The following is a 217,183-nucleotide window of genomic DNA, read 5'->3' as shown; positions in this document are numbered from 1 at the left end:
CGCTTTGGATAAAAGCGTCAGCTAAATGACTAAATGTAAATGTTGTGGTATAGTGCTGGGCCTGGGTGAGTCTGGCGTGCAGACAGGGCAGACTATTTTTCTTTACTATGTCCGGTGATGCAACGTGTCTACCTAACCCCGCCACACGATGGCGCTGCACGCATTTACACTACTTTGAGAGGGGGAGGAGGAGGAGGAAGGTGACGCAATGTCGGACGGGGTCATCGGTGTTTTTATTGGGGGGGCCGGGGGTCGTCAGCGTTTGGACAAGCTGCAAAGCCGAACGTGGTCATACTTTTAACTTTAACAATGTTATTTATAAACCTATGCCCAACCCCAACCTTAACCACCCCGCTACCTAAAAAATAAATAAATAAAATAAATGTAAACATGTTCTTCCGGGCCGTCCGATCTAGCGCTCGCTGAGGAGGAAGTAGGACAGGAAGTGGCAAGCATGATAACAAATAAACAAAACAATTAGGCTACGTAAATCTAATGCATGAAATATGTCTCGATAGGTTTCCAGAGACCACAACTTGAACCGCTACAGTTAACATTTTAGCTAATTGCATTGCCAGGGAGGTCGACGGAGTGCTCTCTTTAGCCCATAATAATGCAACCCGTCTCGTTTCGTGCAGCTCTGTAACGCTGCTAACCGTTAGCTTCTTAGCAAAGGCGTGCAAATAATCGACCCCACGGAGAGTCTCGTATAACTAGCCCGCGGTGCGACCGTTTTTTAATTGTTGAAATTGTGAATGTCATCCATTACAGTTGTATCTTCGCAACATGGAGAGTCTGTACAAACGGAAGGTGTTCGCGTCTATGCGAAAAACCAAAGCGGAGTTGAGCAAACAGAAAGTGCAGATCGGTCTGCCCGCGGAGATCCTCGACGACACGGACGAGGGCTCGTGCGGCAGCAGCTCCAGCGGCAGCAGCGCGGAGGAGTCCGGGAGCGAGTTCCGCGCCAGCAGCGCGAGCGACAGCACCGGGTATGGGCAACAGTAGTACAGTTACAGTACTGTATATTATTACAGTACACTACTGTATATATAACCTCATCAGGATCTATGGGCGTACTGTAGATTTGTATATCGTATATGTCACAAATGTAACTACTATATTTTATATATTTTCAATTCATAGTGACATTTATGACATACACAACATACATGACATTTATGGCATAGGGACATACATGACGTATGTCCCTGTGCCATAAATGTCATGATGTGTCATGTATGTTGTGCAACAGGGCCGTTTTAAAACCAGCAGAGACAGTGGACAGACTTGTCTTTCTTGCCTGCAACTTAAAGTAATGGCGTTGCTTGTCCAAATGACAATACTGACCAAATTGAGATTTATTTTTCTCTTGTCCATTTATTTATTTTGCTTTCTAATTTTAAAATACAGTTTGAAACCGTCTGTACACAGTAGGCTATGTGTGCTAGCAGAGCTAGACTCCAGTCACGAGTCACGGTGCACATGTGCGGTGGTTTGTCCACCAAAAAAAGCGCCAAAAGATAGAAAAGAAACGAGCAGAGCCAGAACTGTTCAACTCCCTAGGCCTGGAGCCACAGCCAGCAGAGAAGCCTGTTTACTTTCGCTTTTAAACCAGCTGCAGCCTGAGAACTGGAGTGTGAGGGGATGTAACACTAAAGATGGCGGCAACGACAAAGAATTGCTGCAAAATAAACATACATCTGTTGTTAAAAAAAAAAAAAAAAAACGTATACAATATCGATAATATCGAATATCGAGTGATATTCGATATCATTTTTGGCCATATCGCCCAGCCCTAAGTTCAGCTGACCCTGTTGACACGCCCACTACGCAAATCGTGCACTCACACACACACACACACACACACTGCTCCGGTCATGCATCCACTCAACTCATGGAAAATACAGCATCAGGCTATAATGGCTATTGTTCTAAAAGTATCTCTACTAATAAAATGGAGTATTGAACCGATTTTAACAGCTGGGTATTGGGTGGGACATTCTGATTTAAGAACTTTCTAAATAAAATAAAGTCCCTAAATAGTTAATTTATCTTGTATTAATTGATCAAAAAGTAGCCATGTGCAGTAATATAGTTATATAAAAGCAATGTTGATTATGTTCTTAAAAGAAAAGAAAAAAGACTCTTGCAAAATAATAAAAAAGAACCAATAAGAGTATAGATAAAGTACCGAACCGTTAAGCAGTATCGAATCGATAAGAGTAGTAGTATCGATAAAATCCTAACAATCCTAACCCATCCCTAATGAACACTGATACACTGTTATCAATGAAAGATGTTTGCAGCTGTGGTAATACTTCAGTTGGTTCATTATAAAAGATACAAACCTGAAAACAAAAGCACTTAAATGTTAAATAAAAGGACCACAGTAATGAGGCAGGAGGAACATATTTTTTTGCACTATAATGGTAAAATTGTTAAAGTGCCCCTAAAAAAGATTCTGTGCCCCTAAATTGTTTCATTTAGGGGCACCTGTGCCCCTAGTGAAAAAGCTTAGCGTACAGCCCTGTTGTATTGTACCCATTCTGCAATCTGTTAAATAAAGTATTCATTCGATCATTCATTCATTCATTCAATTCACAGCCGCAGCACCGGGAGGGACAGTGACGACGCCGCCGCGAGCTCCGGGGGGACTTCAACCGACGACAGCCGTGCAGTGACTCGTAAAAAGCGCTCTTTTCTCCCCGACGCGAGCTCCTCTAGCAACAGTGATAGTGATAGTGATGATGATGATGACAACGACGCCGCGACCAAGCCAAAGAGGAAAGTCCAGGCTAAAAAACGCAGGTTGCAAAAGCAGGATTCCGACTCGGACGACGTCGCTGCCCAAGCTCGGAAACGCAAGAAGGTCGCTGAGGCTAAAGAGACGGCCGCCAAGGCTAAAGAGACGGCCGCCAAACGCAAGATCCGTCATAAAAAGTTGATGGCTTTATCCAAGAAGATGAAATCGCGCATTCCCAGACGCAGGATTAAGGTAACGCGATTCTTGTATTATTTGGCTTGTTGCTAAGACCTATATCTGAAATGAAGAAGAAAACACGACTAACCTTCGTAAGTGTCTTTTACTAGTATACACGTTGCAACTAAGGAATCTACCTTGCCTATATTACTACCTACTATACTAATGTCTCTATACCAGTGGCGGCTGCTGACCAAATTTTTTGGTGAAGCAAAAAACATATTAACATTAGGTGACGGCGCACCTGACCAGACACGGATGCAAAAAATTACATATTCGGTGACGGCGCACCTGACCAGACACGGATGCAAAAAATTACATATTCGGTGACGGCGCACCTGACCAGACAGATGAAAACATATTAGGTGACAACGCACCTGACCAGATGAAAACATATTAGGTGAAGGTGACAAGGAAAAGGAAAGATGAAATTACCTACCTGGGTTCCATCCTAGAGGCAAATCTTTCCTGTGACAAAATGGCATCCAATGTAATAAAACTAAGTCAACCAACGAACTAGATTCCTGTAGCAGATCTCCTCTCTGGTAAACAAGAATACCTTGAAGACTCTAACAGGAGCACTCATTCAAGGGTACTACGACTATGCTTGCACCTCATGGTACCAAAGCACCTCAAAGGCACTAAAAACAAGATTACAAACATCACAAAACAAACTGGTGAGACTACTGCTTGACCTTACTCCTAAAACCCACCATTTTGACAACCTAGGATGGCTTAGAGTACACGACAGAGTACAGCAACTTGCAATGGGCCTGGGCTACAAGATACACTACACCACTAAGATACCAATGTGCATGCCGAAATACTTCCCAAAGGTCAGTGAATACCACGACCACAACACCAGAGGGAGTTCCACAAATCATGTTCAACCCAGATTCGGCTCAAACAAGGGACTAAACACGTTTCGCAATTATGCCACAACAATGTGGAACGCCCTACCCACAGCCGTAAAATAGTCTGGGATGGTGGCCCGTAGCACACAGTGGGGGTGTGTGTTTAGCCCCCTGGCTGTCTCCATGTGGTTGTTATTTTAGTTCTTATGAAGGAATTCTCAGCCCCCGTCTTCCCCCGATGGCTGGGGTTAGGGTGGGGGGAAGGATGGAGGATGAGGGGAAAACGAGGGTAAAGGCAGGGGAAGGGTGGAGGAGGGAAGGAGGGAGAAGACAGGCCTTTGAGTTGAATGTTCTGTATGCGATGAATTAATGAGAACTTTATTTACCAGATTGCAGAATGGGTACGTACAATACAGTACGGCTCAATACACACAATTGTTAAGGGGATGCAGACCGGAGAAAGACGTTTGTCTTGTTTACATCAGGGTCCCCCATTTTCAATTCATAGTGACATTTATGACATACACAACATGCATGACATGACATTTATGGCATAGGGACATACATGACATACAGGTATATAGTACTGTTACATTTGTGACATATATTTGAAATTTATACATATATACAATATGCAAATATACAGTACTGTTACCCATAGATCCTAACAGAGAATATACATATGATGGGGAGGAGACTGTACATTAGGAGGGGGTGGGTGGGTGGGAGAAAAAATATACATACAGTGGGGAGGAGACTGTCTATTAGGAGGGGGTGGGGGGGGGGACGTTATTATCAATATAACGTTAGCTACCAGTACCAACTTTAACTTACATGGCTGTGCGGCTAGCTAGCTATAGCTAACGTTAATGTAACGTTAATAACACAAGATGCATTTCACTATGAATTGAAAATGGGGGACCCTGATGTAAACAAGACAAACGTCTTTCTCTGGTCTGCATCCCCTTAACAATTGTGTGTATTGAGCCATACTGTATTGTACCTGTACTCTATTGTATCTGTTAAATAAAGTTTTCATTCATTCCTTTTGAAAAGTGACATGGTCGGTGTAGTTTTTGTAAGGAGTTATGATGCGGTTTAAATGTAGCCACAGAGTAAAATACAGCCAAATAATTGATAATCACCACAGACCCACACATCTACTATATATATATATATATATTTTAAATCCACTCACACTCGCCATTGATGTCCCAGTCGCGTGAATATTTTCCCTAGCGGGGTTGCACGTCCGCGTTCGGTTTGCGCAATCTGATTGGCTACTGACGTTTCTGGTCATGTGACATGTGCGCCAATCGCGTGACTCGTCCCAGTCCCTTGATCACTTGTAAATAAAATCCAAAGCCATGTGCATGTGCGTCGCCCTAACACTCCGAGCAAGACGAGGAAGCTAGAACAATTTCGGGAGTTGGACGTCTTCTTGCAATAATAATCCTTTTCTCTTCAAAAGTCATAATTGCATGCTTGAGCAGCGCTGGTCTCCTCCGTAAACTGGATGCTTGCAGACTGCAGAGGGGAATCCCTCGCGTCACGCACTCGCATAATGCCCATATATGGACCAAGTTGCCAACTAAGATAGTCTCTAAATGTCCGCAACAGCAATTGCCAAAGCAGTGAGAAAGCAGTAGCACTCACTCACCAAAGCTGTGTGCTGCTCACATGAAGAGGAAGGCAGCACAGCGGTTCTTCCTCTGGGCCAACATTTCGATGACTTTAGGAACAAAAATTGAGAAGACAGGACAGGAGCTTACTAAGCTAGTAGCTAGCTACAACCGGAGCCAGAAGGCTAAATAGCTATTAGCTAGCTACAACAAGTTAGCTTACAGTCCAAGGCGGCACGTTCACGTCAACTACACTACTTCAACTGAGATAAAAAAATATATATATATTTATCATCAAACAATGCACAATAACAATTGAATAAAGATCTTAAAATATGAATTATTATATTAGGCAAATAAATCTCCTTTTCTCGATGTCAGTCTCTTTCAAGTCAAGTTGCACACAGTCAGTCTCAGAGTGGTGATGATGACAAAATCTAGAACATTAGCTATTGACGCCTGGCACCATTCTCTGATTGGGTGTCAAGTTCGTCAACACGATGTAACACGGCGTGAAAGCCAATCAATCAAGTGCGCTCAGCCTCACTACCCGCCTTTATGACGATTTTGAAACTCAAATAGCCTATTTTGATTTGATTATTTGATTATTAGATTCTAATGCCTGGCCCGTGCAGTTAAAATGCAGTGAATGATTGACAGCTGGCCATCAATGTGTTATGGGATCAGGTCAGAGAGCTGTCACTTGGACATTTTTGAAGAAAGAAATTAACTGGCATTGTTTTTTTCACAAAGGAAAACATTTATAATAAAAAATTAAAAAAAATAATATGTATATTAATAATAATAAAAAAAAATTGTCTGTCTATTACTAGTGAAGCACTGCCTCACTAGTAGTCATGCAATAACCTCAACTGCTCTATACTACTATGAACTCAAGACTGTGGCACTCAAGTTCGACACTGTTTGTGTGTGTAAAAACTAGATGCAAATTTCATTACTAAACAACCAAGGATACGTTAACTTTCAGACTATCAGAAAGCTGCCCGTTATGCAGAGTGTCAGAGCAACAAAACCACCATGCCAGTGGTCTCTGCCTCCAGACTGTGCCACTGATGGACGGGTGGACTCAGGCACAGATATAGCTGCGTGGGTCGTAAATGTGCACCAGCTTTAGGGAACAATGTTGGAGGTAGTGACTGGTGAGGCAGGCACCTTGTAATGTAAATGTATTTTCCCACAGCATTAGTTGTCATACAATTGCCCATCTTCATTACCTCAAAATGTAGCTTTTTTTCATGCCCTTTGTAAAGTACTAACTAATACTAACTATTAACACTTTGAGTGCCACGGACGCGATTTGTCTTTAGTTCATGCCGCCAGTTGAGTGCCACCAACGACATATAGCGTTTGTTTGTCATATTTTTTTTTATTAGCGATTTGAATTAATATTTCATCAATCGAGCCTCACGCTAGTGTTGCAGACTCTCTCTGAGCTCAATTGGGAAAATACCGCCCCCTATCGTCTCTCCCTGTGTAACTGCACCATTGGTTTAGACTGAGGGGGGGGGTCCAGCCTCCTCATGTTACTTCTCCGGCGAGGCATCTGAAGAGACCCAAGTGATTCGCCGAGCCGGAAAACGTGTGGAATACATATTTACAGTACCCAACGCTGAATCAATAAACGCGATCGATATTTGGAATGGCGATCAGGAATTGGAATAATCTTTTTGGATAACATCTGATCTGAGGTAAGCAATTTATTTTACCAGTCTTGGGGTAATCGGATCTGCTTTGACCTATATATCAGCGTGTGTCTTTGATGTGCGTGTGTGTGTCTGTGTGTGCGCGCTGATCAGGAAATGAGAGAATATATTTTTCAGATCGCTTCTATTGCGTGCATAAGTACACATATACTATCGATAATCTAGCGTTTATTTGAAAACGATTCATAAATAGGCCGAAAAATGACTGTTTTTTGTGTATGCCAGAATATTCCAGTAAAGGGCGATTATCACGGAATCTATATATTTTCATGAAAAACAAGGGCTTTTCAAAATGCTATAAAATGGAAATGAACCGATTATTTAAAAAAAAAAAAAAAAAAAAAATAATAATAATCCGTCTCGACAATGTTGACTGCAAACAAGTCATTGATAAGCGACGGGCAGATTAGACACATAGCCATAATTTAAGACAGAGATTATGTGTTCACAACGCTATCATTGAAGTGGGTGGTGGCATTCAACAGGGTTTTACCACGTTAACAAGTGGCAACCAAAGTGTTAAACTGACCAATGTTGTGTGTGTTAAGTTAAAGATGCTGTAAGTGGCATTTTGTTTTGTTTAAACAAATGTGTTAAATAACGGGCGGCTACGTGGCACAGTGGGCAAGGCGCTCGCAACGAATGCTGGAGACTAGGCTCGAACCTCCTGTTCGAGCCCCGCTCTCCACATTGCTTTCAGTTTAGCTGGTCGTCCACAGTAATACACATTTGCCGTATTACGGGGAGGGAAACTGAAGGGTGGGGATCGGGCATTGTGGACAGCGACTCCTACAGGTCGGTTGGTGCGCCTGCGCAGTAGAATCAAGAAGCGACGGGGGCGGGGCCCCTCCAAAGCCCGGACCCCGACGCTGAAAGATCGAGCCGTGCAGGTGAAAAGATGCGACGGCTGTTACCTCGAGTATCGGAGGGGACTCGTGCTATTTATGACTTAGTCCACATTGCAGCCGGCTTGTGGGAGGCAAGAAACAACGTTCGAAGACAGGGGAGGGTTGAATTGGACGATATGAAAATTGGGACGGGAGGAAAAATTGGAGAAAAAGTGGATCAAAAACAAATGTGTTAAATAGCTCTACATTATCCTGCTCTGTAGTAAACACAAAACCTTCCCACTTCATCCAATAGGGAGAGAGAACCAAATGCTTTTTACACTGGTAGATAATTTTTCTAGTTTCAAGCACATTATTTTCTTATAACTATTTGTCAGACCATTTTTGCAGTGTAGAGTTCTCTCTCCTGATTGGATAAAGTGGGAACGGGATACCAGACAATTTATTTTGTGTTTACTGCAGAGCGGAGGGACTGGGACACCCATGCTACTGATCAACCAACCACTACTAGATGGCCGTCCTACATTTTAACATGTGTAGACCTAGACCACTTATTTTAACAAAGAAAATTACAGACCCTTTAATGTGATACAATAGAACACAAATCTATCACTGCTGGGGGGGAAAACTAAATGTTTCAATTCTGATTTGTAGGATCCAAGCAAGAAGGGAGCATCCAAAAAAGCTGATGCTGGTGATGACGATGATGAAGACGACAGTAGTGATGATACTACGGGCAGTGACGACGATGGCTCGGATGAAAAAGTCAACAACGTGCCTGATGCTGATTGATTGATTGGCGGCCGGGAAAAAGAGGAAGAAGCAGAGACTGTCCAAAAGACTTCATAGTTGAGGATGAAGGGAGGGGAGGAAAGGAAACGAGGAGGAAGAGCCTCAGCCACAGAATTAAAACGACAGAAAGAGCATTCCCCTTCAAATCAATATTCTCGATCGCCATTTGGGCGGATACACATAGCTAACACAATGTTTGACGTTGTCATGGAAATGAGCACGGGGGCGCCGAGGCGTCGCCACACGGAACTCTCCGGCGGTGTCGGAACATTACAACTTCAATCAACGCTCGTTGCCATGACACCATCGACATTCTGTGGCAGACAGTTTGAAATCCGGTGTACCAATAAGATTTCACCGTCGCACACCGGGGAGTGCCCTTTCTGTACATTCTAATTCTGTGGTGTCTCTGCCATCTTCTTCTCTTGGGAATTCATCACCGGGCCTCAGATTAAATCACCTTCAAGTTGATGTCAAAGCTCTGCTGGTTTTAAACACACCGCACATACAACCTTCCTCTAAACAACCTGCGACAGGCGAGCAGGCGATGTCCGACCGTTATTGAATGGGGAGGCGGTCTGGGGCTGCCCTCGCCCAGAGGAGTCCCGCCCCTCCCACCTGTACCTCGTATTTGGTCTCAGCGGGGAGAGAAAGAGGCGCTGAATCCCGTTTCAAAGCAACCCACCTTGCTAAGGATTGTTTTGTTTGTTTTTTGTTTTAGCTTTTTTTTTAGAGGGAGAGGTGAACACGCTGGTGTATGGACAAAGCGCTTGCTCGGGATGTGAAAGCATTACTGTTCCACTATGACAAGCATGTGGTCCTCCTAGAGTCTCTCACTGCTGGCCAACCGTCCCCACTACCAAAAAGCAAACATGAAAAGAACATTATTATTATTATTAATATTAATAATAATACTAATAATGATGATAATGAAAAAAAGAATCTCGCCAACCAGTCTTTTTGACCCCTTAGCATGTACATATATCGGTACCAGTACAAGTGAGGGGCCTATCTTTCAAGACATAGGACTTGATGAGTAAGTAACATGAGACATTTTGGAAATGGAAATGGTTGTGGAACTGGGACAGTGACTGGGTTTGAGATCAGACCACCCAGACTCTTAAATCCTCCGACAACACTGCTATAAAAACAACGCCTGAGGAAACGGTGGGTCTTTCTGTTCACGAGGAAAGGTCTACGCGGGGAATTTACGTGAGGGTTTTACCAGCTCCGGTGCTGTCGGGGAAGTTCCAATCATTTATTGTTTGAGCTTTGTTTGTTTTTAATCATACTTTTAGCTAATACCAATTTAGAATTCTTCTAGTTTTTTTCCCCCGTCTTTGGTAGATGTCTTTTGTAGGCAGGTAGTCGTGCAGTTTGAACCAATGTGAGTCTGCTCTTAGAGATGGTAGAATGTAATGTTTTTCAATAGGAGTGCAGTGGAACTGTTGGGTGGCTAGCGGATGACGTCAGAACCCGTGTTCTCTTCTTCACGACATTTAAAGGAACACGCCGTTATTTTGTGAAATGCGCTTACCGTCTTCTCCAGAGTCGGACAAGAACATGGATACCAATTTCCTCTTTGTGCGTTCAGTAGAAAGCTATCGGGCTACATGCAAGCCTAGTGTAGCGCAAATGAATGGAAGCGGAGGCGCAGCGGCTAGCCTAGCAAAAACTCTGGGAAAGGTGTAAGTTGGCCAATGTTTAGCCGCTACGCATCCACTTCCATTCATTGTGCTAAGCTAGGCTAACGTACAGCCGGATAGCTTTCTACTGAACGCACAGAGAGAAAACTGGTATCTTATCTTCTTGTCTGACTAGAGAAGACAGTGAGTGAATTTCCCATAATGTTGGCATGTTCCTTTAACTTGGGACCAGGTTGATGACCAGTAGCCCAAAACAGAGTGAATGTCTGGATCAGTGGATGTGGTATTGTACATCATTCTGGGCAACTGTTGACAACCATCTCCCCCAAGACCACGACTTAAAGATTCAGTACAATGAAACCCGTCTATTGGCCCATCAGTCTGTCAGTTGTCAGTGGTTGTAAAGGATATCGGCTAGCTAGCCCACAAACAAGTAATACAACTAGTTTGCTACAATTTAGTTAATTTTAGTGGCTCAAAAACATCCACAGCAACTGTGACAATTTATTTATCACCTGCCAGCACAGTTAGCCTCCCATAGCAACTGACCACACTGGTCCCATTCATTTGTTGACATTTGTAGTTTTCTTTTTCTAATGGCCGATACTAAATCTACTTTTAATAACTCATTTTCCAGCACCTCTTTCTTACCTTGTATTAACCCCCCCCCCCCCTTCCTTTTGAATGTGTACACACCACAATTTAAATGAATAATGCCTGGTTTCCTCCACACCCAAGAGTGAGACAAACTTTTACAAACTTGGCAGTAGATTAGGTAACCAGTGTTCCTCGAGCCAGAATGCAAAGCGAAGTGATTAATCAAAGAGAGTTCATCCTCCTATGACATCACAAACTAGATTAACTAGAAACAAATACCCAGGCAAAACTCATATTGTCCATAATTAATTATGTCCCCTTTAATGCTCAGTGATATTCTGGTACAGCACATGTCTACCTTCTTAACAGTGGTGAGTACAACTTACTGCATTTTGAGTATAGTTACATTGCTAGTAGGATGGGTTTCACAGTCATGGGGTTGGAGCAAAAATAAGGCATGTTCATGGAAACACACAATTAGAATTTGTTTTGGACATTTCACCCCGATACCGGCCCCCTGAGAAACCACTTTTAAAAAGCCCAACCTTGTAGAATATAATCTCTTCTTCACCATGACTCCGGACCACTATCGGCTTTGTTTATGTTTATTTCATTGGAATAAAGACCGTTCTGACTGAGCTTGCGATACAAGGACTGGTTGGCAGGCCTATATGACCCGCTAAACATGTATCTTGAAACTGAATGGTTTGTTTTTGTATTGTGCAGTAGGCCTATACGACCCGCTAAACATGTATCTTGCGACTAAATGGTTTGTTTTTGTATTGTTTGTAAAACATTAGAACAAAATGGACTCATGTTTTGAGCCATGTTGGGTATATGAATGTTACAAAGACAAGACACATATGCAAATCGGAAGTCCCACCCTTGAATGTGTGTACATACCGACGCCGTGTGTTCACGTGATGTCAGATATATCGGACAGGCACGTTTCAGAAGCGTCGAAGGGGCCCCAGTCCTTTTGACTGGCGCCGCCATTGGCTAGTTTAGTTACAATCTAAACTGAAAGTGAAACGAATTGCAGTATGTTTAAGAGTGCAGTAGAAAACGACAGCTGCCATAGTTTATAGCCACAGCAGTGTTCTAGGTTCCAGAGGACCGTGTGAACGCAACATCACTTCACAGTATTGCATTGAACCTCCTTGGTCTCCATGGTATTCACCTAAATATTGATTGAGGTTTACTGTCGCGCAGGTATTGCATCTCTTGAGTGCCATTCTAGTTTGCATATGTTATATGATAGCCTATATCTATGATCTTCGACACTTAAGTCAATATTTGTGAATATAAACAACTTGCAAGCTGGAATCCATTTTACATTTGAGCCATTTCTGGACAATTTTAATATTTCTTTAGATATTTTATGTCAAAATGTTACTCCTATTTTCCTGTAACATGCAATTATCAATTTATCATGGAAGAATTAAGCCATTTTAAACAATGTGTTTAATTGACTTATTTTTAGTTAAGACATAAATAACCTTCCTGTTAATAGACCTAAGAAGTGATACATTTGCCCTTGCCCCTGGATTTTAAACCCCATACATTACTATAGAGACTGCATGATCTTTTGCAATAAAACTTTTTCATCAGCTTGAAACATTCTTGGCATTAATAATTCTGCTTAAAATGGTCAGATACCAAAACAACATTGTGTGTAGTTTTTGATTGATTGAAAACTTTATTAACATATTGCAGAATGGGTACAATACAGTACAGCTCAATACACACAATTGTTAAGGGGATGCAGACCAGAGAAAGACTTTCTTGTTTACATCAGGGTCCCCCATTTTCAATTCATCAGGACATATATGACATACATGACATACAGATAGACAGTACTGCTACATCTATACATTTATGACATACCAGATTTGCAAATACAGTACTGTTTGTGATACAAAAAGAGTCCAGAAAAGAGTATATACATTTTTTGTATAATTATATAATTACATTTTGTTGTAATTGAGTTGCCAGATGCAGACTCAATTACAACTCTTACCAAAACAACTATGCTGCAAAAAAGAAAACAAGGACACATAGTGTCATAGATGTGAACCGTGTCTATATAGCTAACTTATTCATATCATTCGCAGCCTGCCAAAGAACTATGATACTTTATGCCTTTGTTTGACTAACCTTGACTTCTCCTTTAGTATGGCTAACAAACGTGGTTGTCTAAAGACAATGCTGATTTGTATGAATTCAACAACTATAAGCATATTCATAGATGCAGAGAAGGCCAAAAGGGTGGGGGTGTTTCTTTATATCTCAATCCGAACATGGTTTATAAAGAAAGGCATGACATTGAAAAGTATTTAATCCTTTCTGCTGAGCCTGTTTGTTCTTACCATTTTTTGCTTCTTTTTTTTTTAAATCTGTTTCATTCAATGTTTTTAACCTGTAGCATTTTGAGATGCCAAATGTAAAGTGCAATATAAATACAATTTATTATTATTATTTGTAATGAACTACCTAATGACCCAAAGTAGTTAACTACTGAAAAATATACTGAGATTTGAATGTAGTTAAACTGCGTGTTTAACTACATTCAAGGGGACTGGTAGCAGCTGTTGAGGTGGAATCAGGAAAATGCTAAATTTCTTGGGAAGTGTAGTAATTAACCACATGAACTACTGAAGAAGCTACAGAGATTTTAATGTAGTTAAGCTACCACCCAACTACTGTAAATTGTATTTAAACTAGTACACTGCATGTACAGATAAGATTGAGAATGTGAATATATGAATGAATGTGCAAAGTGTGCCAGAGTCCATGCAGGGTTCAGTAGTCAACAGTCTATCAGTTCTAACAGTCACAGCAGTTAACCATGTCAACCCTTGCCCTAGGTTGTGGAGCTTGATGGCACTGGCAAGGACAGACCAAGGTGATTTGTGGTGTGTCGAGGGGGGATGAGTCTATGACTGAACATGCTCCTCATCTTTCCTAGCTCACTATAGAGGGGATTGGAGGGGTTCTCCAGGATAGCGTCCAGCTTCCTTCTCAGTCTTCCTTCTCTCCTCCAGATGGTCCAGTTTGGCTCCCACTGCAAAGCTAGCCTGTACCCCTTGAGTTGATGTTACCCCCCCCTCCCACGACGAAGAAGAGGACACTGGTAAAACATCTGCAGCAGCCTATTGTACACGTTGAAGGATCTGAGCCTCCTCAGGTAGAACAGCCTGCATTGTCCCTTCCTGTAGGGCATCACTCTCCCACCCACAGCCCCAAACACCCATCCAATCTCCCCGGTAACAGCCAGGGACCTACAACCTTTAGGCCAGTGGCCAAAAAAAGCGGGAAAGAGCCAATCTTCACACACGCATGATGAGAACGAAAATATGTTGTATTTATATTGTGTGCCACTGGGTTGAATACATAGGAGTTCTGCTGAACGCCATTATAACTCAAAGGAAATCTCCAAAACTTATTTTATCAACAGAAATAACTCTACGTTCACGGTGGAGCAGGGGCTGTTCACCCTCTCCTTGCTTCTTCAAAACAAATTATATATTTCACAACAAGTCAACAAATCATATATTGTTGAAAATGCTACTGACATGCGATTTAAGTATAAAAAAAAAAAAAACATTAAAAGACACCTACATCCATGATGATGATGATTGATTTAGGCACAAATCTAAGCTCTCACCAGCTCCAACACCCTTGAAGTAATTTGGTAGGGGAAAAGGCACAACTCCACATTCTGGACGTTCATTATTCCTCCCCATTCTGGAAGTTCACTATTCTGTAGTTATAACTGATTAATTTACCTATTGTTGACCTTCAAATGCAAGATGGCTGCCAATTTTGAGCTCCAAAAGGGATTTTATTTTTCAAAATCACCACAGAGCCTTCATATTAGGCTCTAATGAAAGCTCTGCTCATGATGAGTTGAGTTATGAACACAGGGGATAGGTGGGTATCTTCCACCATACTCCATCCATCTGTGAAAGTCGGAGACATGATCACCCCTGTTTGCTTCAGCAGGGTGGGTTATTATAATAATAATAATAATAATAATAATAATACATCTATTTTATATAGCGCTTTTCCAGGTGCTCAAAGACGCTTTACATGGGCAGGAGAGACAAACTTATGGCAAAACAAAAACAGAACAAAACAGAACAAAAATAATACATGACAAAATAAAATAAAACCGACAGAATTAGAGGTCAAAAGCAAGATTGAAAAGGTGAGTTTTGACTTTGAGGGCTGATTTAAAAGATGTCAGGGTGTTTGCATCACGGATATGGCTGGGGAGGGCATTCCAGAGGGAGGGGGCAGCAGCAGCAAAGGCCCTGTCGCCCCAGGTCCGGAGCTTGGTCGTGGGAGGTGTTAAGAGGTTGGCATCTGCAGACCTAAGGCGACGGGTGGGCGTGTGACTGTGGAGGAGGTCGGACAGGTAGGGAGGGGCAAGGTTGTTGAGGGCTTTAAATGTGATGAGTAGTATTTTAAAATGTATCCTGTATTTGATTGGAAGCCAGTGGAGGTCGTGGAGGACAGGGGTGATGTGATCAGAGCGACGGGTGGAGGTGAGCATGCGGGCAGCAGAGTTTTGGACATATTGGAGTTTATTGAGAATAGTGTTTGGTGAGCCGTAGAGGATGCTGTTGCAGTAATCTAGTCTTGATGATATGAATGCATGAACCAGTGTTTCAGCAGCGGAGAGTGATAGGGAGGGGCGAAGACGAGCAATGTTCCGGAGGTGATTGAAGGCCGATTTGGTTATGTGGTTCACATGGGGGAGGAAAGAAAGGGTGGAGTCCAGGATGATGCCAAGGTTACGGACGTGAGTGGAGGGGGTGACAATGGTACCATCAATATTTAGGGTGAAATCCTGGGTGTGGCTGGTGAGGGATTTTGGACCGATAATGATGATTTCTGATTTATTGCAGTTTAATTTGAGAGTTATTTTGCATCCATGTTTTGATGTCTGTGAGGCAGGTGCTGAGGGTGGAGAGAGTGGCTGGAGTGATAGTCTTGGTGGAGAGGTAGAGGTGAGTGTCGTCTGCATAACAGTGAAAACGCAGGCCATGTTGGCGGAGAATCAGACCAAGTGGAAGGATGTAGAGGATGAAGAGCAGGGGACCAAGTACTGAGCCTTGGGGGACACCATGAGTGATGGGGGCAGTGGGGGATTTGCAGTTGTTGATAGAGATGAATTGGTGCCTGTGTGAGAGGTATGATTGGAGCAAGGTGAGGGGGATTCCGGAGATGCCAACGGAAGACTGGAGATGAGGATGGCCCCAGATGCTGTTTCCACAAGGTTGTCTGACTGCTTTGTCTGACCTCTCACCCTAGACCTGTCCGGTCGGCGGTTTGGTAAAACCTGCTAGGAATTTCCTCCTACTGGCATAGCTCTCAGGGTTCACTGAGGTACTCAAGCTCCCTTACCACGACAAGGTGAACAGTCAAAGGGGAGGTGTTTCTTTTCTTTTTTCTTTTTTTTCAAATATATTTTTTGTTTTTCTCAGAAACACTAAAAGATAATAAATGTGTCTGATTGATTGATTGATTGAAAACTTTATTAACAGATTGCAGAATGGGTACAATACAGTACAGCTCAATACACACAATTGTTAAGGGGATGCAGACCAGAGAAAGACTTTCGTCTTGTTTCCACCAGGGTCCCCCATTTTCAATTCATCAGGACATATATGACATACATGACATACAGATAGTCAGTACTGCTACATCTATACATTTATGACATACCAGATTTGCAAATACAGTACTGTTTGTGATACAGAAGGAGTCAAGAAAAGGGAGTATATACATTTGACGTAGAAACTGTACATTGGAGGAGGTTGGGTGGGGGGGGTTGGGTACACTGGGATATTGACAACCATACTGGGTAATTTACATTGGAGGTGGTTGGGGGGGGGGGCACACTGTATAAACAAGCAAAACTGTACATTGAGGGGGGGGGAGACTCTGTACAAACAAACAAAATTGTACATTGGACTATTGACAAAACCATACTAGGTAAATGACTGTACATTGGAGGGGGTTGGGTTAGGATATTTACAGGGGCCAGTGTTGAATTGCAGTCTCCCGTAGGTGTCTCTTGAGAGAGGTTTTGAAAGTGGGTAGTGATCCACATTCCTTTACAGCTTTGGGTAGGGCGTTCCACATTGATGTGGCATAATTGCGAAACGTGTTTAGTCCCTTATTTGAGCCGAATCTGGGTTTAACATGATTTGTGGAGCTCCCTCTGGTGTTGTGATCGTGGTATTCACTGACCTTTGGGAAGTATTTTGCCATGTACATGGGTACCTTGGTCGTGTAGTGTATCTTGTAGACCAGGCCCATTGCAAGTTGCTGTACTCTGTCATCTACTCTAAGCCATCCTAGGTTGTCAAAGTGGGCAGGGGTGAGGTGGGTTCTAGGAGTAAGGTCAAGCAGTAGTCTGACCAGTTTGTTTTGAGATGTTTGTAATTTTGTTTTTAGCGCCTTTGAGGTGCTTTGGTACCATGAGGTGCAAGCATAGTCGTAGTACCCTTGAATGAGTGCTCCTGCTAGAGTCTTCAGGGTATTCTTGTTTACCAGTGAGGAGATCCGGTACAAGAATCGAGTTTGTTGGTTGACTTTTTTTATTACATTGGATGCCATTTTGTCACAGGAGAGATTAGCCTCTAGGATGGAACCCAGGTAGGTAATTTCATCTTTCCTTGTGACAATATTGTCACCCACTGTAACTGAGAAGCCGTCGGTCTTGCTGAGTTTGTTATTTGAACCGAAGAGAATGGACTCTGTTTTGCCCATGTGTAATGATAGTTTGTCAAATGAAAATAAAGGGATGGGGAAATGAAAAACATGACTGGTACAGCACATTAGCATAAGTATGGTGCTTCAACAAATAGCACTCCAAAATAATAATTGATCAACTAGTAGCCTAATGGCAAAACGCAAATCAAGTGAAATTATATGTTTTTAAAACGTACTTTTTTTGGGCAAACATGTCAGTGGCCAATCAGAGAGCGTATCCGAGAAATGCGGCTACGGAAAAAAATAATAACGCGGAACGGAGCTGCCGAAGCAATATTTCCGGTTTTAGTGTGTACACGCAAATGTCATCCGTCTAGAAAACGCGTAACGTTAACAGTTACTCCCTTTTTCGGAGATAATATTTCCAGTTTTGCCAATATAAGTAAATTGGAACGATATATATTGTGCACATATGTTACTTTGTTATTAACACACACCTGAAAGGGGAGTAGCCAAGCATTTGACATCCCGGCATTTTGTAATAACACGGAATTATTTAGTGTAACACAAATTTAACACGGAAGAGAGAAGTGCCAGAAGTCAGAAAAGCTCAAAGCACTGCAGCACAACGCCAACTCATAACAACAACAACTTTTTACCTGACGTTAAACATGGCTGTCAGCGCCGTTTACCTCGAATCAGATGCTTTTTTGGTGTGCATGAACCACGCGTTAAGCACGGAAAAGGAGGAAGTAATGGGGCTCTGCATCGGAGAGGTGGAAACCAACCGAATAGTCCACGTCCACTCCGTGATCATCCTGCGCCGCTCGGACAAGAGGAAGGACCGGGTGGAGATCTCCCCGGAGCAGCTGTCCGCGGCGTCCACCGAGGCGGAGAGGTTTGATTGATTGATTGATTGATTGATTGATTGAAAACTGTATTAACAGATTGCAGAATTGGTACAATACAGTACGGCTCAATACACACAATTGTTAAGGGGATGCAGACCAGAGAAAGTCTTTCGTCTTGTTTACATCAGGGTCCCCCATTTTCAATTCATCGGGACATATATGACATTGTAGTGACTGTACATAATTCACACGGAACTCGTTGGGAATGGTAGTTCCCCCCGGACGATTTATAGGGTGGCACTTCCGGCCACCGGCATTCTTATTTTACTGTCGATACGACTACGTCGATTTGTTGTTACGCTGATGAATAAAGAAATCGAGTTTAGCTTCGAGACACCGCCTCCGACTCCTTCTTCTCAGCGCTACACTGGTGACCCTGACATTAGTCTCGAGGAAGTTTCCGAGACGGAGAATACGGCGAACATGGCAAACAACGCTGGTTTTCTCAGACTGCCTGAGTTTTGGGAGCAGTCGGCGGCCGCGTGGTTCGCCCAGGCGGAGGCGCAATTCGCCCTACGGGGAATCGTGGAGGACGCCGCTCGATACTTCCACGTCGTCTCGAGTCTGAACAACACTACGGCGGCGAGGACGGTAGGCTTCATTACCGCTCCGCCGGCCCGGGATAGATATGAGGCGTTTAAGACGCACCTGCTCAGGATTTTTGAGTTGTCGCCGTCTGAGCGGGCCCGACGTTTGTTGGATATACGTGGCTTGGGGGACAGTAAGCCGTCGGCGCATATGGAAATGATGCTGAATCTACTGGGCGCCGAGCAGCCGAACTTTTTATTTAAAGAGCTGTTCCTCAGACACATGCCGCCACGGGTACAGACGGCGCTGGCCAATACAAACATTGTAGATCCCCGTGCTCTGGCGGAGGAGGCAGATCGGTTCTACCTGGCCACGCAGCACTTAGCCCCAGAGGTGCTGGCCCCGACACGGGCGCACATGCCCAGAGGGGGAGGGGCGAAGATGGAGAGGGGCGCCGCGGCCGACGGCAATAATGACACAGGCCTGTGTTATTTCCATGCACGCTTCGGCGCGAAAGCAACGAAGTGCCGCCCGCCTTGTACTTTTGTCAGGGCGGGAAACGCCAACACCTGCGCCCAGTAGCGGCCGTGAGCGCAGGTACGTCGAACAGGCTACTCTTCATTAAGGACACACTCTCTGGTCGAGAATTCCTCTGCGACACCGGGGCACAGAGGAGCGTCCTACCGGCGACGGTGGTAGACACCGCCGGCGGGGGGGGGGGTCCGCGACTGACGACCGCCAACGGTAACCCGATCCGCACCTACGGCACGAGGACCGTGGAGTTGTGTTTCGGGGGACAGCGGTTCACGTGGGAGTTTGTCACGGCCGACGTCTCGTTCCCACTACTCGGGGCGGATTTCCTCTGCGCACATGGGCTCCTCGTGGACGTGAGGCACGGCCGCCTGGTAGACGCCCAGACGTACGCTTCCTTGACTTGTGTGCGCAATGAAGTGGTATACAGCGGGCTGGCCAGCTCGCTCGCAGAAGGTGACGTGTACCAACGCCTACTGCGGGAGTTTCCCGGCTTGACACAGCCTACGTTCTCGGCCGCGACCACCAAACACGGGGTCGAGCATCACATAGAGACTCAAGGAGCTCCCGTGTACGCTAGGGCCCGCCGGCTCAACCCTGACAGACTAGCAGTCGCTAGGTCAGAGTTCGCCAACATGGAGAAGTTGGGGATTGTCCGACGCTCGGACAGCCCCTGGGCCTCGCCGCTGCACATCGTGCCCAAACCGGACGGGGGATGGAGACCGTGCGGGGACTACAGACGCCTCAACGACGCTACCACGCCAGACCGCTACCCGGTCCCCCACATCCAGGACTTCTCGGGGCACCTGGCGGGTAAGCTGTTCTTTTCGAAGGTAGACCTGGTACGCGGTTACCACCAAGTGCCGGTACACCCCTTGGACGTCCCGAAGACGGCGGTGGTAACACCCTTCGGTCTATTTGAGTTCCTACGGATGCCGTTCGGACTGAAGAACGCGGCACAGTCTTTCCAGAGGCTAATGGACTCGACGCTCAGAGACATGCCGTTTATTTTTGTCTACCTGGACGACATCCTCGTCGCCAGCTCCTCGCCCGAGGAGCACCTTGAGCACCTACGATGCCTCTTTACGAGGCTGGGCCAAAACGGCCTAATCATCAACCCGGCTAAGTGTCAGTTCGGGTTGACCTCCATACGGTTCCTCGGACACCTCATCGACAGGAGGGGGGCCGCCCCCCTCCCGTCGAAAGTGGAGGCCGTTTCCGCTTTCCCACGACCCCCGACGGCCCGGGCGCTCAGGGAATTTCTCGGGATGGTGACGTTTTATCACCGGTTCATCCCCCGGGCGGCCCACACCATGCGGCCGCTTTACGAGGCGCTGAAGGGCAAGTCCCCCAACCAGCCGGTCGACTGGACGGCCGAGAGGACGACAGCCTTCGCGGCCACCAAGGCGGCCCTGGCGGGTGCAGCCATGTTGGCTCACCCGTCACCGGGGGCCCCGGTCGCCATTACCACCGACGCGTCAGACTACGCGGTGGGCGCGGTGCATGAGCAATACGTTGACGGCGCCTGGCAACCGCTGGCGTTTTTCAGCCGTCAACTGACCCCCAGGGAGCGCAAGTACAGCGCATTTGACAGAGAGCTCCTAGGTCTCTGGTTGGCGGTGCGCCATTTTCGTTTCATGCTGGAGGGCCGGGAGTTTACGGCCTTCGTCGACCACAAACCCCTCACGTTCTCCATGTCCAAGGTGGCTGAACCGTGGTCCGCGCGACAACAGCGCCAACTCTCGTACATTTCCGAGTACACGACAGACATACGGCATATCGCCGGGAAAGCCAACGTGGTCGCAGACTGCCTATCCAGGGTCGTCATCGGAGCTGTGCAACTGGGCCTCGACTACGTCGCCATGGGCTCGGAACAGGCCTCCGACCACGACATCCAGGCCCTCAGGACAGCGGATACCAGTCTGCGCCTCAGAGACGTCGCGATTGGCGGCTCGGGCGCGTCCCTGCTCTGTGACCTCTCCACCGGGCAACCCCGGCCGCTGGTCCCTATAGGCTGGCGCAGGCGGGCTTTCGAGGCTGTGCACGACCTGTCTCACCCCGGTAGGAAGCCTTCGAGCAGGTTGGTGTCACAGAAGTTTGTGTGGCGGGGGCTCAAGAAAGACGTGAGGGCCTGGGTCGACGCGTGTGTGTCCTGCCAACGGGCTAAAGTGCACCGACATACCAAGGCCCCGCTTGTGACATTCGTGGTTCCCGAGAGGAGGTTCGACCACGTCAATGTTGACCTCGTGGGCCCGCTTCCTTCCTCTCACGGGTTTACCTACCTGTTCACTATGGTGGACAGGACCACCCGATGGCCGGAAGCCGTTCCCCTCGCCTCGACGTCTTCTTCCGACGTGGCCCGCGCCTTTATCAGCACGTGGATCGCACGTTTCGGGACCCCGTCTGACCTCTCCTCCGACCGGGGCTCGCAGTTCACCTCAGAGCTCTGGAACGCGGTCGCCAGCGGCCTGGGGGTTAAGCTGCACCGTACAACCGTGTACCACCCGCAGGCCAACGGGCTATGCGAACGTTTCCACCGGTCCATGAAGGCGGCGCTGCGCGCAGGCCTGACGGACGGCAACTGGGTGGATAAGCTGCCGTGGGTCATGCTCGGACTTAGGAGCGCCCCCAAGGAGGACCTGCAGGCCTCGTCCGCGGAACTGTTGTACGGCCAGACATTGCGCGTCCCGGGGGATTTCATTCCGGACGCGACAACCCCTTGGTCCGCGGCCAGCCAGCGTTCCACCCTGCGAGAAGCGGCTCAGACCTTCGCCCCGATTCCCACGTCGCAGCATGGTACCCCCGTTTCCCGGGTGCCGCGCAGCCTGCACACGGCGGAGTATGTTTTTGTTCGCCACGATGCGCACCGGGGGCCCCTACGCCCCCCTTACGATGGCCCGTTTAGGGTCCTGCGACACGGTAACAAGGACCTCATGGTCGACATGGGCGGTAGGACGGAGACCGTGTCGATAGACAGGATCAAGCCCGCTCACATAGACGTTTCACAGCCTTTGGAGTTGGCCCTTCCCCCCCGCAGGGGTCGTCCGCCGTTGCCCCGGGTGCCACCGCCCACAGAGCCACCGGCGGCCTCACCGATGCCAGCGCCCCCGGGTGTCGGTGAGGGTACGGGCGCTTGCGACGCTTTCCCCTCTCCGCCCCCGGTTTTCCACGCTCGCCGAGGCCGTTTCGTGCCCCCGGGTGTCGTGGACGGCGCGGGCGCTTATGCCACTCCGCCCTCCCCGCCCCCGGCTTTCCGCACACGCAGGGGCCGGGCAATTGTTCCCCCACGCCGGGGGGATTTTGACTATGGGTGAATTCTGGGGGGGCTTGTGTAGTGACTGTACATAATTCACACGGAACTCGTTGGGAATGGTAGTTCCCCCCGGACGATTTATAGGGTGGCACTTCCGGCCACCGGCATTCTTATTTTACTGTCGATACGACTACGTCGATTTGTTGTTACGCTGATGAATAAAGAAATCGAGTTTAGCTTCGAGACACCGCCTCCGACTCCTTCTTCTCAGCGCTACAACATACAGATAGACAGTTACTGCTACATCTATACATTTATGACATACCAGATTTGCAAATACAGTACTGTTTGTGATACAAAAAGAGTCCAGAAAAGAGAGTATATACATTTGACGTAAAAACTGTACGTTTATTGTGCTTGTATTTTTTTAACCGAATTTGACAGGTTAGCTGACATGACGGGGAGACCCATGCGAGTTGTCGGCTGGTACCACTCCCACCCTCACATCACCGTGTGGCCGTCTCACGTAGACGTAAGAACCCAGGCCATGTACCAAATGATGGACCAGGGCTTCGTCGGCCTTATATTCTCTTGTTTCATCGAGGACAAGAACACTAAAACGGGCCGTGTCCTCTACACCTGCTTCCAGTCCACACAAGCGCAGAAAGGCTCCGAGTATGAGAGAATCGAGATCCCAATCCACGTGGTTCCCCGCGATGCCATTGGGAAGGTGTGCCTCGAGTCGGCGGTGGAACTCCCCCGTATCCTCTGCCAGGAGGAGCAGGACACCTATAGAAAGATCCACAGCTTGGCTCACCTGGACCCCATCACCAAGATACACAACGGCTCGGTGTTCACCAAGAACCTGTGCAGTCAGATGTCTGCGGTGAGCGGTCCCCTGCTCCAGTGGCTGGAGGACCGACTTGAGCAGAACAAACAGAGCATCACCGAGTTGCAAGAAGAAAAAGACAGACTTGTGCAGGAACTGGCTGCCATGTGAGGAAGGAAGACAGGAGGAGAAGTCTATGGGAATGTGATTTTTTTTTTAAATAGCCTTACTTTAATTTGTTGCTGTTTCATGGGATTGTGTGGGGGTTAACTAAAATGTGGAAGAGAGACGTTAGTTACGGCGTAATGGGAGGGAGAGGATGCTACCAATTGATGTATTCAGACCTAACAGTCTATTAGGTGGATGGGCAGTTTTCCATGATGTTACTTTACCCCAGTGATCTATATAGAAAATAGGAGGGGATACTTTTCTTGATTCGCACCAACATGGGAGATCCTCTCGTCCCCACGATGTCAGATCAGCTCACAGACACATTCAGTCTCAGCGATGTGATCCTTAAGATCGTGCTCCTGAACTGACCCGCATGCGCAAATGAACAATAACGAACGAGGAGGACACTGAAGTCACAGTTTATGGTTTAATTTACAAGTTGATGTCCAGTAGAGGCCAGCTCATTCGTGAGCAGATGGTGGGTGTGAGGAGGAGGAGGTGAAAGAGAGCCATTTCTTCTTTCAATATGCTTTCAAACACAGACCGGTTTATGATACGTCCCCTCAAGTTTTGCTTGTACAGAAGTGTCACCCCAAAAACATAAGGTAAACACCTCACTGTCCCTCCACTGACCACCTCCATCACAGCTGTTTTCCATGTTTTCATTCACCGAATGACTCCCGCCAGCGCAGAATTGGGATGAATGTCAATTTTAGAGTGATGTAAAAGTCGCATGAATTCTGATATGTTCAGATTGAGGTCGCATTGCAAAAGAAATCAGACCTGTATCTGATTTATTAGGACCACATATCAAAGTGGCCCAAAATCAGAATTGAAAAGATCAGATTCCATGTGATTTGTGCTGTTCACACTGTTGTTGTCTGTCTGTTTTCGGTACATTTTGCCTGCAGTGTGAACGTAGCCGTAGAAGTCTGTCATCGCTATGGAGAGTATATCTCGACATAATTTCCGTCTAATGTCAAATTACTGTTCAATACAAGTAATGGATCAGATGAGTACTCTGTAGTGGCTGGTCTTTAAAAGCGGGGGTTGCCATTCTTTTTCACAACCATCCCAGAACTGTCCCAAACTACAGTTCTATTCAGGGGGGGGGGGGGGGGGGGGGTTGGTTGTACAAGAATTCAGCCGTAACTTTTTTTTTCTCCATCTACCATCCTGGGGCCGCCCCTGGCAAGGCCTTAATTTCGAGCACTGACTTCTATATATATATATGCTGTGTATATATAATATATGTAAATACTGTAGCTCCCAGTCCCAACCCTCCTCAATTACAATTTGAACAAAGCAGACACTTGGTTGGATGAAGAGAAATGGTGTCAGTTTTTCGGCATGTGATTTTTCTTGCTTTAAGTCCTTGTCGTGTTGCAGATTCCTTCTCTCCTGTTTTCCCTTCATTACTGTTTTCTGTGATCATCATCAGACCCTAAGTAACCCCACGTAACGATGTGTGACAAAGGAAATGGCATAGTCAAGTCAACACATGTTACATGTGGAATACGCCTTGTACAAAATCAAACCTGTTCTCCTTTATTATAATTTTTTTAAAGACAATTTTTGTCCTTCTGATTATCTTATAGAAAACATCCTGAGTTATGTCACAGATTAGGCGTTGTTCAAACCTGGCACCCAAATTTAATTACTGCTTGACCGATTTTTCAATGGCTGATACCGATATTTAGTGAGCAGGGCGGCCAAAGGCCGACATAATGATATTATACTTTTCTTTTGTGTATCTGATAAAATACAACAAATGAGACAAAAACTGCTTAACTTAAAGGATAAGACCGGTGTAATAATTTTTATAATTTTTCGTATTGGCAACATATAGCTTAAGAAAAGACCACAATGCATTTCTTCTACTTACAATTAGTATGGTCCATCCAACCAACCTCAGATTATAGCTCATATTCAGAAGTCATGGAACTCCATTGTTGTCTGAAAACTGTTGAAACAAATCACAGAACCGTACTCTTTGCTTTGGTCAGTAATATAATTCATAACTGTTTCTTGGAACTACATTCTACTGCTCTTGCTACTACTACTGCCAAAGAAGATCTGCTGTCCATTTTCTCTCCCAACCTCGACACTGACTATTAAACATAAGATTTCTTTGATGTTGAGAAAGCAAATAAAAAGATGAATGAGTAAATGGTTCTCTGGTGTCTTTCTCAAGCAAGCCTCATGCAGAGACGACAATAACGTCCCTTCTAAAATCTAAATACTTGTGGCGGCCACAAATGTAATGGACAATACCAGCATTTTTTACTTCTGGGTGTTGTGTTGCTGTTTGCAGTTTATTTTGTATTTTCTGTATATACCTTAGCTTTTTCATATTGTCTACAATCTATACACATGTTATATGTACATGATACACTTTATTGCTTCTTTGCATCCTGGTTAGATGCAAACTACATTGAATGATTGAAAACTTTATTAAGCGATTGCAGAATGAGTACAGTACGGCTCAATACAAACAATTGTTAAGGGGACATTGTTGTGGCATAATTGCGAAAAGTGTTTAGTCCCTTGTTTGAGCCGAATCTGGGTTGAACATGATTTGTGGAACTCCTTCTGGTGTTGTGGTCGTGGAATTCACTGACCTTTGGGAAGTATTTCAACATGTACATGGGTACCCTGTGCAATGACAATAAAGTTTAATTGATCTAAAAATGTACCTCAAACACCATCACAATCCACAATAAAAAGAATAAAACACATTCAATGAAATGACCATGCTAACCTCATTGACATCACTTCTTAAAATCTGTCCCATTGACCATATTCACAGGCAACAATTTGCTCTCATGTCATGTTCCAGTTGGGATTTCTTTCCACAAATATGGTCAGTTGTACTTCTAAAGAGGCTGCATTGTAGTTGCACAAGGCAGTCTGCTCTCTGCCTTTTCAACATGATTAGGCCCCTATATGTTGTCTGGTTGATTTCAGGCTGATACATTCAATAAAAACAGATCCACGGAATACAATTATGTATCATAGCCTAAGGCCTAGCCTGAAATCAACCAGCCCCTTCTAACAGCCTATATGACTGTTGAAGTAGCCTGGCGTGGGGGTGAGCTTTGAAGATGCCATCCTTTCCTATTTAAAACTCTGATATCAGTAAGTAGCTTATACGCTATTTCCCTATTTAAAAAATGCTAAATACAGCAAGCTAAATTACAAATTCAGACCCGCCAATAACAAAATGAATCAAATATGAATTCAAAGTCTGCTGATGCCATGTAGCCTACCATACAGCATGAGCTGTTTGACACAAGATTGAACCCTTTACCAGCACTAATTATGAGATTGATTCTACTTGTTTAAAGATAAAGAGATAATAACAACAACAACCCCCTTGTAAAATCTTAACTTTACAGTTTGAGCTGTAACTATCATACAGTATTTAATGCATGTAGTATGAGCTTTCCTAGATGGCCACTGTATTCAATTGAAGGTGGCCCTCTTTTGGTCAATAGGAGTAATGCATCACGGCCAGCCTCTACTATGTTATGCCATTTTTTTCTCTCTCTCTCTCTCTCTCTCTCTCTCTCTCTCTCTCTCTCTCTCTCTCTCTCTCCTCTCTCTCTCTCTCTCTCTCTCTCTCTCTCTCTCTCTCTCTCTCTCTCTCTTTCTCACTGTGAGTGAGTACCACAGCCATGACACTAATATTGACAAATGTTTGACTGTTCATAGCATAGAAACACTATTTTGTGCCTGCCTTACTGTCACACACACACACATGCGCACGCACACATACACACACACGCACGCACGTACACACATACACACCCACACACACATACACACACACAGTGACTGATGGTATTCAATATGACATGATCATCATCATCACTTATATTTAGTATTATGGATTAAGATAGGTATATTGCTTATTGCTAGCCTCAATTTGCCCCCTGAGCAGTTGTACCCCAGAAAGCTCTGCACCTGCTTCTGCATCTTATCATGTTTGTAAATCTGTCTGCTTCATCTGATTGTATAAAGTCATTTGAGTATTGTTTGATTCTACGCATTTTGGGGTAACTGACGATATAAGAGAAGATTTTACACGAGAAATTGGTGACTGTCTCAGAGCCTCTAAAGATGCACTGAGACCAGTTTTTCTCTACCAGCACCGAATCCGAGTGCCAAACTGATACCAAGTACCAATTCCATCCATTCGTTTTTCAGAACAGGATAGCCTTTAGACCATTCGTTTGGGGTCATTGGACTAAAATGACAGAGATACAATCCATTTTTCCCCAATCCAAATGTGTTGCTTTGATTGGGGACTCATGACTCTTTACTAGGTTTCAGTGTTGGTGAAATTCTCCCGATACCCTATTTTTGCCTGATATCTGGTACCATGATCTGTATCACGATGGCTTAGACTAGTGGTTCTCAACCCATGGTCAGTAAATGCTCTGTAAATAACTATGTACAGATACCGAGATGTCACACCATGTTACCTGTTACCTGTTTATTGCACAATGTTGTTTTTTATTGGATTCTATTATATGTTGTACCACTGTATTGCACATCGTTGCGGGCAAGACCACCCGCATTTCATTGTATACTTGTATGCCGTGACAATTAAAACTCTTGACTTGACTTGACTTGAGTATAGATGCTTTTTTGTCTTGTGAAACAATTAATATTTGAAGCCCTGCTCCAATCATCAAGTTAAATACCATGAAAAGAGGAAATACAAATATTATTTTGTATCACTATTCTGTCTATTCTTGTCTATGTAGGGGGGGGGGGGGGGGGTCGAAATTGTAGAGGTCGCAAAAAAGGTTGATGAGAACCACTGCCTTAGACCAGCGAGCTCCCGGGTCACTCCATGGTATCATAAAAAACATGCCCTAGACCAGCGAGCTCCCGGGTCACTCCATGGTATCATAAAACATGTGTTTCCAATGGGTTTCATCAGCTTCATGTTCAGGATGTAATATGAGAAGGTCTCAATGATTGTACTATCGTCTTTTGAGCTAAATGTCAGCACACACAATGATATGTTGTTGATATGGGGAAATCCTACTGATTGAGAATATTTTGTCAGTTGTGTCTGTGCTTGTGTGCATATGTGTGTGTGTGTGTGTGTGTGTGTGTGTGTGTGTGTGTGTGTGTGTGTGTGTGTGTGTGTGTGTGTGTGTGCGTGTGTGTGTGTGGGTGCGTGCGTGCGTGCGTGCGTGCGTGTGTGAATTAGGGTTAAGGTTAGGGGTTATGGAATGACTATACTGACTGAAATACCCTCACAAGTATAGTCATACAAGGCTGTGTATTCGGACTAATTGGACCAGAGAAAGATATAAGGCGACGTGGATTCCACTTTCATGTTTCCATAGCAACAGCTCGTGGCTGTAAAACTTTGATCTTGAATGCTGCTTGACAACTGAGAACAATGTGCATACTCATACACATGCATTACACAAATGCACACACACATGCACGGACATGCATGCAGTCACAAATACACACGCAAGAGCACACATGCATGAAATATGAAAAACAAGACCATGTAAAATATCAATAATAACAATGGCAAGAAATCGGTATATATGTATTTGTATGCTGAACATCTGTGTGTGTGTGTATTTCTATGTATACATCTCTGCATGCATGTAATGATTGAGTGTCTGCTAGTACTGTATGTGCCTATATGTGCTCATGCATATAAGATAAGATAAGATAAGATAAGATATTCCTTTATTGATCCCCTTGGGGAAATTCAGGCATCATAGCAGCATGGGGGGGAGGGGGGAGGGGTACAGGTAGTAAAACAACACAGTATACAGGTAGTAAAAAACAACACAGGCAGTGTAAACAATTTGATCAATATGGTCAATATAATTTACTATCTGACTAGCTGAGGAATATTCACATTATTCACAGTGTCACATAAGGTGCAGTATGCATGAGGTAGTGTTATAATTTACTATCTACTGAGGATATAATACGTGTGTGTGTGTGTGTGTGTGTGTGTGTGTGTGTGTGTGTGTGTGTGTGTGTGTGTGTGTGTGTGTGTGTGTGTGTGTGTGTGTGTGTGTGTGTGTGTGTGTGTGTGTGTGTGTGTGTGTGTGTGTGTGTGTGTGTGTGTGTGTGTGTGTGTGTGTGTGTGTGTGCGTGCGCGCGTGCGTGCGTGCGTGCGTGCGTGCGTGCGTGCGTGTACAGACAGACAGACAGACAGACAGACAGACAGACAGACAGACAGACAGACAGACAGACAGACAGACAGACAGACAGACAGACAGACAGACAGACAGACAGACAGACAGACAGACAGACAGACAGACAGACAGACAGACAGACAGACAGACAGACAGACAGACAGACAGACAGACAGACAGACAGACAGACAGACAGACAGACAGACAGACAGACAGACAGGCAGACAGGCAGACAGACAGACAGACAGACAGACAGACAGGCAGACAGGCAGGCAGGCAGGCAGGCAGGCAGGCAGGCAGGCAGGCAGGCAGGCAGGCAGGCAGGCAGGCAGGCAGGCAGGCAGGCAGGCAGGCAGGCAGGCAGGCAGGCAGGCAGGCAGGCAGGCAGGCAGGCAGGCAGGCAGGCAGGCAGGCAGGCAGGCAGGCAGGCAGGCAGGCAGGCAGGCAGGCAGGCAGGCAGGCAGGCAGGCAGGCAGGCAGGCAGGCAGGCAGGCAGGCAGGCAGGCAGGCAGGCAGGCAGGCAGGCAGGCAGGCAGGCAGGCAGGCAGGCAGGCAGGCAGGCAGGCAGGCAGGCAGGCAGGCAGGCAGGCAGGCAGGCAGGCAGGCAGGCAGGCAGGCAGGCAGGCAGGCAGGCAGGCAGGCAGGCAGGCAGGCAGGCAGGCAGGCAGGCAGGCAGGCAGGCAGGCAGGCAGGCAGGCAGGCAGGCAGGCAGGCAGGCAGGCAGGCAGGCAGGCAGGCAGGCAGGCAGGCAGGCAGGCAGGCAGGCAGGCAGGCAGGCAGGCAGGCAGGCAGGCAGGCAGGCAGGCAGGCAGGCAGGCAGGCAGGCAGGCAGGCAGGCAGGCAGGCAGGCAGGCAGGCAGGCAGGCAGGCAGGCAGGCAGGCAGGCAGGCAGGCAGGCAGGCAGGCAGGCAGGCAGGCAGGCAGGCAGGCAGGCAGGCAGGCAGGCAGGCAGGCAGGCAGGCAGGCAGGCAGGCAGGCAGGCAGGCAGGCAGGCAGGCAGGCAGGCAGGCAGGCAGGCAGGCAGGCAGGCAGGCAGGCAGGCAGGCAGGCAGGCAGGCAGGCAGGCAGGCAGGCAGGCAGGCAGGCAGGCAGGCAGGCAGGCAGGCAGGCAGGCAGGCAGGCAGGCAGGCAGGCAGGCAGGCAGGCAGGCAGGCAGGCAGGCAGGCAGGCAGGCAGGCAGGCAGGCAGGCAGGCAGGCAGGCAGGCAGGCAGGCAGGCAGGCAGGCAGGCAGGCAGGCAGGCAGGCAGGCAGGCAGGCAGGCAGGCAGGCAGGCAGGCAGGCAGGCAGGCAGGCAGGCAGGCAGGCAGGCAGGCAGGCAGGCAGGCAGGCAGGCAGGCAGGCAGGCAGGCAGGCAGGCAGGCAGGCAGGCAGGCAGGCAGGCAGGCAGGCAGGCAGGCAGGCAGGCAGGCAGGCAGGCAGGCAGGCAGGCAGGCAGGCAGGCAGGCAGGCAGGCAGGCAGGCAGGCAGGCAGGCAGGCAGGCAGGCAGGCAGGCAGGCAGGCAGGATATGGACCAGCTAGCCTAGCTGTTGGCCAAAAACACCTCTTCCAGAGTTTGAAGCTAGGCTATAGCTGACCCAGTCGGATAGCTTTCTACTGAACGCACAGAGAGGAAACCTATCTATCTCCTTGTCTGACTCTGGAGAAGAGGGTAAGCACATTTCCCACAATGTTGGCATGTTCCTTTAAAATTCTGATTGTTATTTACAAGTAACCAAACTAATGTGATATCTAAGGATGAGAGTGGGGTGATGGGTGGGATGCAAGAAGACAACTCAGACACAGAGAGCTGTCAGACGCTGTTTCAATTATGCGGGAGAAGGAATACCATTGGATGATGAGAGAAAGACTCAAAGTAGGTGTTTAGGAAGTTGTTGAATTCTCAAGATCTCCCCTCCTGAAATGACATCACAGGCTCCACTAGTAGGTTTGTTTGATTCATTGATTGATTGCAAGTGTCATGCATGTTTCTTGGTACCCAGCCCATATCATTACTTACAATAAACTATACACAACAATCAAACATACATACAATTAAAAATAATGCATCATATATCTGTATACATACACACAGTATATATACACAGTCACACCCCTGTTGGAAATGGTTCTCCCCTTCATGCTATGATTATATTGCCAGCTGATGTTTTCATTTGTAGGCCCTCCATTGCTTCATTAATTCCTCTCTCTCTGTGAAGATTGGTTCGTTCCCCGCCACACTCCTTTAAGGTACTGTGTTGATTGGTGCATTCCCCGCCACATGCTTCTGGAGCGATTACCAATTTCATCACGCACCTGTCATAGTTTGTGATTAGCGCTCCAGAGGCTTCATATACTGGGACCTCCTTTCAATCGATGTCGGGTCGTTTTGAATACTACTGCTTCTGCCTGCTTTCCCCTCGTTGTTGTGCCTCGTCTACTTTCCCTCCAGGACATCTTTGGATTGCCGCTGGTGAATACCTTGATCCTCCGTTTGGAGCTGCGCCTCGTTGCCCGCTTTACGCGTTTGCGCTTTGGTGAGTTGGAACCAAACCATTTTTGGATTATCTGTTTTTGTGTGTTTGGATAACACTGAAGAGTATCGTTTTTGTTTGCACTGGACTCAGCTAAATTGTTTGTTTTGGATAACACTGAAGAGTATCGTTTTTGTTTGCACTGGACTCAGCTAAATTGTGTGTTTTGGATAAACACTGAAGAAGTACCATTTTGTTTCGTTCTGGACTCAGCTAAGGGGGGACTGAACTACACTGCCTCTGTGTACTGTTGGACTGTTGTTGATCTCTCTCTCTCTCTCCGTTTCCACTCCGAGTTGAAGCTGGGAGTATCTGCAGAGCCGCAACGGCGTCAGAGCCGCAACGGCGTCAACGCCGATTCCCCACCTCTAACACCGAGAGGATCTGCAGAGCCGCAGATAACTCTGCCGACGGCAGTCTCCTTTTTTGTTGTTCAGAATTGTTACTTGACTCTTTTTAACTCTGTAAATAAATACGCCCTAGTGTTTGGCTAACTCTGAACTACCTGTCTGTGCCGTGCTGTTGAGGTCGGTTTCAAACCCTAACACTCTCTCTCTCTCTCTCTCTCTCTCTCTGCCTGCTTCAAGGTATCCACTATAATCCCTGTACCAAAAAACTCCTCCCCAGCAGGCCTAAATGACTACAGACCGGTGGCACTCACCTCTGTGGTCATGAAATGCTTTGAGAGGCTGGTCAACGATTACATCTGTGCCTCCCTCCCTAGTAATATGGACCCATTGCAGGACAAACAGGTCCACTGACGACGTGGTCTCCCAGGTACTGCACAACACCCTTTCTCACCTTGAAAGTCAGAAGGGGGGATATGTGAGATTGCTATTCATTGACTATAGTTCAGCTTTCAACACCATAGTCCCCACCAGACTGGTTGACAAGCTGATCGATCTGGGTCTGAGCTCCGCCCTGAGAGCCTGGATCCTGGACTTTCTGAGTGACAGGCCCCAGGTAGTCAGGGTGGGGGGTCATACCTCCAACTCAATCACCCTGAGCATCGGGTCCCCCCAGGGCTGTGTTCTCAGCCCCCTGCTGTATTCACTGTACACACATGACTGTGTGGCCAGGTTCAGCTCCAACTCCATAGTGAAGTTTGCTGATGACACAGTAGTGGTGCCTCTCCCTGAACGTCAGCAAAACAAAAGAGATGATTGTGGACTTCAGGAGGTCGGGGGTCAAGGACTACAGCCCCCTCAGCATCGACGGGGCACCAGTTGAGAGAGTGAACAGTTTCAAGTACCTCGGAGCCCACATATCCGAGGACTTGACATGGACCACACACATTGACAGTGTTGTGAAGAAGGCACGACAACGCCTCTACTTCCTCAGGCGCCTAAGGAAGTTCCAAGTCAGTCAGAAGATCCTTAGGAACTTCTACTCATGTACAATAGAGAGCATCCTGACCGGCAACATCACCTCCTGGTTTGGGAATAGCACTGCACAAGACCGTAGCAGACTACAAAGAGTGACACGTTCAGCCGAACGCACAATTAGAGGGGGGCTTCCCACCCTCCAGAACATTTACAACAAGCGGTGCAAGGGGAAGGCTAAGAGAATTATTAAGGACTCGAGCCACCCGAACAACTGCCTCTTTGAACTGCTGCCGTCAGGCAAGCGATACCGGAGTCTTATGGCGAGCACAGAAAGACTCAGAAGGAGCTTCTATCCCCAGGCCATCAGGCTGCTAAACGAACAATAATCGCTAAACGAACAATAATCACTATGCAACAACCATCAAATGCACACAGCACACACACCCACAAGCACACACTCACTCAAACAAACAACACACTGCAGCACCCACTCTCCACACTTTAGATCACACAAACACACTTACACTTTATATTTATTGATAAAGGATTTGCACTACAACTCGTACACCTACTGTGAATTGTACCTAAACTGCACCTCGTCCATTTATGCCTTGCACTATATAGTATTGTATATTAGTACACTGCACAGTATTGTATATTGTATGGTAACTACGTCTACGAACATTGTACATATGTCTAAACTGAACACTGTGACCTCTTTTTTTACTTCTAATTTTTACTATGTTTTTATTTCATACTTATCTTGTCATGCACAGTCTCTGGAGCGCAACAGTAAGAAGCATTTTGTACAAAAGTATTCTGTACTTCTGTATGACAACTATTAAAGAAACTTGAAACTTGAAACTTGGTGGTGGGGCTGATCTCTAACAACGACGAAAAGGCCTATCGGGAGGAGGTTGATGTACTGGCAAGCTGGTGCCGGGACAACAGCCTACTCCGGAACATTGGTAAAACCAAGGAGCTGATCATGGATTTTAGGAGAATACAGCAGGGGACACACGCCACTATGGATAAATGGGGCTATCGTGGACAGGGTGAGCAGTTTTAAGTACCTGGGAGTCCACATCACAGAGGACCTGACATGGACAACACACATAGACTCTGTGGTAAAAAAAGCTAAACAGTGCCTCTATCACCTGAGACAATTAAGGAAGTTCAGAGTATCGGGGAAGATACTCCACTCCTTCTATTCCGGGGCTGTAGAGAGCATTCTGACAGGAAACATCACTGCCTGGTTTGGAAACAGCACGGCCCAGGACAGGAAGGCTCTACAGAGAGTGGTGCGCTCAGCAGAGCATACTATGGGTATTGCACCCCCCCCCCACCCCCCCCCCCCCCCTGCAGGACTTATATAACAGGAGGTGCAAATCCAGAGCCTACAGAATAATGAAAGACCCCCACCACCCCAACAACAGCCTGTTCAAGCTGCTGCGGTCAAGCAAGGAAAATAAAGGTCACTTTTAGGAAAGAACTGATGTGGTTCTTGTATAGTATAGTTTAGAAATATCAAGTATAGCATAACAAGGATACATAGAGTAAACACTGTATATCGTATAGTAGTGTACATAGGACCCAGTGGCTTAATCCGTAGCTTAACATTGTATTGCACTATCTCAGGACTTTAGCATGTCTATTTTATCATGCCTATTTTATGTCTATTTTATTACCTGTTTATGTCTATTTTCTCCCATCTCTTTTCCACAGCACTACAAACATGGGAACTCTCTCTGTCGGGGAGGTTGCGACCAGTGGTGCAGTCGCGGTCACACCCGGTTACACGCCGTGTTACCAGATCACTGAGGCAGAAGTACGCGCGATCGCGCACGGATGTGTACTCGCGTGTACGCGCGCACAAAAATGCGCTGTATCCATTCGTTGTGACTAGTACCCGGCCACCGTTTTACATAACAAAAAGCGCAGGTAGACTAAGTGTCTGGGTGTTGGCTATCTGAATGCATCTCCCCCTTCATTCTGTGTGACACAGGCAGTGGAGGTGAATACTAATGTGGCTCGGAATTCGTGATGGGGGTCTACCTGCTTATGATATTGAATCAAGCGTCTGTGCTGCGCGCCAGCTTTCCACGCGCACATTCACACAAATAGAGAGCAAGAAGAGCTTGTATGATAGAAAGATTGCACTTGCGTATATGCGCTTGTGTGTGTGTGCGTGTGTGTGTGCGTGCGTGTGTGTATAAATCAGTTCTGTGCGCATGCACGTACCCGCGCGTGCGCGTGGCGTGTTACCAGTTCCCATATTAGGACTGCACCACTGGTTGCGACCCTCTCTGCGCCGCCCCCTATCTCCCTGTCTCCGGCTGTCTCGGAGCAATGACCGGAGTGTTGAACGTCCCGTGATTAAGACGGGGAGAACGTGACCCTCTTTGCGTCGCCCCTGTGCCTCAAATAGATTCGCTATCAGCTCTATCTTTAATCTCTCAAAATGTTCAGTTGCTATCGCTATCAGCTCTATCTTTAATTTTTCAAAATGTTCAGTTGCTATTGCATGCACTCATCTGTGTTTCACTACACACATGAGTGCATGCTTACCAACTGTTAGTCTGCAACACTACTATCACCGACATCTAAGAAGGGAGATCCCCCCTTGAATTGGCCCTTCTAAGGTTTCTCTCCTCCACACTGCATGTGGAATTTTTTTCCCCTATTGTTAGGTTTTAGTGAGTTTTTCCTTACCTTCACGTGGGGTATGTCTGGGAGTGCTTGCATTCTATTAATTATTTGCATTTATTTTAAATTGGTTGGACCTTATGGTGTTCTTGTTCTGTTCTTGACTTATTGTTATGTTTCTTCTTGACTTGTTTAAAGAAGACGTGTCCGGCCCATGGGGACATTAACGTGTGCTGTCGGGCCTTACAAATAAGTTTTATTTTATTTTATTTATTATGTCTATTTTACTATTTAGTATTATTGCACAATCAAAGCGGGCATGGCCACCACACACACACACACACACACACACACACACACACACACACACACACACACATACACACACAGAACAAGCCCTAGGGCAGTCTGTGTCTAGTCTTACACTAGCTCTAGGCCAGAGTCTGTGTCTTGTCCTGGTACAGTAGTTACATACAGTACATACATAGCGCATCATGTTATTCTGCTCGATTATATTCTCAGTCACGCAAGGAAAGAAAAAATTGAATTCTGAGCCCCACCTGTTGAATGTAAAAACGACAGTTTAAAAAGGAAGCCCAGGGGCACTAGGACCCAGCTGGGTAACAACACAGTTCAGTCACGCTTGAACAAGCTGTGTACGTTCGCCATTCACGTCCAAGTGTCAGCAGCCATCCTCCCTCAAGGAAGCGGGGCGCAACATCTAGCAGATTATTAACTAGCTTTTCAAAGGTACAACAAGAAGTAGCTGTCATATTTTAACGAACAAACACTTGCTCCATTTAATACCACCGCAGTTATATTTTTTCAGCATTGTTTTGGGTGTTTGTTTGACTGTTTCTTCTCTTCTTCCCCCGGCCACCGGGCAGTGGAGATGCAACGCCTCGGAGGAGGAGGAGGAGGAGGAGGAGGAGACGGATGGGCTCAGACACCTGCGAGGATTTGAGTTTGTTTTGACGACGTTGTTCACGTAAGTACAGTACTTGGTGGAACTGTCAAATATTTAGGTTAGTGTGTTTCTCTCGTTATTAATTATGTCGGCGTGGTACGTTTTCGTGATTCTTGTTGTATGTTTTCACCATCCTCACCACTGTAACGTAGCTGTATGAGTCATAGGTTCCGAAACTGCTTTCTCTCTCTCTTGTGGGGCGTGATGATGAGGGTGAAGGGGGTTGTATTGTAGTCTATATGGCAAACTATATAGCCTAGAACATGAATGAATGAATGAATGAAAACTTTATTTAACAGATTGCAGAATGGGTACAATACAATGTACGGCTCAATACACACAATTGTTAAGGGGATGCAGACCAGAGAAAGACGTTTGTCTTGTTTACATCAGGGTCCCCCATTTTCAATTCATAGTGACATTTATGACATACACAACATACACAACATACATGACATTTATGGCATAGGAGGAACATACATGACAGGTATATAGTACTGTTACATTTGTGACATTATGATATGCAAAGAAATATACAGTACTGTTACCCATAGATCCTGACAGAGAGTACATATGATGGGGAGGAGTGTAAGTGTGTGTATGTATGTATGTATGTGTGCGTGCGCGCTATCTGATCTATGGAAATAATGCATGTGCTTGTTCTCAGCATTATTTCCATAGATAATAGATGACACACGCTGCGCGCCCACACTACAGTGTCACATTGATCATATTTATCTCACTCCTGCAGATAAAGTCCTCCCCTGCATTATGTCATAGTATTTGATGATAACATGGTATAGGATGACCGGTCAAATAGTAGAGACAGGAGAGGGAATGCCATGTAACAAAGATACAACCTCGCAATAATCTGGACTTCACTTTAGCCCGCTGAGCCTCCATGATGCCCCCCTTGGTGGTAGAACAGTTAAATTATTCAGTACACTTTATATAAGTTCATGAAGGGTCAACCACTGGCACTAGTTGCCTTGGAGATCTGTAGTCTCCCCCCCCCCCTCCTCTTGTGGGAACAATAATGGCAAACTACTTCTAGAGCTGGGCAATGTATCGACGTATATTTTATTTATGGTCTATCTGCGTTATATCGTACAGTGTTTTTTTCACATTGTGAATGATGCACACATTTTTGTTGTCTAAATTAATTATAAAAGGCATAATGATTTATGAAATATCAGACATAAAATGTTCAGTTTAGTTTGATACTGTGTCACACTTCTATGCTTATAATATTATCAAACATGTGGTTTGGCAAACATTATGATACTGTATTATGGAAATAGGAAAAAGTCCCCCCTGAATATCTTGATATTTCACGCCCCTTCCATCATCCAGCCCATAACTACTTCATAGAACAAGGACACACAGTGACATAGACGCAAAACATTCTTGCATAGATTGAGTTGGTCTTGCACAAAGTGTCATGCATGTGAGCCACCACTAGGGGCATATTGGCTAAGTGTGAGTGAATGACTCAGTGAGTGAGTTAGTGACGTTGCCGGTTATAGAGGTACTTTTCATCTAAAAATATTAATATGGACTAGGGATGTGCATAACGGTTATTTTGAGAGCTGGCTATCCGCTGTCATTAATGATTGAAAACCTTTTTTTTTATTATGTAATATGGTTCTAAGTGGTCTGCCTTGCGCATAATCTGCACATTCCACATTCTCCCTCTCTCTCTCTCTCCCTCTCTCAACACGACAATACAAATCGATCTAGTGTTACCAGACAATATTCGTACAACATAGATTACACACAGCGATCATCTCACAAAAATGCTTGCAAAATACAATGTGCCTGCATGATAACTGTAATCTACTCACCATTAATAGCAACACTTGTATAACTGACTAAAACTCATGTCCACAGTAGTACACAGATATTTATAAAAACACATTTTCAAATGGCGGCTGAGTGGCGGAGCGGACATCGCGCTCGTTACCAACGCAAGAGACACGGGTTCAAATCCGGCTGTCGGCGTTGCCTCCGGCTTGGGCCGGCCGTCATACTGGCTCAATTGGCAGAGTCAGCGGGTGGAAGTCGATGGGTGGTAATCTGGACGTTGTGGACAGCAACTCCTACAGGTCGGTTGGGGGACGCCTGCACAGCAGAGACAGGAAATAGCGGGGGTAGTGTGAGCCTCCCATGCGTTACACCTCACCAATGAGAGTCCGCGCTGGCAGGTGAAAAGATGTGACAGGCTGCCTCCTCGTGTACCGGAGGGGACACGTGATGCAAGGCTTCTATCCTCCCTACGACCGACCTGTGGGGGGCATATGCGAGCAACGTTCAAGACGGGGGAGGGGAGAATTGGAAACACGAAATTGGGATGGGAGAAAAAATAGAAAATAAGGAGAAAAAGTGGATGAAAAAAAAAACGCATTTTCAAATCCTGTCCACATCAACAGTGTTTCAGAAAATCTCTGTCCACAACTACACAACAACAACACACATAATTATGAACTGACCTGATGGCAGGCTGCAGGGATCTCTCCATGGTCCTGATTGACCTGATGGCAGGCTGCACGGAGCTCTCCATGGTCCTGATTGACCTGATGGCAGGCTGCACGGAGCTCTCCATGGTCCTGATTGACCTGATGGCAGGCTGCAGGGATCCCTCCATGGTCCTGATTGACCTGATGGCAGCTTGCAGGGATCTCTCCATGGTCCTGATTGACCTGATGGCAGGCTGCACGGAGCTCTCCATGGTCCTGATTGACCTGATGGCAGGCTGCACGGAGCTCTCCATGGCCCTGATTGACCTGATGGCAGGCTGCAGGGATCTCTCCATGGTCCAGATTGTAGAGAAAATGCTCAGTTTTCAATCCATATACATTGTGTGGACAGGGGATTTGGTCATGATGTTAATTGGGTGGTTAAAACGCTCCGTTTTAACCACCCACACGTACACAGGCAAAACAGAGTTAAAAAAAATCTCTACCCTGGAAGGCGTTTTTAAAAAGCAAAATTTTCAGTGACCTAAAACTCTGTTTTCCGTTGTTGTTATGTGGACGGGAGGCCAAACTTGTCTTAAAAAATATCCGTATACGTGTGGTCGAGTCCATTCCTCCCGTTTCTCTCTCTCTCTCTCTCTCTCTCTCTCTCTCAGTGCATGAGTGAGGTTGGTGCTTGAGAACGTGTTGTCTCTCAGAGTGAAATCTTCTCATTCTTTTCATTTAGTCTCAGCTGGTCTAGAGACCTTGCTCATTTGCTTATTACTATCTCTTGTGTTCACTTTATTTAAAATCTTTACACAGTCACCCTATAATATGAATAAAAATATATATATATACTGTATATATTTTACCGGTTCATTTAAAATGACTGGTTAACCGGCTATTACCATATATCCTTGCACATCCCTCTTGTAGACGGCGCACAGTGTCACAGTAGTTTGAACGTGTGAGGAGTATGATCTTTAGATTAGCTACTCAAAGTACATACAGTACAAGTGAATGAAGAAAAAGCACAAGAGTCTGTGTGCTGGCAACTGGAGGGTGGCTCGTTCCACATCTGGTATTGCTGCCAATGTGCCCTTGAGCAAGACACTGAACCACTAAAGGGCGGGAACACACCGCACGCTGAAGCACAGCCAACCGCGTTTTAGCGATTGGACCGGTCAAGCTCGCCGATCCTCTGCGATACTTTCAGCGTCTGGTCTGTTTTCTCGGAGCGCCGTGAGCGCCTCTGCGTGTGATGGGAGCAGAATCTCTTGTTTGACCAGTGCAGAGAAACGTCCGGTGTGAACGGCCAGGCTCCTGCTTGTGGCAGAGTGATGTTTCCTCGCCATAACTTCTCCCAGTGACGACCGCATCGTGGGGGACACGCTCGATTTAGCCCAGATAGACTTACACAGCCTTTTGTTTGCTTTTGGCGCACTGTGGAGTATGTCAAAGAGCTTTGTATACAGAATGAAGAGTGGCCCCATTCATTTACATTACTTTTGTGACTTGGGTAGCAGGATCTGGGTATCCAGTATGAAGCGCAGAGAGAGGATCGTATCGATTGACAAACGGGTGTTGTTCTAACGAAGTGAAATATGTCTTTAAGGCCGTTGTTAGGTTATAAATCACTGTGCAAACAAACGGCTGGGGAGCATAGATGGTAGTGATTAGTGTAACGCAGCCTTTATTGTTTTGGTAATATGCTGTCCCCCGAGTGCCTGCCAGCCTTATTGCTTCCAGTCTTCAGAATGTAGGCTAATTCATCTACAGGGGATAGGCTAATTCATCTACAGGGGATAGGCTTACTCATCTACAGGGGATAGGCTAACTCATCTACAGTGGGATAGGCAAACTCATCTACAGGGGATAGGCTAACTCATCTACAGGGGATAGGCTAACTCATCTACAGGGGATAGGCTAACTCATCTACAGGGGATAGGCTTACTCATCTACAGGGGATAGGCTAACTCATCTACAGTGGGATAGGCTAACTCATCTACAGGGGATAGGCTAACTCATCTACAGGGGATAGGCTAACTCATCTACAGGGTATAGGCTTACTCATCTACAGGGGATAGGCTAACTCATCTACAGGGGATAGGCTAACTCATCTACAGGGGATAGGCTAACTCATCTACAGGGGATATGCTAACTCATCTACAGGGTATAGGGTTGGTTACTCATTGATGGTGAACTATTCAGGAGTGGTGGACGGTATAGTCTACAAGAGACTTCTTGGGCCTTCTCTCCCTCAAATTCAGGGTACAATGGGTGCATGCTCCTCTCGGCTAAGAGAATCGACCTCTCTATTTGTACTTGAATCATGTGTCTTACTAATTAATTTATATTGATCATCAAGATCTGTCCACGCTGGCACTACAATAATAATAATAATTATTATTATTGCTTAAGGTTTCCCTTTTTATTAACTATTTTGCAGCCCTACATATCCACACCTGTACAGTACTGTAAGTAGGGTTTGAAGACATACTGTCTTTAAATATTATATCTGTATGAATCCACACACATGTATTGCATTTCTATCTCAGACGATGTGTTTGGTAGCTTCTGTGGATCTGCCAGCAGCTGACCTGTAATACTGCTGGCAGATCAGCCTCATGTTCTCTTACCTGATTCATTTCAGGGGAGATAATCTAAAGCTGCAGTTATGGACTTTGTGGTGATCATGTTCTGTAGCTACAGTATCCTACTACATTATTCTACTACATTATCCTACTACATTATTCTACTACATTATCCTACTACATTATCCTACTACATTATCCTACTACATTATTCTACTACTACATTATCCTACTACATTATCCTACTACATTATTCTACTACATTATCCTACTACATTATCCTACTACATTATTCTACTACATTATCCTACTACATTATCCTACTACATTATTCTACTACATTATCCTACTACATTATTCCATTTCTATGCTTATGGACTACTACTACAGTTGTTTTGAACTTTACTATATAATGGACTTTGTGCTGATGGGCTGTCTATAGGCTACTACAGTTGTTTTGAACTTTACTATATAATGGACTTTGTGCTGATGGGCTGTCTATAGGCTACTACAGTTGTTTTGAACTTTACTATATAATGGACTTTGTACTGATCTGCTGTCTATAGGCTACTATGGGGACATTTGATGCATTTTAATTGCATTAATGACAATAATACACTGCTTGTGATTTTGCCATGTGCATTAATAGTTAAGGTGGCCACGGTAATGTTGGTAGTATTGGTTGGTGCATTTCAGTAGCCTACCGGTACAGCACGCTAGGGATGTTCGATTATGGCAAAAATCATAATCACGATTATTTTCATTGAAATCATGATTATTAAATATGATTACTCATTGACTTGAGATATACAGAAAAAGGCAAATACCATTTTAAGAATAGGCGAAAATAACACATTTCTATTACATGCAGAAAACTGCATGGTTTTGCCCCAACTCTTGGGAATCCTTAGAACCCATTTTCATTCAGATATCTTGAGGTCAGAGCAGGGGAGGTGGGTAACGTGGGCTAGAGGCGGCTAAGCCTTCGCTAAATCTCGGCTCAGTCTTCCCTAAAGTGTATATGCCTGTGTCTCGTCTTGTGATTAGGCTAAAAATCAATCTGCAGATAGCAAATCTACAAATCTCTTATCTCGACTGGATTACTTGATCAAGACATGGATTATATTTTATTTGCCTTACTGAAAGGAAATTGTGTGAGTTAAGCTGACAAGTGATGTTGATATATGATTAATGATTTCAGGATTCAAGTTGGCTAGTTTTGGTTTAGCTAGATGGGGTGAACATGTAACGCTAGCAGAATGGCACCTATTATTGACCTCCTTCCAGTAGGGGACATGAATCCACCCCGCCCACTGTCTTTTAATTTCCGTTAATTTGCCGGCAAACAAATAACAGCAAAAAAAGTAAGTGAAAAAGCACATAATTAAACTATATGCACTGAGCATTGAGAAACACTCTGAGGGAAAAAGAGGCATTCTTGGCGGCCACCATGAGATGGCACTCGAAATGCAATAGAAATGAGGGTATACTCATAGTATACTCATTGGCCACAATTGTCATTTAATGATAATCACCTGCTATTTGATTGCAATCAGCTGTTTGCAACTTTGCAATAATCTGTTGAGCCTTTCTGTTACAGTTTTAGTTTTTCTGTATATAGACCTGTTCGCTGTATATGTCAGACTCAGTGTGCGCGCGCATCACAGGGGCAAAAAGGAACGTATCCTGGAATCCTCAGAACAACGGGGCAGACTAAATGACTACAATATATTTGCATTTGTTACCCATGCTAACGATCGAAACAATCAATCCATGCCAAAGCTAGATATGTGAAAGACTCGCACTCACAGCCATGCTGATTTGGCAAAATGACGGCGGAGGCAACCATGCAAGGTGCCAACCTGCTCATCGGGAGCAATTAGGGGTTAAGCGTCTTGCTCAAGGACACGTTGCCCGGGAGGAAGGGGAATTGAACTGGGAACCGAACCGAACCTTCCGATTACCGGACGGCCGCTCTAGTCGTCCCAATCTTGCAGCCGCTTGATGTGGAATTATTTGCTCCTCTGAAAGCAGACATTGCCAGGACCGCTGTCGATGTGCCAATTTTGGACATTCTTTTGTGGTCGCAAAATCAAAATGAACAGGAATTTTCAGTGGTTCATGCGAGCGGTGCAGGTCTTGGAGGCGTCTATTCTTATCCCAACGCATGTTTGCTTCCGCGTTCGCGTTTTGCGAATCTGATTGGCCACTGCCGTTTCTGGTGCGATCTGATTGGCCACTGACGTTTCTGGTCATGTGACATGTGCGCTCAATCGCGTGACGCGCCCATTTCGGCCTCGACCAGCAGCAAACTACCTAACGCCTACGATCCACACTCTAACCATAACCAACTTCGAAAGAGTGCCTAAGCTTAACCGGCGAAAGAACTTGCCGTCACACGATTGGCGCGACCAGAAACGTCAGTGGCCAATCGGAGCGCAAAATGCGAACGCGGAAGCAAACATGCGTTGGGATAAGAATTTAGGCGTCTGGGAGGCGTGTAGCTTTTTGCCAGCGGAAGAGTGCAAGAATGTGACAATGTGACCATGTGACCGCGGCAGCGCGAGAGAGCGGCAGTGCGGAAATAGGCTGTCTATTGCCATTCTCTAAGACAAACTCTAACCTTAACCAGCTCCTTAACAGCGCCTAAACTTAACCCTTCTAACCTTAACCAACTCCGAAACAATGCCTAACCTTAACCTTAACCTTAACCATGCCTAACCTTAACCGGCGAAAGAATACATGTTTAAAAAAAAAAAAAAAAAAAAAAATGATGGAATTCGAACTTGTCACCAACGGACCGCAGCGCTGCCAGGTGAGCTAAGCTTCGAATGAAAATCATCGCGGATTACGGCTACATAATGCCCCAAGCTCTGCTCAGCGGCGTGTCGCAGCCAATCAGGGAAAACGCGGAAGCACTCGGCAGCACTCCTCCGCTGGCAATAAGCAATAAGCGTCTGGGAGGGGTGTTGTGAACGCTTTCAGGGAATGCGGCATCTTCCCGTCCACCACCCCACCGTCTCAACCACGCCTGCTGGCTGCCTGCAAGGAGAGGAGCTGCTGCTGCTGCTGGAGCTCCAGGCACCGGCGCCCCCAGAGGGCCCTGAAGATGGTGCAGACCAGCACTTCTCCTCGTCATTAACCCTTTACTACCGCACTGCCAAATGGTTAACCCTTTCACTGCGACAATACGGAAGGTTCGCCCTTTCACTGCCACACGACAGAGGGTTAACCCTTTCACAACCACACTACAGAAGGTTAACCCTTTCACTGCCACACGACAGAGGGTTAACCATTTCACTACCACACTACAGACGGTTACCGTCTGTAGTGTGGCAGTGAAAGGGTTAACCTTCTGTAGTGTGGTAGTGCAAGGGTTAATGTTAACTATTTACACATGATTGGTGTGGAATCAGCGACTTGGCAGTCAAATGTTAGGGTGTTAATAACTTTGTTATCGCGTTATTAAACCTTACCTTTGAGCTCTAATTAAAACAAAGTTTTCCGGTTATAACTTCTCTGTTTACTTTAGCTAACACAGGCCCCCCCCCCCAAAAAAACTTGTCACACGTAAGAGAGAATAAGATAAGATATTCCTTTATTGATCCCCTTGGGGGAAATTTGGGCATCATAGCAGCATGGGGGAGGTACAGGTATGGGCAGGGTCATAGTAGAAATAACATTTGATCTGAATATAAACTTAGTCGGCCTTCTCCATCCTCGGTATCGCATGTCTCCTATGGGTAAGTGGTCAAATAACCCCTTAGTAAATGGCCATGCCATTTATTTTTTTTTCTATCCACTTTTTCTCCCATTTTCTACATTTTCTCCCATCCCAATTTTTGTATCATCCAATTCAACCCTCCCCTGTCACGAACGCTGTTTCTTGCCTCCCACAAGCCGGCTGCAATGTGGACTAAGTCATACATAGCACAAGTCCCCTCCGGTACTTGAGGTAACAGCAGTCGCATCTTTTCACCTGCGCAGCTCGATCCCTCAGTGGCGAGGAGTAACGCGTGGGAGGCTCACGCTGCCCCCGACACTTCCTGATTCTACTGCGCAGGCGCACCAACCGACCTGTAGGAGTCGCTGTCCACAACGCCCGATCCCCACCCATCAGTTTCCCTCCCCGTAATACGGCCAATGTGTATTAGTATGATGGACCAGCTAAACTGAAAGCAATGTGGAGCGCTGGGATCGAACAGGCGATCCCAGCGTCTCCGCATTTGTGGCGAGCGCCTTGCCCACTACGCCACATAGCCGCCCATGGCCATGCCATTTCTATCCTTGCCAAAATATAGCCTAACTTCAGAGACTAAACGATCAGCTTGCTAGAGCCCGCAAAAGTCTGCTAATTAGAAACCGAAAGGAAAAGAAAAGGAAAAAACACTAAACTGCACACGCACACTGCTGAAGCTGTCTCTAGCCTCTGAATCCATTGTTCCCTGATGAGCCAGGCGGATGCTGCTGCTAAATTCTGACTCACTGCTGTTTCTCTCTCTCTCTCTCTGTCCCCCCCTCTCTCTCCCTGTCCCCCCCTCTCTGTCCTCTCTCTCTGTCCCATCTCTCTCTCCCCCCCCTCTTTCTTTCTCTCTCACTTACCACCCATTGACCAGAAGCAGCAGGTTTGAGTCTTGCTAAGAGATGATTAATGCATAGATGATGATACCCACCTGTTAGCAAGAGTTATCTACACTAGTGTAGTAGGGCTGCTCAATAATCCAGATTATTTTGATTGATATTGAAATCACGATTATTGTTGTTTTACATTTCTCCTCGACCAAAGGCTGCCTTCTGTCATCTTCATCTACAAGTTACTCAAGACTTTTTTCAAAATAACTGGAGAAATGTGCCGTGGCTCCCTCCTCCCTCTCAACATTTACAACACAAGACAAAATGAGAGCAACACGGCATGCGGCACAATAATAGTTTTATCTAGATTATTTAATTTTCATGATCGTGTGTGTTTGGGACATTCGGCTGTTTGGGACATTTCAGAATGCATGGGTGGAATACATGTTTCATATTCTGAATAAGGTTTAATCTGATATTTCATGTATTCTTTTCATGTCAATATTTCACGTATTTTGCTCATGTCAATATTTAACGTATTCTGCTCATGTCAATTATTTAACGTATTCTGCTCATGTCAATATTTCACGTATTCTGCTAATGTCAATATTTCACTGATTCTGCTCATGTCAATATTTCATGGATTCTGCTCATGTCAATATTTCATGGATTCTGCTCATGTCAATATTTCACAAATTTTAACAACCTCAAGTGGTCCAGATGATGAACAAGCATCTATGGTACTTATGATTTCTGTATCCCACATTGTCCTGATCACATCCCTTTGAGCAGCATGTTGTGGGATCGATTCCTTGTGTGGGAGTAGCTCAGGATGATTATAGGATATGTCACCAGGATTATATATTACAAGATTACAATCTCTCCATGAATTTCTGTCTATTGACAGAATTTTTTTTGATCCACCTTTTCTCCTTATTTTTCTATTTTTCTCCCATCCCAATTTCGCCTCGCCAATTCTCCCTTCAATTCTCCCCTCCCCTGTCTCGAACGTTGCTAGACTATGCCTTCCACTGGTCGGCTGCAGTGAGGTCAAATTTCCCTCGGGATAACTAAAGTATTTCTATTTCTATTCTATTCTATTTCTATTTCACAAACATTTTGATATACTGTAGACATCTTTCACTACAGTCAAAATGTACAATGTTGAAAAGCCATTACTTGTACACTGTACATCCAACTGACACAAGGCGATCCTTAGTCTACGCACTGGTCTCTACACATACCCAGCTATCCTTAGTCTACAACACTGGTCTTTGCCACTAGGTCATTGCATAAAGATAATGGGTACAGCACTCAGGTTAAAACACATATCCAGGCAGTAAGAAGCGGGGGTTTCCTGCAGTCAGTTTATCACAAATGTGTGTTTTTTTTTATTAAAATATATATTTGATTGTTTTGTCACAAAATTGAATGACTGTATAGATATATATATTTTTTTATATATATATATATGGACCAAATCATATCTGTCATTAAATATCAGTTATTGATGAAGAGGAACTTGAGCTTAGAGATCATTGCATGGTACGAGAAGCAGCGCCCTATAGTGTCGGAAGGTTTTCCTCTTCCGCGGTTTGACGATGAAGATGTCTTGACGCATTCGGGTTAACATTTACCGGTCGGCAACATCTCTAATCTAAAGCATGTCGCCCTGCCCCCCAAGCCAGTCAGCCTGTATTTTACAGCTGGCTACCCCTCAGGGAGAGAGAGAGAGAAAGAAAGTGATAGAGAGAGAGAGAGAGAGAGAGAGATAGTGAGACTGACTGCTGATCAATAATAAATCCTGCTGTTCTAGGCAATAAATTTGCTCGGCAGTAAACTCTTGACTTTATGTAAGCGGCAGGAATAAAAGCGTATGATGGAGAGGCCTCTAGTCGGTGGTGTACTGCTGTTTGAGAAGTGCGCGGCTGTGCGCCGTATTTATATAGCCGTGTGTTCTTTAGTGTCGCGTTTCTCTGTCGTAACATGCAGGATTCTGTCTGCAATCGCTCGTTCCCTCTCTCTCTCTTTATTGTGTTCTTCTCCAACCCAGACGGGTACCTGGAGGCACAGCTAGCGGTGAGGAACTTCTAAGAGCAAACTACTAAAGTCTTCTCGCTCAAAGTGCTGCCGTGACATTCTGAATATCACTCTGTTGTCTTTCCGCTCCCAGCAGTCTTTACACCCCCCACCCTCCCTCCTCCCCCGGGGGGGAAAAAACAACTGAGGGAAATGGAACGATACGATGTTCCATTTAATATCAAAGCTCGACATGTTTTCATGTTTCTTTGCCTAAAAAAAAAACCAAAAACCTTCCGCGTGTGGGTTCTGAAGGAACCGAGGAACGATCCTTGAAAGACTTTTTGTCGTTGAAAGACCCATATTAACTCTGTATGATAGCACGTACAATAATGCTGTATATACGTATATATATATAATATATTTATTCTTACCATATATATATGTATATCCACATATACATATGCTCTCATATTAATTATTTGTTTATTTATTTTCAACCTACATCAGTTTTATCTGTCAATTTGGCATCATTCAGATAAATTCCGACTACAATATGGTCAGTTGGACCACCAATGAGTGAGTTGTGTTTTGAGGCACTTGAGTCGGCTGCGGCTCTCGCTGGCTGCAATATAATCTACTGAGGCAACCAAGCGACGGTTGGAAAAATGCCCTGGAAAGCAAGTGTGTGGACTGTATTGATTGTTCTTGACCACGCAGTCATGTAATGTACTGCAACGATGCAGTACAATGTAATATGTTTTATGTTCTGTGAGGAGGAGGATCCCAGGAGGAATGGCTGTTGCGTGAAATCCTAATAAACAAATAAAATAAGTACACATATACGGCGCTGATATACTGTAGTACCAAAATTATACATGACCAAAGGTATGACTCCTAATGGTCTGGGGCCGAGGTTCAGCTTAGGCCCCTTAGTTACACTGAAGGGAAATCTCAACACTATAGCATACAATGACTGATTGATTAATTGATTGAAAACTTTATTAACAGATTGCAGAATGGGTACAATACAGTACAGCTCAATACAAACAACTGCTAAGAGGATGAAGACCAGAAAAAGACTTTCGTCTTGTTTACATAAGGGTCCTCCATTTTCAATTCATCAAGAAATTGTTATGACATACAAGACATACAAATATATACGGTACTGTGTAAGAAAGAGAGAACATCATAAAAAAACATATATCTGAAGGGGAAGAAACTGTACATTAGAGGGGGTTCAGTGGGGGGGGATTTTTACCAGTTTCTAATTGCAGCCACCCATAGGTGCTCTTTGAGAGCGGTTTTGAAGGAGGGTAGTGTTGGATTCTGATCAATCAGCCAGTATCACGTCTTCGTCTGTTTGGCTTGTGTTATCCTCTCCATCCACTGACCTCTGCGTTGTGTTTGTTTCCCTCCGACGTCTTCTCATACTGGCTGTACAATCCTTATCTTTCCCCGTTAATGCATTCCGCAACCATAATAATTCACCACCTTTGTAAGAATTCGACACCTTGACAGCATGATACCTTTCTTGGAAGAGCGTTGTTTATTAAATAAACAGAACCTCATAATCAGATGTTATCAGATTGTATTGTCATTGCTATCACCTCTCCTGCTATTCAGTCCAATAGTGGCTCAGGCCTTGTCGTTAGCCAAAACCCTCCTTGTGTTAGCCGAAGCTAATGATGATGTGGCATTTCCCCCCTCTCTGTGATGAGAGGAGGGAGCCGTCTCAAAATCTCTGATGGTGTCTTCTCTCTTGTGGCATTCGTTTCTTTGGTCTGCCCTAGTCTGCCTTACACCCGGAAACACTGTTAGATTTATAGGACCTTCATCATAGCAACGACGGCCTCGCCCCTCTCCTGGTTGTCATGCGACGCGCTGTCATGACAACTGTTAATAACCTTTACCACACATTCAAAACGTTTCATTACTGTTTCATTAATGATGTCAAACCTCTCTCCCTCACTCCTGTGCCTGTTGCTATTCTTAGCAGCTTGTTGATGTTCTTGATGGAATGCAAACATTCTGCTCACTGCTCCTGGTGACTGCTGCTTCCACCACCCTCTGCTAAACCATGCACATTTCGACCTCTCCGACCCGGCCCCTCCAGCTGCTGTCATCTCCCCCAATATACATTACATACATTGAAAACACAGATTTCTCACATTCCACGATTTTGGGAAATAATCTATTTGCGATTTTTCTGACAGATATTGCGATTGCGATTAAATTAGCGATTATAATTATTTTTTTAAAGCAGCCCCACAGAGGTTTATTGTAAAATGCGGCTTGGATCTGGCCTACGCGGTGGGTCTGTTCGGGACACAGAGCCTGAAAATGTTTCTTTTTACCTGGGAATCGATACCGGTACCCAACGCTACCTTTTTTCTGTACTTTACTCTCCCTCTCTGAAGTCTAAACATCACAACACACAATCTAAAACCCCTTACCTCCCTCTCCCAAACCGATCTTGTGTCTCAATGGGACTGGTTAAATAATAATAAAAAAATTTAAATAAAAATGCGATTTTTGTTGTTGTTGCAATTTGATAATTGCATCATTCCAAATCGTGATTTCGATTTAAAATCTATTAATCGTGCAGCCCTAGTAGGGATTCACATTCCTTTACGCCTGTGGGTAGGGCGTTCCACATTATTGTGGCATAATTGCGAAACGTGTTTAGTTCCTTGTTTGAGCCGAATCTGGGTTGAACGTGATTTGTGGAACTCCCTCTGGTGTTGTGGTCGTGGACTTCACTGACCTTTAGGAAGTATTTCGACTCAATAAACATTCTAGACCATTCTGTGCTTCCAACCTTTTGGCAACAGTTTGGGGAAGGCTCTTTCCTGTTTAAGCATTATTCCCCCGGTGCACAAATTAGGTAACTTCTTCCAAAAATCTAGTTTAAACGAATACAAAGTAGCATTTAATTAGCTTGAACTAAATCCGAAACATTTACGTTATCGGAGTCCTCTTTTATGTTCCTGCCCCTCCCCCTCTGCAGCCAAATGCCTTGGCGCAAAAGAAATCCCAAAACAATTAACGTTACTGTAATTTTTTTACTTCTCTGGCAAGTTTGAATCACGTCCATATGATTCGGTTTGGATGGTCCTCCTTCTAGTCATAATGGTGGATTACGCTCCTATTGCATGTTTTATTGTTTTGCATCTGTGTGATTTTGTTGTGTGTTCAAATGCTCTACCATACCTAGTTCTCCGATTTGGGCGGACAGGAGAGATGGAACATAAAATTCTAAAAGAGCGAGGGATGGGAGCGAGTGTTGGGGAACATACAAGTACCTCACGACTTATAAATCATCCCCTCCACGCATGTTTTTTACACTTTAAACAATTTGTATATTTAATAACAATTTGTTTGGTTTGGGTTTTCCACACAAAATGTTCAATGAGCTACTCAAAATTAGATGCCCCCACCCCTGCAGTGGAATAATGTGAATAGGGTGCTCTGGTGTTCTGCACAAATAACAATCTGTATAGTCAAAGTCACACCTCCAAGAGGAGTTAACTGTAGAAGAAAACTAATGTTTGAGTGTAGGGGACCTTTAAATAACCTACTTTACCTATAAACGCAAAATTACCCTTTTTGAAACAAAAGGTACAATGAGGGCTAAATGCCCTCCAATTCTGAATTCAAACACATTAGTCACATTAATACAGTCACAATTGCATTACATTTAGTTTGATCTTTGTGCAAAAAGTGACAGCCCTAACAGCCCTGCACGCAGAGCCCTGAACTCAACCCTGTCGACACCTTTGGGATGAATTGGACTGCCGACTGTAAGCCAGGTCTAATCGCCCAACATCACTAATGCTCTTATGGCTGAATGGAAGCACACAATGTTCCACAGCAATGTTCCAACATCTAGTGGATAGCCTTTCCAGAAGAGTCGATGCTGTTACTCTATAATATTGCATAATGAGCTGTGTGTATGATGATGTAGTATAGGCCCAAAGAGGAAGGAACACGCGAACATTATGAGAAATTCGCTTACCGTCTTCTCCAGAGTGAGATGAGAAGATTGATACCAGTTTCCTTTCTGTGCGTTCAGTAGAAAGCTATCCAGCTGCATGTTAGCCTAGCTTAGCGCAATGAATGGAAGCAGACGGTACATGTTAGCCTAGGCGTTAGCCAACTAACACCTTTCTACTGAACGTGCAGAGAGGAAACTGGTCGTCTTATCTCACTCTGGAGAAGACGGTAAGCGGGACTTCCCATAATGTTGGCGTGTTCCTTTTCTCGTAATACACAGGAAAGTGTCTGCATATGAGATGCACGTTGCGGTGAAAGAGGGCACATACTGCACATTCAGGAGGGGGAGCTAACATTTCTCCATCACTAATGTTTCACACTATTATGGGTGGTTTTTATAGTTCTATTTTAGTGTTTTTGTTTTTCCCCCCTCAGATGTTCCCATAAAACCTTGGGAAACAGTATGGTATTTCTGTATACTGATGTTGTAGAAATGGTTTGCCTAATGAACCCCTTTCTTTTTTTTGTCCACTTTTTCTCCTCTTTTTTTCAATATTTCTCCCATCCCAATTTCGCTGTGCCAATTCTGCCCTCCCCTGTCTTGAACGTTGCTCGCATATGCCCCCCACTGGCCGGTTGTAGGGAGGATAAAAGCCTTGCATCACGTGTCCCCTCCGATACATGAGGAGGCAGCCTGTCACATCTTTTCACCTGCCAGCGCGGACTCTCATTGGCGAGGTGTAATGTGTGGGAGGCTCACACTACCCCCGCCATTTCCTGTCTCTGCTGTGCAGGCGTCCCCCAACCGACCTGTAGGAGTCGCTGTCCACAACGTCCAGATTACCACCCATCGACTTCCACCCGCTAACTCTGCCAATTGAGTTAGTATGACGGCCGGCCCAAGCCGGAGGCAACGCCGACAGCCGGATTCGAACCCGGTGTCTCTTGCGTTGGTGACGAGCGCAATGTCCGCTGCGCCACCCAGCCGCCCGCCATCCTAATGAATGAATGATTTTTGAGATGGATTAACATGGCAGTGATTTTGAAGCTTCGAAGTGTTCAGGTCAGCCCTACAGAGCTGTCTCATTGTGGAGTGTGTACTCAATAAACATATTTAAAAATGTTTTACTTCAAATAGATTTCAAACATTTGGACTACTTTTGGTCCACATGATTTAACTTGCGTCAGACACCAACTGCCTCAAAAGTGAAGATGATAAAATGCTCTGATAAAACTCTGTGCACTCAGCGCTCAGCACTCTACACATTATTCAGTCAATCGCATTCCATGTGTGTTTTTAATACAATTTCCCAGCAGCCTCAAATGTGAAGACATCGGTAGCAGCGTGTGTGCACCCTCCGACTTGGAAGTGCTTCATGTATTTTTAAGTGTCTTTTGAAACTGAATGTTCATCTCAATATTTGTCATCATTCCCATGTCTGCCTGGTATGTTCTGTATTAGGGCTGCGAGGTATACAGAATATGAATATATACCGTCCTGGATCCATGCAAAGGTATGGATTTTTACTATACCATCGTCCACAATATATACATATCATAAAAAATATATATACTGTAGTATAGACACTATATTTTTAAGTTAATCAAAAAAGTATTCCTTGCAGCAGTAATAAAATAAAGCATTTAAATTATTATTATTATTATTATAATTTTTTACAATTGTATTACAAGAGAAAGATATATATATATATTTATTACATGGCGTTTTCACATTCGCCGAAATGCTTGCTTGTGATTGGTCAATAGCGCTCGTCAGATATTACTAGATAACGGACCTCTGTGGAACAATAATGACCGCTGTGCGCAGCTGTTCGCAATCAAGGCCACTGACACACTGCATCAGTGCAGCCAATCAGACACACCTGCTGGCTGCACTGACAGCGGAGTGTGTGTGACGATGACAGCGGAGCCAGAACAGAACTGCGTCTGCATTTGATCTCGTCTTGTCGATGTAAAATGAATTAGGTATATTGTTAGTAAGTTAGCCATGTAATAAGCGGGATAATGTATAGCTATACTCGATCATTGTCGCAGAATAATTGACCTTCACTGACGTTTAAAACACCTCTGCGCTGCGCCTCGGTATTTTAAACTCTGTAGGTCAATTATTTTGCGACAATGACCTCGTAGCTATACATTATCCCTTACATATAAAAAGACATCACATTGTAATTTGTACTGGAAAACTATACTGGAAAATACTGTTATACCGTCAACTCAGAGAAATGTTGTGATATGATATTTTGGGCATATCACCCAGCCCTATTATGTGTAAGTAGGCTACAGTTCAAGGAAGTAGGCAGTTTGAGGAACTAATTGCAGCCTATTAATAATTGAGTACGTCTGGAACTGGGAATGCTTAACCAGGCTGTCCCACTATGGGGGCGGGCGGGCGTGTGTGTGTGTGTGTGTGTGTGTGTGTGCGCGTGCGGTATCTCCAGCAACCAACAACATACTTCCATATATGGGTACTCTCATTGCAAAGTGTGTTCATGTTGAAAATGGAAGTATTTTGTTATTCTTCCAAGCAGTCCCGCTAGCAAATCATTCAATGAATTTCATTAACATTTTTAACTATTTGACCACAATTTACCTTCAAGTTGCCAGTGAAATGTATTTCAGTAAATACTTCCTGGTCGTTGCTCGCATTTCCCCCCCACTGTCGGCCTAGGGAGGGTGAAGACTATCACATGTCTCCTCCGATACATGTGGAGTCAGCCAGCCGCTTCTTTTCACCTGACAGCGAGGACTCTCACCGGGGGAGTGTAACGCGTGGGAGGATCACACTACCTCCCCCAGATCCCTTCCCTGCTGAACAGGCGCCCCGACCGACCAGTAGGAGTCGCTGTTTACAACGACCAGGACACATACCCCACCGGCTTCCCACCCGCTAACACTGCCAATTGTGTTAGTAGGGCCGACTGACCAAGCCGGAGGTACCGCTGAGAGCTGGATTAGATCCCAGAGTCTCTGCGGTGGTAGGCAAGTGCTTAGTCCACTGCGCTACCCAGCCGCACCCCCCCCCCCCCCCCCCCCCCGCTTATCTGAAGGGTCCCATTCCAGATCTTGTTCTCAGGAACGACACAAATCCCTTTTTAGTTGGGTTTAATTTGAGGAAGTCATCAAGGATGTATAAAGGGGGACGGATTTTAAAATGGCCAAATAAATGTGTTTTCCGGGAGGCTAATACAAAAATATTGTCTGAATAAAGATCTCCAATGGATTTAATGCCACATATGAAACAGCGGGTTGTCATAGGAAGGGGCAAACAAATAATTAACTACAATAGACTAGAGACACAATACAAGACTAGAGACTACAATGGAGACTGGAGAGAAGATCTTTGTAAGCCTAAATGCTTTCTGAACTGGCTCCAAATCTTCATAGTGTTTCTGACCACTGGGTTTGAACTAAGATCCAGAGGTAAAGGTAGTTGTGAGCTGATTCTGAGTTAAGAATTAAGTTTCGATGACGCTAATTCCATATCCACACAAGAGATGCCTACTTCCTGTTTATTCCAATAAATATTAGTTTGTGAATATTACAGGACCAATAGTAATGAACATAATTAGGGAGATCCATACCACCCATGTCTTCAGGTCTCTGAAGATAAGTTTAACTAATTCGGTGGGTCTTGTTTCCCCATAAAAAGGTGTGTTTAAGAAAACTAGAATGCTAGTTATGTAAACAAAAACACAGCTAAACTGTCTCAGCACAGCATCAAATAGTGTATCCACATCTTGATTGATTGATTGATTGAAAACTTTTAACAGATTGCAGAATGGGTACAATACAGTACGGCTCAATACACACAATTGTTAAGGGGATGCAGACCAGAGAAAGACTTTCGTCTTGTTTACATCAGGGTCCCCCATTTTCAATTAATCATGACATTTATGACATACACAACATACAGATATATATCGTGACATTTATGACACAAATCGATCTCTAAACAATGTTTGTATGTTTCCGCAATAGTATGATTCTAGGTAGGCCACCGTTCTACGCAGTTTCTATATCTATACCACCGTGTCTGTGTAAAATCTTGTACACCTCCGGGGTTGTCACCAGCTTGGCTGGCCGTTCACACTAATACAATTGGCTGTATTAGAGGGTGGGAGAAGCTGGCGGGGTGGGTCCGGGTCGTTGTAAACAGCGACTCCTACAGTTCGGTCGGGGCGCCTGCTAAGCGCGGATAGGACCTGAGGGGGATAGTGTGATCCTCCCACACGCTACGCCCTCTCAATGAGAATCCGCGCTGCCAGGTGAAAAGAAGCAGTGATTGGCTGGACGTGTGTCGGAGGAAGCACGTGGTAGCCTCCACTCTCCCAGATGATCTGACTGTGGGGGGTAAGTGCGCAGCGACCAGGAAGGGACTGGGAATTGGCATACGACTAACATTGGGATGGGAGAAAATCGGAGGAAAAATGGAGGGAGAAAAAAATATAAAAAAAAAAACAAAAAAAAAAAAAAATCTTGTACACGTTCTTTATGAACGGACGTGAGATGCATATAACATTGTTTAGAAACCTTTCTGCGAACTTTAGAAGGTGTTTTTTGTCCATTTTCGTCCTCTTCTATTGTAACGTTACTCTGTGGATGTAATTTGTTGTCGCCCGGCGGCCGTATCCTTGCAACAAAGAGAGCTGCTATTGGTTGATTTTATTTTATTTTATTAGGGATCCCCATTAGCTGGTGCGATAGCAACCAGCTAGTCTTCCTGGGGTCCACACACAAAAAAACACACAAAAACAATCACTATTGCAAAAAACAAAATTATTAAAAGTCAGTACACACAATGCATAATGAACCTACTGTAACAATTAATATAGCTAAAATTACATTAGTGTAAAACAAAAACAAAAAATTACTTTACAGTGTTAAAAACAATTTAAAAACAATTTAAGATTCTTTTTAAAAGTGAATCTACTGTAAATGCAGCAGAGGTTCCGAGGCAGGCCATTCCACAGAGTTAATGCTCTAAAAATAAAAGATCTCCCCAGAGCGCTGGTTCTAGGACCTGGCAATTCAAGCTGCCCACTACTGGAACCTCTAGTGTAATGCTCGTGCACAGTATTACTAAAAACAATCTGATTATGTATAAAAACAGGAGTCTTACTGCTCATGACCAACTTGAACAGCACAAGTATATTAAAAGACAATCTATTTTCAACGTTAAGCCAAGAGAGGCGGGCATGCATACGGCTCACATTAGACCTTAGTTGAGTGCAAGATACGTGACCGAACTCACACCAATTACGTCAAATAAAACTACGTGACCAAGTATCCGCTCGCGAGGAAAGATCTAGTCCCGACTTTAAATTATGATTGCGCAAAACGGGCAGGATTGTAAATGGAGAACTTTTTATTCCTAAATCTACACCAATATATCTTTCACCCAGAGTGAAAATTGCGTAGTCCGCCGAGGTGGGAACAGGGTGGAACGATACAGCCTTCACCTTACGGCCTAAGAGTCATCAAACAACTGTTGAGCAGCCAAGAAATATGTTACAGAGTGTAATGTTAGAAGATGGCGAGCCCAAAAAGACTGCATTAGAAATGCAAACAGTCAGAAAAAAGATATTAACCAAAAGTAAAAACAGCCGCTTATTGTTTTATTCAATGTTATTTTTTATTTATTTATTTTATAAATATGAAAAATATATAAAAACAACAGCCTACATTAAATAAAACAATGTGTTTTATTATCATTATTTTCAAATAAAATGATTGTAAAAACAAGATTTGGTCGTCTTATATTCAGACCAATATGGTACTTTTCTACTAGTCTACAGTATTTTACTCAGTTACCTACTTTAGCATAATACAGCCATTTCCTCCATGAACATGAGATTATCCAGTTAATAACCCTAAGCCGTTCAAGACAACAATTTCAGGGAGCCGTTGTAATTTTCCTCCTTTGGGGTCACAAATCCTGCAAAGCGGTTCTGACGGAATGAGAATATGACGGAATGAGAATATGACAGAATGAGAATATGACGGAATGAGAATATGACAGAATGAGAATATGTACTGCTGTAATAGCGTCAGTCCATGATCATATTCCACTTCCCTGAATATATCCCTGTCTCTGCCCACTCCACCACCATCCATATCCCCAGAGTGTTTAGACTGTCTTGTCTCTACTTATCTCCATCCCCATATCTCTCTCTCTCTCTCTCTCTCTCTCTCTCTCTCTCTCTCTCTCTCTCACTCCCTGTGACATTTATTTAGTGTCTGTCCTTCCTCTAGCCCCTGTTTTTCTTTCTCCCTCTTTTCTCCCTCTCTGCCCCCCACCCCTCTCTCTCTCTTTGGTCTCTGTGGAGGGGGCTTCAGGTAGGATTAATGGCCAGCTGCAGTAGTGGAGAGCTCTGGTGTGTGATTGTGTTTTGTTGGAAGGATGGGCCCTGTTGTCTCCCTGAGCACTGGGACTGTGTGTGTGCGTGTGCGTGCGAGAGAGAAAGAGATGCGGCCTATTTGTCTTCAGAGCACTGGGACTGTGTTTGTGTCTACAGTATGTGTGCATGTGGCTGCACTGGGCCTGTGTTTGTGTCTACAGTATGTGTGCATGTGGCTGCACTGGGCCTGTGTTTGTGTCTACAGTATGTGTGCATGTGGCTGCACTGGGCCTGTGTTTGTGTCTACAGTATGTGTGCATGTGGCTGCACTGGGCCTGTGTTTGTGTCTACAGTATGTGTGCATGTGTTTTGTCCAGAGGCACGGAAGACACAGTTATCTGTTACACAGTATATTGCAGAGTGTGTGTTACTAGTGTTTTCCTCACTTCCCTTGTCTTGGCTTTCGCTCGCTGGAAAAAGACAGAGGAGCCTGGGTGTAGGTGGCGGAGAGAGATGGAGGGAAAGAGAGGAGGATGAGGTACACTGTGTGTGTGTGAGAGAGAGAGATGGAGAGAGGGAGAGAAAGGAAGAGAAGAAAGGAAGGGTGACAAAGAGTGGAGGAAGAGAGGTAGACGGTGTAAGATGGAGAGATGGGGGGAAGAGGGGAGACTGACGGATGGCAGAATGGAATAAGAGTGTGGATGGGCACGAGTAATGAAATCTTGCGGTTCCAGTTGAATCCACTTGATTGAATCCTTTGCTTGAGCTCGCTGAATATTCACTCAGTGGCCACTTTATTAGGCAACTCTACACCTAATAACGTGGCCACGCTCTGAAGGTTACAACACTCTCCATAAAAATGGCAATTTTACAATCAGCTAAACAGTCTGTAAAAATTAAACAAGACCAATACCAGAGAGAGTGTGATCATCAGTGACATGGGTCTCCCAGTCCTCCCAAGAGAGAACCCTAGATATTCTTTTACTTTTTTCAAGAAATCTTTCCAAGCCAAATGTGCTGAATGCGCTGGCAGATTATTTTACTTGTTTCAAGCACATGTTTTTCTTAAAACTATTATTTTATTCTTATTTTCATCACAAAATATTTGGATAAAGTGGAAATGAGATACCAGAAAATATATTTTCTGTTTACTGCAGAACGGAGGGACTGGGAGACCTAGGTTACTGACCAAACACTCTATACCAGTGATGGCTGTGGGAATGGAGAGCTATTATTTTAACATGTAGACCACTACACCACTAATAAACGGCACCTTTTTAGGTACCTTTTTAGCAGTGTTATGGTATTCCAATGATATATTGTGCTATCTATTTGGCCATGTTTGTGCAAGATTAGGACCATAAACCTCATCATACTATTCACTGCTTCATTCTGAGTGAAGATTTCTATTTACCTGCTTTTGTTTTTGTTATTGCCCGTTTTTTTTCTTTTGTATGCGTGTTGTCACGATCACATCTCTGACTGTACTTGTAACAATATTCATATTACATAATCTGCTACTTATAATAATGAGTACCTCATACTGGTAAGACACATAATAATGAGCTTGTTATTGGGTTATTTGCTTTTTATGTAAATGTGTACATGGAGAGCTGCTAATAAATTATCTCGACGAGGGGCTTATTATCTATCTTCTCTTAGTAAGGCATTTGGTGTGGGCATCACATAAGGAGCTACACCCAACCTCATAGCAGAGAGAGAGAGGGAGGGAAAGAGAAAGCGCTGGAGAGACAGAGAAGCCTTGTTTCTTGTTAACTAAATGAGTAAGAGGAGAAGAGGAGGGATGGTAGGAGGAGGAGTGGAGAGGAGTCGTGTGTGCTGCGTGAGCCAATTTGAGGCTTTGTTACATTTTGGATTGTAGTTGAACAGATTCATATTTTGTCTGTCAAACCCGGAACCTTCCGATTACCATACGACCTCTTGAGTCCAATGTCGCTCTTATCTTTCTCTCTATCTATTCCTCCAGTTATCACCCCCCGTCTCTCTCTATCTGCTACCCTTATCTCTTTTTCTCTCAACTCACTGCTTGCGTTGGCTCTCTTCACTTCCACCCGAACTGAGAATATTGTGGACACTTGCGTGCAGAATAGAGTTTTCAATCATTTATATTTCTGGGTGGTTTGGAGGTGGAATTAATAATTTTTTGAATATGCCGTAAGTAACCGTAGATAATGGAATGTGTCTTAATAATAAATAATGCATAATGCAGGACCTCTTTAGAGAGAAGGTCTTCATTCGGCATGCAACGCCACAACGGCATGCAATGGGCGGCACACACACACAGAGGAATACACACATGCAATTGTCTCTCAGGGTCGCCGATGCGATTGAGCTCTGCTCTTAACCCATCCCGTCGTCCTTCCCCCCAAGGGCTGCCGGGAGCAGACAGGGCGTCGGCGAGGGCCGCGCCCGGGGACCAATCCAAGTGCTCCTGCCCGTCTTTGTCAGGGACGCGACAGCGTCAGCGATCTGTTGTGCAGATCTTAACAATGGCATCCTCTGGGATGCTGTGTGTAGTGAAGTCTCCATGCCTCAGCTCTTGCCTTTACGTAGAAATAGTCATTTAATACTTTCTGAATACTTGGTGGTGGGGTATGTATTATTATTATTATTATTATTATTATTATTAGAGCTGGGCCGTTAACGGCGTTAATTATATTATATTTACATTACGGTATCTTCATTTTTATATAATATAAACAGACTTGCAAATGTTAAGTAATGTCTCCCACTTTTGTTGGAGAGATAAATCAATTTGTGTTTCTCAGTTTTGCTCAGACTTACCGACTGATTGATTGACTACTCAGTAAGGCAGTGATGTCACTAATGAGACTGATGTCATGATGGATAGCTGGGGAGAGAGAGATGAGTGGGGCTTCCTGCTATTCATAAATATCTTCCTCCTCTCTCCTCTCTTGCTCCTCAGCTGTCTCATCATCTCTTCCTATTCTCTCCATCCTCTTTACCATACTACTCATCCTCATTTCTGCTTTTTATTCCACTTCATCTTCTTCACTTTGCTCTTCCTCTAACCCCCTAATGCCTCCTTTCCTCTTTTCCTTTCTCTCCTCATATCCTTGCTCCTCCCTCCTCCTCCTCCTCCTCCACCACCGTTGGTCTTTTATTTATTTATTTTTTATTCTTTATATATATATGTGTATATATATATATATATATTTTTGTATTTTTTTTTTCTCCCAATCAATCAGATTTATTTATATAGCACATTTAACATGACACGTGTCAACCAAAGTGCTGTACAGAGGGTAGATACACATAGATACATATTGACAACAATCACACTCCGTTTTATGGGAGGGCACACAGGCAAACACATACCCCCAATTTAGTCGTTATGCCAATTCCCTTCCTGGTCGTTGCGCACTTACCCCCTACCGTCGGTCTGGGAGGGTGAAGACTACCACACGCTTCCTCCGACACATGTGGAGTCAACCAACCGCTTCTTTTCCCCTGACAGCGAGGACTCTCACTGGGGGAGTGTAACGCGTGGGAGGATCACACTACCTCCCCCAGTTCCCTTCCTTGCTGAGCAGGCGCCCCGACCGACCAGTAGGAGTCGATGTTTACAACGACCAGGATACACACCCCGCCGGCTTCCCACCCGCTAACGCTGCCAATTGTGTTAGTAGGGACGACCAACCAAGCCGGAGGTACCGCCGACAGCCGGATTCGATCCCAGTGTCTCTGCGGTGGTAGGCAAGTGCTTAGTCTGCTGCGCTACCCAGTCACTACTGGACCAGTCTTGATGAAACTTGGGGCAAATGATGCATCCAATGTGTTCATGCATTTATATAATTGAACCCTTGCACTGAAGAATGTTATAACTCTCATAACATTTTGTATTTGCAGTTCTGAAGTCAATACAAATCACAAGAAAGTAGGGCTGGGCGATAAGGTCAAAATATGATATCATTATTACTTCTTTTTTTCCCACAGTATAATGATATTTGACTGTATTTGGTTTTTCTAGTGTAGATTACAGCGTGATTTGACATGCTTTCAATGTATTTTCAATGAATTGTCATTGTGCCTTTTCATTCAAAAGGGGTCATCGTTCTTCCCTCTGGAGCAGCTACACCATGGTCTGATTTTGACTAAACTTGTGGAAATTATGCACTTGCCACTGCATTCCTCCAATTTACAATATTGCACTATATTTGACTCGGGGGGGGGGGGGGGGGGGGGTGGATTCAGCTGGGAAGCAGCGCCCATTAGAAAGCAACAAGAAAATCGCTAGATAGATATTAGCCTATTAAAGTTATTAACCAACACAAGACATGTGTGCAGTGGTGTAACTGAGGGGTACAATTCCCTGACTGTATTAATCAAGTATTGATATCATTAAATCACTACCGTCTATGTACTACTGGCCAATACTGTACATGAGTATATTAGATTAGAACACTTCCACAATAACACGGTTTTCCACACAAAATACTCGTTTACAATATTTATTACATAAAAGGGATATTAGATTACATTACTTTGTCACTTTAGATGCGCTTATAAGGCAAATAGAATGTGCAGGCAAATCAATAGTGAATAGTAAGTAATTAGATCTATGGTTATTCTGGGATAGGGGGTACTACCGGTTGTAAGCCAGCAGAGGGAGGCAAAGCTCTAGGCAAGTCAATGGTTCACGGAGGCGATATCACCCCTGGAGCAGCGGGGAAAAGCAGCCTGGTCCCAGGTTGCGCTGCGTAGGTGAAAGCCGTGGCGCCTCTGGTACGACAAAGACGGGCTTGAGTGACGTCCCCACGGGCACGTAGATCCCACATCCGTGGGTGTAGATGGTTCTCTGCTTCCAGCAGCGTGGTGAAGAATGAAGAATAATAATCCTTGCCCGAAAGTGGCACTGCCGGTGGGGTGTAAATCCTCCGTGGTGCGCGGTGTGGGTATCCTCCGGTGCGGTAGTGCACGGTTAAACTTGACGTTACTATACTATTAGCACGGGCAATAAGTGCTCTATGTCGACGCACAATTACTCACTCCACGTGGTCTTTGACTCGTAATGAAGGCTTACTAATAAATAGCGAACGATGCGTTAAACAAACGCACTAGGATAACACGAGGCTCTATCTTGGGGCAATGCGAGCCCTGCTCTGCCCACGTTGCGTAGTGGGTGAGACGTTGCTTGGATAACTGGAACTGAACTGAAGGCGAACTGAAAGGGAACTGCAAGGGGGGTTCTACATTTCTTGCGCCCTATTTATATGTACCGTGAACAAATAGTGCCATTCTGCTTTCGGTAGCCGTATTAGTGGGCAGAAGCTGGGCATGTACAGACATATCTCGTCGGTACCTTTGAAGTCAGCTCGAGGGGGTAAGGCAGTGGTGCCGGGGGATCGCTTCCAATAGGAGAACGAATATTATGGTCTGTCCTGTAGACCAGGTAAAGGGATATTCCGTATATATTGTACAAGGAATATACAGGGGATATCAAACGATATACAAATATTATACATGGGATCTCAGGCAATAAATATATATATTCGGTTTAATCTGACCCTTTGTAACAAGTGGGGTAGACTATAAGCAGGCAGCCACCCATCTCATACACAATAGGGATGAAGTTCATTGGGCCCCAGTATACTCGCCTTTTCAGCAGTGGCGAATCCTTATGGAAGCCAACGGAAGACAGGCCTCCCTATTAAAATATGAATTAATATCAAATATGAAATATGAAAAAAATAATATATATATATATATATATATATATAATTTTTTTTAAATATAGTTTACATTCTTTTTCATCTGTGCATCTGTGTTATATATATATATATATATTTTTTTTTAAATGTCTCCCTCTTCTCCTTCTCACTCCCTCTAACACACTGTCAGACTCACTGTGCTCACTGCAGCTATAGAGGAGAGGAGGCAGGGGGTAGGTCTCTTTCTCCAGCCTCAACCATGTGATTCATGTATCTAGAGTCCAAAACCGATCCTAGCCAATCAGATTCGAGCTGACTGCCACACCCTAAAAGTTTAAAACGGGGCTGTGAGAAGAATCATGAGTGTGGATTCCCCTCTGCACACCTCCCCTCTGCACTCTGAACATTGTATTAACCCGTGACTGCTCCCACGGGCCGAATATTGCCCCGATCCTCGCGAGATTAAATCCACGGGTACCTCTCGGCGTGCCGAAGCTTTTCCTAAATCACTTCCATCATCGAAAACGAGGGGAAAAGGTCGGCTCGCGACCCTGAAAATGTCACGTGATTTTAAAAACGCTGTATTAAGTGAGCCTATTATGGGATCCACGCAAGCTTTCTATCGTGGAAACATCTGGGCGTCCCGCAACTTTTACTCATTCACATGTAGCCCCGAAAATGCTTAGAAAAGGAAAGCCGCAAGCGTGGAATAAACTCGCCGAAGCGGAAAAGTGTCCCACGGGCGCGCCGTGATTCCGATCCGCGTGAAAATATTCACGGCCATAGAGGAGACCGTGGGACACCTTTTTGCAACCGAATATGTGTCTCGAATTTGCTCCCACGTGGCGCGCAAAATCGTGCAAGGAAAGATCGGACCAAAAATGAACCAATGCTCCAGCAGTATTAATGACCCTGATGTAAACAAGACAAATGTCTTTCTCTGGTCTGCATCCCCTTATACAATTGTGTGTATTGAGCCGTACTGTATTGTACCCATTCTGCAATCTGTTAAATAAATAAAAATAAAGTTTGACTGGCCGCCGAGCCATACTGTAGTGCACATGGTGACTGCTTGACTTAAAAAAAAAAAAAAAAAAAATAATAAAAATATTAAATTTTTCTTTTTTTAATAATTTTTTTTGGCTTCCCCTGTTATTTTACCCACGCGACGCCACTGCTTTTCAGCACTATATTCACATCCTTTCCTTGGACATTAAGAATATACCCAACAATCACCTTATTGCCACTGAAATATACAATCCTCACCTATGACACTATCATATAATATTCCAGTGTTTCCCACATTGATTGATTGATTGAAAAGTTTATTAACAGATTGCAGAATGGGTACAGTACAGTACATCTCAATACATACAATTGTTAAGGGGATGCAGACCAGAGAAAGACTTTCGTCTTGTTTCCACCAGGGTCCCCCATTTTCAATTCATCATAACATATATGACATACATGACATACAGATAGACAGTACTGCTACATCTATACATTTATGACATATCAGATTTGCAAATACAGTACTGTTTGTGATACAAAAGTGTCCAGAAAAGGAGTGTATATACATTTGGCGTAGAAACTGTACATTGGAGGAGGTTGGTGGGGTGGGGTTGGGTGGGTTGGGTGAGGGCTGTACATTGGAGGTGGGGGGGGGGGGGGTTGGGTAGGGGACACACACACATTTTACACTGTACATTGGAATATTGACAAAGCCTTACTTGGTCATTTACTGTACAACTAGGTTAGGACATTTGTAGGGGCCAGTTTCGAATTGCAGTCTCACGTAGGTGTTTTTTGAGAGTGTTTTTGAAGGTGGGTAGTGATTCACATTCCTTTACAGCTTTAGGCAGGGCGTTCCACATTGATGTGGCATAATTGCGAAACGTGTTTAGTCCCTTGTTTGAGCCGAATCTGGGTTTTACATGATTTGTGGAGCTCCCTCTGGTGTTGTGATCGTGGTATTCACTGACCTTTGGGAAGTATTTTGACATGTACATGGGTACCTTGGTCGCGTAGTGTATCTTGTAGACCAGGCCCATTGCAAGTTGCTGTACTCTGTCGTCTACTCTAAGCCATCCTAGGTTGTCAAAGTGGGCAGGGGTGAGGTGGGTTCTAGGAGTCAGGTCAAGTAGTAGTCTGACTAGCTTGTTTTGAGATGTTTGTAATTTGTTTTTTAGTGCCTTTGAGGTGCTTTGGTACCATGAGGTGCAAGCATAGTCGTAGTACCCTTGAATGAGTGCTCCTGCTAGAGTCTTCAGGGTATTCTTGTTTACCAGAGAGGAGATCCGGTACAAGAATCGCGTTCGTTGGTTGACTTTTTTTATTACATTGGATGCCATTTTGTCACAGGAAAGATTAGCCTCTAGGATGGAACCCAGGTAGGTAATTTCATCTTTCCTTGTGATAATATTGTCACCCACTGTAACCGAGAAGCCGTCGGTCTTGCTGAGTTTGTTATTTGAACCGAAGAGAATGGACTCTGTTTTGCCCATGTGTAATGATAGTTTGTTGTCGGCGAGCCATATGCAGATTTTGCCTAGTTCCGAGCTGAGGGCTTTTTCAACCTGTAACTTGTTCTTGTCAGAGACCAGCAGGGCTGAGTCGTCCGCAAACAGGAACAAGTTGCACAGACTTGACTTGGATGGCCCACCCATTAAAATGTACTTGAATTAATTAAAATGGCAAAACAAATTCACCCACCCAGGTAAATTTTTCAGACATTTCCCCCCCAAAATTCTGACACCTCTTTAAAGTCACGTCCCTGGTTTGACACCCATCCGTCATTATTCACACGCAGAGGGCTACAGTCCTACTGGCTTTATAGACTGCTGCTCCTCCTGCAGGCTTTATAGACTGCTGCTCCTCCTGCAGGCTTTATAGACTGCTGCTCCTCCTGCAGGCTTTATAGACTGCTGCTCCTCCTGCAGGCTTTATAGACTGCTGCTCCTCCCCCTGCAGGCTTTATAGACTGCTGCTCCTCCTGCAGGCTTTATAGACTGCTGCTCCTCCTGCAGGCTTTATAGACTGCTGCTCCTCCTGCAGGCTTTATAGACTGCTGCTCCTCCTCCTGCAGGCTTTATAGACTGCTCCTCCTCCTGCAGGCTTTATAGACTGCTGCTGCTCCTGCAGGCTTTATAGACTGCTGCTCCTCCTCCTGCAGGCTTTATAGACTGCTGCTCCTCCTGCAGGCTTTATAGACTGCTGCTCCTCCTCCTGCAGGCTTTATAGACTGCTGCTCCTCCTCCTGCAGGCTTTATAGACTGCTGCTCCTCCTGCAGGCTTTATAGACTGCTGCTCCTCCTCCTGCAGGCTTTATAGACTGCTGCTCCTCCTCCTGCAGGCTTTATAGACTGCTGCTCCTCCTCCTGCAGGCTTTATAGACTGCTGCTCCTCCTGCAGGCTTTATAGACTGCTGCTCCTCCTCCTGCAGGCTTTATAGACTGCTGCTCCTCCTGCAGGCTTTATAGACTGCTGCTCCTCCTCCTGCAGGCTTTATAGACTGCTGCTCCTCCTGCAGGCTTTATAGACTGCTGCTGCTCCTGCAGGCTTTATAGACTGCTGCTCCTCCTCCTGCAGGCTTTATAGACTGCTGCTCCTCCTGCAGGCTTTATAGACTGCTGCTCCTCCTCCTGCAGGCTTTATAGACTGATCCTCCTCCTCCTGCAGGCTTTATAGACTGCTCCTCCTCCTGCAGGCTTTAAGACTGCTGCTCCTCCTGCAGGCTTTATAGACTGCTGCTCCTCCTGCAGGCTTTATAGACTGCTGCTCCTCCTGCAGGCTTTATAGACTGCTCCTCCTCCTCCTGCAGGCTTTATAGACTGCTGCTCCTCCTCCTACAGGCTTTATAGACTGCTGCTCCTCCTCCTACAGGCTTTATAGACTGCTGCTCCTCCTCCTACAGGCTTTATAGACTGCTGCTCCTCCTCCTCCAGGCTTTATAGACTGCTGCTCCTCCTCCTGCAGGCTTTATAGACTGCTCCTCCTCCTCCAGGCTTTATAGACTGCTGCTCCTCCTCCTGCAGGCTTTATAGACTGCTGCTCCTCCTCATCCTGCAGGCTTTATAGACTGCTGCTCCTCCCCCTGCAGGCTTTATAGACTGCTGCTCCTCCTCCTGCAGGCTTTATAGACTGCTGCTCCTCCTCCTGCAGGCTTTATAGACTGCTGCTCCTCCTCCTGCAGGCTTTATAGACTGCTGCTCCTCCTCCTGCAGGCTTTATAGACTGCTGCTCCTCCTCCTGCAGGCTTTATAGACTGCTGCTCCTCCTCCTGCAGGCTTTATAGACTGCTCCTCCTCCTCCTGCAGGCTTTATAGACTGCTCCTCCTCCTCCTGCAGGCTTTATAGACTGCTGCTCCTCCTCCTGCAGGCTTTATAGACTGCTGCTCCTCCTCCTGCAGGCTTTATAGACTGCTCCTCCTCCTCCTGCAGGCTTTATAGACTGCTGCTGCTCCTCCTGCAGGCTTTATAGACTGCTGCTCCTCCTCCTGCAGGCTTTATAGACTGCTGCTCCTCCTCCTGCAGGCTTTATAGACTGCTGCTCCTCCTCCTGCAGGCTTTATAGACTGCTGCTGCTCCTCCTGCAGGCTTTATAGACTGCTCCTCCTCCTGCAGGCTTTATAGACTGCTGCTCCTCCTGCAGGCTTTATAGACTGCTGCTCCTCCTGCAGGCTTTATAGACTGCTGCTCCTCCTGCAGGCTTTATAGACTGCTGCTCCTCCTGCAGGCTTTATAGACTGCTGCTCCTCCTGCAGGCTTTATAGACTGCTGCTCCTCCTCCTGCAGGCTTTATAGACTGCTGCTGCTCCTTCTCCTGCAGGCTTTATAGACTGCTGCTCCTTCTCCTGCAGGCTTTATAGACTGCTGCTGCTCCTTCTCCTGCAGGCTTTATAGACTGCTGCTCCTCCTCCTGCAGGCTTTATAGACCGCTGCTCCTCCTCCTGCAGGCTTTATAGACTGCTGCTCCTCCTCCTGCAGGCTTTATAGACTGCTGCTCTTCCTGCAGGCTTTATAGACTGCTGCTCCTCCTCCTGCAGGCTTTATAGACTGCTGCTCTTCCTGCAGGCTTTATAGACTGCTGCTGCTCCTCCTGCAGGCTTTATAGACTGCTGCTCCTCCTGCAGGCTTTATAGACTGCTGCTCCTCGCCCTGCAGGCTTTATAGACTGCTGCTCCTCCTGCAGGCTTTATAGACTGCTGCTCCTCCTGCAGGCTTTATAGACTGCTGCTCCTCCTGCAGGCTTTATAGACTGCTGCTCCTCCTCCTGCAGGCTTTATAGACTGCTGCTCCTCCTGCAGGCTTTATAGACTGCTGCTCCTCCTGCATGCTTTATAGACTGCTGCTCCTCCTGCAGGCTTTATAGACTGCTGCTCCTCGCCCCCGAAGGCTTTATAGACTGCTGCTCCTCGCCGTGGAGGATTTCGGATCCACAACTGTAGACAAGTGACCCCCCCCCCCCCCCCCCCCCCCAACCCTGCCTGCTGGTGACCACGGCAACTGAACTGGCACCCTGTTTAAATCGCTGTGTCCCAGTGCCAATCATCCTAACCTTCATGCCACTTGATGGGTGATTTGAGCTACAGCTGTAACTGATATCTAGGTAAACATACCAGTATCTGGTTGGATGTTGTTGGACAACGTTGCCATACAGTTGATTTTCATTTCTCTGTGTATCATAAAATGAACATAGAATTTACTTCTGGTGGCTAATTTCTGTAAATACAGTAAGGGTAATGGCCAATTCTGCCGTATAGTATTATGACCAATAGTATTATTTTTGTACTGCAGATCCTTATAGGTAATTATGTTATTGACAATGATTTTGTCCCTGGTTTTTCAATCCCCATACTTTGTGAATCCAGTATCGTTACTTCCATTTCCAAAATGTTGCCAGGGTATTATCAGCCTCACTCATGCTGAAGTGGTACAGTGCTCCTTGCCCTTCTATAAGCAATTCGCTGGAGGCTGGAGACTCATGCATTTTTTTATTGGAAGAATGCTTTATCCCTTTCCTTTACCTCTCTCTCTATCTCACTCTATCTCACTCTCTCTTTCTCTTCCTACCTACTGTATGAATAAGATAATAGATCCGCAGTCTATTTTAAGTCACGTTATTCTTCCCCATGTAACGTTACATTACTAAGATCTCAATCGAATAATGGTAAGAAGAGGAGGATGGGTCACGGCCCCAATGTTCCCACAGAAGTTCTTCAGCACCGGGAGACGCGGGCCGCTCCTTACAACGTGTCTCGTCTCCCAGTGGCTAAAAGGAGAAGCTGTGTTCTCAGCGTTTCTATTGACCACACTGACCGTCCTCTTCTCATGGGTGTAGTCTGAGACTGGCCATTGTCCTTCAGGGCGAGGAGTCATTGTTGGACGACTGGGCTAGACGAGCACAACGTTCTATTATAGGATTCTAGAAAAGCACATTCTAGCTTTAGGATGTTCTCTATACCAGGGGTTCTCAACCGTTCTGCTGCCAAGGCTCCCCTGTGTCCAATAAAATATCCCAGGGCCCCCCTGCCTACGATAAAGACTTTTCCCCTCCCGTCTTTTTTGCTACAATGATGACAAAAGTGCTTGCTTTCAAAATAACATTTATTTAAGTGCTTAGCACTGTTGACATTACACTCCTTGTAGTAGTAAATCAAATAGCATATTTGGATAAGTTTGACCATTTCTCAAAAACAGAATCATTATTTAAAAAAAATACAGAAAACGATCACCAAGTTACCATTTCTCAAGAAATATAAATAAATACAGAAAATAAGCACTCGTTCACTCAGTGGACATTTCTAGCTCAATGCGAGGTCTGCTGCTGCTGCTGGCTAATAATACGGTCAATACGTGGGGAGATCTTTGACAAGTCATCCTCAAGGCTCAAATTGGCCCTATATTTTGTTTTCAGAGCTGTCATGGATGAAAAGCCAGCTTCACACAGATATGTGGTGCTGAATGGTATCAACACATTAACTGCTGCATCATGAGGTACTCAGAACCACACTCAGACCAAAATGTTTCCAGGGGCACCTCACTGAAACGAGCTCTCCAGGTGGTATCAGATGAGATTTAAATTCTTCCAAGAGTTTGGATGGAGATGTGTCATGAAGCTTTGTCTCAGTTATCGTTAAAGGGGTTCTTTATCCAGAGTAACTTGGTGATCCTTTTCTGGATTTTTTTTTAAATAATGATTTTCTGTTTTTGAGAAATGGTCAAACTAAAACGTTCTGTAATTTTATTACATTTTTATTTATGACATTTTTATTAAAAAAAGATTTCATGAAATCTCAAGGCTCCCCTGGCAGCTCTCTGAGGCCCCCTATTGGCCCCCCTGTTGAGAACCGCTGCTCTATTAGAATATCATTACAAAATGAACTGTAATAAACTACTGGTCATCGATACAATTTCAATTTAAATGTATCAAATAGGTGAAACCAGTGATGCGTTGCTCATGGGACGAAGTTTTGTGAGCAGAAGCGCGTGCACACAGGAATGCGCTGCACTCGACTGATGCGCCAACTCGCAGTACCCACCTGTCTACTTTGTATATCAATAGCGCCGGTCGTCAGGTGTTACATTCCATTCGTAGAGGCAATTAGGCACTGTTTTTAGTCTGTCCTTATGCGAGGGAACATTTATGCGCATGCGCGGGAGCGCGCGCACGCGGCGTCATTAGCGTGCGTGCAACCAGTGTTGATATGAGCATCGCAACACTGGGTGAAACCCTAGTAAGTCGTATGTTGCACTAATGATAACTTCAATATCCATACTCCGTGAGCACTGAGTACAATACATGACTATACCTACTAGGGGTGTAATGGTACACATATTCGTACCAAACCGTTTTGTTATGGGACCTTCGTTCAGTACGTGCTGTGTACCGAACAAATGCAACGTTACTTTAACCACTAACGGAACGCACATGCTGAACTTTCTTTTGCGTGCAGAACTTAATTCAACCCCACACCGGTCCCCCCCCAGGGCCCCCCACCCTCTCTCTCTCAGTGTGTGCAGAGGAATTGGTGCTAGATTGAGAAGAGGCTGTCTTTCGGAGCGAGATCAAATTAATGAAATATTTTCCTTGGCATGAAACAGGAAATGGTAATAAAACCATTAGGGACCTGCATGACGTTTCTATCTATTTATTATTCAATATCTACAAGTTTTACCCTGAGGGATGATTTACAATAAAGTGCTAAGTGCTAAAAACTGAAAAGTAGGCTACTTACATTCTTGATGCTAGAACTCCCAAAATAGCGTTAGCATAAAAAAGAAGGTAGACCAGCTGTAGTTTACATAGCTTGCATACAACTTTGTCTCGAGCAGTGTTAATTTTGTCAACGAAAATTATGACTAAATATGTTCGTCAACTAAGCTTTTTCCCATGACGGCAACAAGACGTGACGTCTACGTTAATGGAGACCATGTGACACTAACGTGACTAAATAATTTATTAAATATCGTTGACCACAACTGAGGACACAAAAATGTAGTTTACAAAAACCAGGACGAATTCTCTGTTGACTAAAACAAGATGAGGCAAAATAATTATAACTTTTAGAATAATTCACGTTAGCATTTCCCATTTCCGTTTCCGGCTAATCGATAGCTAAGCTCTGCACCGTTTACTAAAAGCCAAGCTACGTGAGGCTAAAAACCGCGTCCCAGGTCTCTCGTGACTACAGCTTATACCAATAACCATGAACGGAATCTGCTACACTCTCAACACTCCTGCGGCAGCCGAAGAGTTCTACCAAAAGAACATAGCATTTAAGACGACGGAGGCTAAAGAGGATGTCTAGGCTGCGAGAAGAGCTAATAGCCTGGAACCTATATCCCAGACACAGACTTGCTCTCCCCCGTAGATACTCTTTCGTCTGTGTAGACACACTATCAACATTACACATGGATACAACAAGGACAAGACCACGTTCACTTAAAAAGGTAATGTTGGTATGAAAAGACACAGACGAGTACTAACACAGAGTGAGATGGACCCTACTAGTATACGTTGTTAATGAATCCCTTTAGCGCTTAAAGTGCACTAAAACATCGTAATTACTTTTTATTTTTCATATAATGTTGGGTACATGCTCAGTAGAGTTAGAACGCTCCCAGTCTTAGGGGCCATAACAGAAATGTATGTATGAAAAAATTATCAGTTTTTTGCATGTTGACCGTAAGAAACTCACTGACAATCGACGTGTTTATTAGATCCATAGCTATAATATTTAATATAGTTTTAGCACTTGCAAACACCGCCATTATCCCCATTGAACAGAGTGCTGGCCTTTACCACACGGTAAACAGTGATCTCTAGGCACTGAATGAGTTAAGAGAGAGTCACAGAGTTCCCAGTCTCTGATCAGCTGGGCAGTTAATCACATTTTATTTTCAATTACGATTTTGGCTACCAAAGATTATGATAACAAGATCATCGACTTTTAGCCGGGTGATGTTTTGAGCCAGGTCAAGCTTTTGTTGAACATTTTTTAAAGTTCAAGGAAATCCACTGTTGAAAAGTCATTTTTATTTATTATTATTATTTTCTTAAATTCTGTAAATGCATGATGTTGCCAAAGGCCAGTGTTAAATAATCGTGATTATGATTTTCCAATAAACAAGCCCTACTGTGTGTAGTACACACACTGTGTACCTTTCAACAAGGAACAAGATGATGGTGTTCGTTTTTCAATGCAACCTCAAACACCACTTGAATCTGATTGGTTGTTAAGATTCAGGCTGTCTTAACATTTTGGAGTGGCTGATTAGTCACAGTCACAGTTTTTTTGTTGTTGCTCAGAGCAATTTATTTATTGATAGGTGTCGGGTCGGGATGTAAAAAGAATTTCACAAAATATTACCAAAATGGTTTAAAAAGATTTGCCTATCCAACCTTTAAGTAGGGGTGGGCAATGTGACATTTCATCATGATATGCATTCACAGATAGATTGAGGGGATTGTGATCTGTAACTTTAAAAATGGCCTTTGAAAAGCAAAGTGAAAATGCAACACATTGGGAATCATGACAATTTGTAGAAATATCGTGATTTGATATATTCTATATTGTCCGCACCATAGCGTTAAGTAGCACCTCTACTCCTGATTGTTTAACACTTTCAGTGCCACCATGGGGCGCACGACTTAGTGCTTGAATGCCACCATCGGCGCCAATGTTAACGTTAATATCGCCTAATCTATGTTTTAAATTATGGCTGTGTCTAATCTGCCCGTCGCTTATCAAAGAATCATTTTCCAGTCAGTGTTGTCAAGGCAGATTGGTTTTTTATCGCTTCATTTCCGTTTGAGAGCATTTTGAAAAGCGCCCGTTTTCAGGTGAAAAACAGCCCATTCTGTGATAATCACCTTTTACTGGAATATTCCAGAACGTTGATATTTGTCTGCCTATTTATGAATCGTTTTCAAATAAACGCTAGATGATCAATAGTATACGTGCACGCACGCACGTTCGAGGCGCGGACTGATAATAGCCGTTTTCATTTCCTCATGTATTTTACATACGATAGAGCACATATCAGAAAAAAGCTTATATCTCCTCGAAAACGAGTCTGATTATCCTAACACTGATAACATAGATTCCTTACCTGACATCAGATGGTATCCAAATGGTATATTCCAATTCCTGATCACCATTTGAAAAAATCGATAAGTGTATAGATCTAACGTGTATACAGTAGAACTCATGATCAGCGGGGCTCAGAGGATCCAGAATGAACTCTGGTAACCCCGTCTGCACCAGTGGACTGGAAAATGTGGACTGGAATATTTTTTTTCCCCCATCCATTTTTATTGAGTCCATTCCATTTACCATTTACCATCTGGGAGATGATAGGGGGCGCTTTTTTCACATCTGATCGCCGGCGGCCCTTGGGTAGGCTAGGGTAGGCTCGCGTGATGCAATATGATTTCAGATCGCTAAAAAAGAAAAAAAATAAATTCCGAGAAATCTCGTGAGTGGCTTTCAACGTAACTATTGTAAACCCGAGATTAGCCGTGAGTGGCAGTCAAAGTGTTAAGCATAATGGACTAGTTACCTGCCATACAGGGAAATGTTAATACTAAACCTCTTGTACGGATGACATAAGAACTTGACAAGGTTACATCACGCTCTGTCACGTCGTACGACATAACAACAGGAAATAAAGATGTGCCCAACAACACTCCTACCAATACGTCTATAAGTCACATATAGTCCTGGCAGCTCGCAGTGTCTCTCCCATTGTACAATGATCTTTATTGTTCTGGAAGGAATGCACGGTGCACGCGGTTGTGTGTCACATTTCCCAGCGGCGTGTAAACAACTTCTTCTGCCTGCTCTTTCTCCACACAATTTTGTTCTCAAATTGCAGTGAATAAGGCAGGGTCCGTCCCCTGGTAAACGGTTTTAGAGGGTAGACGTCGCTCTCGGCGTGCCTTCAGCTCGTCTGTAATTGAACCTGCATGACTCTGTCTGTCTGTCTGTCTGTCAGCCGCTAGTTAATTCCTCTCGGATGCCACGGCGCCGCTGGTGTGGCTGAAGGGACACCGGGGGCGAGTTCTATTGAGCCGTTTCCAAGGTTTTTAAAATACGCAGATTCATTAAAGTTCCGAGTCTTAACAAATCCACTCATCAATCTGGACTGAGTGCAATGCATTTTTTCAGCATACATTTTTTTATTATTTTATATTGATTAAATTAGGCATGGTTTCAGGGGGGCAGCACCTGCCATTATTGCCAATAGATGTAATTTGGAGTTTCCGTAGTAGTAGGCAAATTAGAGACATCTGCAGGATGGTAGGCATACTAGAAATGATGGATAGCGAAGGTCTTCACACACCCACTGGAAAGGCATGGATTAAAATATCGATCTTGTGATTTTAAGAATTTTCCATGCAGTCTATTCTTTTGTCCAGGGGTGTGTTTGTGGGAACAGGTTGGAAATGCGAATTTAAGGACACCGACAATATGTAGCTAGCTAGCTAAAATGAATTAGACCAAATGCTTTTCAAGGACTCAGCGATGCTTACATTTACTACATACTCACTCACACCTAATAGCCAGCTAGTGGAACTCATGGAGATCTTTTTAGTGGTGGCCAAGGCGTTGCAAGCGCATAGTGATCGTTTGTGAGTGTCTTGTTTTTACTGTCAGCTGTGTTTTTTATGGGCGTACACTCTCTGGCTTGACTTTATGGGCTTGGTGAGTACACACAGACACACACGCACATACAAACATGCATGTGCGCGCACACACACACACACACACACACACACACACACACACACACACACACACACACACACACTCTCCTTCAGCTCTTGTTCTGCTGTCAAATTGATAGCAGCAATAACTGTTGTATCACCAGTGGACCCTGTTAACAACATGCTAGCTCGCTAGCAGGGGAAATAGAGTTTATACTATGTTGTTCAGTATAACATAACATCGAGATAACTTGAATCCTTGTACTATAGTGTGTGTGTGTGTGCTTATGTGAGCCCCATCCCCCCAACCATCCAGTATAATAATGTCAATCATTTTTAAGCACTTATCTACACTTCACTGGGAATTGTAGGAATAGCCCATGGGTGCCTGTATATCTCATGTCAAAATATTTACTGATTCGCTGGACCTCTTGATATTCAGCCAATGGCATCGAGGGACTGTCATGTTTTGTCAGGCCAAATGCTCTACATTGTTAATATTGATCGGTGAAGGAATGAACACTACATGCACGCACGCACACACACACACACACGCGTGTCTTTGTATTTCCGCTGCGTGGCTCAGTGCTCTTTCACGTCGCTTCCACCCTAAAGGCCACAGTCACTAGCAGAGTGATGGCTGACCAGGCTTTACACTGTGGTCAGAATAGAGGGGAATAGAGAAGAATAGAGCAGACTAGCATAGAATAGAGGGGATTGGAACAGACTAGAATATAATCAAATAGAATAGAGGGGAGTAGAACACAATAGAATAGAATAGTGGGGACTAGAATATAATGGAGATTATGGGGGAGTAGAATAGATGGGAATATAATGGAGAATAGAGGGGAGTAGAACAGAATGGAATAGAAGGGACTAGAATAGAATGGAGAATATAGGGGAGTAGACTGGACTAAAATAGAGGAGACTAGAATGGAGCAGAGTAGAACAGACTAGAATATCAGGGTTTCCCATTAATTACCTAGACTGTGGCGGCCCGCTAATTAGTCCCGCCACAGTTGTATAATGAACCAAAAAAAAAAGCAATACATTTTTTTTTATACTATTTTTTTTTATATAAAGTTTGCCAATAGGGATGTATCAGTAGTATTGGCAGTGGTAGTAGTCGTAATAGCAATCCACAATTTTTTTTATTTTCTAAAAAATAAACCAGTTCAACACAGGTAACCACTTTTGCTTCATTTCTTTCAAATGTATGCTCTAGTCCAGTGGTTCCCAAACCTCTCCTCGAGGCACCCCAGCCGTTCCATGTATTTGTTAAATTCCACCACCAGCACACCTGATTCAACTAATAAAGGGCTAGTTAAGTTGAATCAGGTGTTCTGGTGGTGGAATTTAACAAATACATTGAACGGCTGGGGTGCTTCGAGGAGTGGATTGGGAAGCACTAGTCTAGTCGATTTTGTGTTTTGAGCACAAAGTTCATCATAGATCTCATAGCCTCTTTATTTTGCTCTCAAAGTGCACCAGATTGATGCATTTAACTTTAAAATGTACCAAAGAAAAAAAGTTCCGGGGGTCATGCCCCCGGGCCCCCCTAGAGGGGCGGAGGTTCACCCCCCATAGTCTCTGAAAATCCTGTGGGAAAGACTGAGAGCTCATGTTGGAATATCCCCCGTAGTGCAGCCAACAGAGGACCAAGACTAAACTAGAATGAATATTATGTTCTACATCCTTACAGCGTGCAGTTGTATAATCAATCCATATAATTATGTTTGTGAATGATATTGCACAACTGTTACTGTCATTAATTATGAATGTACACAAGCAATGTACACAAGAATCAAGAGGTTTATTTGTCATACATACCAGGGCATACAGTGAAATGTGGGTGGTCATGCCCGCATCAATTATGCAATAATACAATAATAAAATAAACATGAAATAAAAAATAAAAAAATAGGTAAGACACAAGATGTGCATGATAAAAAAAAAGACATGCTAAGTTCCTGAGAAACTGGTTCCCAAGTACACTACTATACAATATACAAGTTACAATTTTAACTCCGTAATTTTTATACTTAATGTATCTAAACTATACTATACAATACTATACTTTTCCATAATTAAAAGTGACATTTTGTTTAAGCGGTTGCAGCGTGTGTGTGTGTGTGTGTGTGTGTGTGTGTGTGTGTGTGTGTGTGTGTGTGTGTGTGTGTGTGTGTGTGTGTGTGTGTGTGTGTGTGTGTGTGTGTGTGTGTGTGTGTGTGTGTGTGTGTGTGTGTGTGTGTGTGTGTGTGTGTGTGTGTGTGTGTGTGTGTGTGTGTGTGTGTGTGTGTGTGTGTGTGTGTGTGTGTGTGTGTGTGTGTGTGTGTGGTATTTGGGAGACCGCGTCGTCAGTGGAGTAGTCAGTAGTGGACCTGTTTGTCCTGTATGCAAACTCCAGTGGGTCCATGTTACTAGGGAGAGAGGCACAGATGTGGTCCTTGACCAGCCTCTCAAAGCATTTCATGACCACAGAGGTGAGGTGGTCTGTAGTCATTTAGGCCTGCTGGAGAGGAGTTTTTTGGTACAGGGATTATAGTGGACACTTTGAAGCAGGCAGGGACCACGGACTCAGCCAGCGATAGATTGAATAATGGTTGTAAATACTGGGGCCAGCTGATTTGCACAGGACTTTAGTATTCGTCCTGTTATCCCATCTGGGCCTGCAGCTTTCCTAGTATTTACTCCCATAAACGCTAATCTCACGCTGTGTTCCGTCAATGAGAGTGTGTGTCCCCCCCCCGCGGATGGACCCCCCCTCCCTGTGGCAGCCGGCGCGTCAGTGACGTCATTAGCCGGTGAGCTAACGTCGCCACTGCTCGCCCCAAACCTGCCGTAAAAGGAGTTTAGTTCATCCGTGAGAGAGGCATCGGCACTCACTATTGAGGGGGGGCTGACTTTATAATCAGTTATCGTACCAGCAGCAACAGCAGTTTGCTTGGAATAAAAGACAAACCAGGGCGGTTAGGTGGCCGAGCGGAGATTGCGTTCGTCACCAGCCCCGGAGCTGTGAGCTGGATTCGCCTGTTCGAATCCAGCTCACAGCTCCGGGGTTGTCACCAGCTTGGCTGGCCGTCTGCACTAATACAATTGGCTGTATTAGAGGGTGGGAGAAGCTGGCGGGGTGGGTCCGGGTCGTTGTAAACAGCGACTCCTACAGTTCGGTCGGGGCGCCTGCTACAGTAAGCGCGGATAGGACTCGAGGGGGATAGTGTGGTCCTCCCACACGCTACGCCCTCTCGATGAGAATCCGCGCTGCCAGGTGAAAAGAAGCGGTGATTGGCTGGACGTGTGTCGGAGGAAGCACGTGGTAGCCTCCACTCTCCCAGATGATCTGACTGTGGGGGGTAAGTGCGCAGCGACCAGGAAGGGACTGGGAATTGGCATACGACTAACATTGGGATGGGAGAAAATCGGAGGAAAATGGAGGGGGGAAAAAGACCAATAAAAAAAGGAATAAAAGACAAACCCATTAGTTAGCATAACTTTTCCAGATGGAAAGCAAGTAAGTACAGTGTAAAAACACATTAGCAATAGTCACTTATCACAGATGGATAAAAAGAAAAGAGAGAGAGAGATAATCCCCCCCCCCCATCCGGCCTATATGACAGTCGATGCGTGATGTTGCTCTTTCATCATGTAAGCATGTGTGTTTATTGTGGTGGCAAATCTGTGCACAAAGGCCACCCCGTGTTAACACAACACAGACTGCAGCTCCCCCCTTACAACTGTAACACCTTGCATCTACAGTATGACACTATGTGTCCTTGTTATATAAACAATATATATATCTTATTTATTCATGAAAAAGGATTTAAAGGGGAACTATTTTACTATTTCTTTCACTATTTTGGCACTTTTACACAATTCCTGTGAGTCTATGGAACACCTCTGTAATTTTTTTTTTTTTTATTCATTGTTTTGTATTTCTAATCAAGTCCTCAAAAACAGCATTTTTCTACCTCAAGATCTCGAGCCGTTTTGAGGCTGGGCAGCAGCCTGGGCTCCTAAACCACTGTGTGGCCTGGTGGCATCTGCCACATTATCATGCAGCTGTGTCTCTCTGACATCACAAATCAGCACATTTTCAGATGACTCAGTTCAGTGAGGGTGAATATTGTGAGAGGAGAATTGGAAGAATGCGCCAATATGAGAATTAGAGACATAGATCATATTAATATAAGTTCACATAGCTAGGAAACAATGCTAAACACTCAAAAAGGCCATTTATAAGATAGTTCCCCTTTAAGAATATTTGCCAGAGTTTGTTGTTGTGATTTCTTTTTAAAGATTTAAAAATAAATTCCAAAAAGAATATTTGCCCGATGCTATATTTTGAGAGTTATATTTTCATTCGTCAGCACTTCCCAAACGCATGCATTTCCGCAGAAACTTTGCTACCGAAAACATTTCCTGAAAAATTCTGCCTTCAAATGGGGTCGTGTTTACCGTATTCACGAGAAGAGTCCACATGGACAACCCACTGTTGTGGTATTCACAACATTGCGAGTAGAAATGTTCTGCCCAGTTGCCTAGTTTCTGCCCATTGGCCAGTTGCCTAGCAACGCTTTCCTCACAACTTCAACCAATTCAATGCCAAGCATATTGTGTAGTAATCCACTTCCCACGTCGAGACCACCAACTCACAACTCTATTGAGGGCAGCGCTTATCCGGAGATATTTTCGTTAGCAAAGTTTTTGGGAAGTACTGGGTGAGACTTGGATTATACTGCAAATTTGGGGGGGGAATAATCCTTCAGGAATTCAAGGCCACACGGGGTGAGTAATTGATATACACTTTTTGTTTTGTTTTGGGGTGAAATTAAGTTCTCTCTCTCTCTCCACTTAATTGTGTGAGTTTTGACATGGCTCCTTCACTTGTCAAAGCACAGAGGAGAATAAGATGGGAGAGTCCTCGTAGAAGCAGGCGGAGACGAACAGGAGGACGGGAGATTGGGAAGGAGACAATTTACAGACGTCTCTTAACATCATCATGTGCCGGGACGGTTAGAAATGACACTATAATGAAGCTGTTATGGCTTTCCATCCTGCAGCGCAAGGCGAGGCTGGCCCTGACATATATTCCTCTCCTCTCCTCCCCTAATGTCTTGTCTCTTCCCCTTCCCGTCGTCTCTCCTATGGACCTGGCTTGTCTTTCCTCTCTCTCTCTTTCACTCTCTCTCTCTCTCTTACTCCTCTTCTCTCTCTCTCTCTCCCTGTCTCCTCCCTGTCTCTCTTCTCTATCTCCTCTCTCTCTTTTTCTCCTCCTCTTTTCTCTCTCCCTGTCTCCTCCATGCCTCTCTTCTCTCTATCTCCTCTCTCTCTCTCTCCTCCCTGTCTCTTTCTCCTCTCAGCTCTTTAATAATTTTACGTTCAGTCATTTCGCTGACGCTGTTATTTTGACGGATGGATAATAAGTGTCAGCATTCATATGGCGCCGTTATGAGCGACAGACTATAATAATGAAGCAGCAGCACAGAGAACAAAATGGTACTAAGCAAGAGGAGAAGAACAGAGCCTATAGTTCTTCTTCACCCTCCTCTACTGTCTTTACAGACGCACGCCACACACACACACACACGCCACACACACACACACACACACACACACACGCACACGCACACGCACACATAGTGGCTTGGTGATGGGAGTGTGACAGCCTATGGGATTAAGTGTTGGAGCAGGCAGTCATGCCTTAATGCTCTGTGTCCTGTGGCAACACTGCTGTGTGTTTGTGTGTCACTGTGTGTGTGTATGTGTGTGTCTAGTGTTTGTGTGTGTGTGTGTGTGTGTGTGTGTGTGTGTGTGTGTGTCTAGTGTTTGTGTGTGTGTCTAGTGTTTGTGTGTGTGTCTAGTGGGTGTGTGTGTCTAGTGTTTGTGTTGGCATGTGTGGTCGTGTGTGTGTCTAGTGTGTGTGTGTCTAGTGTTTGTGTTGGCGTGTGTGTGTGTGTGTCTAGTGTGTGTGTGTGTTTAGTGTTTGTGTTGGCGTGTGTGTGTGTTTAGTGTTTGTGTTGGTGTGTATGTGTGTGTGACTGTGTGTGTGTAATTTAAACACAAGCTAAGCAGTGGGGGCCTGCTCCCGAGGTCTCACCCATCTTAAGGCATCGATCGCACAGTCCTTCGGCTTGCACAGGTATTCTGTTTATCTCCATAAATAAACCTTGATTTAAAAGAAGAGACCAATCAAGAATACGAAAAAAAAATTAATAAAAAAAACGCAATGCACCATTCACAGAGCAGATCAAGGCACAACCAATAATAGAACAGCAGTTGGGGAATATCACCAGGCAAAAGCACTCCTCTGGTATTCCAGTTAGTCACAGAGACAACATGGGTACAGCCCTATACACACACCTTACATCAACAAGAGGTGCTGTGGCCTGCAGCACTACATGAAGGTCAAGCACACAGGAGCACAAACATGCTGCTCACTCACCCTGGTCGTCTGATGGTCATTTCAGTGTTACCATGGCACCACCGGCCATTGTATAAATCATTTGCCATGGTAACACCTTTGTACTTAAATAATACCATAATTAAAGGATAATCATCAGCAAGTAGGTGATGTGCATTAAAGTTTTAAGGCACAACATGGAGGCGGAGAACCACCCGAGCGGAGTGCCTTAAGACCGTTTAACTTATACCACGGCCACACAAAGACAAAAGATATGCCATTTATTCATATTTTCAACATTAAAATATAAAGAAATGTGTTATTTATACTTTGCTCACTGCTGACGTTCATTATAGTCCCTCTGTGCACCTTAGCAACTGCTTGACACACCTGTCGGTGTCACTTGACTGATGCCAGTGACAGTGACCCAGGAAGCTAACTTTATGCTAGTAAAGCCTTCTGTCAATAACCTTGCCTATATGGTTAACAAACGTGACAAATATGATCTGACATCATGATAAGTGAAGGGATTATGAAGTGAAGCGGATGCATTTAGAAGGGTGATTAATCTTGAGCCGAAGTATGTGTGCATTAAACGGTTATCCTTGCAGTGTATGGAAACAATTTAAATAAACCCCCTCCGACCAATCGGAATCGAGTATTCACCCAGGCCGTGGTATAATTCAATTTAAACCATGATTGAAGTGACCAAAAGAATTATGGAAATACCATGATAGTTTTCTTTGTAAGGGCAAGATAGAGCTGTGTTTGTAATGGAGGTGGCACAGCAGTGGGTGGTATGTTTTCAAAGAGGATGGGACACTTTTAAGTCTTGTGACTAGAGATGTATTTTTAGGGAGGTATCACCACCGATACATAATCCACTTTGTGTGCTTCATCTGTGGGGGGGGGGGGTTCCAACTATAAAGATACCCTGTTTTGGCCTTGTATGGGACCGATATCCGATACCAGTATACAAGACGAAGACATGTAAACATTCAATTCAGGTTTGACACGAGAATCGTGAAAATTGGAGGTCCGTGTGGTTTTTGGTCAACAGCTAAATGTGGACTATTTGCTTTTGCGTCCTCTTCTCGTGCTTCCTTGGCCGTGAACCACTGGACCCCGGGGCGTTCCTCGCTGTAATGTCAGTGACCTAAAGACACCTGAAACACCGACCCTTGTTGTTTTTATATCCAGCCAGTCCTTTGGAAATCTGTCTAGTTTAGGTCGTAAACAATGTATACTGCCAACCAATCAAGAAGCTGAATTCTGTACTGCTTGTTTACTATGTATAGAATCCCTGTATGGGTGATGTGGCTGTTTCTGATTGGTCTCCCTGGGTCAACATTGCTAATGTTGACATGAGCCTGTTGTCTAATCCCAGGTTTAGAAACTAAAATATTCACCTGGGTCTTTAGCTGAGAAAGGTTAATAGCCCTGCTGTAAATTGAAGACTTATATAGAGCTGTGAATGGGAATGCAGTTTTAGGGGAAATACATAGATTGCAATCAAGAAGGGAGAAAAGAGAATGTGTTACTAGGGGAGAGAAGATGTGTGATGAAAGATTGAAGAAGAATGCATTTCCTCTTCCACACAAGTATTTACCTGCGGCTGTCCTGTATCCTTGGTTACCTACTTCCTGTATTACTACTACTACTACTACTAGTGTGTGTGTGTGTGTGTGTGTGTGTGTGTGTGTGTGTGTGTGTGTGTGTGTGTGTGTGTGTGTGTGTGTGTGTGTGTGTGTGTGTGTGTGTGTGTGTGTGTGTGTGTGTGTGTGTGTGTGTGTGTGTGTGTGTGTGTGTGTGTGTGTGTGTGTGTGTGTGTGTGTGTGTGTGTACAGAGGCGCGCACACACACACACACACACACACACACACACACCCAGAGTTCCTTCCTCTGGCATGACCCGGGGCACTCTGCACCACTTACTCGATGCTGATAAGGCTGTGTGTGTTGTACTACATGTGTGCGTGCGACCGGAGCCCCACCCTCTCCTCACACAGACAGACAAACAGAGAGAATGAGAGAAGGAAGAGGGCGGAAAGAAAAAGAAAGAAAGCTCGAGACTCAAACTGATCTTCGTATAGGATTTCCTTTTTAACACCTCGGGCCCCAGTCAGCTGTTTTCTTGTTAAATCACCCAGTCTCTGCCGGCCAGTTTGTGAGACCGACCGGCCAGCCAGCCTCCCAAGCCTGCCAGTCACCTAGCCCGTCAGCCGGCCAGCTAGTCTTATTAAATAAGAATCTAACAAACAACCCCCAATATCCAGACATATTAAAAAGAGTTTCCTTGCAGCAGCCCCAGCCAGGAGGGGAGTGGCTTTCTGTGCTGCGCTGCGTCTCCGGCTCAATGGTGTTCAGTCAAGTCAGTCAGTGAGTCAGTGTGGATGTGCTGCTGCTCGTCAGCTCCTGCCGCCCTCTCTGGAGGACCTGTTGAGAACTTGTTGAATCTCTCTCTCTTAAGGACTTATTGAGTCTCTCACTTAAGGACTTGTTGAATCTCTTTCTCTTAAGGACTTGTTGAGTCTCTCTCTCTGAAGGACTTGTTGAATCTCTCTTTCTCTCTCTCTCTTAAGGACTTGTTGAGTCTCTCTCTGAAGGACTTGTTAAATCTCTCTCTTTCTCTCTCTCTCTCTCTCTCTCTCTGAAGGACGTGTTGAGTCTCTCTCTGAAGGACTTGTTAAATCTCTCTCTCTCTCTCTCTGAAGGACTTGTTGAGTCTCTCTTTGAAGGACTTGTTGAATCTCTCTCTCTCTCTCTCTCTCTGAAGGACTTGTTAAATCTCTCTCTCTCTGAAGGACTTGTACTGTTGAATCAACACCAGAGGAAACGCTAAAAGGTAAGTCTGCGATCCAAACCGGCGCCGCGCCGGTATCTTATCTCAGGCTGTCAGCCCAATTATGGAGTTGTTGTTTTTGAGATATTTCCGTGACTCTGCAGGCTTGAAGTGTGCTCGGAGGCAAAGATGTCCTCGCTGAGGTTAGGTTATAGGTTAGGTACAGTAGTTGGTTAGTGAAATAAGAGATGGGATAGGTTTGGGAAGTTTTACACTTGTGACAAGCTAAAGGGAGAGTGTGTGTGTGTGTGGAGGGGGATGAGAGAGTGATAGTCAAACTTACCGAGACAAAGATAGAGATATAGAAACGGAGAGAGATGTGATCTGTGCTTCTGCAATATTGGAATGTGATCACACCCAGCCCTACAAGTTGATAACTGTCTTGAGTTCTGTTGCACTGTCTGCACTGTCTGCATCATGCGGGCAGTTTGTTATCTTGGCTGGAGCTATTTTGTACTTAATTTGGGCAACTACACCCAAATTAAGATTTCCAATGTGTTATTTCCATGGGCTAGGGAAGTTCAATCACTATTTGTGAACGTTAGCTACTCTCTCCCAAAGCCAGAAACCAGTAGATCAAACTTCATCAGGTATAAAGTCAATGAATGGGAGATTGATTTTGCGGACCGACGGAATGTTTGTTTTAGTTTTTATACCCAAATGATCTTTATTCTATAGTAGGGTTGTCAGTTCTGAAACAGAAAATGTGTCTGAATACTCAGAACATCCCCCTGGGTGCTCTCTGTGTCACCATCTCTCCCAATGCATTGTCTATGGAGCATCTTCAGACTGCATACTTTCCCATTAATTACCTAGACTGTGGCGGCCCGCCACAGTCTAATTAGTCCCGCCAAAGTTGTATAATGAACCAAAAAAATATGTTAATAAAAAATATATATATTTTTTTAAAGATTTATTTTTTGACGTTTTATCGCTTTATTACTACTGGGCAGTCCAGTAGGGAGAGACAGAGGAATGGGAGACGGAGTGGGGGGAAGACATTCGGCAAATAACGACTGGTTCGGGAGTCTAACCCGGGTCGGCCGTGTCGCGGCTGAGCGCGCTATGTGGTTCGCCACTGGGGCGCCCAATAAATTTTTTTTTTTTTTTTTACTATTTTTTTTTAAATATAAAGTTTGCCAATAGGGATGTATCAGTAGTATTGGTAGTAGTCGTAATAGTAATCCACTATATTTGTTTATTTTCTAAAAAAATAAACCAGTTCAACACAGGTAACCACTTTTGCTTCATTTCTTTGATGGCTCAAATGTATGCTCTAGTCCCGTGGTTCCCAAACCTCTCCTCGAGGCACCCCAGCCGTTCCATGTATTTGTTAAATTCCACCACCAGCACACCTGATTCAACTAATAAACGGCTAGTTAAGTTGAATCAGGTGTGCTGGTGGTGGAATTTAACAAATACATTGAACGGCTGGGGTGCTTCGAGGAGAGGATTGGGAAGCTCTAGTCGATTTTGTGTTTTGAGCACAAAGTTCATCATAGATCTAGCCTCTTTATTTTGCTCTCAAAGTGCACCAGATTGATGCATTTAACTATAAAATGTACACACAAAAGAAATGCCCCCGGACCCCCCTAGAGGGTCGGAGGTTCAAGTTCAAGTTCAAGTTTCTTTTATTGCCACACGGCCAGGCCGGTGGAATTTGAGGTTCACCCCCCATAGTCTCTGAAAATCCTGTCATCACAAATTAGAGTTTTAGCACTCTTGTTTTTGGATTTGGGAGAGTCATTCATGTTCACTAATATTTGTGGACTGCCATTATGAATAACAGTGAATTCTGAAATTCCCCTAGTTCCGCTTTAAGGGAATTAAGTCGTTTTTCATGCTTCGATCTCATGATACCATTTTCTTTTTTTAAGTGAGTCGTCTTCTTCCCTCCCTCCCTCTGTTATTTTATTTGTGTATTAGTTTTTCATACAGTAGCGTGAGGATGTCTAGAAAGGAGGAGACAGACGTGCGGCCAGAGGTGGATTTAAAGAGAGAAGAGGGGGTGGAAGCCCCCTTGTCAATACAATTTATAGAACAGACAGAAACATAATCTGACTATTGGACAGGAGGGAGAGAGAGGCAGAGTAAAAAACATATTTACCCCCTTACCCAGAGCAACAGATATCTCCAAAACTAGGCGAATCACACCAAAACGATCTGGACGGATAGATGGCACTCTGGGTGAGGGGGATAATGTGTTTTTTATTAAAACAGTTGGGGGGGGGGGGCTGCTCCTTTAAGACTGGACCACTAAATTACGTGCTTATTTGATATCATTGTTACTGTATGTGTTTGAGTCAACACGGTCCTCCTGTTGAAAGTCCTAATCGATGCGACATCAAAATGTCACACAGAGGGGAGGGGGAGGACGCTAATGGTGTTTTCCTCCCTTTTCGCTTAAAAAATCTATAGTTAATACGGATGTATGAATAATGAATGGTAACTAGGGGGGTGCCGACCCCTTTCATCTCCCCTCAAATCACTCCTTGCCGAGGCTTGTCTGGTACAGTATGATCATCATCTGGTCTCTCTGTTTTTTTATCCACATTGGCTCTTTCAGTTTTTTGAATTTAGTTATCAGCCCAACTGGATGTTAAATGTTGACCCTGATATATAGAGCGACTGTGCAACAAATGGCTTGTTTAAATAGCCCTCAAGGGCAGAGCGGATTCTTTACTCTAGTCTGGAATTACGTGTTAAACTCATGAAGCAAGAAGCAATGGACCATAAATAGCCCAACATTATATGTGTATCATGAAGTACATAGGCCATTGTGCAAAAATAACCAAGGCCTATGTTTGTTTGTCGCAAATATTGACAAGAATATGAATGGATTTTACTTTCTTCAAAATACTGTTGACAATTTGTCCACGCTTAAACAATATTTAAGCTTACTGCATTTCTTTTTAGACTACTGTATGAATGTCGATATTTCTACTCTGCGTTGATTTAGAAATAATTAACAATAGAAAAACCTTGAAATTACCGTAACTAACACTAAGCCTAAATAATGTAGAGCATCTATCTTCCACAATGCTCCGCTGGTTCTATGTACCATATGTAATTTTTTTTCTCCCCCATGTTTACCTTTTTATAACTGAAATACACAGGGTGGTTTATTTCTTCTTCTTCTTTTAGTCTTTGTTCAGAGTTAAATGCTTGAAATGGAAATACTTCTTTTATGTGTTTTGTGGATTATGTGTCAGTTTTATGTGACTTGTGGATTATGTTTCAGTCTTATGTGACTTGTGGATTATGTTTCAGTTTTATGTGTGATTTGTGGATTGTGTGTCACAGTCTTATGTGACTTGTGGATTGTGTGTCACAGTTTTATGTGAGTTGTGGATTGTGTGTCTCAGTCTTGTGTGACTTGTGTGTCAGTCATATGTGATTTGTGGATTGTGTGTCACAGTTTTATGTGATTTGTGTGTCGGTCATATTATGTGATTGCTGGATTGTGTGTCAGTCTTATGTGACTTGTGGTTTGTGTGTGTCAGTCTTATGTGACTCATGGATTGTGTGTCAGTCTTATGTGACTTGTGGATTGTGTGTCAGTCTTATGTGACTCATGGATTGTGTGTCTATATTTTATATATTTTCTTCTAACAGTGTTCTTTCCTCTGAGATCGTACTGTCTGATATACAGTCAAAAAAGGCATGAAGTGATGCAAAACTGAGTCAGACTTTTTAATTTGACTATGAACTTCACTAAAGGATTTCACATCAAACGGGGAACATGAGGCAAAATAATGGACTGTCTGCTTTCAATAATCTGTCTTCATTGGTCTCCATGCGTGCAGTTGTGCTGGTGAGAAATAAAGTGACAGGGGTTAGATGACAGTGAAATAAATGTGGCCTTTGAATGTCAGCTGGTGTTAAACTACTTAAACAGATATATGTACCATCCGTTACATATATATATATATATTCGGTATATACAGCACTATTGTGCATGCTATCATACAGAGTTATATGGGTAGACTGTAGTAGGAGGTAGGTACTGTAGTTTTATTATGATTACTATGATTACAGTATATATGTATGACTGATATGAGTCATAATTAATATATGATTGACATAATTATCATTGCTTAGCGGAAGTCATTCATTAGAAAACCCTCTCCCCCCAAACCTTCCAGATTGGCCTCACCCCCCCCCCCCCCCAACCTCTCTCTCTCTGAGTTGAATTAGTGAAGCATGTGATTAAAAGTGTAATGACTATTCAGTTGAGGACAAGAGGAACGTGTGTGTATATATTTATACAGTATGTGTATGTATGTGTATGTATGTGTGTCTTAACCTAGACAAAGGTGCTATGTGCCTATATATATATTATGTGTGTGTGTTTTAAACCAGGCAAGTTTATATATAAAAAATTATTTATGAAAACTGCCGGGCAGATTATTTTTAATACCACAAACACAAGCCCAGTGTAGTGTAGAGACATTCATCAGTGTCTTTATCCAGCACCTTGATGACATCTTTCTTTCTCATGACCCGCCCCTGTAGTTTAAAAATCCCTGCTGCCTCAGAACAAGACAAACAAGGTAAAAACCACTGTTAAGCTGAACAGCAGGTGGTTTGGCAATACAATGAGTACTAAGAAAGTATTTATCATTTCACATTGAAGAACGATACCAATAGGGCTGACCTTCGAATTTTTTTTTGGAATTCGAAGCTTCGGGGCCGAGATTCGATTTTAATTCGAAGCTTCGAGATTTTTAATGTTGTGGGACTTGTACAGCACTTTGTTCAACTTTGTCAGTGCTGTAAAGTTTAAACCTTTTTAAATCGTAGACAAACAAAACACTTTGCTTTCATGAAATATTGTAAGCCGTCATTTGAGGCTTTATAAAAGCAGCACAATGAACACAAATCTGTCAGTGCCGAGTCCGACCTCATCTTAAATAACAAACAGCATTGCTTGTTGTAGTTAACAAAGAGAGGCAGAGTTGATTTTGCACCCAAAAAAAAGATAAATGTTTTTAAATATATATATCTTTTTAATAATCAACTTTTATTTTCATATTCGAATCCCATGCCCATCGAACAAAGCTTCGAAGTATTTAAGACAGCCCTAGATACCAATGCTTTTCACATGTGGGTTCCAAGTCATTCTGGCCTTGATATAAAAATGAAGTCATACATTATTTTTCATAATTGTTTACCATTACTGAATAATGTGTTTTTTTTCAGTATATTTGAAGTTCCATGCTAACATCAGAGGTGGGTTTTCCTGAATAAGTTGCTCTATTGTGCCTTAAAAGAACACGCCAACATTTTGGGAAATTCGCTTATTGTCTTCTCCAGAGAGAGACAAGAAGATAGATACCAGTTTCCTCTCTGTGCGTTCAGTAGAAAGCTATCTGGCTGCATTTTAGCCTAGCCCAAAATGTTGGCGTGTTCCTTTAACACAGTGTCTAAAAAGGAGGAAGAGGAACTCATCCTCAGAGGCTGTATTATATATATAACTCAGTGGCACAAATCGGATAGTAAACTGACAGAAACAGCGTTGGACCAATGTTGAAGCGTCAATGTAAATAACATTGAATCAACATTGGAATTTGTCAACATTGACTCAATTGATTTAGTGTTGCCTTTCCAACATAAAAAGGTTGTCAACATTAATTCAACGTTGACTCAACATTGACCATGATCGGATACACTGGAAGCTTATGGCAGTGGTGAATACCAATTTCTTTTAGTAATGGTAAAAGATTATGAAAAATAAATTATGTATGCTATGACTCCCTTTTGTATGAAGTAGTGATGCACCGATGTGAAAATTGTGGCCGATACCGATAACCGATATTAATATTGCTGTTCTGGCCGATACCGATATTTACCAATGTCGATATCTCTGTATAGAAAACACTTTAAGATAATCAAATAAAGAGCTATTTTCCAAAACGCATTTTCTTTTTACTTTTGTAACTTATTTTCAGAAATTACTGATATTTTTTAACTATTTAACCCTTTCACTGCCACACGACAGAAGGTTAACCCTTTAACCGGCTGTTGTGTGGCAGTGAAAGGGTTAACCTTCTGTGTATTGTGGCAGTGAAAGGGTTAACCGTTTGGTAGCGCGGCAGTGAAAGGGTTAAGGCCAAAACATGTTAAAAAAATATTACATTTTTTTTTGGTCCATATCGGCCCTATCTTGATATCGGACCGATACCGATGTGTAAAAAAATATCGGCCGATATATCGTGCATCACTAGTATGAAGGCAATAATGACCAGGGATCCATATGTCAAAAGCACTGGTATCGTCCATTTAGTGTACGTTTAGGTTTAGTGTACATTTCTGTGATTGACGACGTTACACCATCTGGCATTCCAAGCAGTGTAAAATACTAAGAGGCCATGTCCAGACGAAAACGATTTAGATCTTTTTTGTTTTCATTAAAAAAAAGGTTTTCCGTAAAAACGAAATCGTCTCAAGAAATAAGTGGATTCCACAAATTTACAAAATAAATGTCTTTCCTGTTTTAGACGTTGCTCTTTTTATTTTGAAACCCCCCGACCGGAAGTGTTATCGTTGTTTTCGCTAACTTGTGTCGTCCGGTTGTGTGATTTTGAGCTGACGCTAGTTTCCAACGGATAGGAGCGATAGGAGAGACACACACACACCGCGGCGCAAATGCAGCTTCACAGGCAGCCGGTGATGAGGAGGAGGAAGAGCTACGGATTTTAATCGGCAGGAGAGAGAGAGAGCGCGTCAAAGCCGTATATAATATAATAGCCCTGTGGTGCGTTCGGAGGCAGCTAGAACAACCTGTTGTATTAAATGAATTGATTGATGTTTAACTTGTCTCTGTGTCCAGTCCTTTTCGACTAGCTCCACCCATGCATTGTAAACAATGAATGATGTAATTGTATTAACGTTACTGTGTGTTGTAGCTATGTTAATAAATTCTGAATAGCATTAGGTATGCTAGTGCTAATGTTGATAGCATTAAATAGCATCAACGCTAGCTGGCTGGCTACAACGAATTCTCACAAGCTGGCATCGTAAAATACTATTTACTAAATTATGGAGGCTTTTTAATCGTCAAGGTAAGAGAGGATTTGTCATGATCAACTGAAGGCGTATGCTATGGAACAGTATGTGCTTGGCTACTTAGCTTATTTGGTACATGACTGTTTGGTACATGACTGGATGGTACATGACTGCTTGGTACATGACTGGATGGTACATGACTGGATGGTACATGACTGTTTGGTACATGACTGTTTGGTACATGACTGCTTGGTACATGACTGCTTGGTACATGACTGGATGGTACATGACTGCTTGGTACATGACTGCTTGGTACATGACTGCTTGGTACATGACTGCTTGGTACATGACTGGATGGTACATGACTGCTTGGTACACGACTGTTTGGTACATGACTGGATGGTACATGACTGCTTGGTACACGACTGTTTGGTACACGACTGTTTGGTACATGACTGGATGGTACATGACTGCTTGGTACACAACTGGATGGTACATGACTGCTTGGTATGGTACATCCTGCTCGGTCACCAGGAGACCCTTTTTAAAAATTCATAAAAGAAAATGGAGAGTTCCCTCTGGCCGAGAGAGAGAAGGCTTCCAAAGCTTCACGCAGGACTACTCTGCTACCCTCAGGGTAGCATGACATGTCAGACCCATGGAACGTATGCAAGCACTGGGTCTGAAAGTGGCACATTGAGAAATAAACAAATAGCTTGCCAGCAAAAACGGTCATCAATAAAGTCAATTTGACTTACCGGGGTTTTGAATTGATTGATTGAAAAGTTTATTAACAGATTGCAGAATGGGTACAGTACAGTACAGCTCAATACATACAATTGTTAAGAGGATGCAGACCTGAGAAAGACTTTCGTCTTGTTTCCATCAGGGTCCCCCATTTTCAATTCATCATATGACACACACGACATACAGATAAGACAGTACTGCTACATCTATACATTTATGACATACCAGATTTTCAAATACAGTACTGTTTGTGATACTAAAAAAATCCAGAAAAAGAGTGTATATACATTTGACATAGAAACTGTGCATTGGGGGAGGTTGGGTAGGTGGGGTGGGGCTGATGTGATGGTGTCTCTCATGCCGCGATGAATTCCTGGCACTGTGATTACATTAATGTACAGGAAAAAGGCGGTTTCTCCATTTATCTGTGTGGTGTTGCCAGGGCAACGGGGTGTCAATGTGCAATCAGACAGGGGTTTTTATATTAACGTTTAGAATAGCCTGGCTACTGTTGTTAGTACAGGGAGGGACACAAATAGTATTTTTCCACACGTTAATGTAATCACAGCGGCAGGAAGTCCCCCACGGCATGAGAGACAAGACACCAACACATCACCAGCACAAGTCTAATTGACTATATTGACAGCCATTTTCGCCGGCAAGCTATTTGTTTATTTCTCAATGCACGGCTTCCAGACACTATGGAGCTAGCTTGTGTACGTTTCATGGGTCTGACATGTCAGGCTACACTCGGGGAAAACGTATCTGGGCCACAGCATCACTGCAATCCCCAATCTAATACTAGTTGTTGTGGGTGATTGTAGTTGTTGTGGGTGATTGTAGTTGTTGTGGGTGATTGTAGTTGTTGTGGGTGATGGTAGTTGTTGTGGGTGGGTGATTGTATTTGTTGTGGGTGATTGTATTTGTTGTGGGTGATTGTAGTTGTTGTGTTGTGGGTGATAGTAGTTGTTGTGGGTGATTGTATTTGTTGTGGGTGATTGTATTGGTTGTGGGTGATTGTATTGGTTGTGGGTGATTGTAGTTGTTGTGGGTGATAGTAGTTGTTGTGGGTGATTGTTGTTGTTGTGGGTGATTGTAGTTGTGGGTGATTGTAGTTGTTGTGGGTGATTTGTTGTTGTGGGTGATTGTTGTTGTTGTGGGCGATTTGTTGTAGTTGTGGGTGATTGTAGTTGTTGTGGGTGATTATTGTTGTTGTCGGTGGGGAGAGGAACATTCGGTAAATTCCTCAGCACCAGATATTTTCAGCTGGTCAGGGGACCTTTTGGTTGCAAGTTCTTTTCTCTAACCTAAGCTATTGTTGCCATATGACTGGTAGAGCATTTATACCCAGTGAAGGCTCCGTCATTGGTAAATGGGCTGCAGTTTTATGTGATCAGTTATCTAATTATTATACTTATGTGTGGAAAGCAGGTATTGTAATCACTTGTGTTGTGTGTCTTGTCCTCGATAAATCATTTCAAGATTCAAGAGTTTTATTCATCACATACATACCAGGGCCACATCCAGTGGACACTGATGCACCAGCTTGAAGACCTTGACCTTTTGCAGACGACCTAGCTCTCTTATCACACAGTCACCAGCAAATGCAACAAAGGAAACAGCCTCAACTCTAGGAATGAAGATCAATATGGTAAAAACCAAGATTATGAAGATCAACACAAAGTGCCAGCAAAACATTGAACTAGAGGGAGAGGCCATCGAAGAAACTGACTCCTTCACCTACCTTGGGAGCGTAGTAGATACAGCGGGTGGCACAGAAGAAGACATCAGAGTGCGAATCGGAAAAGCAAGAACGGCATACAACCTACTTGGTCGAGTATGGAGGTCTCGTGAAATAAAAACAAACACAAAGCTGAGGATCTTTAACTCCAATGTTCAATCAATCCTCCTGTATGGCTTGGAGACCTGGAAGACAACCGTAGGGCTGAAGCAGAAAGTACAGTCCTTCATAAATTCCTGCCTCCGCCGCATTCTAAGAGTGAGATGGCCAAATGTCATTACAAATCTGGACCTGTGGGAGCGCACAAAACAACTCTCCCCGCCAGAAGAAATAAAGAAGAGAAAGTGAATGTGCATCGGGAGTCGGGAGTGGTATTCGAAAAAATAAAAAGTCTGCCGTGTACTTCGGCGCACGCCTCACATATCGGCATGTAACTCGAGAGCCGCTGAATGGATTTTGTCGCCTGAAACGGCAATCGACAGGCAACATATATATCTATATTGTATTAAAAGGTATGCACACCCTAGCCGATAGAGGTCGCCAAAGTGGCACGTCGCGCTGGTGGGCAAATCGTCCTTAAAACGTCCCAGGGCAGAGTCGGTGCCAGTTAAGAGGTTAAGGGTCAATCACTCATCAATGTCAACACACACACACACTCACACATTCACACACACTCACACACACACACACGCACTACAAGTGTAGTTAATTATGTGTAACTGTGCGTTAATGCTACAATATAGAAATACATCAGTGTGCTAGTGGTCAAAGGTTAAATTACTTTCAATTTGTTTCAGAGGCCAGCAGCTATTGACCTAAGTCTAACCCTGGGGTTTTATTGCAAAGTGGAAACCTGTTGGGGCGAGGAGAGAGAACAGTAAGCAGTCGTATAGTCTAGTGTACAAAAAGCACAGCAGCCTCCTTCTCCAGGCTTGTATACTACTCACCTATACTATTAGGATAATAGAGGCCTTGCACAGAATGTGCGTGTAGTTCTCTCTCTTCCAGTATGGCTGCCTGTAACCACTTTGAAGATGCAGACTTTCTGTGCAGTGGTAGAGTAGGTAAAACACTAGAAAAGCAAGATATTACTATTCTACTATGACTTGTTTACAAGATCAAGTAATAAGACGCCAAATTATTATGTTTTTGTTGATTTATATTTCTCATTATAGCAACCGTTTTCTCTTCCGTTGCCATGTGCAAAACAATGTTACAGGCAGCCATGTTGGAAGATGGAGAATTACAGACATTCCATGCAAAGCCATGAAACATTATACTGTAGATGATAGTGATGTTACTGTATACCAGTTTTACCTTCGTCCACTTCTTCAACTACTGCTACACCAACAGGACTTGGCAGAGCTGTCTTGGTGGGGGGGGGGGGTCAACTGAAACATTTGGAGAGAGAAGACTAAACCTACAGTTATATTGTTGCCAAGGAAACACGATGGTTTTGTTGTCTGTTGTTGACCTTATTCAGTGTTTGAAACCTTCAGATATGACTGGAGTTGCTCGTGGGTGGAGATAGTGAGACCCAGGAGAAACAAGGCCCTCTGGTTGAAGGTGATTGCTATGTACTGTATGTTTTTTTAATGTTTTGTATCATCAGTGTGGGGTGTTATAGAGAGCATTACTTGTAGCTACTGTAGGGCTGCCCTGTTAGTAAATTAGTCGATTCATCGGTCGGTTTGGTCCTAATCAACCAAGACTTTGTCGCTTACTGTAGGTGTTTTTTTTTGTATGCATTTTTCTGTGCCAAGTTATTTCCTGAAACATCTCTGTAAACACATCACTTTCAAGCACTAGCTTTAATGAGGTCCGTCTGCGTGACCTCAATCGGAAAAAGAATTTAGGAGCACAGTGTGCGAGTAATAGCCTGATGCGTATTCAATGAGTTGAGTGGATCCGTGACCGGAGCAGTGTGTTTGAAAGAGAGCAAGCTTTGTGTCGACACGCAATTGTCACTTCATAATAGACACAGAGCAACACGGACCTTACATTTTAGAAGCTATGGCATCTAGCTATTCACCCCTGCATTCGACAGCTCTGACAACTCCTCTTTCTCCGCGAGCAACGGTTCCAATGCGTCTAACATGCTTTGCATCCTCGCCATTCCTGAATGCCCACGTCACGGTAAAAACCTTAACTAACGTTAGCTGCTAAGTTAAGCTAACCATGGAAACGCTCACATGCACAGCTGAGAACGGTCAAGGCTGTTGTCGGAAAGTGGTGTTGTTGTCCAGCCATTGTGTAGTGTGATGTGTGCCTGGTGCCAGTGTATGGCAGCCATTGACCCTGCATAGCCCAAGGTTGGGTGCTACCAGTGGTGGTGAAGGAGGCAATTTCCACCCTACATTGTGGGGAGCGCTTTGAGTGTCTAGAAAAGCGCTATATAAATGTAATTAATGAATGAATGAGAAATCAGTGTTCAGTTTATCCAATAGTGAGGGAAGGCTAACAATCCTGATTCCTGAACCTATTTCATTCAAAAGGAAGATATTGATTTACATGTGTATATATACTGTATCATATTCTTTTAATATAATCTTATCTCCTGTGCTGCACAAGCACTAACATAGTGTGGAGTGGGGAGATTACACATAACAAATGGACATTAACTATAATATATAGCGCAGCAGCTGTGGCAATAATTTTATTATTTTAGATTATTTACGTTTCAACAGTGTCAAAATATTAATTTAAATGATAATTAAATAATTGTTTCCATGTTCTGTCCTCTAACTTTTCCTGATATTTTAGGTTTTTGCTGTGGTATCGTTTTAGAATCGGTATTGTGATACTTAGGCTGGTATTGGTATAAGTAAAAATGTTGGGATTGTGACAACACTACATACAAAAGCAGCTGGACAACCGATATCCTTTGCGTCTAGTAGGCATGGGCCAATGTGTGATTTTGGTGGTATGTGCTATTGCACAGATGTGTGTCCCTTAGTATGCACACGCACGCACAGTATAAATATGCATGTAATAAATAGTTTGTTAATAAATTCTGTGTTACTTGAAATTCTTTCACTGTGTTCCTATTTTTTTTCCTACATGTTTTCATTTAGGAGCACATGTGCTCCTTGGGGAAAGAAGTTAGGGTAGAGCCCTGACAAGGCACTTGAAGTTTATACTTTCACATATCACTAGTTACACATACAATACAGTCCCCCACACATGTACATTACACGTAGGAAACACAATTTGACAGATTTGTCGATTAAATCAACAAATTGATAAGTTGACAAAATCCTATATACTGTTCGACTTGTACCTGTCTTTAGTCAAGGACAGCCATACTGTACTCATTGCTGACACAACATGGCACCTATAGCACAAGCCAACCAAACTCTGATTGCGCCATAATAAACTGTTAATAAAATATGTTCTTGTTTTGTAACTATCTTGAGTTATATTGTATGGCAATCAGTTTACACAAGATAATACAACGATCAAAGTAAGTGACCTGGAGATATTAGTTGTATTATATAGTGGTGTTGAATAAATTAATATTTTATTTATATAGTGCTTTTCTAGACACTCAAATACACTTTATAATGTAGGGTGGAAATGGCCTCCTTCATCACCACTGTGTAGCACCCACCCACTCAATGCCACACACTGGCATCAGGCACACACCCACCCTATGCAGGCTCAATGCCACATACTGGCATCAGGCTCAGGAGACGGGGATCGATATCAGCCAATTAAGGGGGAGGGATTATTAGGTGGCCAGGAGTGTTGGGGAACCCCTTACTCTTTGCGATCGGCGCCCTGGGTTCTTTAACGACCGTCTGAACCTCGGTTTAACGTCTCGTCCTGAGGACAGCACTCACACCGTAATGGGCATTGTTACTGCCAAGTCCAGAGTGCTGGACAACCACACCACTTTTCAACAATGGGCTTGACCGGGGCTCGAAATGGTGATCTTCCGATCATGAGTCTGGAGCTCTACCCATATAGCCATGCTGCCGGACGTGAGACTGGTCAGCAACACTGGTTGGCTCTGTCGTTGTTCGTATCTTTTTCTGTCTTTTTAAATGTATTATTATTATTAGTAGTTATTATTCACAATAATTATTATAATTATATATATATGTTTTTTGTTTTTTTTAGACAAAGCCAAATGTATTGAGCTGTCAAGTGGCTAAGTTATGGTCATGTGTAACCCGAAGCAAAGAGAGGACTTGTATATGTCCCCCCTCAAGAGAGAACCCCTTCCTACTGTACCCCCTAGAGATCCTTACATCACCACGCACTGACCTTTCAGGCTCTACAGATATTTGCTAGGCTCCGAGAGAGAGAGAGGGAGAGAGGGAGAGAGGGAGAGAGGGAGAGAGGGAGAGAGGGAGAGAGGGAGGGAGAGAGGGAGAGAGGGAGAGAGAGAGAGAGAGAGAGAGAGAGAGAGGGAGAGAGGGAGAGAGGGAGAGAGGGAGAGAGGGAGAGAGAGAGAGAGAGAGAGAGAGAGAGAGAGACGTTCAAGTCTGAACCTTTGGCAACATAAGCTTGCCAAGTTCTAGCTAGATCCAACCTTAACTATTAGGCTACTATACACAGGGAGCATTTTGAGGCAGCATGTGAGGAATTTAGATATAACAAATTCCCATTGTAACCCATTCTGTTGTTCACGTTGACATTTTCCCATTTGCTAATCTCAGTCCCCCCTGTTGAGATGTCACAAAGAAGTAAACACAACTTGAAAGCCAAGTTAACACAAAGCGTTGCTCTTTCTTATATATTGTAACCGTGTTCAGCTGTGATTCTGGTCTTCCGTTCTTCACATTGACTTTCATTCATTGTGACAACACGAAAACCACAGCGGATAATGCACGATACCCAGGAATTGTTTGTCTATTGTGTTTTGTGAGTTAATTTAGAAATAGAATACTAATCGTATTGTACGTTAGAAAGGTGATTCCATGTTATAGAATTACAACATGGTGAGGCTCGATCAATGGTAAAGCAATTAGTTGTGATGGAGGCATACCAGACCTATTTTATCCTTCCTCGCTCTCTCCCCCTCCTTCCCTTCCTCCCTATCCCTCTGGCTATAAACCTAACCTTTTGATAGCGGTCAGAACCTATACTCATCCAGACCTAGAATTTGTGTGTGTGTGGCTATGCGTGTGGCAAGACTATTGATTTACTTTTATTTGATTTAGCCTAACCATCATCAGGTTTAGTCTCCTCTGATCAAATGAAATATCCTGAGATGTGCAGACACTGAAGCAGCCTCTGCTCCCGCTCCTCTCCTCCCTCCATCCTCTCTTCTATTATTTAGGGCTAATTTAAATGGAACCCAACAACAAGTGCGAAATTACAGCCAGGGGGGGGGGGGGGGGGCGGGGGGTAGAAGGCCATTGAAAGTCCCTGTAGATAAAACTCAGTTCGCCTTAAAGGTCAGCGGAGGGTTAGACAAGCATTAGCCTACTTGTCTTTTATGAATAATGAGCGTTGAATATGAAAAGCAAAGGCGCTACCTGGGAGGAATCGTTTGGGGAATTAATATTCTCGTCTGTTTCCAGCTGCCAGAAGGCACGGAGGTCTGGCAACCTTCCGTTCTAATAGATAACACTGTCCAGCCAGGGATGTATGCAGAAAAGATCCAGGATATGGGACTTAGTTACTATATGCCCCATGGATTACACTGTGATGCAGAAGGGATACGGTTGATTCCACTGTAATACTATGGCTTCTATGTACGTTACCATGGCTACCACTGGGTACTAATGCAGGACAGATGCTGAATGGGAGACTATAACCATGGCTACTCTATGGATGGGCACGAGTAGTCCAGTACCCGCATACATAGCAGTGAAATACTAACCCGAAATTTGCATGTTGCTTTTGTTTTGTCAGAGAATGTTCCGGACCAGTATCGATACCAGCAGTACCAATCTTGCAGTTACAGTTAAATATAGTTGTGCTGTCAATATATGCTGTATCTTTTCTATTGAAAACATCAGTCTCGTTGTGCTGTGTGGTGCCTTGCTCTGGCAAGAGTACTTGTTTTTCATGCGTTGGTGTAAATTACTCAAAAAGCCTCTCTCTCTCTAGTGTGTACTCTAGTGTGTGTCTGTGGCCCCAGCAGCAGAACATAAGATAAATGGAGTACAGAACATGTTGTACTTGTGTCCTCCGCATATCTTCTGTTTGTGTGTGTGTGTGTGTGTTTGTTCACTAAATCTCTCACTAAATCATATTACAATTTTCGAAAATGATGAATACACACCCGTTTCTCCTTATCTCTGTTTTAATGTTTTTTCTCTCTATTTGACTCGTACTTGAATTCGAATCTCGCTCTTCATTTCTCTGTCTCTCTTCCTCCCTCCCCCCCCTCTCCCTCTCTCTCTCTCTCGCTCTATCTCTCCCCCTACCTCTTTAATAATAATAATAATGGATTTGATTTATATAGCGCTCTTCATGACACCCCAGTGACCCCAGAGCGATTAGAGTCCATTATTCGTTCATACACAGTGTAACGGCAATTTTTCATTTCCAATGTCCTGTTTTCTCTTGCCCGTTACTTCACAGGTATGGTAGGGAGTGATCTTACGCAGTAGACACAGCAATGATGGATGTCCAGTCGTGATTCCAGGTTTAGGGGTGTTTATTGCTGAAGTTGCAGTTGTACATTCAATTTATTGCCAGTGTGGGTTCTGTAGGAATTATATGGTATTCTATATTTATTTGGTATTTCTTGACTTCTGGTTGCTGAGCTGCTGAGCTTCTGTTACTGAGCTACTGGTAAGAACGGTGTGCTCCTCACTACCTGTGTCCTAGTTGATTACTGCACCTGTGACCCTAAATACCTAACCAGTGCTGTCGAATCTAAAACCCGCCACTAGGTGTCCAATAATAATATTACAAATAATAAAATAATATGCCACCATCATAATGGCTCCTACACACAGTCTTTGCTCAGCAGAAGCTAGTTAGAAGGATAGCTATATGAGAACCGTACCAACGAGAAAGTTGATATTTGAAGCCAGTTCTCATAGTGGAGAAACTTTATGAATGTAAAGTTTTTTTTGCTTTTGTGAGGCAAATCAAATCTAATCAGAATGATGTTTCTTCTTCTTGTCCTGGTTGTTTGAATCCTTGTTCCTACCTGCACCTCTCCTCTCCCCCTCTCTTCACTGCCATTGTTTGAATCCTTGTTCCTACCGGCACCTCTCCTCTCTCTTCACTGCCATTGCTGTTGCTGCCGCGATGCCCTGGATGTCCCTATGGGGATGAATAAAGGTTTATCTCTGTATCTAATCACAAGTCTCAAACATTGACTCTGGGCTATGTGGTCTGAGATGGCAGCTTCCTGTATGGACACCATGCTGTGTTTCAAACACATTGGAAGTCATGAAACTAGTTGTGTTAGCTCTCATAGATGAATTATGATTTTATAACTATTCAATTATATTTGATTAATTACAATCCATATTGTTATTCTTTTCTTTTGTTCTAGTCTTTTTTGACCAGATAACATGGAGTTATATGAATGAACAAAAATCTGCAAATACAGTTTAAAACACATACTGTCATTGTATGTATCAAGAGCTCAGACCGTCAACTAGCAAGGCCTTTTGCCACCTAAGAAGCATACAGTGCATGTCTTAATGGTGTCAATACAGCCGATGGGGTCGAGAGTTGCTCCTTGTCATGTGTGTGTCCAGGTCCCCTTAGCTTGGGCTTCAAAAGGCACCATTGTGAATTCAGATGGTCTGGAGTTATTTGTGCTCCAGTGAAGTCTCTTCTTCTGTCTCCTTCATGAATGGAAGGCTCCTCCTTGCTTTGGCGTTCTCTCTCCCAGAGGCCTGAGGCGACTCGTCTTTTCTGCGGAACTAAGATTACATCATGTTTTTTATCTTATCGTAGTCGAGAGAGAGAGAGAGAGAGAGATAGATAAAGAGGCTGGTTTAGAGGTCAGTTCCTGGCGATGTCTGCGATCACATTCGCCCATCCGCCTTTGAGGCATTTTATCACACTTAGATGCGATAGGTTCCATTGGAGAGGGAGAGCTAGTTCACTTCAGTTTCCATTTTATAATGTAATCGCAGGTTAAATGGAGAGCATTGTGCAGCATCGTGAGAAAGTTCCTAAGTTCGGTTAGTTCTGTTAATTCTGTACTGATTGACACCAAATACCACATAGCTGTCTCACTTACACGAGCGGGTTGGTTATTAAACAACATAGTGATAATGAGATCACGAGACAACTATGAGATAATGAGACAGTGAGCCTTGTGTTGTGGATTCTTTATCACTTGTGTCATGTGGCCAAATTGTCAGGGAGCGGGTCTCTGGCAGAGTCTGGCTAGGGGTCCTCAAGGCTGAATTTTACTTTTACCTCTGCTCTTTAGTTGCTGCTAAGGATATTCCAGCCTTTATAGTTCCATGCAAGCTTCTTGTTAGTCCCTCGTCCACACGAGAGCAAGGTAAAAGCGGAAATGTGCTTGTCACATTCTTTTGGCGTGTGGGCCAATCACAGTGCTGCATTGCTTACATATTGAAAGAGGTGCACTGGCGACACCCTTGGCGGAACAACGGCGACACTTTGACGTTTGAGTGTAGATTTGCCTATCTTCGTATGGCTGAGCCCACTGGTGCTGACCCAAAGGCTGCTTTACTCTGCAGTCCTAGCAGGGACGTGTGATAAGACACAGTTAAGGAGTGTCTTAGCTGATTTGCTTTGATATTTAGGAGGTGGATTGGAGGGCAAGTCTCCTCTATAGGGTTGGGCACCGAGAACCGGTTCTAATAGGAACCGGTTCCTAACTTCCGGTTCTGGAACCGGAAGTAACATATTTGCATTTCGATTCTTAATTTCGATTCTAAAATAAAAAAAATTAAAAAATAACTTTTTTTAATTAATACCCTAGTTACAGTACAGCAACCAAATTAAACTGTATCAAGTCAACTGACAATGTGAATAGTATGGAATTTTTTTTAAGTTTTTCAAAAAAAATAATAATCTCCTGCGAAATAAGCTGTGACCTGTTTTGACCTGCACCTCAAAGAATCGGAATCGAGAATCGTTTAGAACAGGAATCGAAATGGAGAATCGGAATCGGAACCGGAATCGTTCAAATCCAAACGCTGCCCAACCCTACTCCTCTGGGCAAGTCTCTCGATACACCACTGACCCCAATCTAATGGTGTAGAATCAGCCTCTAAATCTATACTGTTCTGTAAAAGTAATGGACCGGATCAATACTTGGGGAAAAGGCCAATACCCAATGTTTAGGATTCAAAATGTACCTCTCTCAAACCCTGCCCTTTTTTTTCTAGCGAATGCACGACGATAACACTTTGTAAAGTATCTTTATGTGATTCGAACGATGTCGCAGAGATAAGGGATGGGAACCAATCGGCCTTCATGGGTGTTCTGTATTTTGGGCTTTTTTTCCCCCTCCTTGAACATTTGTGAGCAGGCAATATCTGTCATACTCATAATGTCGGCTAATCATGTAATTCATTATTACAACTTGAGAGAAAACGGTGCTTTTTCAATGTATGTGATGTATAGATTGGGGGGAGTGACCACAGCTAAAACGGTGCCGGGTCAGAGAGGTCGAAGTGCATGCGGACGGTGGAAGACGGTGGTTCAGTAGAGCAGGGTGATTGTTGTGAGCCACACTGCCAGCGAGAGAATGTTTGTTGACATTCCTCATTAGAACATCTGAGATTAGAGTGTACTGGAGGCCCAGAGCGAGGGAGAGGGGTGACCTCTTTAATGCAACAGTAGAGAAACGTTTTGAAGTGTGTGTAAAGGTTAAACGCAGTTGTCATGACAACACGTCGCATGACAACCAGAAGGCGGGGCCGTCGTTGCGACGACGAACATCTATAAATCGAACGGTGTTTCCGGGTGTAAGACAGACTAGAATCTGACCGAGAGCGAGTAGGACTGAGATCACACAGAGGACCTTCTCTCCTCTCATCACGAGAGAGGGGGGGGGGGGGGAGGAAGAATGCCACGACATCAGTAGCTTCGGCTACCACGAGGATGGTCTTAGGCTAACGAACAGGCCTGAACACTATTGGACTGAATCACAAAAGGACAATCTGAACACACCGAAAGATCATTAGAATAGACTCTTCAAGGACGATACCATTTGATAACATCTGATAACATCTGATTATGAGGTTTCTGTTTAGAGAAATAAAACAACGCTTTTCCTCACAAGGTATCTCACGTTGTCGAAGTGTCGAATTCTTACGGAAGTGGAGGAGTATTATGGTTTATGGATTGCACTAATGGGGGAAGATAAGGATCTTATCTACCAGTATCGGAGACGTCAGGACCATTAAAAGTACACAACGCAGAGGAATTGGATGGAGAGCCAAACAGACGAAGACGTGATACTGGCCAGTTTGATCACAATCTAACAGATGGTGCCGTGACCCGGATTTGCAAGAGATTAAAACAACGGGAACAGTTGGTTGTTGATGACAGCCAGAAAGCAAGAGATAAGAACAACGGATAAAGACTTTTTCAATAATGGGGCGACAGTGGACAACAGTCATCAATGTGTGGGAGAATCATGATCGAAGCAAGGCCGGTCAGCCCTGGGAGAGAGCGGCGAGTCGAGCGGTCAGGAGGCGAACCAGCGCTGTAGGGGAAACAGCGCTCCGATCAAAAATGTGAGTTCACTGTGCACACGGTTGTTTTGATTTTAACGCCAAATAAAAACGAACAGATAGTGAATCCGTAAACGTAAACATTTCTAGTTCGACACAGAGAATGCCAGCTGTGATGATAATATGAGCAGAGAGCCATGGTGAAAATCGAGGGTGTTATCTACAGAGAATGAAAAGCAAACGAGGCAGGCTGCACAGTTTTGGTTTAAGGAGGGTAAATGCGAGATGAGGAAAGGGGGGGGGGGCGCTTGAATCAGATCGAAAAATTGTTATGGCGGGACTGTTTTCATAACAGAAGGAAAGTCGAAAGGAGATTGTACCAGTGTGTATTATGTCCGATCAGGCAAGAGTATTAGTCTGAGAAAGCGTCCCCTGATAATGGATAGGAAAGAGAGGAAAACAGCAGTGTTTTTAGGCCTTGGAAGGAGGGGCAGCGTTCGTTTTGTTTGTGAGAGAGTAGCCATTATGAGCGAGTCAAAATGGCCGTGAGCACCACGAGGAGATAACAACAGATAAAGAACCAGGAAGTGACACGTCAACTAAAACACCATGGAGGAGGAGTAGGTCGCCACCTAGTGGCGGAGGGGGGGGTAGTGCTGGGGAGTTTTCATTACCCATAGGGGAATATTTAGATAGAGGCCTGTACTACCATCTAGTGGCGGAGTGGGGGAGTGATTCAATAGTGAATTTAATGAGATTAAATAAGAATTGCACAGAAAGATGGTGCAGTTATTTGAATGGGTTAATAATTGAATAAAGAGGGAGTTTGAATTCCAGTGGGGCCTTCTCACACCTAATAAATAGGCAGAGTCTTGAGGGGACACGTCACCAGAAAGAACTGGCGCGCGCTGGGGGTCACCCGTGGGACAAACGTAGAGCGCCGAGTGGGTATCGTTTAGCTGCTGGTGTCACGCCGGAAGACAACAAAACAGGGAACAGCCCTGTAGGATTAGATATGGGTGTTGAGAAGGTGGGGGACTAATAGAGAACAAATAGGGGCTTGCAGAGGAAAAAAATATATAGAGAAGGAGCTGCAGGCCCAAAGCCATGGTAGACTAATAGCAAAACAAGGGAAGTCGAATGGACAGACGACTGCCGGTGTTGTGTTTCTGCTTTCAAGGGGGGAATGACACCGACAGCGATGGAGATGACCAGGAGACAGACTGGAGGAGGAGGAAGCCGCAGGGGCCAGGCACCGCAGCCTGGTACACAGATCATCCGAGAGAGAGAAGATGGCGGCGGTGGAGGAGCAGATGTGGAGAGGACAGCCAGAGACACTGAGCAGTAGCAGACCAGGGGGGACATTTTTGCCTAGGGGACCGCGCCCTGGAGGGGGGACCAGCTCAGGAAAGGAGCCGTCACTGAAAGGGGCCCTTGCCCTAGAAGACGGAACCGGCCCAAGATGGGAGGTGTACTGTAAGAGAGGGAAGGGAGCGCTCTGATTTGGACGTGGGGTACCTGATAGGGGGGCCGAAGGGTTTAGGTGTGTCGTTTGAAAAGTTGCAATCTGTGTTTTTCTCTGTCTCTCTCTCTCTCTCCTCCATGACCGTTGTTTATCCTTTCTGGTTTGGGTGTGATGCGGGTAATGGAAAACAAAAGGAAAAACAGCAGACGGCGGGGCCCTAATTGTTATGAGTCTATTTTTGTGTATAATTAATTGAAAAACCAAGTAGTCTTATGATTCTGAGGGGTGATAAGAATCAAGGGGGGATTGAGAGAAAACGGTGCTTTTTCAATGTATGTGATGTATAGATTGGGGGGAGTGACCACAGCTAAAACGGTGCCGGGTCAGAGAGGTCGAAGTGCATGCGGACGGTGGAAGACGGTGGTTCAGTAGAGCAGGGTGATTGTTGTGAGCCACACTGCCAGCGAGAGAATGTTTGTTGACATTCCTCATTAGAACATCTGAGATTAGAGTGTACTGGAGGCCCAGAGCGAGGGAGAGGGGTGACCTCTTTAATGCAACAGTAGAGAAACGTTTTGAAGTGTGTGTAAAGGTTAAACGCAGTTGTCATGACAACACGTCGCATGACAACCAGAAGGCGGGGCCGTCGTTGCGACGACGAACATCTATAAATCGAACGGTGTTTCCGGGTGTAAGACAGACTAGAATCTGACCGAGAGCGAGTAGGACTGAGATCACACAGAGGACCTTCTCTCCTCTCATCACGAGAGAGGGGGGGGGGGGGGAGGAAGAATGCCACGACATCAGTAGCTTCGGCTACCACGAGGATGGTCTTAGGCTAACGAACAGGCCTGAACACTATTGGACTGAATCACAAAAGGACAATCTGAACACACCGAAAGATCATTAGAATAGACTCTTCAAGGACGATACCATTTGATAACATCTGATAACATCTGATTATGAGGTTTCTGTTTAGAGAAATAAAACAACGCTTTTCCTCACAAGGTATCTCACGTTGTCGAAGTGTCGAATTCTTACGGAAGTGGAGGAGTATTATGGTTTATGGATTGCACTAATGGGGGAAGATAAGGATCTTATCTACCAGTATCGGAGACGTCAGGACCATTAAAAGTACACAACGCAGAGGAATTGGATGGAGAGCCAAACAGACGAAGACGTGATACTGGCCAGTTTGATCACAATCTAACAAACTGTACCTATTCTCTAATTTGCACAGTTAACTACAACCAGCAAGTTACTGTATGACCAGTAGACTAAATGACAGTGTATACAGCCAGGTTAATTTACCTTGGGACTAAAGGTATTGTAACGTGTCTGGCTGTGTGACGTTAACTTGTTAGCATTAAAGAATTTCACCAGGATGGCTTCGCTTAGCAAAGAGCTACTCTGACGTTGTCACTATTGGGATTTCACGCACACCCATTTATTTATCAGAAATACTCTTAGGCTTAAGTTATGATGCTCGATATTGGCTTTTTTACCGATACCGATATACCGATATTGTCCAACTCTTAATTTCCGATACCGATATCAACCGATACGATATATTCAGGGTCCCCCCCCCCCCCCCCCCCAAAAACTGAATAATTTCAGGTAATTAACATTACATATCTCTTGTCGTGTAATTAACACAACATGATGCATACTTTGACAATAAATAAAATAATAATTTGTTCTTACTTGCTTGCCTGGGTAAATAAAGGTTAAATAAATGTTAAAAAAAATATATATATTTTTTTTGAAAACCGATACAGATATTTTCCGATATCACATTTTTATGCCAATATCGGCCGACAATATCGGTAGGCCGATAATATCGGACATCCCTAGTTATGACCATACGATGCCTGGTCATACGGCTCTATATTCTCTCAATATACATGTAGATCAACATATAGATTTACAGACGCGAGCCAAATCGTTACTAGAGAAGACAAGTTAACATTGTGCCGGACGGCAGGTAGACGGGAAGTTAAGTGAGTCACTGGCTCAAGTTAAATGAAATGAAACCTGTCGCTACAGTACAAACGAGGAGTGCCACCTAATTACCTAATTAAATCATGGCACTGCTAAATAACTAAATAATAACACAAAACATGACACGTGGTTGCACACCGTCAATTTGGACAGCCTCACGGAAACTACCAGGAGGCCATTTATTTTTCTGTGTGCTGCATGTTAGAAAGAGGTGTAAGAGGGCGGTCAGGTGGCGTAGCGGAGATTGCGTTTGTCACCAAACGCCGGAGACGCTGGATTCGCCTGTTCGAATCCAGCTCACAGCTCCGGCGTTGTCACCAGCTTGGCTGGCCGTTCACACTAATACAATTGGCTGTATTAGAGGGTGGGAAAGCTGGAGGGGTGGGTCCGGGTCGTTGTAAACAACGACTCCTACAGTTCGGTCGGGGCGCCTGCTCAGCGCGGATAGGATCTAAGGGGGGTAGTGTGATCCTTCCACACGTTACACCCTCTCAGTGAGAGTCCGCGCTGCCAGGTGAAAAGAAGCGGTTGATTGGCTAGACGTGTGTCGGAGGAAAAAAGAAAGAGGTGTAAGCCAGCAGGATGGCCCGTCAGCCGATCCTCTGCTTTTATCTACATGTGATTACATTTCTGTGAAATGAACACATAGGTCACTGGAGCTCTTACCAAAGAAGAGGCTGGATACAGAGAGAGGGACGACAGGCGGGGAAAGGAATAGGAGGCAATGTCCTCAGTCACTGAAAACTCAACACACGTCAAAACGTTCTCTCAATTTAATGTCAACTCACCAAATCGCCTAGGAAAGGTTACCCTCGGTTTTTGTAGATCATCAAAAAAGGTGAAATACCCAAAATATAACAATAATCCCTTTTTAAAAAAAGATCCTACTGAATGACATTCCGAGTTTAAAATGCCAATGTTTCCCAGACCCTAAACATGGCAAATCTGTTTCCCAATCAAATACGCCTCATCTACAAGTATTTAAGCAAGTTACTCTCGTTCCATTAATTTCAATCCCTCGTCTGCTTATTTTCCCAGAGCTCTTGACGGAAATAGCTAGGGAGTTCCACGTCTCCTGTTCCTTCCTATCTAACGTTTGTTGATGTATATTTCCTCAGATAGCTGGTACATTTTTTAATTTGAATACAGGCTTCAATAGAACTGCCACCAAAGTCTGGCACCGAGCAGAGCATAGAACGCTGGTATTCCGACATGATGACCCTTCCTTCTTTTCTAGTATCCTTGGTTCAAATAACCACAAGCTCTTGTTTCACTTATGAGATAATAAACCCAGGTAATACGTGGGATATATACCATAATTGACCAGGGCCGGCTTAGACATACTGCTACACCATATTCTGCTTGAAATGAGTTCCCATGGTAATATTCAGAATAGTATGTTTACTCTCTGTGAAGTTTACATTGTGTCATTCCATAATTATGATATTTGTAAAAGAAGACCATAACCATGATGTGAGCTATTATTCGCCATAGCAACTCTGTAAACACACTGCATGGATGGCTGGTTCTGTCTGCTTATTAGCCGCTGTGTCGTCGCCGCGGCTGCTCCATTCCCCCGGTGCTCATCCCAGTTGGAGAGAGATCGATTGTTTGACAGCTGTGAGGAGGAAGCAGGGAGGTGGTTTAGAGACTCATCTGCTTCCCTGTGATCAATTATATACTTGCTCGACTAATATTTTAATTCCGTGGCTCGAGTTGGGACGGCTTGAGAATTGTGTGAGAGGCAAAATAACTTGTTTTTCCAGACCGAGATGTTGGCCACTGCTTCCGCATGAAGACCTATGAGGGACAGAGATGGAACAGTAGATGAACAGGGTTTCCTCTTTAACCCTTTCACTGCCACACTGCCAAATGCCAAAGGGTTAACCCTTTCACTTCGACATACAGAAGGTTAACCCTTTCACTGCCACACTACAGACCGTCTACAGTGAAGGGGTTGACCTTCTGTAGTGTGGTAGTGAACGCCGGGTTAATTGTTCTGTAGACGTGGTGACGAGGGGCAGATTTTTTTTTATGTTTGTTCCATACCCATCCCTTGTGCTCATCGTTTGTGCAGGTTGTAGCACTCAAACTGATTTGTATTTGGATACCCCCCCCCCCCCCCCCCCCCCATAAAAGCAACGGGCCTGTTATTACCTACTTGTGCCTTTTTTGGGTGGAAATTGAGCTCTGGATTGTATTGCTTTGTTGATTTCCTATTTCATCGGGCTGTGGGAGTGATGTTCTTAGAGGAAACGCTGATGAAGCTACAAAGGTAATTGGTCATCAGTGCCACTCACTGTAAAAGTGGACACGGAGGTGATAAATACCATCTCATCTTGTACGACTGAAGTGGGTTTAAAATGTCACAAATGAATATTGCTTCTTAAAGTTAAATCACAGAGTGGGACTGACTCCTCCCAACAGCAATGCAGGAAACACAGTGAAATTGCTTATACGAGCTCTCGTGGTACAACCAGTTCTGCACAATGCTTAAAAGGCTGTATAACCTGATCCACTAGCTGGTCTGTTACACAGAATCTATTATTAAATTCCCAGTAACTAGAATAAATAGCCTCTTGCGAATGTAATTGACGTTTTCTCACACCAAGACCCACACACCTTTCTTCCTCCTGAACAGAAACACTGCAATCTATTTGATCTTAACTCCTCTCATCTCCTCTCCTCTCCTAATGAATCTCTTCTCCATTAATGTTTAATGTATTTGTGTGTTTTATAGTTCTGTTTTGCGTTGTTGAAAGAAAAGGCTCATCATACTTTGGGGACAAGCTTTACTCTGTTGCCCAGAACACAGCCAAACTTAAGGCCATGGTGTGTTTGAATGTAGTGTCACTTTTTTGTAGCAACTGTGACCAAGATACATTTTTTTCTCTAATGTATTTGCTTCATATACAGTAGATTTTGTGCCATTCTTCATTCCCCCATCCAAGCTGCAGTAGGAATACTTAAAACTGGTAATGGGGCAATTCACCAGAAAACATTATCATTGCACATAATCTCACACATATCCAAAAACTCTAAACCCTTTTGCACACGTTCATTTAGTTGAGAGTAGTTATTGAGAGTAAATGAGTTTGAATATGGCCACCAGTAATGTCATCGGTGATGAATCTGTGTGTTAAATACAGCTCAATGAAATGATAAGGTAGCACGTCCTATAAGACAAGGTATAGCTCTTTTCTTCATTTCATAGAGCTGTAATTAACACAACACAGGGATTGAATGTCTCCGATGACATCACTGGTGGCCATACTCAAACACAAGAGTTTTTGGACGTGTGTGAGATTATGTGCAAAATTGGTAACGTGCCCCTTTTAACACATAATTCATAATTCAATGTCAACATCTGTTTTAAAGCATGGTGTATTCTGCAATCACTTCCCTTTTCTGTCTTTTTGTGTGTATTAATTAAACTATAAAATTTTCTGAGCTAGTGTCTTCATAATGCTACTATAAGCAGTATGAGATACTGAAAGACACTATAATCTTCCCCTCATGCTGTTTGTGGGAATGAAGATCTGTCTCCAGTCACCTGATCAGCCTCAGCACTGCCTCACGGGAGAAAGTAGACTCTAGAATAGAATTCTATCATATTCCATTATATGCTGTTCTATACAATTCTAGTCAACTCTATATTGCTCTTCTTGGTTCATTATGTAGGTCTGTGATTTTAACTTGAATAATATACTGTATACTGGACCTTCTATTCAATTTTTTTCTATCTGGCTTTAACTTGAACCCTATATTTCCTGAACGGTGTCAGTCAGCTGACTGGGCTTCTGTGGCGTCTATCTCCTGAGGGAGATTTGAGGAGAGTGTGTGTCTCTGTGTGTGTGTTTTCTTCTAATGTTAGTCCACACGAGGATAGACCGATGATTGATGGTCTTCCAAAGAGAGGATATTTAGTTTGTATTCACATGAGAAAATGCTTATTATAGGCTTCCTGTGCTACATGTAGTACTAAAATTAGAGGTATTTAGTAGTTAGCTATTACTAGGGTTCAATGTCGGTATAAAAATGTAAGAGTCCATGCATTTGTGTGAGTGTGTGTGTGTGTTTGTTTGTGTGTTTGTTTTTGTGCTCCCAGCCCTTTAGCACTCTGAGCTTCTCTCATCTGAGTGAATTAGAGTCTCATGATCATCCAGTCTAAATATACAGCATTTGTGCCATGAGGCACAAACACCACAGAGCAGAGACGGACAACAAGTCACTACTGCTTCATGAGGCACAAACAACACAGAGCAGAGACGGACAACAAGTCACTACTGCTTCATGAGGCACACACAACACAGAGCAGAGACGGACAACAAGTCACTACTGCTTCATGAGGCACACACAACACAGAGCAGAGACTCAACTCAACTTTATTCAAAATAAATTCACTTTGATAGCTCAATTCATAGTTAAAACACTTTATCATCTGCTGAATTTTCATCAAATGAAAGCAGAACACGAAAACAACAACAACAACAACATGTTTTGATTACAGGTGAGACTGTAAAGATGGGTTTTTATAAAAAAATAAATTATAAAAAAAAACATGGCTCTCCAGCCACTCAGTAATCCCACCAGCCAGAGGAGGCAACTTGCCAACACTACTCTCTCAGAGGGAGATGTACTGGATGAATACTCAATACAATGACTCCTGCTGGACTAAATTATGAATTCTAGTTTCAAACGCTTCCTCTGAACACATTTCAAAATATGGAAACATAGAATGTGTATCACAGAACCATGTAACCTCAGTTAGAACACAACTTCCATTGTCCTCCATGCTCTGATGAAGACCACTAGGCTGAAACGTTAGCGTGTTTGTTGACATGGCCAGAATAAATTGGTGAAATTGAGATCGGTCAACTTTGTCCTGAAGATCTGTGTGTGTGTGTGTGTGCTACTTTTTTTTTTAAACTTCATTTTTTAGCGTTTATCGCTTTTTCTGGTCAAGCATGACCGACAGAAACAGGTTGAATGGGATGTAGAGCAGGGGAAGACACTCTGAGAAAATACGGCGAGTCCGGGAGTAGAACTCGTGTACCCCAGATCCGTGACGCGCACGGTTGTCCCCGACGCCGAAATAGCGCCGAGATACGCGGTGAGCTACTGGAGCTCCCCTTGTGTGTGTGCTACCTTTTTAACCTTTTGTGTATTCGACGTTGCAACACTATGGCTTTGGTTTAGCACCACAACCAAATACTGGGAGGAGGGCACATCCTCTCAAAGATCTAACTACAACTGTATTTTTATAAAGCTGGGGTGAGTTTTCTCGTTTTCATTTTCACATAAGGAGCCGCAGAATTGGAGCGGATAGAAAGCGCATTCCTACTCAAATCATTATCCCTGAAGGGTCATTTGGCAAACAGTTCTTTCTCTCAATTATCTTCTGATAGTGGATCCACTGGGACTCTGAAATAGGGCTGCACGATTAATCGATTTTAAATCGAAATCGCGATTTGGAATGATGCAATTATCAAATCACAAAAAACTAAAAAAATCGCATTTAAAAAAAAATTCTTTTCTTTTTTTTATTTATTTACCCAGGACGTCCCATTGAGATACAAGATCGGTTTGGGAGAGGGAGGTAAGGGGTTTTAGATTGTGTGTTGTGAAGTTTAGACTTCAGAGAGGGAGAGTAAAGTACAGAAAAAAAAGGTACCGTTGGGTACCGGTATCGATTCCCAGGTAAAAAGAAACATTTTCAGGCTCGGTGTCCTGAAAAGACCCACCGCGTAGGCCAGATGCAAGCCGCATTTTACAATAAACCTATGTGGGGCTGTTAAAAATAATAATATTATAATCGCAAATTTTATCGCAATCGCAATATCTGTCCGAAAAATCGCAATTCGTTTATTTCCCAAAATCGTGCAGCCCGATGTCATACCATCATGGAAGATTCGTGACTTGCACTTCAGTCAGACGGTTGTGCAGAACAGTTCACCACTCTGTGTCTCATTATCTCATTATAAGACAAGGGTGAGTCAACGTCGTCATTGACTTCCAGTGCTTAACTTCTTCCACGAGAGAAGGGCCGTTATGGGGCTGCGTCCGTCCCATCCTCTTCTTATGATCCCAGGGATGATACACCAGGAAGTGTTTTGATTCGATCCATTCATTCTGCTTCTATGGGCGTAGCGTTCCCGGAGCAGAACAAGAGAACCTCCTGATGTCTCATGTGGAGGAGAGAGCGCTTGTCATGTGCATCCTCCTCTCCGCTCAATGACCTCATCATGTCTCCCTCAGCCCCCTAATACCCTGCGGCTGCCCATATGAGCAACGATGCACATCAGCGCACGCACACACGCTCGCACGCTCGCGCACACACACACGCACGCACGCACGCACGCACGCACGCACGCACACACACACACACACGCACTCAAATGCGCATGCAGGCTCTTCGTCTCTCTCTTTTCACATCCACAAAGAGACAAATGCCAAAAACACCCAATCCCTCGATCTCTCTTACTTACCTCACCTCAAATTAGCCTCATGCTAAATCCGGCAATTTTTACACTCACACACACACACACACACTCTCTCTCTCTACCTTACTTCACACCTCTCTCTCTCTACCTTACTTCACACCTGTCACACACTAACACACCACCTCTATCTCACTCACTCACTCACTCACTCACTCACTCACTCACTCACTCACTCACTCACTCACTCACTCACTCACTCACTCACTAACAGAACATGACTTCATTAGCAGAGCTCCCAGGCTCTTTCTCAGAAAGTCACGTTCTGGTCATGACCCTTGACTCCTTCACTCATAATTCAATGGACCATCATGTCTACTGAATGCCCACACACACACACACACACACACACACACACACACACACACACACACACACACACGCACACACACACATGCATTACTCACACACGCATACATCACATACACACACACACACACGCACACATGCATTACTCACACACGCATACATCACATACACACACACACATACATCGTATACACACACACACACACACACATCCACACCCACGTGCATCACCACACGCGAACACAAACCCAGTCTGGCGTGAGACAACCCCACTCTGTCATGTGTTCGCTGAGGGTTTATGGTCAACTCTTTCATCTTTCAGCATTGAGCGTGTGCTTTAGAATGGATCATCTAATGCTGTTATACTGAGCAAGGCTGGGTTTAGCTCTCATTCAGCCTGATCAATTCAGCCAAGGGTGGATTACAGATGGGGCTCACTTCACACAGAACATGCTCCGGGCCCTCAGATCTCCAGGGGCCACAACAGATTCACACATGTATTTAAATGTGATTGATTGAAAATTGTATTAACAGATTGCAGAATGGGTACAAATACAGTACGGCTCAATACACACAATTGTTAACACATTCGGGGCCATTGGGATGAGTCTAATTAATGTCAAGAGGACCGGGGAATGTAAACAGACTGTTTGTAGAGCTAAATCTATACTTTATAGTATTGCTATCTGTCCATTCTCATTGTCAATTGAGTCCATAAACCGTCCCTTCAAAATGGCTTAAAGAAAAAAAAATCATCTATAGGTTCTCATTTTATAGCGCCGTGAATATAAGCGTCATACGGGATTTGGGACTAGTATATTTTCTGGAAGGCTAGTTATAGGGCTAATAGCTGCTAACGTTATATCCAATGGCATTTCCGTTTTACAGATGCTACAGAAATAACTCAAACTGGGATGTTTTTAACAAACAGGGTTTTTGTAGTGATAAAGAAATACGCAAAAAATTTAATCTCACCAAGTCCACATGGCTTTTTCACAAACAGTTAGAGCTATGTTTGAAGTCTCACGGTGTTCCATTAGACAGACCAATTGAACACCACAGATACCACAAATTCTTCTACGCAAGAGAGACATCGAGAGGTTTTGTTTCAGAATTTTATCATCAATTACTAACGTCCTCGTATGAAACCCTCCAACTTGACTCTGTCTGGAGGAGGGATATACCAGACCTGGAAAATGACTTTGATTGGCAAGGAGCCTGGGCAAATGTCCGACTTACATCAAGGAACCCGGATCATCAACAAATCAATCTTAACTATATTCACAGGACATACTTGACTCCTATAAGACTGTGCCGAATGGGGCTTAAACAAGATTCCAAATGCACCCAATGTGCAAATGGGGACGAAGGGACATTTATGCACATGTATTGGGACTGCTCACCAGTTAAGGCATTCTGGAAAGATGTGACCCAACAAATATCAAAACTCGTATCTTGGAATATACCTGTACACCCCTCGGTATTATTATTGAATGATGTTTTTGAGTTTGCAGTGAATCCACAGCTAAAGAGATTGGTTTTATCGGGTATCACAGTAGCCAAAAAGCTGATCGCATCACGCTGGTTTCAACCGGAAAAAATGTGCCGTAAAGTTTGGTTTCTTACATATCTCGATGTAATTTAGCATGAAATATCTACAGCAAGAATTCTGGGTCTCAATGAATCCAAAATGTCAATGTGGTTAGAAGTGGTGGAGAGAATAAAAGCTAGCTTATAATGGTAGTGTCTGGTTAGGTGCGAGGGATAGTGGAGGTACTTCTCAAGGTGGGGTCCGGGAGGGGGGGGGTTCGAGCTGAGCATATGTGTGTAGGTTTTTTTTTAGATAACAGGTATTAGGGGTATATCTTATATAAGACAACTAACTATAATGTGATCTCAGTGGATGTGCCCTGACAATTAATGCTTGTATATCTTATCGTGTGTTGTCATGTTTGTTTATATGTTTGTTTAAAAAATAATAAAAAATAAAATACAAAAAAAAAGAAATAACTCAAACTGCATTATGATCGACACGATCCTCAAGCATGTATGCATGAAAGGGGGGGGGGCGGGGGACGTCGTTTATTATTATTGATTACCAATAACCGTGTTCATCTAACTAGCCACATAGGCCGAACGCCTGGATGGCTATCAAAACAATGCCCGATCGGGCTGAAATTTACGTGAAAAAGATCTTACCGTGGTCCGGGCTGATCCCACCGAGCATTTCCCCGTTATCGATCGCCATCTGGTAGATCGATATGTCCATTGGCTGATGATAAATCCCCTTATTGCATGGTGAAATCTGCGATCTGAAACGTAATCCAAGCTACATGCTGCACATCCAGAATCCTGCTACTGAAATCTCCATTGAAAGAAGAAAAAAAATACTGATCCGTTCAGCCACAGGGCACACTGCATTATCGCGATAGCACCCCTAAGAGGATCTGGCCGGTATTGCACCTTGTCGAATTCATAGAGTAGGGTAAATCTGCAGTGCCACTTGGCGACCTTGAATAGGTTATTCAAATGAAATAAAAGCAATAACAACTTCCCACGGATATATCCGTGCCTCTGTCCACAACGGGTGGAATCGAAACACGGAGATCTCCGTGCTCGGGCGGGAATGTGTTGAGGGGATGCAGACCAGAGAGAGACTTTCGTCTTGTTTACATCAGGGTCCCCCATGTGTGAAATCTCATTCTCATTTCTTAATTTATGTTGGAATTCAGGGTGCAATTTATGTTGAAATGGGGGATTGGGGGATTGGGGGATTCCCCCATAGAACATGACAGATTATGAACTAGAGCCAGTCTAGGGGTATGTAGTCAGGATATCTTAACATTAAGTGTAGTTTGGAAAAGAGAATAAATTGTCTGGTTTTCAAAGAAGATCGAGAAATAACAGTAGGGTTATCTTACCATATCATGTACACAAGATCACAGCTGTGGGCAAGCACCACAAAACTGGTAGTTATTATTATTATTGTTGATCTACAAAGCAAAACAAAATACTGGTTTTCTAACGAACAAAGTTCATGGGTGTTGTTCACAGTGAGTAGATTCTTGTCTTGTGGTAAATGGTGTTTCACTTCCTCGTCCCACACTCTTTGCACTCAGACTGTGTCACAAGCTTCACTGTCCGTCTGGAAACATCACCTGGCCATTATTGGTAATTAGTTCCGGCTTCCAGCGTACACATGCTCACTCATTCCCACACATTTTTCAATTTCTCAATGAAATTAAATTAAAACCAGCTTAAAAAACTATTCCTAGGAACTACTCCAGGGCAGGTTCATCCTCTAGTAGTCCATTAATCTAGGAAGTAGGGCTCTTCAAAGGCAAATACCTAAACACCTTTGGCATGAGAAGGCTGTGTCATGTTCAACCAATTAGGAAATAATTCAGGATGAATGCCCTTATTATTCTCTCAACAGATTGCGGTGTCTTGTGTACAGTGCATTTTAAATAGATTTTAATTGAAAGTGAATTGGCCTGATACTGAGTCACGGCTGAGAAGCGCTCACATGCTGCTGGCGTGTAGAATTGGGGGGAAACCATCAAGGGCTTAATAGTGTTTAACAGTAGCTGTAATTAATTAATAGACGTAAAGATGATCTACATGCTTTCACAAAAACTCGGAGGAGCAAACAGGACTGTGTATAACTATGGTCCTTTTTTATTTGAATGCTTATCTACATATGGGTTCATGGAAGGGTCAGTGGAGAATATATTGAGTTTATTTAGGAGTAATCAAAATGAAATGGTAGTATATTTGGTAGCTTGCATTGCTGCACTATACACTATTTCATCCATTGCAAGTCAACGCCCCCCCCCCCCCCCCCCCCTCCTTCCATTAACTCACTGAACTGTCACTGGAATATTTATATTTATTTATTTGCACTAGCACTAAATGCACTTGGGACATTGATGGTATATTATTATTATTGAGGACATTGGGACATTGATACTTTATTATTATATTACTATTATCATTGACATTATTATTTTGCACATGCTAAATTTTATGTTTGTATGCCAGTGGTGATGTTCCTAACTAAATTTCGTTGTACCAACAATGACAATAAAGATCTATTCTTCTATATTTTTTATATGAACTACATTGCTACAGCCAGTGTAGGTTCTTCTCTGAACCTTGTTTTTTATTTACTCCAGAGTCTGACGCCCTGCAGCCTTTCTCTGAGCCTCGCTGCACATGTTTTGGCCTCAACTGTTGATGGCTTGTTGCCAGTATCACTTTGTAACTGCTGCTGAAGGCAGGCCATGACTAAAAGCTGCTCTTGTTATAATATATTATTACAGAAAATGTTCTGTATAGTTTTGCTGTTGTAGTTGATATTTTCTTATCTTTGTATTGTGGTGACCCTAAACATGTGGTTTATATACTCCAGATTGGAAACTAGCATTGGTAAAACTATACATTGTATGACGTATATCATGCCAGTTAGGGTACCTTCACTACCTTGTGTATACTGCACCTTGTGTGTATACTGTTTACTTTTTACTCTTACTCACACTATATATTCAGATTAAAATTCTATTGCCTATATGTATTGTAACATATATAATATAACTGATGGGGCATACAGACCCTCATCTGCACCTTTGTTTACACTGTTTATTCTTCTCATATTTTTGTATTCAGATCTACTATTACCCTGCCCATACCTGTACCTCCCCTCCCCCTCCCCCATGCTGCTATGATGCCCGAATATTTCCAAGGGGATCAAATCGATAAAGGAATATCTTATCTTAAATGGTTTGTGCACACACAGGAACATCACCTGACAGTGAAATATCCAGTACAAGGATATGATTCAATCAGATTTGTTATAAGTGTTTTTGTGCACCCTCTCCGAGCACAGCCATCTCTCAGTATGATGAGGGGGTATGGCCTTCTGTTCATTGATAGGAGATGTCAAATTCTCATAATGCATGAAACCTTCAAATGTAAACACATTTATGAGCCCAGTATGATCGATTGCAATGGGCTAGCGGCTGTGCTAGCCTAGATGTACTAAATTGTAGCATGCTACTTTCATCAATCGTTTGTGGGCTAGGTAGCTGATATCCTTTACAACTCTTGACAACAGACAGACTGATGGGTCAATCAATGTAACCCCTGTGTATATGATGCAGACCAAAGGTAGTAGATTGGATATCTGAAATGGCTTGATTTTGTGGATATCCAGGGTGATAGACGTCAAAGGGCTTTAGTCATAATTTTCACACCAACAACAACAGTTCTAACATTTTGGGTAATTTTACGTCAACATCATGTTAATGTAAAACATAAAATGTTGAACCTTCTGTTAAAAGATGCAACAACATTGAAAAACAAGATTTGTACAAGATCATTGTACAATATTCTTAAGATTTAAGAGACTGCTGGCCAGTATGACAGTTGACTACTACCATACTGTCTTTACACCTGTATCACTGTGTACATACATTATACTACAACTCTGTACATACTGTACTTCATCTGATTAGCACTACACTTAGTATAGTACTAATTTGTATATTTTGTACCCAGTTTAATCACCTGTACATTGTATATTGCTGTTGCACTTTACTGCTATATTTGCACTCTGGTTCGATGCCAAACTTCTTTTCATTGTACTGTACTTGTGCTGCATGATGGCAATACATTTGAATAACATATAAAGAATCAGCTTCACCAGCATCTAACTAGGAAGATTCTAGCCTCTATGCAACCTCTGCTGCACAGAGATTTAGGCTATTTTAAGAGTTTGATCTGAAGTACTATAATACAGTGTTGTAGTCGAGTCACTAAATCTCGAGTCCGAGTTGAGTCTCGAGTCCCCAGTGTTCGAGTCCAAGTCACCAAAGAAGAGCCAGAGTTGAGTCCCCATTACCCTAGTCCGAGTCCAAGTCATCAAGGTTGAGTCCACTCCACTCTGGCAGTCAAAGAGCTGACATACAAATAAAAAGGTCTACAACAATAAACATAAATGAAACAGCGGTCACCATTTCAAAGGGAGTTTATTTACTTTGTGACACAATAGCTAAACAAATGCACTAGCCAATAAGCCAATTGCACTAGCTAATAAGAATATAGTAAGGCAGGGCACCCAAGTGGGGACCCATGTAACGCGCTGCGTCGCGAAGCGGCCGACCCGGGTTCGATTCCCGGACCCGGCTTCCTTTGCCGAATGTCTTCCCCCCGCTCTGTCTCCCGTTCTTCCTCTCTCTCTCTCTCTCTCTCTACCGGACTGCCCGGTAGAACAAACAAATTACCAAAATAAAATCTACCAAAAACATAAAAAAATAAAAATAAAGAATATAGTAAGGCTTATTACAATTATTTTTTATAAAAAAATAACTTTATCAATTAACAAGTCCGAGTCCGAGTCTGCACCTTCCGAGGCCGAATGCAGTCAATGCTCGAGTCCAAGTCCGAGTCATCAGTGCTCAAGTCCAAGTCGAGTCACGAGTCCTGAAAATCAGTTCAGTCCTGAACTCGAGTACTACAGCACTGCTATGATGATGTAGTGGCTGGTAGGATAATAGACTTTTACCGATTTGCAAACATAATTTTGCTTTATTAGGAATTTAATATGAAAGAGGAAAAATCCTAAAGGGGAATATGAAACGATGATTGCGATCACGCAAAATGATTGCCTCATGTAATCAGTCACACAATTAGGCCTATTGGATTATTGCCACAGCCCAACGTGTCACTATAGCTTTCTGCTCATCTCCAAATGAAGCATCTTAACGTTATATCCTGAGGCAGTGGCTTTCAACGACTAGGGCCAGGAACCAGAAATAGGTCACAGGAACGTTTGAACTGAGTCCCCATGTTATTATGGAGATGCAGCCGACGGCTTTTGATTATAACATTTGTATGAAAATGTTATTATTTTGCCATGCGTTCCCAAGTCTCTGCGGCACAAGGCAAAGTTAAATACTGTAGGCTAAAAACACAAGACAACACCCATCAACCACCCAGGTTTCTATCACCTTCTCCGGTTATTGTGATCTGAAATACAAACAGTCTTTAGTAGTTCTTTCCCCCCACGTTCACACCTCCCCGACCGTAGCTCATGTCGGGCCTCGTCCCCGGGCTCTGCTACAGTCATAAAACTAAGTATAAGATGGAGTGTGGAGAGCGATCCGGTTCAAATCATAAGGGAACCTCTGGGTTTGGCTTGCAAAGGATATACAGGGAGGACCGCCGGTGCTGCTGCTCAGACAGGATCTCATTGTCTCCACTTGGGAATCATGTGTTGGATGAATTCTCATTAGACTGGTGTTTCATTGGACGTAATAAACTCGTCCTCTTGTTGTTTTATGGGTTCTATCATGACTGTGGTCAGGCTGTAACGCTCATGACAAACACTGACTGTCTTTTTGTGTGTGTGTGTGTGTGTGTGTGTTGTGTGTTGTGTGTGTGTGTGAATACAAGGACCAGTTTAACCAGCACATGCAGTATTGCTAACATTGACAGGCAGAGTATACTATTATAGACGCACAACTTCTAAGGGAGCACATTTGTACATCGCACCTATTGTGTTTGATAGATTAGAACTTGGGCTTTTATTTGAACATCATTAATTTACCCTAAGGTGCATTGACATTATTTTTTTTTTTTATCCACTTTTTCTCCTTATTTTCTATTTTTCTCTCATCCCAATTTCGCCTCGCCAATTCTCCCTTCAATTCTACCCTCCCCTGTCTCGAACGTTGCTAGACTATGCCTCCCAGTCCCACTGGTCGGCTGCAGTGAGGACCAAGCCTTGCATCACGTGTCCCCTCCGGTACACGAGGAGGCAGCTGTCACATCTTTTCACCTGCACAGCGCGATCTCTCAGTGGCGAGGAGGAGTAACGCGTGGGAGGCTCACACTGCCCCTGATACTTCCTGATTCTGCTGTACAGGCGCACCAACCGACGTAGGAGTCGCTGTCCACAACGTCCGATCCCCACCCACCGGCTTTCCCACCCCCTAATACTGCCAATTGTGTTAGTATGAACGACCAGCCAAGCTGGTAGCAACGCCGAGAGCTGGGCTCGATACCAGCGTCTCCTGCGTTAGTGGTGAGTGCCTTGCCCACTGCGCCACTCAGCCGCCCCAGTGCATTGACATTTATAAAAGAAATCTATAAACAACAACTAATATATATATATAAAACATATATATAAAATAAAGATAATGTACACTACACATTTCTCTGTTATTTGTCTGAAAGTGCAACTGTTTTCAATAATGACAATAATAATATAACTAAATAACAACAACTGTTTGTAAACAGTTAGTGTAGGCTATGTCACCACACTAGGAATACTGATGCCAAAGCACTCGATGTGCAGAGCCTCGTGGCATTGCCTGCAGCTCGTCACAGCCGTCCACGTCGTTTGCCTGATTATCTTGTAGGTGGAGATACCTGAAAATGCACATAAGTAAGTTGGATGGAAGCATATATGACACATTTCTACTTATAATCTACTTATAATAATACTTATTATTATTAATATTACCAATCATCAGACATCATTATTATGATCCGATATCATTATTATCATCATCATCAGACATCATAATTATCGTGATTATCACCATCATAATCATGCTCGCTTATGCCTGTATTTTTTACTGTTGTGAAGCACTTTGAACTGCAACCTCTGTATGAAAAGTGCTATACAAATAAAGTTATTATTATTATTATTATTATTATTATTATTATTATTATTATTATAATATATTGTTGTTATTATTATTATTATTATTATTATTAGCAAGCATCATCATCAGACATAATTATTATCATCATCGTCAATATTATAATTGGTATCACCACCATCATCATCAGACATCATTATTATCGTCATTATGTTTATTTAGTATCACCATAATTTATTGCCATTATTATTATTATTATTATTATGATTATTACCTACAGATTATTGCGAATCTGTCTCTTGACATGGCTTTGGGGCCATTGGTCTGGAACAGTCACTTCTTTTGGCCATCGTAGCCATAGACGCCTACGTATAGGAGCAGACGATGCACATGCTCCAGGACTATTGAACTTGGGGGAGCAAACTTGTCTCTTTGCTCCCTCACTTTTTGATCATATGATATATCCCCCCCCAATATATAAATATTATCTAACCATAACTACGTAATTTCAATCAAATTAATAATACGCAATGACACTTAATAGCAAGTTTTTAAGTTTCCAAAGATTGTGTGACCCCCCACTTTAATGGTTTGATCCAGTGCCCACGGGCCACGGTTCGTCGGCATGACGTATACGACATGTTGGGGGAGGCGGCTTTTTCGAAAGCCCTTGAAAAATTCAGGCTGGATATTGGATAACATTGTGAGGATTATTCTTCGGCGTTTACATCAAAATGGAGCAAATCATCACGTAAGTCGAACACTGTGACTGTATACTAAATGCGCAAACAGATTGAAACTGAATATTTCTCGTATGGTGAGCCTCGGCGCTGAACCGAGTGAATCCAGAGATACGGGATGGTGCGCACTGCGCAGGCGCTGTGATCACCCAACGGCGGAAATAATGCCGCTTTGAGCAGTTTATAAAAAAATATAAAAAATATTTATTAGCAACGCCGAGCTTTCAAACCATCCCGTATCTCTGTGCGAACCCCTCGTGCAACTGTGAGCACCTTTGTAATGTCTCTGTGATACTTGTATAACGAACGGTTCGGCCAGAACCAGTCCTTCATGGTAAATCTAGGTTGGTTTCCCATTGAGGAGCAAGTGACTGTGGATTCACTCGGTGCTGAGCACAGTCACGAAAGGGGACCCTGATGTAAACAAGACAAACGTCTTTCTCTGGTCTGCATCCCCTTAACAATTGTGTGTATTGAGCCGTACTGTATTGTACCCATTCTGCAATCTGTTAAATAAAGTTTTCATTCATTCATTCATTCATTCAGCCGCCGCGCTCACTGGGGCTATTGATAGCGTCAATTAGTTGTTGTTGTTGTTTTGTACTGCCGCTGCGGATGAGAACGGGGCCGGAGGGGCTTTGGGAGGATGGGAAAGTTATTATTATTATAATAGTAATTGGCTATCATTAGTGATGCACCGATGTGAAAATTGTGGCCGATACCGATAACCGATATTAATATTGCTGTTCTGGCCGATACCGATATTTACCGATGTCGATATCTCTGTATAGAAAACACTTTTTTATGATAATCAAATAAAGAGCTATTTTCCAAAACGCATAATTTTTTTTACTTTTGTAACTTATTTTCAGAAATGACTGATATTTTTAAACTATTTAAGGCCAAAACATGTAAAAAAAAAGAAGAAAAAAAAGATTAAAAAAAATGTTTTTTTTTTTTTTTTTTTTTTTTTTTAATTTTTTTTTTTTAATATCGGCCCTATCTTGATATCGGACCGATACCGATGTGTAAAAAAACGGCCATATCGGCCGATATTATATCGGCGGCCGATATATCGTGCATCACTAGCTATCATACGTGCCTAGCTAGCGTTAGCTAAAAGAGCCCTCGCAGTGAAGTTATTATTATTATAGCTATCATACTGCAATATAAACTGAGTTTTATAGTGAAAAGAGCAGCTTTATTTTGGTCAAGATTGAAGGCTCTATATTGCAGGAAATTGCACATACAGGTGTTCATTAAATGTAAAAAAAAATCAAACCACCCTGTTACAAAGGATCAGATTAAACCGAATATATATATTTATTGATTGATATATATTGCATGGTATTTGTATGTCGTTTGATATCCCTTGTATATTCCTTGTACATATACACGGAATATCCCTTTAGCCTAGTACAGACCATAATATTTCATTCTCCTATTGGACAGCGGTCCACAGGCGCCAGGGCCATGCCTCCAGAGTCAGGTTCAAGGCCACCGTCAAGACATGTCTGTACATGCCCGGCCTTGCCCAGGGATACGAGACAGAAATGAGGTTGGCACTAGATTGTTCGCCGTGCATATAAATATGGCGCAGGTGAATACAGAAGTAGAGTTAACCAATAAGTTGAAGCCTCACCCACGATACTCCGTGCGGTGAAGTATGGCCTGTTTGGCCCCAAATAGAGCATTGAGACCGCGTGCGAATTAATAACTGAATTGTCAGAGTTTGGCGCTATACCGTCGAGTGCGACATATTTCTATTAAGTCAGTAATAGTCTATTTGTGTATAGTGTATCGTGCGGCTAAAGTTCTACAGTGACCAGCATCACCAACGCTTCCTCGTATCAGCTAGAGTGCTTATCCAGGCTGGGCTGCTTTCATGGCGCTTTCACCCGAGGAGACCTAGACGAGAACCGTGTGGACATGTACACTGGATTAATCTACCCGACGACTACATAGCCCTTTGCGGCTGGATTATATTTGTTTTGGTCCTGTGATTTATGGAGCGGAGAATCGCCGACGCCTACACGTGTGGGATTTACCCTGTGAGGAGCCACGTCGAGTCTGCGCCTCAGAGAGCCTGAGGCCGGCTAGCTTTCTTCACTGTGGAGCTACAGTCTACGGAGAACAGCTGTATTCGTCTGTGGATCAAGAGACTATTGCACCGTCTCCTGTACTTGGAGTCTCCTTAGTCATCGTTGACCAGACTCTACTACCGACAGATCCTCTACCCCTGCTGGCTTACAACCGGGGGGACCCTTCCAGTATCTCCCGCTATATATTACTAGTGTACCATAGATATAATTCCCTAAGATTCAGGTTGTATAATTACCTCCTGCGTAACCAGAGAATGGACATTCATTATTGATTTGCCTACGCACATTCTTTTGCCTTATAAGCGCATCCAAAGTAAAATAGAGAAGTATATTATGTACCTTTTGTGTGGAACCGATTCATTGTGGGAAGTGTTCATCATATTTATATATCATGTACTGTATGGCCAGTAATTAAAGTACATAAAGCGGTAGTGGTTTAATGATACCATACTTATCAATACAGTCAGGGAATTGTACCCCTCAGTTACACACCCCTTGCAAAAAAAAAAAAAAAAATAAAAAAAAAATCTTGCACCCCCACTTTCAACTATAACTAGGCGGCCATGATCGTAGCTGTCAAACTTTGACTCAGAGCGCAACTCGTTGTAGCATCCGACAGCCAGGAAGACTCAGAGACTCAGAGCAACAAAAAGTTACACAGACGCTCTACTGCCTCCACGTGTATTTCATTGGTCACATGTCTTTAAAAAAAATTAGAAAAAAAATCCCAAAGCATTCCTTCACATGTATTTAAGCTAATCATAGCGCATTTCATTACTTGCATGCCTTGAAAATGGTGCCACAGTCTGAAATGACTAGCCGTCGCATCAGGTCTTAAAGGTAAATACATGCACATGTCGCATCCGGCCTTAAAGGGTATATACACACAAACGCTGCATCCGGTCTAAATGGGTTAAATCAACAAATTAATTTAATAATAATAAATAATTGTATTACATTTATGCTTTCAGAAGCCCTTGCCTCTCTAGCTCTTCTGTAAATCCCACCCTGTCTCTCTTAATTCATGCTTATCTCTTGTGTTTATCTTTGGTAAATACTAGGTAGCACTGTTATAGCTGATGGCCACTCTGACTATCTGATGATTGACTCCTGGCTCTGGCCTTCTGTTGATCTCATCTGTTTATCCTCCAGCTCATTTCACCATTATCTCTTGGTTCATTTACACAGCTCACGCTTTCCTTAAAGGTAGAATCTGTAATGCCGTCAAAACGGCAACCTCTAGGCAAAAGAGCCCCACTTGGTGCTGCACTATGTTTAGATGTTGTGTGTGTGTTGGAGTTGAGTGGGTTGGGGGGAGGGGTTGCTAATGTTGGCCACACCCCAGGCTCTGCCAAGAGAGGTTTGATTGATTGATTGAAAACTTTATTAACAGATTGCAGAATGGGTACAATACAGTACAGCTCAATACACACAATTGTTAAGGGGATGCAGACCAGAGAAAGACTTTCGTCTTGTTTACATCAGGGTCCCCCATTTTCAATTCATCAGGACATATATGACATACATGACATACAGATAGTCAGTACTGCTACATCTATACATTTATGACATACCAGATTTGCAAATACAGTACTGTTTGTGATACAGAAGGAGTCAAGAAAAGGGAGTATATACATTTGACGTAGAAACTGTACATTGGAGGAGGTTGGGTGGGGGGGGTTGGGTACATTGGGATATTGACAACCATACTGGGTAATTTACATTGGAGGTGGTTGGGGGGGGGGGGGGGGGGCACACTGTATAAACAAGTAAAACTGTACATTGAGGGGGGGGGGAGGAGACACTGTACAAACAAACAAAATTGTACATTGGACTATTGACAACCATACTAGGTAAATGACTGTACATTGGAGGGGGTTGGGTTAGGATATTTACAGGGGCCAGTGTTGAATTGCAGTCTCCCGTAGGTGTCCCTTGAGAGAGGTTTTGAAAGTGGGTAGTGATCCACATTCCTTTACAGCTTTGGGTAGGGCGTTCCACATTGATGTGGCATAATTGCGAAACGTGTTTAGTCCCTTATTTGAGCCGAATCTGGGTTTAACATGATTTGTGGAGCTCCCTCTGGTGTTGTGATCGTAGTATTCACTGACCTTTGGGAAGTATTTTGACATGTACATGGGTACCTTGGTCGGTCTGGAGAAATTCACAGTATTATAATAATAGTGATTTGATTTGATGTTTTTTTATTTTCGTGTCTTACATACAGGTGTATGCCCAGCCCATATGGGCTTACAAGACACATAACAATAAGTATATAATTATATACTTCACCAATTACTTGACAAATGACATTGACCAAGATGGCCACAAGAACAAGAAAATACAAGAAAATACAATAAAACGTAATATAACACAAGCTGTACGCAATGTATATAAACAAAGAAACAAGAGGAATTCAAATACAATTATATAGGATATAGTGTGTTTTGTCTCAAGTGCCATGCTTTCTCCAAAAATCCAGCAAAACTGAAGATGTCCTCCACAAAAAAACAACTCAACATACAACTCTCAGACTGCCAAAACAAATCCGGATTTACAATTAGAATTTTCTCAAATAATGCCCTCCTCAAAGCGGTGTACAAAGGGCAATAAAAAAACAAAATGATATTCATCCTCCACCACTCCCGATCACATAGAACACACAACCGCTCCTCCTCAGGTTTACCTAATAATAGTAATAATAAAGTGACTAAACAAGTTGCTGTTTGATGGCATTACAGGTTCTACCTTTAAGGTACATAGTTGATTGGAACTATGTCTATTGTATTACGCTCCCGGCCCTGTGTTTCTCTATGAATATGAATATGTCATTATGTGCATATTACATAATGGTATATAATATCTCTTTTGAGGTTCCTAGCAGGCAAGAATAGCTGATGAGTACTATGACTATCTGATAACGCTCCTGGCCTTGACCCTGTGTCTCTTAGTATTTTTTCCATACAATTTCACAATTACATCTTTGTTTCCTTGCGGTGCATAGCTGGTACCACAACTATTATATTAAGCTCCTGGCCCTCTATATCTCCATATACTATGCGTGTGTACAGTATGTGTGTCGTTATGGGTTATATATACCGTGATTGATTGATTTTTATTTTGGTGTCCTACCACAGATCTACAAGACACTATGCAACCATTGCAATGGTGTACATAATCATCATCAACACAAAAATCAACACTGATATACAAAATACATTTCACGAGTAGTGTAACTGAGGGGTACAATTCCCTGACTGTATTAATCAAGTATTAGTATCATTAAACTACTACCGTGTATGTACATTACTGGCCTTACTGTACACAAGTATATTAGATGACAACACTTCCACAATGAAACGGTTTCCACACAAATACTCGTTTAGAATATTTATTACATAAAGAATATTATATTGCATTACTTTGGTGCGCTTATAAGGCAAAGAATGTACGTAAGTAAATCAATATGGAATGTTAGGAATTAGATCTGGTATTCTGGGGAGGGGGGGTGTACTACCGGTTGTAAGCCAGCAGGGGGAGGCAATGCTCTATGAAAGTCAATGGTCCACGGAGGCGATCTTACTCCCTGGAGCAGCGGGGAAAGGCAGCCTGGTCCCAGGGTGCGCGCCGCGTAGGTGAAAGCCGTGGAGCCTCTGGTACGACAGAGACGGGCTCGAGTGATGGTCTCACGGGCAGGTGTAGATCCCACAGTAGCAGTGGGGTAGGCGGTTCTCTGCTCCAGCAGCTTGGTCAAAGCAATGAAGAATAATAATCCTTGCCGGAAAGTGGCTCTGCTGGTCCGGTGTAGGTATCCTCCGGTGCGCGGTAGTGCACGGTTGAACTTGACGTTACTATCCTATTAGTACGCGGCAATAAATGCTCTATGTAGACGCACAATTACCCACTTCACGTGGTCTTTGACTCGTAATGAAGGTTTACTAATAAATAGCGAACGATACGTTAAACAAACGTATTAGGATAACACGAGACTCTATCTTGGGGCGATGCGAGCCCTACTCTGCCCACGTTGCGTAGTGGGGAGAGACGTCACTTGGATAACTGGAACTGAACGAGACTGAACGGGACAAGGGACTAAGAGGAGTTCTACATTTCTTGCGCCCTATTTATGTGCACGGTGAACAAATAGTACCATTCGTATTTCGGTAGCCGTATTCCTACGCGGAACCGGGGCTAGTTGGGACATGTTCGTCGGCACCTTTCAAGTCGGGTCTAGGGGGTAAGTCATTGGCGCCTAGGGGATCGCTTCCAATAGGAGAACGAATATTATGGTCTGTCCTGTAGACTAAAGGGATATTCCGTATATATGTACAAAGAATATACAAGGGATATCAAACGATATACAAATACTATACATGGGATCTCAGGCAATAAATATATATATTCGGTTTAATCTGACCCTTTGTAACAGCCGCCCCCTAATTAGTCCCACCTAATTAGCTAAGCAGAGACAGATTAACCGCACTGTCCACTACTCAATGTCCGTTGTGAGGGGTCGGGCAGTTCACAAAGTCAGGGGTCATGGTCGTCATTAGGCGAGTCGGGGAGCCTTGGCGACTCTATCAGCTTCGCCACGGGTCGGTTGTAGGTCCGCCCTTGGCCGAGCACTTCTGCCGCTCTGACCTTTCCGTCGGCACCAGTGGTCACTTTGCTTACGCGGCCGGCCGGCCACGCAGCTCGGGGTAGTGACTGGTCTATGGTCATGACGACTGGACGGGATGAAGGGGGGCTTAGGAGGAAGCGGGCCTGAGACCGCTTTGATCTGTGCTTGGCTGTGCTTTCTCCTCCTCCGTCTGTTTCTCTTGTTCGCTCTGTACCCCGTGTGAGGAGGGGCCGGTCCCGGCCGCCGCGTCAAGGAGTCGCTTGGGGTGCTGGGTTCGAGGTCAGCTACGTCTGGAGCGCAGCTGAGGGGGGTGGGGTTCCGAACTCCCTCTGGTACCCACGGTTCTCTCACGGGCCTCTTGCTTAATGTCAATAGCCTCTGCTGTACGGGGGAGAGGCCGGTGTCGCTCGCCTCTGTGTGTAGGCAGCTTGTAGACGTGGGTTGACTGTCAAGTCCGTAGAGGGGGCCTTGGAGCGTCCATCCCAGTCGGGTCTGAACCACGACCGGGCATCCTTTGGGTCCGACGTGGGCCGCCTCAATTGGGAGAATGAGGTCCGCGTGGTCGGAGCCGATGAGCAGGGTCGGTGTGGCGCCGTCGATAAGCGGTATAGGTAGTTGACGTAGGTGCCCATACTTAGCCATCAGCTGTGGGATGGGGTAGGTGTACTGCGACAGGCCTATGTCGTGGCTGGTGAAGACGTTACTTATACTATACTGCTTCTCGGGCTTGTCCACCGCTGCTATCTCGAAGGAGACCTTTTCACCCTTTATGGTCTTCTGGTCCCTTCTGATGGTGCGTATGGTCATCGTATCTTTGACACCTCGCAGGCCCAACTGGGCTGCTGCGGAAGCGAGGAGGAGAGTCTTCTCAGACCCATCGTCCAGGACGGCGTAAGTGTCCAGGACCTTGTCCTCATGGCTCAGGAGCACTCTGACCACTTTGAGGAGCACACGGGGGGTCCCGCTATGCTGGGGGTCTATGTGGAGCACTCCTGTCTCGGGTGGTGACGTAGACTCTATATGGTGCGAGTCGCACCTTGACTCCCAGTGTCTGCCGTGGCAGTCGGGACACCAGGGAGCGGTCTGGTGGAACTTTGGTTCTGGTGCCACCGCCTCGGCATGGTACATTACCGCGACGGGCCCACTCGGTTGTCCTGGCTGACGCTTGTTGATGTCATGCAGGACCTCCAGGTGGGTGCCACCGCACCTGCTGCACTTCTTTTTCAAGCGGCACTCAGCTGCTAGGTGGCTGCGCGCGCAGCGGAAGCAGCGGCGGTGGTCCTTGACCCACTGGCTCACATCATCCGTGGTCAGCTTCTTGAAGTCTTCGCACTGATAGAGCCGATGTTCTCCCTCACAGTACTGGCACTCAATCTTCCACTGGTCCTCTTTCGTCGAGGGGGTGTTGTGGTTCTGGTGCTGCGGTACTGATTCGGCTTGGTGCATAACAGTCACCGATCTTCGGCCATCGTTTACTCTCCTAGGTCCCTCTCTGGAGCTTGGTGTGCTCCGCACGAACGTATCCAATCGTAGGCTGCTGACTTCTCTCGCCAGGAAGTCGGCCAAGTCTAGGAGGGATGGTTCTGGACCGTTAGGATCACGGTGGTCTCTTTGCCGCCTGAAGCGCTCCTGTCTGGCGGGCGGCAGCTTCTCTAAAATCCTCTCGACGTTAGAGTTGGCGTATAGCTCGTGCATACCCTTTTCTCGTTGCGCTCCCAGCATCCCTACCAGGTACTGTACTTTTATAGACAGGTCGTCTAGTGAGCGATTGTCTGTTGCTGGGGGTAAGCGGTCAATATGCCTTATCTCTTCTATTACGTAATCCCATATACGTCCATATCTCTGGTCCAGCGCTGCTAGAGCCGCGGTGTATGGGGTCGTAGAGGTGGCATAGGCTAGCGCTATATTGTGCGCTCGGGGCACTTTCAGGTGCTGCAGTAATATTGCATACTTGTGGCGTTCATCAGCGACATCCACCATCATTGTCTCTAAGCACATCCGGAGCTCCGTATACTGTGCTCGATTCTCATGGGTGAAGTCTGGAAACGTCGGTGTGCCAATGTATGATGTCATGGATGACTGGCACATCGGTGAGCGTTGGGGGAGAGGCCTTTTAGGCGAGTCTCCTCTTGCGTGTCGTCTTGGGCTGGTACTTGGTGGGTACCGAAGGTCGGGTACCCAGGTGCTGTTCCTCGGGGCTGACGGTGCGTCAAACTCCCCCGTGAGTTGAGTCGGGGGTTTGTAGCGCAGGGCCTCGGGGCTGACTTCTGGGCTGTACTGGACCTCCTGGTCCTGAGTACGTTGCTGCTGGTCGGGGCTGTACTGGGCCTCCTGGGCCAGAGCACGTTGCTGCTGGTCGGCTTGACACTCCTCCTCCTCCTCTGCTAGGACCTGGAGTCTTCTGTTCAGTCTCTCGGCGTGGTCCGGTTCTTCCCGGTTGCTAGGTCTCGTATGGACCGGCCGGGGAGGGGGTTCCGAGACGTGGACAGGATCCTCCTGTTGGCGGGGTCCCGGGTCGCTTCGTCGGGTAGGGGAATGTGTCCTAGACCCATGTCTTGACGATCTCTGGGAGCTCCGTGCGGAGTGAGGGGGTGTCGCCATGGCAACCAGTTTGTCCATCAGCTCCGCCTGCAGCCGGTCGCGCTCTGCCTCGCGCCGGGCATGGGCTGCGTCGCGCGCGGCTTCGCGCTGGGCATTGGCGATGTCGCGCTGCGCATTGGCGCTGGCCTGGGCAGCGTCGCGCTGTGCGTTGGCGACGTCGCGCTGGGCATTGGCGCTGGCATGGGCGGCGTGGAGCTGTGCATTTGCGACGTCGGCGCGGCTTCTCTCGATGTTCTCTTCTGTCTGGAGGCGTCTGGTCTCCAGTCTTATTCGGTCGTCTTCACTCCTTTGTTGCGCCTGGAAGCGCTCTCGCTCGCCTGCAAAATGTTCGCGCTCGCACGTCTGTTGCGCTTGAAGTCGATCGCGTTCGGTGGAGGCTGCCAGGGTGGCGATGAGTGCCTGCGCCAGCATCTTGTCCGCCTCGCTGGGGGAAGACGCCGTTCGGGGCGATCGGCTCCCGGCAGTACTTGTTGGAGATCCGTTCTCCGGTTGCGTACCGAGGAGATCCGTCTCCTGGGTGCGCGTCTCTTTAGGGTTGTCTTCCTCCCGGAGCTGATCGGGGACTATTTCTTCGGTATTGTCTGGGGGTAAAGTCGTGTCAGTTCCCTCCTGGTCCCCACCGTGAGCTTGGTCAGTTACATTAGAACCCACTAGGGCCTCTGTTGGCGGGGTAGCCTGGTTGTTAGGGTCGGACATAATTTTACTTTCTACTTTTTCCGCGTTTAACTTCCCTTTAAAGCTAGGTATTGGACTGACAGAGTATGCCTCTAGATAGGGAGGTGGCTGCCGTCTGCGCTGCGGGCGATCTAGCTTAGGAGAACCGTTTGTGGAGTGTTCGTCATCGGCCATGTCAATATTAATATTATATTAATATTACGCTAATTATTATCCGGCTCGAAGGACCAATTGTAACTGAGGGGTACAATTCCCTGACTGTATTAATCAAGTATTAGTATCATTAAACTACTACCGTGTATGTACATTACTGGCCTTACTGTACACAAGTATATTAGATGACAACACTTCCACAATGAAACGGTTTCCACACAAATACTCGTTTAGAATATTTATTACATAAAGAATATTATATTACATTACTTTGGTGCGCTTATAAGGCAAAGAATGTACGTAAGTAAATCAATATGGAATGTTAGGAATTAGATCTGGTATTCTGGGGAGGGGGGGTGTACTACCGGTTGTAAGCCAGCAGGGGGAGGCAATGCTCTATGAAAGTCAATGGTCCACGGAGGCGATCTTACTCCCTGGAGCAGCGGGGAAAGGCAGCCTGGTCCCAGGGTGCGCGCCGCGTAGGTGAAAGCCGTGGAGCCTCTGGTACGACAGAGACGGGCTCGAGTGATGGTCTCACGGGCAGGTGTAGATCCCACAGTAGCAGTGGGGTAGGCGGTTCTCTGCTCCAGCAGCTTGGTCAAAGCAATGAAGAATAATAATCCTTGCCGGAAAGTGGCTCTGCTGGTCCGGTGTAGGTATCCTCCGGTGCGCGGTAGTGCACGGTTGAACTTGACGTTACTATCCTATTAGTACGCGGCAATAAATGCTCTATGTAGACGCACAATTACCCACTTCACGTGGTCTTTGACTCGTAATGAAGGTTTACTAATAAATAGCGAACGATACGTTAAACAAACGTATTAGGATAACACGAGACTCTATCTTGGGGCGATGCGAGCCCTACTCTGCCCACGTTGCGTAGTGGGGAGAGACGTCACTTGGATAACTGGAACTGAACGAGACTGAACGGGACAAGGGACTAAGAGGAGTTCTACATTTCTTGCGCCCTATTTATGTGCACGGTGAACAAATAGTACCATTCGTATTTCGGTAGCCGTATTCCTACGCGGAACCGGGGCTAGTTGGGACATGTTCGTCGGCACCTTTCAAGTCGGGTCTAGGGGGTAAGTCATTGGCGCCTAGGGGATCGCTTCCAATAGGAGAACGAATATTATGGTCTGTCCTGTAGACTAAAGGGATATTCCGTATATATGTACAAAGAATATACAAGGGATATCAAACGATATACAAATACTATACATGGGATCTCAGGCAATAAATATATATATTCGGTTTAATCTGACCCTTTGTAACAAGTAGTATATATATATATGTAATAATAAGCCTTTATATTGACTTCAGGAGGTCGGGGGTCAAGGACTACAGCCCCCTCAGCATCGACGGGGCACCGGTTGAGAGAGTCAACAGCTTTAAGTACCTCGGAGCCTACATATCCGAGGACTTGACATGGACCACACACATTGACAGTGTTGTGAAGAAGGCACGACAACGCCTCTACTTCCTCAGGCGCCTAAGGAAGTTCCAAGTCAGTCAGAAGATCCTTAAGAACTTCTACTCATGTACAATAGAGAGCATCCTGACTGGCAACATCACCTCCTGGTTTGGGAATAGCACTGCACAAGACCGAAGCAGACTACAAAGAGTGACACGTTCAGCCGAACGCACAATCGGAGGGGGGCTCCCCACCCTCCAGAACATTTACAACAAGCGGTGCAGGGGGAAGGCTAAGAGAATTATTAAGGACTCGAGCCACCCGAACAACTGCCTCTTTGAACTGCTGCGGTCAGGCAAGCGATACCGGAGTCTCAAGGCGAGCACAGAAAGACTCAGAAGAAGCTTCTATCCCCAGGCCATCAGGCTGCTTAACGAACAATGAACACTACACAACAACAACCATCAAACGCACATAGCACACACATCCACACGCACACACTCACCTTAAACAAACACACTGTAGCACCCACTCCCCACACTTTATAGCACACACTCACTTTAAACAAACACACTGTAGCACCCACTCCCCACACTTTATATTTATTGATGAAGGATTGCACTACAACTCGTACACCTTACTGTAAATTGTACCTAAATTGTACCTCATCCCATTTCTGCATTTCTGCTTTGCACTATATAATATTGTACATTAGTACACTGCATAGTATTGTATATTATATGGTAACTCAGTTACGTCTATTCTGCATCGAACATTGTACATATGTCTATACTGAACACTGTGACCTCATTTTCTACTTCTAATTTACATGCTATACTATGTTATTTGATACTATCTTGTCTAGCACAGTCTCTGGAGCGTAACAGTAAGAAGCATTTTGTATGAAAGTATTCTGTACTTCTGTATGACAACTATTAAAGAAACTTGAAACTTGAAAACAGATGTACCATACCTTTGGGTTCCTAGCGGCTAGTATTATGACTCATAGTGGACTATGATTATTGTCTTAAGCTCCTTGCCATCCGTGTCTCTATATACATTTACATTTAGTCATTAATCCAAAGCAATTTACAAGTTCTGGTAACAGGTCAGCGGGAAGGGTACAACTCTGGCAGCTAAGTAACCATGTTCTTCAAACAGTGTTGAACTTGGGTGCTACAGTCTTGAGTGCATAGTAGTAAAGACATATTAGCATAGTAGGTAGTAATGTAGTCAAGGAAGATTATTTAGTAGCAAAGTGCAAGATAGTAAAAGAAGATATTGATTGAAGTGCGTTTTTAGTCGACGGCGGCAAATTGGTTGGGTTTCGGCTGTCCTGACTGTGGTGGGAAGTTCGTTCCACCATTGTGGAGCGAGGACTGAGAATAGCCTGCTTCTCTTTGATGACCCCCCCCCCCCCCTCCCCCCCGGAACTCTGATAGGAGTGGGTCTGAGTCTGAGGCGGCCAGAAGATGTAGAACGTAGGGGTCTTGAGGGTGTGTATACTGTATATGTGTCGGTATGTGTATATGCTGTGTATTTAATCGGCCTTTTCTATTTGTTTCTTCAGGTTCCTAGCGGGTAGCACTATGACTGATGGGGACTATGACTACCTTATAAAACTCCTGGCCCTGGGAGACTCTGGGGTGGGAAAGACCACCTTCCTCTACCGCTACACAGACAACAAGTTCAACCCCAAGTTCATCACAACAGTTGGCATAGACTTCAGGGAAAAGCGAGTGGTGAGTAATAATAACCCTTTTATATTTAGAGTTGCTGGTTCAAGTATTGTCGATGTGGCCCCTGAGCATGAGCATGTACTTAGAGTTGAGAGACCACGCTCACGTCAACTTATTGTAAAAATAGATAATATGACATTTTGCTCAAAAATGTTGGTTACAGTTCTTGGCATATTGTGGGTAGGGTTGCCACGGTGATGTGGAATTTCCCATAACTAATAAACTCATGACAACACTGGTATTGCCGGTGCCACCGGACATTTCTGACAATATCTGTAGAGCGCTTACTTTGATCTTTAACAACTGTTTTTAATTCCTCTTCAATGATTCGTATCCATTTGTTGGACAGATAGTGTTGGTTAGGTTAAAAAATAAACCAACGTACAGTAATACCTTCTGTCACTTTTCTATCTGTTCATTGACGGACAGACCAATATAGCTGCAGCCTTATTTAGTGCATTGCACAAACATACTGTTGCTGGTCTGGACTGGTCCTCTGAGCTCCTCTCCAGTCAAACATACTGTTGCTGGTCTGGACTGGTCCTCTGAGCTCCTCTCCAGTCAAACATACTGTTGCTGGTCTGGACTGGTCCTCTGAGCTCCTCTCCAGTCAAACATACTGTTGCTGGTCTGGACTGGTCCTCTGAGCTCCTCTCCAGTCAAACATACTGTTGCTGGTCTGGACTGGTCCTCTGAGCTCCTCTCCAGTCAAACATACTGTTGCTGGTCTGGACTGGTCCTCCGAGCTCCTCTCCAGTCAAACATACTGTTGCTGGTTTGGACTGGTCCTCTGAGCTCCTCTCCAGTCAAACATACTGTTGCTGGTTTGGACTGGTCCTCCGAGCTCCTCTGCAGTCAAACATACTGTGGCTGGTCTGGACTGGTCCTCTGAGCTCCTCTCCAGTCAAGCTTTTGCTGCTTCATGGTTTAATTAGAGCCATATGAAATCCGTTTTATTTTTTTCCAAATTCCATTTTCTTTTTTTCCAAATTCCGTTTTTTCCGTTTTAATATTTCAGAATTCTGTATTTTGCTTTGTACGCTCATTTTACCATCAGAAATAGTGTCTGATAAGTGGGAATGAATAAATGTCCACAATTTAATAAGATATAACAGTCCATTTAATAGGGCTGTCTTAAATACTTTGAAGCTTCGAAGCTTCGTTCGATGGGCATGCATGGGATTCAAATATGAAAATAAAATTCGATTATTTAAAAAAAAAAAAAAAAAAGTATATACATTTTTGCAAAATCAACCCTGCCTCTCTTTGTTAACTACAACAAGCAATGCTGTTTGTTATTTAAGATGAGGTCGGACTCGGCACTGACAGATTTGTGTTCATTGTGCTGCTTTTATAAAGCCTCAAATGACGGCTTACAATATTTCATGAAAGCAAAGTGTTTTGTTTGTCTAAGATTTAAAAAGGTTTAAAACTTTACAGCACTGACAAAGTTGAACAAAGTGCTGTACAAGTCCCACAACATAAAAAAAAAAGTTAATTTTTTTTCTTCTTTTAGTTGATTCCATTTTTATTGCTCAATTCCGCGATTCCGTCCACGATTCCGTGATCGCGGATTCCATATGGCTCTAGTTTAATCCGAATAAAATTCTCTCCTTCAAGTGAAGTTAAAACTAAGTGAAAGTGAAACATAAAAATAGCTGCTGTCCACACATTAAGTTTATAATGTAGTCTTATTTACAGGCTTGATAACACATTTAGCTCCCTTGGTCGCGCTACTGAAACAGTATAGGAAAGAGGGATAACAGCGATGTTTATGAAGTACTTAGAGAAGTACTTACAGAAGGGAGCTGGGAATTTATTTCAATATGGGCACTGATATGCGAAAATTTACTAAATGGGTTTTATTTCTATAAATATTTTTTTTTATAATAACATACACCGGTGGGGCAAGTAGTGGATTCCTGAACACAGAGTAACTGGTTTCACAGACTACTACGGCAAGCCTAATTGCGGGGCAAATTTGTCTCAGATTCTCTAAAAGGGAATGTTAGTATTTCATTTAATTTCATTTCAAACCTTTATTTCAACTTGTGAGACACTGAGGTTACCCTCATTTACAGCAACAACGAGCTTACAAAACAAAGACACAGTTATCAGCAGATTCATACTACATAATAGGCACAACAAATAAGAATAAACAATAAAAATCAGCGAATACAGTTACAAGTCGACACACAGTGGTCGGAGATCATACTTTTAAATGCAGCAAGAGAAGGAAGACAAACTTCAGAGTCAGTTGGGCATTCTAGGTGTTGGAAGAACCTTCAGCTTCAGAGTCAGACGGGCTGTACCGAATGTAATTTTTTAACATTCAAAGCTTCTATTGAAGTATTAGAACGAAGCTTCGAATGTCTGTCGTCATATTTTATGACGTAATAAATGTTTTTATTTTTTTATATTCTCAAACTAAATCCTCAATTTGAATAAAGTGATTAATCTGATTAAATTAGTATTTTTTATTTTTATTAAATCAACTTTCTTTAATGAATATAACTCGTCAGTTTCGTCAACATAAATAATCCAATAAGGGCACGGTTGGTACGAAAGTGATGGTGACGTCTTGATGGAGTGCAGAGCGCCAAGTGGATGCAGATAGGCTACATCATTTATGATGAATGTTTTATTTACATGTTTATGACGAGTCATATACTATAATAGTATAATATTAGTGTAGCCTAATCTTTATCTGCAAATGTGAAGAAAACCCCCATTGGTTTAAACAGAATGAATAGACATGTCAAAATATATATATTAAACAAAAATTATTTAATTAAAAATTACAAATTCAAATGTTGATTTAGAATTCCACTGTCAACATTATGAACGAAGCTTCGAACTATTCAGTACAGCCCTAGAGTCAGTTGGAGGGCATTCTAGCTGTTGGAAGCATCAGTTTTCCCTAGTTCAGGAACTGAGCATAGTAGTTAGCATTCCTCATTGAAAACATGGGACAAGGCTAGCTGGAAGCTAACAATGCTAACATTCCATTCTAGGGAAGCTGTACAGAACACAACGGGTAGGAGAGGAGGAAAGATACAGGACATATCATCGCAAATGTTGTACCACTGGACGTGGGCCGTCTCTCTTTCCCTGACTTGTAGCAGTAGCATTAGTAGTAAAGGTTAGGTGAGAAGGGCCGTCTCTCTCTATCGCAATACAGAATCAAAATGTATAACTGTATCAATGATTCTCCTTGTCTCTGTCTCTTCCTGAGGTTCTTTCATTCAGTTTAACTGGTGGTATGGTATGGCTACTGCTATTAGCATCATGTTTAAGATTCAAAACGTAAAACATTTGAACAAATGCAAATGTGCATGACGTTCCCAGCAGGCACTATAGACTTTGACAAACTGAATGGACATTTTAAATAGACATACAGCATGCAAATACATAACATTAACTTCCAAAAACACTACACAGCTTTGTTTGGATCGGAAATATAAAAATTTTATTGAAAATGTGCAAACATTGAAAACGCCAACTTTTTGGGAAATTTGTAAATGTAAATAATGTTCTGTATCCACTCCCATTGTGTAAGCTAGCTAGCATGCTACAGGTCTCTCTCTCTCTCTGTAGGCTACTGCACACACATAGAGATGAGAAGAGTAGGCTACCTATCATTTTGTTTGATGCTGGGGAAGACTGCAAATAAGCTAATGTTCCAAAAGGTTGGCTTGTTCCTTTAACCATATATTAATTTAAAGGCAGCTTTATTGGGGGGGGGGGGGGGGGGGTTGTGTTACTGTACATTTTCTCACAAAAACGTTCACTTTTACTGCAACTGAATATTGGCCTCTTGATTTACTAATACTTGGTATCTGCCCTTGGAGAGTAGAGGTTGTGTAGTCTTCAGGAGTGTGGTCACCTTGGTGGTGTGTGTTACCCTGGCAGGTTTCATATGCTGTCAGCAGCGTTGCTTTAATCCCCCATGTCTGCTCTGGTGGCTGCAGTCTGGATGACTCATACGCTTGATAATTATTCTTCATCTCTTGTGTGAGTGAGAGAGAGAGAAGAGACAGAGGGAGAGAATGAGAATGAGAATTTACCTAGTCACCAAATGAACTACTGCTGAAGCTTTGAAGCCCAAATAAATGGTAATCGGGACAGCCCCGCAACCGACGGAGTACACAGATTATTCCTGGGTAACTAGTAGGGGTGTAACGGTACACAAAAACCACGGTACGGTACGTACCTCGGTTTTGAAGTCGAGGTTCGGTACAGGTTTTTGGTACAATGGGGGAAAGTTTGGCTTTCCATGTTCCACTCAGGTGTGATGTAGTATGCAGTAACTAATTGTACTTCTAGGGCTGTCAAACGAATATTCTATATTGAAAATAATAATCGACTTGTATTTTTTTTTTTTTATAATAATAATAATTTATTAGATTGTGAAAAAAAACAGCCCCCGGTGGGCGGTCGTTAGTGGTTAACATACCGTTGTATTCATTCGGTACACAGCCGTTCGGTAGGGTACGGTACACACTGAAACGGTTCGGTACCGATACGTGTACCTTTACACCCCTAGTAACTAGGTTGGTCTAAAGGTTGGAATATGAGTGTGGGTTCTGGCTACACAGAGATGTTCTTCATAGAACAAAGTAAAGTTGTATTATGCCTAGGGCCGGGTATAGCGGTGCCATCAAGGAATTAATCAAATCACGGTATTGAAAGATATTGTGAAAAACTATACTGAATTTAGATACTTGAATTGTCAAATGACATTAATGTTTGCATAATAAACTATCATTTCAAAATGACTGAATATTTACATAAAATGTTTCACATTTAGTCGAGATACAGTATGAGCTGTGTACTCCTTTTATGAGAAGCTATGGAATCCCTTCCCACATAGTTAATGTCATCAAACTGTTCTACACCGGCTTTTCTTGCACTGTGGGAACAAGCAACACCAGTTTTGAAGTATGATCTGGAGTCCTCCAAGGATGTGTGATGTCAGCATTACTTTTTTTTTATCCACTTTTTCTTCTCCTGTTTTTCTGTGTTTTTGTCGTCATGCCAATTCCCCCCTCCCCTTCCTGGTCGTTGCTCGCATGTGCCCCCCACTGGTCGGTCTAGGGAGGGTTGATAGATACTATCACATGTCCCCTCTGATACATGCAGAGTCAGCCAGCCACTTCTTTTCACCTGCCAGCGCGGGCCGTGGACTCTCATTGGTGAGGTGTAACGTGTGGGAGGTCACACTACCCTCACCATCTCCCTCCCTCGCTGTGCAGGCACCCTGACCGACCTGTAGGAGTCGCTGTTTACAACAACCAGAATACCACCCCACCGGCTTCCCTCCCGCTGACTCTGCCAATTGAGCCAGTATGACGGCCGGCCAAGCCGGAGGCAACGGTGGCAGCCGGATTCGATACCAGTGTCTCTCGCGTTGGTGACGAGCGCTTAGTCTGCTGCGCCACCCAGCCGCCCCCCATGTCAGCATTACTTTTCAACCTTACAATAGACTGGGTTATGAGGAGAACCACAGAAGACAAGGCAAGAGGGATTCGTTGGACCCTCTATTCCACCATTGAAGACCTTGACTTTGCGGATGACCTAGCCCTTCTGTCACATACACACACATACATCTCCAGGAAAAGAGAGACAGACTCCAACACTATGGCCATCAAGTTGGACTGATTGTAAACAACAATAAAAAATGTCATGCCCATCAACACCAATACACCAACACATATAACAATAGAAGAACAGGTCTTGGAAAATTCAGATCATTTCACATACCTTGGGAGCAAGTAAGGACATTCAAAACCGGATTAACAAAGCATACACAACCTTCATAAGACTTAAACAAATCTGTAAGTCAAGCCAATACAGCAACAAAACAAAACTCCGGATATACCAAAGCTGCATACTCGCAACACTACTATACAGTGCAGAATGCTGGAAAACCACAGAAAGCGACATCCATAAATTATCCACTTTCCTCACCTCATGCCTGCCCAAAATCCTGCGTATATTCTGGCCCAAGATCATCTCCAACAATAACCTCCTCAACATTACCCAACAAGATGACATGCACTGTATAATTAATAAACGAAGGTGGACCTGGATTGATAAGAATCCAGGGCCCTCATGCATCAACGTGTTCTACGCACAGATCTGTGCGTAACCCGTGCGTACGATCATTTCTAAGCAAAGAGTGGGATTCATCAACTTCAACTTGAACTTGACTTCGTGCTTACATCTACGCACATTTCGGACCTGGCGTACCTCGCGCCCAGTGGTAGAATATATTATTACAACAAGGAAATGAGCTTCTGTGCATAATAACACTGGATGTTCTATGAACCGTAGTTCATTATAGTTCATTGTAAAATAGCAACAGTAGTGTAATTATGGTCAAAACCCTATAAATAGCATTTGGAATAATAGATATTTCTCTCAGAATGAATGCAGCATGTCATATATGTTACGATGAATTGAAAATGGGGGACCCTGATGTAAACAAGACGAAAGTCTTTCTCTGGTCTGCATCCCCTTAACAATTGTATGTATTGAGCTGTACTGTACTGTACCCATTCTGCAATCTGTTAATAAAGTTCTCATTCATTCATTCATTCATGGTTTATATAGCGTTATCGGAATATACGGGGTGTAGGCTACTGACTGACTGCGCTCCGCGTAGCTTGATTGATTGATTGATTGAAAAGTTTATTAACAGATTGCAGAATGGGTACAGTACAGTACAGCTCAGTACATACAATTGTTAATTGGGGATGCAGACCAACTTTCGTCCTGTTTACATCAGGGTCCCCCATTTTCAATTCATCATAAATCATAAAGCTCAACTCGTTATTATTTTGCGCACAGACCGCCGAAACACGGGAACGTTTTGATTATATTTAAACGGCTTTACGTTAAACGAAACAAGTGGAATTTCGAAGCTGTAAGCAGAATAAGTCATATGAATATAGTGTTCTTCCCCCTTTTTACTGTACAAGAAAGAATAGAAAACGCATTGCAATGACACCATGCAGATAGTGGACAGACTATATGATGGAATTCAAGTTCATGTATTGAAAGGCAGGATACATCATACATGCAGTGAGATTCATTGTTCTTGTATATGCTCTCGTATTATATTGTTTATATAGGCTACCCAATACTGACATCAAAATAGATTGTAGTAGTATGCCTCTAGAAATAATGCAGCAGGTAGAAAATTGACGGGAGATCCATCGCGATTTGGAATAGAATTGAGGAGAACTTTAATCCGTGGGTATTAATCAAACAACACGGGAAAAGGCAGTCATATTCCAGCGCGGTCTTTATTAGCCGACAACAAAATAGATGCCTCTAAAAATCATATAGCCAATCGAACACAACTAATAAAGGCATTCATATTGTACAGCACGGTTATAATGACACACAACACAACCAACGCCAAACAGTGGTCAACGAACGGTCTTTATTAGTATTTTGAACTGTCCAGGCAGAATTGCAGCAATGGTCTTAGGGAGCCGTTGATATCTGACATCACCGTTTACAAATCCGCCTTTTATTTATCCACCTCCGTTACGAGGACCTCCACCTCGGTGTCTGTGTAGTTTCTCTTTTTCGTTCGCTTTGCCATCCTCCAACATTCCACGCACAGGGATTCCCTCATGGTATTTGAAGGGGAGGGCCTGACCATATTTGGTTGGTCGGGGCGGTTTTGGTATGCAAATACGTGAAAGCGTGCACGAGCTGCGGCGCAGGGCCAAGGTGGGATTCATCATGACAGGTGTGCGTAGAGCCTGCTTACGCACGTGTGATGAATGCCGACTTCCCTGTGCGTGCGCTAGTTCTAAATTCCGTGCTTACGTGTGGAAGTAGGTCAAGGTCAAAGTCCACGTTGATGAATGAGGGCCCAGGTCCATAAGAAATAAAAATAACAAAGAACAAACAAAGTCAAACTTTTTCTTTTTTTACATATTTGAAAAGGAGTGGGAAGAAGCATACACTTATTTAATCCCACCCCTTTTTATACTATATTATATTTACTAATAAATATTCAAAATATTCACTAATACTGATAAGGATAAACGCTCAATGAAGAAACCCAATCCCCTTGCTACACATGCTACTTAGTTTATTCAGAGGACTGAGAAGAGGGAAGAGAGGAGGGTGGTGACTCAATACCCAGGAGGACCACCCTCAAGAGCCAGACCAGGCTTATTGTGAGCTTTTCAACAAAATGATCAATGACTTAAAGGGGCACTTCACCGAAAAACAACACAGTTTTATTTTTCACATAATCTCACACATATCCCATTCCCAAGGCTCTAAACAGTTGTGTACACATTCAACAGTTATTGAGAGTTAATGAGTTTGTATCTCCTCCCATTATGTCATCAGAGGACACTAAATCCTTGTGTTGTATTAATTACAGCTCAATGAAATGATGTAGATGAAAATAATTTAGATAAGGATTGCAATAGGGATGGCTATTTTGTCTGATGACATCATGGGGGGAGATATTCAAACTCATTAACTCTCAATAACTAAATGACAGTTTAGAGCCTTGGGATATGTGTGAGATTATGTGCAAAATAAATCGGCGCTGAATGAAGTCCCCCTTTAACACTTTGAGTACCAGCTATTAGACGAAGCCGTCTGTAGCGAGGCCACCACTAGATAGATAGGGAACGGTCACCTTGTTTGTAGATACAATACTATGGCCCATTTGACATCACATATCTATCGTTCAATATGTGAAAAAGAATACATTTTCCCATCCATACGTTCCCGTGTTATACCGTGGTGAATATAAGTATGGTTTTAGAGCGGTCTAGGGTAATTCATGAAATGCTGAGTTAGAGCCCTATACGTCCATTCCACTATAGACGTTGCCATTTCTTGCCTGTATACGCTATTATCCCGAAATCAAATCTATATCATAGGTATTATGTTCCATCATGAATGCATGAAAGGGGGGGGGGGGGGGGTCATTTCTGATTATTCTATTGTCAGTAACGGCATTCGCATTGAACACTAAAAACGGTTATCAGCCTGATCTGTGTAAAAGCATTGCAGGATCAAGCTCAAATTGACGTCGGATCATTCTTACCTGTGATCGGGAGTATTCCAAAAATAATATTCCAATTGTTTGATCACCATCTGGTACATCGAATGCTTATTTGGCCCACGGCATAATCCACCACAACATATGGATCGGGGTTATTTGATGCGCTTCGATGGAACCGGCAGACCGGGTGCCCTCGCCCGACAAGGAAACATGAAACCGGAGACGTGTGGCCGTCCCACAGAGAAAGATACAAGGTTGCAAAGGGTGCTCAATACCGCCGTCTAGTGGGATGCGGCCGGTATTGCACCTTGGGGACCTCGGACTCATTCCATATGTTACAACAGGCTCCCTGGGTGGATAATGAATAAAAATATCGGGGAAAAAAAGGAATAACGACCCAGAAACAACTTCTCGTTTTTGGCACTGAACGACTTAGGCCCAGAAACGACTTTTCTCGTCTTTGGCACCCAAAGTGTTGAGGCTTGTTTGAGACGCAAGAGTAGCCAATTGCAGTCAGGCGAGCAGGCTTCAAGTCAGACATTGTGCAGGTTAATTTTGGTTTTGATATTAATGAAGAAGAATACTATCTATAACGCCTAACTACAACGTAAAAATCTATCTATTTAAATGAAAAATATCAAAAGCCGTATACATGCCTTGAATAGCCTACTAAGACCTTTTGGGTTTTTGACGTTATACATTTATTTTGACATTGCACAGAGGTTTATTAATGCAGCGTTCACCGTATAAGGCATTCAATTGTGAATGTCAGTAAGCTACTCGTAAAATGTGGTGTCAATTCATGAAGTGGAACCTATATTATTGGAATAATGATGAAGTAATGAATAAAATGTTTTATAAATGAGAAGGATTAGTTGAAAGTAAGAAGAGAAAAATAAAATCCTGGTGGGTGGCGACATAAGGCTTTTTTGAGCCAATTGGAGTTTTTGATCAAACCAAGTAATTTCCCATCATTCACAAGGTTCTGCAGTTGGCGTAGAGCAGCAGTAGCACCTTGCCCTGGAGACTCCGCCTTGCTCTGGAGACTCCGCCTTGCTCTGGAGACTCCGCCTTGCTCTGGAGACTCCGCCTTGCTCTGGAGACTCCGCCTTGCCCTGGAGACTCCGCCTTGCTCTGGAGACTCCGCCTTGCTCTGGAGACTCCGCCTTGCTCTGGAGACTCCGTCTTGCTCTGGAGACTCCGCCTTGCTCTGGAGACTCCGTCTTGCTCTGGAGACTCCGCCTTGCTCTGGAGACTCCGTCTTGCTCTGGAGACTCCGCCTTGCTCTGGAGACTCCGCCTTGCTCTGGAGACTCCGCCTTGCTCTGGAGACTCCGTCTTGCTCTGGAGACTCCGCCTTGCTCTGGAGACTCTGCCTTGCTCTGGAGACTCCGTCTTGCTCTGGAGACTCCGCCTTGCTCTGGAGACTCCGTCTTGCTCTGGAGATTCTGCCTTGCTCTGGAACCTCTGCCTTGCTCTGGAACCTCTGCCTTGCTCTGGGAACTCCGCCTTGCTCTGGGAACTTCGTGCCCCGGCCCTGCGAGGTCTCAGAGGCTTGTGCAGTGCAGTCTGACACAATTCTACCCATCATGAAGTGTGCTTCGCAAGGCGGCGGCCTAAACACGGCACAGATCGGACTCATCTCAAACAAGCCTTCAGTCTGTGCCGCCATGGGATTTGGTCTGACGAGTAATCCTAGATCCGTGCTCCAGTTCTTAGAAGTCCTATGAATATGTGCTCAGTTTTCCTATTCCCAGAGGCTCACACCAAAGAAACAATGCTGAATTATTTTGCACATAGTCTCACTCATATCCCAGAGCTCTGAACAGTTTTGCACACATTTGTTTAGTTTGCCAGTTAGTTTTGAGAGTTAATGAGTTTGAATATGACCATCTGGAGAACACGGAATCCTCGTATTGTGTTGATTCAAAGTTCAATTAAATTATGTAAATGAAGAAATAACCTACAACATTGGCCATGGTGAGCACTCCTGTCTGGGGTGTTTTTTTCTGTCCCTGATCCAAGTAATATCATTTGTCTCTGGTAGTAGGCAGAGGAAAACTGACATAACTTAATTATGTATAAGTTATAATATAAACAAACTAGAGAGAGCCAGTATGAACTCAGGGGAACATGCGTCTTCAAAAACACAAAGGCAAGGACGAATATTAAAAGTAGATGTATATATGTTATAGGGGTAAACCTGTGGAATAACTGTAAGAAGCATTTTGTATGAAAGTATTCTGTACTTCTGTATGACAACTATTAAAGAAACTTGAACTTGAAACTTGAACTGTTAAAATAAAATTTGTAGTTCGATTCATACATTTAAGAAATTTTTCAAATATAAGGTGATATATAAATATAAAACTTTATTATAATCCTAATAATATTTTATTATAATATAACTGTATATTACAACTGTGACAAAAATAAAAATGTGTAAATGTTTTGTATATATAACTGTACACTATAATAACTATGAAACTTCCGTAACCTTTTGTTTTTGAAAAATTATTTTCTGAAACTGTTTTTCTTTCCTACTACTGTACATATGCATGTTTGTACTCATTGCTTTGTAAAAGAAGACATAAATAAATCATGAAGAAATAAAAATCATTCATTCATTCATATACAGTATATAAAGAAAAAGATTTTTTCAGATTGAGTTTGTGTGTGTGTCACTAATTTATTAGGATTTAGATTTCACCTTTCAGATGCCAAGAGCCTGCATTATTGATTTTTATTTCAAATGATTGACGGTGCAAAAAAAAAAACTATCCCTGAAACGAGACTGTAAATCTAAGGTAAGCAGCAGGGGTCGCTGTGCTGGTCCCGCTGTGCTGGTCCCGTCAGGCCCTTGAGTTATCTGCTTGACCCCTGCTCTCGTCTGCAGTTTGCGAGGCAGAACCTCGACCCATAAAAATGGTGCCTGAACGCGTGTGCTGCCGATGTGCCATTTTCTGCTGATCCAACATGGCAGCAGCTCAGCAGCAGTTGCTGCTCACTTCCATGACGGACATGGTATAGTTTGGGAGGAGTAAGGTCCATGTTTTGGCAGTAAGGACCAAGATGGCAACCGGCGAGATTTCCAACATTAAAAGTTATTTTCTCTTGATATGTGGGCGACGACTGATAGTCAAGCAGCTCCTTGGCTCGGATAGTATAGTAACAGAAAATGATTTGATCTGTGCCACAGAGTTAGACATCACTAAGAGTCTGCAGTTGAAGATGATTATCTGGCCTAACTTATTTACCTCCCATCTCTATCTCTCTCTATCATTCTATCTCCAGGCGTACACAGCATCCAACCCCAATGCGACGACATCAGGAAAGACGTTTAAAGTGCACCTTCAGCTCTGGGACACAGCCGGTCAGGAGAGGTACGCTTTTATTTTTTCATCTTGTTGTTCATCTTTGTTGTTGTTGTTGTTGTCTTCATTCATCACAGTTCGTTGGTGTTATTATTGTTGTCGTTGTCATCATTGTCCATTGTCTCCAGCCCTAACTGCGTATTAGGGCGGTGATGTTTGGATAGTAAGTATTAGAACGGTGATGATAGTTGTGACGGTACGTATTAGAGTGATACCGTAGTTGTGACGGTACGTATTAGAACAGTGATGATAGTTGTGACAGTACGTATTAGAGCGGTGATGATACCATAGTTGTGACGGTACGTATTAGAACAGTGATGATAGTTGTGACGGTACGTATTAGAGCGGTGATGATACCGTAGTTGTGACGGTACGTATTAGAACAGTGATGATAGTTGTGACGGTACGTATTAGAGCGGTGATGATACCGTAGTTGTGACGGTACGTATTAGAACAGTGATGAGGTTGGAGATCGGGCGGTAGTTGTTGAGCTCGTCAGTGTTGAGACCGGGCTTCTTGAGGATGAGAGTAACGGAGGCTGTTTTGAAGCAGGAGCGGACGAGACCAGATTCCAGTGAGGAGTTGATGATGTTGACCATGGTGGGGCAGAGAGCAGGGAGGCAGATCTTGACCATGGTAGTCGGCATGGGGTCGAGTGGACAGGTGGAGGCTTTGGCCGAAGCTATAAGCCTGGCAACTTGAGGAGCATCCACCGGGGAGAAGGAGGAGAAGCTGCATTGCGGGGGGGGGGGGGGGGGGGGACGACACACACACACTGAAGAGAGGGGGGAAGGGAATCTTAACTTCCACAACACCCAGGAGGAAGTGCGAGTGAAGGGGAGGAGGAGGGCACCACAAGCTGCTGGTAGATGGTGTTCACTTTGTCCTGGAAGAAAACCAGAAACCCGGAGCAGAGGTCGTGGGCACCTGACGGGCGGGGGGGATCGAGGGGGCGGAGTAGCCGGTTGATGGTGGAGAATAATGTCCTGGTGGTGGTGTACATGCACGTTGTTTATGCGTTTTGCATTTCTGTGTGCGTTTGCCTGCTGCGTCTGTGCATATACAACATATGCGAGGCTTTTAATGTGAATCTCTTCGTGTTTGTTTGATTGAAGCATCTTTAATTTTAAGCTTCCAATCTGTTCAGAAAAGGCTCGATGAGTCACAGCGAGGTGAGTCACTCTTCATTATGTAACTCAAAGGTTTATCTCTCAGTTCTCCCCCTGAACTGAATAAAAGAGTTCTATTTTGTGTCTGTGTGATGTATTGGCTCTCTAAACTAAGGTTATTGTGTATATGCGCATATAGGTACATATATATCGTATCCGTTATTCGTATACGAATCTAGAAATCTATTTCAAACCACGAAACACAAATGAACAGTGACTCCTCGGTCTGGTACTTGGCACTGCTTGGAAACTTTCAAACGTTCATCTGTCTCGCAACACAAAGTTGAGTGTGGCCACTTTATTAGGTGTACAGGTGGACCTAATGAAGTGGCCACTGCGTGTAGATGCATGCAAGGCCAACTCAAGTACAGTGCCTGTGAGCTCCCTCTAGGGGCAGAGCAGCTAACCACCAGTGAGTTAGTGAGTTTGTAAATAATAATAAATAAATAAAAACACTTGGCTATTGAAGCCACTGATAATTTGAGGATATTCTGGGCAAACGTTTTCATCCCAGACAATCCAGCTTGCATCCTGATTCGGGTAAAGGATGTACAGTAACATAAAAAAAAAAATCAAAAACGAGACTCACCTGGTTGCTGCAGACACATCTCTTACATGCTTGTGTGTGTTCACCACAGCATTTTACAGGGATTATTTTCCTAATCTGTTTACTATTATTTAATGTGTGTGTGTGTGTCTGTGTCCCAGGTTCCGCAGCCTGACGACGGCGTTCTTCCGAGACGCCATGGGCTTCCTGCTTATGTTTGATCTCACCAGCCAGCAGAGCTTCCTCAATGTCAGGAACTGGATGAGTATGTTCTATAATATCTTCGGTCATGATTTAACCCTTTCACTACCACACTACAGAAGGTTAACCCTCTGTATTGTCGCAGTGAAAGGGTTAACCCAGTGGTAGTGAAAGGGCTAATGTCTTTTCCACACATATACCACCCCAACGGGGATGGGCAACAAAACAGTTTGTTAGGTAATTGAGTGTGTTGTTAGGTATTAGTATTAGTTTGGTAGTTTGTTCTGCAGGTTAGTTGTTGTTCTGTTTAGTTGTTAGTTGGTTTGTAACATTTAGATATACTGTAGTAACCCAGGATCAGAATCTAATTATCTTCTGGCTACATGGGTAGAGCTCCGGACTCAGATCACCAGTAACAGTCCTGGTCAAGGCCGTTGTTGGACAAGTGGTGTAGTTGTCCAGCAGGGGGCACTCTGTCCTCTGGACTTGGCAGTAACGATGCCCCTGTTACGGCGCCATCCTTAGGATGAGACGTTAAACTGAGGTCCCGTCCGTCATTAAAGAACCCAGGGCGTAAGGAGTTCCTTCGACATTCCTAATCAACCCTCCCCCTTAAGTGTCTATCAATCCCGGTCTTCTGAGCCTTTCAGCCATTGTGTAGTGTGATGTGTGCCTGGTGCCAGTGTATGGCAGCCATTGAGCCTGCATAGCCCAAGGTTGGGTGCTACACAGCAAAAAGCACTTTGAGTGTCTAGAAAAGCGCTATATAAATGCAATTATCATTCATTCATTCACAGATGACAGCAACCGAAAGCTTTCTTTAAATTATTATTATATATTTTTTTTAATTTATATTCATTACATATCAGTTTTGGGATGTACGAATATTACGAAAATATGTTTGAAAACCAGTTTTAAAACCAGCTCTCTAACACGTCACTATTGTCATACATATTGTTAGTGTATGTCAAGCTTTTTCAACTGGTGGAATAGAATGAAACTCTAACTGTACCTCTGTCTCATACTGTATATCTTTGTCCATCCATAGGCCAGCTGCAAGCTAATGCTTACTGTGAGAACCCAGATATCGTCCTAGTAGGAAACAAGGCTGACCTGGCTGACCAGAGAGAAGTCCAGGAGAAACAGGCCCAGGAGCTGGCTGATAAATATGGGTATATGAGCTTCTTTATTAGATCTGTAATAATATACAGGTATATGAGCTTCTATATTAGATCTGTAATAATATACAGGTATATGAGCTTCTATATTAGATCTGTAATTATATATAGTACAGGTATATGAGCTTCTTTATTAGATCTGTAATAATATACAGCTATATGAGCTTTTATATTAGATCTGTAATAATATACAGCTATATTAGCTTCTATATTAGATCTGTAATAATATACAGGTATATGAGCTTCTTTATTAGATCTGTAATAATATACAGGTATATGAGCTTCTTTATTAGATCTGTAATAATGTACAGCTATATGAGCTTTTATATTAGATCTGTAATAATATGCAGCTATATTAGCTTCTATATTAGATATGTAATAATGGGTATATTACATTCTACTGTATATTGGATATATAATATACAGGTATATATGAGCTTCTATTAGATCTATAACAATATACAGTTACATATATTACATGTAGAACAATGCAGGCCGTATATGAGTGGTTCTGAGAAGTGCTTTTCTTCCATGTTGCAACCGCAAGGAAAATCTCAGCTTCCCAGGTCATGAGTACTGGTCTCAGGCCAACAGGATGATCTAATCTAATTCATTCTGAAAGACAACCTCTGAGGCTCAGCCAGTACTTGCTGAGTTTTTGTGAATACAGGCTCATATCTAATCATTTACATCTTCAAAATACATACACATACACAGAAGCTAACACAATCTGATGTAAATATAGCCTTTGGAAGCGTTGGATTGTTTAGATATTTCTCTTTTTGTCCCTGCCAATGCTTTTTCCACCTACACTTTGAGTCTAATGCAGCCCTCAGAAATGTAAAAACATCTGTTTCTGTCCCTTACAGGATCCCGTACTTTGAGACGAGTGCGGCGACAGGTGACGAGGTTGACAAGGCGGTGATCACTCTTCTTGACCTGGTGATGAAGAGGATGGAACAGTGTGTCGACAAACCTCCCGCTGACCCAGCCAATGGGAACGGGGCCACCAAGCTAGGCCCCGACCAGCCCAATGAAAAGAAATGTGCTGCATGCTAGATCAAACCCAGGAAATGTCCGGTGAACAGCTTCCCTCCTAATTCTTTCTCCTTTTGTTCCTTGAATGTTCTCTTTCCCTACTGTCTTCCTTCCTTCCTAACTTCCTACCCTCCTTCCTGTTTTCCTTCCTAACTTCCTACCCTCCTTCCTTCCTGTCTTCCTTTCTAACTTCCTACCCTCCTTTTTTCCTGTCTTCCTTTCTAACTTCCTACCCTCCTTTTTTCCTGTCTTTCTTCCTAACTTCCTACCCTCCTTCCTTCCTAACTTTCTACCCTCCTTCCTTCCTGACTTCCTTCCTAACTTCCTACCCTCCTTCCTTCCTAACCTCCTAACCTCCTACCCCCTTCCTTTCTGTCTTCCTTTGGTCATTTGTTTTTTTGTTCCTTTCTCCCTTCCCTATTCTTTCCTTTCATTCTGTCATTTTTATAGTTCCAACTCTGGGAAGTTAACACTATCCATCCCTCTACTTCCTCCTCCTTCCACTCTTCCTCACTCTGACCAGGATGGCCCCTCTTTTTATTTCTCCTCCTCCCTCCCTTCCTTCTCCTCCACGCTTCCTTCTCCTACTCTGGTCCTGAACACTCCCTCTGGAGGACATAAAAGGTATTACAGTCTTGCCTGGCCTTACGCTTACATGTAAGGTATGACTGGGGGGTGTATTTCAATCAACCAGTAGGGTCCCTTTTGAAGGGCAGTGTGTAGTGAAGATAAGAGATCTTTACACCAAGTGACGTTAACTCTTCGGTAGCAGATCATGTCTGTTTCTGTAGAGTTCTATATGATTCTAAACACTGAACTGTGTGCCCGGTGTCGAGAGCTGCCAAGGGGCGCTTTTCCAGAAAATGTATCCCCATGCCTGGATCTAGGAGGAAGAACATGGACTTACATCCCAGCCAGTTGGAATTGGCCATGTGCAAAATAACAATTGACATAGCAATCTGACTGTCTTTTAGGCACTTCCACTCATTAGTGGTCTGACGTCACAGATGTCAGTTTGACCGTTCGCCTGACATAGCAACAGTAACTAAGGGAGCCGGGCCACACACAGATTTAGCAAATAAGGAGAATGCATGACTCATGCCCAGTGCATGTTTCCTGTGAAAGACCACACAAATGCACTTTTCTAATCTCGTTGTGCATACATTGTACCCCAAATTCTTACTGGCTATGACACTTTTGGTCTGGATTGACAAAGAGACGGATAAGGATTTTAAACTTGTGGTGAAAAGATCTGACTTTTTACATAGCCGGCCTAAACAATGAAAAAACAACATTCCAAGCGGTTTTTTCCCCTGGCTACAAAACTAAAAGATGATCAGATATGAGCCACACAGAGTTAAGAGTCAGAGAAAATATTTAAGTGTCTTTGTAAATCCAAGTCATTTTCCTGCTCTACGTCTTCCTCCTAGAGGACAGGGTGATGGACTACTGTGACTTAGTCCAGCCTGTCATCACTACCCCGTCCTGAAAAGAGGTATTGTTCTAACTAATGTACTGCCTTGGCTGTTAAGGCCCCATCCGTAACCAATGTTGTTAGAATATAAAGTGACCAATTATTTATAATAAAATTAGATTCATATATTTATGTTGTTGTATTTTAAGTTGAGGTGTTCACATCTTGATTTACATTATTTTCACATAGAAGGATTTTTTTCCTACAAGGCTTTTTTTCTTTTGAGAATATGTATATGTTTTTGTATTAGAGTTTGATTGCTTTGAATCATAATTAAATTCTCATACTCATATATGTCAAATTGGCCCTAAAAAACTAAAAAACTTCCAACAACAAGATACCCAACTACCATGAACTAAATACATAGACTCTGGGAGGTGAAAACGTTTTCAAGACGTTTACATAAAGTTTATGGTGGGGGGCATTTTGGAGTAAGTTTCTTAGTTCTAAGCTAAGGAGACACGATAGTGCACAAGCACTTATAGTTGCTTCCATTGGGCTATGCCCATTATGTCGATATCAGTGCTATTATACCTCTCCTTAAAACCACGTACCTGTTGAAGTCAGAAGAGGATATCGTCAGCATACAGTAGAAGCCTAGTATTTTCAAAAGTTCACCTTTTTTAGGAGTTGAAAAACACTGGTTGATTTCCCCATTAATATACATGTATTTTTACATTTTAAAATACATGATCAATAAGTTGATTAATCTGAAGGTTGTGAAACACTTATGAGAGACAATGCCATTTCTTATTTGTATAACTATAAAAGAAAAAAAATATTAAATTAAAAGGCCACATTGGAAATCCAGAAAACCTGCACTAGACAATATGTCTAATAACTGTGCCAACAGTACACAAATATCTGCGTTTCTCCATTTTTCAAGCATAATCTTGTTCTTTGACTACTACTTCATAACCTGCAGTACAGTTGTTTTCCAACCCGAGCTGAGTTCTGTGCCAAACGGCAGTTCTTGGTGCCATAGAGTCGGACAGAGCCAGGTATACTTTTTATTGTGATGGGGGGAAACATTTCCCTTATTTTCAAAACGCAATGACGGGCAGGTATACACTTTTCTATTGGCTTGAAGGTCAGTGGTTCAGGTCGTTCATTAGAGCAGTCTCAGTGCATTGACATATCAGAAAACCAGGAGCAGAGCGATAACATGCTGGGTTTCACTCTGCAGTAAATACAAAATCCATTTTCTGGTATCCCGTTCCAACTTTATCCGATACTTTACCAGAACATGTATTTTGTCTTCACTGCAGAGCGGAGGGATTGGGAGACCCATGTTACTGACCAAACACTCTATATTAGTTATGGCTGTCGGAGTGTGTAGAGCTATTATTTTAACATGTAGACTACTTATTTTAACAAAGAAAATACCACTTACAGCTCCGTTTAAGGCAAAGCAGATCTTAAAAGACATTCATTTTGTTGGTAAATTAATAATCAGTATAATCACGTTCTTACTAAATATTTGGCAGTATTCGCTTTTAGATGCACCCTGATGGATCTATATACGGTCTCACTGGAATGTCGTTGCTAGGGAACAGTTTAGACCCAAATGTCTAAACTGCATTAGCTAACATTGCAACAGGAGTGAACAGGGGTCCTCTTTTAACCCATTGAAACCAGGAAACACATTTGTGTGTATATGCAGGCTATATAATGCATTATTAGCAGGCGTTTTAGGTCTAAATGGGTTAAGAATGTTATTGTTGTCACTTTGAAACCGTCCATACAGTCGTTCCCAGTACAGCTGTTTCTGTCGAGTGTCCGCCTGCTGTCTAAGGACGGCGGCTCCGTTAGACATGCTCAACAAATGCCTTTACACGAGACAATCTATGGGACAAAATTGTTACATTTTAGCCTATTCGTTTGTTTGCTTGATATTTTTTTCTCAATTCCGTTCATATGAGTGAGTTCAGGCATGAGTCTCTAGGTTGAGTTCCCTGCCAGTATTCAGCTCAGTATCTCAAAACGCACCTCGGTTGTAATCTGCTTCATTTCACTTTGTTGGAACAGACTAATATATTACATTTTCTTTTGAAAACGTTGTCTCAAGTACAGTATGAGAATATAGAACCATCTTGAAAAGTTTACATTGTTTGGAAGAGTCTTGTGCCTGTATTAGATGCTCTATTGACCAATAACACTCGCACATCTGCCTAACCCTTTGTAAAGGTTGTGAGCTATTAAATATTTTAATGCATAATTAATTAAAGAGTATGACAGCAGACGCATCAAAGAAAACCTAAGTCATGATGACGATGTATATGTGCCCATAATATAAACAGAACAGATTAATTCAAGTACCTCCAAGAGCTTTTATTTTTGGAAATACTGTGCGTGTATGTGTGTGTGTGAGTGAGAGTCCTTTATGTATTGATAAAAACAGAATTAAGAGTTCGATGTTTCCAATGCCTGCGGTTTATTTGTATGTTTGTTTTGTTTTTCAGTGTGTGCACAAAATCCAATGTGTGTTGTTGGGTTGTCGCACAGTTAGCATGTTTGACCCTTTTTGAATGAAGCTGTGAAATGGGTTTTGTCTTTGTGTCGCCGATATGCTTGTGGACCCATTCCTACATCTGGAAAAAACTATCTAAAACATCTGGGGGGTAAAACAAAACAAAAAAATGCAGATTGTAATAAATATCTTCAGAGTCAGAAGGCATGCAGATCTGGAAAGTGCTGTGGTTTATGAATGGGCTGACCCCTATTAGTCGATTAGTCGACTAATCGGTCGAAAGGCGCCGTAGTCGACTGCCAACCTCTTAGTCGAATACAAAAATATATATATATTTTATCATTTTTTTTTATCATTCTTTCCAAAAGAAAAGAGGCCTAGAAGCGTGGCTAACGCTAATGGCACGCATACCAGAGGCTAACTGCCTAAGAAAACTGGCACAGAGGCACTGAAAGAGGATTTCACCCATCTAATGAACACACTAGACTAGACAAATATCAAGATGTATCCATCAGTGGACCAATTGCATGCTTTTGCAGAGGACAAGAAGCCTACAGTCGACTCCTTCAGACATTAAGCACCCCCCCATAGCCCAAATGGAATGATAAAGAAAAAGGTAAATAAAAAAAAATAAAAATTTCGACTAATAGTCTACTAACGGCAAATTTCGTCCAATCATAGTCGACTATCCAAATCCTTAGTCGGGGACAGCCCTAGAATTTTTTATAGATCCATCGGCCACTGATGGAAAGAGTTTGGCAACGCTCACTGTGTTGTGACGACCATGTTGTTCCCTGTTCTCGAGAAGGACTGTTAAGAGATGATTGCTGCAACTGGGCCGCATACTGTAACTCTGTGAGAGGCCCTACATTGCAAAGATCATCTGGATTAAGAACAGCAAGTCACTCTGCAGTGGTCATCACGGAGCAGGACTGTGGAACAAACGTGGCTGCCACTGAAAACTGCGACGGCAAAACTGTTGTTAATCAAACTAAGGCTCTGGCCATATACCGTCTACTCGTGTCTCCTTGCCATCTGCAATACCCGTGGTTATCTGTTTGGGGATTTCCGTACCCATGTCTCTACCATGTCACAGTCTTTAATTCTGTTCAACAACCAGCTCTTGTTAACCAAACAACAACTTTGCTGGGTTTACACAGCACTCTTGTGCGGCACAGATCTCATGGTGTCCAGACAAGGGAGAACACACCAAACCTGTCCCTGTGAAAGCGTAAATGGGTCCCTGTGTCAGTTGTTGATGATCTTATTAAGACCATACTGGTGACCATGCTGCTTCTAAACACAGTATACCCCTTTAGGAGACAGACGGTACACTGATTGAATGTGAAAATGTGCCAACACCCTTTCAGCTTGATTTGTGTAAACTGATCAAATTACCTTTTTATGGACACATTTAGTTAGCTGGTCACACCACTCTCTATGGTTTACCCGCTGCCAACTCTAATTATGCGTTTTCGGCCGACATATTTGCCGAAAGAACTGGGCTGGACTCTCCAAACACATCTTATCTTGGCTGCTACAGTAGATGTGTTCTTTTCCCCCCATTGGCCTACAGTAGAAAATAATTCATCTTCACACTTAAATGGAGTTTACTCGGGAACAGAACATCTGTATTTGAAACCTTTGTGGCACAGATCAGATATTTTTTTATCACTATAATTATATTTTGTATTATTTATTATTCTGATCACTGTGTAAACTGGGAAGTATCAGATTCCATAAAAAAAAATACTAAATTTGTGCAATAGAACGACTCCTAGTGATCTTTATGACCATTTAATGCAAGGGTCTGAGACTAAAGACACTCACGTTCTACAAAGAGCTAAAAAATCAGATGTTCTGCCAGTGGAAGAAACATCCTCATCCACTACCTGAGTCACTCATAGTGCTAATGAACTTTTGAGAAATTCATCTCATCTTTTCACTGCTGTCTGAAAAGGGAAAAGCAGCTTGTGGTTTTTCCTGTTTTTGGACAGGAATGAGAAGCGTAGAACCGTCACAATACTGACAGAAGATTTCAGCCTGCAGTGTAAATCCAGCCGCCTTTCCCCACAGAAAATATCCCGGCTGTTTTGTACCCATTTCGAGGTGTTGCATTGTGGGATTGATCTGCTGTGTTTGGTTTCGCTTGAATACAATGTTATACTGTTTATGTTTTTCTGTTGATGTACTCTCTCTCTCTCTCTCTCTCTCTTTTTTTTTTATTATCAAGTTAATAAAGTTTATGAAACCACAGAGTGGTCATGAATGATCATTTCCCATCCCAAGCCTGGAATGTTTAGTTTCTCACCTCAACACTTATTGCATGCCTGACCATCTGTCAGGGATATTGTCTTTCTATAATTTTTTCCCATTTTTCTTTTCTTTTTTTTCTGTTAAAGGTGCTATAGATATTGTTTTATGTAGAGTAATCTTTTTTTTGTATATATATATATATATATATATATATATATATATATATATATATTATAAATACATCAAAAGAGCTTTTAGAAATGTGCAAAATAAAAGCATCGCTTTCCCCCCCAAAAAAACAATTATTGATGAATGATTAAAAAATATATTTTTGGTGGGTCCAAAAAGAATGTTGTTGTTTACATGTTGGGTGCATGTATCCCCTCCCTACTTCCCATGTCCCCAGGTGGAATGCACCTGATTGAATAAATTACATGCTGGTGCTCTAGTGCAGCCTCTAGTGGCTGAATGTTATCTATAGCACCTTTAAGGTTTTGTGAGAGTCCTAAATTGTAATGTGGGCCTGTGAAACTTGTTGAGATCTGCAACTGTGATAATAATGGGCTGTTCATATTATTCCATCCAAGACATCTTGGTTGGTGAATAACAGGAAATTGTAAATCAACTAGCGGGCCATTATCATTAAATAACAGCTGTGGCCAATGAGCTGTGCCATTGCTGCATATTAGTTGCCAATGCACGTCATGAGGAAACTACGAATACAACACTTTCTCTCAAAAAAGATGAGACATTTAGGGCTTTGGAACTTTTTTTAAGCATCACGTCTGGAGCTGACATAGAGCTATAGGAACTTTTCCACATGTACTTCAATGTTTATAAATAACTACTTTAAAATGCATTTTACCAATATATGCACATTGGTTATGATCAAATGTGAGCTGAGACCCAGACCTGTGCAACAAGTAGTTCTGATAAATATGATATACTGATCTGGTGCTGTATACCAAATAAAATTTATAATTTTAACTTACCAAATACATATACATAATAGTCTACCACCACAGACATAAATAAATGTTTTATTTAGTCTACCACCACAGACATAAATAAATGTTTTATTTAGTCTACCACCACAGACATAAATACATGTTTTATTTAGTCTACCACCACAGACATTAGTACATGGTTTATATATAGTCTACCACCACAGTTAGACATTAGTACATGGTTTATATATAGTCTACCACAGTCATCTGCAGGGGGATATACGTGGGGGAAATGGTCAACTGTGTGTGACCAGGGCCCTGAGCTGGACTAAGATTTGAAAGGTTTTTTACTAAATGGTGTGTATGAGTCACAGCTGGGGGGAGGGGGGTTCTTGCTACGCCTGACATTTGTATTCATCCCATGTCTGGTGTCATCAGTATGTATATAAGACTAAAGACTGATACTGGGCCAGATACCTATTAGGAGTCAAATATTCCGATTTCGATATATCGGCCGGTATTATTCATATATACTGCATTGTTCCATTGCATGTTATATTCTATATTGTATTCTAAATAGCTTAATCTTCACTAATGATGGTAATCCGTAGGTATATAAAAAATAAACATGAGTGAAGTCACCGACAAACCGTCTGGTGTCCTCCATCAACTTTAAATCATGTATTCTCTAGTAGTCTACTCTTATCAAGAGTATTATGACAAGAGTTATGTCTAAACCCTACCCCCCTCCCCCCTCCCAGTGAGCTGTGGTGTTCCACAAGGAAGCATACTAGGACCGCTACTGTTCCTAATTTATGCAAATGACATGTCGTCAGCTTGTGACTGCAACTTGTTCCTGTTCGCGGATGACTAAGCCCTGCTGGTCTCTCTGACAAGAACAAGTTGCAGGTTGAAAAAACCCTCAGCTCGGAACTCTGCAAAATCTGCACCTGGCTCGCTGATAACAAACTATCATTACACATGGGCAAAACAGAGTCCATTCTCTTCGGTTCAAATAACAAACTCAGCAAGGCTGACGGCTTCTCAGTTACAGTGGGTGACAATATTGTCACAAGGAAAGATGAAATTACATACCTGGGTTCCATCCTAGAGGCAAATCTTTCCTGTGACAAAATGGCAACCAATGTAATCAAGAAAGTCAACCAACGGACAAGATTCTTGTACCGGATCTCCTCTCTGGTAAACAAGAATACCCTGAAGACTCTGGCAGGAGCACTCATTCAAGGGCACTACGACTATTCTTGCATCTCATGGTACCAAAGCACCTCAAAGGCGCTAAAAACAAAATTACAAACATCACAAAACAAACTGGTCAGACTACTGCTTGACCTTACTCCTAGAACCCACCTCACCCCTGCCTACTTTGACAACCTAGGATGGCTTAGAGTAGACGACAGAGTACAGCAACTTGCAATGGGCCTGGTCGCGTGTATGCCTTCTACAACAGAACTGCGTTTCCGCGTTCAAGTTTTGCGCTCTGATTGGCCAGGTCATGTGACATGTGCACCAATCATGGGACAGCAAGTTCTACGCCTATTTCCGGGTCTAACAGCCTGCAAACTACCTGGCGTTCTATCGCCATGCTCTAAGACAAACTCTAACCTTAACCAACTTCGAAAGAGTGCCTAAGCTTAACCGTCGGAATCAGGGCAGGCGTTCTATCGCCATGCTCTAAGACAAACTCTAACCTTAACCAACTTCGAAAGAGCGCCTAAGCTTAACCAGTGTAGAAACTTGCGGTCCCACGATTGGGCGTACATGTCACATGACCAGAAATGACCTGGCCAATCAGAGACGCGGAAACGCAGTTCTGTTGTAGAAGGCATTCAGACGGCCAGGTCTACAAGATACACTACACGACTAAGGTACCCATGTACATGTCAAAATACTTCCCAAAGGTCAGTGAATACCACGACCACAACACCAGAGGGAGCTCCACAAATCATGTTAAACCCAGATTCGGCTCAAACAAGGGACTAAACACATTTCGCAATTATGCCACATCAATGTGGAACGCCCTACCCACAGCTGTAAAGGAATGTGAATCACTACCCACTTTTAAAACCACTCTCAAGGAGCACCTATGGGAGACTGCAATTCGAAACTGGCCCCTGTAAATGTCCTAACCCAACCCCCTCCAGTGTACAGTAAAAGACCTAACCCAAGAATACACGAGACCCTCCTCTTGGGACCAAGTAAGGATTCGTCGATAATCCAATGTACAGTTACCCCCCACCCCGCCTACCCATCCCCCACCCCACCCACCCAATCACCTCCAATGTACAGTCCCCCCCCCCCCCCCCACCGCCTCCAATGTACAGTTTCTTCGTCAAATGTATATACTCTCTTTTTTAGACTCTTTTTGTATCACAAACAGTACTGTATTTGTAAATCTGGTATGTCATAAATGTATAGATGTAGCAGTAGGCTACTGTCTATCTGTATGTCATATGTTATGATGAATTGAAAATGGGAGACCCTGATGTAAAGATGTAAAGTCTTTCTCTGGTCTGCATCCCCTTAACAATTGTGTATTGTGCTGTACTGTATTGTACCCATTCTGCAATCTGTTAATAACATTTTCAATCAATCAATCAAACCATCGAGGGAGAGAGAGCTAGTGCTGTCAATAGGGGGTATCTGCAGAGCCGCAGAGCCAGGCTGGACGGGTTGGAGGCGGTCTGGACAAGTATAAGTGGTCTGGACGCGTGAATATTGCGGATGGGGGGGGGGGGTTTGTCTCGTTTACATAGATGTAACATCTAGACATGTAATAATAGAGTAAACTTGTACCCATACAGTGTTACATCTAGACATACCAGATCTAGTAATAATAGAGTAAACTTAACTTTCGTCTCAGTAACAATGTTCATAAAGTGTTGAGTGCTACAGTGTAGGTTAGTTTATTAGGACAAGTGCATGACAGTAAGGTTAGTTAGGGTTAGATTTTTTTTATTTAGATAAATGGTTGAAGTAGTGAGTCTTTAGTCGACGGCGAAAGATTAGACTGGATTGGGCTGTCCTAACTGGGGTGGGTAGTTCATTCCACCATTGTGGGGCAAGGACTAAGAATAGGCGACTTCTCTTTGATGACCCTCCCGGAGCTTGGATAGGAGTAGGAATAAACTGTACATATACAGCACTGTTTGAACCTGGCACACAACATACTTCACATGTCATTTTTCTTTTTGTGGAGACGAAGATGATGAGTACCGGTCTTCTCCTCAGACATTAAATCAGTTTTTCAATACAAGTACGACTCAAGACACAGAACATTAGTATGCAAAATAAAAAATGAACACAGATTTTGAGTGTGAATGAAAACTTTATTGCAACAAGATTGCAGAATGGGTACAATACAGTACGGCTCAATACACACAATTGTTAAGGGGATGCAGACCAGAGAGAGAAGTTTTGTCTTGTCTTCTCGTACTGAAAACGTGACTGTTAGCACAGAGACGGCTGCAGTTACACACAGGGCCATTTTTGTTTCGTTTTCAGGGTCAGTTTCGCTTTTCAGAACGCAACGTAATGGCAGGCAAGTTGCCCAGTCCACACGAGCGCTGGATTTAATATAACCATGATTGTATGTGCGCAGTTGCACTGTTCGGCCACACACAACCGGGGATTTGCTACACTGCAACCCCGGTCTTTGAAAACCGGAGTCCAGGGTGAAGTTTTGCGGTTTTGTGTGGGCATAGCAACCAAGGTTCCCAGTGTTTACAGCAGAGCTGTCGCAATTATTTCCCATGTTCACGGCAGACTGTAAAAAAACAATAGCAAGTTAGCAACCGAGCGCGGGGTAGAGAGATTAGTGTCTCGTTTACATCAGGGTCATATCGACCCTGTACCCGTTGCTCTTGAAGGGCTATTAGACAAGTACAGTACAATGAGAGAGGTAGTGCGACCTTCCACACGTGGGGGGGGGGGCATAACGACTAACAGTGGGATGGGAGAAAAATCGGAAAAAGGAGGGGGGAAAAGATAATAAAAAAAAAACTCTAATGATCGCGGAGGAGGAGGCTCTTGTAGGGGATTCGGTAGTTGATGGGGAGCCAGTGGAGTTTTTGCAGGGTGGGGGTGATGTGCTGCCAGGGTTTGGTGTGCGTGAGGACCCTTGCAGCCGAGTTCAGCGCTGCTTCTTCCTTTCACGGTCGATTCTGTCATCGAATGCCTCCCGCTCACTAATATGAAAAAGCATAACATATAGAAAATGTAAAAAAGGTTGACAATGCAATATTCTGGTAATTCTACACTGTACCACTATACATAGTTAGGTCTAATAGCGATATGACCAGGACAACACATACTGTGACAATAAATTCAAAACAAGACATTTAAAAGAGAAAATGTTTCAGATAATAAAAACGAATCTGATGATTAGGATAATGTTGGCATGCCTTTTGTCGACATCTGGGGTCCAGAAGATTTCTTCAGCCCTCTTACAGTGGCCTCTTATAGTGGCCTGTCATGGAGAGAAGATTACAGTTTACCCCATGAGACAGAAAATCATGCGTGGTTTCAGTCAATAGGCGGCTAAACTTGAATTTAAGACATTTTAAGACTTTCTAAGGACCCAGGCATGCAATTCCACTTACTTGTCATTGCTGGGGGCAGACCTGAACCCGCTTCAGGGAGCACACCTTGAGCTGCTTCCAGTGATGGATCAAGGACTGCTTCCTGTGACACTGTAAGCAGATGACAAACACAGCTTAGTAAGGAACAGTGAACTTGATGAATGAAGACATTTATACATTATTTCCTAGATCAATTAAAAACAGGATTAATGCATTAAATATCTTTAATGCAAGTGCAAGTAGAAAATGTACCCAATACAGCCTGGTGGTAGCTGTTTATTGCCACCGCTGTCGTCCCAAATAACTTTTTGATGTTGTCCATTCGCTTCTTGTTTTTGTTGTTGTTGAAGTGTTCTAGGATGTTTCTCATCAGGAACAGATGGGTCGATGGTAGTTGCTGCGTTAAAAAGTAATTGTTCTTTCTCATTTGTGCAAACAGTTGTTCTGCAACTTGACTGTTTACATGTCCTGCAGTTTGAGGGACTAGACCAAGTTTGCGGAGAGCATCACGGTCATCCTTGGTGTTATCCTCATGAAATTTGTCGTACAGAACATAATGTTCTGCAGAGCCCGTGATAGGATGGCCATTGGTGTCTGGGACCGGTTTTCTTTCATCGAGCCATGGCAGGGACACATGGAGTTTTCCTCCTTTGGCCAAATTGATATTTTCCAGGGTGGGGTCTGCCAACCGACCTTCAAACGGGCTGAAAAGCATCCTGATTGGGTCCCTTAAATTACAATGTACTGCCAGCCCACGTGCAAAATCGTAGATGCTGATATTTGGCACATGCTTCCATGATAGGAGGAGATCAGCATAGTCGCGAGGGCTCTCCGCTCTCAAATTGCATTTGATGCTGTATACAATGCCACAGGGACACATTACTACAGCCCATCCACCTGAAATGAAAGAAAATCAAACACTTATGTGATCACATCAGTTAGTCTTAGACAAAGTTAAATTATGCCCTTCGCATATCTTTTCTGGATACACATTTTAAATAACCAGAGGCAACACTAAAGCAGCACTGTAATGTATCGTACCCGAGGCAGCCCAAATCTTCTCAAAGATTTTATCATAAGTGTGCCTCGACTTCATTTCGGTAGATAGTCTCAGAAGGAGGTCAGTGCGTGACCCAGAGGAATCCAATTTACATTCTTTACACAGCTTCCGTATCACAGAAACCTAAGACATGAAAAATGTATAAGAAATAGCCAGTGTTTTAAGTTGTAAAATGTTAATCAATGCACAGAAATAAATCTTCATTAGGCTAATACTATATAGTTTACACTTAAAAAGAATATCAACCTTCTGCTTGTAGAGCTCGTTTCTGAGCCTGTCTTCCGAGACTGTGATTTCCTGCCCCTCTGCTTGTTTTTGAGGACGGACTTTCTCAAATTCAGTGTTGATTACTTTGTTGGACCGGCGGGTATTTTTGCCTATCCATGGTGCCCAAAAGTGATAGCTGGGGGGAACTGCAAATGGGTTGTTTTTTTGACCTTTGCAATGAAAAGAAAATAATAATGTCACATCAGGAATAGAAGTTGCTTAACAAATTGATAAAAGGAGATGTCGACTAAGCGCTGCGAGTTACCCGTTACAAAACCACGACCAATCATATCCATAGACAGTGTCTTCCAGAAGTGTTCCACGTCCACCTCTCCACTGAAATCATCTGGAGGTCGTTTGAGGTCACTTACTAAGAAAAACAAGGAACATTTACACGCAAAAGCATATTCTCCAAGTCATACGATTAGGAACATCCAAGTAAGAGATAGTGCACAGCGGTTATCAGTGAAAATTATGTCTCTAAATGTCCATTACAAGGTCACAGGAGAGAAAATCGTGTTCATTGACCGAGACTGAATTGAGTATTCAACCAAGTCAAGTAATATATGAATATTCTTACTGGATAAATGGAACACTCCTTTCTTGTGGAGGTCCATCACCACCACCGGAGGGTTATCACCACAGGTTACACAAGAGTATGAATACTCATGTTCTGTAAGAGCCTCAAAGTGAAGGTAGGCATTGAGAACTGTTTTTGCAGGGGGGAATTGTACCCCAGTAGTGAGTTCCAGGGACTCTACTACTCTGCTGACTGCAGTGTGGACCTATGGGAGAAACAGTTATGGAAGCAAAATTAGTGCAATGATTAAGTTTTAATTTCCATGTACATTTAATAAGTTGTTGAGCCACAGTTTCTAACCTGTAACATATTCCTCAAGTAAAGGCACAAGGGTAGATCAAGGAGAACACTGTCGTTGAAGTTGTGTAGACCATCTTTCCATTCCTGGTAACGGTAATGCATTCTACATTGTTTGCAGTATTTGTAGTAGGTGGCAACATCTAGAGATGGAAATATGCAGCATTACACTTGATACAGTACTTTCTCACATGGTTGATTTAATTAACACTGTACATTTCAATATCATAATCAAAATACCTTGAATAATTTTGGTGCTAGTCAGGATTTTGGCCTTTGTAGTAATAAGGACAGGATCCGAGAGGGGCACATTGTCTGGGCATCGCTGGCACATCATCTCCTCAGGAACTAGGCATGGTGGATAAACAGTTTCCACTGAAGGAAGCCTCAAGTTTTCTGGGAGCACAGCGGGGATCATCTTTTTTTCCTGCATGTACTCAACCATGCTCTGCAGTTTGTCTTTCGGTGGATAGTACATGTCACAATCACCTTCATTCTGTGATGCATGTGGTGACTGGCCTCTTCGTATCGTTATGTGGTCCTGGAAAAAATAGAATATAATTACTTTCAAAATATGAATAAAAGGTTGTGCCTCTAATCACCACATCACTTGCCCACTTGGAGATGGCTTACTACTTACTATACCATGTACTTGCAAGTTTATATTTAGCAGAGAGAGCAGAGAGAGAAAGAGAGAGCCAGTTAGCTAATTAAATTCGATTGCACAGGTGGTCTGTGGTGGCCTTGATAAGCAACACACCCAATGTCCAAAATAGGTACTTACATTTTTACATATTTAGTAAAGATAGCAGTCCTATACACACCATGCACTTGCAAGTTTATATTTAGTAAAGATAGCAGTCTTACTACACCATGTACTTGCACATTTATATTTAGTAAAGATAGCAGAGAGAGCAGAGAGAGCCAGTTAGCTAATTAAATTCGATTGCACAGGTGGTCTGTGGTGGCCTTGATAAGCAACACACCCAATGTCCAAAATAGGTACTTACATTTTTACATATTTAGTAAAGATAGCAGTCCTATACACACCATGCACTGGCAAGTTTATATTTAGTAAAGATAGCAGTTTCGATTGATTGATTGAAAAGTTTATTAACAGATTGCAGAATGGGTACAGTACAGTACAGCTCAGTACATACAATTGTTAAGGGGATGCAGACCAGAGAAAGACTTTCGTCGTGTTTACATCAGGGTCCCCCATTTTCAATTCATCATAACATATATGACATACATGACATACAGATAGACAGTACTGCTACATCTATACATTTATGACATATCAGATTTGCAAATACAGTACTGTTTGTGATACAAAAGTGTCCAGAAAAAGAGTGTATATACATTTGGCGTAGAAACTGTACATTGGAGGAGGGTGGGTGAGGGCTGTACATTGGAGGTGGGGGGGGTTGGGTAGGGGACACATACACATTTTACACTGTACATTGGAATACTGTGACAAAGCCTTACTTGGTCATTTTACTGTACAACTAGGTTAGGACATTTGTAGGGGCCAGTTTCGAATTGCAGTCTCACGTAGGTGTTTTTTTGAGAGTGTTTTTGAAAGTGGGTAGTGATTCACATTCCTTTACAGCTTTAGGTAGGTCGTTCCACATTGGTGTGGCATAATTGCGAAACGTGTTTAGTCCCTTGTTTGAGCCGAATCTGGGTTTTACATGAATGAATGAATGAATGAAAACTTTATTAACAGATTGCAGAATGGGTACAGTGCAGTACAGCTCAATACATACAATTGTTAAGGGGATGCAGACCAGAGAAAGACTTTCGTCTTGTTTCCACCAGGGTCCCCCATTTCCAATTCATCGTAACATATATGACATACATGACATACAGATAGACAGTACTGCTACATCTATACATTTATGACATACCAGATTTGCAATTACAGTACTGTATTTGTGATACAAAAAGAGTCCAGAAAGAAAAGAGTATATACATTAGGCGTAGAAACTGTACATTGGATTGGGTAGGTGGGGGTGGGACTGTACATTGGAGGTGGTTGGGGGGGGGGGGGGGTAGGAGTGGGGGGGGGGGGGGGGTGTTGGCGGGGGTTGTGTTCGGACATTTACAGGGACCAGTTTCGAGTTGCAGTCTCCCTTAGGTGTTTTTTGAGAGTGTTTTTGAAAGTGGGTAGTGATTCACATTCCTTTACATGATTTGTGGAGCTCCCTCTGGTGTTGTGATCGTGGTATTCACTGACCTTTGGGAAGTATTTTGACATGTACATGGGTACCTTGGTCGCGTAGTGTATCTTGTAGACCAGGCACATTGCAAGTTGCTGTACTCTGTCGTCTGATTGATTGATTGATTGAAAACTTTATTAACAGATTGCAGAATGGGTACAATACAGTACAGCTCAATACACACAATTGTTAAGGGGATGCAGACCAGAGAAAGACTTTCGTCTTGTTTCCACCAGGGTCCCCCATTTTCAATTCATCAGGACATATATGACATACATGACATACAGATAGTCAGTACTGCTACATCTATACATTTATGACATACCAGATTTGCAAATACAGTACTGTTTGTGATACAGAAGGAGTCAAGAAAAGGGAGTATATACATTTGACGTAGAAACTGTACATTGGAGGAGGTTGGGTGGGGGGGGTTGGGTACACTGGGATATTGACAACCATACTGGGTAATTTACATTGGAGGTGGTTGGGGGGGGGGGGGGGGGCACACTGTATAGACAAGCAAAACTGTACATTGAGGGGGGGGAGACTCTGTACAAACAAACAAAATTGTACATTGGACTATTGACAAAACCATACTAGGTAAATGACTGTACATTGGAGGGGGTTGGGTTAGGATATTTACAGGGGCCAGTGTTGAATTGCAGTCTCCCGTAGGTGTCTCTTGAGAGAGGTTTTGAAAGTGGGTAGTGATCCACATTCCTTTACAGCTTTGGGTAGGGCGTTCCACATTGATGTGGCATAATTGCGAAACGTGTTTAGTCCCTTATTTGAGCCGAATCTGGGTTTAACATGATTTGTGGAGCTCCCTCTGGTGTTGTGATCGTGGTATTCACTGACCTTTGGGAAGTATTTTGCCATGTACATGGGTACCTTGGTCGTGTAGTGTATCTTGTAGACCAGGCCCATTGCAAGTTGCTGTACTCTGTCATCTACTCTAAGCCATCCTAGGTTGTCAAAGTGGGCAGGGGTGAGGTGGGTTCTAGGAGTAAGGTCAAGCAGTAGTCTGACCAGTTTGTTTTGAGATGTTTGTAATTTTGTTTTTAGCGCCTTTGAGGTGCTTTGGTACCATGAGGTGCAAGCATAGTCGTAGTACCCCTGAATGAGTGCTCCTGCCAGAGTCTTCAGGGTATTCTTGTTTACCAGAGAGGAGATCCGGTACAAGAATCGAGTTCGTTGGTTGACTTTTTTTTATTACATTGGATGCCATTTTGTCACAGGAGAGATTAGCCTCTAGGATGGAACCCAGGTAGGTAATTTCATCTTTCCTTGTGACAATATTGTCACCCACTGTAACTGAGAAGCCGTCGGTCTTGCTGAGTTTGTTATTTGAACCGAAGAGAATGGACTCTGTTTTGCCCATGTGTAATGATAGTTTGTTATCAGCAAGCCATATGCAGATTCTGCCTAGTTCCGAGCTGAGGGTTTTTTCAACCTGTAACTTGTTCTTGTCAGAGACCAGCAGGGCTGAGTCGTCCGCAAACAGGAACAAGTTGCAGTCACAAGCTGACGACATGTCATTTGCATAAATTAGGAACAGTAGAGGTCCTAGTATGCTTCCTTGTGGAACACCACAGCTCACTGTGAGAGGGGGGGATAGGGTACCGTTTACCTCCACCATCTGTTCCCTCCCCTCAAGGTAGGATTGCATCCAGCTCACTGATAGACTATCAAAACCAATTGCTTTTAGCTTGTCAATCAGAATGGAGTGATTGACCGTGTCAAAGGCCTTTTGTAGGTCCAGCATGACCATGCCGCAGTATTTGCCTGCGTCCACCTCTTGTTTGATGTGGTCATTCAAATAGAGAAGGCATGTGTCAGTGGAGTGGGATGTTCTGAAGCCAGATTGGAATTCGTAGATTAGATTTTTTTCCGCTAGGTACTTTTCGACCTGTTCGTAGACTATTTTTTCCATGACTTTCGAGATGGAGGTGAGAATAGAAACAGGGCGGTAGTTGCCTGGGTCTAATTTGCTGCCCTTTTTGTGCAGAGGGGTCACCCTAGCAATTTTGAAGTCCTTGGGGACGTGTCCCTGTTTTATGGAGAGGTTTATTATGTGTGTGATGATTGGGGTGATGGCGGCTGCGGAGTCTCTGAGGAATTTGGAGGGGATGTTGTCATGGCCAGTGGCCTTGTTAGGTTGGAGGGCGCTCAGTTTATTGAGTACCTCATCTGTTGTTACCATTTCCAGCTTGAAGTCGTCCTTGCGGACCCCTAGGTTTTTGTAGTAAGCTACTATGTGTTCTACCCCATAAAGCCCTGAGTGGGAGGGTAGTTTGTTTACCAGTGTTGTGGCTATGTTTGTGAAGAAAATGTTTAAGTAATTGGCTACATCCAGCTTGTCTGTGATGAGCGTGTTGTCCGTTTTTATGTTTATGTTTGAGAATCTGGTTTTAAGTTTTTTACTGCATCCTAGTTGATTATTGAGTAATTTCCAAAGTTCACGTGGTTTGTTTTTGTTTTCCTCAGTTTTGTCATTGATGAAATTCTTTTTTGCAGTTTTGATCATGGAGTTTACGTCGTTTCTTAGTCTGTTTCTTTCTAGTTTGAGTTCAGTCACGTGGGCTTGGAGTTCACTGCTCGTGCTTTTAGTAAGCTTTGACTGACTTTTACGAAACTCAGAGCATTTTTTGTCTCTGGTTTTCATAGCGGCCAGTATTTCGGAGTGCATCCACGGCTCAGCGCGATTTTTTACCCTGGTGGTTCTTAGGGGGGCCATGTCGTTTAGTATTGTTGAGAATTTGGTTTTGAAACCAAGCCATGTTTCTTCAACCAGTGTACCATTGAGTTTGCCATCCTAGGTTGGCAAAGTGGGCAGGGGTGAGGTGGGTTCTAGGAGTCAGGTCAAGCAGTAGTCTTGACTAGCTTGTTTTGAGATGTTTGTAATTTTGTTTTTAGCGCCTTTGAGGTGCTTTGGTACCATGAGGTGCAAGCATAGTCGTAGTACCCTTGAATGAGTGCTCCTGCCAGAGTCTTCAGGGTATTCTTGTTTACCAGAGAGGAGATCCGGTACAAGAATCGCGTCCGTTGGTTGACTTTTTTTATTACATTGGATGCCATTTTGTCACAGGAAAGATTAGCCTCTAGGATGGAACCCAGTCCTATACACACCATGCACTTGCAAGTTTATATTTAGTAAAGATAGCAGTCCTACTACACCATGTACTTGCACGTTTATATTTAGTAAAGATAGCGGAGAGAGCAGAGAGAGAAAGAGAGAGCCAGTTAGCTAATTAAATTCGATTGCACAGGTGGTCTGTGGTGGCCTTGATAAGCAAACCTAATGTCCAAAATAGCGAAATAGGTACTTACATTTTTACTGAAAGACATCTTGTTCTGCCTGCGCAGTGCGCGCACACCACACTGTGAAAGAGTTCGTCTTCTTCTTCTTCTTGTTGTGATGTGAGAAAGAGTTAGAAAAAAATGGACTCTTTATACTCTCACGTGCTCCAGTCCACACGCATGCGCATACACATGCAGTATCATAACTACATCTTTGATGTTTATAGCAAACCAACCCGTTTGTAAATCCGTCAATATTTCAGCGAGTTATGAGTATTTTGGGCTGTGCAGCTCACTCACTCTCACTCAAGGCTGACCTGCGCACGATGGCGGCGGTACAGTGACGCTGGTGACTCCGCCTTAAGCTATCTAGTGTTCTATAGATATCTATGCTTAAACCCGCCTCCAAGCAGCAGCGTCACTGGAGTGTCGCCAGACAGAACAGAAGTACAGAACAGAACAGAGTCGGCGGCGGCGCTTGGAGGACGAGGAGGAGGAGCAGTGTTGTTTTGTTTCAGACCCTGACGGAGAGTTTTAGCTAGTTTACGATGCCCCGGCCCCGGAAAAGCCCAGGGGCTAGCTTGCTAGTACTACTAGCCCCTTCCGAGTCCAAAGGCCCAGGGGCTAGCTTGCTAGCTACCATGGAGGCAGACAATTCAGTCAAATCCCTCAAAACGATGCCCGTTGAGCGCCGGTTAGCGCCAAAGCCTCACGCTAGCTTGCTAGCTACCATGGAGACAGACAATTCAGTCAAATCCCTCAAAACGATGCCCGTTGAGCGCCTGTTAGCTCAAAAGCCTCACGCTAGCTTGCTAGCTACCATGGAGACAGACAATTCAGTCAAATCCCTCAAAACGATACCCTTTGAGGAACGAACACTGCAAGAACAACTCCGAGTGAAAGAGTTTGGACCTCATCACCCTGACATCTCAATTCAACAACAAGAGAACGACAGAGGAAGACAGTACACTCGGTCGTTCTCCACGAGCTGGTTCGGTAAGAAGTCTTGGCTGACTGCGTGCAGCGAGACCAACGCTTTGTTCTGCTTCCCCTGCCTCCTGTTTCACACCAAAGGATCATCAAACTCTGAGTGGATTGAGACAGGAGTGACCGATTTAAAGCACATGTCGGACAAGATAAAAACGCATGAACAAACCAGGGTCCACATGGAGAATGCAATGCGACTGGCCATGTTTGGGAAAGTGAACATAGCTGCTCAGCTGGATGAAGGCTACAGGATAGGGATCCGCAAGCACAACGAAGAGGTCGACAAGAACAAGCACATCCTGTCTAAGATCATAGACTGTGTGAAGTTCTGTGGTGCCTTTGAGCTGGCCCTGTGTGGCGGTGGTCATGATGAGAGTGACGGCTCAGCCACTCCTGGTGTTTTCAGAGGCTTGGTGGATTTTGTAGCATCACTAGATGCAGCTCTTCAAGAGCATCTGCAGAATGCCACTGTGTTTAAGGGGACATCTAACAATGTACAGAATGAACTCCTTGACTGTATGCTGTGTGTTTTGAGAGAGTACATCATTGAGGAGATCAGGAGTGCAGACTTTGTCTCCATCCAGGTCGATGAAACGACAGGCATTTCCACCGAGTGTCAACTGGTGCTTGTGATGCGATACATTGATAAAGCCCATGTTGTGCAAGAGAGGTTTTTGGAGTTTATACCTCTCCAGAGTGCCACAGATGATTCCATAGCCACAGCCCTTCTGGATAGGTTGAGCTCCATTCTCCCTGATGACCAGAAGAGCAAGCTCATTTCCCAGGCATATGGTGCAAGTGTCATGCGAGGAGCCACAGGTGGCGTGCAGAAGATGGTTCAATATGTCTATGTGAATGCACACTATGTCCACTGCTATGCTCACCAACTTAACCTCATCATGCAGCAGGTGACATCTCGCATCTCCAGAGTCACACAGTTCTTCTCTGACCTGGCTGGGTTCTCTGTTTTTTTTGCAAGATCTCCCAAGAGAACCAGTGTGCTTGATAAAGTGGTGGCACTCCGAGTCCCAAGAGCGAGCACAGTGGGCTGGGACTTCCACAGCCGTACTGTGAACACTGTGTTTGAGCACAAAGATGACCTCCTCCAGTCTTTTGAAATCATCAGGGACTCGGGCGAGTTTGATCCTGCTACTATCCGAGAAGCTGGAGGGTTTGTGAGACTACTGGAGGATGAGAAGTTCAGCTTCTTCCTGGAGCTGTTCCATCGCATCATGCCTCATGTGGACATCCTATACAGCCAGCTCCAGAAGCCGTTCATCAACTCAGTCTTTGTCGAGGGAATCATACAGCAGTTCACAGACAGCATGCAAAAGATCAGGTAAATTAATATGTATGTTGTGCTGTTTAATATTACTGATATTGTGTTAAGTCACAATCTAATTGTTGTTGTTGATTGATTTGTCTATTTGAAGGACTTTGTGCTATTTTGCTTGAAAAGAGCTATATAGATGAAGTATACATTTTTTTTATGTTTCCATAAAACATAAAAGGTCTGCCACATGTTTGGTAGGCAAAATGTTCTCCACCCTCTGTTCTTAACCTGATTACATACGCTGTTTTGTGATTCTCAAGTCATGTGTCGATTTTCAGGTTAAGGACAGAAGGTGGAGATTTTGCCTAACAAACATGTGGCAGCACTTTTATGTTTTATGGAAGACTGGTGTACCTAATATTTTGGCCGGTGAGTGTATGGTTGAACAACTTTACTACGTAAAATGTCAGGTTATTTTACCTGGCAACTTCTTCTGGTTCTGTTCAGAGATTTCCTCCCTACTCTCTGTGGAGAACATGGTGACGGGATGAAGCATGAACCGGTTGCCTTTGGAATAGACGGCGACAGGATGAAGCATGAACCGGTTGCCTTTGGAATAGACGCCAACGGGATATCTCCGGAGCAGGACAAGAGACGCCGCACTCTGGGCCCAGATGAACTGCAGAGCATAGCTACAGAGGTGAGATAGAAGCTAAGTGTATGGTGTGTTGGGTCTAGACTCTTTTATAAATAATATACAGTCAACTCCAGAAATAATATATTTTTGTTATGTCTTTGTATACTGTAGATCTTCATGATGCAAACTATCTTAAAAGATGCTCCAGACGTCTGCGGATGCTAAACAAATCCCAAACAATACAATTTACCTACCATATTTCAGTTTGGACATAGGGTCTATTTTACCCTATCCCCAAACTGAATAATTGTGACACCCATCGTTTTGAGGGGAAATTTTTTTTCTCTGAGCAGTTATTTTAGAATAAAATAATGTAATTTTCACATTGTTTGGCCTAAAATATAGCTCATTACCTGTGGTGTTCATTTAATATTGCCAATAATTCTGGAGTTGACTGTATATTGATAGATTTATATTGTAAGGCTGACTTGTGTGAGATCAAATCAAATGTATTTGTAAGGCCCGACAACACCCCATGGGCCGGACATGTCTTCTTTAAACAAGTCAAGAAGAAACATCACAATAAATCAAGAACAAACACCACAAAGTCAAACAAATGTAAAATAAATGAACGCAACACTCTCAGACATACCCCACGCGAAGGTAAGGAAAAACTCACTAAACCTAGCAATAGGAAGAAATGCACCACAGGCAATGTGGAGGAGAGAAACCTTAGAAGGGCCGTTCAAGGGAATCTCCCTTAGATGTCGGTGATGGTAGTGTTGCAAATAAAACAGGCGACAGACTCATCGTCTCCTATCGTCAACAAGAAGACAAAAGATACCCCCACCCTCCATTGTGTTCAAAGACCCCACACCACTCTCCATATCAACAACCCCAAAACACGTTCCCCCCTCACAAACAGAACCCCCCCATGGAGCAAAACATTTCAATTCACCTCCCTCACAGACCCCCCCCCCCCCTCTCGCACCTTCCAGACCAACAACCCCAAAGCACTCCACCCCCCACAGAGCAGACTAACTACACCACTCACCTTTCCAGTCCAACCACGCCAAAACAATGGACACACCTCTCACTTCTCCTGTAAACATTGTAACCAATATCGTCGATCTGGAGCTCACTTTGGAGTTTGGATACACTCGGCCAGTGTCTACTCTGAGGCATCCACTGTAACTCTTTTGATTTACCTGTACCTGTTGTGGTATATTAAACCTGTGTTTAATCAAGTCTACCTGTCTATAATTGATTTGATCCGGGAGGATTCTCCCACACGTGTATTGATCTCCATATTGTATTAAAATCAGTGTATTAATTTTTTTAGGTTTGTGACACTATCTTGGGCCATGCAAAAGAGAGGTTCTCCTTCACCAAGCACCTGATCAGTGCTACACTGCTGCATGGAGACAAATTCCAGCAGTACAACAACCAGTTCCCTGAAGCAGCACTGAACACCACCATGGAGGCTTACCCACTGCTGAACAAGAGCAAGCTGAGGATGGAACTGTCACTCATCTACGGCAGTGATGACTTCAAGAGCTGCAGTGGTGCTGTGGCTCTATACCAGCTCTTCATGGTGAACAATCTCCAGGACACCTTCTCAGAGACAGTGGCTCTGCTGAGGATCATGATCACAACGCCCATGACTACAGATGAAGCAGAGCGGTGCTTCTCGACGCTGAAGAGAATCAAGACCTTCCTCAGGAACACCATGTCACAGGATCGTCTCAATGCACTGGCCATGCTCTCCATGGAGAAGAAACTGATCAAAGACATCCCTGACTTTAACAGTAGAGTCATTGAGAAATTTGCATCTCTCAAGAGGAGAAGGGCAACATTTATGTACAAATAGTAAAGCCACAAGGTGGCATAATGGCTTTGAGCCAGTTCACTGAGTTTATTTTTGTAAGTTTTTTTTTTTTTGATGGCACTGGATAGGCAATTTCTAATGTAAGACCATATTTCTTTCTTAAGTTTATTTTCTACTAGGTATTACTGTGTTCATATTTTGCGCTAATTGAAGTGCCATATAATAAATGTTCTTTCACCTCACCAAATAAAAGTTTAATTTATTTAACCCCTGGAGAAAAATTCACCAGCCAGCCGCCATTACCCCCAGGCTCCACAAACACCACACACACACAGACAGATGTGCATGTACAGCATAGAACAACAGCAATTCACATTTTTGAAGAATTTATTACCATTAGGCTTCTCGCCAAAACAGAACAATGTCTGAAAATAAGAATAAATACCCAATGGCAGAGCGACCAGTACGGTAGCATTATGCAGTATGCTTACAAAAATAAAAGTCTTGTTTTTTTGGTATTTTTGTTTATAAATATACTGTAGGGGAAACAAAAAGACTGTTGCCTGTCAGGATCCATTGATGCGATGATGTGAACTTAAAGCCACTAATAAGAGGTTGGTCTGGTGAACCCAGCCTGTAAGAGAACGAGCAACTAATGCGGTTAACGCGCTGGGCAGCAAATCATATACACAACACACTGTAAACATGACACCATCCCTTCTACCACAGATACTGCAGACTTACATTTAGAGTACACACAATAGCATGCAGCAAAGGCAGATACACGGGGCTCTTCTTTGAGGAGTGCATTGGTACACAGGGTGTGCAACACACGCATGCCCCCACGCGGAGAGCGAAGCAGTGTTTTCGTTCCACAGTTTATACTTCACCCACACTGGTAGCAGGAAAGAAAAAATGTATCAAACCAATATACAGGAAATCATTGTAGATGCCGTATACAAGCTCAAATGTTGTATTCAGAGGCACAGAACACCTTTTGAATCTTTGTGGCACGTATTTGATCTAAAGGCCGTCTCCAGATTAATCTGTGAGATAAAGAAGATGATGACTATGATGTGTTGTCCCAGCATATGCAGCAAGGGCTGGGTGGTGTGGCTAAAATGTCATGTAATCATAGTTTTGACAGCATGATGGTGTTTTTTCTTTTTACAATACAAATCACACTGTTGTGTTTTAACGTAATGAAAAATTATCTGGGTGCAGCCGTCATTCAAAATGTTCATTCAATTTTCATCGCATATTCTTTATACATTATTGCAGCAATTTTCATATTTGGTAGATTAAAAGTAAAACACAGTAAAATATCATTGACGATGGTATTGCTGAAATGCATACCGCTGCTGTCGGGACAAAACCTCATAACTCCAAAAACCCAACTTTTCAGCAGATGAAAAAAAGGGTGAATAGAGTTAGGAGGTTTAGACAGATGATCGGTTTAATGCTTTTCCATTGTTTAAACTTTGTAAAACCCACACACACATATGGAGGATGATCTACGGAGTTGATTTATATAATAAAAAAAATATTCAAAAAATGGAGTTATGAGGTTTTGTCCCGACAGCAGCGATACCTTGGTGTGCATTCATACCTTACAACACAGTATACCTCGACACAGCCCTACAATGCAGCCAATACACTACTGTACAGAAGAAAAACAAGGCCTGCTGTAAATACAAGCTCAGAATCTCAGAACAATGTGCACTACAGGCTACATCCCCAACACAATCATTCTTTCCTATGGGAAATATTATTCCAATTTAACCCTTTCACTACCACACTACCAAAGGGTTAACCCTTTCACTGCGACAATACAGAAGGTTAACCCTTTCACTACCACACTACAGACGGGTGGTAGTGAAAGGTTAACCTTCTGTAGTGTGGTAGTGAAAGGGTTAATTAGTTTACCTAAACTTGAACGCCTGTGTATCGAATATCATAATCCATATGCAATTTGATTGTTTTCTACTACCTAGACTTATATAAAATCTCAATTGAACTATCTTGTATTCATAAAAAAACAACATTCTTGAAAACATTTTCAATATAAATATTCTATAATAAAGTGTTAAAATCTAAAATGTGTCAAATCCAAAGACCATATATATGGTTTACATAATCCTTGTACCCATACAGAATATTCCCCTTATTATATTTGGATCAACCATCATTCCCATGTGATCATAGATTACAATCAAATACTGCACATCTGTCTCGCAAATTTGTAACTTAGACAATAAAAAATAGGCTGGTTGATAGTCTCCAATTGACCTCTAGGTGATCTCTAGTCCCACCCTCTTTTTTCAATCCGCCAATCACAACTGTTGCTTCCCAGGAACAGTTGTGATTGGAGTATCAAGAAACGAAGAAGGGGCTTGAGATAGGCCAATTGGAAAAGGAAGGTGTTTTTAAGGCCATTATAAAAAGCCATGACATACAGGCAATACTCTGAGGCAATGTGGTTTGGCAACTTTGTCAGTAATTACGACTATCACTATTTTCTCATGACATATGATACATTTGTTCATTAAAGGCACAATCTGTCATTCAAACGTAAACAAACTGTCAGCCCCACTACAAAAAAAATAACAAAAGGGAACAAAGGCATGTTTTTATTATCTAGTTGATTGACTGAGCTCTTGTTAAAATGAATAGCTGTAGTCTAGATAACAGGTCAATATGAAACATCTATAATATTATAATAATACTAATATAATATTATTCTGGTTTTACAATGGGTTAAATTCCATAAAGCTTATTTTCTATCTACTGTAGAAGTGAATCTCTTCAAGAAACCGATGTGCGGCTTTAAATCCTGCAATGTCCTTATTAGTCTCAGTTGTCAACCCTGATCTCTGTTGAAGCCAATATTGCCTCAAAATGCTGCCTGTGTATCTCTGGCTTAACAGCAAAGAAATCCTGGTGCCGAAAGTTAAAGATATCCAGCTGTCAATTTCATGCAGTTCCAGCAGCGAGGCAGACAAGTCCACGGTGCTCATGATGAGACACCTATCTGAAGGTTTCAACCAGAGTTTCTCTTTATTGCAATCCTGGTTCATCAAGACACTCAGGCGTTTGTACTCTGGCCTCTTAGCTGCTCTTCATCCTCATCAACACTTAGGTCCAGCCTCAATCAAACTAAGGCTCTGGCCATATACCGTCTACTCGTGTCTCCTTGCCATCTGCAATACCCGTAGTTATCTGTTTGGGGATTTCCGTACCCGTGTCTCTACCATGTCACAGTCTTTAATTCTGTTCAACAACCAGCTCTTGTTAACCAAACAACAACTTTGCTGGGTTTACACAGCACTCTTGTGCGGCACACATCTGATGGTGGATGATCTCATGGTGTCCAGACAAGGGAGAACACACCAAACCTGTCCCTGTGAAAGCGTAAATGGGTCCCTGTGTCAGTTGTTGATGATCTTATTAAGACCATACTGGTGACCATGCTGCTTCTAAACACAGTATACCCCTTTAGGAGACAGACGGTACACTGATTGAATGTGAAAATGTGCCAACACCCTTTCAGCTTGATTTGTGTAAACTGATCAAATTACCTTTTTATGGACACATTTAGTTAGCTGGTCACACCACTCTCTATGGTTTACCCGCTGCCAACTCTAATTATGCGTTTTCGGCCGACATATTTGCAGAAAGAACTGGGCTGGACTCTCCAAACACATCTTATCTTGGCTGCTACAGTAGATGTGTTATTTTCCCCCCATTGGCCTACAGTAGAAGAAAATTCATCTTCACACTTAAATGGAGTTTACTCTGGAACAGAACATCTGTATTTGAAACCTTTGTGGCACAGATCAGATATTTTTTTATCACTATAATTATATTTTGTATTATTATTTATTATTCTGATCACTGTGTAAACTGGGAAGTATCAGATTCCATTAAAAAAAAAACGAATGAATGAATGAATACTAAATGTGTGCAATAGAACGACTCCTAGTGATATTTATGACCATTTAATGCAAGGGTCTGAGACTAAAGACACTCACGTTCTACAAAGAGTTAAAAATCAGATGTTCTGCCAGTGGAAGAAACATCCTCATCCACTACCTGAGAGTCACTTGATTTATTGATTGATTGAAAACTTTATTAACAGATTGCAGAATGGGTACAATACAGTACAGCTCAATACACACAATTGTTAAGGGGATGCAGACCAGAGAAAGACTTTCGTCTTGTTTACATCATAGTGCTAATGAGCTTTTGAGAAATCCATCTCATCTTTTCACTGCTGTCTGAAAAGGGAAAAGCAGCTTGTGGTTGAGAAGCGTATAGAACCGTCACAATACTGACTGAAGATTTCAGCCTGCAGTGTAAATCCAGCCGCCTTTCCCCACAGAAAATTCCCGGCTGTTTTGTACCCATTCCGAGGTGTTGCATTGTGGGATTGATCTGCTGTGTTTGGTTTCGCTTGAATACAATGTTTATGTTTTTCTGTTGATGTACTCTCTCTCTCTTTTATTTTTTTATTATCAAGTTAATAAAGTTTATGAAACCACAAAGTGGTCATGAATGATCATTTCCCCTCCCAAGCCTGGAATGTTTAGTTTCTCACCTGTCTTTCTATCATTTTTTTCCCCTTTTTCTTTTCTTTTTCTGTTAAAGGTGCTATATATTTTTTTTTATGTAGAGTAATCTTTTTTTTTGGTATATATATATTATAAATACATCAAAAGAGCCTTTAGAAATGTGCAAAATAAAAGTATTGCTTCCCCCCCCCCCCAAAAAAACAATTATTGATGAATGATTAAAAAATATATTTTTGGTGGGTCCAAAAAGAATGTTGTTGTTTACATGTTGGGTGCATGTATCCCCTCCCTACTTCCCATTTCCCCAGGTGGAATGCACCTGATTGAATAAATGACATGCTGGTGCTCTAGTGCAGCCTCTAGTGGCTGAATGTTATCTATAGCACCTTTAAGGTTTTGTGAGAGTCCTAAATTGTAATGTGGTCCTGTGAAACCTGTTGAGATCTGCAACTGTGATAATAATGGGCTGTTCATATTATTCCATCCAAGACATCTTGGTTGGTGAATAACAGGAAATTGTAAATCAACTAGCGGGCAATTATCATTAAATAACAGCTGTGGCCAATGAGCTGTGCCATTGCTGCATATTAGTTGCCAATGCACGTCATGAGGAAACTACGAATACAACACTTTCTCTCAAAAAATATGAGACATTTAGGGCTTTGGAACTTTTTTTAAGCATCAAGTCTGGAGCTGACATAGAGCTATAGGAACTTTTCCACATGTACTTCAATGTTTATAAATAACTACTTTAAAATGCATTTGACCAATATATGCACATTGGTTATGATCAAATGTGAGCTGAGACCCAGACCTGTGCAACAAGTAGTTCTGATAAATATGATATACTGATCTGGTGCTGTATACCAAATAAAATTTATAATTTTAACTTACCAAATACATATACATATAGTCTACCACCACAGACATAAATAAATGTTTTATTTAGTCTACCACCACAGACATAAATAAATGTTTTATTTAGTCTACCACCACAGTTAGACATTAGTACATGGTTTATATATAGTCTACCACCACAGTTAGACATTAGTACATGGTTTATATATAGTCTACCACCACAGTTAGACATTAGTACATGGTTTATATATAGTCTACCACCACAGTTAGACATTAGTACATGGTTTATATATAGTCTACCACCACAGTTAGACATTAGTACATGGTTTATATATAGTCTACCACCACAGTTAGACATTAGTACATGGTTTATATATAGTCTACCACAGTCATCTGCAGGGGGATATACGTGGGGGAAATGGTCAACTGTGTGACCAGGGCCCTGAGCTGGACTAAGATTTGAAAGGTTTTTGACTAAACGGTGTGTATGAGTCACAGCTGGGGGGAGGGGGGTTCTTGCTACGCCCGACATTAGTATTCATCCCGTGTCTGGTGTCATTAGTATGGTGTGTCTTCTCACAACAAGTGTCTATAAGACTAAAGACTGATACTGGATTTTTGGGCCAGATACCTATTAGGAGTCAAATATTCCGATTTCGATATATCGGCCGGTATTATTCATATATACATATTTATAGTGTGAGACATTAGCTGAATGTCTGAATGAATTATATTTTTTAGCTCAAACCAAACTAGTTTGCATTGTTCCATTGCATGTTATATTCTATTATTGTATTCTAAATAGCTTAATCTTCACTAATGATGGTAATCCGTAGGTATATAAAAAATAAACATGAGTGAAGTCACCGACAAACCGTCTGGTGTCCTCCATCAACTTTAAATCATGTATTCTCTAGTAGTCTACTCTTATCAAGAGTATTATGACAAGAGTTATGTCTAAACCCTATCCCCCCCCCCCCCTCCCAGTGAGCTGTGGTGTTCCACAAGGAAGCATACTAGGACCGCTACTGTTCCTAATTTATGCAAATGACATGTCGTCAGCTTGTGACTGCAACTTGTTCCTGTTCGCGGACGACTCAGCCCTGCTGGTCTCTGACAAGAACAAGTTACAGGTTGAAAAAACCCTCAGCTCGGAACTAGGCAAAATCTGCACCTGGCTCGCTGATAACAAACTATCATTACACATGGGTAAAACAGAGTCCATTCTCTTCGGTTCAAATAACAAACACAGCAAGGCCGATGGCTTCTCAGTTACAGTGGGTGACAATATTGTCACAAGGAAAGATGAAATTACATACCTGGGTTCCATCCTAGAGGCAAATCTTTCCTGTGACAAAATGGCAACCAATGTAATCAAGAAAGTCAACCAACGGACAAGATTCTTGTACCGGATCTCCTCTCTGGTAAACAAGAATACCCTGAAGACTCTGGCAGGAGCACTCATTCAAGGGCACTATGACTATGCTTGCATCTCATGGTACCAAAGCACCTCAAAGGCGCTAAAAACAAAATGACAAACATCACAAAACAAACTGGTCAGACTACTGCTTGACCTTACTCCTAGAACCCACCTCACCCCTGCCTACTTTGACAACCTAGGATGGCTTAGAGTAGACGACAGAGTACAGCAACTTGCAATGGGCCTGGTCTACAAGATACACTACACGACTAAGGTACCCATGTACATGTCAAAATACTTCCCAAAGGTCAGTGAATACCATGACCACAACACCAGAGGGAGCTCCACAAATCATGTTAAACCCAGATTCGGCTCAAACAAGGGACTAAACACATTTCGCAATTATGCCACATCAATGTGGAACGCCCTACCCACAGCTGTAAAGGAATGTGAATCACTACCCACTTTTAAAACCACTCTCAAGGAGCACCTACGGGAGACTGCAATTCAAAACTGGCCCCTGTAAATGTCCTAACCCAACCCCCTCCAATGTACAGTAAAAGACCTAACCCAAGAATACACGAGACCCTCCTCTTGGGACCAAGTAAGGTTTCGTCGATAATCCAATGTACAGTTACCCCCCACCCCGCCTACCCATCCCCCACAACAACCCCACCCACCCAATCACCTCCAATGTACAGTCCCCCCCACCCCACCCCACCCCACCCCACCCCACCAATGTACAGTTTCTTCGTCAAATGTATATACTCTCTTTTTTAGACTATTTTTGTATCACAAACTACCGTATTTGTAAATCTGGTATGTCATAAATGTATAGATGTAGCAGTAGGCTACTGTCTATCTGTATGTCATAATATGTTATGATGAATTGAAAATGGGAGACCCTGATGTAAAGATGTAAAGTCTTTCTCTGGTCTGCATCCCCTTAACAATTGTGTTTATTGTGCTGTACTGTATTGTACCCATTCTGCAATCTGTTAATAACATTTTCAATCAATCAATCAATCAATCAATCAATCAATCAATCAAACCATCGAGGGAGAGCGAGCTAGTGCTGTTGTGCAGTTAGGGCCTTCTACAGTGCTCCCACTGTCCTGTGGAGGGCGGCAATACGCCTAGACGCGTAGTCCGCCGGAAGTAGACAAGAAGAAGAAGAAGAACATTGCCTACACTTAAACCCATAGATATATATAGAACACTAGATAGCTTGCCCGCGCTGCCGGCCAATGGAGAGCGACGTCACTGAACCGCCGCCATCTTGCGCAAGTCAGCCTTGAGTGAGAGTGAGTGAGCTGCACAGACAAAAATACTCATAACTCGCTGAAATATTGACGGATTTACAAACGGTTTGGTTTATTACAAGCATTATTAACGTGGCTAGATTCAAGCGGTTTGTAAAAAAAACATCTTTAAATTTTTTTTTTTTTTTTTTAATAAGTATGCAGTATCATAACTACATATTTGATGTTTATAGCAAACCAACCCGTTTGTAAATCCGTCAACATTTCAGCGAGTTATTAGTATTTTTGTCTGTGCAGCTCATTCACTCTCACTCAAGGCTGACCTGCGCAAGATGGCGGCGGTACAGTGACGCTGGTGACTCCGCCTTAAGCTATCTAGTGTTCTATAGATATCTATGCTTAAACCCGCCAGAACAGAACAGAGTCGGCGCTTGGAGGACGAGCAGTGTTGTTTTGTTTCAGACCCTGACGGAGAGTTTTTAGCTAGTTTACGATGCCCCGGCCCCGGAAAAGCCCAGGGGCTAGCTTGCTAGCTACCATGAAGGCAGACAATTCAGTCAAATCCCTCAAAACGATGCCCGTTGAGTGCCTGTTAGCGCAAAAGCCTCACGCTAGCTTGCTAGCTACCATTGAGACAGACAATTCAGTCAAATCCCTCAAAACGATACCCTTTGAGGAACGAACACTGCAAGAACAACTCCGAGTGAAAGAGTTTGGACCTCATCACCCTGACATCTCAATTCAACAACAAGCGACAGACAGAAGAAGACAGTACACTCGGTCGTTCTCCACGAGCTGGTTCGGTAAGAAGTCTTGGCTGACTGCGTGCAGCGAGACCAACGCTTTGTTCTGCTTCCCCTGCCTCCTGTTTCACACCAAAGGATCAAACTCTGAGTGGATTGAGACAGGAGTGACCGATTTAAATCACATGTCGGACAAGATAAAAAAGCATGAACAAACTAGGGTCCACATGGAGAATGCAATGCGACTGGCCATGTTTGGGAAAGTGAACATAGCTGCTCAGCTGGATGAAGGCTACAGGATGGGGATCCGCAAGCACAACGAAGAGGTCGACAAGAACAAGCACATCCTGTCTAAGATCATAGACTGTGTGAAGTTCTGTGGTGCCTTTGAGCTGGCCCTGTGTGGCGGTGGTCATGATGAGAGTGACAGCTCAGCCACTCCTGGTGTTTTCAGAGGCTTGGTGGATTTTGTAGCATCACTAGATGCAGCTCTTCAAGAGCATCTGCAGAATGCCACTGTGTTTAAGGGGACATCTAACAATGTACAGAATGAACTCCTTGATTGTATGCTGTGTGTTCTGAGAGAGTACATCGTTGAGGAGATCAGGAGTGCAGACTTTGTCTCCATCCAGGTCGATGAAACGACAGACATTTCCACCGAATGTCAACTGGTGCTTGTGATGCGATACATTGATAAAGCCCATGTTGTGCAAGAGAGGTTTTTGGAGTTTATACCTCTCCAGAGTGCCACAGATGATTCCATAGCCACAGCCCTTCTGGATAGGTTGAGCTCCATTCTCCCTGATGACCAGAAGAGCAAGCTCATCTCCCAGGCATATGGTGCAAGTGTCATGCGAGGAGCCACAGGTGGCGTGCAGAAGATGGTTCAATATGTCTATGTGAATGCACACTATGTCCACTGCTATGCTCACCAACTTAACCTCGTCATGCAGCAGGTGACATCTCGCATCTCCAGAGTCACACAGTTCTTCTCTGACCTGGCTGGGTTCTCTGTTTTTTTTGCAAGATCTCCCAAGAGAACCAGTGTGCTTGATAAAGTGGTGGCACTCCGAGTCGCAAGAGCGAGGACAGTGGGCTGGGACTTCCACAGCCGTACTGTGAACACTGTGTTTGAGCACAAAGATGACCTCCTCCAGTCTTTTGAAATCATCAGGGACTCGGGCGAGTTTGATCCTGCTACTATCCGAGAAGCTGGAGGGTTTGTGAGACTACTGGAGGATGAGAAGTTCAGCTTCTTCCTGGAGCTGTTCCATCGCATCATGCATCATGTGGACTTCCTCTACAACCAGCTCCAGTATCGGGCCATTACCTCGGTCTTTGTCGACGGAATCATACAGAAGTTCACAGACAGCATGCAAAAGATCAGGTAAATTAATATGTATGTTGTGCTGTTTAATATCACTGATATTGTGTTAAGTAGTCACAATCTAATTGTTGTTGATTGATTTGTCTATTTGAAGGACTTTGTGCTATTTTGCTTGAAAAGAGCTATATAGATGAAGTATACATATTTTTTTTATGTTTCCATAAAACATAAAAGGTCTGCCACATGTTTGGTAGGCAAAATATTCTCCACCCTCTGTTCTTAACCTGATTACATACGCTGTTTTGTGATTCTCAAGTCATGTGTCGATTTTCAGGTTAAGGACAGAACGTGGAGATTTTGCCTAACAAACATGTGGCAGCACTTTTATGTTTTATGGAAGACTGGTGTACCTAATATTTTGGCCGGTGAGTGTATGGTTGAACAACTTTACTACGTAAAATGTCAGGTTATTTTACCTGGCAACTTCTTCTGGTTCTGTTCAGAGATTTCCTCCCTACTCTCTGTGGAGAACATGGCGACAGGATGAAGCATGAACCGGTTGACGGGATGAAGCATGAACCGGTTGACGCCAACGGGATATCTCCGGAGCAGGGCAAGAGACGCCGCACTCTGGGCCCAGATGAACTGCAGAGCATAGCTACAGAGGTGAGATAGAAGCTAAATGTATGGTGTGTTGGGTCTTGACTCTTTTATAAATAATATACAGTCAACTCCAGAAATAATAAATTTTTATGTCTTTGTATACTGTAGGTCTTCATGGTGCAAATTATCTTAAAAGATGCTCCAGTGTCTGCGGATGCTAAACAAATCCCAAACAATACAATTTACCTACCATATTTCAGTTTGGGCATAGGGTCTATTTCACCCTATCCCCAAACTGAATAATTGTGACACCCATCGTTTTGAGGGGAAAATTGTTTCTCTGAGCAGTTATTTTAGAATAAAATAATGTAATTTTCACATTGTTTGGCCTAAAATATAGCTCATTACCTGTGGTGTTCATTTTATATTGCCAATAATTCTGGTGTTGACTGTATATTGATAGATTGATATTGTAAGGCTGACTTGTGTCAGATCAAATCAAATGTATTTGTAAGGCCCGACAACACACGCTAATGTCCCCATGGGCCGGACATGTCTTCTTTAAACAAGTCAAGAAGAAACATCACAATAAATCAAGAACAAACACTACAAAGTCCAAACAAATTTAAATAAATTAATGCAACACTCCCAAACATACCCCACGCGATGTTAAGGAAAAACTCACTAAACCTAGCAATAGGAAGAAATGCACCACAGGCTATGTGGAGGAGAGAAACCTTAGAAGGGCCGTTCAAGGGGGATCTCCATTCTTATGTCGGTGATGGTAGTGTTGCAATAAAACAGGCGACAGACTCATCGTCTCCTATCGTCAACAAGAAGACAAAAGATACCCCCACCCAGGGCTGTACGGTGCGACATATATGTCGCACGTGCGACATATATGTCGCACGTGCGACACTGACGTCAGTCTGTGCGATGAATGAATTGACTTCACTAGCACAAGTGCGATGGCCCGTGGCGCAAGCAAAAAAAAAGTGTGACAGTAAATGAATGGACCACGGCGCTATCCACCTGGTACTTGTAGTCTCGTGCGATTAAAAACAATGTCCCGTCTCGCGTAGAGTCCATATCAAAACACCAAATCCCATAATCCCTAGCGAACAATATCCCCGCGAGCCGAGGCAGCCAGGTGCGAGCTCAATGTACAGTGACTGAGACAGTTTCTGACAAGATGAAGCGCTTTTTTAAGGTTTTAAATCCAAAAGAAGTACAAAACCCCAAACGAGCCCGAGAGGGACCACCGTTAATAGAAACGAGACAGGAGAAGGAGAAGATTAAGGTTTACTGAAAAAGTGGCCAGCAGACATGATGCTGGAACTGTGGCACGTGTGCAGTGCACACACACACACGCACACACACACACACGAATAATTATAATAATAATAATACATTTATTTATTTGGTTCCACAAATATGTACAGGTGTTTGTATGCATTATATCTATTTGTTATGTTGGTTTCTAGGTTGGTTTCTAGCTTTCCCTGTAATCTGAGTCCACACCAGCGCTGCCTGGTCTCGGACTGCTTCATATCGGTTATATGGTTATGTCCTTGTTCTTTTTGTTTTACATTATGGGCAAATAAAGAAAGAATTTGTCTGAAAGCATTTCTTGTTAAAGTTTGGATTTTGTGTGCCCTGTATGCAAGATTCATGTCCCTTGCCAGTCACATACCTATTTAAGTAATGAACTGCACTACTTGTGGTTGTTTTTAGAGATTTTAGAGACGTTTTATACTCGTGCTACAAGATTTTGGCCTGTGCTACAAAACTATCAACCTCTGTAGCACCAGTGCTATGTGCAAAAAAAGTTAACGTACAGCCCTCCATTGTGTTCAAAGACCCCACACCACTCTCCATATCAACAACCCCAAAACACGTTCCCCCCTCACAAACAGAAACCCCCCCATGGAGCAAAACAATTCACCTCCCTCACAGACCCCAACCCCCCCCCCCCCCCCCCACACACCTTTCCAGACTAACAACCCCAAAACACGTCACCCCCCTTCATGGACCCAATATCGTCAATCTGGAGCTCACTTTGGATACACTCGGCCAGTGTCTACTCTGAGGCATCCACTGTAACTCTTTTGATTTACCTGTACCTGTTGTGGTATATTAAACCTGTGTTTATCAAGTCTACCTGTCTATAAAACAAACTCTTTTAAAAAAAAAAACTAAAAACACATTTGTTCAGACAGGCCTTTGGTCATACATAGGCACTTTTTCTTGTCCTCACTGTTCTATAGTTTTGTTTTAATTAGTGACTCATGATTTTATCCAAATTCTTTTATTCTACTTTTTCTATCTGGTTTCACTGTTTTTAACTGCGGTTTGTTGTTGTTGTTATTTATTTCTGATTTTGTTTTATTGTGTTTTTATATTAAGCTGTGGTGTAAAGCACCCTGTGCATTCGTGCTGTGAAGGGTGCTATATAAATAAAGGTCATTCATTCATAATTGATTTGATCCGGGAGGATTCTCCCACACTTGTATTGATCTCCATATTGTATTAAATCGGTGTATACATTTTTTAGGTTTGTGACACTATCTTGGGCCATGCAAAAGAGAGGTTCTCCTTCACCAAGCACCTGATCAGTGCTACACTGCTGCAGGGAGACAAATTCAAGCACTACAACAACCGGTTCCCTGAAGCAGCACTGCACACCACCATGGTGGCTTACCCACTGCTGAACAAGAGCAAGCTGAAGATGGAACTGTCACTCATCTACGGCAGTGATGACTTCAAGAGCTGCAGCGGTGCCGTGGCTCTATACCAGCTCTTCATGGTGAACAATCTCCAGGACACCTTCTCAGAGACCGTGGCTCTGCTGAGGATCATGATCACAACACCCATGACTACAGATGAAGAAGCAGAGAGGTGCTTCTCGACGCTGAAGAGAATCAAGACCTTCCTCAGGAACACCATGTCGCAGGATCGTCTCAATGCACTGGCCATGCTCTCCATGGAGAAGAAACTGATCAAAGACATCCCTGACTTTAACAATAGAGTTATTGAGAAATTTGCATCTCTCAAGGAGAGAAGGGCAACATTTATGTACAAATAGTAAAGCCACAAGGTGGCATAATGGCTTTGAGCCAGTTCAGAGTTTATTTTTGTAAGTTTATTTTTTGATGGCACTGGATAGGCAATTTCTAGTTTATTTTCTACTAGGTATTACTGTGTTCATATTTTGCTCTAATTGAAGCGCCATATAATAAATGTTCTTTCACCTCACCAAATAAAAGTTTAATTTATTTAACCCCTGGTGACAAATTCACCATCCGCCACTGCCCCCAGGCTCCACAAACACCACACACAGACAGACACAGACAGACGTGCATGTACAGCATAGAACAACAGCAATTCACGTTTGTGAAGAATTTATTACCATTTTATATTCAGAGGCTTCTCGCCAAAACAGAACGTCTGAAAATAAGTATAAATACCCAATGGCAGAGCGACCAGTACAGTAGCATTATGCAGTATGCTTACAAAAATAAAAGTCTTGTTTTTTTGGTATTTTTTTTTTATAAATATACTGTAGGGGGAAACAAAAAGACTGTTGCCTGTCAGGATCCATTGATGTGAACTTAAAGCCACTAATAAAGAGGTTGGTCTGGTGAACGAGCAACTAATGCGGTTAACACGCTGGGCAGCAAATAATATACACAACACACTGTAAACATGACACCATCCCTTCTACCACAGATACTGCAGACTTACATTTAGAGTACACACAATAGCATGCAGCAAAGGCAGATACCAGGGCTCTTCTTTGAGGAGTGCATTGGTACACAGGGTGTGCAACACACGCATGCCCCCACGCGGAGAGCGAAGCAGTGTTTTCGTTCCACAGTTTATACTTCACCCACACTGGTAGCAGGAAAGAAAAAATTTATCAAACCAATATACAGGAAATCATTGTAGATGCCGTATACAAGCTCAAATGTTGGATTCAGAGGCACAGAACACCTTTTGAATCTTTGTGGCACGTATCTGATCTAAATGCCGTCTCCAGATTCATCTGTGAGATAAAGAAGATGACTATGATGTGTTGTCCCAGCATGCAGCAAGGGCTGGGTGGTGTGGCTAAAATGTCATGTAATCTTTAGTTTTGACAGCATGATGGTGTTTTTTCTTTTTACAATACAAATCACACTGTTGTGTTTTAAGTTTTAACGTAATGAAAAATTATCTGGGTGCGTGCAGCAGTCATTCAAAATGTTCATTTCAATTTTCATCGCATATTCTTTATACATTATTGCAGCTATTTTCATATTTGGTAGATTAAAAGTAAAACACAGTAAAATATCATTGACTATGGTATTGCTGAAATGCATACCTTGGTGTGCATTCATACCTTACAACACAGTATACCTCGACGCAGCCCTACAATGCAGCCAATACACTACTGTACAGAAGAAAAACAAGACCTGTTGTAAATACAAGCTCAGAATCTCAGAACAATGTGCACTACAGGCTACATCCCCAACACAATCATTCTTTCCTATGGGAAATATTATTCCAACTTAACCCTTTCACTACCACACTACCAAAGGGTTAACCCTTTCACTGCGACAATACAGAAGGTTAACCCTTTCACTACCACACTACAGACGGGTGGTAGTGAAAGGTTAACCTTCTGTAGTGTGATAGTGAAAGGGTTAATTAGTTTACCTAAACTTGAACGCCTATGTGTATCGAAAATCATAATCCATATGCAATTTGATTGTTTTCTACTACCGTCCTAGACCACGGGTCGGCAACCTGCAGCCTCGAGGCCGCATGCGGCTCTTTAGCCAATCAGCTGCGGCTCCCTGGCCCAAAAATATTTTTTTTACTTTTTTATTACATTTTTTCTTCTTATTTTGGAGATCGATGTCATACTGTGACACTGAAATGAAAAAATATTTCATCAACTAAGATATTTAGTCAACAAAAGGCTTACCTGAATGCCTGATATGTGGTGCGAAATTTGTGAACAATGAAAAATTTACTTTTTATTTTATAGATTTTCCACAAATAAGGGAAGGACTCTAATAGAGCTGCATAGTTCAGGGTTTTATTTCAAAGTAGGTCTACAGATGCCAGTGTTTTTTCTCCTTTTCTGTGTTTTATTTCAAAGTAGGTCTACACATGGTATTCTTTTTTCAAAGTGGACTACTTTCTATTTTATAAATGTTCCACAAATAAGGGAAGGACTCAAATATACCTGAATAGTTCAGGGTTTTATTTCAAAGTCGGTCTACAGACACCAGTGTTTTGTCTCCTCTTCTGTGTTTTATAAAAAAATAGGTCTACACAGCCAGTATTTTTTCTCCTCTTCATAAGAGTTTGAGGTTTTCCTTTGTTATAACAGGTAAAGACAGCAATTAAAAAGTCAAAATTTTTCTTTTTGTTGCTTTATAATCCCATTAATGCAACAAACTGTGTGCTATAAGTATAAAGTATAATAAATCGCAAATTACTTTGGGTATGCAATTGTCAGGCGTTTTATGCTAAATGTGGGGTATGCTTGGGGATATATAAAACGTTATACACTGTTATCTTCATTTTAAGGGTAAAGGTTGTGCGGCTCCCTGAGCATTTTATTTTGTGGGACGGGGGGAAAGTGGCTCTTTTGATAGTAAAGGTTGCTGACCCCTGACCTAGACTTATATAAAATCTCAATTGAACTATCTTGTATTCATAAAAAAAAAAACATTCTTGAAAACATTTTCAATATAAATATTCTATAATAAAGTGTTAAAATCTAAAATGTGTCAAATCCAATGACCATAATCCAAAGACCATATATATGGTTTACATAATCGTTGTACCCATACAGAATATTCACCTTATTATATTTGGATTAACCATCATTCCCACGTGATCATAGATTACAATCAAATACTGCACATCTGTCTCGCAAATTTGTAACTTTTAGACAATAAAAAATAGGCTGGTTGATAGTCTCCAATTGACCTATCTCAAGTCCCACCCTCTTTTTTTCAATCCGCCAATCACAACTGTTGCTTCCCAGGAACAGTTGTGATTGGAGTATCAATAAACGAAGAAGGGGCTTGAGATAGGCCAATTGGAAAAGGAAGGTGTTTTTAAGGCCATTATAAAAAGCCATGACATACAGGCAATACTCTGAGGCAATGTGGGTTGGCAACTCAGTAATTACGACTATCACTATTTTCTCATGACATATGATACATTTGTTCATTAAAGGCACAATCTGTCATTCAAACGTAAACAAACTGTCAGCCCCACTACAAAAAAAATAACAAAAGGGAACAAAGGCATGTTTTTATTATCTAGTTGATTGACTGAGCTCTTGTTAAAATGAATAGCTCTAGTCTAGATAACAGGTCAATATGAAACATCTATAATATTATAATAATACTAATATAATATTATTCTGGTTTTACAATGGGTTAAATTCCATAAAGCTTATTTTCTATCTACTGTAGAAGTGAATCTCTTCAAGAAACCGGTGTGGGGCTTTAAATCCTGCAATGTCCTTATTAGTCTCAGTTGTCAACCCTGATCTCTGTTGAAGCCAATATTGCCTCAAAATGCTGCCTGTGTATCTCTGGGTAAAAGAAATCCTGGTGCCGAAAGTTAAAGATCCAGCTGTCAATTTCATGCAGTTCCAGCAGCGAGGCAGACAAGTCCACAGTGCTCATGATGAGACACCTATCTGAAGGTTTCAACCAGAGTTTCTCTTTATTGCAATCCTGGTTCATCAAGACACTCAGGCGTTTGTACTCTGGCCTCCTAGCTGCTCTTCATCCTCATCAACACTTAGGTCCAGCCTCAATCAAACTAAGGCTCTGGCCATATACCGTCTACTCGTGTCTCCTTGCCATCTGCAATACCCGTAGTTATCTGTTTGGGGATTTCCGTACCCGTGTCTCTACCATGTCACAGTCTTTAATTCTGTTCAACAACCAGCTCTTGTTAACCAAACAACAACTTTGCTGGGTTTACACAGCACTCTTGTGCGGCACAGATCTCATGGTGTCCAGACAAGGGAGAACACACCAAACCTGTCCCTGTGAAAGCGTAAATGGGTCCCTGTGTCAGTTGTTGATGATCTTATTAAGACTATACTGGTGACCATGCTGCTTCTAAACACATTAGTATACCCCTTTAGGAGACAGACGGTACACTGATTGAATGTGAAAATGTGCCAACACCCTTTCAGCTTGATTTGTGTAAACTGATCAAATTACCTTTTTATGGACACATTTAGTTAGCTGGTCACACCACTCTCTATGGTTTACCCGCTGCCAACTCTAATTATGCGTTTTCGGCCGACATATTTGCCGAAAGAACTGGGCTGGACTCTCCAAACACATCTTATCTTGGCTGCTACAGTAGATGTGTTCTTTTCCCCCCATTGGCCTACAGTAGAAGAAAATTCATCTTCACACTTAAATGGAGTTTACTCGGGAACAGAACATCTGTATTTGAAACCTTTGTGGCACAGATCAGATATTTTTTTATCACTATAATTATATTTTGTATTATTATTTATTATTCTGATCACTGTGTAAACTGGGAAGTATCAGATTCCATTTAAAAAAAATAAAATAAAAATGAATGAATACTAAATGTGTGCAATAGAACGACTCCTAGTGATCTTTATGACCATTTAATGCTAAAGACACTCACGTTCTACAAAGAGTTAAAAATCAGATGTTCTGCCAGTGGAAGAAACATCCTCATCCACTACCTGAGTCACTTGATTGATTGATTGATTGATTGAAAACTTTATTAACAGATTGCAGAATGGATACAATACAATTGTTAAGGGGATGCAGACCAGAAAGACTTTCGTCTTGTTTACATCATAGTGCTAATGAGCTTTTGAGAAATCCATCTCATCTTTTCACTGCTGTCTGAAAAGGGAAAAGCAGCTTGTGGTTTTTCCTGTTTTTGGACAGGAATGAGAAGCGTAGAACCGTCACAATACTGACAGAAGATTTCAGCCTGCAGTGTAAATCCAGCCGCCTTTCCCCACAGAAAATATCCCGGCTGTTTTGACCCATTTCGAGGTGTTCCATTGTGGGATTGATCTGCTGTGTTTGGTTTCGCTTGAATACAATGTTATACTGTTTATGTTTTTCTGTTGATGTACTCTTTCTCTCTTTTTTTTTATTTATTATCAAGTTAATAAAGTTTATGAAACCACAGAGTGGTCATGAATGATCATTTCCCCTCCCAAGCCTGGAATGTTTAGTTTCTCAACTCAACACCTATTGCATGCCTGACCATCTGTCAGGGATATTGTCTTTCTATCATTTTTTCCTCTTTTTCTTTTCTTTTTTTTCTGTTAAAGGTGCTATAGATATTTTTTTATGTAGAGTAATCATTTTTTTTGTATATATATATATATATATATATATATATATATTATAAATACATCAAAAGAGCTTTTAGAAATGTGCAAAATAAAAGTATTGCTTCCCCCCCCCAAAAAAACAATTATTGATGAATGATTAAAAAATATATTTTTGGTGGGTCCAAAAAGAATGTTGTTGTTTACATGTTGGGTGCATGTATCCCCTCCCTACTTCCCCTTTCCCCAGGTGGAATGCACCTGATTGAATAAATGACATGCTGGTGCTCTAGTGCAGCCTCTAGTGGCTGAATGTTATCTATAGCACCTTTAAGGTTTTGTGAGAGTCCTAAATTGTAATGTGGTCCTGTGAAACCTGTTGAGATCTGCAACTGTGATAATAATGGGCTGTTCATATTATTCCATCCAAGACATCTTGGTTGGTGAATAACACGAAATTGTAAATCAACTAGCGGGCAATTATCATTAAATAACAGCTGTGGCCAATGAGCTGTGCCATTGCTGCATATTAGTTCCCAATGCACGTCATGAGGAAACTACGAATACAACACTTTCTCTCAAAAAAGATGAGACATTTAGGGCTTTGGCACTTTTAAGCATCAAGTCTGGAGCTGACAGAGCTATAGGAACTTTTCCACATGTACTTCAATGTTTATAAATAACTACTTTAAAATTAATTTGACCAATATATGCACATTGGTTATGATCAAATGTGAGCTGAGACCCAGACCTGTGCAACAAGTAGTTCTGATAAATATGATATACTGATCTGGTGCTGTATACCAAATACAATTTATAATTTTAACTTACCAAATACATATACATATAGTCTACCACCACAGACATAAATAAATGTTTTATTTAGTCTACCACCACAGACATAAATAAATGGGTTATATAGTCTACCACCACAGACATAAATAAATGTTTTATTTAATCTACCACCACAGTTAGACATTAGTACATGGTTTATATATAGTCTACCACCACAGTTAGACATTAGTACATGGTTTATATATAGTCTACCACCACAGTTAGACATTAGTACTTTGTCAGTATTTCAATGTACAGTGTACAGTCCCCCCCCCCCCCTACCCAACCCCCCCCCCCCCCCCCCACCTCCAATGTACAGCCCCCACCCACCCACCCAATGTACAGTTTCTACGTCAAATGTATATACACTCTTTTTCTGGACACTTTTTGTATCACAAACGGTACTGTATTTGCAAATCTGATATGTCATAAATGTATAGATGTAGCAGTAGGCCTACTGTCTATCTGTATGTCATGTATGTCATAATATGTTATGATGAATTGAAAATGGGAGACCCTGATGTAAACAAGACGAAAGTCTTTCTCTGGTCTGTGTGACTTTTTCTGGACACTTTTTGCATCACAAACACTGTATTTGCAAATCTGATATGTCATAAATGTATAGATGTAGCAGTACTGTCTATCTGTATGTCATGTATGTCATATATGTTATGATGAATTGAAAATGGGGGACCCTGATGTAAACAAGACGAACGTCTTTCTCTGGTCTGCATCCCCTTAACAATTGTATGTATTGTTGAGCTGTACTGTACTGTACCCATTCTGCAATCTGTTAATAAACTTTTCAATCAATCAATCAAACCCATTCACTTAAACCCGCCTCCAAGCAGCAGCGTCACTGGAGTGTCGCCACTACTAGACAACTCGACAGAACAGAAGTTAGAAGAACAGAGTGAGGTGGGTCGGGTAGAGGTGGACGTCACATCCGGAGCGGGAAGGAGAGTCTGACAGCTGTCAGTGACTGAGAGAGAGGAGCGGGTTTGGAAATTTCCCCGGGAAATCTGAGATTCGCGGGTTCGGCGAGTTTGAGTTACACAGGAGCACTAGAGTGTAAATTGAGGATAAAGTTTGCAGTATTAGAGCTGGGGGGTTTTCTTTTCTTTTCTTTTCTTTTGGTTAAGTTGATCTGTGTTAGGTGTCCAGTTGAGAGTGGAATTAGGTGAAATGTCGATACCAGGTCGCGGAGATCCTTCGATCCGTGGTGCGGGAGTTGAGTCGAATTCGGCTCCGTCGAGAAATAGTATGAACAGAGAGTTTGCCCAGAATAGGGCAGGTATAGGGAGGAGAGGATCAGGTAGTGAGGTTGGATGGGGGGATGAGATGCAGATAGAGCCAGGGGGGGGAAATCGAGTAAGTAAGAAGAGGAATGATCCGAGCCGATTAGTGGAGGAGGAAGGGGCTGGGTTGAAAAGAGCTAGGGTACAGGAGAGCGAGAGTGAAGATAATAATAATAATAATAATAATAGTGCAGGGAGAGTGGGGGAAGGTGAAGGGAGGAGTGAGAGGAAAATTGTGGTGGTAGTTCGGTTTGGGGATGCAGAGCAGAAAGTGATGAGAGATTTGAATCCGATGGTGCTGTCTGATAATCTAAAAGAGCAGTTGGGGAGTATAGGGTATGCGAGGGTCCTTCCTGATGGGAACCTGCTGGTTTCGTGTAAAAGTGAGGGGCAGGCTGAGAAGGCTAAAAAGTTGAAGATGGTAGTGAATTGTGCAGTGGAGGAGGTGGGTAGGGTGGGGGAGCGGAGAGGGGCAGGCAGTAAGGGGGTGATAGCCGGGGTGCCGAAGGGCTTGAGTGAGGAAGAATTAAAGGAGAACCTTAAGGGAGGTACGCTAGTTAGAGTAAGGAGGTTGCAAATGACTAGAGATGGGAAGAAGGAGCCTAGTGAGGCAGTATTACTGGAGTTTGAGGGGGAGGGGCTGCCTGGAAGAGTGAATTTGGGGTATGTGAGCTACTCGGTGAGGGCTTATGTGCCGAGGGCGATGAGGTGCTTTAATTGCCAGCGGTTTGGCCATATGGCCCGGGGATGTAGGGAAAGTAGGAGGTGTGCGAGGTGTGGGGGGGACCATGAGTATGGGGATTGCAGGGAGGTGAAGCCTAGGTGTTGTAGCTGTGGTGGGGAGCATAATGTGGCTTCTGGGGAGTGTGAGGTCATGAGGAGGGAGACTAATGTCCAGAAGGTGAGAGTGGAAGGTCGGCTCTCATATGCTCAGGCAGTGAGGGCAGAGGGGGGACAAGGTGGAGAGGCCAGAGGGCGGGAGGCGAGGGAGGTAGTGGTCGGAGAGGTGGATAGGCAGTTGGTTGGTAGGGTATTAGTGGAGAAGAAGGCGCTTGTGTTTTTTATAGCTGAGGTGATTAACAGGGCTTTTGGGGTTACATCTAGGACTGCAAAGGTCCAGGTGGTAGTGAACGCAGCAGTGAGCCATTTGGGAGTAGAGGGGCTGAGGTGGGAGGAGGTGCATAGGGTGCTTTATGGGGGGGAATCTCAGAATGTGTAAGGGATGAATGGTTGTTTTGCTACAATGGAACGCGCGAAGTTTGCTGGCCAATGGGCAGGAGTTTAAACATTTTTTGAGGGAGATGGAAGGTAAGCCAGATGTCATTTGTATACAGGAGACCTGGTTGAAGACATGTTTGGATTTTGTGCTGTGTGGGTATTCGGGGGTGCGGAGAGATAGGGAGGGTAGTGGTAGGGGTGGGGGGTGTGCTACGTTCGTTAGGCAAGGTGTTCCATTTAGGGTTGTGAAAGTGGGGGAGGAGCTGGAGTATATTGTTGTGGAGGTGTGGGAAAAGAGAGAGAGAGTAGTGGTGGTAAATTTTTATAATCCGTGTAAGAGGCTTGAGGCTGGGGTCCTAGTGGGGGTCGGGGGGCAGCACAGTAGGAGGGAGATTTGGTGCGGGGATTTTAATGCCCATAGTACGTTATGGGGGGGGTCCCATACGGACGCAAATGGAGAAGCGGTTGAAGAGTTGATGGATGAAAGGGGATTGGTGTGTGTTAACGATGGGAGGGGAACCAGGGTGAATGTGGTGGCAGGTAATGAGTCAGTGCTGGACCTGACGTTGGTGTCGGCCCATATGACGGGGAGGTGTGAGTGGGAGGTACTGTCAGATTCAACAGTGGGCAGTGACCACTACCCTGTGAGGTGCGTGGTGGGAGGGAGGGTGGGGAGGGCTACAGGACGTGGGAATCCGCGATGGGTGATGGGAAAGGCAGATTGGGATATTTTTCAGAAAAGTAGTGAAGAGAAGATGGCGTGTGCTGATCTGAGGGGGGGAGTTGATGCAATTAATGAAAGGATCACTGCGGTGGTTATAGGGGCAGCGGAGGAAGCGATTCCCCAGAGCAGGGGAGTGAGGGAGAGGAAGTTGGTCCCGTGGTGGTCAGAGGAGTGTCAGAGGGCGGTGAGGGAAAGGAATAGGGCGTTCAAAGTATTAAAGAGGAATCTTACTGAGGAGTATGTAAATGAGTATAGGAGAGCTCAGGCGATAGTGAGGAGGACGGTGAAGGTGGCAAAGAGGGCAGCGTGGAGGGGATTCTGTAGCAGGATAGGGCGGATGACTCCGTTGGGGGAAGTGTGGGGGATGATTAGGAAGATGGGAGGTGATAGGAGAGAGTGGGGGCTCCCGGTTTTAGTTAGTGGGGAAGAGTTTGCAGTGTTGGATGGGGAGAAGGCGGAGTTGCTAGTTAGGACATTTGCTAGAGTGCATGGGCTTGAAAATCTGTCGGAAGAGGGGATAAGGAGGCGGGAGGGAACGTTGAGTCTTCACCCGGGGGTGGTGGGTAGGAAGGAGGGGGGGAATGGTGAGTTAGACGAGCCGTTCTCCTTGGGGGAGGTGGTGAGGGCTATAAAAAGGGCTAAGCCTACCACTCCAGGTAAGGATAGAGTATGTTATAGAATGTTGCAGAATTTGGGGTGGGGAGCTATGAGGGAGTTGTTGAGTATGTATAATAGGGTATGGGAGGAGGGGGAGTTGCCGGGGGCTTGGAAGGAAGCTGTGGTGGTGCCAATTAGAAAGCCAGGGAAGGACCCGACGCAGCCAACAAGTTATAGGCCTATAGCATTAACATCTAATATTTGCAAGGTAATGGAGAGGATGGTGGCGGATAGGCTGACGCATGTGCTTGAGAGGAGAGGGGTGTTGGAGGGATATCAGAGTGGGTTTAGGAGAGGGAGAAATACTATGGATGCTGTGCTGAGGATGGAAGATGAGGTTAGGAGGGCTCAGTGTAATAGGGAGGCAGTGGTAGGTGTATTTTTTGACATAGAGAAAGCATATGATATGATGTGGAGGGAGGGCTTATTAATTAAACTGCATTCTTTGGGGATAGGAGGGAGGGTTTTTAATTGGGTGAGGAGTTTTTTGTCGGGTAGGAAGATTCAGGTTAAAGTGGGGGGGGTGCTGTCAAGTCAGGTCCAGGTTAGCAATGGAACCCCGCAGGGGAGTGTGATTAGCCCACTCCTCTACGTAGTTATGATAAATGATGTATTTGGGGGGGTAGGGGGGGGGATTGGAAGGTCTTTGTTTGCGGATGATGGCGCTTTATGGAAGAGGGGGAGGAGTGTAGAGTATGGGGTACGCAAGGTTCAGGAAGCAATAGATAGTGTAGAGCAGTGGGGGTTAGATTGGGGGTGTAGGTTTTCAGTGGAAAAGACGAAGTTTATGGTTTTTACTAGGAAGAGGGTGCAGGAAGGGATAAAGCTTAGGTTATATGGTCAGGAGCTAGAGAGGGTAGCAACATTTAAGTACCTAGGGGTGGTTTTTGACTCTCATCTTACGTGGGAGGGCCATGTTAGGAGGATAGGGGAAAGGGGGAATAAGGTGTTGAATGTAATGAAGTGTTTGGCTGGTAGGGACTGGGGAAGTAGTAGTGAGGCGTTGAGGTCAGTATATGTAGGGTTAGTTAGGGCAATGATAGATTATGGGTGTATAGCGTATGGGTCAGCGGCACAGGTGCATTTGAGGAAGTTGGATGGGCTTCAGGCGCGGGCATTGAGGATCTGTAGTGGGGCTTTTAAGACCACTTCAGTTCCGGCTCTTCAGGTGGCGATGGGGGAGATGCCCTTGGAGATTAGGCGTAGACAGTTAATAGCGAATTATTGGGTGAATCTGCGGGGACATGGGGACTCTCACCCGACTAAGGGGGTTCTGAGGGATTGCTGGGAGAATGGGAAGGGTAAGAAGGAGAATTTTGGCCGGGTAGGGCAGGGAGTGGCGGTGGAGTTTGGAGTGGGGGGTCTTAATATAAGCCCCTCGGTGGTATATCCAGCCGTGGCTCCGTGGCTGTTAGAGTGGCCTGAGGTGGATTGGAGGATGATGGAAGTGAAGAGGTCAGGGGAAAGGGTGGAGGTGGTTAGGGCTTGTGAGGGACTGTTGCGTGATTCGTATGGGGACTTCACAGCTGTGTATACAGACGGGTCGAAGGATCCGGAGTCTGGGGTGTCAGGGTTTGGAGTGGTGGTCCCAGGGAGGGGAGTGGCGGTAAGCCGGAGGACGACGAACGGTCTGGGGGTGTACACAGTTGAGATGGTGGCTGTGCTGGTGGCACTGAGGTGGGTGGAGCAGGCTCGGGTGGGGAAGGTGGTGGTTTGCAGTGATTCAGCATCAGTGTTGGCTAGCTTGAGGTCTTTTAGATCCAGCAGCCGGCAGGATATGCTGTTTGAGGTGTTGATGAGTATGACTAGGTGTGTGAGACAAGGGAAAGAGGTGAGATTTTTGTGGGTCCCGGCGCATGTAGGAGTGAGGGGAAATGAGGAGGCGGACAAGTTGGCTAAGGGGGCCTTGAGGAAGGGGGCGGTGGATATGCAGGTTAGGGTCAGTAAGGCTGAGGCGAAGGGGATGATTTGGGAGAGGGCAGTTCAGATGTGGCAGGAGAGGTGGGAGGGGGGGGGTAAAAGGGCGTCATTTCTATCAGGTCCAGCGCAGTGTTAGGGGTCGGGAGGGGGGTAGTTTGAGAGATAGGAGGGAGGAAGTAGTGTGGATGAGGTTGAGGCTGGGGCAGTGGGGCACTGTGGGTTTAATAAAAACCTGAAGCTGGTGGGGAAGCATCAGAGTGGGCTCTGTGAGGGGTGTGAGGAGGAGGAGGAATCAGTGGGGCATGTACTGTTGGAGTGTAGGGCTTATACAGTGCAGAGGAGAGAGATGAAGGGAAAATTGAGGGAGATGGGGGTTAGGGAGCTAGGGATATCGGAAATACTGAGTGGGGGAGGGGGAGATAAGGCGAGGGTGGTGTTGGGGTTTTTGAGAGAAGTGGGGGTTTATGATAGGGTTTGAGGGAAAGTGTTAGAGTTGGAAGGTAGATAGAAAGTTGAAATTTACGTGAGTCAGAGAGTGGGATATGTAGTATAATGTAGATGGAGGTTGATAGGGATAGTGAACAGGGTGGTTGTAGGAAGGTGGTTGTAGGTTAGGTAGTTAGGTAGAATAGTGGTTAGAGTGAGGGACTCATAGATTAGGTTTGGATATGGTGGCGATGTTAGGGATGGGTTTTGTTTTTGTTTTTGTTAAACCATTGAAGAAGAAAGAAGAGGGGAGAATGGAAGACTGGCCCGATTTCCGGGTCGGTAGGTGGCGGTAAATGCCCCATTTATGGTGGCCGTCCGCCGTAAAACACCAAAAAGAAGAAGAAGAAGAAGAAGAAGAACAGAGTCGGCGCTTGGAGGAGGAGGAGGAGCAGTGTTGTTTTGTTTCAGACCCTGACGGAGAGTTAGCTCGTTTACGATGCCCCGGCAAGAGCCTCCCGCTAGCTTCCTAGTACTAGGGCTTTTGAATCCGGAAGGGGCTACTAGTACAGTACTTCTAGCCCCTTCCGGATTCAAAAGCCCGGATTCAAACGCCCCTGGCGTGCACCTCGCAGTCACGGAAGGGGCTAGCTTGCTAGCTACCATGGAGGCAGACAATTCAGTCAAAAACTGCCTCAAAACGATAGAGCGCCGGTTAGCGCAAAAGCCTCACGCTAGCTTGCTAGCTACCATGGAGACCGACAACTCAGTCAAATCCCTCAAAACGATACCATTTGAGGAACGAACACTGCAAGAACAACTCCGAGTGAAAGAGTTTGGACCTCATCACCCTGACATCTCAATTCAACAACAAGCGACGGACAGAGGAAGACAGTACACTCGGTCGTTCTCCACGAGCTGGTTCGGTAAGAAGTCTTGGCTGACTGCGTGCAGCGAGACCAACGCTTTGTTCTGCTTCCCCTGCCTCCTTTTTCACACCAAAGGATCAAACTCGGAGTGGATTGAGACGGGAATGACCGATGTAAAGCACATGTCGGACAAGACAAAAAAGCATGAACAAACCAGGGTCCACATGGAGAATGCAATGCGACTGGCCATGTTTGGGAAAGTAAACATAGCTGCTCAGCTGGATGAAGGCTACAGGATAGGGATCCGCAAGCACAACGAAGAGGTCGACAAGAACAAGCACATCCTGTCTAAGATCATAGACTGTGTGAAGTTCTGTGGTGCCTTTGAGCTGGCCCTGTGTGGCGGTGGTCATGATGAGAGTGACAGCTCAGCCACTCCTGGTGTTTTCAGAGGCTTGGTGGATTTTGTAGCATCACTAGATGCAGCTCTTCAAGAGCATCTGCAGAATGCCACTGTGTTTAAGGGAACATCTAACAATGTACAGAATGAACTCCTTGACTGTATGCTGTGTGTTCTGAGAGAGTACATCATTGAGGAGATCAGGAGTGCAGACTTTGTCTCCATCCAGGTCGATGAAACGACAGACATTTCCACCGAGTGTCAACTGGTGCTTGTGATGCGATACATTGATAAAGCCCATGTTGTGCAAGAGAGGTTTTTGGAGTTTATACCTCTCCAGAGTGCCACAGATGATTCCATAGCCACAGCCCTTCTGGATAGGTTGAGCTCCATTCTCCCTGATGACCAGAAGAGCAAGCTCATCTCCCAGGCATATGGTGCAAGTGTCATGCGAGGAGCCACAGGTGGTGTGCAGAAGATGGTTCAATATGTCTATGTGAATGCACACTATGTCCACTGCTATGCTCACCAACTTAACCTCATCATGCAGCAGGTGACATCTCGCATCTCCAGAGTCGCACAGTTCTTCTCTGACCTGGCTGGGTTCTCTGTTTTTTTTGCAAGATCTCCGAAGAGAACCAGTGTGCTTGATAAAGTGGTGGCACTCCAAGTCGCAAGAGCGAGCACAGTGGGCTGGGACTTCCACAGCCGTACTGTGAACACTGTGTTTGAGCACAAGGATGACCTCCTCCAGACTTTTGAAATCATCAGGGACTCGGGCGAGTTTGATCCTGCTACTATCCGAGAAGCTGGAGGGTTTGTGAGACTACTGGAGGATGATAAGTTCAGCTTCTTCCTGGAGCTGTTCCATCGCATCATGCCTCATGTGGACATCCTCTACAGCCAGCTCCAGAAGCGGGCCATCACCTCGGTCTTTGTCGTTGGAATCATACATCAGCAGTTCACAGACCACATGCAAAAGATCAGGTAAATTAATATGTATGTTGTGCTGTTTAATATTACTGATATTGTGAAGTCACAATCTAATATTGTTGTTGATTGATTTGTCTATTTGAAGGACTTTGTGCTATTTTGCTTGAAAATAGCTATATAGATGAATTATACATATTTTTTTTATGTTTCCATAAAACATAAAAGGTCTGCCACATGTTTGGTAGGCAAAATATTCTCCACCCTCTGTTCTTAACCTGATTACATACGCTGTTTTGTGATTCTCAAGTCATGTGTCGATTTTCAGGTTAAGGACAGAACGTGGAGATTTTGCCTAACAAACATGTGGCAGCACTTTTATGTTTTATGGAAGACTGGTGTACCTAATATTTTGGCCGGTGAGTGTATGGTTGAACAACTTTACTACGTAAAATGTCAGGTTATTTTACCTGGCAACTTCTTCTGGTTCTGTTCAGAGATTTCCTCCCTACCCTCTGTCGAGTACATGGCGACAGGATGAAGCATGAACCAGTTGCCTTTGGAATAGACGTCAACGGGATATCTCCGGAGCAGGGCAAGAGACGCCGCACTCTGGGCCCAGATGAACTGCAGAGCATAGCTACAGAGGTGAGATAGAAGCTAATTGGGTCTTGACTCTTTTATAAATAATATACAGTCAACTCCAGAAATAATATATTTTTGTTATGTCTTTGTATACTGTAGGTCTTCATGATGCAAACTATCTTAAAAGATGCTCCAGTGTCTGCGGATGCTAAACAAATCCCAACAATACAATTTACCTACCATATTTCAGTTTGGGCATAGGGTCTATTTCACCCTATCCCCAAACTGAATAATTGTGACACCCATCGTTTTGAGGGGAAAAATTGTTTCTCTGAGCAGTTATTTTAGAATAAAATAATGTAATTTTCACGTTGTTTGGCCTAAAATATAGCTCATTACCTGTGGTGTTCATTTTATATTGCCAATAATTCTGGAATTGACTGTATATTGATAGATTGATATTGTAAGGCTGACTTGTGTCAGATCAAATCAAATGTATTTGTAAGGCTCGACAACACACGCTAATGTCCCCATGGGCCGGACATGTCTTCTTTAAACAAGTCAAGAAGAAACATCACAATAAATCAAGAACAAACACCACAAAGTCCAAAAAATTTAAAATAAATGAATGCAACACTCCCAAAAACTCACTAAACCTAGCAATAGGAAGAAATGCACCACAGGCAATGTGGAGGAGAGAAACCTTAGAAGGGCCGTTCCATGGGGATCTCCATTCTTATGTCGGTGATGGTAGTGTTGCAATAAAACAGGCGACAGACTCATCGTCTCCTATCGTCAACAAGAAGACAAAAGATACAGGGTTCGTACGGGTGCTGGAAATCCTTGAAAATGCTTGTATTTCAATGGTGTTTTCAAGGTTTGAAATGTGCTTGAATTGTGTATAAAGTGCTGGAAAGTTATTGAAATTGTAATTGCACTGTATACTTTCATAATAAATCGCTATCTGACTTAATAGTTAGGTTTTTAGATAAACAAATAAAATTCGGAGAGCGCCTAATTGTTTTTGCCTTTCACGCAAAATGAAGAGGAGTCCTCTCGAGCCTCGCCACGGCACCCCCCGCCCCTCCTGAAAGCTTGCTTTAATCCCAGTAACGTTAGTGAGCTAACGTTAGCAAGCTTTTTTTTTTTTTTTTTTTTTTTAACGTCAGCAAGCTAGTGAGCTAGCGTTGCCACAGACGGCTATGTTTATTGTTCATGTTGACAACGACAAGCGACACTGTAAGGTGAGTTAATAAATTCACTCTGAAAATCTGCTCCGCTCTGATAAACTGACTCAGTCTTCGGTCAGAGCGTTTTGTGTGCACAACTTGAGTGCGCTCGCTCTGACACACTGAAAGCCAATTTACCTTAAAACAAGTTTCGTTTAGCTAACGCCATTATGCATCGGAGCTGTGGTTTCGCTGTGATCAACATGGCTAACAAGCAAATCAATTCTTTCTATTTTAAGGAATGTTCTGTAGGATATGTCGGCAACATAAGAAGCCAGCTACTAGGTGTAGCTGTTTGTGTGAAATAACAAGAGAGGAGACTAGAGCGTGTGTCAAATGTGCGTCTGTATTGCAACCAATAACATGGGCATCATATAGCTTACATCCTGGTCCCTGCTGGGACGTACCAACTGAACACACCACTGTGGGGGGTTATATAAAAATTCTAGGTTGATTTGATTTTGTATACATTTTAAAGCTAAAGGAGCTGATTGACTGCCTACCTCAAAGACTGTTCACTTATTTTGCACATTTTCAGTAAATATTTGATTGAAATTTAAGTATTATTTGAGTGATTGTTTCATATTGGCTCAGCCAGGTTATATAGGATGTCTACATCATTTTGGTTGTTTATAGCACAATAACATCTGATTTAATGTGATGGAAGAAGTGAAATTATCATTTTGTGTAAATATTTAATTTACCACAGCCGCATAAGATGCTGGAAAAGCTTGAAAAGGCACCTTGAAAATGCTTAAAGTGCTTGAATTTGGCTTTGGAAAAGGTGTAAGAACCCTGAAGATACCCCCACCCTCCATTGTGTTCAAAGACCCCACACCACTCTCCATATCAACAACCCCAAAACACGTTCCCCCCTCACAAACAGAAACCTCCCCATGGAGCAAAACAATTCACCTCCCTCACAGACCCCAACCCCCACACACCTTTGCAGACTGCCTAAATATTAAAGGCAACCAACTTGTGTCTAACCACGCCCAACTTGCATCTAGCCACGCCCCCGCGGCGACGCGGCAGCAGCGGAGCGTAGAGCGGAGCTCATTATATGCCAGTAACCGCCCCTTATTCAGTATCCAGAAATAGCTCAATTGGCAAAGCTGCATGGCTGTGGATCCTACGGCTCGTTGCTGGCTAGTTTGATTCCCTTCAATTTTTTTTTTTTTTTTTTTTAACGTGCATTCGCATTCTTTCGCCGTTAAGTTTAGGCATAACTTTAAGCATTGTTTCGGAGTTGGTTAAGGTTAGGCATTGTTTCAGAGTTGCTTAAGGTTAGAAGGGTTAAGTTTAGGCGCTGTTAAGGAGCTGGTTAAGGTTAGAGTTTGACTTAGAGAATGGCAATATTTTTTAACGTGCATTCATTTCGCCGGTTAAGTTTAGGCATTGTTTCGGAGTTGGTTAAGGTTAGGCATTGTTTCGGAGTTGCTTAAGGTTAGAAGGGTTAAGTTTAGCCGCTGTTAAGGAGCTGGTTAAGGTTAGAGTTTGACTTAGAGAATGGCAATAGACAGCCTATTTCCGCGCTGCAGCGCGAGGCAATAGACAGCCTATTTCCGCGCTGCCGCTCTCTCGCACTGCCGTGGTCACATGGGCGTATTGGCCAATCAGAGAAACGCTAAACACAAGTTGGTTGCCTAAAATATTCACGCTTCCAGACTAACAACCCCAAAACACGTCACCCCCCTTCATGGACCCAATATCGTCGATCTGGAGCTAACTTTGGATACACTCGGCCAGTGTCTACTCTGAGGCATCCACTGTAACTCTTTTGATTTACCTGTACCTGTTGTGGTATATTAAACCTGTGTTTATCAAGTCTACCTGTCTATAATTGATTTGATCCGGGAGGATTCTCCCACACTTGTATTGATCTCTATATTGTATTAAATCAGTGTATTCATTTTTTAGGTTTGTGACACTATCTTGGGCCATGCAAAAGAGAGTTTCTCCTTCACCAAGCACCTGATCAGTGCTACACTGCTGCATGGAGACAAATTCCAGCAGTACAACAACCGGTTCCCTGAAGCAGCACTGAACACCACCATGGAGGCGTACCCACTGCTGAACAAGAGCAAGCTGAGGATGGAACTGTCGCTCATCTACGGCAGTGATGACTTCAAGAGCTGCAGTGGTGCTGTGGCTCTATACGAGCTCTTCATGGTGAACAATCTCCAGGACACCTTCTCAGAGACCGTGGCTCTGCTGAGGATCATGATCACAACGCCCATGACTACAGATGAAGCAGAGCGGTGCTTCTCGACGCTGAAGAGAATCAAGACCTTCCTCAGGAACACCATGTCACAGGATCGTCTCAATGCACTGGCCATGCTCTCCATGGAGAAGAAACTGATCAAAGATATCCCTGACTTTAACAATAGAGTCATTGAGAAATTTGCATCTCTCAAGGAGAGAAGGGCAACATTTATGTACAAATAGTAAAGCCACAAGGTGGAATAATGGCTTTGAGCCAGTTCACTGAGTTTATTTTTGTAAGTTTTTTTTTTGATGGCACTGGATAGTCTATTTCTAATGTAAGACCATATTTCTTTCTTAAGTTTATTTTCTACTAGGTATTACTGTGTTCATATTTTGCGCTAATTGAAGTGCCATATAATAAATGTTCTTTCACCTCACCAAATAAAAGTTTAATTTATTTAACCCCTGGAGAAAAATTCACCAGCCAGCCGCCATTACCCCCAGGCTCCACAAACACCACACACACACAGACAGACGTGCATGTACAGCATAGAACAACAGCAATTCACATTTTTGAAGAATTTATTACCATTTTATATTCAGAGGCTTCTCGCCAAAACAGAACGTCTGAAAATAAGAATAAATACCCAATGGCAGAGCGACCAGTACGGTAGCATTATGCAGTATGCTTACAAAAATAAAAGTCTTGTTTTTTTGGTATTTTTGTTTATAAATATACTGTAGGGGAAACAAAAAGACTGTTGCCTGTCAGGATCCATTGATGTGAACTTAAAGCCACTAATAAGAGGTTGGTCTGGTGAACCCAGCCTGTAAGAGAACAAGCAACTAATGCGGTTAACGCGCTGGGCAGCAAATCATATACACAACACACTGTAAACATGACACCATCCCTTCTACCACAGATACTGCAGACTTACATTAAAAGTACACACAATAGCATGCAGCAAAGGCAGATACCAGGGCTCTTCTTTGAGGAGTGCATTGGTACACAGGGTGTGCAACACACTCATGCCCCCACGCGGAGAGCGAAGCAGTGTTTTCGTTCCACAGTTTATACTTCACCCACACTGGTAGCAGGAAAGAAAAAATGTATCAAACCAATATACAGGAAATCATTGTAGATGCCGTATACAAGCTCAAATGTTGTATTCAGAGGCACAGAACACCGTTTGAATCTTTGTGGCACGTATTTGATCTAAAGGCCGTCTCCAGATTAATCTGTGAGATAAAGAAGATGATGACTATGATGTGTTGTCCCAGCATATGCAGCAAGGGCTGGGTGGTGTGGCTAAAATGTCATGTAATCATAGTTTTGACAGCATGATGGTGTTTTTTCTTTTTACAATACAAATCACACTGTTGTGTTTTAACGTAATGAAAAATCATCGGGGTGCAGCCGTCATTCAAAATGTTCATTCAATTTTCATCGCATATTCTTTATACATTATTGCAGCAATTTTCATATTTGGTAGATTAAAAGTAAAACACAGTAAAATATCATTGACGATGGTATTGCTGAAATGCATACCTTGGTGTGCATTCATACCTTACAACACTGTATACCTCGACGCAGCCCTACAATGCAGCCAGTACACTACTGTACAGAAGAAAAACAAGGCCTGCTGTAAATACAAGCTCAGAATCTCAGAACAATGTGCACTACAGGCTACATCCCCAACACAATCATTCTTTCCTATGGGAAATATTATTCCAACTTAACCCTTTCACTACCACACTACCAAAGGGTTAACCCTTTCACTGACACACAAAGGGTTAACCCTTTCACAACCACACTACAGAAGGTTAACCCTTTCACTACCACACTACAGACGGGTGGTAGTGAAAGGTTAACCTTCTCTAGTGTGGTAGTGAAAGGGTTAATTAGTTTACCTAAACTTGAACGCCTATGTGTATCGAAAATCATAATCCATATGCAATTTGATTGTTTTCTACTACCTAGACTTATATAAAATCTCAATTGAACTATCTTGTATTCATAAAAAAACAACATTCTTGAAAACATTTTCAATATAAATATTCTATAATAAAGTGTTAAAATCTAAAATGTGTCAAATCCAATTACCATAATCCAAAAACCATATATATGGTTTACATAATCGTTGTACCCATACAGAATATTCCCCTTATTATATTTGGGTCAACCATCATTCCCACGTGATCATAGATTACAATCAAATACTGCACATCTGTCTCGCAAATTTGTAACTTGGACAATAAAAAATAGGCTGGTCTCCAATTGACCTATCTCAAGTCCCACCCTTTTTTCTCAATCCGCCAATCACAACTGTTGCTTCCCAGGAACAGTTGTGATTGGAGTATCAAGAAACGAAGAAGGGGCTTGAGATAGGCCAATTGGAAAAGGAAGGTGTTTTTAAGGCCATTATAAAAAGCCATGACATACAGGCAATACTCTGAGGCAATGTGGGTTGGCAACTTTGTCAGTAATTACGACTATCACTATTTTCTCATGACATATGATACATTTGTTCATTAAAGACACAATCTGTAATTCAAACGTAAACAAACTGTCAGCCCCACTACAAAAAAATAACAAAAGGGAACAAAGGCATGTTTTTATTATCTAGTTGATTGACTGAGCTCTTGTTAAAATGAATAGCTACAGTCTAGATAACAGGTCAATATGAAACATCTATAATATTATAATAATACTAATATAATATTATTCTGGTTTTACAATGGGTTAAGTTCCATAAAGCTTATTTTCTATCTACTGTAGAAATGAATCTCTTCAAGAAACCGGTGTGGGGCTTTAAATCCTGCAATGTCCTTATTAGTCTCAGTTGTCAACCCTGATCTCTGTTGAAGCCAATATTGCCTCAAAATGCTGCCTGTGTATCTCTGGCTTAACAGCAAAGAAATCCTGGTGCCGAAAGTTAAAAGAGATCCAGCTGTCAATTTCATGCAGTTCCAGCAGCGAGGCAGACAAGTCCACGGTGCTCATGATGAGACACCTATCTGAAGGTTTCAACCAGAGTTTCTCTTTATTGCAATCCTGGTTCATCAAGACACTCAGGCGTTTGTACTCTGGCCTCCTAGCTGCTCTTCATCCTCATCAACACTTAGGTCCAGCCTCAAGCTGTCCAGAGTCTGCCTCATCAGACTAGCCTCCTTACGCCTATAGGGAGAGGGAGAGAGAAGGAAGGGGAGGATAGTCTTAGCACTCAGGGTCGTTAATCGGACTAGACTCCTTACGCCTATATGGAGAAGAAGAGAGCAGGTACTGTAGGATGATGATAGTATTACTATTGGGGGTTATTGTTACTTTTCTTGACTGCAATGAATGACTTTACACAAACATCTGTATCACCCGCTAATGGAAGGGAAACACTATAAGTAGAAAAAGGGGTAACCACTGCGCTCAGACAGGTGCGTAGTCCAACATTAATTAAGTTGCAAAAAATGGAATAGGGACCGCACTCGGGGAAAATCGTTGTTTTTATTTTTATATGCACAAGTTGTATAACGCACAAAACGCTTTCAGCCATCCGGCCTTCTTCAGTGTACTCATTAAATTACCTTTGCGCTACAACCTAAAGCATGTAAACGTGTGGGGTGTTGGTCTGTATGTATGTGTCTCAGTGTGTATTCTTACACGTATTCATGTCTATCTGTGTATTAAAGTCCATACTCATTCAACTGCAGATGTCTGCCTGCGCATCTGTATGTGAGCATATCTTTCTGCTCTGCATCTATCATTTACATTTAGTCATTTAGCTGATGCTTTTATCCAAAGAACAAGTGAGTAGGAAGGGTACAACTCTGTCAGCTAAGGGTCAGTAACATTGTTGGTAAAACAGTGTCGAACTAGAGTGCTACAGTCTTGAATGCATAGCCAGGACATATTTGGACATATAAGACATATATGTATCATGTTTATTTTTTGTCGGCTGGGTTTGCATGCGGATTAAGGGAGATGTCAATCTGTTGTCGACGGTGGTAGTACAGGCGCAGTACATTTAGCTGTAAAAGCCCGATCAAGCTCAATAGCTTCTGTAACACGAACGCAACTACTCTGTACGATGCCATTGTTGTTCTGATGTTGGCTGAGTTTGCACATGCAGGTTAAGGGAGAGG

The 217,183-nt window shown here is 43.5% G+C and overlaps 8 protein-coding genes across 11 annotated transcripts in view; 6 read left to right on the top strand and 2 right to left on the bottom strand.

Moving 5' to 3' along the window:
* Positions 1 to 445: 445 nt before the first annotated feature.
* On the top strand, positions 446 to 12,683 carry LOC311237452 (uncharacterized protein). Its single transcript, XM_084325343.1, has 3 exons — positions 446 to 989; positions 2,605 to 2,995; positions 8,683 to 12,683. Exons 1-3 carry the CDS (start codon positions 787 to 789, stop codon positions 8,818 to 8,820), a joined length of 732 nt encoding a protein of 243 aa, XP_084181469.1. The 5' UTR covers positions 446 to 786; the 3' UTR covers positions 8,821 to 12,683.
* Positions 12,684 to 18,379: 5,696 nt separating this feature from the next.
* brcc3 (BRCA1/BRCA2-containing complex, subunit 3) lies at positions 18,380 to 25,070 on the top strand. Its single transcript, XM_084324481.1, has 2 exons — positions 18,380 to 18,687; positions 23,457 to 25,070. Exons 1-2 carry the CDS (start codon positions 18,461 to 18,463, stop codon positions 24,010 to 24,012), a joined length of 783 nt encoding a protein of 260 aa, XP_084180607.1. The 5' UTR covers positions 18,380 to 18,460; the 3' UTR covers positions 24,013 to 25,070.
* A 12,300-nt stretch (positions 25,071 to 37,370) lies between these two features.
* On the top strand, positions 37,371 to 162,604 carry rab27b (RAB27B, member RAS oncogene family). Of its 3 annotated transcripts, XM_084325466.1 has the most exons (7): positions 37,371 to 37,433; positions 37,571 to 37,671; positions 139,692 to 139,863; positions 152,203 to 152,291; positions 154,160 to 154,263; positions 155,248 to 155,371; positions 156,247 to 162,604. In XM_084325466.1, the coding sequence occupies exons 3-7, from the start codon at positions 139,711 to 139,713 to the stop codon at positions 156,434 to 156,436; spliced, it is 660 nt and encodes a 219-aa protein (XP_084181592.1). In that variant the 5' UTR covers positions 37,371 to 37,433; positions 37,571 to 37,671; positions 139,692 to 139,710; the 3' UTR covers positions 156,437 to 162,604. The 3 variants fall into 3 exon arrangements, with proteins under 3 accessions (XP_084181592.1, XP_084181591.1, XP_084181590.1); XM_084325465.1 differs by lacking the exon at positions 37,371 to 37,433 and having other exon boundaries at positions 37,582 to 37,671; XM_084325464.1 differs by lacking the exons at positions 37,371 to 37,433; positions 37,571 to 37,671 and adding an exon at positions 86,349 to 86,798.
* A 4,336-nt stretch (positions 162,605 to 166,940) lies between these two features.
* LOC311237349 (HMG domain-containing protein 3-like) lies at positions 166,941 to 176,186 on the bottom strand. The gene is made up of 11 exons (XM_084325170.1): positions 175,917 to 176,186; positions 170,605 to 170,905; positions 170,368 to 170,507; positions 170,068 to 170,272; positions 169,753 to 169,857; positions 169,467 to 169,657; positions 169,202 to 169,343; positions 168,413 to 169,057; positions 168,182 to 168,271; positions 167,984 to 168,048; positions 166,941 to 167,767 (listed from the first exon to the last, which is right to left on the bottom strand). The coding sequence occupies exons 1-10, from the start codon at positions 175,932 to 175,934 to the stop codon at positions 168,026 to 168,028; spliced, it is 1,860 nt and encodes a 619-aa protein (XP_084181296.1). The 5' UTR covers positions 175,935 to 176,186; the 3' UTR covers positions 166,941 to 167,767; positions 167,984 to 168,025.
* A 183-nt stretch (positions 176,187 to 176,369) lies between these two features.
* LOC311236417 (zinc finger MYM-type protein 1-like) lies at positions 176,370 to 181,958 on the top strand. The gene is made up of 3 exons (XM_084324095.1): positions 176,370 to 178,212; positions 178,654 to 178,846; positions 180,126 to 181,958. Exons 1-3 carry the CDS (start codon positions 176,435 to 176,437, stop codon positions 180,651 to 180,653), a joined length of 2,499 nt encoding a protein of 832 aa, XP_084180221.1. The 5' UTR covers positions 176,370 to 176,434; the 3' UTR covers positions 180,654 to 181,958.
* A 7,204-nt stretch (positions 181,959 to 189,162) lies between these two features.
* On the top strand, positions 189,163 to 194,934 carry LOC311236388 (zinc finger MYM-type protein 1-like). 2 transcript variants are annotated; one of them, XM_084324056.1, is made up of 3 exons: positions 189,163 to 190,852; positions 191,335 to 191,458; positions 193,950 to 194,934. In XM_084324056.1, exons 1-3 carry the CDS (start codon positions 189,216 to 189,218, stop codon positions 194,478 to 194,480), a joined length of 2,292 nt encoding a protein of 763 aa, XP_084180182.1. In that variant the 5' UTR covers positions 189,163 to 189,215; the 3' UTR covers positions 194,481 to 194,934. The 2 variants fall into 2 exon arrangements, with proteins under 2 accessions (XP_084180182.1, XP_084180181.1); XM_084324055.1 differs by having other exon boundaries at positions 191,296 to 191,458.
* A 12,518-nt stretch (positions 194,935 to 207,452) lies between these two features.
* LOC311236906 (zinc finger MYM-type protein 1-like) lies at positions 207,453 to 213,468 on the top strand. Its single transcript, XM_084324705.1, has 3 exons — positions 207,453 to 209,081; positions 209,522 to 209,672; positions 212,759 to 213,468. The coding sequence occupies exons 1-3, from the start codon at positions 207,490 to 207,492 to the stop codon at positions 213,284 to 213,286; spliced, it is 2,271 nt and encodes a 756-aa protein (XP_084180831.1). The 5' UTR covers positions 207,453 to 207,489; the 3' UTR covers positions 213,287 to 213,468.
* Positions 213,469 to 213,610: 142 nt separating this feature from the next.
* LOC311237089 (uncharacterized protein) overlaps positions 213,611 to 217,183 on the bottom strand; it is a gene marked incomplete at its 5' end in the record, with an annotated part of 75,992 nt that continues 72,419 nt past the window's right edge. Inside the window, one exon of the mRNA XM_084324895.1 lies at positions 213,611 to 216,224. Within this exon, the coding sequence (XP_084181021.1) occupies positions 216,119 to 216,224 (106 nt within the window). The 3' untranslated portion in view covers positions 213,611 to 216,118. The remainder of the gene's footprint in view (positions 216,225 to 217,183) is intronic.

This window comes from Notolepis coatsorum (genome assembly GCF_963971535.1).
Source record: "Notolepis coatsorum genome assembly, chromosome: 11".
NCBI classification, from domain to species: domain Eukaryota; kingdom Metazoa; phylum Chordata; class Actinopteri; order Aulopiformes; family Paralepididae; genus Notolepis; species Notolepis coatsorum.
This window is presented reverse-complemented; position numbering and strand designations above follow the sequence as displayed.

Bases quoted from the DNA above. Each gene is read 5' to 3' on its own strand.
- LOC311237452 (XM_084325343.1), top strand. From the start codon at position 787: ATGGAGAGTCTGTACAAACGGAAGGTGTTCGCGTCTATGCGAAAAACC. The intron at 990-2,604 runs GTATGGGCAACA...TTCAATTCACAG, and splicing joins AGCGCGAGCGACAGCACCGG to CCGCAGCACCGGGAGGGACA. The intron at 2,996-8,682 runs GTAACGCGATTC...TCTGATTTGTAG, and splicing joins TTCCCAGACGCAGGATTAAG to GATCCAAGCAAGAAGGGAGC.
- brcc3 (XM_084324481.1), top strand. From the start codon at position 18,461: ATGGCTGTCAGCGCCGTTTACCTCGAATCAGATGCTTTTTTGGTGTGC. The intron at 18,688-23,456 runs GTTTGATTGATT...CGAATTTGACAG, and splicing joins GCGTCCACCGAGGCGGAGAG to GTTAGCTGACATGACGGGGA.
- rab27b (XM_084325466.1), top strand. From the start codon at position 139,711: ATGACTGATGGGGACTATGACTACCTTATAAAACTCCTGGCCCTGGGA. The intron at 139,864-152,202 runs GTGAGTAATAAT...TTCTATCTCCAG, and splicing joins ACTTCAGGGAAAAGCGAGTG to GCGTACACAGCATCCAACCC. The intron at 152,292-154,159 runs GTACGCTTTTAT...TCTGTGTCCCAG, and splicing joins GACACAGCCGGTCAGGAGAG to GTTCCGCAGCCTGACGACGG.
- LOC311237349 (XM_084325170.1), bottom strand. The intron at 168,272-168,412 runs GTACATTTTCTA...ATCTGCTTACAG, and splicing joins CTACCACCAGGCTGTATTGG to TGTCACAGGAAGCAGTCCTT. The intron at 168,049-168,181 runs GTAAGTGGAATT...TCTCCATGACAG, and splicing joins TCTGCCCCCAGCAATGACAA to GCCACTATAAGAGGCCACTG.
- LOC311236417 (XM_084324095.1), top strand. From the start codon at position 176,435: ATGCCCCGGCCCCGGAAAAGCCCAGGGGCTAGCTTGCTAGTACTACTA. The intron at 178,213-178,653 runs GTAAATTAATAT...GGTTCTGTTCAG, and splicing joins GACAGCATGCAAAAGATCAG to AGATTTCCTCCCTACTCTCT. The intron at 178,847-180,125 runs GTGAGATAGAAG...TAATTTTTTTAG, and splicing joins TGCAGAGCATAGCTACAGAG to GTTTGTGACACTATCTTGGG.
- LOC311236388 (XM_084324055.1), top strand. From the start codon at position 189,216: ATGCCCCGGCCCCGGAAAAGCCCAGGGGCTAGCTTGCTAGCTACCATG. The intron at 190,853-191,295 runs GTAAATTAATAT...GGTTCTGTTCAG, and splicing joins GACAGCATGCAAAAGATCAG to AGATTTCCTCCCTACTCTCT. The intron at 191,459-193,949 runs GTGAGATAGAAG...TACATTTTTTAG, and splicing joins TGCAGAGCATAGCTACAGAG to GTTTGTGACACTATCTTGGG.
- LOC311236906 (XM_084324705.1), top strand. From the start codon at position 207,490: ATGGAGGCAGACAATTCAGTCAAAAACTGCCTCAAAACGATAGAGCGC. The intron at 209,082-209,521 runs GTAAATTAATAT...GGTTCTGTTCAG, and splicing joins GACCACATGCAAAAGATCAG to AGATTTCCTCCCTACCCTCT. The intron at 209,673-212,758 runs GTGAGATAGAAG...TTCATTTTTTAG, and splicing joins TGCAGAGCATAGCTACAGAG to GTTTGTGACACTATCTTGGG.